Here is a 288,358-nt window from a genome sequence, read left to right on the forward strand (position 1 = left end):
GTTGAATGACACCTTTCTAATTTAGGAAGCAGACCCAGGACAGAAGGATTTCAATTCAAACCCTGTTTTTTTTTAGTCCCTCTATTTAACAGGTAATTCCTTTTCCTTTTAATGTTTCTTCATAGTGATCAAGCAGAGCATTCTTATGTAACATCTGAGATGATAAACCCATACAAACCTATATAGCAAAATCCCCCCCCAAAAAATGCCCACAGCACCCTCCTTAAACTTAAATCAAGAAACAAAGTGGTAGTAACAATGTGATCAGAATGTCTTTATTGTCTTCCTATAAAAATCATGTAAACATTAGCATACAGACACCTCTCGTTCTCAAAAGAAAAATGATTATGATGCATTATGGAGGAATTTAGAAGAAATTGTCAGAAAAACGAAACCACTTTTCAGAGGGATACAAATAGAATTAGCTGTTACTGTTTGGTAAACTGTTAGTCTTTATGGCTTGACAGATACAGAAGTGTAGAATGGGAGAGCCAAGAAAACTGGCACTAGAGCATGACAAAAAAATTTTGTGCAATTTTAGCGATTAATTGCTTCCTGTGACAACTAAAATACAACGCAAAATAATTCATCTTGTTAGCACAGTGCCTGGCACATAGTAGGTGCTTAATAAATGTTTACTGATCATTGGCTACTGGTTTAAATTCCAGCGTTTCATCCTAAACATTTTTTCCTTCTACTTTGCTGAAAGAATTTGTTTAATCAGCTTTGATATGGAACAAAATTCCAATCCCTTAGACTGCAGAACTGATTCAGGACATCTTGTTTTATCACAAAGATTTGAGATGGCTGGTGGCATGTACACTGGCAAATGTTAACAACCAGCTCTGAGGGGTGGAGAGGATGTTCACATGACAGTACTTTGAAACGTATTCTGCATTATTGTTCTCTATTGTTCTAAAGTCTAAATAACCAACAAAACTCTGATCTGTATGTAGCATTTGCCAGTTTCCAAGAGGTAAATGCTTACACTGAAAACTCAACAACTGGCTCTCTGGATCAGTTAGAGCTGGCTCAGCATGCCCCTACATGAGGCTAAAAAGATTACTAGAGGCAAGAGGGGGAAAAGTAGATGGGAATTAAGTGCATGTTAATTTTCCCCAAAAAAGCAGTATTGGTGAGAAGTGCATGGGTCATAGAATTCCTGGTAAAGTTCTTTTCCAAACCACAAATCTGGCAAATCTGTGCTGCTGTAAATGTTGATGAAGGGTTAGAACCATTCACTTAAAGACATCAGAACCAATCCTATACATGCTTACCATGAGTAATGAGTAATGATCAATGCCAGGCACTTAGTAAAGAATTTGAATATCGTTTATTTTTTCTGCCCTTTTACTCTTTCAAGGAAGATTAGGGTAAGAATTATGATAGTCAAGTTTTGATTCAAATTTAATTTTCCTTCTCCCTCTGCCAACCCCTGAGAACTTTCTCAGAACTACGTATGTGATATATTGAAAAAATTCTAGATGGTTATAAAGATACCTCTTTATTCTCATTTTTACAGAAAAAAAGAGTAGACACCATTAAATGACAATGAAAACCATTTGCTTTAGTTCAAGTAGATAAAAGGACAATAAATATCTCAAAGTAGAGATAGACATTTTTCCTCCTCTGATTATTGAATACTCCAGTGAAAAGAGAAAATATTATTAGCTCAGGTACTTTCTGGATGAAGAATAACAAAGGTCTCAATCTGGTCTGAATAGCCCACAGGCCATTAAGGAAGAAACTGATCATCTAATGATGATCTCCATACCTCTTTCCCACACAAAAACTGTACAACTTTAAAAATTTCATGCCATCTAAATGTACTATCCTTATTACATTTGAGAAAAAGGAACTAGCTCGGAAAGAAGAGATGAAACTACTTATTTCCCTAGTTCAGCACCAAGAAGAAGTGAGAATGAGGGCCATGAGTTTGGAAGACCATTACCTCTGGGAACCTTCACCTGGGTTTGTTCATTTCTACAGTTTACTATGCACTGAAGCCCCTTTTGAACTGATTTGAAGAACAACAGTCTACTCAATGTTGGAGTGGACGTAAGAAAATAAAATGTAACTATGATTATTTGGCCAAAGTTCTAACTGGGCTGGAAGGAAAAGTAAAAGATACTAACAATAGGGGAAAAGAAAAGTGAATTTCAAGCTCTTGGCCAAGTTAGGGTGAAAGTTAGTAGTATCTTTAGCTGGTTTGATAAAAGCTACTGCCAATCATATGTGTATCAACAAATGTAAAATGTTATACTGTTAGCTAATACTAATTGGCTTCCTGAAAATACTCCTCCAGGTGAAAGATCACAAAGGGGCAGAGTTCAAGAAAGTAGACACAGAACTGCCTAGGCAGGGAACAGGACCCAGAGTTGTCTCAGTGAGGAGTCTAATGACACCATAGCAAGGATCTGAAACCTTATGGGAGGACTGGTTAAAATGTAGTAACTACATTACCGCTCAAAAAATTTAGTTGTGCTATTATGAGGGGTATTTCTATGTAAACAAAAATAAACCTAGGTCTTAGCTAACTAATGGTGCGATTATTTTAATGTTTTGGGTCCAAATTTGTAATTTCATCAGCATGGGAAACTCCTGCTATGAAAACCTCCTGCACTGATGCAGATAAGGAACTCATCCGTAAATCTTATAGTCTTAGAGAATTGCCTGGGGGTCCTAACAGAGGAAGAGTTTGCATAATACTAGTACAATAAAATTCTATTAGAGCAGAGTCCTGGAAGTTCTCTGGAAAGCCCCAGACTGAGATCAGTACATAGATGGTCTGACCTGAGCTCTGCTACTAATGTAGTAAGTGGTTTTCAGCAGGCCATATAACCCCAACAGGCCTTGTCTCTCCATCTCTAAAGTGAGAGTTTAACTAACTCACAGTGGAGGTCCTTGCCGGTTCTAACATTTGGAGTCCATAAGTGCTTCCAAACAGAACTGGATTTGGACAATATTTCCTACTGATTGACCACAAACCAGAGTTCTGACAGCCTGGTTATGTTCTAGAACTGGCTTGAAATCCTGGTCTCATGTTTTTCTGCTTGTAACAAGACACTAATATAACCCTTCTTTCCAATTTCCTGAAGTGTATGTAGCCTTTCACAAGTGGTTTTCAGTTGTATGTATGTCTAACTGTAGCTAAGAGGACATAAGACAGAGACCCTGATAAAGCCCAAGCCTAATAATTTTCCATCACTCCAGTTTCATTTGCCTTTTGTGGGCACAAATTATACTGGTCTACAAAAAAATATAGCTATGAGAGAGTGAATAGCTTCTAAATGATATGCCACTGAAAATCTGTTAACTATGTATCCCCAAGATACCAGAGGAATTGCAATAAAGATAAATTAGCTTCGAGTTCCAGTTCCCAACTTCTTGCTATATACACTTCCTCATCTACCACTGATATATTGATCCTAGTTTGTTTTTTTTTAAAGCTTGAACACTTTCAAATCTGTTTCACACGGGCCTCTTCCCTTCTATTGTATTTTCCTCCATCTTTGTAGGATTTCAAAAATACTATAAAGTAAAATGGGTTTTAAGAAAAAAGGACAGATAAGTTGATGTAGGTAGTGCTTCACCAGCAAAATTTTTTAAAAACAGAATGATTTTTATATTGAAGACATATTTAAACCCAGGACATTTGTATTGTGCTACATGTATGGAAACATATGTGTGTGTATTGATATCTGTATATGTATATGCACACACACTTCATTTAAAAAATCTCAAAGAATGCAGCCACATTAATCCTTAAGTTTGAGGTGGAGGAGAAAGTATTATTTGTGAGCACAGTTAATAAAAAAACAACTACAAGGCTTTTAAACAGAACACCCAGGAATCACTAGTACTCACTTAGCTATAGAGGCAATTTGTGTGATTTATAGGCATCAAAAAAGGAAACTGAAGGATTAAGAATAACCTTTTACAGGTTTTCAATAAGAAAATTGATGGACTGTGGAACCTATAGAATATGGACTGAAATGTGCTGATGAATAAAAGAAAAACAGAAATAAAATTATACCTAACAATACCTACTCTAAATTAGGATGGAGGTGGTTTAAATGGACAACCTGAAAAATTCCATCTCTCCAAAACGAGACAGCATACTGGATTACAAATGCAAGATTATATACACAATTATGTTAAGTTAAGCCAGTTCATATATTACACCCAGCAATTCAAACAGCATATTGGAAGGACGAGGGAAGTAGGAGAAGAAAGGACCCACATTGACCGAGGAGCCCCGTTCATTCCACTCCACGGAGTCCTGTCCTCTTCCCATTATGGTCGGTGGTATCTGCACAGGAGTCAATGATACTGTAAATGAAAGGATAAAGCTTGACATCTGGTCCTGAGCTTGAACAGCTTTTGCATTCTTCATTATAATACCGGAGCAGCACCTTATAAACTTGCCCTAGAAAAGAAAGACAATTTCAGACTATTTAACATTAAATAAAGGTGACAATGTACAGATGAAAATCTACAAAAGTACCCTCCTGGTTTTATGAAAATCTAAAGATCATATCCTACAATTTAGCTTTAAGAAATATATCTTTTTGGAAGATAGAAAATAGAGTAAATATCAAAGGGAGGGAATAGGATGGAGGACAATACAGTTAGCAACAGTAACTGTGAAAGAAATGATGATCAGGATGCTATCAGAAGGACTTATGAAAAATGCAGAACTGATGGTATCTGAATACAGACTGAAGTATAATTTTTTTGTTAGTTCCTCTTTCTAAAGTTATTTTGTCTGTTTTCTTTCACAACCTGATTAATATGGAGATGTTTTGCATGATTGCACATGTATAACATATTGAATTGCTTGATTTCTTAGGGAGGGTAGGGGAAGGAGGGAAGAAGAGAATTTAGAATGCAAAGTTTTAATCAATGTGAAAATTTGTTTTTACATGTAACTTGGAGAAAATTCTAAATAAATTTATTATTACCAAAAAATCCAAACAAAAATAAATAAATAATGAGATTTTAAAAATAAATAATTTTTTTAAAGAAAAAGAAAATAAATATATCTTTTGGCCTGGAGAACAATCTTGTAAAAAACAAAACGTTTTAAAAACTCATTTGCCTCTATCTCACAACCTTAAGTGCATGGGTACACATGCATGCATATGTAGTTTTTTCCTTGTGTGATACAGAGTTAGATGGTACAAGTAGTAACACAGGCTGCCTAGCACATAAGTAAACACTTAAGTTCTTATTGACTTGACCATTGCTGAGTCATTCAGCTTCTGAATGATGTTGGAAAGCTTTTTGAGTTAACCTGGGAAAAAAAACCCAAACCAACCATCCATAAACAATAAGCATTCCACTATATTCAGTAAGCACGAGTCAGTTGATACCTACCTCTCTACATCTGGTGTTTGACAAATGTGAAAGGGGGAATGAAAAGTCCCATCATGTTCAGGGTCCTTTAACAAGAATTAGTCATGCTACGTTCATTGACTATGTTATGGACATATAGACAAATAATCATACTGGTAAACTAAAACACCACAAACAAACCCAAACCCAGAAATTTCACACCTACCCTGGCTTTGTCTCCTTTTCCCAAATAAATTCTTTCCCTTCCTGCCTGTGACATGCACCCAGGTTTAGCAAACACCTCTTCTAAATAGAGACAAGAAGATTACCATGTACTTACCAACTGTCTGTCCTCTTTCAGTAAGGAAGGTGTGCATGCTATAAATGTCTCTCATCAATTCTGAATCCCCAAAGGTAAAATAAGCCACATCTCGTTCAGCTGCAGCTGCTGCCAATATTTGTATTAAGGCTTAAGCAAAGAAAAAATAATACCAATCACAAATCCACAGTATGACAATACATGCCAAGGTACCTCTAACTTTTTAAAACCAGCTATGTTACAGCTCGTAAGCAACAACACAAGCTTAGATTAAAGGCTCACTATCCAAATCCCTTGAGATTATGAATTGTGATGAAAGGGAAAAAAACTCTCTCAATATTGGGATTCTCCATGGTTTCTTTAAGAACACAAAATCAGTGTAGTACAGTGATCACTGGACTCAGAATCAGCTGAGACCTGGGTTTGAAGTCTATCCTCTATACTTGTCAGCTGTGTGACCATGGGCAAGTCATTTAAACTAAGCCTCAGTTTTCTTATCTATAAAATGGGGATAGTTATTTCACTATAAAAATGTATATACCTCCTAGGGCCCTTGGGAAGATCAAGTAAGATAACATAAGAATATCATCTATAGCATAATTTGATGCTATAGAAATGTCTGCTATCATTCATTATTAGAGTATTTCATGGTACAAGGCAACAAATACACAGCCACGAGGCTAAAACAACTGTCCTATTTTCTAAACTAAGTTATTCTCAAAGATAGTTATTGTTTTGTTTTAAACTTAGCCATTGGTCTTTCACTGACAAGAAAATTGCATTTTCTTAGGCAATGGATTTAGTGAAAAGGTACTTATATGCTCATTAACCCTGAAGGAATTAGAGAAGTAAATTGCTAAACTTGTAATGTATTCCCTTTTTTAAAAATTAAAAAAAAAAACAATAAACTTTTACTGATGACTTGTTTTTATATTGTAAGCATTTTCCACTCACTCCTGCAAGATTAAACCCTCTTTGTGCCAAAGAAAGCAATTAATCAAAAATATTCAACAAAAGACTATGTCTGACAACAACCAGACTGGTTTTTTCCATGTGTTCTCCCATTTTTCTGCTGTGAAAAAGGTGGTATATTTCATTATCTCTTCTCTGGGACCTTTACTGGTTTTTCCATGATTCAGATTCTGAGTTCCTTTAGTGACCTCTTTATTTAACTTGCTGTAAGCATTGCGATACTGTTTTCTTGGTTCCACTTACTTTACTCTACATCATGGCAAGTTTTTTAGCCCCAACATCCTTTACAAAGTTAAACTCAGAGAAGCCTAATTAACAACCCTCCACTAAAAGTCCTCCCCCAGTACTTCATTGTAGCATGCATGGAGGTGACTCCAGATTGCTGAAGACTATGCCAGAAGAACACAAGTCCTGGCTTCTGAAAGACTGTGAGTCTCAGCCAACCGAGAACTTGCTTAGATAATTTCAGAGAAGTATCCTTATTGACAGACTAATGGCAGCCACAGCAATTCACTAAGACCTTCAGCGAAGATCAACTGAGAAAGCATCTACTCTAATAAAATCACTGATTCCTGAAGTAATGAAGTAATTTAAAATATTCAACAGGTTCACATTACATATTGTCATGCTAGATACATGCCTTGGTCCTCAGGAAAGGGAAAACCACAACTATGATGAATATGTAATAGTTATAAGAGCTTTTAAAAAACAAACAGAAACTAAATATAATTCAGTATATACCAGGTCAAGAAAGGAACCTTTGACATTTCATTAAGATTACAATTCTAAATATTATTAAGGGATATGATAGATTTAATCAATTAACATTTCTCAAGTATCAGTAATGTACAGAGTGCCATAACTGGAATCCATTAATCTCATAAGTATTGGAGTAATTTATCTCAAGAGAGATGATGTTTTAATTAAAACTACTTAACCAACTTATCTATTAAAGCTTCAGTAAACCCATTTTTAAAGGTGCCAAATTAAGCTAATCTACATATCAAAATTGATGCTAATAAATCTCCATCGCCTGCAAACGTGGCATATTATTTATTACCTTTTAGTGGGAATGTGAAAATCTATAAATAAATCATTTGTAAACAAAAGACCTTTAATAGATCCAGCTCCCCAAGTCAGAAACAATTTTGAATTTCCAATTTTACAGGATCATAGATTTAGAACTGGAAGGAATCTAGCAATTATCACCCCTTCCTCCCCCTCTTTTTTAAACATATGAGGAGGGCGCAGCTAGGTGGCACACTGGATAAAGAACCAGCCCTGGATTCAGGAGGACCTGAGGTCAAATCCAGCCTCAGATGCAACACTAGCTGTGTGACCCTGGGCAAGTCACTTAACTTTCATTGCCCCACCCTCCAAAACTCCCACACAAAAATTTTTTTAAAAAAAATGAGGAAACGGAGTCAGAGAGAGAAGTGCCTTGCCCAAAGTTACACTGGGAGTTAAGTAACATAGCTGTCATTGAAGCCATGTCCTCTACCTTCAAAGCAATGACCTTTTCCACTACATATATCATGTTGATTCTCAATGTGTCATTCAGGAAAAGAAGGAATGTCAAGAATAGGTAAGGCTAACTTCTGTCCATTTCCATCCAGGAATAGCTCTAACAGTAATAACTTAAATTTATATAGCACCCACACCTGTTACAAAGTGCTTATAGGAAGCATCTCATTTGAACCTCACAACTACCTTAGGAGGCAGTTTAGTTAACTAAAATGTTGGACTTGGAGGCAAAAAAACCTGAGTTCAAATCTTAACTTGGCCGATTACTAATTGACCTTGGAGAGTTATTTAACCTCTCTCAGCCTCAGTTCCCTCATCTGTAAAATGGGGGTTATATTAGCACATACTTCAGAGTTTTGAGGTTCAAATGAGATATACAGAACATTCTGTAAGTCTTATAAATGTTTGTTTTTTTGTTTTTTGTTTTTTTGTGAGGCAATTGGGGTTAAGTGACTTGCCCAGGGTCACACAGCTAGTAAGTGTTAAGTGTCTGAGGCCGGATTTGAACTCAGGTACTCCTGACTCCAGGCCGGTGCTCTATCCACTGTGCCACCTAGCCGCCCTATAAATGTTATATAAATGTCAGATAAAGTTAGTCCAAGTATCATTCTCACTTTACAGAGGTATAAAACGAAACATATCAACAACTTATATTTATATATTACTTTAAGATTTAAAAGGGCGGGGGCAGCTAGGTGGCGCAGTGGATAAAGCACAGGCCCTGGATTCAGGAGTACCTGAGTTCAAATTCGGCCTCAGACATTTGACACTTACTAGCTGTGTGACCCTGGGCAAGTCACTTAAGCCCAATTGCCTCACCAAAAAAAAAAAAAAGAAAAAAAGAAAAGAAAAAAAAAGATTTAAAAGGGCTTGCTTCACAGTGTCTGAGATGTTTGGTGCAAGTATTGTTATCTGTATTTTGTTTTACAGATGAGGAAAGTGACTTGTTCACAGTGATAAAGTGCCAAAGCTAGGATTTGGACTAAGGTGTTTTAATGTCAAACCCAGTACATTCTCCACCAGGCCGCAACACAAAACAGACTCAAAGAGCTCTGCATTGGGGGTCCTTATAGAAACACAATTCAGTGGTAACTGAGCTGACTGGGGTACTGACAGCTAAGTTTTAGAAGAAAATGACAAAAATAAAGTTAAAAAAACTTTCAATTATATATACGTTCATTTATATGTATGATGTTAATCCACTGACATAGGTACACCCCATATTCAAAAACTCTCCCATCAGTCATTTTCCAGCTTTAAAACAATAATTTTACTCCCTTGAATGTATAAAAATATAAATATATGAAAATGATATGAGATTTTCTGAAAGAAAACCAACTATTCCAAAAGTTTAATCATAATGGCTAAAATACAATATTGTCCCTCTTACTTTCAATACCTAAAACCCCAAATCCCCACAGCTCTAGAGAATGGTGCCTGAACATTTAAGTGAACTCTTCTGCCCCTAGTTGGCAAAGAGGACAGATCTGCAATATAACAAGGTGCTTGTGGTGTGTGGACTGGGTCCAAGAAACGATATAAAAGCATCAGATTCTGACTTCAAGCATGTCTAAATGCCAAAGGAATTATTTAATCCGAACTGCAGGGAGCTAGATTTTAATTTTCTTCTTGGCAGAAACTTTGGGCTGTAAAAACAAAACAAAACCAAACCAAACCCAAGCATACATGACTAATTAAAAACAACTTGGTCTCTTTGCAATGAATGCACTCAGAGAAGAATGTAACAATATGGGAAAGCAGATCGAAACAAGACTGTGGTTTAGGAATATCAACATGTAGTCACTGACACACAAAGTAATCTGTCATATACTAGAGTAATTTTGTAATGTATGATTACTCTTGAAAGTTCACAAAAATAGGTTTCTAGTTTAGTCCTTTCTAAGATCTCACCTTCTATGACCTCTCTAACCCCTCCAGGACGGATGTGACTATGTTACTTGAAGGTGAGATTTGTAGGTTTTACACACACACACACACACACACACACACACACACACACACACAATATCTTATTTATTGTTTCATATACACACACACACACACACACACACACATATATATATATATATATATATATGTTTTCACCAATTAGACTAAGCTATTCATGAGCATGGTTCATGTTTTGCTACTATTTTTGTCCCTCACTCCCACTCCTCCCCACCCCCAGTCCCTTGTATGATGGACCAAAAATACATAATAAATGTTTTCTGTTTGAATAAAATAGATATAAGATATGACAATACTTGGAACATGGGTTCTCTACCAAGGGAGAGTAGAAAGAGGCTGTATTTAGAATCAGGGCCTCAGGCACTTATGGGTAGGAGGTTGGGCAAGTCATTTGATCACTCAAGGCCTCAGTTAACTCATCTATAAATTAAGAGGGTTGGACTAGAAGGTCCATTTCACTAACTAGATGGTTATTTCAGAATCCCCCAAATCGTTTAAAAATCATTCCTTTTCAACAACTTCTGGCCATGAGCTACCCCTAATCTGAAGGCCTATAATAAAATAAGTGAAGACATGACTTCCAAAATACCCCAGGGCTATGTTGTGGCAATGCTGCTCCTGGTGAGAATTAGCACTGCCACAGGCTGGGCCCCATGAGACAGCACCTCTTCTTGAGGCACCATAACTCTCAAACAAAATCCAGGACACAGGAACAGCCTATAGAATCCATCCTTCTCTACTTTCCCAAAGTCTTTCTGGTTTCACTTGCCATGTACTAGCTAAAACATGGTAATGTGCATTTAGAGCTGGGGAAGTCGGATCATAAATAAGACAGGGGAGTAAAACAAACTTTCAATTTCAAGTATTTGGTTTTTGGCATGGATTCACAGATTTTTAACAAAGAGCTGAAATTTATTTTTGAATTCAAATAATTTTTATTGTCTCTCTCCCTGGTTACTTACAAAAAAGGAATTCTGTAACTTCTTGAGTCTTAACATTTCCTATACTGAGAGACTACTCAATGTGAATGAATCAAATCCAGGTTATAAATTCTCTTCTTTAGTACAATGAGGTTGTGTGTGATCAAATCTGCAAGAACAATATGCCACCTTTCTCAATAATCAAACTCTCCTATATCTTGACACATTATTTGAGAAGAATGACTGAAATTGAAGGAGCTACTTTTGGTTACTATATTTTTCTTTTTAAAAATTTTTTTGTGGCCTTTCATAAAAAATATATATATTTTAGGGGGCAGCTAGGTTGGCACAGTGGGTAGAGCACCGGCCCTGGATTCAGGAGGACCTGAGTTCAAATCTGGTCTCAGACACTTAACATTTACTAGCTGTGTGACTCTGGGCAAGTCACTTAACCCCAATTGCCTCACCAAAAAAATATAAATATATATATATTTATATTTTAATAAACTTCCAATCTTCTTCCTGTCCCTCCAATCTAGAAATATTCTTTTTAAAAAGACTCAAACAACATCACACCCTGAAACCTAAATTCACCATTCATTTTTATCAGTACACAGGTAAAATAAATATTTGCTACTATAAATGCATGCCTTGCACAGAAAGATATATATGCATGTTTTGAGCTATATTAACATGCAAAATACCAAACTGCCACCAAGCGGTACTAAATAAAAAAGCTCAGTCCCAGGAAATCCCTTGATGCTAAAGAATCTGGCAGCTTTAATCGAAATGCTTGAAGACAAGTAGCTTCCTTTGCCCAGAAAAATACTGAAAATAAAGACTGTAGTTTAAAGTATATTAATTATTTCCACAAAGATCAATGGATTCATAATCTCTAGGGAATCAAAATAGTCCCTCATCCAAATGTGGTCAGCTTGCTGACTACTGAAAGTTTTACATATCAAACAGCAAGCAATACATATTTATAAGAATACTCTAACTTATCAAACTGTGATTCTAAATAAATGGTCAAGTAAACAGATAATTGTCCTAATCAGCATTTTTCTTAGGGCTTTAAAGAAAAACGACCTAAGAAAGTACTTCTTCAGTAGATTTCAAGATATGCTCTCCTAAAATGGGTATAACTGCCCAGAAGTAACCAACATCAGCTAACTACTGTCTCAGGTTAAAGTCACCTGAATGCTTCTGAACAGACCATATATAGGCACCCAATCTTTTCAGTGTGAATGTGTCAGAATCTGCTTACAGGAAGGTTGAGGTATATACATCCTAATTTTGAAGTGGGTGGGAGAGACACTTCATTTATTGGTGGACTTCTTTAATATAACTAGAGATTTATGATTTCATCAGTTTGAGTACTTGTTTCACTACTGTGAATTGCAGTAGTAGCTGTTTGATGTCTTAATTTCCAGAAAGCTTAAGTTGCAAGAGCCTAAAAATATTATCCATTGGTGGCCAATTCCTCAGAGCCAGCCACAGAGGTGTCAGTTGATGAGTCCATGTTCAAAGCCTACCCTAAACCTGGCAAGGCTTATATTCTAATAGTATAGCCTTCAAGAGCCAGGGGTAACATCCACACTAGAACAAGGTACTAGAGAAGGACTTTAGTGAGGGCCTTTGTGGGATAATGTGACTAACATCAGGAAGGAGTCAGTACCATACTATGTATTGTGGCAAATAAAAAAAGAAATATAAAACATAATTCCTACTGATGGGGAGAGAAGATGAACACATTCAAGAATAAACAGCACAAAAGTCTACTAATGTTTTGAATTGTATGATACAGACTGTAAATCCATTGAGGATTCATAGATAGGCTATAATCATGAAAAAATGCTCTAGATCACTATTGATCAAAGAAGTGTAAATTAAAACAACTGAGGTATCACCTGACATCTATCTGAATGGCAAATATAACAAAAAAAGGGAAAATATTGGATGTTTGAGGGGATGTAGGAAAGCTGGGACACTAATCCACTGTTGGTGGAGTTGTGAAAAGATCCAACCATTCTGGAGAGCAACTTGGAACTATGCCCAAAGAGCTAAAGAACTGTGCATAGCCTTTGATTCAAGAATACCACTGCTAGGTTTATATCCCACAGACATTCCAAAAAAGAGAAAAAGACCCATTTGTACAAAAGTATAGCAGCTCTTTTAGTGGTGGCTAAGAATTGGAAATCAAAGGAATGCTCATCAATTGGGGAAATGACTAAACAAGCTGTGGTATATGATGGTGATGGAATATTATTGTGCTTTAAGAAATGACAAGCAGGATGATTTCGGAAAGACTTGTATGAACTGATGTATAGTAAAGTGAGCAGAACCAAGAGAACATTGTACACAGAGACAGCAATATTGTTGGATGAAGAACTGTGAATGACTTAACTATTCTCAATAATACAGTGATCCAGGGGCGGCTAGGTAGCACAGTGGATAAAGCACCGGCCCTGGATTCAGGAGTACCTGAGTTCAAATCCGGCCTCAGACACTTGACACTTACTAGCTGTGTGACCCAGGCAAGTTACTTAACCCCCATTGCCCCGCAAAACAAAAAAAACAAAACAAAAACCAAAAAATAATACAGTGATCCAAGACAATCCCAAAAGACTATTGATGAAGCATACTATCCACCTCCAAAGAAAGAACTGATATTGACTGAATACAAACTGAAGCATACTATTTTTCACTTTCATTTTTTTAAATTTTTCTTGTACAACATAACTAATATGGTAATGTTTTACATAATCATACATGTATAATCCATATCTGATTTCTTGCTGCCTCAGGGAGGGAAGGAGAGATAAAAATTGGAACCCAAAACCATAAATAAAAATGTTTATTACTTTAAAAGAAATTCATAGATAGGGAAGACCAACAAGGGCTGGATGTCAGGCTAAGGTTTCATGGAGGAGGTAGAACCTCAGGTGTGCAGGAAGTAGGTACCAGTATTCCAGGGGAACATAGATGAAGCCACATAATCAGAAATAAGCATGGAGCATTTGTGAGATGGTCAGGAGCACTTACTAGAGGAGAAGGTGTGTGCTACAGAGTTGTAGCAGTAAAAAGAGAGATGGAGGACATGAGGGTAAGGGCTAGAAAGATAAAAGAGGTTAAATTTTAGAGTTGGAAATAATATATAAACTGAATAGATAGACAGATAGCAGGTGGGTAGCACTTTGTTTACAAAGAAGCTTCCATAAAAAATTTTTAGTAGAGGATTAAGACGCAGTGTTTAAAGAAAATCAGTCTGACTATATTACAAAGGAGAGCTTAGAGGGACAAAAGACAGCTAAGAGCTTATTTATACTAAAGTAATAAAAGCTTTGACTAGAATGTTTGTAGAGGGAAAGATGAGAAAAGGATGGGTATAAGGGACACCGAGAAGGCAATTAGCAATTGATCAGTGACTACAAATAAAAGATTAAGGAGATAAATGTGTCAAAATTTCCAATGTGACTTAAAAGGTTGTTATGATAACAAAATTCAGTTCTGAATTGAGATATTAACTCATCCTTTGGAGGATTATACAATGGAGAGCAGCCGTTAAGAACGAGACCTTATGTGGATATATAAAACTTCTTGAGCTGACAATCAAATGTGGCCAGGCCCACGGCAGATCTAGATTTGGGGATTGATGACATAAACCTGGTTATCCATTTTACTTAGTGCAAAACAGAAAAAAGTGGCTGTCATAAAATCAATAAGCTCTGAGTAGAAAACAGGCTCCCTAAAACAAATTCAGAAGATAAAGAATGAATCAAAGAGACTGAAAAATCAGGAATTATATTTTTTTGCTTTCAAAAAGTAAGCAAAATTATCATGTGTTTTAAAAATATTGCTGAACTTCTAAAATTATCAGTTAATATAAAATACTCTCAAGGATCACAGGATTTGGAGATGATAGATCAAGTTAAGGACCAAAATGATTATGGATTACACAAATCATCCCACCAGTTTGTAGCCGTAACAGATACAGGTAAATCTCACTACAATCAATATAATAAATGACTAAATAATGACACTATTCCCACTTCCTGGCACGTGGTCCACATTGTAATGATTTTTTCTAACAAATAGACTAGTTCAAAAAATACTCTCACTGGTGCTCATCCTATGAACTTAAAAATGAACTCGAGTTGTTATGACTCCTCTTTTCCTCTGGTATCCATCTGTGTTATCAAACACTTTATCATAGAATCGCGAGAACCTAAGACTTGGAACCTGGCCTCACAAGCTAGCCGACCCATTGCAAGCCTGAACAAAAGGTCATTCTACGTTATGCATGGTGAGATGTCGCCCAGCTTTGGATAGAAAACCTCTGGTGATGGGAAAGGCCTTGCCTTTTTTTTTTTTTAAAGTGAGACAATTGGGGTTAAGTGACTTGCCCAGGGTCACACAGCTAGTAAGTGTTAAGTGTCTGATTTGAACTGGCTGGATTTGAACTCAGGTCCTCCTGAATCCAGAGCCAGTGCTTTATCCACTGCGCCACCTAGCTGCCCCAAGGCCTTGCCTTTTGAGGCAGCCCAATCTACTTCTGGACAACTCAGGCTGTCAGGAAGGTACTCCTGACATCAAGTCTAAATGTGCTGCTTGTTCTGCAGTTCTGAGGGCTTCAGAACAAATACCACGCTGCCTCCATAAGATGCTATTCAGATCATGTTAGTAGAAGAGTGAGCAGAAGGAAATGGAATGTTCAGTGTCCAAGGGGATGGCCGGGTCTAACTGTATTTTACATTAACTGACAATTCTTCTTCTTTTTTTTGGGGGGGGGGGGCAGGGCAATGAGGGTTAAGTGACTTGCCCAGGGTCACACAGCTACCAAGTGTCAAGTGTCTGAGGCTGGATGTGAACTCAGGTCCTCCTGAATCCAGGGCCAGTGCTCTATCCACTGCACGACCTAGCTGCCCCTGACAATTCTTAAAGTTCAGCAATATTTTTTAAATGGCAGCCTTAATCAGCACTGGAAGGAGACCCCTGAGAGAAGGCTGGCTTACTGTTACTATGGCCATGGGAAGCAGATGGACTGTCTTCCTGTATCCTGGGGTCAGAACTAGCTTGGGCATCTCTGACGAAGGCAGGAAGTGGTTATGATAAGCTTGTGCACACTATAACATCCCCACCATATTCAGACCTTTCCTTTAAACCTGGGAGGCCTGAGCAACTAACCCTTGGGTCCCCAAACCCTGATGGTTCTAAACTCACACCACCTCCAAAAGGTAACATTTCCATCTACAAAGCGGGGTGGCTGGGAGAGTCAGATGAGGTGTCTTATCACCATCTTGTGAGTTATTATTCTTATTTCCCTCCATTCTCTAAGGTGTTCCCTGGGCTCCAGACATGCTTACCCACTAAGAATTCCCTGCACAGGACTCTACATTCACTGCTTTCTCTCCCACCCTCATGTCCCAAACCAATGCATTTTCCCAATGCTATTCTCTTGGCAGTCATCTCCAGATACAGAAACAGAGCCAATGCCTCAAGGGACAGTTTAAATGTCACCTTTTCCATCATGTCTTTCCTGATCACCCTAGCTAGATGTTTCATCTCCCTCCTCTGAATTCCTAAAAGTCTGGTTTATGCCGTTTTTAAGGTGTTTGTCACAATGAATTCAACCACATCACATAATTGATTACAGACATGTGGTGCCTGCATATATGAGTTTTGTTTCCCTTACCTAACTGTAAGTTTCTTAAGGGTCAGGACTATGTCTTGTTCACCATAGCTATCAAAAAATATTTGCTGAATGCATTTCTGGGTTAAACCAATGATCAATTTGATCAATTATCCCATTACACAGAAACAGGGAATCCATTTGTCAGAGAGGATTATTCACTGAAAAGATCTGTTATAACAAGATCAATAATGTGCTATGAAATATCTGCTGGAACAAATTTTTACCAAGATTCAATCCAATAAGCATTTATTAGAGGTTATACAAAGATAGAAACCTTAAGAGCATACATTCTCTAGGAGAGAGAGGAGAAAAGCCACTCATGCTTCTTAAAAAGGACAGTGACATGGTGAGATCTGTACTTTAAGAATACGAACTTGGCAAAAATTCATATGGAGAACTGGTTGGAGAGGGAAGAGATGAGAGGTAAGGGAAACATTTAAAAGGCTCTTTCAAACCAAGAGAACGTTATGCATAGAGACAGCAATATTGTTTAATGAAGAACTGTGAATGACAACTATTCTCAACAATACAATGAACCAAGACAATCCCAAAAGACTATTGATGAGACATGCTGTCCACTTCCAAAGAAAGAACTGAAATTGATGGAACAGACTGAAGCATGCTATTTTCTCACTTGCATTTATTTTTTTAAAATTTTATTCAAGTTTTCTTGCACAAAATGACTAACATGGTAATGTTTTACAAAATCATACATGTACAACCCATATCTGATTGCTTGCTGCCTCAGGGAGGGAAGGAGGGACAAAAATTGGACCTCAAAACTATAAATAAAAATGTTTATTACTTAAAAGAAAAAAAAAGAAGGCTCTTTCAATAGTTCAGAACAAAGGGCCTAAACTATGGGGGAGGTGGGGGGGGGGAGGAAGGTGCTAATCAAGTTTGCCTCTACAGCATAGCAACTGATTGAGTCTGGGTGTCAGGGGACAGTGAAAGGCTAAGAATGATTCTGAGCCTGGACAGGAAATAAGGAAATTAGGAAAAAGTGTATATTTAGGTGGAACAATAATACATACTGTTGCTGAGTTGGAGCTTCCAATGGGGAGAGAACTAAGGAACAAAAGAAACTGGTACATGGGTGCTATTGTATGTGTAGTACTCTACCAGGCTGGAAGGAAATGGAACTGAAATCTAGATAAGACCAACTCTGTCTTCCCAGAAGTCACCTAGAGTACAGTCCAATGCCAACGAGGCATCCAAGTATGGGAAGAGCCTTGAGAGCTTAGAGGTCCAGTCCTTGGGGGATCCACCATCAAATGGGAAGGAGTCAGAAAGTGAGAGATAAGATGAGAAAAAAAGATTGAAATTGCTAAAGATCTCAGGAGGAAGAAAACTGAGCATCAGTAGCTAGGTGGCGCAGTGGATAAAGCACTGGCCCTGGATTCAAAAGGACCCGAGTTGAAATCTGACTTCAGACACTTGACACTTACTAGCTGTGTGACCCTGGGAAAGTCATTTAACCCTCATTGCCCCGCAAAAAACAAACAAAAACCTTGAGCATAAGCAGATAAACCAATAGGAAAGCTATTAAGAACAGAAGGGAAGGAGCAGATAGGAGGCACAGTGGATATCGCACTGGCTCTGGATTCAGGAGGACTTGAATTCAAATTCAGCATCAGACACTTGACTCTTACTAGCTGTGTGACCTTGGGTAAGTCACTTAACCCTCATTGCCCCCCCCCCCCAAGGAAGACAGGCTTAAGGATAGCTAAAGAAGTCCAAATATCTCTGAATAAATATTAGAAGACAGAAGAATAAATCAACACTTAATGAGGTAGAGGACACTGTGGATTCCCAAGAGAGCAAGGAACCACAGCAATAAGTTCCCAAATGGTTCAAGAGAAAAATAAGAACCATGAAAGCAGGATTTTGGGCTTCCATAGTAAAAATAATGAGCATAATAGAAAAACTTGAATCTATAATGGCAAATTTCACCAAAGAAACAAAAGAGAAAAAAGGGATTAGGAAGGCAAATATATAAAAATCAAGAACAATCTGGAAGAAGAGAAGCAAAAAGTAGTAACATTAAAAGAAAACATGAATGGTATACAAGCAAAACATGGTAATCCTGAAGACAGGATATATACAGACAAGGATTCTAGGTCTCCTAGAAAAATCTGACAAGTCAAAAAACCTGAACATTATAATCCAAAAATTAACAGAAGAAAACTGCCCAGAACTTCTCAACACAGAAATACAAAGTGCCAATTGAGGGGAAAAAATATGCTGCAAAACTTCAAGGCATATACTGGTTAAATTTAATAATTTGGTGACAACAAATTCTGCAACTGACCATGAGGAAGATTTTCAAATATAAAGGATATATAAGAAACACAAAATTATATATACATATACATACACATATATATATGTGTGTGTGAGATATATACACACATATATATATACATGCATACACTGTGAGAAAATTATTAATAATAGGGGTTTTGGGACTCCCAGGGGCCCCTGCTGGGAGACACCGGCCTGACCTTTCTTAAGATCAGCCCAAAGCCAAGAAGTTACCTCACTCAAAACCACACCCACCTGAAAGCCTTATTCCAGCCAGAAGATCTGTTCTCTGGGCTCTGAACTCAGCACTACTGTGCCAAACCACCCTCAAATCCAGTAAACCGATAGATTTCAATGATGCTAACCAATCAGCTTTGAACAATGTGTATGGGCAGGCTCTGCTCCTGCCCTCAGCGAACTTGCACAGACGCTCGCCTGGGAATTTGGTGAGTGCAGATGCAGCCCTCTAGAGCTCCCCATTTTCTTTCTTCTCTCTCTTCTATTTCCTAGCTAGGCTTTCCTATCTTTCAGAGCCATGGATGCTCTCTTTACTAATATTTAATATACTTTAATAAATGCTTAATACCCCCAAACTGGTGCAGGAGCCTCTAATTTCTAAGTAACAAATATATGATAAACTCCAGCTAATTTGCCCTACACTTGGGACAGAAATAGGGGCAACCACATACAGTTTTACTCACCACAACATAGACATATAAATATATAGATATGCCTGAATGCATGTGTGTGTATGTCAGTTCTTTTTTCTGTATTCAAGCAGCTTCTTCCAACATAGGCTCTTCCAACATAGAATGACTTGGTTGCTCAAAAGTGGTTCTTTTTTTTTTTTTTCTGGGTGAGGCAATTGAGGTTAAATGACTTGCCCAGGGTCACACAGCTAGTAAGTGTCAAGTGTCTAAGGCCAAATTTGAACTCAGGTCCTCCTGAATCCAGGGCTGGTGCACTACACTACCTAGCTGCCCCCTCAAAATTGTTCTTAAAACAGTACTGTTGTTCCTTTAGACAGTGTTCTCTTGGTTCTGCTCATTTTACTCTTCATTACTCTGTGGAGGTCTCTCCAGGCTTTTCTAAAATCACTGAGCTCATCATTTCTTAAAACAGAGGAATATTCCACCATAAACATGTACAACTTGTTTGGCCATTCCCCACCTGATAGGCATCCCTGTGATTTCCAGTTCTTTGCCACCACAAAGAGAGTCACTATAAATATATTTTAGAACATGTAGGTTCTTTTCCTTTTTCCCTAATCATCTTGGGAAACAATCCTAAGAGTGGTATTGCTGGGTCAAAGGGTATAGGCAATTTAATCACTCTGGGCAAAATTCCAAATCTCTCTCCAAAATGGCTGGGATGAGTTCACAGATCCACCAACAATGAATTAAGGTCCCCATTTTTCCACATCCCCTCCAACATTTGTCACTCACCGCTTCTATTATTTTAGCTACTCTGATAGGTATAAAATGATATCTTATGGTTGTTTTAATTTGCATTTTTCTAATCAATAATGATTTCATATGACTATAAATTGTGTTGATTTCTTTATTGGAAAACTCCTTGTTCATATTCTTTGACCATTTATCAATGGGGAATGACTTGCATTCTTATGGATTTGACAAAGTTCTTTATATATTTGAGATATGAGACCTTTATCTGAGGAACCATCTATAAAAATTTTCCCGTTTTCTGCTTTTCTTATGATCTTGGCTACATTTGTTTTATTTGTACAAAACCTTTTTAATTTAATGTAATCAAAATTATCTATTTTACATCTCACAATGCTCTCTCTCTCTTGTTTGTGAATAAATTATTCACCAATCCATAAATCTGATAGGTAATATGTTCCATATTCTTTATATCTAGGTCATGTATCCATTTTGATTTTATCTTGGTGAATGGTGTAAGATATTGGTCTATGCCCAATTTCTGCCAGACTGCTTTCTAGCTTTCCCAACAATTTTTACCTTATAATGAATTCTTATCCCCAAAACTTAAGTCTTTATTTACACTTGTCAAACATCAGGTTACTATATTTGTTTGTTGCTGTAGATTGTATATCTACTCTCTCCCACTAATCTACCGTTCTGTTTCTTAGCCAGTACCAGATCTGGTACTACAAAAGAAATTGTCTTAAATTTACCAAGAAAGGTAAACAAATACAGTGACCAAGGAAGGCACAAGCAACAAAATAAACTCTACCCCTCCCCCAAAGTGGGGTCATTAGGAAATTTCTTTCCAAAAATACACAAGAAGAAAAAGGGGAAATGAGAACTTAAGTAAAACTAATGGTGAAGGAACGGGCCTGAAACACATAAGGCCAGTGGAGGAGTACAAATACCAAATTCTAACCCAATGGCTGGCTTACTGGACCTTCTTGAGAAAGTCACTTTTTCTTAGTTGCCTCATGTGTACCATGACCCCCCTGAATAATCCCATTTCCTTTAAAAGAAGAGATATTGTATGATTTTGAAATACTTCTGAAATCTTTTTTTTTTTTAGTCAGGCAATTGGGGTTAAGTGACTTGCCGAGGGTCACACAGCTAGTAAGTGTTAAGTGTCTGAGGCCGAATTTGAACTCAGGTACTCCTGACTCCCGGGCTGGTGCTCTATCCACTGCGTCACCTAACTGCCCCAATACTTCTGAATTCTAATCAAAGTAGTGACTAATCATGACTTTAACATAAAAGGACTGAGTGTAAATATACCTCACACACTTCTTGGGAAGATGAGAGGACAGAGGTACAGAGTGAAACACACATTTTTATGCATGGTCAATATATTGACTTGCTTTGCCTGACTACTTACTTGTCATAAAGGAAGGCTTCTAGATTTATTTAAGGGTGTTTCTGGGGAGGGGATGAATTAATGGGTAATTATGGACATACAAAAAAGAGAAAAAAGATCATCACTAAAGCATTTAAAAATAGAATAAAAACAAGAAATTCACAACAGGACAGAAAAGGGAAATTTTGTTATTAATGTAATATAGACTACTAAAAAAACCCATAGGGCACAAGTTCACAGTTTCACATAAAATCTTTTTTTGGGTTTTTTTTTTTGTATATTGAAGTATTCATTGATAATATCTAAATTCATAATAAAAAGAAAAAAAAGGAGATATTGTGGAGATGAATTAACTTTTGGTCTAAGCAACATGTACAAAAACCTACCATTGTTTTCTTACTCACCTTTTAATCTAGAATCACCCCCAAAGGCACCACATCCCCAGTTTCCTGTGGCCACTGCTGAAAGATTCTCAGAAGAAACTCCAGGTCGGAAGAAACCACAGTAAGCCTATAGGAAAATAAGAAATATGTTAATACATGAGTTGATGCATTTCTGATATGATGCTTTTGTACTACTGAAAGCTATCCTTGTGGGGTTTTCCCCCCTACCTATTCATTTTCTAAGGAAAGTAGAAAATGTAGTTCAAAGCAGAAATTCACTGAAATACACTAAGAATAAAAATACAAGCTTAAAATGAGAAGTTATTAGCTGTACTTTAGCTTCTGCCATTGACTCGCCTTCATGAAAAGCAAAGCATATCCATCACCCATTATATGCCTAGATTTCTTATGCTGAAATAAACAAAAAAAGTGGAAATGATTTCTAAATTCTATTGGTTACGCATACTGTGAGAGCTAATAAGATAGATCCATCAAGAGGGCAGCTAGGTGGCACAGTGGATAAAGCCCCTAGATTCAGGAGGACCTGAGTTCAAATCTGGCCTCAGACACTTGACACTTACTAGCTGTGTGACCCTGGGCAAGTCATTTAACCCTCACTGCCCTGCAAAAACAAACAAAAATTTAAAAAGGGCAGCTAGGTGGCACAGTGGATAGAGCACTGGCCCTGAAGTCAGGAGGACCTGAGTTCAAATCCAACCTTGGACACTTGACACTTACTGGTTGTGTGACCCTGGGCAAGTCACTTAACTCCAAATGCCTCACTCAAAAAAAAAAGGGGGGGGGGCAGCTAGGTGGCACAGTGGATAAAGCACCGGCCCTGGATTCAGGAGTACCTGAGTTCAAATCTGGCCTCATACACTTGACACTTACTAGCTGTGTGACTCTGGGCAAGTCACTTAACCCCCATTGCCCTGAAAAAAAAAAAAAAAAGATAGATCCATCAACTACTTGAGCAGCTAGGTAGTACAGTGGATAGAGTGGTGGGCTTAGCTGTGTGACCGTGGACAAGTCATTTAATTTGCCTCAGTTGCCTCGTTTGTAAAATAAGGTGGAGAAGGAAATAGCAAACCACTGCAGTATCTTTGCCAAGAAAACCCCAAATGAGGTACCAAGAATCGGAAATAACTGAACAACAACATAAATGACTTCTGCTTATTAAAACAGTATTACCCTTGGAAATACTTTGAGTGGCCCACATTCCTCAAGGATGAGGCTCACTGCTGCACCTCTCTACAGGAGCAAACCAACCAACCACTCAGCCAGATATGCAGATGCGTATTTAAGAAATGCGTGATCTGAGTGATTTATTAAGAATTCTGATTAACAATAACTTCCATTTACATAGTGCTTTTAGTTTTACAGAGTTTTCCTCACAACAACCTAGTGAGTCAGAGAATATAGTTATGATTCCCATTTTACAGGTGAAAAACTGAGGCTCAGTGAGGTTAAATGCCTGTTGCTCTGGATTCAACTCCTAGTCCCTGGGGCTCCCTGAATCTGGCAGTGTTCAGAGAGAGAGAGAGAGAGCTATTAATCATCAGTGAGGTATGTTAATGTGGACAGTATTTCTGAACTGCAATCACTCCTAAGCTACCTTCTAATGTTATAAGTCAATGTAATATCACTAGGAAAGTATAATATACCCTGTAAATACTTGATAAACATTGACTGTATGTTGCATATAAGGAAAGTATGGCAGAGTTAACTGCTGGGCCTCAGAATTTTCAATTTCCACATCTTTATTCTCAGGTTCTGCTTCCTGGCGTATTTTTTCCCTAAGACCATCAGACAATATTAAAAGGCTTAATGTTACAGTAAAGCAAATCTGCTCTGGGTTCTCTCCAGTGCCAAATAAAGCCTAAAATATAGGCTTCTGTACAACAGTAAATGAAGGAAGGAAAATGATCTGTGACAAATGTTCCCAGGGAAAAATCAAGGATAAAGAAAGATGCTTCTACAAAATCCACATATAGAAAAGTAGTAAATCACTCAAGTGAAGTTTTTGCAAAGGTATAAAAATTTATTTAACACATTGTCTGGAGTGGATTAATAAACCTGTTCCTTCCACCCCCTTCTAGGCTGTAAATTCTGACAGATATTAATTATAATTTGGTACGACACCATTATTCAATGCTTGCAGTACAGAGCTTATACAAGAGTCCACAAATTACCTGCTCCATCAGATGTATGGGGCTTCAGAAAATCTCTTTCAGGTCACAAATATTGGAAAGCTCAATGTTTTAAGCAGGTTGCTGAGAAATAACAGCCATGAGGATGAATAGCAAACTTTTCCCACAGAGTGATAAGCAGTTTTCTGTCAGGTCACAGGTACATATGCCACTTAATTTGCTGTAATTCTGTTCAGATAACTAAAGGAAGAGGAAGCCTTCAATCTTTTCAACTTCCTTTTCATACATAATTGAAGAGTATTTTTAAGAATGTTTAAATTTTCCCTGCCTCTAATGGGTTCTCTGGAGTCTGGAAATCTTACTTGACCTGTGTTCAAAAACAATTGTGTGAAGCCAAGCACGAAAATGAAGAATGGAGAAAACTTTGATTATTCGGGCATAATTAAACACACACTAAAGACACCACACCAAATATTCCTGAAAATATTTACGTTGTAGCAGAAAAGGCATGCCATGTGAACAACAATCTAAACTAACTATTTTTGTACCAATACTTTTGTATAGCCAACAAAACCTCCTCAAGAAGAGGAAGACGTCTAGACTCACAGCCCAGGGGAACCCATGCCTCTTTTATCCAGCATAGATGGATCAAATGATCTTGGAACCACTGGCTGAAACCTTTATCTATTTCCATCTCAGATAACCCAAACCAGGACAAGATGGACATGGAGATCCCCAATCACATTAATCTTAGGGAAGAGCAGTATCTTTTTCTCTGTTACAATAATCATCTCTCCTCAAAAAATGAAGGCTGAACAGTATCGCCAAGGATTCAGACTCCAGAAAAGAAACTAAAAACAGTCATAACTAACTTCTTCCTGTAGCAGGGGAGGAAGCTAGTGGGAAAGCCCTTGTAGGGCCAGGGCCATACACTTTCCTTTCTTTCCCATCCACACAGGAGATAAACTGAGTGGTATGACTTAAGTAAGTTCCATTTGGGCTAACAGCTGGAAGCCCAAGGATGGTTAAAATAAAAGCCAATTTTGTCTTTCTTTTCCAGAGTAGTAAATGTCTTTTCAAGTATCTTTAACATCTACTTGAGATACATTTGAGAAGTGAATTTAGATAGCTTGAAGAAGGCCATAGGTAAGATAATTTTGGAATACAGGGCACTAGTGGGAGGTCTGGGTTAGGGAGTAGAGTCAGGGACTTTAGGTATCAACAGTCTGAACATAACATATGGAGCTGACCAAACCAAACTGGGCTAGGAGCCCTAGGAGAAGCAAAAAACAAAGTTAGGAGGGGAGAAAGAGAGGCAGGAAGGGAAAAAGAGTAAGATGTAAGGTCAAAGAAGAATCAGAGGCAGAAAGAAGAAATAAGGAGTCTAAAAAGGAAAGAAGAAAAGGAAGTGGGCAAGGAATACAGAAAGTAACGTGTGAAAAAGCTAAAGAAACTACACTATTAAAATGGGACAGACTCCAAGATTATGTTCCACAGAAGATAGGTGTGGAAGGATATATTTTATGACAGATGAAGCCCCCAAAGTCCATAGTTTTGAGCAAAACTTTTGGTCTCTTCAATCCAGCAGGCTTATGTAGCTATCTTTATCTAAAAAAAATTCTTACTAAAAATCCACTAGTGTTAGTAACAATTACGTTAGTAACATTAGCAGTAGTAGCATTTTAGTTTTCAAATTTTAAGGGTTACCTAATACAATTTCCTCGTTAAACTTAAAAATGAACAAATAATATCGACTATCTAATTACTACATGCTAATTAATACTAGTATTTATTAACACTGATTTCTTCAGGTTTTCACATCTTTTGAGTTCTTGGTACAGGACTCCTAGATGAGGGAACTCCCTTTACCAATGGTGGCTTGCGTCTTTTCTGCAATTTAGTGTCACAGAATTGCCTTGAGCAGTGGTATCACATGCAAATAGACACAGGGACCACTAAAACATACAGAAAGACCCTCCCCCATGGCAGCACACTTAGAAAATCACATATCAATATCATCTATGCTTCATTGTATTTTTATTGATTTTATTAAATATTCCACAATTCCATTTTCATCTGGCTTGGACTGTACTCAAGTGTGTGATAGATTGCAGGCAGCTTGTGGGCCCCATGTTTGACACCTCTGGCCTAGGCTCCTGAGAGGTTAAATGACTGGCTACGGGTCACATGGCCAAAACATGTTAGAGGCAGGACTCGAACCCAGTCTTAGCTCCGAGACCAGCTTTCTGTATACTATGCCATCCTGCAAACAAAAATTTCAAAGTTTTTTTTTTAATTGACTGTATCCAAATACAGTCAATTAAAAAAAAAAAACTTTAATACCTTGGACAAATCCTCCTGAAAACCTAAGAGACAAAAACATCAAGGAAAGACCATCACAGATTAAACCCTAGGTTCTTTAGAAGAACCAGCAGCCAGTATTGAACTGTTTGTATTCATCCATTGGCTCAATACCTAATTCCCTTCCATGTTGCAGACTGGCTAAATCCACACAAGCAACAGGAAACAAGGAAGATTCTCTGTGGGAACTGAGTGGATGGTCCCCTTTACATGACCTGACTGACAGAGGGTTGTGGGGATGATCACAAGTAAACATTCGGGAAGCTCAAAGACTTTACTGACTGGTTCACTCTTCACAGGAACAACTGTTTACAGTTTTGCATGATATATTCATACATGTTCCCAATCATGATACTGCTTTAGATTTCTTTACAGCTGATCAATGACAGTATTAAATACTTTTTAATGGTTTTAATTTGACAAAAAGAGAAATTACTTCCTCTTTTAGAAAACAAGTTCTACTAGCAAATCAAAATGTGTTTCCAATAGGACAGGTGAAGCCTGGATAAAGATATGACCCTTTTAGGAAATAACTAAGCACTTCACTGCATTTCCCTTTCAATTATTTCTCACTGAGTTATGACTGAAAATAGCAAAAAGGTACCCAAAGTTCGAAAATTAATATTAAATTATGACTTTGTAAAAACTGATTTTAAACTATTCTATCACAAATGCAGTTCTCCCATTCCTACTAAATTTCTTCTGGTTTAAAAGAGCTAAAATCCCACAAAAGCCATCTCTGAAATGATCAAGAACAGATTTCTGCTTTAAAGTTACATTTGCATAATTTAATGACATGTGAATTTTATTTCATTCAGAATTGTCTTAATATGTGCTCAACTGGATCATATAAATCTCCTGGATGCTATAAGTGAGCAAAAGAAAATTCCTTTACTTATCTTAATTTTAAAGGAATGCAGATATTACAGAAGATAGAATACTTTAGGCTTATCTAAGAGGCATACCTTGGTGCCTATCATTGAAATTTAATAAATAAATTCACTTCCACTTTCTTTACCATCAGTGATAAAATGAGAAAAACATTCCTTTACTAAAAATGTTTAGGCTAAATTAGTGTTGATAGATCTATAGCATTTGTACAAAAAACAAAGCAAACAAAAAAAGACCTTATTTTTTTCCTTATGAGAACACAATTCTTCATATAATTCTTTCAAAGATTCCAAACTGCTCCCCGACACAAGAAAAAATGTCTTTTTAACTTGAACACTCTACTGGTGATGCTGTTTAGTAGCTAATCAAAGACTGTGATTCCAAATGGAAATGAGGGTATGTAGTCTACAATTTATTATCAATGATGATTCTGTGTCAAAGACATCAACAAGGAAATGTAAGATTGGAAAGGACTTAGGCTAGAAGGGTGACGACAGCAAAGCAGATGAGGGACAAATTGAGTGCTTCACGGTTACCCATAAAATGTTAAAAGACCAGCAAGGGGGCAGCTAGGTGGTGCAGTGGATAAAGCACTGACCCTGGATTCAGGAGGACCTGAGTTCAAAGCCGGCCTCAGACATTTGACACTTACTTAGCTGTGTGACCCTGGGCAAGTCACTTAACCCTCATTGCCCTGCCAAAAAAAAAAAAAAAAAAAAAAAGACCAGAAGGAGGATTCCAGCATGTTAAATAGATCCTCTATGGAGATTTTGGGGAAGACACTGACAAAAACACAAGAGCATAAGAAGCTTGGAATACGCAGCAGTGGAGGGAGTATTTATATCAATGAGAGCACAAATTTTGTATACTTTAATAAATCTATGCTCTCATTGCTCTCAATTTTTAAAAAATTTTATTGAAGTATATGAAAATGTAAGTAATATGCCAAAAATACACTTCAATTTTCTTCAATAAATGTATCACCAAGTCCAGAATTCTAAGCCAACTTAAATATATCTTATACCTATAAACAAAGAAGTTTCAGGAATGTTTTAAAGATGTGACTATAATTACAGCAATTTTATATTTATTTTCCCTTTAAAATACTTCCCCTCTAAGGCCACCTATTCCACAAAACATTACAGTCTTAATGATTATGTGCCTTTCACGCATGGGTGTTTAATGAACAGTACTTGGTCATAATTTAAAATATGTGTCCCTTATCTCTACCTTTGGACTGACTTCAAAGTGTTACTTAGAAGCTGTTCAAGACAAAGGCTGTCTTACACCAAAAAGAATTCTTCCTACCATATAATTCAAATTTCATTTATGGTCCATGGTTATTATGCTGATATAAACTGAATCCATGATTCCATTGATATTTCTGGCTGATCATTGTGATAAAATAATGGGATTTAGCAGATACTCAAGGACCCACCTGGAGATTAATCTAGATTGATTGAATCAAGTGAGAGTGATTGACTGCTGATTAGCCTACTTCAAGTTAACTGGATTGTAAATGGGAATTTACCATTTAAGACATTAATGCTCTCTGTACTATAATAACTAAGAGCAGGCATTGAACTCTCACATAAGGGGAGACACTTATGAAGTCCAGGTACTGCACTGACTTGGGAGAGACCAAAAGAACGGCTATTGGCAAGAGCTGAGATTGGCTTCTTTTGGCTCCATTTCCCCACAATATCGTACCTAGGGACCTACAGGTTCCTGGAGATCTCTCAGATGAGACAATGTAGATGGCTGGAAGTTTTCATCCCACCCATCTCATTCTACACCTGGCTTCTATTCCCCTTCCAATATGCCTGATGCCATGGACATCTCAATCCCATGCATCTGATTAAGCCTGACTCGGTTTCCTCCAATATGTTCAGTGGCATGGACGTATATCCCATCCACCTATTTTAAGCCTGGCATACTGCATGGGCTGTATATATTGGTCAAGTGTGGGAATGCTCATATCCCATCAATTCTCTATTCTTATCTCAGATGTCATGATAAATACAGTGTTGGATATGGCCTTGACATCTGTTACCAATTATATTAGATTTTAAAATTTCTCATAATGGCATCACTGTATTCGAATTTGCATCTAAACTCTAGATGCATGAGAATCAAAGAACAGGATTCTCTTCATTTTTGTTTTATTTTAAAATTTAAAAAAATACAAAAAACATAGAATACAACAAATCCAATAATAAGTTTTTTGGTAACGAAAGGTCATACTGGTTTGCAGATACTTTATACAGTTCAGAGACAACTATGTGGACAATAAAAGCATAGAAAAGATTCACATATCCACCTCTAAGGAATTTCTTACATGTTAAGACTGATAGCCTGTCTTCTAAGCTCAAGTGTAAGAAATAGATGATGCTAAATATATATATTTTTAAAAATTGTAGAATTTAATCTGTGTTGTACTATCTTTTAATGTGGAATTTTTGTAGGAGTGAAGGCCATCAACGATACATCGCATCAGCCTTTTAACTTTGAAAATAAGTATACACATTAATTTTAAATATTTTTTGGACAGAAGGATATTTTGGAAGGAGGCTCTTTTGAAAGTTTTAAACATTAAAAAGAATGCAATATACTTTAGGCATGTACAGAAGCCTTGTTACAACAACAAAAAGTCTCATGTATAGTGTTCTCAGGACTAAGCTATACACCAGTGTGCAAAATGTAGCTGTATCCCCAAATTCCTTCAACATTCTAACTGGATTAAGAGGCTCCCTGAATTTCTTAAGAATCAATCTGGTAGCTAATGTTACTGGAGACAGTGTCTACTGAGTATAACCTTGGATAAAATATTCTTGTGGTAAAAGCCAGAGGTGAGATGATAATGATAAATCTTCTCCTGAACACATCCACTAAGATGAACTCGTGACATACTCGCAGTGAAATAGACCAGCCTGGTCATATTCACAAAAATTAGCCTGAAGAGACTAAACATATCAGCAGCCAAACTAAATAAAGCTTCATGCTTTAGCATATTAATTAGCTTATATAACTATATTCACCTACTAAACAGAGAAAAAATAACTTCCAAAATTGGGTCAATTTTTGGAAACGGAATGCACTTACCTTCTTCTGAGGAGGCAGTGCAATACAGAGAAAAAGAGAACAGATGCTTGGTAATATGTAGAACTAGGGGGTTGTACTTGGTATCTTACTTTAGAATGAAAAGTGTCTAAGTTTCTGACATAGGTTTTTGGGGGTTTTTTGGGGCAGGGCAATTGGGGGGTTAAGTGACTTGCCCAGGCTCACACAGCTAGTAAGTGTTAAGTGTCTGAGGCTGGATTTGAATTCAGGTCCTCCTGAATCCAGGGCTGGTGCTTTATCCACTGTGCCACCTAACTGCCTGGACATAGTTTTTATGTTTTTCCTAACCAACAAAATTAGGTAAATGATTCCAGGAAGCAAAGTAAGTTGTACCAAAATATCATATGTTTACTAAAATGCCAAGTTATAGAAACATTAAGTAACCAATCTAATTTGTCATATAATAATATTGGCTTTGTTTTTCCTTTTAAAAATACTGACCATACATTTTAGAAAAAAATGGCGATAAGGAAGGTTTGGAATAATTGTTATGGGGCAGATAGTTTATTTCAGTGTGAATTTGAAACTGCTTAATTTTCTACACATATACACACAGACATGGACATAATATCAAGTAATAGCCTATCTGGCAAGCTCCGGTTTTAATCACACAATTACAAAATGGAAAGTACATTCTGTACAAGCTGACACCACCATTAAATCAGGAGGCCTGTTGGCAGACTTGTTGACATTGCAAGAATTCCCGGAAAGCATTAACTCCAGCATTAATAAAACAGCAGTAAGTAGATGGCGCCTCCCGGGTGATTTAAGAAATAAGGTTACTGGCCTTGTTAAGCTCCCGCTTGATTTTCTCAGGCACAAACTGATCGAGGTAGCGTCTGAAGTGAAGCGCATCAATAGCGACAATCTCTGTGCAGCGCCTCTGCCAGTCATCCCTGGGATGAGGAGGAGAAGAAACAGAGACAACACATCTGTGAGTTAGGCTGCACAGGATGTAGACAGTATTTTTCTTCCAATTTACAAGCAATGATGTTCTTTCCCTCTCAACTGTGCCCTCCCCTTAAAAAAAAAAATTAAAACAAAACCCTGGTTAACAGATAGACACAAGCAAGTAAAACAAATTTGCCCATTGACCAGGAAGGACTTGGCCAATATTAACAAGTACTCCTTTCTCCTATGCTAAGTTAATTCTTAGGGTTCTCGGTAGGAGCCTTACAGTCACTGGGTTTGTAATATTACTACCTATTACAAAGAAGATTATTCTAAGAATACAAATGTTATGTAAAACCATATAAATGATTTGGCATAATACTTTACTACATCTTCTTATTTGTCATATTGACAACAAAAAAGCCATTTTCCAAACAGATGATAGTAATAGTCTGCATGGCAAGACCATAAATAACTAGTTAAGAAATTATTTTTAGAATCTTCTGAAACACACATATATTTATATTATTGAAAATACTGATTCTATAGTATACTAAACCTATTTTATATATTACATACATTTAAAACCTTTTTAGCCATGACCAAGGAGCTAAATTTGAAATCTGAAGACCAGGGTTTAAATCCTAGTCCAGGTCTGCGGCAAATGTGTGACCACAGGCAATAACCTCTTTGGGCCTCACTTCCTGGCTGTGTAAAAGGAAGGCACTGGGGAGGCGGCTAAGTGGCGCAGTGGATAAAGCACTGGCCCTGGATTCAGGAGGACCTGAGTTCAAATCCGGCCTGACACTTGACACTTACTAGCTGTGTGACCCTGGGCAAGTCACTTAACCCCCATTGCCCTGCAAAAAAAAAAAAAAAAAAGGAAGGCACTGGATTGGCCAGTCTCCAAGGTCCCATCTAGTTCTAAATCCCATTGATTCTACTTCTCATACTAGACGTCAAGTAGATTGGTTAGTAATTACATCACAAATATCATTTAACATTTAAAGGATGGTAAATCTTAATAAAACAACATAATTTTATAAAACTACACCTAATAAAAGAGGTGGTGTAACTGTATTTATAATAGATCAACCCAAGACACTATATCATGAATAAATCCATGGTTCAGATGGGCAATATTTGACTTAACTCTCAATGCTACCACACTGATTTATCTTTCACAAAAAAAAGATGCTGCTCATTCTGTCAATACTACATACAAATCCAACTCCAGTAAAATGGCATAAAAGATCCAAGGTTTCAGTGCTGATTTTGCAAATGGGATAAAAACAAGGTATCAAAGTCCATTGGGACTTGGTCATTAAATGCTATGTGATTTTAGGTAAATACTTCTCAGTATTCTTCACATGAAAATATGAAATAACTAAGAAATAGGCAGTTTCATAGGAGAACTGTGATGATTAACAAGCTGGTAAAGCACTTTGATTTTTAAGAACATCTCTTCACCATTTTTAGGCATCTAAGATTGACAGATGGTTAACTATACTTAGATATTTATATTCCTTCTGTGCTAATCAGGATAGGTTCTTTCTTGCTTAAGGTCCCTGTTTAATTTATTATCTTCCCTGCTTTTCCTCCCCTTCACTGGAAGATGAGACTTTCTGTTTTTACATCTAGCCTGAAATATGAAGGATCAAAACACATAGATATGCAAATAAAACAGCCCAGGGAATACCATGGGAAAAGTTTCATATTTATTTCCAACATTCTCTGTCAACTATGCAAACACCATACATAAAGTAAGAAATGTATAGCAAGACTTACCTTTCACTTTTATCATCATGGCTTCGGGCCCAGCGGTATGTTTCTGCATAGCCTGTGTATTCACTGTACTGTTCAGTACCTGAAATAATTAACTTGTTATACTTTCGCACGATTGTCTAATATCTGCCCTTCCTATTTATTAAAGGAGTTTGATTAATAAACTTACTCCTTCTTCCTGGACATTTTTTACTGGCAAAAGCAAATTTTAAAAGAAATACAGGTTTTGGGGGCAGCTAGGTGGTGTAGTGGACAAAGCGCCGGCCCTGGATTCAGGAGGACCTGAGTTCAAATCCGGCCTCAGACACTTGACACTAACTAGCTGTGTGACCCTGGGCAAGTCACTTAACCCTCATTACCCAGCAAAAAAAGAAAGAAAGAAAGAAAGGAAGGAAGGAAGGAAGGAAGGAAGGAAGGAAGGAAGGAAGGAAGGAAGGAAGGAAGGAAGGAAGGAAGGAAGGAAGGAAGGAAGGAAGGAAGGAAGGAAGGAAGGAAGGAAGAAAGAAAGAAAGAAAGAAAGAAAGAAAGAAAGAAACAAAGAAATAAAGAAAGAAAGAAATAAATAAAGAAAGAAATAAAGAAAGAAAGAAAGAAAGAAAGAAAAATACAGGTTTTTATAGACATTCCTCTTTACCTTTAAAGATAAATAAATGTAAAGAAAAGAAACAAACATACCAAACATTTCTGTTTATATTACCTATAGAAATAAAGGGCACAAACAGATCACATTGCTTATTCAACAAAGATGTAAATTCAATGTCTTGAAATTCCTTCCTTTTGAGAAAGAACATCAAGACATTCTTTTATAAAAGGCATTACTTGTACTTTAATTGCAGAACCTGAAGATTTAAAAAATAAGAAATTTTACACAAATACATTCTTTGCTAAGGAAAGCTAAATTATCATTAACTCTAGGAGTTGTTTATCAATAGGCAAAATACTTGGCTTTTGAAAAGAGAGGGAAAGAAAAACACATAATAGTACAAATTAACATTCATTTAATTAGAAATCACCCCCTCCTACAATAATATATTGATAAATGGTTAACTTCGGTTAGAGTCACAGATATATTGCTATTTAACTATAAAAGTTGTGTTGCTTGTTCTAGCTCCTATGAATAACACAAAAAAACACCAGACTTTTCAAGATAAAATTAGAATGTACTATAGCCTACACCCACGAAAAGCTGAAAATTCTAAGCAAGAGAGTAATTTTGACGAAGTGTTTTCCTATGCTATGTAACACTTTTTTAAAATACAAGAAGAGAAATAAAGGCAACAAGAAGAGTTACAAAAGAAGGTTAAAGGGGCAGCTAGGTAGTGAAGTGGATGAATCACTGGCCCTGGATTCAGGAGGACCTGAGTTCAAATCTGACCTTAGACACTTGACACTTACTAGCTATGTGACTTTGGGCAAGTCACTTAACCCTCACTGCCCCACAAAAGAGAAAAGAAAATAGAAGAAAAAAAGGTTAAAGATATTTGAACCCAACTGGCTTGATCTTATGCCCATGCACCATGTGAACAGAGAGTGAATCTCCTAGGTGCCTCTGATACTTCTATTATTGTTCAGAGCACCCTGAAAACCTGAAAGAGGTCCCTTCTGATCTGAAGAATCAAGGTACAGTAAGAGGAAACATTTATGGCAAAGACATTTTTGAAAGTGTAGGAAACACTGTATCCAACAACAAAAGGACAAATAAAAGAGAAAGGACTAAAAAGATAATTCTGATATGTTAACCACTGGAACCAAGATAAACACCAAACATTTAGTTTTTCTGAGGTCCAGGTTAACTCACCACTTGTTTGATTAGAATTCCTTGACATGCCTTTCAATACATGGGTTAACTGAGGTTAACTAATAGGATGATCACTGTGATAATCAAGGTCACCTTGGGAGTCTAGCAGAATGGAATCTGGACTTGCTCTCTCTAAAGTTTTTAGCCTATAAAGCAAACTGCCTCATAGAGGTGAACTTGTATTTTGTTTAGTTCATGTAAAGAGTTTAAGTTCTTGTGCTCCTGATCAAGAAAAGAGCTATATATTAGAGCAGACTTAATAGCCAAAAAAGAGTTAGGAGGGAACTGTTCTACCTACTCAGCTAAAGAAAACAAAGTAAGACTTTATGATTTTTAAAAAATTGATAGCATTATTTAATTAACACAGACAACTCACTTTGTACTCCTCAATGCTTACAATTTCTCTAAATTTAATAACAGAGTTAAAGTTGGAGAAGGTATTTGTCTCCCTTTTTGTGGTTCTGAGAAAGAAATTCCACTGTCCAAGTTAAGAATCAGGAACCAAAGGAGATAAAATCATAGGACAGAGTTCCACATTTTTTGTCTGGTGTTCAACAAGTCAGTTAGCTATTTTATATTCCTTAGATTCTGCCTACAAGTAGAAAATGCTTTCTAGTCAAATCTTCAAACAGTGAAAATTAATACTTGCCAAATTCTTGAAAATTAAAAACAGGTATAAGTCCAAAATATTACAAATTATCATTTCTGTGTCTCATGTTAGGATCCAATTTCATTTTTCCTTACTGAGGGAAATCAATGTTAGATCTCTATTTCTGCTGAAGTGAGAAATCAAAAATATGACACGATCTAAATAAATTAAATTCTTTGATTCCCTATTTAAGTACCTTTCAAATTATGCAGACTGCCCACCAAATACTAGCTGCTCTGAAGTCGCTTAAAATTCAAATTTATGAAGGAAGTGAAGTAGGGTGAAAATGTGTAAGAGTCAAGACAAGAAAGGGGTCTGAATGACCTTGCTCACAGATTTTTCTAGGGCTTGTGTAATTAAGGAAGTACACCTTTAATTTTAGACCATCAAAATTCTAGAAATAAGGAATTATATACCATGTGTGATTTTTTGTTCCATTGAGTCCATAGGAACTGTTCATTTTTAAGGAAGACAGATTCTCATTTCCTATTATGACAGAGAATGGGGCTTTTAATAGCCAGAAGAAAAAATAATGTACTGAAAAATATAGAATACACAAAAAGTTTCATCTTTGATAACATGCCTTTATGAAAACAATTTTCACTGGTAAAATTCATGTTGATAATGATGATGAAAGCTCTCATGTCTTTAAGTCAAAGTTATAAGATAAGGTGAGAAATCACTGCCGGAAAATGGTGAGAAAATCAAGGTATTTGGGGCAAGAAACTTGAGAGGTTGGTTTCTTGCAGATCATTTTTATACTGACTATTTGACATTGTAAAATTTTGGAAACAAGAGGATACAAAAGAAACATAATTCAAATGTTTGTGGAACAAAGTAGGATATTTTCAAATTAACAAAGTGCCACTTTGATGATTATTAAAATCATCATTTTCTGTATGTGTAATTGTGGGTCAGAGAGAGAAAGGGGAGGGGAAGGAGGTAGGAAGGGAGAGGAAAGGAAAGGAAGAGAGAAGATCAAAGACAGGGTGATGGGGGAAAGAAGGAAGAATGAAGAGGGAGGGGGAGAGTAAGAGAGAAAAGAGCCTTTCTGCTATTAATTACTGTAATAAAAAAGAATGAGCGCCAAAGTAATAATATTGGTGACATTCAGAGGAGCAGTGTGTTTGTATTGAGGTAATTTCTCCTGAAGTTTTGCTGAAATAGTGAGGAATTTTGAGCTTTCTGGGACTGTCAGTTGAATCAGCAGGCAGTCTGTCCATTAAGTGTATCCAAGTACGTGATTTATATGCTAACAAGGGAGAAACAAAAGAATGCCCATCAGGGTGCAACTCAAGACCTGATGGCACTGGAGCAGCTGGGCAGATAATGCAGAAGGGAATATGGAAGGAAGGAAAAGTTCTGTGGACAGAGTCACTCCAAAGGACTTACACATGCATCCACCTATTGCTCCCCTACTCTTTATAACACAAAAACAATGAGCCCTTTTCCCTAAATCAATGTTTTCTTAACTTATTGCTTATGGTTATCCTAAGAAGAAACCACAGCAAATAAGATAATAGAAAATAAAAGAAAATCACACACAGAAACGATAAAAAAAATCCTTGGTATCTCTGAATATCCACCTCACGTCTTTGTTAAAAGGATAACACTGTCTGGATGAAAGCACTTGCCTGTTTGCATGACCTGTTTCATATTCATTAAAAAGCCTGATGCCAACCAGATGCTCCACAATGATGTCAAATTTAATTTATTTCCAATTTCTCAGACTCTTCTACAATTCAAGCAGCACAGTCACAGCCATTAGCCCACTGAGTCAAGATACATCATTGAAGGAATGTAATTGATCAGGCAGATAGATTGTGGCACATGGTTAAGACTCTCCTAAGCAGCGAGATGGCAGAAAGCCAGGGATCAAATATGGATGATGAAATGGCCATTTCCATTAAGGGAACATCACATCACAGATATTAATTAGGCGGCACTATAATAAAGTAAAGTGGATTTTAAAAAAATGTGCTGAGTAAAAAGTCACCCTGGCATGTCCTTAGATAGCAGTGCCAACATCTCAGAAGATAAACATGTTATTAGTTCTACAAACTTACTATTTAAAATATTTTAATAAAACCACATTTAAAATAGAAACCAGAGACCCCTTTCAGTATATGTAATGGTGGTCAAGTTCAACTCATCTTCAGAATATGGAAAAGTTAATTATTTCTTAAAACATTAATAGGAAAAATCATATCCTTGACAAAATTATTACCAGAAGACACTCCCGGTCATTCTAAGACTTGTGTTACATGCCTATGTCAAAAGAAATCACAAAGAAATATAAATAGTTAACATTTTACCAACAAACTCATTAATACACAAATATAAATTTATGTTTGTCTATGGAAATCTTCCCTTCTAATGTTTCATTGTGGAATGGAGGTGATGCTGTTTTTGGAACAGATTTTAACAGTTTGTTGGCTCTGATGGGTCCTACAAAGTTAGAAAGAATTCATACATGGGACTAAAGATTTACTGTAAGCCTAAGCATTCATGGCCAAGGACAGTTACTTTTGGAGAGACTAACTACCAAGGTTGACCTCAAGGTGATGACTTTTCAGCCACACAATTCATGAAAACCATTTAAGATTTGAAGGGCTTGGGCATGAGTGATGCAAACAAAATCATAGATTCTTGAAGTATAAATTCACCTTCAACAGTAATTAAAACCTGAAAAATTTTAGTCTATATGTGAAATCCCTAGATGATGAAATGCTATAATAATGAAAATATCTATATAAACAAAAAGACTGACATGCCCAGACAGTCATTTTTAAAAATAATTGAAACAGAAAAGTTTCAACTCAGCTAAAGCTTTTGGGTTGGCAGTTCTTTACATTCCTTGTAATAGGATATGCTAGAAATTTAAAGTATTCAGTAATTCAATGAATAAACATCAACACTGTTTCTATGAGCTTAAATCAACTGTTTTCTTCTTGCTTTTCTTACTTTCTCTTCCTTCACACTTTTCTCCTTCTTATCTATGGTCATTCCAATTTACAGACAGGTAGATAGATCCCTGTATCATCTACATAAAATGGGCCATGAAGCCCAAACCTGGATAAGGAAGAGGTTGAAGAAATATGACTCAAGCCTAGGTAAATTTCCATTCTCCTCATCTAAACTATCTTTAATCCCAAACAAAGAACTTTAATCCAGATATTTCAAGACATTATCTGTAAAGATGCAAGACTTTACCAAAGTAAGAATACCACTGGAGAAGAAAGAAATTCAGTTAAATACAATGCAAATTCTAACAATAGACCACAATGACATTGGCCCCACTCTTGACATTTCTGTCCAATCTTAGATGAATTCACTTCACATTTTTTCTTTTTGCTTCCCATGTTATATGACAGGGTACGATAGGGTCTTACAAAAGATTTCACAGGACTGAAAGGAATAATTTTACAGTGGTTATCAAAACAATATAGGATAAGTCAGGACAAAGCATTTTGGGCAACAGGTGTTTTTTAGATGACAGAAAAAGAAGAGCATTTAGAGAAAGGCAAAACAATTCCCCTGAGGGCAAACTACAGATGGATCTGTGGCATAATATGGTTTGGGGAGTGCTATATGCCACTATAAAAATGTTCCAAAGCCAAGCTCTAAGCGTGTAGGACTGGTTTTGCCTCAGTCCTTCAGCTTTCTTCTTTGGAAACAGCTCCATTCAGGCTCAATGAAACTCTCCAGGGGATGGGCTGTCTCTCATTGTGTTTGGTGGAAGTAACAATAAACTAATTTTTTTCCTAGGGCAATTGTTAAGTCTCCTAAATCTAATCTGGTAAAATGGGATGGATTCCAGAAGAAATTGGAAAACTGCTTTTGTAGAAAATAGAAATACCAACTAATGGTGACTGATTATGGCTTTTAGTTGAAGACTGTTCTTTACAATGCTCTTCAGTAAAAGGCTTAAAATAGCCAGGGTGGATAGTTAGAAGTCTCTTAGGAACTCTGAGTAATAAATGACTTTTACTTGTCTTGTCAGCTAGCAGTTACTCACTTTTTAGCATATAATTCACCCCCCCCCCAAAAAAATCCTATGATATACTGTTTCCTTTGAAAAGAGGTTTAAATAGATAATATAATATTATTAAAAAGCACAGTACTAGATCATTGTTAACCTTTGACCTAAAATGGCTAAATGTTTTAGGCCCCATAATTAAACAAACACAAATGTATTAAATGCTTTCAAATAGATGCTTTTTCCTTTAAGCAAGAAAAGATAAAAACCCGAGTTTGGGGATAAGAGATGAAAAAAACCATAACAGGCCTATTAGCTGTTCCTCTTGAATCTGCCACATAAAATTGTTTAAATTTTTTCAAATATTGTAATTTCTATGCAACATCTTTCAATATCACCTCCATTAGGTACAAAATTAATTAAGTAATAAACATATTTACAGACTGACAATCAAACCTCTAAATATGTAACCTATTTCTTACAAGTGTATCAGGCAATTTATAAGCATCCTATTATTAATTGTCAAAACCTCAAATATAACTAAACTATGTTATACTCATTCTATAGATGGAAAAGTTCAGAAAGGGGTTAACTGAAATGATTTGTCCAAGGTTTGAAATAAATAAAGACTAACAAATTTCAGAGTCAAAAGTCTAAGGCTATGAATAAAGGATGAATAAGCCTTATACCAATGGCAGGGAGCAGTTATGAACTAGACTTTTATCTCTATTCTTGGTAGCTGGTCGTCATGAAAAGGGAAAAGCATCACATAAAGACTTTGCAGAGTCTGTTTAGCACTAACCTGTGATGATAAGACATTCATTGTGATCCAGCACCTCTGTGACAAGTCGTGATACAATCAATTCAGGATTGATTAAAAATCGGATTTCTTCCTGTACTAACCCTGCACTGGTTACACCCCCTCCAACAAAGCGATTTGCGAAATCCACCTATTAGGAATAATGCAGTTAGTTTTATATGCATAAATGGCCTCAAAATTAATTTTAATGAAATAAACAGTCTTTAAGGACCAATTTCCTCCTCATCCCCCCTAAAAAACCGGAAATTTCCAAACCATAAATTTGACCATGGAGGAAATATTGCAAAAAAAAAAAAAATGAGGAAGGTTTTCCCCCCAAAGATTCAAATAAGCATATTCTCTTTCATTTTGATTAGTTAACTTACCCGTTCAGGTCTCAGGATTCCAAACCATTATGGAGCTGAAAGCTAAGTTAAAATTCCAATCTATAATATAGGCTCTATTATATGCTTCTATGTGGGCCCCAGGAACACTATATAGAGGGGGTACTTTAATTGGAAAGCTTTATTTATGTATGGGTTAAGTATAGGTATTTGTACTTTATCCCTACTTTTCCCCTCAATTTCTCTTGTATGTATTTTAAATGACTTTCATAAAATATAGCTTTCTGTATCAGACAGCAATCAAATGCCTCATTGTCTTACAGCATTTTTAACTCAGTGATTGACCGTTCTTTATGCTTCTGGAGAAAATCTTTTAATAGGAATTTTTTGCCTTTCTAAATATAACCTAAGAAACCAAGGTCTGATGAATGTTACAAATCCTTAGCTGCCTACCACCTCCAAAGAACCAAGAAACCAGTACGGTCAAAACAAAACCTAAATGCATTATTTTTAAGGCAATTCATGTGTCTTTTATGGGAAATGATATTCAAAAATTCCATGAAGAAATCTGAGCTATATTCCTCTTCAAATTAAATCAAAGACAATTCTAGTTGTTGGTAGTACTCATATGATAATAATAGCTGGCATTTATACTTTGCTTTAAGATTTACAAAGGGCTCTACAAATATTATCTCATCTTATCCCACCAAAAACCTAGAAGGAAGGTGTTGTTATCATTATGTCATTGTCATCATCATCTCCATTTCAACGTATCTTCAGATATACGGCATAATTTGTTTTTTGCTTTTTCTATTCTATTAAGCAATTTAAAATAAAATTAGAATTTTAAGTTCTTGGGTTATTTTCTTAAATAGTGAAACAAAACCATGAATCTTTTATTTTCAGAGGAAAAAAGCTTGTGAAGCAACAAACCAACTAAGCAACTAAGGGATGGCAAAAACATAACCTTCTATCCTAAAGGGGCATTAGAAAAGTACTGAAAAATAACCATGTCCTAAAACACACACACACACACACACACACACACACACACACACACACGCACGGACAGTCTCAGCCTTCCCCCCATCCCCCCATCCCCCCATGCTTTTGTTTTGGAATTTTTCTCCTGTTTTACTTAGTCATTGCTGAAAGGAAGATAACGATTTAGCATTGTAATTGAACCTTCTCTTAAAAATAAATTTGTACCAATCAACAAGTATTTATGGTTCACTTACAACATACCAACTATTCTCTATATGGCTGATAGTCTCTGATTATGACTACCTGGTGGGGACTAAATTTTGTTTTTATTAGAACAGGGTACAAGACTATCAGAATGGAGAAGGTTTACATCCAAGCTGAGTAAACTCTAAGTATACTTCGGTATAAATTGACACACAACAAAAAACCATTTATGATACATACCATTTATTCTTTGAGTAAAAAAGCCAATAAGTACATCTAATTTTGCACAGAACCACCATATTCAACACAATAGGCCTGATAGCAGTGATTCTTTCTTGCACTATAATTTTTAAAATTATTGTACTATTTACAAAAACTACATTAATATGAGGCTCCTCTAATTCAGGAATATGTACAGCACAAGAAAACAACAGAAGTACTCTCCATATTTTAAGTGAGCTATTTTCAAGTTACTCTAAAGGGAAAATATATGTTCAGTTTTTTTTTAGCTTGTCAATTACAATTTAAGAAAACACAAGGAGTTAACTATTGCTAAGAGAGGTTTTGTTGTTATTGCCATTCAGCTAAATATAACTTTTATACAATATACAAGAAGGTTTCTACCACTGATTGTATAATACTCCCCCCCTGCTCTCTGGGGCATGGTATGGAGGGAGAAACAATTTAGCAGTGGTAGAAGCATTTAGGCCATTCTTTTAATCTACCTTACTTCAGCTTAGGGTCTCACGTGAACTCCAAAGACTCATTCATCTTTAATAAATTCCAAGGAAAAGGGAAAAATCCCCAACCCCTAAATGTTACTAATTCCTCTTTGAGTTGTATTGCAATAAAAGGTCAGCATTCCTGGGTGGCTAATTTGCAGCTGCTTCGCTTATTTCCAGTGGAGTGCTACCAAGGTACCTTATACCCCTGAATACAGCCCCAACGTCTCTCTCTTTCATCTTTTTTTATTACCACTCAAATCAGGACTCCCTGGGCCATTATACCACATCTGCTCTGGCCTTATTTGTCAAACTCTTGACCCTCTTAACTAACCCAGTTAACTTTCTGCCATTCTTTTGAATCCCTTGGCCCACGATCCTATGGTCACTCATTCCTTTCCAAACTCAACTCTAGTTTATCCCCTTTAATCCACACACCTTCTCTGCTGGCAGTATGGTAGTCACTTCTCTGATGAGGGCTAAACACAGACAGAGGAGGTCACTGAACTCAGGTGCTAAGTCCACTACAAATTAAGTGTCCAACCTCACCTGACCTTCACTGCTACCCACTGCCAATGCCAAACTCCTCCCTTAGGACTTTGATCTCACCCCTCTAGTCCCCCTGGAGCGTGTCCCTTTAATAGTGCCCTCTTTAATTCTTATCCTCTCTGTTACCCTTGTTCACAGATCTTCCCTCCCTACACCTTTGAAAGCTATCAGCCTGCATCTCTTCTCCCTTTCAGAGAAACAGCTGTCTACTCACTGCCTTCACTCTAACCTCCCACTCACTCCCCCGCTTCATGAAATCTAACTTCCATCCCCACCACTGGACAGAACTGTTCCAAAATCACCACTGATCTCTTTACTACTAAATTCAACATGTCTTTCTTTATCCTTATCCTTCTTGAATTCTATGTAGCATTTAATACTATGACCATTCCTTCCTTCTCCAAATTCTCCTCCTTGGGTTCTGTGACCATTCTGTTTTGCTCTCTTTCTAGAAGTCAGAACAGTCCTCAGTCTCCTCCACAGGCTCATCATCCATGTCTCGTGCCCTCCATGACTCTCCAGAGGATGCATTCTGGGTTCTCTTCTTTTTTTTCTCTCCTAGACAATCTGGAATTCATATTTACTCCTTATGGATCCAACTGTTGTCTTTTTGCAGCAGACTACAAAATCTATATAAACCTAGCCCTTCTCACTCTTTTCTCAGCTCCAGTCCTATACTTCCAACTACCTATTGCACACTCTAACTGCATGTCCCAAAGGTTTCTCAAACTCAAAAACAAACAAAAAACTGAATTCACTATCTTCACCCTTAACCAAGTTTCTCTTCCTAATTTCTCTGTTTAGGGCACTACCATTTGCCAATTCACTCAAGGTTTGCAAATCCTAGGTTAGCTGAGAGGCAGCATTATGCAGTGTATAGACAAGAGAACACTAGACCTGAAGTCAGCAAGATCTGGGTTCAAATTCCCACCTCAGACACTTACGCTTGTGTTCAAATCACTTAACTAATCCTGTGCCCCAGTTTCCTCATCTGTAAATGATTGAGTTGAACTTGATAGTCTTTGAGGCTCCTTCTAAACTCTACATCCATGAATCCTGTGATCCTCAACTCCTGCCTCGCTTATCCCCCTTCCCCATATGCAATCAGTCACCTCACTTCCTTCACCCCACCTGTTTGGATCTCTCACTTTACTACTAATGAGTCAATCCCTTATCACTTCTCCCCCTCAGGTTCTCTGCACCCCACTTCCCCCTTCTCTAATCTAGTCTACACATCACTACCAAATGGATATTCCTAAAACACAGCTCTGACCCTGTGACTCTCCCTGCTCAAGAAGATTTCAATTGGTCCCCACTGCCTTTAGGATCAAATACAAGTTTCTGGTTGATTGCTCAAAGCCCTTCACACATCTAGCTTCAACTTATCTTTCCAAAGGTGTTTACATACTGACTGTCCTCTCCACACCCTCCAAACAGGATGCTCTACCCTTCTACCTCTGTGCCTTTGTGGAGGCTCTGCCCCCAAGCTGGGCTACCCATCCAGATGGCTTTTTTTGACAGCTGTTGGTGTCCTCCCCTTCCCCCATCATTTTGGATTTGATTTGTACAGATCTTTTAGGTCTTCTCTGGGACCCACTAAAGCCTCTGCTACCACGCAAGCTCCCTCCCTCCCTGGGAAAAGACTCTCTCGTTTGCTTTTGCATCCCCAGTACCCAGCATGATGCCTGGCACATGGCAGGCACCTACTGTTTGGATTACAACCTAAGGAAAGTGGGAAAGCTGTGATGTTTAGGGCAAGGAATAATGAGCATCAACTTTATAATTGATAATTAAACATGGCCTGTCTCAGGGCATCGCAGGTGGCGCAGTGGCCCTGGATTTAGGAGGACCTGAATTCAAATCCAAGCCTCGAACACTCACACTTATTAGCTGTGTGACCCTGGCCAAGTCACTTAATCCTCACTGCCCCACCCCCCCCAAAACCAAAACTAAATAAAAATGAACAAAACAAAACACTGTGGCCTGTCAAGAAAGGAGGATAAGATATGTAGACCAAAAAAAAAAATTTAAAAAAGGAATTTCTAAAAGATTCAATCATATCCCAAATATCAGAGCTCAGGCAGTTAGGTGGTACGGGATATACAAAGAGCACTGGGCCTGGAACTCAGGAAGATCTGAGTTCAAATCTGGACAAGTCACTTCATAGCTTTGTGACAGTGTGTGACTCTGCTTACATTTTCTTCATCTGCAAAATGGGATAATAAAAGTATCTAACTCCAAGGCTCTTATTGTGAGAATCAAATGAGATAATAATTGTAGCACAGTGCCTGACACATAGTAAGCATTAGTATCAATGTTACCTATGATTATTTTACTTCTGTTTTTTGTTTTTGGTACTTTTGCAAGGCAATGAGGGTTAAGTGACTTGCCAGGGTCACACAGCTAGTAAGTGTCTGAGACAGGATTTGAACTCTCGTCCTCCTGAATCCAGGGTCAATGCTTTATCCACTGTACCACTAGCTCCCCCTACCCCGAATGATGATTATTTTTTTTTTTTAAGTGAGGCAATTGGGGTTAAGTGACTTGCCCAGGGTCACACAGCTAGTAAGTGTTAGTTTCTGAGGCCGGATTTTGAACTCAGGTACTCCTGACTCCAGGGCCGGTGCTCTATCCACTGCGCCACCTAGCTGCCCCCCAATTTTTTTTTTTTTTTGCGGGGGCAATGGGGGTTAAGTGACTTGCCCAGGTCACACAGCTAGTAAGTGTCTGAGGCCGTATTTGAACTCAGGTTACTCCTGAATCCAGGGCTGGTGCTTTATCCACTGCACCCACCTAGCCGCTACGAATGATGATTATTTTATACTGCTGGTTGGGAAGGGAAGAAAAGTGATTTAAACTGATTTCCCTCTTTGAAAAGCATATGAATTTTTAATTAATTCTAAAAGGCCATTCTAAAATAACCACAGTTTCTTCATACCTTTTGAGCAAAAAATACATAATAACTAGGAAAAAACCACAAAACAGTTAGTACCCATAATAAAACATCAAGTCATGCTCAAATATCTAACCTGTGCTAGTTGTTTAAATTAAGCCAGCGTAAGACCACAACCACTTTCCCACCCCTCAAAAAAACATTTCATTAAGTATTAGCCATTTTCCTGTAAAATCCACCACTTCACTAGTTTCTTTCATTAACACTGAACGTTTCTCAGACTGGATTCTTGTTCTGGTAGGGTTTGGACTAGATGGCCTCTGAAAGCCTCCTAACGCTGAGATTCTGTAAAAGGTATAATTGAGCGGACATGAGAATATGAAAATATATGGTCACCACAAATGAAAAGTTTCACGACGATGTGATAAGAGATAAACTAAATGGAAAATTTCTGATGTTCAATTTTCCTTTCCTAAAGTAAAGACGAATAAGACAGTGGAAAGGAATAGGAATAATGACTGTGAAATAAACTTAATCAATGTCTCTAAAAGGACAAAAAAAGACATCACAGAAAAGTATGCTCACTGCCTCAAAATAAAACTACTGCGAGATATGGGAGAGAGGTCCCCCTTATCAATCCGTTTTAGCTGACTGGATCTCAGGACCAAAACACAGCAGTCGGCAGCAGAGGAACATTCTCAATCTGGTAAAACAGCTGGGGCAAAACAACTATGGAGAAAAAGGAAAAAGAAACCACTTGCTGACAACTTGTTCAAGATTATATCCTAGAAACTCCACACTGTCAGTCTAAATCAGCGTCTGTCTGCACTGAGAGGCAGAGGCTACCCAGATCTGGGGGGTTTTCTGTCAAGCTTTTTCTGAATAGGCACAGATGAGAAACACAGAGGGTGATCTGGCCAGTATCAACATTACAAAGGCTGTCAAAATGACTCATTTTGTTGTTTCTCTTCAGTCATTATGTTTCACAAACTGAAAATAACTCAGGGTATACAGAAAAAGGGAAAAAATCCCATCACTCTCTGAAGTCAGCAAAAGAGAGGGACACAGACTGTTTTCTGGTATTATTCACCTACCTGTAGCATGCCTTGTCCATTTCCTTCTATGGTACCTTCATAAGTTACGTGTAAACCGAGTTAATTTTTTTTCACACCCTACAATTAAAAAGATTTTCCTTTAAGTCTGTGAAATAACTTTTCCCTAAATACAAAGGGCCTAGTACCATGTTTTTGTCTCTTTTCCCCCTTTTTTAAAACAAAGCCAAATGGTACGTGAGGAGAGAATAAATAAATCCCATATGATTTTCTCAGGGCTCTATTTTCATTAGTTTGTTAATTATATTTTTCTTTTGGTGAAAAGGAAGGCCCACAGAAATTCTGATGTACTGTATCTTTTATTCATAAGGGTTTTTAAATTGACTTACTGCCTTTAAGTCATCCAGAAAACATAATCATTCTCCCCTTTCATAAAGAACAGTCACTGACATGTTTACCTAGGCTGAATTTAAATGAAAACAAAGGATTGTTTGAATCCAGCCACATGTTAATATTATTTTTTTTGGTTTTTCATTTCTTCGGGAACTATAGAATTGTGATAAAGAGAAAAGACGACCTTAGCATAGGATATTGAAAAAGCAAAGTACGATGGTGATTAAGGGAGCCATGGTGCAGTAAGAAAAGTACTAGAATCACAGACTTATAACTGTAAGGACCTTAGAAGCCATCTAATCCAACTCACTCATTTTACAGATGAGGAAACTGAGACTGAGTGAGAATAAATGACTTGCCCAAAGTCATACAAGTAGAGAGAGCACCAGACATTGGACCTGACCTCATTTCCATTGGTTCCAGAAGCCATGTACTCTCCAATATGGGAATCTCCCATGTCAGGAGTCAGAAAGCCTGGTCCCATACCTCTGCTATGCTACTTACTACACATATAATCTTCATCTCTGACAGTTTATTTTCTCATCTGTTAAAATGAGAAGATTAAACTAAATTACCTCTAAGTTCACTTCTAGTACTAAACTTCTATCATTGTATACATAAGAACCAATTCCTACCTATCATTCAAAGTCCAAGTGAAACGATAACACCTCCACAAAAGTTTTCTTTATTCTCTCTTTCCTGATCCAAGTCAGTAATGACTTTTGCTCCCAACTTAGACATCACCCTGGTGTGTGCTGGTTAATATTTAACCATCAGCTCTCCCCAAATTTAGAAAAATTTGTGTACATGACACACCTTTAAGTTTAATGTGCATTATTAACATTTTCTCCATTACTTTCTTATTCTAGACAATCAACAAAACTAATACATCAAGCTGAGTTGTAACATTTGTCAATTTCTGAGGTGTAAATGTTCCACACTGAAAACTTAATCAACTCTTGTGAGCTAATATGAGTTGGTTCTGGCACACCCCTGATTACCTAATGTTTTTCTTCTGGCCTCACTTAAGTACTTACTCATGTACTACTTCATACTTCAGCCATCTATATGTGTCATATTCCCAATGAAAGTATTAGCTCCATGACGTCAGGGTCTACCTTAACTAGGCCTCAGATCTCTCTCAGAACCAAACACAACGCCTTGCGTCACAGGCACATAAGAAATGCCCTGATGACTTGGCCTGCTGAATGAAGCTCCTTATTTGTTGAAAATGACTAAGGACTGCATTTTCAACATCATGTAGAAGGCTACAGGATGGGCATATGACCAGAGCAGACAATCATTATGAATGTTATTGTTCTGTTTCCTCACTGGTTTCAATGAGCATCAAATACATGTACAAAATACCCTCTATGCAGGTGACCTTATAATACACAATGGACAAGCAGACCAAGAGATAACATGAGGACATATCTTCAACTCCAGCCTTTATCACTCTATTTTTCCAACTACTTTCTGCTAAGAAAGATATCACTGAAGAGACCTGAACAGTATGATTCAGCAAAATTAACTCGGGTTTTAGAGTCAGACCCTTGGAATGCTAATTTCCAACTGTGGCACCAATTTTCAATAGCTGGGGTTAATAGGCCCCCAAACTGTGATGCAGACAACCATAACATGGTATAGTAGGAAGAGATGAATTTGAAATTTGAGAATCTGGGGTGAAAATTCTAGTTCTCTACATTTACTACCCAATTCTCCTAAATTCTCAAGGCTTCCTTCAGTTTCCCTCACCTTATAGCTTATAGGTTTCCTTATAGCTCCCAATCTCCATGATCCTAAATCTTGCACCCCCTTTCCTCACTCAATTTCTGTCCTGCCTACCACTACGTGATCATCTACTTCTTATACTTAAAAGGGAAAAGTCTTATACTTGGTAAGCAACTGCAACTCCCTTCACCCCTCTGGCCCCACCCCATTAACAATCAACACTTGCTCCATGACACTTACAAGGGAACACAACCTTGATTCAGCATTTTGAGAAGTCTTTTCATCTCCCTAGGCCTTATTTATAAATTGGATACAGTGCTGAATAGGCCCAATTGACAAACCAAGTTTTCAAAAATACACCAAGGTAATGTTCTGTTATGAAGTGCAGAGGGGTCTATTAGTCCAGAAGAAATTTTACAAGATCTGCCTAGCGGCGATCTGAGAGAATATGCTCTGAGAAGAAAGGTTTTCTAGCGCTGCTGTCACGCCTGCCATCCTGACCTATTCTGGAGCGTCTGTCTGGAGTAACCTCTTTGGAACCCATGACACAATCACTCCGAGAAACCTCCAAATAATACCACAGGGTAATTCCTGGAGCAGCAAAACCCACAAAAGAACAGGCTGAGATTCATTTTCCAACCAAAGGCGGCTTAGAAAGTTGGAATGTCTGTCTTTCCACTCCTTCCCTGCCACACTGTGGTGAGGGAGGAGACAGCGGACCCTTTGGGGCCCCCTCATGTTTCAGCATCACAAAAGTGACAGGGAAAGCCAAGTTACTTAATAACAGCAGGGGCTCCCCTCTGTCCATTAGCCAGTGTTAATTTGTTATTTCTTAATAAGTCTCTATTTGAACTCTACACTAAGATAGCAGTATTTCACTTAAGGCAAAATATTGGCTATTTAACAAACATTCTATTTCAAAAATGCCATATTTTTCTTAAGCTACCCTCAGTGGAGTCCTTCTCTAGAAATGTTATCATTTTGATAGATTAATAATGATATCTATATATACACATATGAATATAAATATAAATGGTGTATAGCATTCACAGGTAAACTGCTTTATGTAATCTTTACAATGGGCAAAGTTTAAAAAATCCTTACTATGAACTGATTTCTAGGAATTAACATACAAATCAAAATGTCAAACATTTATTGAGCATCCAGGACTTGCAAAGTACACAGAAATCTCAGTGATGTAACATAATAGTTCTCAAGCTTAGCCTCGACTACACTCTTTAACCTAGTTTTGAAAATGAAATGCTAAAGCATGTTTCAATAAGGAGACTGACTGTCATGGTATAGAACTTGTCCAATCATTTCAGTGATAATATTCTACATCTGTGAAACATTTCACTACACCCATAGATTGTTATTTTTATAGCTTAGCACAATGCCTGGCACATAGGAGGCACTTAATTTTCACGGACAGGTTTACTGATTATTCCTCCCATCTTAGAGATGAAAAACCAAGTTCACATGATCAGAGAAGCACCAGCAGGCCTGAAGGAACCTCAGAGGTCACGTAGCTCGATACCTTTATTTTCCAAATGAAAACACGGAGGTTCAGAGAAGGTCAATTGACATGTTCAGCAACAAAGTGACTAAGCACAGGACAGCACAAAGATCTGAACCGAGATCCTTGGAATGAAGCCTCAGTGATTGTTCCACAGTACCACAACAACTTTCTAACACTAACTTTCGATAGTAGCACCAACTTTGGAGTGCTGGGATCATTTCTGGGAATGACATTTTAGAAATGATACTGATTAAATAAAGGAAATGAAGGATCTGGAAAAGCTACAGTAACTGGGGATGGTTAGTCTAGAGAAAGCAAGTGGCAAGACCACATAACAGCTGCAAAACCTCTGATGGCCCATTACACAGATGAACAATGCATATTTATATAGAACCCAGTGAGAAAGTCAGTACAAGTATTATGACGTCCATTTTGTAGATGAAGAAATGATACCTTGGATAGGTTGAAAGAGTCTTACCCAGGGACACAAAGCTATTATGCTGGGCCTTGAACTGGAACTCAGTTCTCTCCTAACTCTAAGTCCCACACTCTGTCTACTACACCAATAGTGTCAGATTCAAATAAAAATGGATTGGGGCTGCCTACTGACTTAGGAAGCCATAAATTCACACCTATATTATATTGTATTTTTATTTATTTTGTTAAACATTTCCGGATTGGGGGGGGGGGGAACCACACCTCCACAGTACATTGGGCTGCCTGACAATAGATCAGACTTACTTATTTAGAGCTACTTCAGAGAACAAAATGAGGAAGAGCCTTAAAGCCACACTAAGCCTTTTAGAACTGTGTACGAAGGAATTTATAACAAATATAGAGCTATCACAAAATGGCACAGCCCATTTTATCAGGTGTGTATGCACATCTATATACACAGACATGATCATCTAGTCTTCATCTTGAATACTACTATCATTAATGGAGAGTTTACACCTGTAGTGCACGCGCGCGCGCGTGTGTGTGTGTGTGTGTGTGTGTGTGTGTGTGTGTGTGTGTGTGTGATTGAAAGAACGAGAGGTAGCAAGGCATAGTGGCCTTGAAGTCAGGAAGACCTGGGTTCAAGACCTAATTCCAATAAAGATTTGTGATTCTGAACAAGTCACTTAACTTCGGTGCCCTAAGCAACTCTCTAAGATGATACATTACAGAGAAAGTGCTGACCTGAGTGGTAGAGTTTCCTCACCTCATTTCACTGGTATTCCCTATACCAAAAAGTCACAGGCCACTCCCTATTCCTACACATAGATTGAGCTGCCTCACAAGGTGTATACATAAACACCATCGATTAATCAATAAGAATTTATTAAGTGTATAATCAAACATTTGGGGCAGCTAGGTGATAAAGTGGATAGAGCACTGGCTCTGAAGTTGGGAGGACCTGAATTCAAATCTTACCTCAGACACTTACTAATTGTGTGACCCTGGGCAAGTCACTTAACCCCGACTGCCTCAAACATCTGGGGCTATCTCCTGTCATCCTGATATATATCTTGCCACTGGACCCACTGGAGGAGAGAGTGAAGTTGGTGACCTTGCACAGCTCTCCCTCACTTAAATCAAATTCACTGTAAATCATGACATCACCTCCGGATGTCATGGTCCTCTTTGACAATGAAGGACAAACAACAAAAAAACAACCATTTATTAAACACCTACCCAGTGCTTACTCATATAAGTTAGTGTAAGCTAAATGCTTACCCCAAGTGCTGGGGATACAAAAAAAGGCAAGAGCATTACTTGCCCTCAAGGAGTTCAAAAACTAATAATGTGTATGTACACACACACACACACACACACACACACACACACACACACACACACACCCCCCTGTACAACAAACCTTGTTGGTCCAAGGAGATAGTGAGCTGGGCCTAAGTCAGGGAAGAACTGATTTCAAATACAACTTCTGACATTTAGTAGCTGTGTGACAAATAGCAAATCATTTCATTTGCCTCGATGTGCTTAATTTTAAAATTTGGATAATGATAGGGTTGTTGTGAAGATTCAATGATATATTTGTAAAGAACTTAGAATGGTGTCTGGCACATAGTGGGTGTTTAGTAAATGATTATTCTTTGTTACATATGCGCATGTGTATATATGCATACACATTCATAATAAGCCATATATCAATAGAAGTTTCAAGAATAGGCTGAAAGCCATTGGTCAGGAATGTAAGAGGGGATCTGGGCATTCAGTTGAAGACTCCATTGGATGAATGCTCTCTAAGGTCTTTTCAAACCCTATCATTCTAAAATGCCTTACTTACTTAACTAACCTGCCTTTTCCTGTAAGGCTGTTCAGTATTCCCTCCTCTTTCTTTATTAATCACTTCAACTATTCAACCACGTCGGAGCTAAGTGATCTTTCAAACCAACCTCAGTATCACCACCTCCTGGCAAGAAGATTCCTAGTCCTTCAGGGGCCCCATCCTAATGTAGGCAGCTGCTCCTAGAAGCAATCCCCTTTCATCACACAATTCCAAGCAGTGTTAATGAGGGCAATTCCAGTGACGTGATGAGAGCTACTTTTACAAATGTAAACTTCAATTAATATCGATGGATAATAGTGAACTACATAAGCAAAAAGCATTAGCACAGACATAATGGTGACAGCTATATAGGACTAGATAGATAAACTTTTAGCCCAAAATACTTGTGAATTTAATGCCTATATAGTTTTATATACTACAGGCATTAAGAGAATAGCATTAGGGATACTCTTCAATAATGAATTTTAAAAATTTGGTTTATTCACATATCCGTGTGTGTGTGTGTGTGTGTGTGTGTGTGTGTGTGTGTGTGTATATATATATATATATATATCACTATATTTTGTAATATTTAATTATTTTAAATGATTCTACTCTACAAATAAAATTGGACCTCAGAACTTATGTAGCACAGCCCATTCATTACCCTTCGCTCCATTCCATATAGGTAGCCTCAGATTTTTTTTTTTGGTGAGGCAATTGGGGTTAAGTGACTTGCCCAGGGTCACACAGCTAGTAAGCGTTAAGTGTCTGAGGTCAGATTTGAACTCAGGTCCTCCTGACTCCAGAGCCAGTGCTCTATCCACTGCACCACCTAGCTGCCCCAGCTGTGTCTTTATATTCTGAGCATCTGAAGGTCCTTAATAATAATAAAAGTCCTTAATAATAAATGCTTCTTGAATTGAAATAAAAACAGTGAGTGCAAGGCTAAAATGATAACCTTCCAAAGCTAATATTCCTGAATTAATATATTTATTCTGCTAGGCAATTTTGGATAATCACACATTAATCAGATAGGTCCCTGCTTTTTAGGGATCTAACTGTCTAAGACAGGAGACAACATTTATATATTTGTGAATATATAAATCAAGGCTGAATGACCTAAATGCATGATAGCACCAAAAAGTATGGATGTTCATAGGGGGGAGGTATCATTTCTGATTAGAGAATTATGGAAGGCTTCAAAGAGGAGAAGGCACCTAAGTCAGGCTTTGAAGAAGAAAGAGGTAGGAATTTGAAGTGAAGGAAAGGAGAGTTTATATTCCAACTGGAGATAATCATGTGAACAAAGGTAGAGAAATATTAAACTATAAGATATTCTTAGGAACACTGAGCAATCTGGTTTAGCTGTCTAAAAAGAGGAATTTTGGGAGAAGTCTGGAAGGAAAGGTGAGGGCCAGATAATGGAAGATCTTGAATACAAGACTGAACAATAAATCTTTAGTCTATAGGAAATGGGAAGCCAAGGTATTTTAGCGAGGAAGTGACATGGTCAAAGTTCTGCTTTAGGAAGACTGACCTGAGAACAACAGGGGTGATAGTAGGTAGAAGTAGTCACGGAAGCAATACTAATCAGGATAAGATTGCAGTGGTCCAGGAAAAAGATAATGGGGTCTAGATTTGGGTTGTGGCACTAGAAATTGTTAGGAGGTAAAAGATACTACCACTATCAGAAACTGAAACCCAAATGGATTATGGGTTGGATGTTGGTGGAGAGGAGGGGGAGTAAAGGGACCTTGTAGCTATATTCTATGATTCTATGACAAGAGATTTTTTAGACCACGTGCTAAATGGGGATGCTACTGATAGACATAGGCAATAGTCTTTACCTTTCCCATTCTGGAAAATCTTGAAGACTCTGTCTTGTAAATGTCACCAAGCCAGTAGGTTCTACAAAAGCAACAGAAGAAAATGCACAAATATAAACATACCACAAGTTTCAACTTTAAGAAGTTTGTTCTTCAGATCATGAGTAGGCTTAACAGTGACAATGGATCTGATCAGGGAAGCCAATAACAGCAGAAATAGTGTAAGCTCTTCCCTTTAAAATATTGTCATTTTGAAACTCTTGCTTTCTAAAATTCCCTTCCACAGTATAACTTATTTACAAAAATACTACACGAAATAAGTAATCTATAAATAAAATCAAGCAAAAAGAGGTCCTAAAAATGGGGTTTGGTTCCTAATACTATTCAGAATTTTTAATTAAATTCTATACTAGGTTACAGTTTTTAAGAGGTACTTTTGGGTCAAGGCAGGTAAATCAAAGCCTAAAATGTATGAAATTCTAATAGCTGAATAGGAATGCTGATTCAAGAGGTTTGTGAGAAGAAAGAAAAAGGATCTATCCTAAAGAATCCAACAGCTTCACAGTAAATGCTACTTTACAAGAGATGCCCCTTATGGTTTTAAGAAGTCATTTCTGAAAAATCAAGTGACAACCTCAAATATATCATCTAGATTAAAGGTAATTAAGTTGATTCAAAGAGTGGAATGAATAAACCCAACCATTTCAAGTTATCTTCTACTGATTTTTTTTTTTAAAAAGCTTTTACACAAGGAGACATGTCAGAAACTATTAACTATAATGGAGGTTGAGCCCCAATAAAGGCTTGCTAATTTTCCATTCCTAGTAAGTTTTCTCATTTTAAAAATTCCCAATCACAAGCAACCATATCTCAATAACTACAAATTGAAGTTACGTTGTAAAATTCAATTTGTGAACATGGTTAAAAAAAAGTTCTTCAGAAACAAACACTGTCATTTCTTTTTGGTAGATGAATGAATAAGCTTTAAATATTTATATCTATAAAGAGTAAAGTAGGTAATCAAACTGTTCAATCCCTGGATAAACAGACTTTTTAGATACTAATATTGTTCTGTCATCTATCTTCCTTGTCATTTAATGGACAGATAAGAAAAAATAAGTTGTAACTTTCTACATTAATACTAAGATAAAGAGAAACTTATAGAGGCATATAAACTGGCAGAGTAAGTCCAAACAAAGTCAGGACAAAGTCATCGATGAAAGTACCAAAAGAGACACATAGTATCAAGCTCATACAAAATGTACAATTTCCTCTAAGGAATATATTTTATTTAATCAATTTTTAGTTTTAAAAATGACTAAATTATACATTTTAAAATAAATATAGTATATAATACTAAAACTTCAATTTAAAAAATCTTTGATATTTAGAAGGTACTTCTGGATCTTTTCATATCTCAGGTTTATCACTGAGAGGTAACAAGCATTTAGTGAGTAATGGATTTTAATTCTAGCTCTAGCAATTACTAATTGTGGGACCTTGGGAAAGTTACAATCTTTTTAAACTCAGCTTTCTTATTTGTAAAACAGACACAACATCGGCTCTGTCTACCTCAGGAACTAGCTTATGTGAGGATCAAATAAAACAATTTATGAAAAAACCACTTTCTTTACTGTTTTTGTTGTTCAGTCATTTTAGTCGTGTCCAATTCTTTATGTCCCCATTTAGGATTTTCTTGGCAAAGATACTGAAATGGTTTGCCATGTCCTTCTCCAGCTCATTTTTCCGGTGAGGAACTGAAGCAAACAGGGTTAAGTGACTTGCTCAGGGTCACAGAGCTAATAAATATCTGAGGCCAGATTTGAATTCACAAAGATGAGTCTTCCTGACTCCAGGCCCAGCATTCTGTCTACTGTACCACCTACCTGTCCTTTAAATACCGTAAAATACTATAAAAATGTAGGAAATTATCATTGTGTGTAGCTACCCAAATTACCTATTAACAGAGAATTCTAGTTAAGAGGGAAAACAGTTTTTAACATAAAGCATTGCTTTGAAAAAAAATTAATGGTGTTGCCTGATTAGTGGATTAGGATACAAAGTGGTTTTTTTTTTTTTTTAGTGAGGCAATTGGGGTTAAGTGACTTGCCCAGGGTCACACAGCTAGTAAGTGTCAAGTGTCTGAGGCCGGATTTGAACTCAGGTACTCCTGAATCCAGGGCCGGTGCTTTAACCACTGCGCCATCTAGCTGCCCCAGGATACAAAGTTTTGATCCAATTGTTCTAAACACTGCTCTATATATCAGACACTCTTTCTACTCTCATCACCCTATTTTCTCCTTAGAGTTGCATGACATTAAGAACAAATCTTTCAGACTACAATTTCTACAAGAGATGCAATAAATGTATAATGAAAAACCCTAAGAATTAAACATCTAATTCCAAAATCCATAAGTTCTAAGGATGAATTTAGTTCCATTTTATTAAATTCTGAATAGTGAAAACAAGGCATTTGGTAGAGTTCGCTTTTAAAAGATTTCACATTCTATGGTCCTAGAAAAAAAAATTTTTAGTGTTTCCCCAAAATTACTTGAAATGTTAAAAAATAATAGTTCCTTTTGGAAGGCACATAATTTACTCCATTTCCCTAAATTTAGAATTGTTTAGTTATAGGAATGGGGTTTATTTTACGCAGATTTAGAAAATCAGAAAAATACATATTTTTCTCAAAGAGATGAAGGACAGGACTGGACCTGTGATTTCTATGATATGGAGGAGGATCCCCACATGAAGAACCTCCCTCTACCAAGGCAGGTCAGCACCTTCCCTGCAAATTACAGTCTCAGCATGGCAGCTAGGTGGCACAGTGGACAGAGCACCTGCCCTGGAGTCAGGAGGACCTGAGTTCAAATCCAGCCTCAGACACTTGACACTTACTAGCTTGTGTGACCCTGGGCAAGTCACTTAACCCCAATTGCCTCACCCAAAAAAACCCACTACAGTCTCAGCTTCATAAAGCACTTGACTAGTTAAGGAATTTGTCTGGGGGGGTCGCACAACCAGTGTATGATCAGAGATGAGATTTTTTAAAAAATTCATTATCACTTTATTTTTAGGTGTGAATTCTCTCCTCTTACCTCCCTTCCCTCCAATTGAGAAAACAAGAAAAACAAAGCCCATTACAAACATATCCAGTCAAGCAAAACAAATGCCTACATTAGCCATATCCAAAAACAGAAATGAAGCACAAGTCCCAATCTCTACTCAGTCCATCACTTCTATTTGGAGGAAGGTGGCATGTTTCATCATGAGTCCTCTGCAATTGTGGTTGGTCACTGTGTTGATCAGAGTTCCTGAGTCTTTCAGGGCTGATTGTCCTTATAACATTGTTTGTTAGTGTATAAATTGTTCTCCTGGTTTTGCTCACTTTCCTTTGTACCAGTTCATACAAGTCTTCCCAGGTTTCTCTTAAGTCATCTGCTTCAAGATTTATTACAGCACAATAGTATTCCATCATATTAAAAATACCATAACTTGTTCAGCCATTAGCCAATTGATGGGCAGCCCCTTAGTTTCCAATTCTCAGACACTACCAAAAAAGCTGTTATATTTTTTGTACATATGAATCCTTATCCTCAAGGAAAATATTTTTCTAATAAAATGATAAAAATTTTACTTAGTTCTGTCATCTTTGAACCTACACATGGTTATATGTTTCTTGCTACTCATTTTATTTAGTATAGAGCATACCATTGACAAATACAAAACCTATCAAAGTAGCTTACAGGTTTCAGTGCAATCATATAGATCCTACCATTAATTCCTTCAGTAACAAGTGAATAATCTGCCTTGGCAACATATGCAAGTTATTAAATATAAAGCACCTACAACAACAGGTGGGAAAAAAAACACACTAAAAAAAAGAATATAAAACTATAGCTTTAAAATGACCCAATAAAATGGTAAACCTATGCACAGGCATTATTATGGAGCATGTACATTATCCGGCTCCTTCTACTCTTCTCAATTAACCCAGGTGACCCTACCAAAACCTTAAGAGAAACCTGATGACCAGCAGCTAAGCTTTCCCCTTAAAATTTCTCTTAAGGGGGGCAGCTAGGTGGCACAGTGGATAAAGCAACAGCCCTGGATTCAGGAGGACCTGAGTTCAAATCCAGCCTCAGACACTTGATACTTACTAGCTGTGTGATCCTGGGCAAGTTACTTAACCCTCATTGCCCCGCCCCCCCAAATAATAATAATAATAATAATTTCTCATAAGAAAAAACAACTGATTTCATCAACAATGGTTAATTATCATTATGAAAATCAACACGATCACTTTTAAGTGGCCAAATATAGGTCACACTCCTAAAGTGATTTTTTTTTTTTGTAAGGAAAAAGATATATCAGCAAGTGTACCCTGAAAAATTATACCAAATTACCATATTAAACACACACTCAACAGCAATGATTGACCTATCTGGGGGAAACCTTTTTCCTAAAAGTAAATAAATAATATCCTGCCATTCTAAAATGTGTAAGCACCCAGGACTATAAGGCAGTGGTAGGATGTTGAGTAGAAGTCAGACTTGGAAACATAGAGGAAATAAGGAAATTTTTTGAAAATCTAAGACATTTGAACTTATACTCAGTGTCTTTATATTAAGATTCTAAAAAGTCAATAAACTATACCCATAAACATGAATTTCTCCAAATTCAGCAGTTTTCCAGCAGACTCTCCATATCTGGTCTCACTGCATTTTTGTGAGATAAGAACACTTTCTAGCAATTCCTATTTTTGGGGCTTACCTCATATCCTCAGACACTTATAACTCAGGAAGGTCCCACCCATATCAAGTATAAATTTTTTGTTACATCACTGATAGGGAGATGCTACTAATGTGGTTTAGGGAAAAAAAATCTTGCTACCTCTCCTCTCCCCTTGTCTGCCACTGCAAATGTTTGTGGTGAAACAGAAAATGTTCCCTCACTTTCCTTTAGGCCCCTTGAAATCCTATCCTTACCTTCACCCTCTCCATCCAGCTGCCATCTATAACATGGATCTTGCAAACACATTAGGCCTGGAAATAGGTGCAAAAGTATACCTACTATTATCCTATTTGCTCTCCCTGACTATCCCAAACCTGGGCTAGGTCCAGGATTCTAGGCTAAGAGGGCTAACTTGCTCCCACACCCAGACTAATGAAAAGCTCCCCATCTTTATCCCATTTAAGGGATAAGACAAGATTTGGACCCTAGAATTTTAGGATTTTTGCATCCAAGGAGGAGACTTGACAAAGATACCCTTTCCACATCCATTAGCCTTCTCTTACTCCAAGGACTGCTTCATTGCCAAGTCTGGAAAGCCCACTACACAAGTAAGAACCAAAAGCCATGGAAATATTTCAATCTATGACAATGACTTCTCAAGACCTACCTAGGCAGCTTCCAGTAGCAGTTGTGAAGCATCTCCCTACAAGTGAGAGACCCATGGAGCAATACAAAAGCTGAGGTCTTTGAGTAGGAGAGTCCCAAGGATGACCTCCTAATATTCTCCAAATAACTCCTCTCTTCTTCAGATTTGGGGATAGGAAAGGGAAGATTTTTGAGAATTGCAGTGGGATCCTATCTCTGAGGGTCTAGATTTGGGGTGCAGGCAGTTACTGAGAATTTGAAAGCAGAAAGGCTGTCTTTATCTTTCAGCACTGGACAAAAGATGTCCGTATGCAAAGACTCCTCCAACTTTTGTGGGGGTCAATGAGGAAAACAACTGGGTCTATGACAATAAAAGCACCATTATAAACCGCATTAAGTTCTTGGATAAGTCAGAGATGGAGGAAAGTGTGGCCTATATTCAAAGCAATAAGGTCTATGTACACATAATGACACCCAAAGGTAAAAAACAAATTACTATTCAATTATTATTGCTGGCATTTTTTACTTTTTTTCTATTAAAGCATCCTCACAAGTCATTCTCCATCAGAATTCATTAGCACCTTTCACTGAAAAGACCATGCAAAACCAAAATGGATTTACTTTTCTCTGTGACTTTTCTAAAGTAGCAGAAGAGGGTTTTAAGCTTCTCAGGCTTCCTCGTTGATCTTCCTTCAAACAATCTGAAAGAGACAATAAAAAGAGCCCCAGATTAAAGATACTTGAATGGTGGAGGCAAAACTCAACGTATCACCTAAATTCACACAGACCTCTTTACCCTCTTATAACAGAGAACCAGAAAACTAGTTTATTCTAAGTAGCAACTGGAAAGGTTGGACATCAACCATAACCCAAGTTTATGGGAAAATATCAGGTCACAAAGTAGTTTTTCCCAGTTGTAGACCTTAAAGGCAACATGGTTTAAAGAAAACTTCATACCTGGGCCAACTCAAAGTCAATGAAGGGTACTACCCACAAATGATCATTTCTCCCAACTAGTGACCTATAAAGGGCAAGCTGCATTTGCATTTCCTAATACCAGGAGTCTTTTAAAGTGATCAAAACAAATGTCATCACTACGCTCTGTAATTAAATTGTCTTGGACCAAAATGTCCACATCTGGATTTTTTTTTTTTAAATGTGGCAAGTAACAGTGCCTTGAACTACATTGCTTTTGGCAATTAAGCAAATGTATTTTTTACATGGTAACCAAAACATAGCGTGGCTTCTCGCTTCCAGCAACCTGGACTGGTACTACTTAATGTGGTTTCCTTCAAAATGACATGGCATTGTTATTGCTAATACATAATGCAATTTGTCCAGAGGAAATAGCAGTGGGAGCTTTGGAAGAAATATACCCTGAGTATATAGTTCACTAAGTGACGTCTAATCAAGAACAGCCTTTTGGGCTTAAGATCATGTTTTTGAAAAACATTTTTTAAATCTACTGAGGGTCACTGGGAATAAAACTGATGTAATGGCATCCATTTGTTTCCATGTTGTGCATCCTGGATTTAAAACCAGAAATGCTCCAGGTAAAGCCTACTTTCTAGGGCTGAAGTAAGTTATCTTCTATAGTTAGAAGAGCAGGCTTATACAATTTCAAAAGAAATGAGATGATTCCATAAGGAAATCCTGTTTAGCCAATGAAATGAATTAGGAAAGGGGAGGGGAAAGAGGATAGGAAGAGAGTGATGAAGCCTCCCCACATGAGCGTTAAGGTCTTGTCTGAGAAAAAAACTAAACAATGGTCAAGAAAATATACAAAATTAGTGAATAAAGCCTGATTTTTTAAATTAATAGATTAAGTTATCTTGGATATCCTTTTTATTTAAGTAACTTTTTCAAAAGGCATTTCTGTGGTAATTTTACTGATCTAAAACAATTCTTCTAAAATTCTGGACTGCTTTATCTACTCTAAGGATCTGATTGATTGCTAAAGAAGAGTTATTTCACTGCACAGGTTTGGATTTGACTTAATCTGTACCATCAGAATAGCTGAAAAAAGCAGAGTTTGCAACAAATCATATTAATATTTAAAAGTAAAGCAACAGCACTATAGTTTAATTGAATATCTAAAAAATGAGTAATAATGTACTGAATGGTTGTATCAGGACCTGTTCTAGAGTACTTTTTTTCCATTTTTCCTATACAGTAAGATAAATCAGGTCAGATTTAAAAGTCAGCTATCCAATTCTCCCCACCAAAGGAATTGTGGTATATGATTAGAGAGGGAAAAGCAGCTGTTATATTAAACAGCATAAATCATTATTCTCTCAAAGCTTATTATCTTAAAAACAGTAAATTTATAATTATTAAAATTTTAAAACCCATGTGCTCTCCACACGGGGCTTGGTATTTTCTATGTCCACACAAATTAATAATTTCAGGAGGCTCTGAGATAATAAATATGTCACTGCAGTGATAAAGACTCTACTGGCTGTTACTGCCATCCTTTACAAATTATGACTTTGCAGGTCCACTCCTGACTGATGTAAATTAGTGAGCTTTCCCATTTACTCTTCTTATTGGTTTTCATGAGCCTAATTCCAAGCCTAGCCATAACTTTATCTTCATTTTCTTCTATTCTTGATTGGCCAATAACATTCCCTCCACCCCCCAATCCATAGGGAGAACTGTAGGATCATAACTTTAGAGATGGAAGTGACCTTGAATGTTATCAATTCCAATTCCTTCATTTAAAAGATGAGGAGGGCAGCTAGGTGGCGCAGTGAATAGAGCACCGGCCCTGGAGTCAGGAGTACCTGAGTTTAAATCCGGCCTCAGACACTTAACACTTACTAGCTGTGTGACCCTGGGCAAGTCACTTAACCCCAATTGCCTCACCAAAAAATAAAAATAAAATAAAAAAAAGATGAGGAAACTGAGGCAGTAAGGGGTTAAGGGACTTGCTCAAGGCCACATAGCTACTATATCTATGGCAGATACTCAGGAAGACTCAGGTCTTCTTAACTCAAAGTCCTATTTTGACTGAAAAATTCAATTTATTTTATTTATAGTCAATCATCTCAAATAGCAGAATTAAGACATTGTTGCTGTGGGGTTTAAGCATATCCTCCTTATCTATTTAAATTTGCCTAATGAGTACAATCATAAAACAACATAAAAACAATGACCAAAAACCAAAAAACTCTTACAACAAAACAATTTTATGCTTTCAGTAGTTTCCTATTTATAGCCTTCAAGTTTGGGTTTTTTCTTTGCCCTAGGTATGTGTACTGCTTGCAGTAATAATTTATGAAGCGGGAGGCTCAGCATGGCTCAGTTCTTTTGCATCACTAGGTCAATTTGGAAGATGTGACTAACAGTTAAGTGTCAATATTCATTCCAGGAGTTACTAAGCACCTACTATGTGGCAAGCACTATGCTCGGCAGGAGGATACAAATACAATGAAATAATCTCTAAAGGAGATTAGAAAATGATGTGAATAGGAAAGATTAATCAAGCAACTTTGCCTTCCTAACAGAAGCTTATTCTAAGCTGAGAACAGGTTGGAAGAAGGGTCAGTCATATGTCCTTATTAATTGGTATTGCTTTTCTGACTCAGGGACACACTCATGCTGAAAAAAGCAATTCCCTCAGAGGAATATATAAAATTAATGAAATATTATTCTTGGCCCCAAATCATGCATGAAAAAGTTAAGGATTCATTCCATTAAAGTGTACTGTAAATCAAATACAAGTACAACCACCTCCCTTTTAAGCGGAAGTAATTGATAAAATTCAACTTTAAATTTTCAGCCAGGAAGCCACTCTTTCTCTTATAAGATGTTCTGTCAAACAGCTTGGCCAGGACTTCAATCTAGAAATGAGGCTGAGAGATGTAAAAGCCGCCCAGGGCAGACCACTGCAGCAACACACAATTTATCTTTGCCCTTCTGGGTTCCAAGCAATCTCAACAACATCAATGCTAATCAAATTGGAAGCCTTTCTATGGATGTTTAAGTATTCTGGGACACTGAAAGGCAGGCAGAGGAGAAGGTCAGGGGTATTTAACATAACTAAGCAGGACTGTAAGAGCACTATAATAAATAAAAGGAAGACTTATTCAATTTATTGACGTCAGTCCCTAACCACATACTCTTACTGCTTTATTTGATTCAGACAACTCATATCCCACGTGGATAATGGAAGAAAAAGATCTTTTAGATGGCACACAAAAATATAGCTTTAAGTAGTAACTATGCCCCCCAAAAGGGATGCTAAATATAAATATGTTCTATCCAACAGGTATGGGAAAGGGGATGTGTTTCAACAGAAAATCATGGTACCTGAAACGCAACTACAAATATTCACGGTCACCAATTTGTTCTTTCGCTGAGTGATCCAAAATAAAATGGGGGGAACTGCTACTGAACTGTCAAAACATTGAATCTATAATGTCAGTTTTCATTAGTTATTTGAAAATGGTAGATTTGCTCTTTTCAGAAGACCACAGACTTAGAGCTGTAAGGAACCTTAGAAGCCACTGAGTCCAATCCACTCATTGATGAAACCGTGGCCCAGAGAGATTAAATGAGTTGCCTAATATCACACAGCCAGTGATCTTTCTCTTTCTATCTTTCAATAAACCCTTAAAAACCTAAACTCTTTTTTATCAGTGATTTTAGTCAGTTTCCCCCAAAACTGGGGGAACAGATTAGAACCCACATTTAGAATCTTGAATTACACAGTAGTAATATCCTTTTCCTTTTGAAATAATATCTCTTAGGGGTAGCTAGGTAGTACAGTGGATAGAGCACGGGACCTGGATTCAGGAGGACCTGAGTTCAAATCCTACCTCAGACACTTAACACTTACTAGCTGTGTGACTGTGGGCAAGTCACTTAACCCCAACTGCCTCACAAAAAAAATAAATAAATAAAAAATAAAAAATTGAAATATCTTTTGGAAGCATGTTGTTTGAAAATAAGCCTATAGCAATATTCAGAACAGAATTCATTTAAAATAATTTACTTTCCTCTTTAAAAAAAAAAAAAGGTAGGTAAAGCAAGGACCATACTCTTTTAAAACCCTACCTACACACTTCAGTAACCAATGTAGTTTTTATTCTATTAAATTTTAGCCAGTTTAGCTCAGCTGCCTGAAGCCTTTCAGTGTTTTTTTTTAAACTCAGGTATTCATCTGACCTTTTATCATCTAATTATGCTCAAAATAAAATAAACCATACATCAAAACCTCTCCATATTTCCAAATCTTTAGCATGAAAATTTGAGGGAAACTGAGAATACCACTACCATGATTTCAGGGAACATCACAGAGGAAGAATGTCTTTTTAATAATTACAGTTATAGATCCAAAACAGTTTCAAAGAACTCATGATAGAAAATGTTCTCAACATCCAGAAAAAAGAACTGTGAATTATGAATGCAGATTGAACCATACGGTTTCTAATTTTGGACTGGTTTTTTTTTCCTTCTTTTTTGAGGTTTTCCCCTTATGCTCTGTTTCTCCTTTCACAAGATGCAATGTAGAAATATGTTTAATGTGACTGTACGTATACAACCTATATCAGACTGCTTTCCATCTTGGGGAAGAGGGAGGGGAAGAGAGGGTGGGAGAAAAAAATTTGAAACTAAAAATCCTATAAAAACAAATGTTGAAAACTATCTTTATATGTTACTGGAAAATAATAAAATACTTTAAAAAAATTAAAATAATTATAGTTATAAACCAGTCATACAATCAAAAGTAAGGTACGGGGGCAGCTGAGTGGCGCAGTGGATAGAGCACCGGCCCTGGATTCAGGAGGACCTGAGTTCAAATCCGGCCTCAGACACTTAACACTTACTAGCTGGGTGACCCTGGGCAAGTCGCTTAACCCCAATTGCCTCACTAAAAAAAACAAACAAACAAACAAACAAAAAAAGTAAGGTACGTAGTGTCATTCTGGTTCCTTCCCCCAAACGTGCTATAAATGTCCTCAGTTAACATGCCATGCTGATTAGCAGGTTACATATGTACAAATCAGGTACTAGGTATATCCCACCAAAAACAAATGCTCTTTTAAAGAAGGTACTTTCATTGTAATTCATATTCCCATTATTAAAAAATTGTTAAAATTCTTCTCCTTGAACGTTCCCATTGAGCTATCATTAAAATTGATGAAGCTTATGTCTTGGAGAACAAATTTCAAAGGCACAATTAAAATGTCCAATTAAAAAGATAAAGACTACATTACAAAATGTAGGTCCCACCTAGCTTAAAAATCTAGAACACTTTAAAATGGCATTCGAAAAGTGGTATCATTAATATAAATAGCACTGGTACATTGCAGCAGAGTTTCTTGTAAAGGGGGCTTTCAAATGTTGCAGCTCATTGTAAAGAAAAGGTCCCTTTCTTTTCTCTGCAGCAGTGATGCCAAGCAGAAAATTGCGCTCATTGATGGGGCCTCCATTCACCACAGGTCACTGCGTGCTTTAGTAATCATACATGCTTAATACAAAATTGATAGAAAGAAAAAGATAGGGGAAACAAAAAAAACAATATTAGAAATAAGGGAAAATATGAACCTAATTCTCATAATTTTAAATGTGGATAGATTAACAAAACAAAACAGTGACATACCAGATAAAACAAAATCCTACAATCTGCTGTTTACAAGAAACACATTTAAAAAACAAATACATAAACAAAATAAAACTAAGGGGATGAAAAAAATTTACTATGTATCAAGCGAATCCCCAAAAAGCAGGCATTGCAATTATGCTATCTGACAAAGCAAAAGCAAACATTCAAAAAATTAAAAAGGGGTAAAAGAAGGAAACTATATTATGCTGAAAGAAAGCAGATACCAAACCAATATTAGTAATAAACTTATATGTACCAAATGCCTTAGCACACTGTCAAAAGACAATCATAATGTCATGAGACTTATAGCCCTTAACAATACAAACTGATAAAGGTAACATTAGAACTACAAGGAGACTCTGACAGTAAACACAATAGTGACAGGGGACTTCAATATCTCTCTTTCAATTTTGGGCAAATAAAACAGAAAGATAAACAAAAAGGAATATGAAACTGAACAAATTGCTGGGGAAAGTAGGAGTTAAGATTTATAACATTATCTAAAGGGTGCAAAAAAAAGAAAAAAATATATATCTATCCATCAGCACTTCATGGAACTTTTATAAAAATTGACTATGTAATAGGACATGGAGATACTTCAAATAAACATAAAAAGGCATAAATAGTGACATCCTTATAAACTATAATACAATAGAAAGAGCAATCAGTTCAGGAACCACAAAAAAATTAAAAAAAGAAAAAAAATACAGAGCCAACTGGAAACTTAACAATGAAATCCTAAATAATGAGTAGGTCAAAGAAGAAATTATAGAAATAATAACAACATAAAAGAAGATTATAATGATGAAACAACAAGCCAAAATTTCTGGGATACAGCTAAAATAGAGGAAAAATCATATCCTTACAAACATATATCACCATGATAAAAAAAAAAAAGGGAGGATTGATAAACTGAACACAGAAAGCCAACAAATAAACCTAAGATAAGCACAAATGGGGAAATATCAAAAATTAGGAGGGAAAAAGCTAACTGGAAACAAAAAACAAAACAAAACAAAGAATTGATAAAACTAAAAGCTGGTTCTCTGAAAAAAACCAATAAAACTGATAAACTCTCAGGGCATCGAGGTGGCACAGTGGATAGAGTGCCAATCCTGGAGTTAGGAAGACTCTTCTTCATCTACTTATGATTATCTGTGTGATCCTGCCTCAGTTCCTCATCTATAAAATGAACTGGAAAAGGAAATAGAAAACCACTTCAATATCTTTGCCAAGAAAACCCCAAATGAAGTCATGAAGAGTTGGGCATAGCTGAAAAACGACTCAACAAGAACAACAACAAATTCTGATTAAAAAGAGGAGAGCAGAAAATCAAATCAATAAAACAGCAATTGAGCAAGGTGAAATTACAATAAAACCAGAAGAAATAAAAAATAATCAAAATGTATTATGCACAATTATAAAGGTTTTTTAAAGACACAAAGTAGAGGAGTATCTTCAAAAAAATAAAATATCCAAACTATCAGAAGACTAGATAGATATCCTAAATAATACGATCATCTCGAAAAGGAAATAGATCTAGCTATAAAGAAACTACCAAAATGGGAAAAACAACAACTCCTGGTCTTGACAGATTCACTGAAGAACACTATCAAACTTTTGAAGAACAGTTAGTACAAGTAAGTTATCCTCAAAAATTGTAAAAGTACCCTACCAGAATACTTGGGGGGTGGGGTGGGGCAATGGGGGTTTAGTGACTTGCCCAGGGTCACACAGCTAATAAGCGTCAAGTGTCTGAGGCCGGATTTGAACTCAGGTACTCCTGAATCCAGGGCCAGTGCTTTATCCACTGCACCACCTAGCTGCCCCCCAGAATACTTTTACAAGACATATAATCCTAATACCTAAACCAGGGAAAGATAAAGCATAGAAAGAAAACTACAGGCCAATACAATTAATGAAAATTGATGAAAAAAATGTTAAACAAAACTCCAGGCTACAGCAATTTATCCAAAAAATCATTTGTTATAATTAAGTGGGATTTACACCAGGGATGCAACATGGTTCAACATTAGGAAAACAGCCAATATAATTAATCATATTAAAAACCAAAACATTCGAAACCACATGATCATCTCAATGGATATAGAAAAGGTCTTTGACAAAGTATAACACTCTTTTATGCTAAAAAACCTTACAGAGTATAAGCATAAAGGAATTTTTTAAAATTTCATAAAAAGCATCTATCTAAAACCAAAAGCAAGCATCAAATGCAATGGATATACACAAGAATCTTTCCTAAGAAATACAGGAGTGAGGCAAGGATGCCCACTCTTATTTGATATACTTCTAGAAACGTTAGCAACAGCAATCAGAAAGAGAAAGAAATTAAAGGCAAAAAAATAAAGAGGAAATAAAAGTATTCCTATTTGCTGATAATATGTTTTACTTGTGAAATTCTAGGGAATCAGCAAAGATACTCATTGAGACAATAGCTTAAGAAAAGTTGCAGGCTACAAAATAAATCCTTAAAACAATCAACAGCATTTCTATATAACAATAACAAAACACAAGAAGCAATAATATACTACAAACTGCATAAAATATCTAGGAATTAACCTACCAAAGCACATAAAAGACCTGTACAGATCAGATTACAAAATATAAAGACCTTAAAATAGCTGGGATTATATTTAGTACTCATGGCTAAGTCAGTATAATAAAAATAACAATACTACCTATATTTATTTTCACTTTTAATACTATATCAATTACCAAGGCAATACTTTGTGGAACTTGATGAAATAACAAAATTCATTAGGAAAAACAAAGCAGGGGCAGCTAGGTGGCGCAGTGGATAGAGCACCGGCCCTGGAGTCAGGAGGACCTGAGTTCAAATCTGGCCTCAGACATTTGACACTTACTAGCTGTGTGACCCTGGGCAACTCACTTAACCCCAATTACCTCACCAAAAAAAAAAAAAAAGCACCTAAAATGTCTTAAAAAGAAATAGGAATGAAGGGAGAATAGTACTTCCAGACTTAAAACCATATTCTAGAACAGCAGTCATGTAAAACATATGGAATTGGTTAAAAAATAGAAAGATACATCAATGGAACAAAGTAGACAAGGGAGAATCAGAAACATCAGAACTCAATAATCCTGTGTTTGATAAAGTAGAAGACATAAATTACCTAAGGAAAAAATGCCTTATTTGATAAAAACTGCTGGGAAAACTGGAAAGCAGTCTGGCAGAAATTAAGTTTAAACCAAAACCTTATTCCATATTCTATAATACATTCTAAATGAATACACAATCTTAATATTATACTATAAAAATTTAGAAGTGAAAAAAAAATAATTCTTACAATTATGAGATAGTATTCTTTACCAAACAAGACAGAGGCAATGAAAAAAGATTAAAAAAAAAAAACTACTTGAAACTGAAAAGCTTCTCCACAGACAAAATTATTACACCAAGATAAGAAAAGTGGTTAAAGGGGAAAAAAATCTTTTTATCAAATTTCTCTGATGAGTTTATCAAAGTTACATTTAAAAATATATATATGTACATGTATATGTAAAACATCATTCCCCAATAGATAAGTAGTCAAAGGATATGTTTAATCCATTTTCCATTTGACTGCATTTCAAATACTTGAAGACATCAATCATGCAGAGTGCAGTGGAGAGAGCAATGTACTTGAGGTCAAGAAGACCAGAGTTCAAATCCAGTCTCAGATATTAGCTATGAGATCCTTGGCAAGTCATCTAACCTCTATGCCTCGGTTTCCTCATATGTAAAATAGGGGCAATAATAGCACTTATCTCTTAGGGTTGTTAGGAGGACAAAGTGAGATACTTATGAAGTGCTTTGCAAACCTTATTACTTATGTCCCTCCTAAGTTTTCTCTTGTCCTGGCTAAACAACCCTAGATCTTTCAAAAGATCCTCATATGGCATGATCTTAAGGTCCTTCAATACACTGGCTGCTTTCCAGCTTATCAACATTCTTCTCAACACAGGAATTCCGAACTGAACACAATACTCCAATACGGTCTGACATGAAAACAGCACAGTAGGATTATCCTCTCCTTCATCCTATGTACTTTTTTGCTCTTACAGTAGTCTATGATTATATTAGGTACTTTGGCTACCAGATAACATTGCTGACTTCTAATAAGCTTTCAGGCCAATAAAATGCCCAGATATTTTTCCAGACAAACTCCTGCCTAGCCATGAAGTGAATTTTTAAATCTACATAGAAAACTTTCCATTTGTCTCTATTCAAATTCATCTTATTAGATTACAGTCAAGGTTCTAGTTTGTCAATATCCTTTTGGACCCCTCACTTTATCATCCAATGTGTCAGCTATCTCTTCTAGCCTTGTGTTAGCTGCAAATTTAATAAACATGCCAAGTATGCCTTTATCCAATTCAGTGGTTAAAAGTAGCAAACGACACAAAGCCAAGTATAATAGAGTACTGTAACTCTCTACCAGAGACTTCCTCCAAATGGGTATCAAACAACTAGTATCCTAATAGTGCCATAACATAATTGTTGATGCTGAACTATCTGTTGAGTCTAGCCTCTAAACCAGGCCTGAATACAGGTCCTCTGTCTCCAAATCAAGTATTATCTTAACTATATCCTACTGCCTCTTAACAATAACTGGTATTTATAGAGCAGTTTAAAGTTTACGAAGTGTTTTACAAACATTATCTTAATCGATTTGCACACCCTGTGAGATTAAGTATTATGATCTTATCATCTTCATTTTACAGAAAATGAAACTATGGGAAAGGAGGGTAATTGATTTTTCAAGATTATGCCCAAGTTCTTCTAGACTCCAAATAACTCCAGTATAACAGGCTATCCTGTTGTGTATACATTACTTCTTACATGGATACAATGAATATATTATCAATCAGTCAAAAGGAATGTATTAAGCACAAGGGGATACAAAGAAAAACGAAAACATAGTTCCTGCTCCTCCAAAAGAGCCCACATTCTAATCTAGTACATACAAAGAACTATGTTCATATAAATATTGATGCCACTGATAAAAACCCTGCATAAGAATTTAAATAGTTTAATTCCAGAAACAATGGTTACAAATACATATTTTATAACAGTGGGTTTTCCTAATTATATTAATGCAAATTTAGCAGGTCACCTGAAATATTTCTGAAAATCAAAGTGTTTATAAATCAAAAGAAATCCATTCCCGCTCCCAGTTTATAGATAAACAACGGATAAATAGCCACAAACTGCTAATGTGTTCAAAGTATCTGTTGTCTTAAGGATACTAACTATGCCAAGCAATAAATTTGGAAGGTTAAAAAAATCATAAATCATATGTTCTTGACCTTTTGGATAAAGTGTCTTTGGTTAGATGAAGCAGATTGATGGTCTCATCAAATCTTGGTAGGAAAACAGAGAGTTGTCCCTTTTCCCATTTGTGCTTATGCTTTTTGACAGCAGATCTAAAGTACTTTGATTTTAAGAGAAGTCTAAGCTTACAATTCATGCATTATACAATTAAAGTCAATGACAGCATGATGAGAGAGAAAATTTGTTTTGAGTTGTTATAGAAGTCACTTTCATAATATTACCTAAATCACACCAATTTAAGAAATTCTGGCAAGGATTTGCCTCTAGGTAAAAGGAAATCCAACATCTTTGCTTGTAAGGGAAATTAAACTAGCACCATCCACAAAAGGCTAACAACAAAATTTCTGGATTAAGATTTTCTCTATGACCTTAAACAGGTTGTACTTCAATTTCTCCCTAAGTGAAATCATATAGAAAATATAGTCCATTAAATGGCTAAGAAAATTAATGAGGTACACTACCTAAGTTTAGAACTATGAATCCTGAAATACATTTATTTGATGGGGAGATGGGGAGGATTGAGAAAGCGATAATAGGAGAAATACAGATGAAGTAGTCTGTGAATTAATAGTAGTTTACTAAATGAAGTTCCAATTTTTGTTTTAAAAGATACTCTGTCCCCAATTGAGAAATGGTCAAAGGATATGAACAGGCAGTTTTCTGATGAAGAAACCAAAGCTTGGGGCAGCTAGGTGGCGCAGTGGATAAAGCACCGGTCCTGGAGTCAGGAGTACCTGGGTTCGGATCCGGCCTCAGACATTTAACACCTACTAGCTGTGTGACCATGGGCAAGTCACTTGACCCCAACTGCCTCACTTTAAAAAAAAAAAGAAAGAAAGAAACCAAAGCTATCTATTCCCATATGAAAAAATGCTCTAAATCTCTAATGATTAGAGAGATGCAAATTAAAACAACTCTGAGGTACCACCTGACACCTATCAGATTGGCCAAAATTACAAAAAAGGAAAATAATAAATGTTTGAGAAGCTGTGGAAAAATTGGAACACTAATGCATTGTTGGTGGAGCTGTGAACTGATCCAACCATTCTGAAGAGCAATTTGGAATTATGCCCAAAAGGCGATAAAGCTGTGCATACCCTTTGACCCAGCAATACCACTTTTGGGTCTTTTCCCAAAGAAATCATGGAAAGGGGAAAGGGACCCACATGTACAAAAATATTTATAGCTGCTCTTTATGTGGTGGCAAGGAATTGGAAGTTATGGGGATGCCCATCAATTAGGGAATGGCTGGACAAGTTGTGGTATATGAATACAGTGGAATACTATTGTGCTGTAAGAAATGATGAGCAGGAGGAGTTCAGAGAAACCTGGAGGGTCTTGCGTGGGCTGATGATGAGTGAGATGAGCAGAACCAGAAGAACATTGTACACAGTATCATCAACATTGAGTGTTGATCTACTGTGATGGACTACATTCTTCTCACCAATGCAATGGTACAGAAGAGTTCCAGGGAACTCATGATAGAAGAGGATCTCCAAATCCAGGGGAAAAAAAAAGAACTGTGGAATATAGATGCTGAATGAACCATACTATTTTTTTGGTTTTGGTGCTGATGTCTTTCTATTTTGAGGTTTTTCGTCATTGCTCTGATTTTTCTCTTATAACATGACTAATGCAGAAATATTTTTAATGTTATTATTGTGTGTGTGTGTGTGTGTGTGTCACACACACAAATATAACCTATATACTTTATTACTAAAAAAAAAAAAAGATACTCTGCTAGGGCAGCCACGTGGTGCAGTGGATAAAGCCCCAGCCCTGGATTCAGGAGGACCTGAGTTCAAATCCAGCCTCAGACACTTGATACTTACTAGCTGTGTGATCCTGGGCAAGTTACTTAACCCTCATTGCCCCATCCAAAAAAAAAAAAAATACTCTGCTGATTTAGGGCATTTCAGAGATACTATCTGAAACTTTGAAGTACTAACATAATTTTGTGAGGAAGTTTTTTCTTACTTTTAAACTTAAACTTTTTTTCTTAAACTACTTAAAATAGTCTTCCAAAATCTAAACTTTGGAAGTGTCCAAAAGGAATAATTACCTATGTAGTTAACTCTCCTTTCGGTATTTTGTTTTTAAAAAGTATATATCACTGGCCTTGGAGTCAGGAGTACCTGAGTTCAAATCCGGACTCAGACACTTAACACTTACTAGCTGTGTGACCCTGGGCAAGTCACTTAACCCCAATTGCCTCACTAAAAAAAAAAAAAGTATATATAAGGTATGAAAATAAGGAAAGCCACTCACAAAACCAATCTTATTGTTTCATACTCAAGCTGTGAAAGCAATGGCTAATCTTGCTCTCTTTTTCAAGTGCTTTCAGAATTTAATTTCTAATCTATGCTGCTATACTTTGGGTTTACTTTGTAACTTTAAAATCAAAAGAATTTCTATTCAGCCACTAGTAGCATAAATCTATAGACTTTGGGATTTAAGTGGTGTGTCTCTTCCACCCCTTTATATACTTTCATTAAATAAACTTAGGAAACATACCTGTTGAAGTTAATGTCTGGGTAACTAGAATACTCAGATTTCATCTTAGCATTTCGGCGTGGAAACGTGCAAAAGAAAGCATTAGCTAAAAGACTAGCAATTTGCTCTTGTGACATTGTGATGGAGTGATTCATCTTCTGTTTCAGAAGAGGTATTGGCTGCACAGCAAACACAAACACACAAAAGAGAAGAGGAATAATTAGTTTAGCAATTTCAGAAACAGGAGTACAAAATTACATTTGCTAAATTATGGTAGGACTAATTTAGGGCCACTCCTGGGTTCTTAAATCAGCACCATCATTAAAATCTAGGACTGTTTATTGTGGAAGATTGGAAAAATGTTCTCATTTGACAGATTGCAGATTTCTAATCAATAATAATAATAGTGAAGAGAACACAAAGTACTACTTATCAGTGAAAAACAAGACTGGTAAAGCAATAAAGATTAAATGCAACATTACACATGTCATAAAAATCAAAACTAAAGACTAAGCAAAAAAGGCAACACTGAGGTTAATAATTATAGTTTTGGTCTTGTGCTTACTTAGGTTAAAAAACAAAGAGAAACAAATTCTAATATTAAGAACTATAAAATAAACATTATAATTTTGAATAAATTATCTAAGCCATAAAATCTTCGTAGTTTTCTTACTCTAATCTAAACCAGTATTTATTAAGTACTTCCTCTTTATTTCATGTAGGTAATTTCTTATTACATGGCTTCCCTTCCAAAGAGAATTTTTAGCAAAGAATTGAAAAGAATAGAATAAATACCACCAATTAGAATCATTTATAACTTGTGATCAGATGAGACATTCTTAAAAAGAGCAGAGTATCCGACAGACAGCACAGTAGGTAAAATGCTGAACTAGGAGGCAAAAGACCTGGGATAAAGTACATACTATCACTAACTGTGTGATTAGAGGCAAATTATTTAAGTTCCATGATTCAGTTACATTATCTGTAAAGTGTACCTGCCCTACCTATCTTACAAGGTCATTCTAAGAGTTAAGTGAGATAATGGTATTGTCATTACAAAGTGCTTACGTAAATGGGAGGTAAGTGTCCAGAAATCAGACGTTGGGCATTTTTCACTGAGAACTCTCAGATTTAAAATATTTTTCTAACTGAGCCAAAATCAAATATGATGAACACACTTTTTTAGTATGCTTCAGAATAACCAAATACTCTAATCTAAACATTTTTACAGCAATTTAAATGTTTTTAAAACACTGTTTCTTACAATGAAAAACTTAAAGTATGACAGAATATCCAAAAGTAAATTCTGAATTATCTAACACTTTATATATATATACACACATATGCTAAAATTATCATGTCTAGAACAAAGGTGTCAAACATGCAGCTCACAATACATGTGCGTAGTCTCCAGCAGATTAAAATGTAACTGGGAAATATTTAACAACAAAACATAATATTAACATGTGATTTTCTAAATCAATGAGGCCTATAGGGATCCTTATGTATGGTTATGTGACCATAGTTTCCATTTGGTTTGATATCACTGGTATAGAGAGAGACTAGCTTTAAAGTCAGAAAAATGTGGGTTATAGTCCCTTCTGACAGCTATTGGCTGGGCAAGATACTTAACTTCTGAGGATTCTAGGCAAATCTTTAGGATTAGAAGTTGCAGAGAAAGTGGTGACCTGCACTGGTAGAGAGTTTCCTCACTTGGGATTTCCTTATACAAAAGAAATCACAAGTGCTCTCCCCTATCTCTATCCCTACTAAAATTATATTCATTGAAAGTGTTTTTCCCTCTTCTTTCCACTAACTCCCAGCATTAAAAAATACAGAATATGTGTGCTACATATCACACATAAAGGAGATACTACAAAAATAAGACTGAATAACTCTCCTGGAATATAGGTCCAAATTAATAACCAAAATTACATATGAGGAGAGAGAAGAAAGAAAAATGAAAGTTGTAATGGTATAATGGACAGTAGTTTTCTGTTTAAACCACAGGAAAAACATATTTACAAATTCAAAGCCTGATAGAAAGAATATTAAAATTAATTGTCTAGATATTTCAGTAAGAAAAATTAAAAGAAGTAAACCAAAAGGGTAAAACAACATTTTTATCACAATATCAATAACTTCTTCCCCTCTCTCTGACCCAGGTAATCATCATTTCTAATAAGAGGGAAACAGATGCTTCTATTCATCTCTAATATATTAACCCCATTTTATAGCTTCTTAATCTGTTTTTAAATCAAATCTCATTTTAGAAAATATGACCAAGATGCTCTTCACTAGCTTAGACTATATCTAGATTTTCATTTTAAAAAGTTTTTTCTTAGCACCAAACCTGAGAGAAATGATGAAATTAGTACTTATAGGTTTAGAATTAAATGAGTTTTAAAATGGTTATTCTTTTCTCTTTCACAAATTACCTTTATTTTATAGGAAATAATCTTTCCTAGATTCAAAGTAAAATACCACCACTAATTTTAGCATGAAGAGCCTATGGATTTTGTAGATTATGTATTCAGTGATATTTTTAAAATGTATATCATATAAATAAAAATTAATTACAAAGTTTAAAAATGTGATGACCATTGACCTGGACCATTTAAGTCCCTATAAAAACTTCTGCCTATACCTTCAGACTCTTCCAATTTCTTCCTTTCTGAATTTATCTTAAAGCACCATAATGTAATTAAGCTTTAACACTTAATGAAACTACAAAATTTTTCTTGACAGGAGATATATTTTGGGGAAAGACACTTGGTTTTATGAAATATATTACTCTAACCAGTAGGGATTAATTTGAGATATTTTTTCCAATTAATAATGTCTATGGAATAACAAAATAAATCTCAGTTCAGGTTTAGATGCCAGGAAATCATGAACTTCACCTTTCTTTTTAACCAGGTGCCTTCCCTTAGAATTAATTTATACAGTTTTTCAGTATTATTATGTAAAATAAGGAAAATTTCCTGCCTTTACAGAGTTTAGAGGAATTAATTAATTTATAATGAAAGACATCATCTTTTTAACAATACAAGTATATGAGCTTTGGAGTGTTTGACTGTGAAATATATAGTACTTTTGTAGTGAAATTTTTACATGAAAAACACTTCAGAAAGTACACATCAACAAAAACAATAAGGAGAAAAAAATGTAAGATATACTCAAAGTCTTCTACACTGGTAAAGTGTAAATGGCTTAATAAATTCCTGTTATATCAAATTATATTCTAAGTAAACTATTACTTGGCATAAAAATGTGTACATTTCTTATTGTATTTTTCTTCTGACTAGATATTAAATATACTTATTTAGCTGGTAAGTGAACTAAAAGCAAACAGAAGCAAACTCAATTCAAAATACTCAACTGCTATTCTATAAAGCTCAGACAGGAAGAGGTAAGAGAGGGGGAAACAGAAGAAGAAGAAAATTGAACACATTGATCTGTAAGACAAGAAGAGGGACCCACATCAATCATCTCTCAAAGTAGTAAAGCATGAGAACCAAGCCAGAAAAACTGTTACGTAGTATTATGAGTTGGGATGTTATCCAATATATTACTGGTTTATGTTGTTTAAGCTATTTTCAAAGTCAAATGTTTTAAATTTATTAATATTTTGTTTTGGGGAAAAGTCAAGTTATTCGGTAACTGTGTTTAAAAAACAAAACAAAACAACCCTGGAGACTGATCCTCTGAGTAAACAGGCTTCTGACAGCTTAAATTAAAGCTCAAAAATTGAACGGTGCATGTGTACCATTTCATATATGTTTTCTCATCTATTACTGATTATGAGAGAACTACAACCTTTGCGAGAAACATTTCCTCCACTATCCTCTTGACCTTAGTTATAGGAAATTTATCTATGGGAAATGAATCTGTTTATGAGGAATTCCAAGCCACTCAAGCCTAGAGTAACAGCTTGCATCTGCTCACCTGCGTGCAAATATCTGGCAGACAAAGGGCTAATTTCACCATATCAGGCAGGATGGACTGACATAAATGCTGGGCCTCTGCTTCTTCAAGGACCTGAAAACCAACAAGAGACTTAATCAGGTCAGGGTCAAGCAAAGCAATTAACACAAAACCATAAGAATGTTGTTTTTTCCTTTTCATAGACACAGCAAACATTCTAATACTGTTCTAGCTTTGTCTTAGCATAGAGCACCAAGGGAGGAAAGGCAAAGGAATAAGCATTTATACAGTACCTACAGTTATGTAAATGCCAGGCACTGTGCTAAGTATCTTACAAATATCTCATTTGATCCTCACAACAACCCAGCAAAGTAAGTTTACTGTTGAGAAAAATGAGGCAAACAGAAGTGAAGGAACATGGCCAAGGTCACACAGTGTCTGAGGCCTAGTGTACTGTGCTACCAGCTGTCCAGCACAATCCCTCAGGAGCAATATGCAATACACATCCTCAACATCCCCATCATTGACACTGGGAATCTTTCTTTGACTCCCTTTCCTTCACTTGAATCCCCAGATTTTGACTATTCTATATCTACACATCTCTTGCATGTGTCCCTTCTGCTCTCTTCTCAATACACCGAGTCCAGTACAAGTCCACTTTCATTTACCATTACAATAAACTCCCAGAAAGAATATACTGAACAACACTCCATGGAATATATACCCACAGAGGTCAGTTAGCCTCTGCCTGAAGAGCTCAAAGAGGGGGAACCCCACAACCTCCCAAGTGAGTCCACACCACTTTAGGCAGCTCTGCTTCACTGATTTTTCTTTGTTTAGATCTGTCGATTCAAAGCTGTTTACAAACATAGTCCAGGGTAGGGGGCAAAAAGTCAGTTATCTAATTATCATTGATGGACTATAGAACAGACCCTCAGTAAAGAGCTCTGGTTTCCTTTTTTCTCAGTACCATGGTCAAGAGGAGATTCAGCAACACTGATTTAGTGAATTACCTACAGTTACTCAGGGTAGTTGGATTAGGTGTAAAGAGAGTCTATGTGTACAGAAGTCAAAATAAAGTATGATGAGAGTAAATAAAATAATTGTAAAAAAACATACAAACAGAAGTTCAGCAAATTTTAAGCCATAAGCTTCTCCAACAACAATATGACAGGAAAATTTAAGATGCCTAAGAGGAAGGATGGGTTTTCTGGTTTTTTTCCTTGTATCATTAGTGCCTATTACAGTGTCTTTCACATATGAGATTCTTAATAAATGTAGGTAAACTACTGGTTTAATGGGAATTCTTATGATCATAATGGGAAGAACTGAAAATGGTCCTTGCTATAAGTCTATTTAAGAGACATACTTTTAAAAAGAAACATACTTATTAAGTTTTGTATTTATGCACTTAAAAATATCAGAAGCCTCCGTATCAAATTTTTCTGATAAGCATTTGGTGGTCAAGATATATAAACAATTAACAGGTGTGTGTGTGTGTGTGTGTGTGTGTGTGTACACATGTAGATACACACACACACACACACACACACACACACACACACAAGCCATTCCCTAATAGATAAATGGTCAAAGGATATGAAGAAACAATTTTTAACAGAACAGCAAACTAATAACAACCATATGAAACAAAAGATCCAAGAGAGTAATAATAAAAGAAATGCAAATCAAAACAACCTTAGATTTCACCTTGCACCTTCTATATTGGCAGGGATAACAAAAAATGAGAACAGTCAATAAAGGTGGTGGTGGAAATGTGAATGAGTACAACCATTTTGGGAAGCAATTTGGATTTATGCTCCAAGAGACTCAGAGAATCTACTATAAGGCTTATGCACTAAGGGGGTCACTGATAAGAAGAAATTCCCCATTTATACCAAAATATTTACAGCAGCACTTTTTGTGACAGCAAAATAAATGACCATTGACTAGAGAATGGCTAAACAACTTGTGGTATATGAATGTAATAGAATATTACTATGATAGGAAATGGTGAATATGGATACAGAAAAGTATGTCAAGGTCTACATGAACTGATGCAAAGTGAAGTAAAGAGAGACAATAAAACAATATACACAATGTCTATAATACTGCAAACACAAAGAACATGGTTAAAAAAGAAGAGATATGAGAAAGTACTCCCCATCCTATTCCTTTGCAGACATAGGAGGTCTACAAGTATAGTATTCTGTACATATTTACAGACTTTTTCAATGCATGAATTGTTACACTGATTTTTTTTCCTCTTTTTTTGTCTTTAAAAAATATTTGTCATGAGAGGACTCTCTAGGAGGAAGAATCCTGAGGGAAATTATAATAAGGTAAGACAACAAAACATCAACAAAAACGTATTTTTTTTAAATATGGGAAATACATTAATAATTTTATTAAATATATTCAAACATTTCCAACCTCAAGACATTTCACCTTAAGTGACAAACAAGCTGTCGGTTTCTTTCATTTTTCTCATTTATGTACCTCTCCTTGTCTTTTCTAATTGACACGAGTAGCTGTGGCCTTGCTTTGCAGGCTGTCACAAGCTATACAATATCACTTATCTAGTGACACATTACAGCACTAGACTTTTTCAGGGCCATCAATACTCAACTATTTGTTAAATGCCACATTTAAAAAGTAAATGATAATCACAAAGCAATCCTCTCTGGAAACAGAATGACAGCCAGTAAATAAATACTCAACTCATGTCTAAGGTGGAATGAATTATCTTTAAAATGACAATCAAACCTTCTGTCTTCTGACCTAACAGGATCATCTTCCTTCAACTCCTAAATATTTTTTTAAATGTATTTTAAAATCAGTGTGTGACTGGAAAAAACTAAAAGCAAAGTATTTCACAAATTGCAGTAGCTAAGCTACTTTGGGGGCGAAGATCCAATTAGTGTTACAAGAAAATGAAAATTTATTTACAAAGAAAGGCTTTAGTAAGTACTTCCAAAAGTGATGATCTAAAATACTATCATTGAAAACCAGCATTCTCCACATAATAAAAAGAGAGGATAACTTGAACAACAAGTTAAATAACATATGCACAGGATGATAATATTGGGAAGCTACAATGAAACATAATAAAAACTCAACCAAAAGAACAACAACAAAATCACACTAAAAAGCTAGAGAGTACACTATAAGCAGACATTTACAGTATAACTCTGTTACCCAACACCAGTTCTAGGCACCAAAAGATTGGCTGACCCACATTTGGAGGTTAAAGGACAGGAGACAGAAGGAATGTTTCCATCAGACCCGGTACAGTTCATGTTTCCTCATCATATTATACTGGGGCCGTTTTGCCTATCTTTCCTCCTAAACCTAAAGAAGTTTTCTTTAAAAACAAACAAACAAACTGATTCAGTCTTTCCATTTCTCCCAATACAGACATGACTAACAGCTCATGAAGATGAGCTATCAGTTATGGTCATTTCACATACAGACATAAAGATTCACCCTTCCCTCGGCAGATGGAAGACACGGACAATTTCATGAAAACCCCCTTTTTTTTATTTGTCTAAAATAGACTAACAGCTCCTGAAGATGAGCTAACAGTTATGGTCATTTCACATACAAAGATTCACCCTTCCCTCAGCAGATGGAAGACACGGACAATTTCATGAAAAACCTTTTTTTGTATTTGTCTAAAATATTTGTAATGGTTTGTACCTCGAATGAGAAAAGCTAAACATTCATAATTCCTTCTTTCCTGGAATATTTAATGAATTCAGTTAACTGAAATAATTATGTAAGTTAAGTCTCTAGGATTGAAATCATATTCATAAGTCAAATCCATTGCTAGCAAAAACCAGGAAACTGGTACCATCTCAATTTTAATTGAGAAAATCCTAAATTTTCTCCAAATTGAAGGAAGCTCATATTTAAGTCAATTCAAATAATTATAAAGTAACTATCCTTTAAATCTAAATAATTTCAATCTAAAAACATCTAATCTAAGATATTCCTATCAGGAATTTCTGTCAAAAAAGTGTGACTACTGGGGGCAGCTAGGTGGCGCAGTGGATAAAGTACCGGCCCTGGATTCAGGAGTACCTGAGTTCAAATCCAGCCTCAGACACTTGACACTTACTAGCTGTGTGACCCTGGGCAAGTCACTTAACCCCCATGGCCCTGCAAAAAAAAAAAAAAAAAGTGTGACTACTGGCAAAACAAAAAGAAAAATTTAATTTTAGAGGGAAGAAAAAACTGTAGCATTACATTTTACAGGAAAAAAATATTTGGAAAAAGGTGACTATTTCTGACATTAATCAAATGAGGGCTGACACTTCGAAGAATAGAAGACAGCACCTTACAAAAAAAAAATTCATTTTGTTTAATTTTTTGAAAGCTCATGCAAGTTTTTGACAATCCAACCCCAGAATGAGATCTCAGGTATATCATCTAAGGATTACAACTTCATTTGAAAATGTTTTTATTGTCAAGTGAGATTTCAACAAATAGCTGGGGAAAAAATGCTGGTTTTCATATTTTTAAGTGGTAATGTCAGGAATGAAGAAATGAGCAATTAATTATTCAAAAATATAAAAGAAGATGCTCTGGAAGGCAGGGAATGAAGATGTAAAGAGAAGATGAGGTAAAAAAACAACTCAGTATCTATAAAAAAATAACATTGGTGATATACTGGGAAAAGGTTGTACTAATAAATTATATCAGTTCTCTCTTTCTTCTTCAAACAATTCTTGAGAACTTTCCCATGAATTGTCAGAGCATCACAAAGATAAGAAAAACTAATCAAAATGGTAATGCATTACAATAGAGAGATAAAAAAGATATACACACAAGCTTGTAAATATGTGCCCTTGTTCTTAAGGTGAAGTAAACTTTGATCTTAAACGTTAATCTAAACAGTCGCATACAAATTAAGTGGAACAAAATAAAATAGGTAAATTTATTGACTTAAACATATGGTTGTTTATATCTTTAAAAAGCCTTTCATATACGATATCTTCCTTTGGCTGTAAGTAACTGCTATTATACCATTCAGCATTGATTCAGTTATCATTCCTCACCCCTTCACCCTCCACGTGAGAGGGAAGAAGCTACAGATCTATGATTTCACTGGTATAGAAACTCCTGATCAGACAATTCCCTTTTCCAATGCAGATTTGTACCTGCTAGGCAACTTAATCTAAAAAAAGTTGTCTTTAAGAGAATCCTCTCAAAGAAAGACAGCAAAAGATTAAGCGACTTGCCCAGGGTCATACAACCAATATGTGTCAGAGGCAGGGTTTGAACCCCATCTTCCTGACACTGAGGCTAGTTCCCCATCCACTACTCTAAACTGTCTCTCGTCATTTCTTAAGATATGTCTAACAATGCAAAATAGTCATCATAATTAGGAGGCATGAAGATTTCAGAAACACTGCCTCATACAAGCAAATAACCTCTTTGCCAACCAGAGAGACATGTCAGCCAATGACAGCTCTGGCTTAAAGTACAAAGTAAAAACTTTGTAACAAATTTGAAAACATGGCAAAGAATTATTTTACAGAGCAAAAACAACTGAGAAGAAAACAAGCCTTCAGAAAACTTGGCACAAGAGCCAGAATCACACATCTAAAGGTGAAGGAGACTTTAGAAGTCATAGAGTACAATCACTTCATTTCACAAATGAGAAAGCTGAAGCCCAGGAAAGTTACTTGCTGAAAGTCATACAGGTTTAATAAGCATCAAAAGCTGAATTTGAACTTAGGTTCTCTGACCTCAGAAGCAGTGCTCCTGAAATGAAATAATATATCAGTATTTTTATAGTGATTTATTTTAGGCTATGATGATATTGGAGCTACCACATTTTAATCCCATCACCTGATATGCTATGTGAGAGAAATGCCAATTTGGTTTAAGGAAATTAAAAACCATTCCTCTCTTTTGCCTAGCTCTAGACAGCCACCATATATCCAAAACTAGAAGGAATGAGGAAGAAAAAATGCTCCTCCACACTTTCCCATCCTATCCTCATACACCCCTTTCTCTCAGTCTGTCGGAACTCCTTCCTCAGGCAATGGGATCTACCACTAGATCCATGGGTTTAGAACTAAGCAGGTAAATCCCCACTGCTGTTCCAAGGTTATGCTGAGGGACAGATTACAAAGTGCATGTGCCACACTTTCAAAATACTAAAATACACTATAGCACAGTATAGTATACATGATACACAATGTGATATGGAAGCCACAAAAAAAAAGGTATTGCAATCTTGGGCTGCATAAAGAGACAGATTTTTTTTTTGGTTTGTTTGTTTGTTTGTTTTGTGGGACAATGGGGGTTAAGTGACTTGCCCAGGGTCACACAGCTAGTAAGTGTCAAGTGTCTGAGGCTGGCTTTGAACTCAGGTCCTCCTGAATCCAGGGCCAGTGCTTTATCCACTGCGCCAACTAGCTGCCCCCAAGAGACAGCTTTTGAAATAAAGATGTGAAAGATCCATCCTATTCTGTCCTGAACAGATGATATCTGAAGAATTAGGTCCAGTTCTGGAAACCATAATTTAGAAAAAGAACTGAAGGAGGACAACCAGATAATGAAAGACCTCCAACTCAAAGAATCTAGAGTATTTATCCCAGAGAAGACTTAGGAGGAATATGATAACTATCTCCAAGTGTCTGAAGAGCTGTCAGGTGGAAGTGGCATTCAACTGGTACTGTTTTTAACCCTAGAAGGTAGAATGAGGAACAATAGGTAGAAGTTTCAAAGATAAACATTTAGGCTTGATCTCAGAAAAAAAAACTTCCTAACAATCAGAGGTATCTCAAAAAGGAATGGGCCCCCCTGAGAAATAAATAATGGATTCCCTATCATTGGAGGATTTAAAGTAAAGACTGATTGTTTTGGGGCAGCTAGGTGGCGCAGTGGATAAAGCACTGGCCCTGGATTCAGGAGTACCTGAGTTCAGATCTGGCCTCAGACACTTGACACTTACTAGCTGTGTGACCCTGGGCAAGTCACTTAACCCCCACTGCCCCTCGCAAAAAACAAAAACAAAAACAAAAAAACACTGATCGTTTGTCAGGTATGTCAGAAGGCGACTCTTGTCTCAGTATGGCATGAAATAGATAGCCATTAAGGTTTCTTCCAACTCTGAAATTTTATGATTCTGACTCACGGATTTAAATAGGTTTTGTTTGTTTGTTCTGATGATAACCACCATTTGTAACATGTTACACATATATTTATAAGAAAATGTATTCAAAATTCCAAAAAGAGAGCTTAAAAATAAACTCTGTGATCCCAGTTTGTGAATTAGAAACTAATGGTTTCTGTTCTACATAAAGCTGCATTTATTAAAAGAGCTATTTCCCTCCCTCCAAAAAAAGAGCTATTTCCTAAGCTTTCCACAAAGTCCATCTGAAAACTACTTACATAGTCTGCTTTACCTGCCTCCATTTACCTCCCACTATTTCCAAACACAAACTCTATTCCTGTTAAGACAGTTTTCCTTCTAGTTCCCTATGTATACTATATATAATTTATGCTTATGTACCTCTGACCCACTTTGCTCCTCCCACTTGGGATGGTTTTTCTACTCCTCTTTACCAAAGCATCTTATATTGCCTCCATTTTTTTCTTCGAAGACTTCCTTAGTTATCCCCAAGACAAAAATACCCTTTCCTTCTTTCAGCTGCTAATAGTACTTATACTCTGTTCACACAGTTCACCAGCATTTGATTACATGTAGTTTTGATTGTTCTCTGATGTTTTGTGTGTTGTGATTGTCCAATTACAACGCAAGCTATTGGAATGCTGTTAAGTTCTGTCTCATATTTACATCCCTCTTGTCACAACATCAAAACATAAAGTGCACACAGATACCTATGGCTCTGACATGACTAGCTTTATATTTATATTTAATACTTCGAGATAAGCTTATATGTCAGAATCTTTGATGCACATGGAACTGTACTAAGCTCCAGACTTAGTTGTCTTGATATATTTGTCCCAATTGCTTACATTCTAACAAAGGACAACATGGCCTAGACACACATATAAGAGGCACATTAGGATAGACATGGAGACGTTTAAGCATCATGCTGCTTCAAAAAGAAAAACCTCCCCCCAAACAATCACATTCTCTAAATCAGGGCTCCTGAAACTTTTCCCACTCACGACCTCTTTTCACCCAAGAAATTTTTATGCAACCCTAGGTATATAAAATACATATACACAACCTTTTACTGTTGCCAAATTTTTCATGACCCCCCCCCCTTCAGTTACACGATCCCATATGGAGTAGCGACACACAGTTTAAGAAGCTAGGTTCTAAACTGTCCCTTCCTGATGCAGAGAGGAAGATCAACAAACCTTCTTTGAGTTCCCAGTCTACATCCAGTGGATGGGAGCTCACAAATTTAGTAGCAGCTGGGTAATCATCACTTTAAATATTACAAAATGTTAGACTAGAATCAGAACATCTAAAAGAGAATGGGATAAAATCAAAATAATTCTGAAACAAATGAAGTAGAACTGGGAGAGAAATCACTTGGCCTACTATGCATAATTCAGTAAGTCTGACTGAAGCATAGTAGTTAACCTTACCAACAGCCAACTAGCCAACATAAATGATAATTCATGCTGTGTAGCCTTAACTATTTATTTTAATGCCTATGTAACTTTTTGAGAGATAGGCAGGCTTGTAAAATAATTTAGAAGCTGAGTGGTTATTTTTAAAGCTACTTCCCATGGACTACCTATTTAAGTTTGAATTTTACTATTACAAAGTTTTTCGTGTGTATTTTTTTAAAGAATGATCCAGTCAGCCTAAAAATTTTATTAAAATTCATCAAAATTCATCCCACCTTGATTTAATAGAACTTTTGCATACATGCCAGATGTTTTACTCTTTAATATTAAAATAAATACAATATTCTTGTTCCAAAATAGGAAATGCAACATTCACACCATTTTTACCCCATCCCCCATCTACTCTCTTTTCCTTTTCTTTTTTTTTTGGGGGGCGGTGGTGGGTGGGAGGCAGGGCAATTAGGGTTAAGTGACTTGCCCAGGGTCACACAGCTAGTTAAGTGTCAAGTGTCTGAGGCCAGATTTGAACTCAGGTCCTCCTGAATCCAGCACTGGTGCTTTATCCACTGCGCCACCTAGCTGCCCCCCCATTCACTTTCAATAAAGAATTTATTTCTCAAGATTACTAATCTGAATTACTACTGATTAGTAATCTTAGTGTTCTGAATTAGAATTTTAGGTAATAATCCCACAGGTTATTGGAATGATCTAAGTCAGGGATTCTTAACTTTTTTAATATCTTAGTCCTCGTTAGCAGTCTTCTTTGAAGTCTCTGGAATCTTACTCAAAATAATGTTTTAACTGCATAAAATAAAATAGAGAGGATTACAAAGGAAACAAAAGATAAGCAAAAATAAAGGCATATATTTATCCCATCCAAGTTCCTCGACCCTTTGAAATCTATCCATGACCCTTAGGTCAAGAACTGATTATTTAATGGGTCATTTCCATCTGTGAATTATGTGTTATTTTATAAACATGTAATCCCATCCATCAATCGCTCTTATAAGCCAACACAACACAAAAAGTCATTACAAACAAACCAAAAGATGTGTTCCATTCCTTAAAAACACCTATCATCCATCTTGACTTCTGCAGAGAGGCAAAACACAACATGAGAAGATTATAGAGTAAACGCTAACCATGATACAACTTTTCCTCTCTTAGAAGCAACATGGATTTAACCTGTTTTGATGGCAAATCACCCAAATCTTTTATATTTTTTAAAATGACCCTGGAAATTTTTCTTTCTACATATGAATGCAACTTATAAGTCCATGAAAAGAGAGCTTCTCAGGTAAAACAATGTAGAGGCCTGCCTCAGAGATATTGCCGGTTCAGACCACCATAATAAAGCAAATATAGAAATAAAGCAAGTCACATGAATTTTTTCGTTTCCAAGTATATATAAAAGTTATGTTTACACTATACTGTGGTCTATGATATGTGAAATAGTATTGTTTAAAAAGACAGTGCACATACCTTAATTAAAAAATAGTTTATTCCTAAAAACCACTAACCATCATCTGAGCCTTCTGCAAGTTGTAATCTTTTCACTAGTAGAAGGTTTTGCCTTGATGTGGATAGCTGCTGACTAATCAGGCTGGTGGTTACTAAAGGCTGGGGTAGCTATAGCAATTTCTTAAATGAAATTTGCCACATCAACTGACCTAATTTCAATATTGTTGTCTCAGGGAAAAGGGAGGCCCAAGGAGAGGGAGAGAGACAGGGGAATGGACTGTCAGTGGAACAGTCAGAACACACACATTTATCAATTAAATTCACATTCCTATCTGGGCATGGTGCCTATATGGGCACCCAAAACAATTGCAATAGTAACATCAAAGACCACTGATCACAGATTACCATAACTGATATAATAATAATGAAAAAATTTGAAATACTGCAAGAAATGCCAAAATATGACATAGGCAGGATGTGAGGACATGCTATTGGAAAAATGGTGCAGACAGACTTGCTGGACTCAGGGTTAGCAGAAACCCTCAATTTGTAAAACAAAAACAGAAAACAGAAATATGGCAATACCTACAAAGTGCAATAAAGCAAAGTGCAATGAAACTAAGTATACCTGTACTCTAGGCAATACCCACACTAAATTTCAGTATGTACAAAAAATGTCACTGAATTAATGTGTATACCACCACCTGCTAATATATAGATTATCCCATGAATTACACATTAAGTAAATTTCTACTTCAGTCTGAAAAGTCACTCTCTTAATGTCATGAGCCTTGAATGTAATTGTATTGCTAATGTGAATGCAAGTATAAGCAGAGGAAAGCCACTGGACATCTCTGGAACCAGTCATTCAACTATAAAATGCCATGGTCAGTCTATATCAAGGGTCCTTAACCTTTCATGCATTGTGCATCACAGATCTGTGGCAGACTGGGGAAATCTAGTGATCACTACAAACTATTGCTTACATTCAAAATGGAAAGAAGTGCTAAATTTCAGTGGGGTTAATGCAAATAAAGATGTAATTTTTTTCTTCATACAAGTTCCCAGACCCTCTGAAATTTGACTCCAGATACACTAGAGCCCCCAGATTGAGAAACCCTAGAACAGATGATTTCTAAGGTTCCTACAAGTTCAAAAATTCTATACTAGGAATTAAGACTGAATTTGAAAAACATTTTCCCAAATGGTTTCATGGCACCCCCTTGTGGCAAACTCTTGAAAGGCAAAGCCAAGACTCAAAATGATGTCTCCTGATTCTCAGGCTTGCACTAAAACCTTTTTACAGACAGAAAGACAGACACATTTCAAGTTATATTTAATTTAAAAATCCAGTAAAACAAGAGAATTTGAATAATCCCCTAGAATTAAATATAACAGGATTTTTACCTTTCGTTTCTGCTGATTGCTTTTTGTAAACTACAATTAAGGCTAAAATAAAAGATAATTAGAAAATGTTCAGAAGGTCCCATTGAAATTCTTTTGGGTTTTGTAATCTATTTGGAGCTAAGTGGCACAGTAGATAGAGTCCCAAGCCTAGAGTCAGGAAAACCCATTTCCTGAGTTCAAATCTGGCTTCAGATACTTACTAGCTGTGTGACCCTGGGCAAGTCACTTCACCCTCTTTGCCTCAGTTTCCTCATCTATAAAGAGCTGGAGAAGGAAATGGCAAACCACTTCAGTATCTCTGCCAAGAAAACCCCAAATGGGGTCAGACACAACCGAAACAACTGAATGATAATAACAACAGAAGGTTGGGGATACCTGAAGCATAAGACTCCACAATGTTCCACCAATAATAACAGGTGCAAAGCTCAGATTTCTAACTAATCTCTGTGGATGTGACATTGGACCATGGCATATTGGGTGAATTGCTGAAGTTCAGGGATTTAGTAAAATGAAAAAGAAAAAGTCAATCTAGCCTATCACATTTTAACTATAATCATATAGTAAACTGTCTATTTTTCGCTTTGGAACTACAAGTGGTTTTTAAAATTCTTAATACCTGGCAGTGTCAAAAATGCTTTGTGGGGCAGAAAACACTTTATTATTAAACACCAGCAACAATAACATTGCTAGCACCAAGAGAACATTCTATACGATAACAGCAAAACCCTTCTAAGAACTGTGACTGAGTTATTCTGAATATTATAAATACTCATATCAACTATAAAAGGACCTATGAAGGAAGATGCTATCTATCTCCAGAGAAGAACTGATAAATAGAAATATACATACTATGGTTTTATAGATAACTATATATCTATTTGTTTATCTGTGTTAAATAGTGGCCTTCTCTAGTGGCAGTGGGGAGAGCAGGATAGAGGGAGACAGTTTGGAACTTAAAATGTAACAAATAAATATTCAAAACAAAACAAAACAACCTAATAGCTAGTACTTATATAGCACTTTAAGTTTTGCAAAGCACTCTATAAATATTATCTCATTTGATTTTTAAAACCACCCTGGCAGGTAAGTGCTATTATTATTATTCCCATTTTGCAGTTAAGGAAACTGAAGCCAGATTTAAACTCAAGTCTTCCTGACTCTAAGCCCAGTGTTCTATCCACACGACCACCTATCAGCCTCTAACAACTCTGTGAGTTAAGTACCTGTTCCCTGGGTAAGGAAACAACCCTGTGAGGTATGTACTTATTTTACAGATGAAGAAACTGAAGTTCAGAGGAATTAGGGACTTGCTTATGTCTATTCTGCTAGTGAGTTCCAGATGTAGGATTTGAACTTGGGTATTCCTGACTCCATGTCCAGCACTCTATTCAGTACCCCCATTACCTCTCAAGAAAACTAACGAGACCATGAATAAATGAATGAATGAATGAATGAATGAATGAATGAATGAATGAATGAATGAATGAAAGCAAAAAGATCCATTATCATCTTCAAACAAAAATTTTGGTAAGATATACTAGTATTTTAGGGTCTTCTAAATGTTTATTTGAAAGACAATTATTTTCTTTTCTTCTTTTCCACTTTACCTTTCAGGTCGTTAGGTAGCACAGTGACCAACACAAGGTTGTAGTGAGGATCAAATGAGGTAATATTTGTAAAGCACTTAGTATGGTGCCTGGTACACAGTAGGCATTTAATAAATACTTGTGTCCTTCCTTCTTTATGAGACTCTAATGAGACACTGAAAATAAAGTACTATGTAATTCTAAGCTGCTACACAGATCTTTGTTAAAATCATGACTGTTTTGGAGTGTACGTACCCGTCACACAGAGGGAAGAGAAAGTCATGGTTGGGAAGACCAGCCTTTAAACCAAGAAGACCTGGGCAAGCCACTGGAACTCTCTATGCTCTAGGCAACTCTCCAAGGTTCTTAGTGTTATGAGTGAGATTTTCCCCACCCCTTAGAGATAAGTGACTTCACTATGATAATAATCAGTGTATAGACTAAAAATTGTGATTTAACATATTTAGGTATTCTTTTTATTTGTAAAAAGTGCTGTTAGATGTCATCTGGTGAACACAATATTGGCTTTAGTCTTAGCAATTTATTAGTTATGTTGGAAGAATGGTGATACCAGGCTAGGAATTTGTTTTTTAGTCAATATCACATCTGTTTCAATCCTGGTTTTTGTTTTTTTGTGTGTTTTTTTTAGTGAGGCAATTGGGGTTAAGTGACTTGCCCAGGGTCACACAGCTAGTAAGTGTTAAGTGTCTGAGGCCGGATTTGAACTCAGGTACTCCTGACTCCAGGGCCAGTGCTTTATCCACTGCACCACCTAGCCGCCCCTCAATCCTGTTTTAAAGAAGGATGTCGTTTTGAACAGGTTAAAAAGTTAGACTGTCTTAAATACAGAACAGCACCTCAAGTAGCTTGTCTGTTCTTTTTCTTTTTTTTTTTTAGTGAGGCAATTGGGGTTAAGTGACTTGCCCAGGGTCACACAGCTAGTAAGTGTTAAGTGTTTGAGGCCAGATTTGAACTCAGGTACTCCTGACTCCAGGGCCAGTGCTCTATTCACTGCGCCACCTAGCTGCCCCTTGTCCGTTCTTTTTAATAGTGTATGGCAAGACATGTATCATTTTGGTTGTCTTTACATATTTTGGTGGACTGTAAAATCGGAGGAGTTTAAGAATAGTAGGGTATAAATACTCTTATGCCCTGATTGTGTATAAAAATCCTTGGGACTCGTGGCTCGGGATCTTCAGGTCTCAGACCTGAGACCAGCTTTATTGTGAGACAGGATCCCTCTCTCAATAAACCTATATTCTACAGCTTGGAAACTGGTTTTTCTTCGTCAAGGCCTGCAACTTAGAAATTTTCACAACAGTGTCAGAGAAGGAGTTGATCTGCTTTAGCTGAGGGAATCCCACAAGTCAACAAAATCACATATCCAGTCTCTCCCCCTGTGTGAATAAACAGATATATATGCACAAGCACTGTAGAAAATACAGGGGCAGCTAGGTGGTGCAGCCCTGGAGTCAGGAGGACCTGAGTTCAAATCTAGCCTCAGACACTTGACACTTACTAGCTGTGTGACCCTGGGCAAGTCACTTAACCCTCATTGCCCTGCACCCCCCCCCAAAAAAAAAGAAAAGGAAAAAAAGAAAATACAAAGACAGATCTAACATCTATAAAAATCCAAATAATAACCAAAATGAGAAATAGAGCAGTTTTAACCTAAGGTGTTTGATTTTTATATTCAAAAGTCTTACCTCAATACTATTTCTTTTTTCTTTTTCTGGTCACACAGCTAGTAAGTGTCAAGTGTCTTAGGCCAGATTTGAACTCAGGTCCTCCTGAATTCAGGGCCAGTGCTTTATCCTCAATACTATTTCAAAACTAATCTAAATTTTACAAAAATTAAACAAAAGTATTTTTTTAAATAAGGCAGCAGCATGGGAATAGTGAAGGAAATGAAATTAGGAAACCTACACCTGAACTGTCTCAAACAAGAAACTTAACCTCACCAATTTCCTCACCTATAAAATAACTAACTACCTGTCTCAGACAGTTATTGTTATGAAAATACTTTGAAAACCCTAAACTGATATATAAATTTGAGTTGTTGATGTTCTTGTGTGGAAACTGTATACCAAGAACAAATATAAAATCATTCAGCAAGGTTGTGCTTTAAAACATGGCATCATATCAAAAACTGCATACCAATGACTAAAAAATGGGATGAGATGCTAAAAGAAGCTCAACGTTAAAGGGATTCCAAAGTAGATTTGCTATTATTCATTTTTCATAACAGACTTTTAGATAATAAATACTGCAAAAGGCTATACGAAAGGATGGCTTTCATCTACCTTTTTGTCCAAATGAGCACACAAAAAAGCTAATATATAAAACTTCAACATGCCAGCATCAATAGTATTAGAATTCAGGGGGTACCACTTCAAAAATACTTGCTTACATTCATGAACAATTTCATCATTATTAATTATTTTAAATAACCTCATTTGAGAGAAAGGTGAAAATGGCAAGATAGGAAGCTTTCACATAATCTTTCCCAGATAAGTCACTTCAAGGATATAAACTATTTAATGTTTCAGTGACAAACTCATTATTTCAATAATCAACCTAAGATAAATGACTAGAGAATTTCTAAGAGCAATACATGCTCCTTCATGTTTCCACACACAGAATAACAGGCTGCACTAAGTAATGACTTTGGTTTTCAATAAAAAATTTAAAGATTGTCACTTAACCCTCATTGCCCAGCAAAAAAAAAATAAAAAAATTTAAAGGTTAGTAATACATCACTGCCATATATTTATTTTAATTCTAGGTTTTATAAAGTTTTGGAATAGTCAAGCTGGAAAGGACTAAGAAATCCCTGCATTCAACCCTGATGGATACAGTCCAGCATTATGAACCCTAAATCTTGGGAATAGCAATGCTTTCAGTCAAATGCCCTCTCTCATCATCCTAGGAAGCAGGCTCTGTGGACATGCAGCCTAGAAAGTGTTCCTGCAGGTACTACAGCAACAACTACTGAAGACCCAGAAAAGAAAAGTCTTGACACCAAAATCCTAGGTACTGTCAAATAGTTCAACAAATCAAATATCAATAAAACTTTTGTCAGTGGAAATGACATTTAAGAAGAAGCACTGCCATCTGCTTTTGCCTCTCACCCAAAGTCCCATGGAACTTTTCCATTGGACTTAAGAGTCACAACCTCACCACAGAAGTTCCTTGAAAGCAGGACTGTTTTACTTTTCTTGTGGGTTTTTCTGCTCCAGGGGTTCTTTTATTGCTGTTTTGGGGGTAATTGTATCAGGAGCTCTGTTTGATGTCTTTCCTCTGCCATCCTGGCTCCGCCCCCGTCTTACTTTTCTAATTGGTTCCCCAATGCTTAGTAAATGCTTTGCACATAGTAAGCACTTAATAAGTGCTTCATTCATTCATTCCTTCATCCATCCATCCATTCATCCAATCCCCTTATTACCAAGATGGGAAACTGAAGCTAACAACAGTACAGTCACATGGCCAAGATCAAACAGGTGTAGTAGAAGAGACTCACTTGATTGAGCAGAATCCTGGGCACACCCATCTAAGCACTCTTTCACCTACATCACAATGGATCTTTTTATCTCCCAAGCTTGGAAACACCAAATCTAAGTCTTTGTCTCAACATATGGTAAAATGCCGGAATGAAAAGCCTTTTGTGCTTATTCTATTTTCCTGTCTACCATTAACACTATTTTTAAAATTATCAAAAAGATTAACTTTATTCTTAAAAGCATTTGTGGTTCAAATTTACTTGGGAGTATTTAAACAATTCATTATATTGAATAATTTTCAATTTAACTCAATGATACTATGCTAACATATACAATTTAACAAATTACTTATAAAAACAAAGGTGGAATCAACTTTAAAGTATCAACAACATGTATATTAAGATAACAGTATTCGGAATACTCCAAATGAACTTAAAATGACACTCTTCTTTTTCTAACATAATGGGAATGTTTTATCTTCCTGTGGAAAACCACAGGGCTAAAAGTATTGATTCATTTAGAATATAAATTATAGCAAGTGTTTTAGATTTAATTTAATGGAACACTACACAGGAGGGCCATAAAACAGCATATTCATTCCCGGTACTTCCAACAGCTGGCAGGGAGGAAGGCTAACATTAGCACTTAAGATACAAAGAGTACGAAATATCTGCCACTTCAACTTAGCAGCACTTTTGCAGTTTAATTTTCAAACAAAACATTTTCAAATTACATTTTGGCATATTCAGAGGTTTTACTCTGACAAAATAATTAAATCAATGATTATATTCCTGACCTCCATCCAAATGAGCATATTAACACAGGAAAATTCTGCTGACCTCAACCTTGGGGATATCATGAGTAAATGTGATCAGTACTTATAAATTCAAAATAAATAGTAAGTAATTTTAAATAGCTTGCTGTTTCAAAAGGTGGCATTAGATACAGAATCCATCACTCAAATTACAAAGTAAAACAAAAGGAAAGCTTTTCAAAATACTAATCAATATCAAAATAAATTTCATTCCAAAATTAGATGTACCATAGTATATGTTATATTATCTGAAATTTTCTTTGTGCTATTATTTATTGTGACACTGAAGTGATTGTGCTAATAGGCAAAATTAAAGATCAATTAAAAGAGAAGTAAGCATTATTTGAGAACTTACAAAAACCATATCAAACAATCGCCCTCCTCAAACCAAATCTGTTTTCTTCTTCCAATCCCACTGACATGAATTTTTTTTTAAACTAATCACCATTTGATACTAAGATTTTATACAATTGAAAAGGAGGACTTCTTTTCATTAAATCTACCTAACAATAATGTTCTCTTGTGCTGTAAATTGTCAGCATTCTGTCCTAATCATCTAGAAATCAGATGCAAAATGGAAACAAATTAAGGTGAATCAAACATTCTAAGCATTTCTTGCTTTATCTGATATAAAAGAAATTCTAATAATCTCTTCATTTTTAGGCAGTACAACCTATCATTATTGGGGGAAAGGTGAAAAATAGTCAATATGCAATAACCAGGAAACATTTAGCTCAGTCTCTACAGAAACAATGACTTTCATCTCCATGGAGTTATAAAAATAGCATAAGCATCATGGTAATACACTAAACTTGTCAAAACTTCTTGTATGTTTCCTCTTAGAGGAATACATCAATCATTTCTGGACAAGGTCATCATACTAAGGGAAAAGGCAACCATGTCTGAGCATTCTTGATTAAGGAGAGAAAATATGGTTGCTTTAACTCAGAAAGGCTCCAGTAATATCTTAATCAGTGGCATGTTTTACTGCCACTTCAGAGTATTACATTTATTATGATCTTCCCAGAAAAGTAAATCACAATATTCAATTTTGGCTTGGAAGATAACAAAATGCAAATGGCCCACCTGCATTTTTCTTATGTTCTGATGACTTGAATAAGTATCAACAGGAACAAAAATTAATAAAAAATACATTTCTTTTTAAAAAACAATAGATAATCTCAAGGCCAAATGTATCTTGAAACTTTCTATGGCATCAAAAATAAGACCTTTGTAAAAGCAAGGTTTAGGGAATTTACTGTGAAAACATATTTCCTTCTCTAATATTACAACAGACTGAAAACCTGAATTATGTATTTTATGCCCACCTTTCAGCATCACACATGCCAAAAGCTCAATAAACCAGACCCAAAATTACTGATACTACAAAGATGATAGATTAGTTTGGATTTTACAAGTACTACTATAAAAATGGACCTTGACTTTTGATGGTTAAAGGTCAATTAAGACAATCAAAGCAAGCAGGAAAGATATTAAAATGCATTAATCTGCCAACATCAGGGTGAAAGACAACCAGTGGAAAACCTAGTTATTGCACCCTTGACACAGTCTGACATCTGCCGGGTTGCAGCAAGTGATTGCAAGTCCCAACACATCAGATAAAATATTTACTTCAAATGCTTTGAATTATATCATGCTTCTGTGACACTTTCATTCTTCAGTACTCAGTTCAGTATTGCAAAAGTTCAGATTAATATTTAATTATTTACATACATGCTCAATGACGTTTTCTATAAAATGGTTCACATATTTATTAATTTTTAAAATATGATATATTCAAAAGATATTGGTCTAGCTATTCACTCAAAAAATCAAAATGAAGACATATAATTGCACAGATTATAACATGAAGATGGACAAGAAGTCCACTGAGTTAGTCCATCAAGTGTATATAATAACAGCAGCTTATTTACATAGGACTTTAAGGTTTACAAAGCACTCAGCATACATTATCAACATGTTACACACCATTTATATAACTCTTGGACAGGAGGTACAGATGGAAAAGATCTAGGACAAGAATTAAGTGGGAAAATTATGTTATAGGTTTGGGAAAGTATATGCTATTTTTATGATCCCAAACTGCCTGCTGCCACAAAATGTCATCTTTTAACACCATGATTCTTCCATTGATGATATAAGATTACCAATCATAGACCACCATCTCAGAATTAAAATTATAAGTGCCCTGAAGGGAAATGTAAAAAAAAAACAAACCAAGGTGGTTAAAAGAAAGCTGAAATATATAATCAACATGAGTTGCATAAAAGAGATGGTATAAAAAGACATCAATCCTAGCAAAGAAGGTGGGCCAGATAAGTAGCTAAAATAAAGGATAACAGGTGGCCAACCTGAGTGCTATGCTGTACTCACAAAATATCAAAAGGACCATAGGAAAATCCCTAGAACATTGGGTAGATTCTGTATGAAGGATTTCTAGAAAGATATAAACAAGAACCACAAAGGGTATTGTAATCTCTACCAATAGAGTAAGATCAGGAATCCACTAATGTATCAAAGTCTGGAACAGAAAGAATAAAGTAACATACACATCTTCAAACAATTAAAGGAAACAGAATATAGTCTCAAAGGTTAAAAAAAGTTTACATTTTGCAAATGTTTAATTAGCTAATGAAAAAACCCATAGGGCAAAAACTTTAAATCACTTTAAAACGCATTTCCATATTGCTTGCCTTTCATAATATATACATTATTAAGTATAAAAATATAATAAGTAATCCAATTTGTGACGCTTTAAATTGCCTTCTTTGTTTCATTTTAGAATATTGTTACTCTCTCTATATATATTCCTATTGGCTCCAGAAGTCTTACAAGACGAACTGGTAATCCATATAGTAATATCACAGAAAAAATTGTAACAAATAGAACTTTAATAACTAATAATATATGCTAAGAGAATGAATAGAGTGCTTATCTTAATGATTCTAATAAGCTCAATATAAATGATCTAAACTCTTAACATAAGAAAATATCATTCTCCAAACCACAGTATGGTATAATGAAAAACATAATGTTTTTGGGGTCAGAGAATCTGGATTTAAATCCTAGCTAAGGGATGACCTGTGTGACCATGGGCACGTCATTGAACAGCTCTGGGTCTCATGTAAAATGAAGGGGCTCAGCTAACTGATTTGTAAAGTCCCTTTCAGTTCTAAAACCTACAATTTTAGAATGCCAGCATCTTCCAAAAGTTCAGAATACATAAGCTGTAAACAGTGTATATTTAATAAATGGTGGTTGAATGAACAAATGTACAATGGAATTAATATAACTACCTGTACTCATGATTGATTAATATTTTTAGTAAGCAATCAAAATTATATATAAGATTTATCTTAATTTACAGTTACACAAATAAATGAAAAAATTATTAATTAGTAGTGGCATACCAAAGTAGATGTTGCTACTGAATGAGCAAGTAGGTGATTTGAACAAATAGGATAGCTAAAAATGATGGAACACCAGTAGAAGCAAATTATAATTACTTTCAATTGCTTACAATGATTAGTATATTGCAAACATACTTTACCTTCTCCCAGAAGTCGACCAAAGCTGTAAAGTCCCATTTCTTGGCATATGCAACATTATATTTCAATATAGCATCCTATGGAAAAAGCATAAACAAAATTTAAGTCACTGATTGGGATAGAGAATGGTTGTACAATTGACTCAATTACCTACTAACAGATTATCCACTTGGTAGATTATCACCAAGAAATGTCTTAGTTCTGGACAAGTTTTCTCCATCACCTAGTTATCATTTAGCATACATCAAAGGTAGTGATATCACTACTAGAAAGATATACCCAAAGGAAGAAAGATCCCAAATACATCAAAAAAATTGTAAAAGTACTCTTTGTGCCAGCAAAGAATAGGAAGCAAAATAGATACCCATCAGTTGCAGAATAGATAAATGAAGGCAGTTAAATAATGGAATGTCACACCAGGAAGAATTCATAGAAGCATGTGAAACTTACATGAACTGATGTGAAGTAAATAAACAGAACCAGGAAACCAACATCCACAATGATAACAATGAAAATGGAAAGGATGATAACAGTAAAAAGAAACTAAATGCTATTTAGTTATAAGGATAAAGACTGTTCCTGAAAAGAGATAAGAAAAAGAACCTCTTTCCCTTGTGGCTATGTCCTGTTAATTCATGTTGGCTAGTTTTGCTAGTTCTGCCTCCTCCCCTCTTTTTTTAATGCCTTTTTTTTTTTTAAACAAGGAATGGACTTGGCTGGCAAGGAAGAAATAGATTCAGAAATAATGATCTAAAAGTTAATTTCTTTTTAAACTTAGGAGTTGTTTAGTTTTGTTTTTGTACAGACTATTTTTAGGGCAAAAAAAAAATTTATACTGAGGAGTATTTCATTTACTTTAAGGCCCCCAGAACACTGGATGAATTCCCAGTGGCAAATGTGGGAAGACAGGGACAACAGTTGCAGAAGATGAACAGAAATAGCTATATTATGATATACATGATACGAGAATACAATTTAATCAATGAGATCACATTTCTTATTTGATAGATAACTGCCATCTACTGGTGTACTTATTTAACAATTCAGAATGACAACTGGCTGGGTCTGTTTATCTAATTCCTATATATAGCCTCCAACTTTCTCATTAAGTATCTTCTTTTTTGATTTTCTACCATACTGCTTTCTAATTTTCCCAGCAGTTTTGGTCCAACAGTAAGTCCTTTTCACAGCAGCTTAGGTCTTAGTGAACATCAGGGTATTAAATACATTTGCTACTACATGCTGTATTCCTAATCTGTTCTGATCAATTTTTCTGTTTCTTAATCAGTGCTAAATTGTTTTAATAATAACTGCTTTGTGGTATAGTTTAAGATCTAACACTGCTAGACCCGCTTTGCCCCCATTTCTTTTCACTAGTTATCCCTTCCACATCTCAACTTTCCCCATCACAGTTTCAATGTATCAGAGGTTGGCATAAGGAATTAAATGGTAATTTGGGGGGAGTTTGTGGAAGCCACAGACAACACATGAAGGTCAACATTCTTTTTTTTTTGGTGAGGCAATTGGGGTTAAGTGACTTGCCCAGGGTCACACAGCTAGTAAGTGTCAAGTGTCTGAGGCCATATTTGAACTCAGGTACTCCTGAATCCAGGACCGGTGCTTTATCCACTGCGCCACCTAGCTGCCCGCCACTTTTTAAAAAATTAAAAGAAATCGTCCTTTCCCCCACACCATTAAAAAAGAAAGAAGCAAATTTATTGTAATAAATATGCATAGCCAAGCAAAACAAGTTCCCCCAAAGACTGTGGAATATTTGTATATGCTATAAATATATGTGTGTGTGTCTCTTTATGTATGCATGTACATAAATGTGTCATTCTATACCTAGTGTGTTTAACTATCGGTTCTCTGTAATCATTTGTGGTCATAAGCTTTCATAGTAATTTGTTTTTTCCTTTTATCCTATATCAGTTCATATGTCTTTCCATGTCTTTTTGGAATTGTTTATTTTCTCATTTCATACAGCATGTATTCAGTTACATTAATATTCAATAACTTATTCAGTCATTCTTTAATTGTTGTGATTTAATTGTTGCCTTTTAGTTTGCAATTTTTTGCCTCTGCAAAAAGGAACAGCCATAAATATTTTTTAAAATATAAGACTATTTTGAATTTCTTTGACCTCTTTTGGATATTTTCCTAGCTAGTGCATAGTGGGGTCAAAGGACACTCACTATTTAGTAACTTTTTGTGGATAATTCAAAATTTCTTTCCAGAATGGTGGTACTCAGTTATAGGTCTACCAGCACAAGTGTACCGGTTTTCCCATAGCCTTAACATTTATCGTTTTCTTTTTTGTCATCATTGCCCACTGATGGTAATAAGAAGAATCTTAGATTTGCTTTAATTTTATTTCTCTAATTAGTAGTAATTATGAGCATTTTTTTATATAACTGTAGCTTTCATTTCTTCTCTTGAGATCATTCATATCCTTAGACCATTTATTAATTGGAGAGTGGTTTTTTTAGTTATAAATTTGAATAAATCACTTATATCAGGGATTCTTGAACTTTTTCCACTCACAACCCCTTTTTGCCTGAGAAATTTTTACACAACTATGGGTATATAGATATATAATATAGGTATATTTTATATATCTTTTATTTTTGTCAAGTTTTTCACACACCCCTCCTCCCCACACACACATACACATTCAGTTACATAACCCCATATGAGGTCACAACCCACAGTTTTAAGAAGCTTTGCCTTATATATTTTCGAAATGATACCTTTATGAGAGATACTTGCAGCAAATATTTTTTCCAGTTGTTTCCTTTTTAATCTTATTTTTATTTGCTTTGTGCAAAAATTTTTAAATTTTATGTCAGCAAAATCATCCATTTTGTTATTACTTAAGAAACAGATTGATCAGTGGAACATAGTAGGTATACAGCATACAGAAGCAATAATATTTGATAAACTTTCAAGAGTCCAGCTGTTGTGATAAAGATTCACTATTTGGCAAAGAGCTGTTGAGAAAATTGTCTGGCAATATGGAAGATATTAAATTTAGACCAGTATCTCACACTTATACAAAGTTAAGTTCCAAGTGGGTATTTGACCCAGATAAAAAAGGTCACTTACGTCATAAACATTTTAGAGAAATATGGGGGAAAAAACTACCCATCAGATCTGTGGATTGGAGAAAAATTCAAAACCAAATAATTGAACAATCCAAAAGTGAATTTCCAAAGGGAGTGTGGGGGGGGGGGGAACCGGACGGACAGATGGACTAGGATGACATGGGTTTATAAATAAATTCCATCAAATGTTTAAAGAACATTTAGTTAACATTAAAGTCAATTCTAATATAACATTGTTTGCAAAAATAGCAAAAGAAGAGATCTTACTAGATTCCTTCTGTAGAATATAGAATCTTGATTTATAAACCAGGGTGAATCAAAACAGAAAAAGAAAAGTATAGACTAATATTCCCAATGAACTTTGATGCAAAAATTTGAAATAAAATATTAGCAAAAAGGTTAAAACAATATATCACGCAGATTTTACAAAAGAACTGAATTGGATTTATACCAGGAATGCAGGCTTAACTTAATATTAGGAAAATTATAAACTTAACTATGTTAATTTAAAAAAAATTCAACAAAAATGATGTTTATATCAACAGAGAAAAAAGCTTTTCACACAATGCAGCACCTATTTCTAATAAAAATACTAGAAAAAATAGGAATAAATGGACCTTTCATTAGAATAAATAATATAAATCTAAAACCAAAACCTTATGGAGAGATAAATTAGAATTCTTTCTTCATAGATTCAAAGGAGAAGCAAGGATGTCCCTTGTCAATATTTCTGTTTGACATTGTACAGAAAATACTCTCTATAGCAATAGGGCAAGAAAAAGAAATTGAGGGAAAACCATATTTAAAGAAGAAATAATAGTGTTATGGTGTTGTATTTAAAGAAACCTAATGAGTCAACTAGAAATAATTGAAACGATAACTTTAGCAAATGTCCACTTTATAAAATGAAGCATCAGGATTTCTATATAATACCAATAAAAAATAGAAAATTAAAAAGAAATTCCATTTAAAATTGTAGAATGGATAAAGTACTTGGGAATCTACCTTCTAAAATAGACACAAGAACTATAGAAATACAACTACAGACTACTGTTTATTGAAATAAAGACAAACCTAAGTAATTGGGGAAATTTTTTGCTCATGGGTGTTATGAACTGGTATAATAAAAATGATATTACCTAAATTAATTTGCTTATTCAGTATCATGCCAATCAAAATACCAAAAGATTACAGAACTAGAAAAAATAATGAAATTCATATGGAAGGGGGAAAAAAACATCAGTAATCTCAAAGAGATTATCCTTTGATAATCTTATCAGTTAATAATCTTAATCAGTTATCCTTTCCACATCGTGGTGGTTGAGGGCATGTCATCTCTGCAATCTGGAAAATTTGCATAAAACTTTTTGGCTCTCCCTTCATACCAGAGAAGAAATTATGTATATTTATAGCAGCAAAAGATAAAATATGTTGATATTTTATGCATTTTTGAGTTTCTAAAGTTTTTCTCTGTTGTCTGTTGACCTTCATGTGTTGTCTGTGGCTTCCACAAACTCCCCCCATTGGGTCATGGTATTAGTGTTACTTTGTTACTTTACTTACTTTCTTACAAGAGACCTCCCATAGAATAGGAGTAATTAGTAACTCCTAAAACCATTATTTGGGCAGCTGGAAAGTGTATACATAGAGGGTACAGCTGTGAGTTGACTATGATAAGATGGTATCTAAAAAAAATTAAGGGGTGAAAAAGAGGAATGCACTGGGAGAAGGAGAAAGGTGGAGGTAAAATGGGGTAAATTATCTCACATAAAAGAGGCATGAAAAAGCTTTTACAGTAGAAGGAAAGATGGAGGCTGGGGACAGCTTGAATCTCATCAGAACTGGCTCAATGAGGAAATAAGTAGGAAGAGAAAGGGATGAGGGGCTATGCTGAGGGGCTGATAGAAGGGAGGACAAATTGAGGGAGGCAGTACTCAAAAACACTTTTGAGGATGGGCAGGGTGAAAGGAAAAAGGAGGATAAATGGGGAAAATAGGATGGAGGGGAATAAAAAGTAATCAACTGAAAAAAAATTATCAGCAAGTTTCTCTGGTAAAGGCCTCATTTCTCAAATATATAAAGAACTAAGTCAAATTTATAAAAATAAGACTCATTCCCCCTTGATGAATGGTCAAAGGATATGAACAGGTAGTTTTCAGAGGATGTAATCGAAGCTATCTACAATCATATGAAAAAATGGTCTAAATCACTACTGATTAGAAAAATGCAAATTAAAACAACTCTAGGGGCAGCTAGGTGGCACAGTGGATAGAGCTTCGGCCCTGGATTCAGGAGGACCTGAGTTCAAATCTGGCCTCAGACACTTAACACTTGCTAGCTGTGTGACTCTGGGCAAGTCACTTAACCCCAATTGCCTCACCAAAAAAACAAAAAAAACAACAACCCAACTCTAAGGTATTCCACACCTATCAGACTGGCTAATATGACAGAAAAAGGAAATAACATATGTTGGGAGGAATGTGGGAAAAATGAGATAGTAAGGCACTGTTGGTGTAGCTGTGAATTGATTCAACCATTCTGTAGAACAATCTGGGCTCTGCACAAAGGATTATAAAACCATTTATAGCCTTTGACCGAGCAATACCACCACTAGGTCTGCATCCCAAAGGAAAAGGACCAACATGCAAAAAAAAATTTATAGTAGGTAATGGCAAAGGATTGGAAGTTGAGGGCATTCCCATCAATTGGGGAATGGCTAAACAAGCTGTGGTATGATTGTGAAAGAATATTGTACTATAAGAAATGAGGATGATTGAACAGATTAAAGCATACTATTTTTCACTTTTTTATTAGATTCTTCTTGTACAAAATTAATAATATAGAAATGTTTTATATAACTTTATATATATAACCAATATCTGATGGTTTACCATCTCAGGGAAGGGAGAGGGGAGAGAGGGATAGAATTTTGAACTAAAAAAAAGTTTAGGGGGCAGCTAGGTGACGCAGTAGATAAAGCACCGGTCCTGGATTCAGGAGAACCTGAGTTCAAACCTGATCTCAGACACTTGACATTGACTAGTTGTGTGACCCTGGGCAAGTCACTTAACCCTCATTGCCCCGCAAAAAAAAAACAAAAAAGTTTAAAAACTGGAGGAAAAAAAAAGAAACGAAGAACAGGATATTCTCAGAAAAACCTGCAAAAACTCACACATACTGAGGCATACTGAAATGAGCAGAACCAGGAGAACATTATACTCAGTAACAGCAGTACTGTATGATGATCAACTATGAATGAGTTAGCTTTTCTCAGCAACACAATGATGGAAGACAATTCCGAAAGACTTATGATAAGAAATGATACCCATCTCCAGAAAAAAAACTAATAGAATCTGAATGCAGATGAAAGCAATTTTTTTTTACTTTATTTATTTATTTTTTACTTTTGTTATTTTTCTTGGATTTTTGTGGTCTGTGTTTTCTATGATTAATATGAAAATGTGTTTTGCTTCACTGCACATATCAAAACAGCCTATACATCTTTATCTCTCCTCCTTGCTTTTTAATATTGTCATGTAGTGATTAAAAGTATATATACAAGGGGCAGCTAGGTGGCGCAGTGGATAAAGCACTGGCCCTGGAGTCAGGAGGACCTGAGTTCAAATGTGGCCTCAGACACTTAACACTTGCTAGCTGTGTGACCCTGGGCAAGTCACTTAACCCCAATTGCCTCACCACCCCCCCTCCCCAAAATGTAAAAACAAAAAGTATATATACAAAATATTGGAAGGACCATCACAAAGAATGAGCGATACATACCTGTAAGAACAATGTTGAAGACTTAAGAACAACAGGAAATAAATACATTTGTGCCTTCAGTGAATAGTGCAATATTAACATAGTACAGAAAGAAAGCAAGATATTCAATTTCCATTTGCTTCTGCCTTTTTGGTCAAGTAGAAGGATATTTAGAATGAGAAGTACAGGACAAGAATAGGTAAGAAGGAATTCAAGCCCAAGATGGGTGCCCCTAGCTGCTGTTGTTCTTTGTTAAAGGGAACAAAAATTTATTAAGTACCCACTATGTTCTAGGAACTGTGCCAAGTACTTTACAAATATTATCTCATTTGATGCTCACAACTCTGGGAGGTAGCTTTACTCACATTTTTATACTTACATATTACTGCCATCACATATTATATTTTTACATTTACATATTACTCTCATTTTACATATGAGGTAAATGAGGCAAACAAGTTTAAGTGATTCACAGTTCTTCATCCAACAATATTGCTGTCACTGTATAAAACATTCTCTTGGTTCTGCTCACTTCACTATACATCAGTTCATATAAGTCTTTCCAGGCCTTTCTGAAACCATCCTACTTGTCATTTGTTATGTCAAAATAATATTCCATTGCAATCATATATCACAGCTTATTTAACCATTCCCCAATTGATGGGCATTCCTTTGATTTCCAATTCTTAGCCACCACAAAAAGAGCTGCTATAAATATTTTTGTACAAATAGGTCTTTTTCTCTTTTTGGGGATGTCTTTGGGATATAAACTTAGCAGTGGTATTGCTGAATCAAAGGGTATGCAGAGTTTTACAGCCCTTTGGGCACAGTTCTAAATTGCTCTCCAGAATGGATTCATTCACAACTCCACCAACAGTGGATTACACTAGCTGTTTTTGAAAGCAATCTGGCATGGCTGAATTACATGATAGATCAGAGTAAGAATTGGAATATCTGATGCCTTTGCTGCAAGTTTCTCCCCACTCCAATCCATCTTCCCAGACAATTGTCAAAGTGATTTTCCTAAAAGAAAAGGCCATGCTACTTCCTTCCTCAAACAACTTCCAGTTGTTCCCTATTGCCTCTAGAATAAAACATGGTCCTCTGCTTGGCTTTTTTTTTAGGGGCAAAGAGTGACTTGCCCAGGGTCACACAGCTAGTAAGTGTCAAGTGTCTGATCCCGGATTTGAACTCAGGTCCTCCTGAATCCAGGGCCAGTGCTCTATCCACTGCGTGACCTAGCTGCCCCCTCTACTTGGCCACCACAACCTGGCCCCATTCAATCTTATGAACTCCATTATATATTACCCCTATTCCATAGTCTACCTTTGTGCCTTAGCACTGATGGACTCCTAAAATAACCTCTTTCCTCACCTCTTCCTCAGTTTCCCTCCTTCTTCAAGACACAGCTCAAGCACCACCCTCTATATGAAGTCCCTGATGATTTTCCCAACTGTTGGTTTCCTCCCACCCTAATTATGGCTTGTGTTCATATTATATACATTTATCCTGTACATACTTTGAGCTGCTAATCCTTTACACTGCACTATGTTTTTAGGACATCCGATTGCAGTGTCCAACACCTTTGTAGGCCCCCAACAGAACACAAGTTTTTGAGGAAAAGAATCTTTTTGTTTGGTCTTTGTATCCTTAGCATCTGGTATACAGTAGGCACTTAAAGAGGCTTTGTGGAATGATTATCTAAGTTTGAAGAGGCATGTCAGGATCAAGTCAGTGACTGGATAATTCATTTTTTCAGCCACAGAGATTCTTAAAGACCACCCACTAAGGTGTATAGAGGGTAAAACATTCACCCCCCCTGACAAAAATCACAGACCCCTGAGTATCTTATTAAAAAATTAAGCATCATGACTGTAAGATGATGAGAAATGGGTTTCCTTTAGCAGATTTTAGTAGCAGTGACAAAATTAATGCTTCCTCAAAGCAATCTAACCAAAATACTAGTCAATAAATTATTCTTACATCTTGAGTTCTTTGATAATTATCTCCATTATTCATGGAAATTGTCCCTTTAGAGGTAGACTTTTAGATTCACATCGTATCCCTGATCATTTTAATAATAAAACCATAAAGCACAAAATGTGGAAGATCTCAAGTCTGGAAGTTAGAAGCCTGAGGTGTGACCCGAGGCAAATATGTTAACTACAGGTCCATTTCTCTCTGCCTATGCTTTCTCTCGAAGTTATGAAACAAAAAAAGAACATCTAGGAAGGAGGAGGAGGCATTTCAGAGAAACAACTTTGGAGGTAAATGATGAAAAAGAAAAAAAAGGAAGTAAATGATACTGTTAGATAAGTCACTTACAATAAGGTGTCAGGGATCAGCGTAGAATGTGTAGGGATAGAAGGTAGACTCGTCAGCAACAACTCTATTTTTTTGTTTTTGTTTTTTAGTGAGGCAATTGGGGTTAAGTGACTTGCCCAGAGTCACACAGCCAGTAAGTGTCAAGTGTCTGAGGCCGTATCCGAACCCAGGTACTCCTGACTCCAGGGCCGGCGCTCCCTCCACTGCGCCACCTAGCTGCCCCAACAACTCTATTTTTAAAAAAGTATACACTGGATATACCTTCAAGTTTTGTGGACGGTTGAACTTGTTAAGGAGTGCTGTCTGAATGAGTTCCCACCGACTGCCTGCTGTTCGTTCACCATTCTTTTAGGAAAAAAGAAAGGGAGATTAATTAAAAAGGATGCCCAAGTTCCTCTGCATCCTAGTTCTGAAAATGAGCAAAGGAGAGAGAGAGACACACACACACACAGACACACACACACACACACAAATTTTATTCATAAGCATAACTAAAACTTTTACTTCCTTTTCTTACCTCATCTTCTACAGGGTACAAATTTTGTTCTGAGCAAGGCATTTTGACATGTTTATTATCCCATAAATCCCTATAATGTGTTGGAAAAGGTTTAGGGACTTCTCCAGCTTTCAAAAGATCTACCTGCAACAGAGAGAATATTCATAATGCAATGTGTACAAACATTTATCTACACTTCACAGAATGACCTAAAGAAGATACTCAAAAGTCAATACCAAACAGCATAGACACGGTCTAAGCTTATCCAAAAAAGTCTTAAAACAATTTAATACTTTTATGCAGAACTCTCCCATTTATAGAGGAAGCTGTCTTTGAACAAAAGCCAGTGTTAACGACCGTGAAGAGATGACTCACAGACTCCCGGAGCTAATGGGCTCTTAGAAGTAATTTAATCCAACCCCTCAGCTTACTACATGAATTTCCTCTGTAAGTGTCATCTAACGCAAACAGAAATGTGCACAAGGGGTCCTTATGGACTACACACTGACTCAGAAAACCACATATCCATGTTCTGGTATTTTTATTTACTTTGTAAAATATTTCCCAATTACATTTTAATCTGATTCAGTGCACTGAGGGTTTGACATCTATGATCTACAACATACCTGAAATGTACTTATACAGCCTAAAAGTGAACACTTCGAATGACAGGAAACTCACTACCTGACAAGACATATAGCTTTGGATATTTCAAATGACTTTCTGAAAAGTCAAAAACTAAACTAAAACCATATCAGCTTAGAAAAACCACAAAAAATTAAGTTTAGAGAATATATGCTAAATAATTTGAAAGGAAAGAACAGGAAATTATATGTCAGGTATTGATATATAAGGTATTTCTAATATATCAGGTATTATGTTTCATGTATTACATAATTTTTCAGATTCTTTCATTTCCAACACTACAAATATTGTATGACTAAAAAAATGTACCCCTATGTATAAATTTGGTCATTACATGAGAAATAAAGTAACACATGGCTATTATGTGAACAAAGTATTATTTTACTTCGAGAATGAAAAATACGTAAATAAAAACTACCTGGATGTACAACCAAGTGTACAAGTAAGTACCTCATTAATGGTACTGTAATTTTACAAGTAATATATCTAATGATCATTGATGTTCCAAATGAAAACTAAAAATAACCATACTAGATTTTACAAAATACTTACTGAATAAGTTTTTGTTCTTTAATTTAAGGAAAAAAATAATGAATGTAATTGCATCACATCATAATATTATGCGTGTCAAAAGAAATCTAAGAGAGGACATTTAGTACACCTTTGCTAGAAATATATTTAAAGTAAGGATTTCTACTTTTTCTTCTCTAAATTCAAAAGTTCAGGTTGAGGTAATAATCATTTTGCTTTTTTTTTTTTAAGGTTAAGCTGACATTTTAATAATGACCTGCTGTACTTAACCAGTAACTTCTACAGCCTTACACAGTCGTAACATGAAGGACCATTTATGCATTGGTCTAATTTAACAAGGAGGATATGGCTTGAATGATTTTAATAAGCTCTTCGGAGTTTTCTCCCATTACAGGTAAGGTGACACACCCGAACAGTTACTGTATGATTGACAGAGTGTCTCAGGTGAGGAAGACGAACTCCACACAAAGGCATTCTTCTCAATTCCTCGATAGGCGTTCCAAGCCATTTCTTATCTGGGGAAATCTGAGGTGGAATATACTTAGGGATCTTCCTTTCAGGTCTTTGGTGTTTGAATTCACATTGCTCTTTTCTAAAATCAAGAACAACAAATTGTCAAAAATTACTTCCTCTATAGATGAACAAATACAATCTGTGGATCCAGAAACAAGCCCCCAAATTTAGGAACCAGATGAAATTTTTAGCTTTCAGGAAAAGGGGAAAAAAGGCAGAATGCTGCCCTGTAATACACCAGGCAACCTCTATCAAATAATCACCTGAAATGATTCCAAAAAGTAGTTGATTGCTTACCATCTTAGGGAGGGAAGAAAATAAATGCTAAAAAGTCTTTTTACATATAATGGGGGAAACAAAATTATTCAAAAAAATAATTTTTTTAAAGATAGTTGAGAATACCTGGCATGGGTTACTTCCTACACCATATACAGGACCAAAAGAAGCCCTAAAGACCATCTGCCCTTCCCCCAGCTATTACCTCCTTTTCTTTTTCATTAATCCCTTTTCTTTCCCCACAAATGTATAGCAAAAGCCAAGCTGAAGCCTGTGCTAAAATGAATGTAGTGGGAGTTGAAACTGATGGACCGTTAAGACAGACTCCACAGCTATCAGTGATGAATAGTGTTGGCTGTGCCAAAAATAGGTGGTACCTGAATAATACTGCTACACACTGTGCCTACCTGGAGTCCAGGATTTGATAAATCTAGGACAGCTAAGTAACACAGGAGACAGAGCACCAAGGCTGGAGTCAGAAAGACTCATCTTCCTGAATTCAAATCTAGCATCAGACAGTTAATAGCTGTATGATCCTGGGCAAGTCACTTCACCTTGTTTGCCTCAGTTTCCTCTTTTGTAAAATGAGCGAGAGAAGAAAATAGCAAACGGCCCAAGTATCTTTGCCAAGAAAACCCTAAATGAGGTCATGAAAAGCACCGGCCCTGGAGTCAGAAGTACCTGAGTTCAAATCTGGCTGTGTGACCCTGGGCAAGTCACTTAACCCCAATTGCCTCACTAAAAAAAAAAACAAAAAACAAAACTGGAAGGGATCTTTAGAGGCCAGTTAAATCCAACCTCATCTCTTTGCAAATAAGTTAACAGAGAGAGAGAGAGAGAGAGAGAGAGAGAGAGAGAGAGAGAGAGGGAGTATTTAATTGACTTGGCCAGGGTCACACAGCTAATAAGTGCCTCAGGACATATTTGAATTTAGGTCTTCCTGACTCCAGGTCCAGAATTCTATCCACTATGACTTCAATAATATCAAACCCAACTGCCAGTCATAACACTTCAGCACAGCACTGGCTCCAGATGGTATTTACAAGGTTAGATTGCAAGAGCATGCTCAGTGTTTGGGAGGCTCAGAAGGAAAGTGTGGGAGAGAAGAGGTATTAGACTGCCAACCCAACTGAAGGTCTACAGAGCCACTGTGCTGGCCTCATTGCTGTACATCTGTGAAACGTGGACAGTCTGCTAGCATCATTCCAAGACACTGAATTGCTTCCATCCGAATTATTTTAGTAAGATTCTGAAGATCATCTGACAAGATAAGGAGCCAGACACCGAGGTTCTCTCTGACACTGAACTGCCATGAATTGCCACGGATTTCAACGCTACTGCAGAAAGCACAACTCTGGTGAGTGGGCCACACTGCCTGAACACCAGGCATACATTTGCCTAAAAGACTATTTTATGGAGAACATCGACAAGGCAAGTGCTCACATGGAGGTCAGAAGAAGTAATACAAGGACACTCTCAAGGTCTCTCTGAAAAGCAAGCATGGAAAACACTGGCACAGGACTGCCCACCATGGCATGGCTGGATCAAAGAAATCTCTGTGCTCCATGAGCAAAACAGAACTGCAGTAGATCAAAGGAAACATGAGATGTGCAAATTTCCACACAACTCCACTCCAAAGGTTCATTTGGACTATTTGTGCCTGACAGGAGGTAGAGCTTTCTTAGCTCATATTGGTCTGGTCATCCCTGGTCAGACACAATGTACCTTGACCCCAACACAGTGAAGTCATTTGGTCCTCTCTGAGAACAAAAGACAATCATCAACCAACAAACCAGCCTCCCAGGTCTCCTGAAGGAACTCTAGGCTGCATGGCTTTTAAAGCATGAGATTAAAAACTAAAACTCAGGGGCAGCTAGGTGGCGAAGTGGATATGGCACCGGCCCTGGAGTCAGGAGGACCTGAGTTCAAATCTGACCTCAGACACTTGACACTTACTAGCTGTGTGACCCTGGGCAAGTCACTTAACCCCAATTGCCTCACTTAAAAAAAAAAAAAAAGAAGGAAATAAATAATATTGAGAAAGAAATCTAACTTCCAAGATGAATTAATTTATCATTTTGTTTCTTGATTTGTGAGAATTTAAATTTGATACTCTATATTTAATAGAGCTAGCCTGGAAGACAGCTATTTCGGTTTCAACATAACGATTCTGTTTAGCTCACTTATAAAATTACAAAATTCCCTGCATTTAATTTAGTCAGTCTATAAACACTTATTAAGTGCTTACTATAGTCCAGAAATTGAGCTAAACTCTGAGGATACAAAGAATGGGAAAAATTACCTTTTATCCTCTCCTCTAGGCATTCTCATAAAGTGATCTGTTATTTTAGAATCCTTTTTGCCAAGTTGCTTGGAACCTTTGCATTCCATATTCAGAGCAGTAGGAGATTTGATGTGTAAATGATCCTCTCCGGTGGGACTACCTACTCCTTCAAACTGAAGGCTCGATCCACTATCTTCACATACCCTAGGAGACTGCTGGTTTTTACATTCAATTTTAGTCTCTCCTGCTTGAAATCTGGATGATTTATTTGCTGCTTTGGAGGAATTACCATCTTCTTGTTCATCAAAACATGGGCTCGTTTCTTCATCTGCTTCTGAATCCTGACAACTATTCTTAGAATTATCAACATCCATTGGGGACTCTGGTTCACTTTCTTTCTCAAAAGGAGGAGACTCTGCAAGACTTTCTTGTCTGCTCATCTTCTCAACTTTTTTCTGACCAGGTAAAATGTCACTACAACCACCATCTGACAGTGGACTCTCAGGAACAACTTCTACCTCTTCCTGTTGACTATCTGCACCGGAGTCATGGAGAGGCTGGCAACACTTACTAGGATGCAGATTGCTTGAGGCCTCTCTTGGTTGCTCATCTTTCATAGGCTGCTTAGAATTTTCCATCTTTACAGGTGTCAAAAAGAGCTGCCTATTGTCTCTATTTTCATCACAATCTATATTAATTTGATCATCACTTTGGGGTGATTGATCCACATTAGCATTTCTGAACTGATCTGCCACAAGAGTTACTTCCTGGGGTTCGGTTTCCAAAAGCTCTGTGTGTTTTCCTTCACTTTGCCACTTACAAGTACTGGATGTCAGAGGATGGTTGAAATGTTTTGTACTTTTATCTAGAGAGGATTTAGCGTGGCTCAGTGGAGAAACATTTTCTAACTTCTCCATGTTATGCTGGAAAAAGTTGTCTTTCTGTATAGAACTCATCTTAGATCCTGCTATGATGGTATCTTTATTCTGCAAACTGCAGAGGAGAAAAAAACACACACAAATATAATAAAACTTCTCATATGTAAATTATCAGTAGTCTACAAATGCAATTTCTTACAATTTGTATTTTCACTCAGAAATTTATACTAAGCTAAATATTCAGCTATATGAAAATGCTCAGTCTCCTAGTAATTTACTACTACTACTACTATTACTAGAAAAACCCTCAGGAATTCAGCACTTTGAAAGCTAACAGCACTACCATTTTTTTCTAGTCATCCGCACTTGATGCTTCAGACTCACTTTTGACTCCCCCCCCCTAAATTAGCTATCAAATCCTACTCACTCTATCTCTAGATTCTCAAGTCCTAACTCCAGTCATCCTAATCTTAAAATCCTTCACTAGAGACAATATGAAACTTTAAGCATAAAATATAATGCCTGACCTCAAGGAACTTACAATCTGAGGAAAAACCTGAATAAAATTAGTAAATAAATTTATAATTCAGTGCTAATTTACCTGGTACAATTAAATAGACTTGTAAGCTGCCTGAGGTAGAGAACATGTTTTACTAATCAATGTTATCTTCCATAATGCCTATTATACTCCTTTGTATGTTATAGTTACTTAATATTCTTGAATGAATGTGTTAGCGATGGGAGCTGACAAGAAGAACATGCTCCCTAGCTATTACAAACCAGTCAAGGGGGCAGCTAGGTGGCACAGTGGATAGAGCACCGGCCCTGGAGTCAGGAGTACCTGAGTTCAAATCTGGCCTCAGACACTTAACACTTAGTAGCTGTGTGACCCTGGGCAAGTCACTTAACCCAAATTGCCTCACTTAAAAATTTTTTTTTTAATTAGAAAAAAAAAAACTAGTCAAAATAACTAGGTGCATTCAAAAAGTCATCTCCACACACACACACACACACACACACACACCCATATACATAAGCATATATACCTACAAAGATGTCAGAGAAATAAGCCAAACTCAATAGGATAAAAAGAAAGCAGCTACAGTTGTACAACTGGGCTGGGTTCTTGTCAGCCAGCATGTTTATCCATCCACACCATTCTACTTCATCTCTCCTCTAGGAATTACTTTTAGCCCATAAGAATGAATGGCATGGATAATCTTCCTACTGGCAATCTGATTCTGGCCATCTACCCCAAACAGATATTACTTCACAAAAAGCTGTCAGCTTTGGCATCTGGGACACAGGTAAGACTATGTGATTCCAGGAACAGATACTAGAATTGCACCCTCTTTTGCCTAGTTTTTATAACTGGAACATCTTACTTAGAACTAGTCTCGAGAATTGGAATGACAACCCCTGCTGGGAGTGACATTGTGTGCTCTGGCCTGAAAAGAAACTATGTGACTTTGGCATCCGGAAGTGACCCTTCTGGGGTTTTGAAGGTCAGATCAACATCAGGAAGTGATGTCTGTTACCCATGAGTCCCGTCAATCAGTGTTACCAGCCAATTAACTTGGAGCTGTGTGTGTGTGGACGGCCCTGTTTCCAGTTACACAGGAGGCTTCTGGGAAAAGCCGCAGGGGAGCAAGTCTTTTTGTTTCTGGAAAGGGGCTTGGCAGCAGAGACAGGCAGGATAGGGAGTGCAGGCAAATCTCATACTTTATCCACATGTTTCTCTTTACTAACCCCTAATATACTTTAATAAATACTTAATGCCCAAAGATTGGTGCTATATGTTTTCTAATTTAAGGCAACCACTCATTAGATTTTAGACATCACAGCTAGAATTGTAGGTCCTTACATAGTCTATCTGAAAGACTAAAAATGGGGTGAGGGGGATAAGGAGAGTAAAATCTTCCCTCCATATTCTCAGGGAAACAAGGACTCCTACATAGTTAAAGCTGATTTGATTGATACAGGCAGCTACCACTTTTGAGACCTGGCCCTAAACTAAGCTTGTCCCAGATAGTATTACTTTGAAGCACCTCCTGTCTAAGAAGGACAGGTGGAAGAAAGGACAAAGATAAGTATGTATTAATTGCCTATTATGTGCTAAGTACTGTGTTAAATGCTTTACAAATATTATCTCATTTGAACCTCACAACAACCCTCGGGAGTAACTACTATTAATATTCCAATTTTACAGTTGAGGAAACCGAGGCAAGCAGAAGTGAAGTGACTTGCCCAGTCACACAGCTAGTGTCTGGGGTCAGATTTGAACTAAAATCTTCCAGACTCCAGGCTTAGGGTTCTATTAACTGCCCACCTAACTGCCTCAAAGAAAATAAAAGACCAAGGTTGGATATAGCTGTCAAAACAGGGTTTGTGGAGAAAGTAGATTCAAATTTGTTTTAAGGTATTCTTTGAACTAGGACTAGTATGATTTCTAGGAGGAACTATTATTATTTAGATGCTAGAAAAGAAAAGAAAGGGCACTTCAGGAAGAAACAATGGCACGAACAATGACAAAGAGGCCTTGTTTTATAATATATGTGGTCAGTATGTATTTATTCAGTATATACATTTTCAATTCTATAAAATTTATTTATTTTACCTCTTTAGTGAAATTATTATTTCTCTTTTATTAATAACCAATTAATATGGGGGGGGGGGAGAAATCCAGGTTTTTTCCCTTTCTATTTCCTCATTTAAAGTCCAGTCCCTTAAGGAGATTTCTGACCTTGCCCCAAAATTTAATTCTTACCCCACCCAACTAGAAAACCTTACAAAGAGAATCTAACTGGGGACAGCTAGGTGGCTCAGTGAATAAAGTACCGACCCTGGATTCAGGAGGACTTGAGTTCAGATCCAGCCTCAGACGCTTGACATTTACTAGTTGTGTGACCCTGGGCAAGTCACTTAACCCTTACTGCCCTAAAAAAAACAAAAAAAAAAACCCACAAAGAGAATCTGAGGTGAACTGTCCCACTGTATTCTACTCATATTAGGGGGGAAGGAGAGAAAAGGGGGGGCGGGATTTCCTTTTGTCTTCCCTTTGTCTAGATTCACCAAAGGTGGGGATGGTCTGGGTAGAGAGTACGATTGATATAATCAAACTCATGTGCCCCAGCCCCTCACTAAAACAGGTCCACCTTTCATTATAATATTCATTCTCTCATTGAGTGTTAACCAATTAGAGTTAATTTCCACCTATCAGGATCATCCACTTTTCCAAAGGTATATAAGCCTGAGCAGCTTCCATGATTGTCTTTGGTCGACAAGAGAAAGATAATCGGCCATTTTTATCAATTATCCACTAGCCATAATTAATAAAATTATTAATTACCCAGAAACTATGTCTCTTGAAATTTTCATACACCACATTAGTAAAGCTCTACGCTTTTAATCTATAGTTTACAATAAGAAGCACATTACAATTCATACCTTTTTGACCCTGTCTTGAATCCTTTAGTGTCCACCCAATTGGTAATTGTCTTTTGCTTGAAAACTAGGGGGGGAAAAGTTAGACATTAATTTATATACCTCATAATTTGATGTAAGTCATGGTTCAAATTAGTAGTGGACAGAAATGTGCTTCCAAGATCATGATATAGTATCAAGTGAGCTGAACCTGAAATCAGGAGAGACTTCACAGTTCAAATCCTGACTCTGACAACAGCTGTTTGACCATAATTAAGTCATTTAATCTTTCTGAACCTCAGTTTTGCCATCTGTAAAATGGATATAGTCATACCTGAGAACTTAACAGAGTTGCTGTAGAGATCAAGTGAGATAACATGGGGGGAAAAGTTCTATTCATAGAAATTTGATACTGGATATTGATTAGATATTCAGTATCTTCAGACCAGTAATATAATTGCCTATTAAGCATACTGACATTTGGCATGCTACCAAAAAAAAAAAAAAAAGGTAGTTTAAGATTTAATTCAATCCAGCAAATGTTTATAAATCAACTACTATGAGCAAGGTGCTACACTAAGTACTGGAGATTAATCTTGGTCTAGATCTATAACTGTATCGGTATAAGGAAACTCCCACTGTATAAACTCTCTTCACAGTCACAGTTCTACCCCTCCCCTGTAACTTAAGTCTTAAAGTTGCCTGGGACCCCATAGAGGCACTCAAAAAAAGACTTTGAAGATAAAGTTAGAGAGGCAGAGGAAAAAATGGAAAGAGAAATTAGGGTAATGCAGGAAAGACATGAGAAAAAAGTCAACAGCTTGAAAAGTCAAATTGGCCAAATGGAAAAGGAGGTACACAAAAGCTCTCTGATGAAAATAATTGCCAAAGAATTAGGATTGAACAAATGGAAGCCAGTGACTTTTTGAGAAACCAAGACACAATAAAGCAAATCCAAATGAATAAAAAAATAGAGGGCAATGTGAAATATCTTCTGGGAAAAACTGCTGACCTGGAAAATAGGTCCAGGAAAGATCATTTGAAAATTATGGGTCTACCTGAAAACCATGATAAAGAGCTTAGAAATCATCTTCCAAGAAACTGTTAGGGAAAATTGCCCTTAAATTCTAGAAGAAGCTAAAATAGAAATTGAAAGAGTCCACTAATCATCTTCAGAAAGAGATCCCAAAAGGAAAACTCCTAGGAATATTATAGCCAAATTTCAGACCTCTCAGGTCAAGGAGAAAATACTGCAAGCTGCCAAAAATAAAGAATTAAAGTACTGTGAAGCCCCAGTCAGGATAGGACAAGATCTAGCAATTTCTACATTAAAGGACCAGAGGGCATGGAATATGATATTCCAGAAGGCAAAGGAATGGGGATTACAACCAAGAATCACCTACCCAGCAAAACTAATCATAATCTTTCAGAGGAAAAAATGGGACTTTAATGAAAAAGAGGACTTTCAGGTATTCATGATGAAAAGCCCTGAACTGAATGGAAAATTTGACTTTCAAATACAAGACCCTAGAGAACCATAAAAAATTGGAGTTGGGGGACATACCTGGGGTCGTGCAGTGGGTGACTGTTTTGTGTCTGAGGCCAGGTTTTGGCTGGGATCCCCCTGGGTCCAGGGTGGATGCTTTGTTCACTATGTCACCTAGAATCTTTAGAGTTAAATTGAGGAATATGAGGAATGCACTGGGGGAAGAGGAAGGGCAGCAGAGGTGAAATCCTACATGAAAGAAACAGGAAAGGGCTTATGGAGTGGGGGAAGAGATGGGAGAGGAGCAGGGCAGTAAATGAATTTTACACTCATCAGAAAAGGCTCAAAGACCTTAAACTCATCAGAGTTGCCTCAAGGAAGGATTCACACATTCACACATATTCACACACACACACATATTCACACACACACACACACACCTGGGTGGAGTAATCTATTTAATCTGGGCAGTAAATGAGTCTAACCCTCATCAGAATTGGCTCAAGGAGGGAATAACAAACACACACAATTAGGTGGAGTAATCTCTCTAACCCTTCAGGAAAATAGGAAGGGAAGGGGATAAAGAGAGAGGGGCAAAAAAGAAGGGAAGGCAGATTGGGGGAGGGGACAGACAGAAGCAAATCCCTTTTGAAGAGGGATAGAATGAAAGATGGATAATAGAATATTATGGGGAAGGGAATAGGATGGAAGGAAAACAGTAATATAATTGCCTATAGGATGGAAGGAAAACAGTTAACAATAGTAATCATAAAAAAGAGAAAAGGGGGAAAAATTGTACAAAAAATATTTATAGCAATTCTCTGTGGTGGCTAAGAATTGAGAATCAAGGGAATGTCCATCAATAGAGGAATGACTGAAGAAGCTGTGGTGGAATAGTATTGTGCTATAGGAAATGACAAACAGGATGATCCCAGAAAAACTTGGAAAGACTCATGAACTGATGTATAGTGAAGTGAGCAGAACTGGGAGGACATTGTGCATTGATCAGTGAGCAATTATGAATTACTTGACTACTCTCAGCAATACAATGATCCAAGACAATCCCAAGGCACTTAATGACAAAGCTTACTATCCACCCCCATAGAAAGAACTGAGAAAAAGAGCACTTGTGGATTGTACATATATAACCTAGTTGCTATCTTGTGGAGGGGGGAGAAAAGGGAGGGAGGGAGAAAAATTTGGAACTCTAAATCTTATGAAAATGAACGTTGAAAACTACCCTTACATGTAACTGGAAAAAAATAAAATAAATATTTGTAGAGAAAGAGTTGCCTGGGACACTGAAAGATTAAGTGACTTGCCCAAAGTCACAGAGCTAATATGAGATGGAGACAGAACTTGAACCCAGGTCTTCCTGAGTAAATGAACAGCCTTCTTATCCATTATATTAACTATTCTTGTAGTCTCTGGGGATATAAAGACAAAAGTGAAAAACAGTTGAACTCAGAGTTTAAATTCTACATAGTGGAGGAAGATAGTCTGAATTTTATGGCTTTCACTAAGGGGTGTCCACTGTGTTACTATACCAAAAATAGCAAATTCAGTTGCCAAATTTCTATCCATTCAATAACAATCACACTCTGGGAGACTGACATCATAAATAATGCAACATTTAAAAATAGCTGTGGTGGCAAAGAATTGGAAATTGAGGGGATGCCCATCAATTGGGGAAAGGCTGAACAAGTTGTGGTATATGAATGTAATGGAATACTATTGTGCTATAAGAAATGAGCAGGTGGACCTCAGAAAAACCTGGAAAGACTTACAAGAACTGATGCTGAGTGAAATGAGCAGAACCATTAACACTGTACACAGTAACAGCAACATTGTAAAATGATCAACTACGACAGACTTAGCTCTTCTCAGCAACACAATGATCCAAGACAATTCCAAAAGACTTATGAAAGAACATGCTAACCACATCCAGAGAACTATGGAGTGTGAATGCAAACAAAAGCATACTATTTTCACTTCTTTTGTTGTGTTTTTTATTTTTTCTAGTGGTTTTTCCCTTTTGTTCTGATTTTTCTTTTGCAGCATGATTAATGTGCAAATACGTTTAACATAATTGTACTGTATAACCTATATCAGATTGCTTGCTGTCTTGGGGATGGGGGAAGGAAAGGAGGGAGAGAGAAAAACCTGGAATTCAAAATCTTACAAAAATGAATGTTGAAAACTATCTCTGCCAGTAATTGGGGAAAAATAAAATACTATTAAGTAAAAAGAAATAGCTGCTTTCCCGTACCTCATCTTCATATACCGAATAACTTTTTAAGCACTCTGTATCTAAAAGTAATTTCAAGCCATGATGAATCTTATGTTCTTTTTTATATAAAGGTTTGCTCAGTTTCTTTAGTTTCTCATTTCCAACTACAATGAAAAGTTCCCAGCCCTGTGGTAACAGTCATTGTTTCAATTTGTTTTCCCGACAGCAAGGGAATTCTCAGAGGCTGAACGATTTTTAAAGAATTACGGCCAAGCGCTTGAATTAGCCAGATTAAAATAACTCGATCTTAGTGTCATTCTTTTCTTGGAGTTTTACAAGACAGAACGTAAATTGCAACTACACAGAAGTTGCCCGGGCCTTCCCCGAGCTGGATGTCAAAGCAAACCATCAGCTGGACGTTTTCCCCCAGCCCGGAGGGCTGACCAACTAAGAGCACGGTCTCATATCCCTCCCCTCCCAAATAAGAGAACAAAAAGGGTCTTTGCCTCCTAAGCGGTCTAGCAACAATCACAGAAACGTCACCCTTTTCCTCGGGAAGACATGACATCCACCGTAAAGACAAGGGGGCGGCTGAGGACGGGTCAGGAGGACAGCCCGCCCCGGGAAATGCCACAAGCACCCGGTGCTCGAGGCAGGGGAAGCCGCCACATCCTCGGCCGGATCCTCCAACAGTGGCAGGGTTAGGTGAGAGAGAACCAGCCGGGGTTAAGGGGGGGGGGGGAGGGGGGCAAGGAGAGGAAAAGGTCCCGGAGCGCAGGGCACCCACCTTTGTTCCTCAACCCGCCTCCCGAGCCAACACCGCGTGGCCGGGACCCTTCTGGTCCCGGGGAGCCGGCGGATGGGGATGGCGGTGTCCTTTGCCAGGCAGGACGCAGGATGGGCTGCCCCGGGCCGTCCTGAGGGGCCGAGACTGGCCTCTTTCCTCCGGGCTGGCTCAGGGGATCCGAGGCTTCGGGCGGCGGCGATTTCGGGGCGCCGCAGCGGGGTCGCTTCCTGCAGGGCTTACAGCCAGGCCCCGCACTCATGCTGGGGTCCCACGGCGCGCAGCCCCCGGGCCAGCCCGGGCGGAGAGCCTCATTCACCGGCCCAGAGAGGGGCAACGGCGGGTGGGGGCGGGCGTCCGGCTGTCCCACACCACACCATGCCCTCTCTGCGCCTGTGCCCCTGCACCCTCTTCTCCTCTCCGAAGGGACCCTCTCGGCCTGCCCACGGCAACCGAGGGTTCTGCGCTCCTCCTTCTCTCTTCTTCCTGGGGTACGTGCCCGTCCACTCGGCACAAGCAGCTGGGGCCGCTTCGGATGCCTTCACTTTTGCGCCTCCGGAACTGCTGCCGTCAAGTGCTTCCGGATTTCGCGCCGCGTGCTGTCGCAAAGCGGATGTTAGCCGCTTGACGGTCCCTGGGCGCCCCGGAAGGTCACCGCGTGAAGGAGGCGGCGGTGGTGGCGGCGGTGGCGGTGGCAGCGGTACCGGCGGAACCTCCAGCGGCGGCCGGGAAAAGGTGAGAGCATCGCGGTCAAGGGTCCGCGCCGTGACGCGGACTAGCGACCGCGGAAGGGGCCCCGGCTTGAAGCGGAGACCTCGGACAGTGGACGGGAAGGAAGGAGCGGGGCCATGGAGGGCAGCGGAGGGAACAGCAACAGGAGCACGGGAGGCCTGGCAGGGTTTTTCGGCGGGAGCGGCGCCGGGATGAGCTACTCGAACGCGGATTTGGCTGGAGTCCCCCGTGAGTATCCGCCCCAAGCACCCCCCCCCGGCCCCTCCCCCTCCCCCTTCCTCTTCCTCTCAACTGATCTCGGTTCTCCCTCTCGCTCCGTGGGGTCCGGCTGTGAGCATGGGGGCGGCGATGGGGCGGTGAGAGGAGGGTCATGGTCGGCCCTGTTCTTTATTCGCCCCGCCTCCTTGGGGACTTATGGGGTGGCTTCGGGGCGTCCACTGAGCCGAGCCTGGGACCCATCTTTGGGACCGAATGGAAGGTGTGGGAAGGGCTCTCCTTGAGCCCACTTCGTTCTCAAGAGCTGCTGGGCCCCGGCCGGACACCCAGGGGGTCCAGCAAATGACTGTGTGGCGCCTGCCCTCAGGGAGCTTAGGTTCTGTTCCCTTTCTGGAACCAGACATATCAAGACGAAGGTGAAGAGAGGGTCTTCACAATTCTATAACTTGCCTTTCTGGAAGGCCCCTCCTTCCCAGGAACTCAAACCTCTTACGCACGTTACTGGACACCTTTATTTTGAGCAAATTCATGCAAGCGTCAGGAACCGAGTCTTCTTTTAGAGGTGGAGAAACTGGGGCAAAAGGAAATTCTGTGACTGGACCATAGTATCTCCAACAAGGGCTGGTTTAGAGCCCAGCTCCTCCAGGGAATAATGCTGTCCTGTCTTAGGTTGCTGACTTGATCAGATTATGGGTAAGAAAAATGAGTTGAGGCCTACTTGACCTTGGGATCCTATGTACTGAGAGCCAGGTTCCTCTAAAGATGAATTTGGGGTTGGTGTCCTTTTTCTTTTGTTTTCCTAAGAATTTATTGTAATGTGTTTAATAATTTCTCATCCAGGGGCAGCTAGGAGCTACAGTGGATAAGGCACTGGCCCTAGATTCAGGAGGACCTGAATTCAAATACGGCTTCAAACACTTGACACTTAGTAGCAATGTGACCCTGGGCAAGTCACTTAACCCTCATTTCCCCAACCAAAAAATAATAATTTCTCATCGAATTTGCCCTTCCTCCACCTTTGTCCTAGAATTCTTTTCTGAGAAATTTCTCTATATAGAAAGTACAGTATTACAAAAATTAATGTACACATTTAGTATTCTGTGACTCTAGAACATAAAGAAAAATAATGAGGGAAAAGTACAAATGAAAGAACGGTAGTCATCACAGCTGTTTGATATTCATTTAAAAAATTAAAACTAGATCAGTGGAATAGACTACATAAACAAAAAACAATCAATTAAAAACAATCCCAGTATTTCTTAAACCTAAGGCCATAAATTATTTGAAAAAGGATTCCCTTTTTGGCAAAAACTGTTAGAAAAACTGGAAGGTAGGTTAATAATAATAAGGCTTAGACCAATGATTTATTCCATATGTCATAATAAATTCGAGGTAGCTATGTGACCCAAAGATAAAAAGTTACATCATTTTAAAAAATAAGTACTAGATTAAGTACATTTTACAGCTGTGTCTGGGAGAGAGTGCTTAACCAAAAAAAGAGGATAAATTATATCACAAAAGACAAAATAGATCATTTTGATTATATAAAAGTATGAATAAAGTAATAGAATAGAGTGAGGAAAAATATTGGCATCAAATATTACCCATAAACCCAGGCTTGTTTGTTTATAGATAAATTTGTGGCTGTGACCCTGGACAAGTCACTTAACCTTTCATAGCCATGGCAACTCTCTAAAATAGGGGTTCCTAACTTTTGGGGAGTTCTGGACTCTTTTAGTGGTCTGGTGAAGCCTATTAACTCCTTCCTAGAATGTTTTAAATGCATATATTAAAATACATGAGATTACAAAGGAAATCAGTTATATTGAAATAGTTATCAAAATATTCTTTAAGAAAATTTCACAGCCCCCAGATTAAGAACACCTATGCCAAGATTATAAATTGCAAGTTGAGTGCCCACCTATATCAATAAAATCACAAGTCCTATCTCTATCCCAAACACTAATAGAAATCTGATATCCAAGATTTATGGGGAATTGATACAAATATATAACAGAGATGTTTCCAGTTTTCAAAGGAAAAATTACGTTATAAATGGTCAAACAGAAATAGGCTCCAAATCACTAATGGTAAAAGAAATGCAAACTGTAATTATGAGGTTTTACCTCACACTCTGTATTCTCTCAAAAGATGACTAAAAACGGGAACCATCAATGTTGGAAGCACTTTGGAAAGATAGACGCTAATAAATTGTTGTAGGAGCTATGAAAAATTACTAACCTGTTGCTTTGACCCAGCACTCCCAATACTGATTTTATATTCCAAGGAAATAAAAAATAGTAACAGGGATCCAATATATAACAAAATACTAACATCATTCTTTGTAGTAGCAAAGACCTGGAATCAAAACGGGTGCCCATCATTTTGTGTGTAAGATGAATATGAAGGGGGCAGCTAGGTGGTGCGGTGGATAGAGTACTGGCCCTGGATTCAGGAGTACCTGAGTTCAAATCTGGCCTCAGATACTTGGCACTTACTAGCTGTGTGACCCTGGCCAAGTCACTTAACCCCAGTTGCCTCACTTTAAAAAAAAAAGATGAATATGAAAATTGAGAGAAACACTGGAAGATTGGTTATGAACTGATTCTGAGTAAAATGAGCAAAACTAAGGAGACGGTATACATAATGATTACTAGAGTGTAAATGAAAAGATAGCTGCAAGGAATTCTAATTTTGAATAATTGAAAAGCCTATGATGGTTCCAGAGAACATATAAGAAGATGCACCACCCAACTCATAGCATAGAGGCAGGAGACTTCAAAGACAGAATGTTCTATGCATTATCAAATTTTATTACCATCATATATTTATGCTTAATAGTTACTCTGGAGTGTGTTGGGAGAAGCATTGCTTGAGCTAATATTACTCACAAGAAATAATTGATATAAAGACAAAATGTATCAAAACATTATTTGGGGAAAAAAAACCTAGTCAGCTAACACCAAACCCAGTTAAAATTCTGCCTTTTTGAATATAAAAAAGGAATGTCATTAACTCAAAGCTACTCCTCTCTGCCAAGAATTGGCTTATTTTACATCTGTTTGACTTTGCTCCTTCTATACAATATAAATTATGGTACAGTATAAAGACTGGTTGTGATAAAATATCTGTTTTCTTTCTAGTTACTGGTATGAGTCCTCTGTCTCCGTATTTAAATGTGGATCCCAGATACCTTATACAGGTAAGATTGAGTCTGAACATTATGTTCCATTATTTATCCTAGAATTCTGCCCAATTTTATTATATCCTAATCAACCTATTAAAAACCTAGTGTGTTGCATTGAAAAGAAAGATCTGTAGTTAAAGGACCTGGCCTCAGTTTGTTCATCTGCAGAGTGAGGGGTTTGGAAGAACCATATCCAACTCCTTTTCAATTCTGAATCACTTGTGCTATAGCATGATCTTGGGATATATACTTCATAATGGCTTATGAAATAGCTGTTTAAAAAACAACCGGAGGGGCAGGTAGGTGGCGCAGTGGATAAAGCACCAGCCCTGGAGTCAGGAGTACCTGAGTTCAAATCCATCCTCAAACACTTAACACTTACTAGCTTTGTGACCTGGGCAAGTCACTTAACCCCAATTGCCTCACTAAAAAAAAAAAACACAAAAAACCCCAACTGGAGTGCCATAACTGTCAAGTTTCATTATCTGACAACTATATAAGAATTTAAATTTTAACCAAGAATTAATGGGGATTTTACAAAAAATTCTGAATTTATTGAACAAAACAAAATATACAAAGTTGAATAGGAAACAATGTTTATATGTGAAGCCACAAATCTTTAAGTAATATAATAAATTTACCATGTCATTATCAAAGCTCCCCTGCTTAGCTGTGTATCTTTCTGAAATTTTTGTTCTCTTCTGTGCATTTTTAAAAATGCTCCAGTGACCTTCTTTGGGGGAAGAGTGGCATCATTATTGTTAGCTTCTCCCATTCCAGATTAAGAAAGAAAAACTCAATCCTTGTAACCAGTATAGTCAAGCAAAAGAAATCCATGTTTGCCATGTCCAAAAAATATGTGTCCCATTCCATATCTTGAGTCCATCACCCTTCCATTAGGAGGTGGGTAGCAGTTTCCTGGAGTCATAGCTAATCGTTGCATCCATCAGAGTTCTTAAGTCTTTCAAGATATTTTTCTTCATAACATGGTTACTATATAAATTTTTCTCTTGGTTCTGCTCTCTTCCCTCTGTATCAATTCATACAAGTCTTCCCCAGCTGGCACTCTTAAGAATTCCTTGGTAATTCACTGTTTAAAATCTCTAACTTCCCGTTATTACATAATTCTTTAGATGATGAATTTTAGGATTTTGTTTCCTTTCTACTTCTAGTTGACTTCTAGTTGCCACTATTTCCAGAAGTAGGGCTATATAATAGAAATTAGCATAGTTATCTAGGATTCACCCTAAATTTAGGGGGGTTTGGATATTTATTCATTAGATGAAATGACCTCTTAAAGCTTGCACTTCATTCCAAGATTCTGTTTCTAATATGTAGCAATAAGAAAATATCTGTGTACAGTAATGCACTAAAACATTGATTAACTACTATACTGAGGAAATAAAGTCTGCTGATTAATTCAGTTTGGGGTTAGCTATAGATTAGTTTTTGGTTTTTGGATTTTTCTTTCTTAAACTGTTTTTGGTTCAACCTAGCTAAAATTCTTTGTAAAATAAATTTATGACTTCCTTTGTTAGTAACCTCATCAAAATATAATCTCGGGGCAGCTAGGTGGCGTAGTGGATAAAGCACTGGCCTTGGATTCAGGAGGTCCTGAGTTCAAATCCAGCCTCAGACACTTGACACTTAACTAGCTGTGTGACCCTGGGCAAGTCACTTAACCCTCATTGCCCTGCAAAAAAATATATATTTATAAATATATATATAAAACCTCATCTCCATTTAATGTTGCAGTTGTGTCATTGCAAATGTTACTTCTAGCTTTGGAGTAGTAAAAAAGTGGATATAGGGTTGTCTTTGCATCCTGAGATCCATGGGTTTCAATTAAAAGTTGATTTTCTTAGTAAATTCATAATGCTGTTTTGGGAGATTTTATTTTTCTTTCTGGTTTTATGGGAGAGAATGTCAAAGATTCTGATTATTGTGACCCCTTATTTGTCTGGCTGCTATGAAAAACAAAGAAGATACATCTACATAAGTAAAGTTTATAGTTAACTGATCCCCCCTTTTTTATATGCCAAAACTTCTTTTTTTTAAGATTTTTAACCATTTTGTATGGAAATCTTGCTTTAAAATGTAGTATTTGGGGGCAGCTAGGTTCAAATCCGGCCTCAGACACTTGACACTAGCTATGTGACCCTGGGCAAGTCACTTAACCCCCATTGCCCCGCCAAAAAAAAAAAAGTAGTATTTAATTCTCTGCAAAATAGCCTCACTATTGAAAGACATTAAGTTCAGGAGCCTCCAGAGGGAGAGTCAAGTTTAATTGCCTTGAGTCTGTGTCATTGGAAGATGAGTAGAAGGAAGTGGGGGGAGTTTAGCCAAGAGGCAGCAGAGTAGCTCGCTTCAAGTCGCTGCAGGGCCCTCAAGAGGGATTCCATTTTGTTCTGTTTGGCCCCACAGGCCGGGGAGGAGCTTTGAGAAGTCAAGGGGCAGCTTTAGGTTTAACGTCAGAACAACTCTAAGAATTCGTGATCTGCACGTGCAGTGTGCTGTGCTGCCTTAGGAGTGAGTCAGGCAGAGGCTCCGTGACCTCACTGTGTGCATAGACACATGTGTAGTGCTCTCCATGGATTGGGGGGGGGGGGAGACAATGGGTGGGAGGTGTGTGTGCGTGTGGTGACTCTTTGTTTCTTACAGGTTGAACTAAGTAGCTGTTGAGGTCCCTTCCAGCTCTAAAGTTTTGTAATCCTATGAACATAATTTTATCTTGATGACTCAAGGCCATCCTCAATGTCAGTATGTTATGTGACTGTAGCCGATGTCCTCAAGGCCTTCAAAGTAGATGGGGCTCTTTGCCCCTAAGCTTAAATTACTTTAGATTAAAGATTTTTCCTAATCTTGGCACTGCTTTTTCAGCTTTAAAGCACTCTGTATACTATGTGCATCAGAGTCTTAATATTTGTTGAATGAATAAATAAAAGTAAATCTCTGTGTCTTTATATCTCTTATAGGTGCTCTGCACACAGTAACTTTTTTGTTGTCTTTTTCCTCACTGTCAGTTTTTCCTAGCAATTGTTTCTTAATACTATTAGTCTTTCTGCCTCTGATAATGTTTATTAATAACAGTAATAAATTACATTTGTATAGTGATTTTAAGTTTATGGGCCACTTTAAGTAGATTATTGCATTTCATCTTTATAAAAATCATGTAAACTAGGTACTTTAAAGTATTATAAATCCAATTTTAAGAGACAAGAAAACTGAGCCTGACAGGTTAAATGACTAACTTAGACTAGTAGGGGTTAGATGTGGAATTTGAACCCAGATTTCCCCTGATATGTTCTTTCCACAATACTTTTGTGACCCCATGCTTATTTGCTCTTTTCTATTCTATGAGCTTACTAGATTATACATAATTCCAACAAACCAGGTTAAGTACGATTGACTGTATTGAGTGAGGAGCTCTTCTTAGTTCTTTTTTTCCTAATTGCATTGATACAATTTTTTACCTTACTTTCACTTCGTTACCATTCTACATCAGAATAGAACCTTCCTTGGAACAAGAATCATTAAGCAAAACAAACCGATAAATTGGCTGTCACTCTCCTCTCCTAAGTTTTGTGATAAGTATTTTGCTTCACTTCACTCAGGATTCCATGCAGTTGAAGTTATCAGAAATCTGACTTCCAAACAAGTGGGATATTTCTGTAGTTGGATTTAGTTTAATTAAAATTTCACTTTCTTTGGAGATTTATATTAGAAAATCACAAAGGACTTTGACAATTGGTATGTCTCCAGAGGCCAAATGAACTTGTTTTCCTTTTTTTTTTTTTTTTTTAGGACACAGATGAGTTTATTTTACCCACTGGAGCCAATAAAACGCGGGGCAGGTTTGAATTGGCGTTTTTTACCATTGGAGGATGCTGTATAACAGGTAGATATACATCTCCATACTTGACTGTTTTCTATTTTAGGTCAGAAAGGTGTGCAGTGCAGTGCACTACACCGTGATGAGGTTGGGAAAGTCATCAAGAAAATGGGGTGAATTTTCCTTCTTCTTAGAGCATAATGGAATTTCAAAAGTAATTGTGTTTTCTGTAAGATGTCTATTCAGAGTTATTTTTTCAAACTGTTACAAGTTTTGAAGTGGTAGCATTAATTCTGAATCCTCTGTATAGTTCATTGTTACCTTGGTTCTTTAGGAGCTGCATTTGGAGCAGTGAATGGTTTACGGCTAGGATTGAAGGAAACACGTAAGATGGCCTGGTCTAAGCCAAGAAATGTGCAGTAAGTCCCCTTTGATGTCATAATACCTAAATATTTCAACTTTGTTCAGATTTTTCTCTGTGTTTATTCAAAACTGTGGTAGGGTTGGTTTAAAGACTAATTTCTACTTGTCATAAGGTCAGCCAGCAGGGGGCAGTAAATAGTTTTGTTAGTCCTTGTGTTAAGACCCTGAAACTTTGTGAAGGTCATTTCCTTGAAAGCTGTCTGTTGCTTTCACAACATGTACCAAGTAAGATTCTTTTCATTTTTATTCAGGTATTAATTCAAAGGACTTTGCTTTGTTTGGGGAGGAAGTCATTTGTAGCAGTTGCATTCAGAATGAAGGTGGTCTTAAATTAGGACAACTTGGAATTCTTCGATAATCCTTTCCATCATCATAATAGAATTCGTACTTAGGTGGTTTTTACGAACCAAAAATGTACCATAAATGAAACTAAAGATGTGAAAGTCCTTTTAAAACTTTAAAATGAAATGTGTTCTCTTAAAAACAAACTAGTATGCTGTGGTAGATTTACAACCTAACAATTCATAAAATTAATTTCCTTACAATTCAACTTTACCACAGGTATCTTGGGTTGTCTTTATTAATACTTTGTCTACCACTTTTAGAAACTTTACAGTGTAGAAACCAATGAAAACAAACCGGCTTTTAGTTGAACATGTGATGATCATAGATGTGTTGTTTTGCTGTCACATGGTAGTCTTGTGAGGGCCAGTGATAGTCAGCTATCCAGGACATTACCATTCCTGTGATGGCGTTACACCACTGGCAGAGTAATGGATTGTCCTCTTGATCTGGTTGCCACCTTCACTGTTCTAGTGATTCCTGGTATCAGGACAGAGAGAGACTATGCTTCCTTGAGAGTGGGCTGAGCAGCCATTTTGACTCTTCAGTGTTAGTGTGGGAGCAGACATAAATTATGATTAAAATGACTTGTTTTTACCTCAGGGGAAGCTAGGTGGTGCAGTGGATAGAACACCGGCCCATAAGCCAGCTTTAAAAATACATTCCATTCTTGCTTTTGTGACTGTGGTGAAAGATTATGGGTCTGCAATTATTATAGGTGCATTTCTCAATTCCTGGGTAGGCTGAAATGTTGATGGTATCTGACATAATGTGAATGGCAAACATGAGACCTTCTTTAATAGATGTAAGTGAATTTAGACATTAATTTTTTAAAAGAAAATTGTCAAAATCAGTATTTTAAAGCTGTGTTGGAGCTCTAAATAAAGTTCTAATATTTGAGTTCTCTAAAATAAATGATGAAAAAGTGATACTTTTTCCCTCTTTCTTAAATAGGATTTTGAATATGATAACCAGGCAAGGGGCACTATGGGCTAACACCCTGGGGTCTCTGGGTAAGTAGAAGTATTCTGTGGTAACAACAAATTAAATAATGTAAGCTTCATTTGAAGTTTAAGAAATAACCAAATTTTAGTCCAGTAGTGCAACTAGAGAGTTTTGAAACTTAAATTAGAAGTGTTGCTTACGGGGGCAGCTAGGTGGTGCAGTGGATAGAGCACCGGCCCTGGATTCAGGAGGACCTGAGTTCAGATCCGGCCTCAGATACTTGGCACTTACTAGCTGTGTGACTCTGGGCAAGTCACTTAACTCCAATTGCCTCACCCCCCCCCCCCCAAAAAAAAAGTGTTGCTTACTCTTATTCTCTCTCTTTGCATTTTCTGAGGGGAAAGTCGGTAATTGCATAATGAAAATAATTTTAAATATCACCTTCAACTCTGCCTTATTTCTCCATTTATTTTTCCTACTAGTCTTGATAGCGAGTAGTTCTGACATTTTCTCTGTAAGCAGAAATTCAGTTGATTGATCAGTAAACATTTATTAAATGCCTACTGTGTTCCAGATGCTGTACTAAGCATTGGGAATACAAAGAAAGGCAAAAGATAGTCCCTGCCCTCAAGGATATAATCCAATCGATGAGACAGTGTGTAAACAAATATATAGTAAGCAAGCTATATAGAGGATCAATAGGAAATACTTAAGAGAAGGAAGGCACTAGAATCAAGAGGACTTGGGAAAGGCTTCCTGTAAAAGATGGAATTTTATTTGGGACTTGAGGAAGTCAGGGAAATCAGTAGGCAAGGTCGGAGAGAGTGTTCCAAGCATGAAGGGCAGCCAGTGAAAATGCCCAGAAACTAAAAAAGGAAACTGAAGTCATAGCCCATATTAATAAATGAAGTCAGTTCAAACCAGAAAGGTTCTTTATGTTAAGAAGAGTTCAAGGTCCTATTGTGAGATGTGATACATTAATCAAGCCTTCCCTCTGTGTTTTCCTAGCAGCATGCTCTATTTACTGGATTAGATTGCACTGGCATGTCGCCCACTGACCAGGACTAAACATTATAAGAAAACAGTTCCTTTATAGATTACCAGGTTTGACATTTTTAGGTAGGTTAGAGTGAATGATAATGGTGATGAATCAGTGGTGCCTATGTGAAAGCTTCAAAATACTTTGGCTTTCGTAGCATCTAGTGAGCTTTCTTGTAAGCAAAAAGAGAACTCTAAGAATAAAGGGGTATATACATAAAGGTTAAGAAAAAGATGTGTGATTCTTTTATAATCAAGAAGAATATTTTAGAGAAACATATTTCAAGCCCAGAGAGATACCATACTTTCAAAATCATCCTTTGGAAAGTGTTTAAAAAGACAAATGAAGTCCTCATTAGAGCTTTGAAAGCTGTAAAGGAGTGATTGCTCTGATATTTCATTGTTCACTTCCATTCCCTTCCCAGCTCTTCTCTATAGCGCATTTGGTGTTGTCATAGAAAAAACACGAGGTGCAGAAGATGACATCAATACAGTAGCAGCTGGAACCATGACAGGAATGTTGTATAAATGTACAGGTAGGTACTGATTTTAATTTCAGGGTCAGAATTGATGTTCAATTTATAAGTATTTGATATAAAACTATCTGCTGTTTTCAGGAAGCAAATTGTATAATCATTGCAGTAAACTTTAGGCTTTAGGCTATTTATGGAGCAAAAGAGGATATGAGATTCTCATTCCTGTGTGTCAGCCTGTATGGTTGTCTGTCATTGTTTCTTCCATCCTTTGCTGGATCTGTGTTCCCATCAATCGATGTAGTTACTGCTCCCTCTAAACCCAGTCAAGAGCACTGGGCACTGTGGCAAAACTGGGAATAAGCCAAGACAGTTGCTGCTCTCAGGGAGTTTCCATTCTATTTGGGAAAGCTGAATAGCCCATAAAAAAAAAACTGTAGGGACGGCAGGGAGGGAGGGGCAGCCAAGAAAGAAAGGCCACACCACAGAGGAAGGGTATTTCCAAAGTGAAATCCTGGGGTAGAGTAGGCTTCTAGAGTCAAGATGCTTCTGGGACATTGTAGGAAAGGCTCAATACAGCCTGGAGAGGAATAGAGTGCTCTCCAGTGATACTGCTTACAGCCCCTCTGTGGCATGCCAATTCATCCCCTGCTCTGGTTTTCTTCTATATTTCTTCATGCAAAACACTTAGCACAGGGCCTGGCATGTTGTGAGTGCTCTATAAAAGCTAGCGTGTATTACTATTATTATTGCAGATCATAAGTAAGAATGTAGCATATGGGGCAGCTAGGTGACACAGTGGATAAAGCACTGGCCCTGAAGTCAGGAAGACCTGAGTTCAAATCTGGCCTCGGACATTTGACACTTACTAGCTGTGTGACCCTGGACAAGTCACATAACATCCATTGCCTCACACACACACACACAAAAAAACCATGATCAGTTTAATGGTTTGTGTTCGCTGTGCCCAACACTTTCCAGTTCTTTTCTTGAAGAAAATAGTTGTGCCATATGGATGACATGACATTTTTGCCTATCCTTAATTTTTGTTTTTCTTTTTTTTTTTCTTACTCCCAAATCATATTTTCCATCTTATTTTATCTTCCTTCCCTATGCTCACCCTTGCTTTGAAATCACCCAATTACAAAGTATATGTTGATTAAATTTGGAGTTTTGTTAAATTTTTCATGAAAATTCCCTACTTCCTCATCCTCTGTTTCAAATGTTGGTACATAAGCTATGATTCTGTTGCAGCAACCTAAACTGCACACTGAATTATGAGATGAGCCAGTATCCAATGAAATTATGTTTATTGTTGCTTCTGGACTCAGAATAATGCCAACTCTATGATCAATCATTTACCTGTGAAACTAGAGTAATAGAAAATACAAGACTTCAGTCATGGAAAATTCAGAGTTGCTAAGTTTTTCAACACATTTGTAAAATTTTGGGTTTCTTTCTCGATAATATTCATAGATCACTCTTTAGGATTGGATTTTGTTTTAGAGAAGGGGATTTCTCTTTTTTGAGAATACCTATGATTAACAAAAGTATATGTTATCACAAATCAATTTTTTTTTAAGCAATATTTCTTTTTTCTTTTTTTCTTTTTTTTGGTGAGGCAATTGGGGTTAAGTGACTTGCCCAGGGTCACACAGCTAGTAAATGTTAAGTGTCTGAGACCGGATTTGAACTCAGGTCCTCCTGACTCCAGGGCTGGTGCTCTATCCACTGCGCCACCTAACTGCCCCTAAAGCAGTATTTCTTACCTCAAGTCTGGCTCAGTTCTTTGACAAAAGATTGGGTAGCTATCAGCAGTCCATTGAAGATTTATGCTTATAAAAGTATCATGGGAAGGAGATAAATTTTCTCTGTATTTAATCTACCTATCAGCAACATTATGGTGACCAGTGGATACTGGGGGGGGGGGGGGCAGCGTGGTACTTCTATAAATAAATGAAAAGCATTTGTTTTAGTTGAATGATAGTAGTTTGAAAGCAAACACCCATCTGACTTTTAGTATAAATTATTTTTAAACTGTTGACACTTGTTCTGTCACCATTTGGTGCGTTATATTTAATGGTCTAATAAAGAAAATAGATGCATTTTGATGTCTCATGAAAAAATACAAAGCTATGGTATGTAATGAAAAGCTTGTGGTTTTTCTGGACTATAATAGTACAAATAAGTTCAGAAATTCTGTACTGGTTCTAATAACTGCTGCTGTTGCTACTGCTACAAGTAGCTGCTAATAATACTGCTGTGAAATACTTGTTCTTTTCTACTCCTAGGTAAGGTATAAAGCTAAGAGAGAGGCCTTGGTACAAACCAGAATAGAACCAAAGTGGTTTCAGACCTCACATATGAATCTCAAAACTGTGGGTAGGTTGTTTCAGGGAGTATGTCAACAGTAGAGTGGAATCAATAGCTTTCACTGATACATCAGGCCAAGAATTAGGCTGTGGGATAATCTGCAAATTTAATCTACATAGTAGATTAGAGTGATAGGATTTTATGCAGCATACTTTTTGTGTGTGTGTGTGTTTGTGTTTGTTTTTGTTTTTGTTTTTACAAGGCAATTGGGGTTAAGTGACTTGCCAAGGGTCACACAGCTATTAAGTGTTAAGTATCCGAGGCCGGATTTGAACTCAGGTCCTCGAGAATCCAAGGCTGGTGTTCTATCCACTGCGCCACCTAGCTGCCCCTGCAGCATACTTTTGTGATGCAGTTCGGCAAGAGGGCTGCCTGACAAATCAGGTGGGTGAGGAGTGAGCTGGTGGCAACATTTCCATGGATATACATGAGAAGTCCCATGTAGGAGAGAGGCCAGAGAGCAAAGAAAGAGATCTTTAGTGCTTTAATGGTTGGCTGTGTCAGTGGATATCACAGATTTCTGACCTCTCAAACGCTGCTACACAACCACCACCCCAAACCCAGGCTGGGATCTCTGAATGTTTGCGTTCTGGCCAAGATTTACATCTGATCAGAGATGTTTTTGTGACAGGCTTTTCTTGAAAAGGTTCTGTAGTATTTGCTCTCTTCCCTTTCTGACATTTCCTTCAACTGTTGTTAGCTATAATCTCTAACTTGGGCCACAAGACCAAAACCTAATAAAGATAGATTTATTTCGACATCGGAATTTTCATTAAAAGCCAGATGAAGATTAATTGTAGTTAATGCCCTTTTGTTTTAAGTCTTATCTTCTTTCCTTGAAAACCATAACATTGAGTGAGTCATTGGTATTAGTGTTATTAGTGAGGGGTAATAAAATATAGGTTGTTTGCTTAGAGTAAGAAGGAATTTTAATGATTCATATTCAAGGTGATTATTTTTAAATTACTCCATATAATTCATAGAGCGAGAAGATATATAAAGATAAGGTTTCGGTCCTAAAAAAAACAAAACCTGTCAGGGATGGTGATAACATATAGACTAAGCAATATAATACAAATATGCAAGAGCATTGAGATCATGAGTAAGAAATTGGAAGGCTACATTGAGGCCAGTCAGATTTGAGCTGAATCTGAGTTGTATGTGGGATGACTTGGATCAGTCAATCAACAAGCATTTATTTAGCACCTCCTTTGTGCCAAGCAGTGTGCTAGGCCCTAGAAATACAAATACAAAGAATGAAACAGTCCTTCCTCTTAAGAAGCTTAAATTATAATGAAGAAAAGTAGTACATAAAGAATAACTGTAAAAGAGACCAAATACAAAGTTATTAAGTGTAAGGACATTTGGGAAGGTGGGTCAGGTAGGTAGGGGATCAGGAAATGCTACATGTTATAAAATGATCATTGAGCTCCATCTACAAGGAAGAGAGGAATTCTGTGAGGCAGAGGTGAGAAGGGAGTATATGGCTGATGGACAGGACAGAAGCTCAGAGATGAAAAGCTGAGTGTTGTGTGTGGAAATGGAAAGAAGGCCAATCTGGTTGGGTCTGATTGTGTCAGGAGGAATAATGTCCAGTGAGGCTAGAAAGACAAGGTGGGCTGGGTTGTAAAGGGTGTTAAAAGCGCAAAGAGAGGAATTTATATTTTATATCATTGACAATCTGTCAGAAGGCATCTATTAACCCGTACTGAGTGCTAAACATTGTGCCAAGTATGCGAAGAAAGGCAAAAACAGCTCCCATTCTTACAGGGGAAACAACATGCAAGCAAGAAACATACCAGACAGTGGAGGTAGTTGCAAAGGGAAGGCATTAGCATCAGGGGTACTGAGAAAGGCCTCGTGCAGAAAGTGGGATCTGGGTTGAAACTCAGGAGATGGAGATGAGCAGGGAGGGCATTCCAGGCATGGGAGAGACCCAGCACCAGGGACAAAATCAGAAAATGGAATGTCTTGTTTGAAAAACAGCAAGGAAGCCAGTGTCACTGCATCACAGAGTACATAGGGGAAAGTATAGGAAGATCCATGCTATGAATGCTTTAGGAGCTAAATAGGATTTCATGTTTGGTCTTGGAGAAAATAGGGAGCCAAAGACCTCGGGGAACCTGGTCAGACTAGATCACTTTGATAGCTGGGGGGGGGGGGCAGTAGTAAAGACATGAGGCAGGGAGACCAACAACGTCCTCAGCTCAGTCCCTGGCTCAAGTCTTTCTTTCCTCCCCATGAATATGCTCTCATAATGAGGGACTTGAACATATTAAAACTCCCTCAATCACCCTAACATTCCAGTTCCTCAGTTTATTTCCAGTTTCTTGCTCCTCTTCCCCACCTCCACTACACACAAAGATGGTCATACCTCTGATCTTGTCATCACCCACAGATGCAGTAATTCTAGGTTTTTTCATTCTGAGATTCCCTCATCTGATCACAATTTACTGTCATTCTCTTCTTCCTCTATGTTGCAACTCCAAACCTTGTTCATCTTCGACCACTCCCTGGACTCTTAGTTGTCTCTCCCATTAGACTGTAATCTCCTAGAGAAATGGGACCATCAGGGCAGCTAGGTGGCTCAGTGGATAAAGCACCAGCCCTGGATTCAGGAGGACCTGAGTTCAGATCCGGCCTCAGATACTTGGCACTTACTAGCTGTGTGACCCTTGGCAAGTCACTTAACCCTCATTGCCCCACCAAAAAAGAAATGAGACCATCTTGCTTTCTTTTATATCCCCAGGCTTAGCACAGTGCCTATAACTTAGTAAGCTTCTAAGAAATGCTTATTGACTGATTGATAGTAAAGGGCCCAGAACAGATCTTTGGGGGACACCTATACTTCACTAATTTGGATGACGATACAACAGAAGAGACTGAGAAGTACAAGGGGGGGCAGCGGGGGGGAGGACCAAAAGAGAGCAGAGAAACAAGTATCAAGGAGGTGTTCAGCTATACCAAAGGCTTCAGAGAGGTCAGAATAGGTGAGGATTGAGAAAAGGACATTAGATTTGGCAATTAAGGGATCATGAGTAATGTTGGAGTGAATAGTGTCAGTTGAATGTTGAGATCAGAAGCTTTCTGAGACCTAAAAATGAGAGCGAAAGGAAAGGGAGGCACCTTTTGTGGACAGCCTTCTTAAGGAAGTTTAACCACAAAAGGGAGGAGAGATGATAGGCTGCAGGGATGGACAGATCAAATTTGGGTTTTTTGAGGATGAAGGAGACTTGATCATGTTTTGTAGGTAGCAGGGAAGTAGCCAAAAGACTGGGAAAGATTGAAGAGATCAGGGATAATAAGAGGGCAATCTGCTGGAGAAGATGGGATAGAATGATGTGGCTTATGAGGCAGGTTAAAGAGAAAATAATGGGGAAGGCACATGAATGATGTGGGATGAGGAGGAGGACGGAAGAGAGGACTCTCAGGGCATGGTCTCAATTTTTCTGTGAAATAAGCAGCAAAGGCCAAAAAAAAAAAAAAAAGGCAGTAAAGATACCAGTTGTGGGAGCAGGAGCCATGGGGGATTGAAGAGGAAGGAAAAGGTTTGGAAGAGCTGTGGTGGTGAATACGATGCTGAGTTAATTAGAGAGGCAGGCAGAGCAGGGCCCAGGTGAGGTTACTTAGGCAATATGGTCCATTGGCATTTCCCAGCCTTGTTACAGCAGTAGACAGAAAGAATAATTGAGGCTGCAGTCTGCTCGAAAAGAATGGGGGTGGGGGTGAAGGGCAGATAGGGGCAAGTGCACATATAGAGGAATTGGCTTTAGCCAAGAGAAGGACCAGCCTATTGCCAGAGACTGGAGGAGATTGGGGGGGAGGGGTGATAAATGGATGCTGGTGGTGACATGGGGTTTTGAAATGAGATAGGAAATGCAGCAGCTTGGGTCAGATGACTTTTAGTTTATTTAAGGAGAGGGGGAAATTAGAAGAATATTGCAAGAATGTAAGCAAGTGGCAATGAGTGCTTGAACTTTTGTGGGGGTAGGAATGGACACAAAATATTTCAGAAATGTAACTGACAGCAATGGACCAATGGTTGCATTATGAGATTAAGAAAAAGGATGGGTTAGTTTAAACAATTGGTGACTGAAAATGTTAGAGGGGAAAGGTAGGAGAAAAGAGCAGAATTTATGGGGAAATGATGAGCTTAGTTATAAACATGTTGAGTGGGAAGGGCCTGTGGGATAGTCAGGTGAAAATGTCTAATTTGTAGTTTAAATGACCTTTGAGGGATCAAGATCTAGCTGTAGATTAGAATCTACCACATAGGAATAAATGAGATCAACATGTGGGAGAGATTATGTAGAAAGAGAAGGTCAATGACAATTATTTAGGAGGAAGATCCAGAGAAGGAACAGTCAGATGCAGAAGGACCATGAGAGTTGAGGTTAAAAACACTAGGTAAAAATTATCAAAGAGAAGAGTAGTCAGCAGTATCAGATGCTACAGAAAGCTACAAGATAAAAGAGAACAGAAAATTGATCACTAGAACATTTTCCAACAACAAAAATACAATGGACTCACTTTCTGATGTGAAAAATTGGAAGTTTTGAGTGATTTTTACCAACTCCCTTATTTCTTTGTAATTACTTAGTAATTATACTTCCTTTTGAAGGCCATGATTTCATATTTCAGAGAAATGGCACTGATAGGCCCAATTCCTTTGTTTTGTGAGGCCTTGTTTTCCATAGTTATATATATAGATGAAGGGAGAACTAAAACTATTGTACTTATTTTTTCTAGGGTTAGTTTTTCATATAACAGCATTCATTATTACACAGATTCAATTCAAATCAACAAACATTTAATGCCTAATGTGTGCACAGCACAGCGAAATGCAAAAAGCTTTATCCTCAAGTTGCTGTGTTCTACTTGGAGAGGTGGGGAGCTGTATACAGCTAAGCAGAGTAAAAGAAAATTGAGGTGGGGGGGAGAACACAGCAGCACCTGAAAGGGGAGGGGAGGTTTCATGGAGAACATGGAAGGGACTTGAAGGAGAGCGTTTAGAAATGCCCATTACAAAAAGATTGCCTAGTTGTTCATGATAAGTTGATATATTCTAAAAAGACATGAAAGGGTTACAACCACCATAGAGTGGAGAAGGAATTCAGTCAAAATCACACAGCCACAAGGTCCAGCTGTACTGAAACAGGACAGGAAAGTGTGGTACAGCCTCCTGGAGTATGGTTAGTTTGTGAAAACTTGTCTTCTCTAAATTAGCCCTTTTCAATGTTATTACCTCCTCTGCCCAAGAATTGGCTTGGATTTGTTCTTGGAACACAAATTTAGATGTAACACAGGTAAGACCATTTGCAAAGCCAAAAATCCATAGTGTTTTCGTGTTGTGAGCTACAGTAAGCTAATACCAAATTATCAGTGGGTCAGTGTTTGAGTTTCAATGTGCACACTAAAAACCACTTCCATTTCACATTTCCTGCCACCTACACATAATTTGGTATAATAAATACAAAATTTTAATCTAAACTATATAAACAGGTCATTTCTCCTCTTGTAGAATATCTCAAAGTAGATAGGGTTTTTATAAATCTAACATGACATCTGACATAAAATATTAGGTTATTACTTTTGAGAATAGCAAATATTGTACCTTCTCACCTTGTAAAATACATGTAACACATCTTACGTAAATGTTAGTCATATTCCTAAATGTAAAGTATAGCAATAAAATTTGGATGCCATAGAGCATGAGTTAAAGATAGAAGTTCAACATGTCAATTAAAGGGTACAACACTAAAGGTGTTAATTATTCTTTATGAGATATTTTCTATATGACAAGAAAAATTTATCAATAGCATTTCAAAAAATCTGTTTTCCACATGGGATTGTCATGTTTCTAAAGTGATAAAAGAAGCTTAGTGAGCTCTAAAATGAAAAGTCAATTTCTCTCATATACTTTAAATATTTCATGTTTATTCTGCTTCTAAGAATTTAATTTATAGACTATCAGGATAGAAAATTGCCTTAAAAATCATCTAGTCTGACCCTTCCATTTTACAGATGAAAAAACTGAGGTTCCAATAGGCAGCTAGGTGGCACAATGAATAGAGCGCCAGGCCTGGAGTCAGAAGGCCTGAGTTCAAATGTGACCTCAAATACTTATCAATTATGTAACCCTGGGCAAGTCATTTAACTTCTGTTTGCCTCAGTTTCCACATCTGTAAAATGGGGGTAATAATGGCGCTTCCCTCCCAGGGTTGTTGTGAAAACCAAATGAGATAATACTTGTAAAGCATTTAGCACAGTGCCTGCCATAGTGTAAGCATTCCATAAATGTTAGCCACTATTACTGTCATTGTTATTATTAAAGTTAAGGTTACAGGTGTTAGTTGGCAAGTTTAGGACTCAAGCACACATTTCCTTACTACCAATCCAGTCTCGTTTCAGTTGTGCCACTGCCATCTACCTAATGGTGGGATGTGTTAGTCAGTAACTTAACCAACCAATTATTGGTGGGCTTTGAAGTGGAAGAAAATAAAAGCAGTTTGTTGAGGTGAGGAAGTCCTTGGGCTAGGTATGTTTTGAAAGATGATTAGATAGATTAGATTGAGTGAATGTATCTACTCTGGATCCATGATTTTTTCCACGAATCCCAATCCGTTACATCTTGGTGTAAACAGAGTGGTATTGCCAAAGAATTCACTACCCAGACACCAACTTGGCATGAGTCTTTTGGGCGGCATTCTTGTGAGACAAATGTTTTTGTTTTTTGGGGTTTTTTGTTGTTGTTGTTGTTTGTTTGGGTGAGGCAGTTGGGATTAAGTGATTTGCCCAGGGTCACACAGCTAGTAAGTGTTAAGTGTCTGAAGCCGGATTTGAACTCAGGTCCTCCTGAATCCAGGGCCAGTGCTCTATCCACTGCGCCACCTAGCTGCCCCATGAGACAAATGTTTTATAATCCATAATCTAAGATTTCCCAGTTTAGCCTTGCCAGAACTTTCATTCCCCTAATTCACCTCCACACTCTGATGCAGTGTCAGAGTAGGATGTTAATGGAAGGAATGACTATACAGACATATGTGTTTAGAATCCTGGAGTTGTGTAAGGCTTATAACATCCCCATACCAAATATGACTATAAATAATGTAAGTGATTTAACAAACATATGATCTTGTTCATTTGCATCTTTCATAGAAACCATGTGAGAGTGCTGGGTACATGACAGCTTCCAAAATACCAAGTTGAGTTTCATTATGTGATTTTGAAAGGGGCTGCCCTGAAACCTGGTTGAAATCTTGATGGTTTACCAGATGGGACTTCATGTAAGACAGGAAAGAATTCTTTACATCCTAAATGGGCTCTGTTACTTCAAAATGTGCCTTGCATTTTTGTGGGAAATAGCTTGCCTTACAAAACCAGATTAAAGCACACTCATACTTTCTTAGAGTGGCAAGAATCAGGAGCGGTTCCATAAATGGAAATTTATATGACATTGTTTGTTTTGATAGAATAACCTGTGCATGAGATTGACTGCTATGTGAAAAGGCAGGAGGAAACCTCATTCCTTCCTGGGTGAGACTTGGGTTTCTAAAATACCCAAATTCTGAGAAACAGATAATCTTTGAAATCAAATTTACTGTTACTCTCAGAACTAGTCCTGAGGATGTGTTACTCATCCAGCTTGTTTTTCCTGAGAGGAGATTGACCTTTGGAGATCTGCCATATGCAGTTGCTCCATGTGAGGCAACTGTACTTGTGGATAGACCTAAATGTAGCTTGTTATTAAACAGTTGTCATTTGAGCTAGGGTGCACCATGGGACAGTTTAACAGTTTCCAGAAGGGAAGTTGCTGTTAACTTCCTACAAATCTTGAGAGCACAGAATGAAAATGCTGACACTTAAGCCAACTTGTCGAAGGGTTTATTCCCCATTTTAAATGTCTTTGGGCTGTGACACAGGGAAAGGGTACACAGCAACTGTCTCTGCCTTGTGACTTGTCAAGCTTTCAGATGGATGAGTTTGGTAGTGAAGAATGACAAACCCCAGGGAGTGAAATCAGAAAAAAGCTTCGGCCTTTAAAACACAGGCCAGTCCTTGCCTGCTTGCAGGTGTTTTCCACCACATGTATCCAGGACTATTTCATGTGGTAAATAAAATCTCTCACTACACAATCCATTGTTAGAGCCTATTTGGCTAAATTTTTCTCTTTTTCTGCTTCCAAAGAAGTAGCTTTATTGATTTGAGCTTAGCTATACCTTAGTAACAAGTAACAAGCTTTCCAGAGAACAACTTATGCTAAAAGGGGAAACTTAAAACTCCTTTAATAAGAAACAAGCCCCAATGCTTTACAAACTTCTTAGTTCCTATCTCATATAAGAAAGCACTGAAATACATTTTCATCATTGTTACTACAAGATCCCCAATATATTTGCTGTATTTTAGTTGTGTTTTTAATTATTTCCATTAATTTTTAAAAACTTACCCACAGGAACCAAGGAGAATAACATCCTTTCGTAACAAAGTCCAACCCTTATGAAAACTAGAATTACTTTATTATTTGTGCAGATTCTGTTTTGGCCTGTAGCCAGATTTAAAGGCTAATCCAGTTTAGACACACTGGTTAAGGTTCAGGGAATTCAGTCTTATAATGAGTGTTTACTTACAAGCTGAAGTATCTGCAGCACTGCCCTTTTTGGTTTTTCTTAGCTCCAAGTAGTTTTCACTACGTGACTCCATGCAGGTGACTCAGAGCTACTAAACTACTTATTATTAATCCTATTACATATGTCCGAATAGCTTTACTCCCATGTTGTCCAGCTTATTGCCCCTTTACAGAGTAAGTTAAATTTACACAGATTTCCAGTGATCCTAGCCCTTTTTTTATTGGTTTGCAGGTCAAAGGTATACCAAGTAAATCTTTCCTAAATGAATAAAATTATTTTAGGGTAGTAGCTGGAATATATATATATATGATTCTTCAATATTTGCCATTTTTCAGTGGCATCGAGAGGATCATAACAAATGTACCCACCAAGTTTACACTCTATAACATAGAGAAAGGGTACAGGTTTGGGCAAGGGTGTCTTCATCCTTTAATAGATCTATAATCTGCTTTTTCACTTGCCACTTTTTCTCGTTCTTGGTTAGTTTCCTAATCCTACCCATACATTTGAAAGCTCTTGAAAACTGTCTATAGCTTCTGCAGAGAGAGAGATAATGAAGAAATTTAGATTGTCTAAGAAGAGCTGAGGCAAATTTGTTATCAGAAGCTGGCAGAACCAGGGTAAGTGCTGGAGGGAGTGGTCCTTTTTTCTATCTAATAAATCCAGCTGTGAGTGCAACCCTTCTAGAAGTGTACTGTGTCTGTTTTGAAATATTCCTGCTCAATAACTCTGCTAGGTTCACAAACTGTTGGTGGTATCTGGCATATGGTTTCTTATAAAGGCTTTTAAGTAAATCTGAATCTTATCTCCATTTTACCTTTAAACTATCATGTGTTGTCCAGCTCAGACACTTCAGTTACATTGAAGAGCTAACTGGAGTAAATAATCCCTGTTTATCTAGAGATGTGTAAAAGTACATAAAGAATTTAAACAAAGCTTCTTTGACTTCCTGTTCCTGTGGACTTTCTCATTTCTCTGTATCTTAAAAATTAATATCCAGTCTGTCAATAGCCATATGAAAAAAAAATGCTCTAAATCACTAATTAGAGAAATTAAAATTAAAGCAACTCTAAGATTCCACCTCACCCCCCCCCTCAGATTAGTGAAATTAACAAAAAAGGAAAATGACAAATGTTAGAGGTATATTAACACACTGTTAGTGGAACTGCCTACGGGTCCAGCCATTCTGGCAAGCAGTGGGAACTACCCACCCTGCTGTGTGCCACGGGGCACCCCACCCCCCACTACAAAACATACCCTTTGACCCAGCAATACCACTACTAGGTCTGTACCCCAGACAGATTAAGAAAAAGGACCCATATGTATAAAAATATATATAGCAACTCTCTTTTGTGGTGGCAAAAAACTGCAATAAAAACGTTGTAAAAACTGACCAACCACTATTCCAGCAGGCTCATGATAAAACATGCACCTCTGGACAGAAAGGTGATGGACTTGGAGTTCAGTTGAGAGACATTATTTGGACATGACTGATAGAGGGATTTGTTTTGCTTGTTAGAAGGGTTTTGGTTTTTTCCTTTTCCGTGGTAGAGTAAGTGTGGATGAGGAGAGATGGTTGATTTCTGTTCATTCTGTCAACAGTCCTAAATGGAAATCCCTGGATGGAAACTACTTTTGTGCCAGATCCACGTTCTTTAAGCCATACATACTTATGAATGTGTTGCAGATACTGCTTTGAAAAATTAGGTTGCAACTTCAATCACTATTTCAAGAAATGGTAAATTTGTCCTTCTGTCAGATTGCAACCCTTCTGTAGCTTTAGTGAATGGCCTTTGGGAGCTCTTCTGCCCCCCCAAAATCCATCAAACTGTGGCAAACCTATTGAATCTCTCTAAACTTAGCAAGGCTCATCCTCAGACAACTCATACATAGAGCCCATACTTGAAACCTTTCAAGGATTTTTTGAGCTCCACAGGCATAGCCACTTGATGAAACAGACTAAGATTTCATTAAAGGGACTTTGAACCAGAAGAAAATTAAGTGAACAAAAAGTTACATGTTTTAACTGTAAATATATTCTTGACATTGGGGGTACCTTATAGCAGAAAGTTATTTAGTAAGATTTCTCTGCTGGGACTTAGAAAATTTTATTGTATTTGTTTTTTCAAATTAAATAATTTCATAACTTGTCTTCCTTGATTCCTCATTAGTTTTACCAGGCATTTTAAAGTCAAAACAAGTCAGTTTGGTGTTCAAGGTGCCTTTTCCTTTGCCTTAGGCATTTTGGAGTCTTGTCCCTTTTTTTGCAAGTAGCACAGTGTAGAAATTAGTTATAATTGTTAGCCTCTGGTGTCACCAAAATTGTGATTATAAATGGCCATTTCCAAAAGGCTTAAGTTAAATCACAACTACAATGCAACTAGATTATCCTCTTGCCCAAGAAGTCTTCAGGTTTATAGCTTGCAGCAGATTAGCAGTCTTTATAAGTGCTATCCTAAAAGTATGCCCTTACCCAATACTATTTCTGACACTGGTTAGATTGAAAAGCCAACTCAAGAAGTAAATAAAATTGAATGGGGTTAGAAAAGAGTATACCTTTTCCCAGCAGTACTTGGCACATACACAAAAATGGACCATGTATTAGAGAATCAAAACCTGAAAGGCAGAAATAGTAGATGCATCCTTTTCAGATTGTGATGCAATAAAAATATGTAATAAAGGGCCATGGAAAGATAGACCAAAAATGAAATGGAAACTAAATAATCTCATCCTAAAGAATGAGTGGGTCAAACAACAAATCATAGAAACAATAACTTCTGCGAGAGAATGACAATATTGAGATGACATACCAAATTTGTGGGATGCAACCAAAGCAGCTCTTAGGGGAAACTTTATATTTCTAAATGCCTACATGAATAAAAGAGAAAGAATAATGAAATGGCATGCAACTAAAAAAGCTAGAGAAAGAACAAATTTAAAATCCCCAATTAAATACCAAATTGGAAACACTGAGAATTAAAGGAAACACCAATAAAATAGAAAGAAAACTATAGAATTAATAAATAAAACTAAGAGCTGGTGAACTGCTCAAGAAATTAGGGTCAATGGAAAAATATCACAGAAATAGTTACCTTTTAAAAGGTAACAAACCAAGCTTGGCTGGTTTTGCTTAACTGTGGTCTTCTATTCTTTGGTTGCAAGGCAAGATGATATAGCTGTTACCCTATTCGTATTTTAATCTTTCTTTTACTGTTTCCTTCCAGGTGGTCTTCGTGGAATAGCAAGAGGTGGTTTGACAGGGCTGACCCTTACTAGCCTATATGCATTATACAACAACTGGGAGCACATGAAAGGTTCCATGACACAACAGTCACTTTAGAGCTTGTACTGAGAACTGAATGGATAGAGGACACATCAAAAGTTCTCCAGGTTGATTTGTAAAATCAATTTGGGGTAATGTTCTGATCTACCTACATTAGTATGAAAAAAAAAACAAAACAGGATCTTTTGTACTGTCATGAAGATCACTGGCACAGTTTACCAGGACTGGCACTTCTTCCAGCCAGTAGTGTTGGAGCCAAAAGCATCTGATGCCTCATTAAGTGAGTAGCACAGTCATCATTTTCTCCTTTGAGAACTTTCTGCTGCATGTCCACTCTCCACTACTCCTGAACTTTTGAAGTAAGACTTATTCCCATTGTCAACATCATATCACCAGGTTATTCATTTAATGATTGATTGTGAACACATTGCTTTATTCCCAATAAAGAGTATTCCTAGAACCAAAAGCTGTAATATCAGCATAAAGATAAGTTCCATTTTAAAGTGTCTATCATAACCATGGTTCAGTTTAAGGGTTTGGGAGTTAATATTTTTTGGTTTTGGGGGTGGGGGTTGGTTCATGTTGTGATAAATACTACACTGCTCTTTACCGACTTAATAGACATGGGCAAATGACTCACTGCACCACAAGGTAATTTAAAATAAGACAAACTCAACACAAGACAAAGATGGTGGTTATGCTTTTAATGAGGATCATCAGCAATTGTATAAAATGCATTACTGCAAACAGTGTTTTACAGACTCAATGGTATATTGTTGAGAAGAATAAATGAGTAACACAGTCTTGAGCTCAAAAAAAAGACTACAAAGAGCCTAAGATAAGGAGTTAAGTTAAAGGATCTAGAATTGGCTGCACCAAACAGCTATCATTAAATTTGTTCTAAATAAAGTTAAGCAGAGTCTGGGTAGGACTATATAACATTTGTAGTGCTACCGATAGAAATTTAGACATAGAATAAAAGAACTCTCAGGAAGCTTGTATAGCTCCTAGAGGTCCCCTAACCCAGTTTTAGGCTAAGAATTTCCAAAAATCCAAATTCAGAGAGGGAAGTCTAATATAAAGTTCCCTATTGGAACAATGTAAAAGTAGCACAAATCTACTGTTATTGGGACAGTCTTTTTTAGCTTGACTTAGGGACATTTGAGGGAATGTTTCACAATTTTATTCATTTAAGTTAAATGCCCCAAGGCACAAGTAGTCAAGACAATCTATGTTTTATGGACTTGAACCAAAATTATCCTAGCAAAGTTATGTCTCTAGTGCTGCAGTACAAGCATGATCCTATTACACAGGATGCACCAACAAATCCCTATGGGTAGTTCAAGTATAATGGAGCACACTGTCTTTTCACTCTATTAACTAATTTTGACAGTTTGGCTATTACAATACTTTCAACTCATACAATTAAGATACAATTAATTGTGTCATATACTTTCCAAAATATATATTGTGCTCTGTCTTGACAAATGAATAAAATACAAGGCATTAAGATAACAAGACAGCCCAATAACCTGTAGAGAAAAGGCTTCAATTTTTTCACAACAGGAAAAAAAAAAATTGGAACAATGAGGCTAAACGCCATTTTGAGTTTTTGTACTCCTAGTATACCCTTTCTTTAAAAGGCTTCAATACACTTCGATACACTGGCAAAGTTAGTTTATGCATGGGATATAATAGTAAAACTACATACCAGAAAAAAGAATCATTGGTGTCCACTAAGACAGGATCCAGAGCAAGAAAAATAATTAGACAAAATCTGCAGGAAGGGCAATACTTTTGGTTAAGAAAGCTGCATCAGTCTTAAAACACTTGGATGTTAAGAAAAAGTGACTTCATTTGGAAATGTCATTGTATGCTTTCCAAGACAACCCAATGGCATATGCAGAGGTCTTTTTTAAAGGGTAGGCAGCCTGGTGCAGCCCTTACTGGTTCAAATGTGTCTACTTTAAATGATCTCTTCACAAGTGGGTTTTTCTTACTAGTTCAAAATTTGGCAGAAAAGAAACACAACACAGTACTAAGAAAGACCCAGAAACAATGATTCAGCAAGCTGTAGTCAGTTGGTTCATGGATGTGCGGTGATCAGCAGGAAGATTTCTTGTTTGTTTGCTCATATCTGTAGGGAAGTGGAGAAATAGTTCAAATTACTCAAACATACTTCTCATACTACTACTAGATAGCTAATGTCTTCAAGTGTTTCTGTACACATTCTCGGAACTTCCTCCATTACTGGAGCCCAGTAAAGTCTAGAAACAACCCAATAGATCTCAGCTTTCGTGGCTCATGGCAAAAGTCACCAATTCCCCACCAACACCAAAAAAACCATCCTATAATCTCCGTAATGTTTTTTTAGAAAAACATGATCAGGGGCAGCTAGGTGGCGCAGTGGATAGAGTACTGGCCCTGGAGTCAGGAATACCTGGGTTCAAATCCGGCCTCAGACAACTCTTCCTAGCATATAAAATTCTAAGATCTCCCTATCAGTAATTAAGCCTTCCTGAAAGATCATCTTGACATGTGGCAAAAGCAAGAGAGTGAACATAAAATCATAGTTTAGCTTTTGGATTTTTGAAATAGCTGCAAATAAACATTTATAGCAAGTTGATTTATCAGCTTGCAGTTTTCTGCCATAAGTAATGACACTCACATTTGAGAAGACCTACCTGGACAGGAGTTCGATACAACCACTTGTCTTTATCGACTTTAAGCTGCATACAGGCAAAAAGATCACAAACTGCTGGCAGGCCATAACGGTCTTGGGGAAAGGCATGTTCTTCATGTAGGGGTGAATTAAGGAATGCTTCCTGTATGAATAAGAGAAGTTAATGTTCAACAAATAAGAAATAGGAGGCTGGGGGCAGCTAGGTGGCGCAGTGGTAAAGCACCGGCCCTGGATTCAGGAGTACCTGAGTTCAAATACGGCCTCAGACACTTGACACCTGGGCAAGTCACTTAACCCCAATTGCCCCACAAAAAAAAAAAGAAAGAAAGAAAGAAAGAAATAGGAGGCTGAAATAAACTCTCAATTACTTTTCCTAATTATTTAGGTCAAACAGATGAATTGGTTGTCCAACCAACCTTTTTTTAACCAGAAATAGTAATTGACAAAATGAATTGGCTTTATTTCTCCCACCCATTTTAAAATGTGGAGAGTGCCCAAGGGAAGGGAAAAAGCAGCCAAATGAGAAAAACCTATGGTAACCCAAACAGAAATCAACACTTACAATACTGCCACACTTGGAAACTAGGTGTGTGACTGATAAGGAACAAGTCATATGTACAATGGAAATCTGCACAACTTATCTTACAGGATGCCCTTAAATTGATGTGAAAATGTGGATTATTATTCAGTGCCACTGATGTATCTGAAAAGCTCACTGTAATTGTAAAACTGGTATAAAAAAAGTTCTAAATGTATTTTGGGGGGTGGGGTGGGGTGGGGCACTGAGGGTTAAGTGATTTGGCCAGGGTCACACAGCTAGTAAGTGTCAAGTGTCTGAGGCTAGATATGAAATCAGGTCCTCCTGAATCCAAGGCTGGTGCTTTATCCACTGTACCACCTAGCTGTCCCCCCTAAATGTATTTCTAAAAGCAGTGTCTTATCAGTGTTAATCAAGACCATGCTCACCTGGGCCTTCTTTCGAAGTAACCACTTATCTTCCCCAGAGGGCTGGCTTCCCCTGTTCTTTGAAGGCAATATCCAGTCAGCTGCATTAATTGGACGATGCCAAATGGTCATGGGGTTGGAATGCATTTGTTTAGCTGGTGACAACCCCTCCTGACTAGCTTTGTCATCTGAGCTGGTTGTTTCCTGTGCTCTCACTTGTTTGGGTTTTGTTTTGGCGAGCCAATCTGACAAGGGGCTGTCCAGCAAGATCTTGAGGGGTTCAGGAACCGTACAAGGAGTTGGCTTTGGTGTTTTAGCCTGTTCCTCTACCTCTTCCCTAGAGGGACAGAGCCACATATTCAAGGAGGGTTTCAGCTTGGCAGGCTCAGGTTTCAGAACTGGCAGCTGGTCCATTGGGACGCCATTTTTATCCTTCCCTTCCTTCTTCAGGAGCCACTTACACAATGCTTCCTTCTCACACTGGTCTTCACACACACATTCTGAAAAGCTGGTGCAGGGCTCATTAGCTTTGCACACTTCCTCAACTTTAAAAGGAACCTGATGATGCTGGACAAGCCAACTCTCACTGGGTGTGGGGGACAGGGGTGACAGCCTCTTCCCTTCCAGGTGCTCATTCAGGCACTTCAGATTTCCCAGATTTTCAATCTCTACACCTTTAGGCTGGTTCCCCTGACAATTAGTGCAGGAACCAGGCTTGAGGAGCCAATCGTTTGCATTATAATCTTCCTTGAAAAGTCGGAAAAGCTTTGATTTCTCATCTGATTCAAAGTTGCCATTCTCAGGCTCAGGAGAGGTAACCAGCCAATCAGAAAGATCCATTTCTTCTTGCTCAGGGAGCTCTAGGTCAGCCCCCTTTTCTATTTCTGTGGAAAAGGAGCTGTTACACTTTGGGGTACTTCTTTTCTCAGAAATATCTTGCTTGTGGAGCCAGTTTTCCAAGCCCTTGAAGTTGCCCCAAATGTTACTGATATTCAAGTTGCAGGTTTGAGAAGGACCCTATCCAAAAAGCACAATGTTAGGATTTCTTGCTACAATTGATAAAAAGGATGTTAAACTGTTTACTGTTATCCATTATCTCTAACTGATGATCACTGTCAAAAACACATCATTTGTTCTGATCAATACTTCAATTAGTATTTAAAACTTGCTAACATCACCCTCTACATAAACAGTTCACCACTAAATTAATAATAATAAATTAATTACATACACACGTACCTGGCTGCTTGTCAAAGTTTGCTTTTTGTTAAGCCAGTCCTGGAGGTTGGTGCTGGGTACATAAGGAGACTGATGAGTTGAGGCAGGTTTGCTTCCAAGGAGCCAATCATGAAGTGGGATAAATGAAGGGTGGAATGATGGTTTCTGCCAATCAGATGACACCACTGCTTAATTATATTCATCAGGTTATTCCCACTTCACATGCAACAGATATAGCTTGGCACAGTGGAAAATGGGTTAGAAGTAAAGAGGCCTAGCTGCTCTTTTTGTGGTGGCAAGGAATTGGAAATTGAAGGGATGCCCATCAATTGGGGAATGGCTGAACAAGCTGTGGTATATGAATGTAATGGAATTCTATTGTGCTGTAAGAAACGTTGAGCAGGAGTTGTTCAGAGAAACCTGGAAGGACTTGCATGAACTGATGAGGAGTGAGATGAGCAGAACCAGGAAAACACTGTACACAGTATCAACAATACTGTGTGTTGATCAACTGTGATAGACTTGATTCTTCTCACCAATCCAACGGTACAAGAATGTTCAAAGGACTCATGGAAAAGGCTCCAAATCCAGAGGGGAAAAAAAAGGGAACTGTGGAATATGGATGCTGATTGGACCAAACTATTTCTTTTGTTTTTGATGCTGCTGTTTTTCTTTTTTGAGGTTTTTTTCTTTTTGCTCTGATTCTTCTCTTATAACATGACTAATGCAGAAATATGTTTAATGTTATTTTATATATAAACCTATATCAGATTACCTGCTGTCTAGGGGAGGGGGGAAGGGAAGGAGAAAAATTTGAAATTGGAAATCTTATATAAACAAATGTTGAAAACTATCTCTATATGTAACTGGAAAATAATAAAATACTTTTTATTAAAAAAAAAAAGTAAAAAGAGGCCTAGGATCTAGACCCAGGTCTTCCACTAGCAAATGATAGGGTCTTGGGGAACACACACTTCCCTTATATGTAAAATGAAGGCCTTAGACCAGGATCTTCTAGCTCTGCTTTTATGGTAAATACAGCATGAAAGTTGGAGCTACACCATGGAAAGCTTCAAATAACCAAGTTCAGCAATTTGTATTTTGTACTTCAAACAATAGGAAATTTTTGAGCATGGGAATGACATGGCCAGACCTGGAGCTCACCATCATTTGACAGCTGTGTTTAAGATAAAGCCTAATTAGAAAGTTATTATAATAGTCCAAGCAAGAGGTTATGAGGAACTGAACTAAGACAGTGGCTTAGTGGAAATAAGAGGAAAGAAAAACTGAGGGGAGAGAGAGGAAGAGTTGAGTGTGAACATAAGCAACTAGAGAGTCGAAGAAGAGAATAAACATTTATACAGCATCTACTATGTGCCAGACACTGGGCTAAGTGTTTTACAAGTATCTTATTTGATTCTCACAACAACTCTGTGAAGTGGATGCTGTTATCCCCATTTTAGAGTAGAAGAAAGTGAGGCAAACAGAGGTGCAATGACCTACTCAGGGTTATATAGCTAGCAAATGCCAGAGATCTGGTCCCAATGCTACTCTCCACTGTGCCACCCAGGAGAGGCAGATATGTTTACATTGGGAGGGGGAGTGGTGAATTTGAGGTGATGAGTAATATTTAGCCTCAACCAAAATGTCCGACACTACAACAGTAATTAAGCATGTGCCAGGTCCCATTTCGTGAAAGCCACTGCCAAAACTTAGCTAGCTCTGGAAACATCCAACAAAATTGGCACAACGTAAATCCCACAAGTGATCCGAATCAAACCAAAACGAAAGCAGCCAACTCAGACAGAGGTACAGCTGTACACTTACCTGCTCCTGCTTGAGAACAGAAGCCCTTCTCTCTACAGGTAGCACAGGGCTGGGTGAAGCAGCACAAGTCAAGTGCTCAGGGATTTGCTTAAAGGGAAAGAGTCATCCTTTTTATCAAGCCACAAAATTTCAAATTCTGAAACCCCCTCAAATCATATGGTGTCCCCATCCTTTTCATTCTGTTTGCCAGGTTTTTTTCTTATTCTAAGGTTTTTCAAATTATGATTTTGTTTGTCCTCTTTGGGTCTGGTTCTTGTTTAAATGTGTGTAAATGTGTGCATTTGTGTGTATGTGTGCGTGTATGTGTGTGTTTGTTTTAGATTCATTTATCAAGTGAAAGAAAAAACAAATATTCCAATCATAAAAACAGAGAGAGCAACCCCAAGAAAAATAAAACTAAGTATTTTACTTGAAATAGAAATGAAAAATTACATGGCCTCCAGGGCTGGAGTCCTGATACAAACTGGCCTTTGGCCTTGCACAAGTTGCCTCCTCTCTCTAGTCCATTTGTTCATTTCTAAAATGAAGTCAGGGTAGGAGTTCTCTCAGTACCTTCCTATTTTAATCTGTAAATTTCCAATATAGTGCAGGTACAGTTCTCAAAATTAATCAAGCTACACACAACCTGCTTCAGCAAGACAAGCTCCACTGTCTATTGGTAGAAACATAAAACTCTCACTCAAATTAATAGCAACTGCCTCTGTGCCAAGATTTATATCTGAGTCTTAATAAAATGTCATTAATTCAGACTATAGAAAAAGTGTCATATGAAGAGCAAAAATCTAATAGCTAAGTCCCATAGCACTTTAAGAATCTAATATGGGGGGGCAGCTAGATGGCGCAGTGGATAGAGCACCGGCCCTGGAGTCAGGAATACCTAAGTTCAAATCCGGCCTCAGACACTTAACAGTTACTAGCTGTGTGACCCTGGGCAAGTCACTTAACCCCAATTGCCTCACTAAAAAAAAAAAAGAATCTAATATGGAAGAATAAGTGACTCCTCGATTTTTTACTTATTTGGAATTTTGATGCAATATTTTGAAATTTTGATGCAACTAAACCAGAAACGATCTAATAAAAAAGGAGGGCCAACACCAAAGCTATCAACACTGACTACAAAACCTTTATTACATTAGGCAGCACATCACTTGGGAAAGAACCCAGAAATGGCCCACATGCTCTTATTAAAACATTAAAGGTACTCACCATGGTTTGGAGGGAGCCAAATGTAGTGATGGTCTGACGCAGAGAAGCTGTATCAGCCTCAAACAGCAGGACAGTTGAATCTTCAGGTTTGAGGGTCAAGCTACCCAGCCTAGAACCAAACTTTCCTTTTTTAATCATTAAGAACTAGAGAAACTTTCCCATGACTTCCAGACCATTTATTTTCACTTAAAAAAAAATTAAGCTATCTTTTAACTCATTCTATAATCTTATAATCATGTGAAATGTGCTGAGCAGAAAACTCTCAATTACATGAGGTTAAAAAAAATTAAGACAGGGGCAGCTAGGTGGTGCAGTCAATAGAGCACCAGCCCTGAATTCAGGAGGACCTGAGTTTAAATCCGGCCTCAGACACTTAACACTTACTAGCTGTGTGACCCTGGGCAAGTCACTTCACCCCAACTGCCTCACCAAAACAAAAACAGACAAAAAATAACATTTAAAAAAAAATTAAGACAATGCAACAGCTAAAACTTCTATTTTCTAACATACACTCAAACAACAACAACAACAAAAAATTCAGGGCATTCAAAGGTTATTTACCTCTCTAGGCACACAGAAACTTGATTGGCTAGATCTTTGCTACGAGTACGTTCCAACTGGTGAATAAGACAATTGAACTGTCCCAGTAACTATAAGAAAAGTACAAGTATAACTTTAATCCATCTGAAAACACATTATGTATCCAAAATAAAAAGTCACATTTAAGTTCCAACCTGTATTTAAAATATATTGATCTAGAGCTACATATGCATATGTCATATAAACATACATTCATATATAAATATTTTACAATAGGGAAAAATTTAAGACAATGTATGGTGATATAAAGAATACTAGACTGAGAGTAAGGAGACCTGGATTCTAGTAATAGTTCTGCTACTAACTGTGACCTTGGGTTCATGAATTCACTTCCATCAGCTTTGGTTTCCACATCAGAAAATGAGAAAAGTGAACTTGAGGACCCCCCCTCCCAATTCCTTTTCGGTTTTAACAGTCTATGATATGAATAGGAGTTATGAGCCCATCTTACCCAGTAGAGTTGTTGGGCTTGCTGCTGAAGTGTTTCTTCTTTAAGTTGATAGATGAGATCTACCTGCTCATACAGCCACACCTCACGGCTGCGCAAACATTCTAGGTGACGGCTTATGCAGCTGTGAATCTGAGCTTTAACCTAAGAGACATACATGAGTTTCATTAGACTTTATACAGCAACAATTTTAGTTCAAACTGAAGTTCATCTAAATACCAGAACAAAGCCTTTATAATTTAATTTTCCAGGGTTATAAACAGTCCCTAAAATTTTAGACCAAGATAGCCTCTAGAAGGCTTAAGTTTATATTTACTTTTGCAATGTTTTTTAACCAGTCAACAGCAAATGAAAAGTCAATCATAGGACTCTCTTACAACAGTAACCTAAACATAAATACTTATTATATCTAAGTAATTTTAGACATCATAATTATAATTATCTCTGGAATGAGTCATGGTAGAGCAGTTATCTCACTACCAGTGCCCATAGAAAGAGTAGTCATTCATAGTAAAAACTGTTTAATCAGACATGCTACTTAATACATGTCAACATCCAAAGAGGATTAATGTAACAGTTTTAACAAGATTAATCTCAAAATACCTTAAGAAAATTATATGAACATCAAATCAAAGAGGCCTAAATTTGAAATTCCAAGATAGAAAAAAAATTTTATATTATCTGTTAGTCTATGTGGATATTAATCATTTTTCAAACACATTTGGGAATATAACCAAAGCACACCTCAAAACCCTTAGGACTTTGAAATTATTAATTCTGGCACTAACTACATTAGGTCTATGAGAGATGTATTTTAATAACCTCGATTTCTAAAGAGGCAGTGGAGGGGATTATAAAAATATGACACAAAAATTGTACAGACAGGATGGTATATGAAAATGTGATGTCCTTTATGTAATGAAGACAATATTTTCTTCCTTCAGAAGCCCTATGTTCAATAGAATATGTTCTTTGATTTGCCTTTGTAACATGCCACAGTAGAGAAACACTGTAGATCTTCTCAACAAATGCTTCTTAAAATGAACTAAATTTCCATAGTGGAGATGGATTGTAGTCTCCCCGCTCCCCTCCAACTAAATTTGTCAAAACAATTCAGAGTACAGGTGAAACTAGATAATCCACACAGGGAACCCTTTGACCTAGCTGCTTAGTCACTAGCATGATACTCAAATAACTGTACTGATATCCCAGACTAGGAAAGATACATTCACAAACTTCATACTTCTCTCAAGTTGTCTTTAATGTGCTGTTCAGCCCTGAGAACACCACCAATGGCATGCTCCAATTCCTTCCGGGCTTCACAGCACCTGGACAAGGGCTCTTTATTGCTGGAACTGACACTCTGGTCCTGTGACATATTCATGATGGAGCCTATTCCTTTAAAAAAAAAAGCATAGTAATATTAAGGTGAATATTAATGCTTCTCCTTAAATGTACCATTTCAGACATCTCAACTATCAAAAATTTACTGATTTTTCCATCATTTCCCATCTAGCTCTCAAATTTTATAAATGTTTGTTACAGTTTTTTCTTCGTTCTCAAAGAAGACAATGACATGTGTAATGTCATGACTTGCATTGAATTGGATTTAAGTGAGACAGGGCTGTACAAGGTCACCAACCTCACTCTCTCCTCCAGCACCATCTGGGTCCAGTGGCAAAATATACATCAGGACATCTGGAGATGGCCCCATCATCCAAGACTTGCTAGTGTCTGAGATAACATTTTTACTCAGGTGCTCTTGACTCCAAGGCAATGCTCTATCCACTGTGCCATGTAGCTGCCTCATAAAATTTTTGTTAAACCTCATGTAAATGGATATTTGAGTAAAGTTATTATTTCCCTGAATCTATATAGCAGTTTCTCTCAGATTCAAGCAATTTCACATATTAATTCTGGAATAATGTGCTTATGAATTTATGTGGGACCATATATGTTCCCATTTTGTAAATTCAAACACTTATTAAGTACCTACTAATAAATAATGTGTAGGGTACTGGGGACACAAAAATGAAAACTGACAATCCAGGTCCTCAAGGAGCTTAAAATCTACTAGGAAGGAAGGGTTCAATTTGTACCAAAAGTAGCATAATACAAAGCAGAGTTTATTAAAGACAGAGGAACAAGAAATGCCAACAAAATGACACAAAAAGGCATTATTAAAAAGTCAGAATTGTCAAAATTCATTGTTTTGTTTTGTTTTGTTTTTAAAATATGAAATGTATGCTTGAGACAAATTGTGGAAGGCTTTTTAAAAAAGTCAGGCTAAGGGGGCAGCTAGGTGGCACAGTGGATAAAGCACTGGTCCTGGATTCAGGAAGACCTGAGTTCAAATCCAGCCTCAGACACCTGACACTTACTAGCTTCATGACCCTGGGCAAGTTACTTAACACTCACTGTCCCACCCCCCCCCAAAAAAAAAAGTCAGGCTAAGAAATTTGTATTTTATCCTAGACACAATAGCGAAGCATAACTAAAAGTACTGTGAATGAAAAAGAGAGCAAAGAGATACTGTGAAGAAGTTTCATATGCAATCTTTCTGTTCTTTGTATTTTGATATAGTTGTCGGCTAATGGTTAAGTTCATAATAAAAAAGTTTTAAAAGATACTCTGGGGGGGGGGCAGCTAGGTGGCGCAGTGGATAAAGCACTGGCTTTGGATTAGGAAGACCTGAGTTCAAATATGGCCTCAGACACTTGATACTAGCTGTGTGACCCTGGGCAAGTCACTTAACCTTCATTGCCCTGAAAAACTAAACAAAACAAAACAAAACAAAAAGATACTGTGAAGATGGAATCAACAAAACTTGGCAACTCTAGTCTCTGAGAAGGCTGGATTAGAATATCTCAAGGCCCCTTAAAGTTCTAAAATTCTACCAACTAAAAATTCTGATTCCAAAAAAGCTGTTAGGATGCCTTAAAGGGTTATTAGCCCAACTGTCATCTTACTAATGAGCCGTAAAAATGATTATATAATCTAGGAAGTCAACTTCTTATTGATAATACAAGACCACTTTGGGGCCCAAGAAGCTGGTTCTCTGTATGTGAAGCTAGGAGTTATATAAGCTTTAAGAACAGCACAGTATGAGCACCATAATAGCAAATCACTCTAAGTTAAACCAATTAAGCTGAGACTTAAAGAAATAATCACCACCGGCCCTGGAGTCAGGAGTACCTGAGTTCAAATCCGGCCTCAGACACTTAACACTTACTAGCTGTGTGACCCTGGGCAAGTCACTTAACCCCAATTGCCTCACTAAAAAAAAAAAAAATAAATAATCACATCTAAAATATACCAATACAAATTATATAACGTGCCTAGGAAAGTCCAAATTAAATTCAGGTTGCTGACTTGGATTAACACCAAAAATTCCCTTTATGAACTTTAGTTTAGATAGGATTGAGCTCTGGATGCAGTCATAGAAATGGTAAAACAACAAATATTCAGTCTAACCTCCACTTATGGTTTTTTCATTATTTAAATATTTAATCAAAAAGGTAGTGAGTATTAATTTTTTTCTTCATTCTAAGTTGGAACCATATGATCTTGAAGACAAAAAAATGTGGGTACCATACAATCACAGGATGAAAAAATAAGAACTAATGCAAGTAAAGCATTCTCTTATTTATGAAGACTTAAAAATTGGGGACACTTGATTGATTCAATGGTCTAGAAAAGAGGCTTTCAAACAGGCCTTATTTCGTTAACTCCAGGGAATAATTAGACTCAGTTCAGAAGAGTATGTCAAGGTTTTTGAAAGCCACTTGGATGAAATCTTTTTTTTTTTTTTTTGGCCGCAGGGCAATGAGGGTTAAGTGACTTGCCCAGGGTCACACAGCTAGTAAGTGTCAAGCGTCTGAGGCCGGATTTGAACTCAGGCCCTCCTGACTCCAGGGCTGGTGCTCTATCTACTGTGCCACCTAGCTGCCCCCTTGGATGCAATCTTTAAAAAAATTATATTCATTAACTGATTTCTTCCAAAAACAGAGAGTGTTAATTAAATCTTTTTTCTCAAAAGATTTCCAAATCAAAACATCCCTCTTTGGCCGATCACTATTTCCAACATGTATTGTCTCCCACGTTAGAAAGTAAGTTCTTTGAGGGTAAGGGCAGTCTTTGCTTTTTGTATGTTGATCTCCACTGCTTGGCATGAATGATTTTTTATTCGTTCTAGCAAATACCCCATGCTCCTTTAAAAATGCCAATTACCAAATACTAGAATGTATACTGGGATTATAGATGTAAAGGCTCTCAAAGAAATCTTTGAGTGGCTACCCATCCAAAGAAAAGTAATCCAGATTTAGATATACTTTTTATCCCACTGGAAAAATAGCTCTATTAAGATTGCAATTCTGGAAAAGGTATTATAAATTGAAATCATATTTTCCCCATAGAAATCATGATAAATAGGAGGTTACATTCCAGACCTTGGGCCAAGAGAAGGAAAAAAAGATCAACTTTCTCTTTCCACTCCAGATTTACAAATTTGCATCTCCACCACTATTTTAAAAAAATTTTTAAATTGGTTTCAAAACCTTCCAGGTTGGTATATCTCTGACTGCACCTTTTCAGGTTAAAGAGCACAAAGTAGAATTCAACAAGCATTTACTAAGCACCTACTAAGTGCAAGGCACCAAAAGAACTACTATGGAATCAAAAATGAAAAAACAGAACTCCTATCTTCAAGGATTTACAATGTAATGGGGAAATGTACCATAGAGACAATAGATATGACAGAAAGTAGAGTAATGTAGTAAAGAGCAAAGTTGTTGTAATGAAGATTAAAAAAAATTCCAAGGAAATTTGATGAAGGAAAGATCACATTGGATTATAACATTAAGAAAGCCTTCATGGGGGGCAGCTGGGTGGCGCAGTGGATAAAGCGCTGGCCCTGGATTCAGGAGTACCCGAGTTCAAATCCGGCCTCAGACCCTTGACACTTACTAGCTGTGTGACCCTGGGCAAGTCACTTAACCCCCATTGCCCCACAAAAACAAACAAACAAACAAACAAACAAAAAAAAGAAAGCCTTCATGAAAGATGTGGCTTCATCAAGACCACAGAAGATTTCAAAAGGCAAATGAGAAGGGAATATGTCCTGTGGAAACACAGGTGAGTGTAAGACATGAGGAAAAGCTATGGATGGAATACAGAGTGCACTTAAAGGAAACAGCCTGTGGAAGGTCTTAAATGTCAGATAAGGAGTTTGTCTTTTTATACTCTTCAGCAATAAGGAATGAAGGCAGGTGATTGACAAGGTCAATCCAGAGGACACAAAGAAGCATGCTTTATTAATATAGAAATAATGTACTGAGGGAAAGAAGAGGCAGGGAGACTTATTAAAGGTCATCACAGTGGGACATGTTAACTAGTCTAATGCTGGTTCAAATATAAATGGCAGAGGTAAGATAGAAAGGATTTGGTAACTAAGTAGAAAGAAGCAAAGTAAGAAAAGTAACTGATACTGTTTACCTTCACATTTTTTCAAGGAACTCCAAAACCATTTATGGATAACTTAAAGAACATTTTGTACAACTTTACTTACTGTTAGAAGCCAATGAAAGGAAACACAATTGCACCACAAATCAAAGGGTTTAAAACTCTGATCTTTCCTTTGGATTATAAAGGTTCTGATAATTACTTAAGCCCTATACTTCCCCACCCAGAAGTGAGAAATGTATAAAAACATTTGGATAAATTCAAAGAAACATGTCCATATAAACCTACTTTAGGAAGGAAAAATAACAGATTTACTCTCAATGACATAAGGAAGCTTTTTTCGCCCACAGAGAAAACTTCCACTTGCAAGTCAGTGGTAGGATTTATTTTTAAAAACACATGTCAAAGGAAGTAAAACTCAAAAAGCACAAAGATCATTAGAGCTTTTTTGTATTTGTGATGTTTTGAGAAGAGCAAGAGATCCGAGTTCTAGTTCCAGCTTTACAATTAACTGGGTGACACTGAACAAGCCATTTAAGGGCCTACTACCTCAGTTTTGTCACCTGTAAAATGGTGATAATACCTGTCCATACCAGAGTGGCATAATACTGTTCAGAGTAGCATTTTACTGAATATAAAGTCCTTGAGGTTAGGGATTGTTTCATTCATAATGCTGTTATCAGCAACACCTAGTACAATGCTAGCACATAGTATGCACTTAATAAACGCTTGCTGATTGAGGTCACAGCAGGGAATGGGGCAGTGGGCCCTAAATTATTAAAATGAGATACTAAATGTAAAGCCCTCTGTAAACAGTAAAGTGCTATATAAATATAGGTGATTATTATTCAAGCTGCAGGGTTTTTCCCAAAGCAGTGACTCCACTGAATACCAAAGGGCACAGAGTAGTTGAAAAAAGGAGAAAGTAGGTTTATGAGAAGTAGTTTCCTTCTCCAATGCTGATTCCATGTATATATTACTCCCCAGTGAACTAATTACTGTCAGGAAGAGATGGAGTTAAAAGCCTATCACACCCATCAGAGATTCGTTTGAGCTAAGAAGCTCAGGTTAAAATAAAAATTACTCCAGAAAAGATTATTCCTTGGTAAGAATTAACTTTTCAGGCAGATCCTCACTGTAACTGAGTTTTCTAAATCCTGGTGACATCAAGATCAGAACTATAGACCAGATCAGAAATCATCATTTGATATCTATCACTTTAAAATTGTGGCATTCCTATTATGGCTTTGATATCTTTCCCAGAGAAAACAATAATTCAAACCACTTTTAATATCATCCATTTCATGATCCACAACTATAAATTTTCAGGTGTTTCATTCCTTCCAGACAATCTTATCAAAAATTCTTTAGAAAATGCCCTGCTAAAAAAGGCTTTAAACTGATAAGAATGTAGTTAGGACAAGATTACAGCAACAGGAAACCTAAGGAGGCATTTCGCCTGATCTCTGCCCCTAATCAGCCAAAACACGTTGTGCAAGTTATTTACCTGGGGGTAGGGAAAGGGTCCTATTTCTTCACGTGTGAAATGAGCGAACTATACTAGATTGTGGTCCATGAACCCCTACTGCATTAGGGAACTGAATTTGTGGCTTATTTTTGGTTTGGGGTTGGGCTTTTTGTTTTTAATATTTTGATAACTGTCAGTGAATATAATTGGGTTTTTTAGCTAGTATTTTATGCATTTAAAACATTCTAAGAAGGGGTCCATAGGCTTCAACACTGCCACAGGCTGCCCCAAAAGGTCCATAACAGACAAAAGGTTAAGAACCCCTGAGAACCTCTCATACTCTTGAAAGATACCCAGATCTCAAATTATCTGATTTCAATTTTTTAAGAAACTATGAGGGACAGCTAGGTGGCGCAGTGGATAGAGCACCAGCCCTGGAGTCAGGAAGAGGACCTGAGTTCAAATCTAGCCTCAAACACTTAACACTTACTAGCTGTGTGACCCTGGGCAAGTCACTTAGTTCCAATTGCCTCACCCAAAAAGAAAAAAAGAAAGAAACTATGAACTTCATTCCCTTACTTACTATCTTAATCTACTTTTGCAAGCTTCTGAAAACTTTCTATAGGATAGATATGTACTTGAAGCTAAAAAACTTAAATGCCAAATGCTAAACTAAGTAATTTTCCTGGTTTATTAAATGATATTTTGTTAGCAGTAGAAATACTTTAGCTGAACAAAGATGAAGGGGTCAGCTTTTGAAACTATTATGTTGAATTTAGTATATGCTTTTTAAAAAAAAAACAAGCTGTATATAAGGAAGATTTCTGGATTCGTGTACAAATGGTCATATTCCCCAAGTTCATAATAATAAAAAAATTTTTAACAGAAATATTTCGGTTGCAAAATTGGAAAATAACAATCATTAGATTTCTTAAAGTGCTTACATTTACCTTGAAAGGGTTTTTTACTTGAGGTTTTCTTCTTTCCAACTGTTTGGTCTTCTGAAAAGAAAAAAAGCCACAATCCATTAAATCACTACTAACCCTTTCAATTCTTTAAAAAACTTTCCTTAGATCACCACAAGCAAGCCATATGGGATTATATATGTGCAGCACAAATAAATATGCAAACATTAGATTTACATGTGTATATCAAGCACTTCAAACTCTCAAACCTAATGCCTGAAAAGTGACCACAAAGTTATGTTGCCTCGTGCCACGTAATGCTTTCCTATTTCAGGCTACAAAATGATTCATTCAACTTTCTAGGTTTCCAAGGACACTTTCCAAGAGTATTGCAGCCTTAGGAACCATTCCTGCTGGCCCCCGTTTTGTGACATATCAGTTCAGTGCCCCTTCCTAGATAAAATTCTCATCTTTCAGATTTGACAACCCGCAGCTCCCGGGAGCGAGGTCTGGCCCTGTCGCCCAAACAGAAAGCCAGCCTAGGCCATTTAAAGTCCTCGCTTGGGTGTCATTTCGATCCACAGACTCAAAGAACACAAAGTGATTCCACTCATTCTCCTCTCCCGGTCCCTCCACCTCTTGCTGCCCGCTTTTACGTCCCAGTGCAGACCACCCGCATACCGCTCGTGGCTGACCGCCGCCGACCGGCTGACTCTCCCCCTAGCCAGAGGAAGGCAGAACAACAAAGGCTGCAAGCAGCCAATTTATCTGTTGCACTTTACGGGGGCGAAAATTTATCCTGGAGCTAACCCAGCATTCTGCCCCGCCCCTCCCCATCACCTGACTCCTGCGTCAGCAAGCCGCCACTGCCCGGGCTGCAGCTCGCACGTCCGCAGCGGCGCAGGGGACTGGGAGGTGGGGGGGGGGGGGGAGCCGCAGGGCGAGGCCGCCTCGCAAGCCCTGCTGGGTAAAGACGGCGCAGGACACAAACCAGGTCCGTGCTGGCGGAGGAGAGGGGGAGGCGTTCACCCGACCCCTTCTCAAGCTGTCATGCTCAGTGGCCCCAGCAGCTGTTGCGGGGATGAGGCCGGGGTCGCGCTGGCCGTAGCCGCCGGATCCGGCCCCTTTCCAAGGCTCCAGTCCCATACCACCCCTCCACCCCGGCCCCCAACTCAAAGAAACGGATGGCCCTGACGTAGGGATGGGGTCTCCCTCTTGTCCCTGCCGCATGGGCATCATTTGTGTGAATGCCCAAGAATACCGATTAGAAGAGAAGGGCACCGAGTGGCACCAGGGCAGGAAGGCACCTGCAGACCACGGTCACGGATGGCAGGAGTGTGGGGGCTGGGGCAAGCTCGCTCCCCTCCGCTCCCCACACGTGAGTGTGTGGGAGGGGGGTATGGGTACTGCATGTCCACACATACAGATATACTTGTGTGTACGTCACACATTACACATATAAACATCTGTGGATAGAGACACCTAGAGATAATTATGCGTATGTATCCCCAGCCATGAGCACAGTGCCTGTCTACAGGTTTATTCTGTCCCAAATGGCCAAAGGAAGACTAATAGGCATAGTTGATATAACGAATAAAGCACTGGACTGAAATTCAGAAAAATAAATTCTAGTACCAGTTTTGCCACTATCTCCTGCTATCAAAAATAATGTAAAAACAGCTTCTAGGGATTGGTGATAAATTATACAACAATTGAAAATATTTTATCTACTATTTAATTAGGAATCTGATTAGTTAAATGCAAATAATGCAAAATTCACACCAAATTTCAAAATGAAATGGCTGGAAACAAAACTAGAAAATGTTTAGTCCTGGCTCTTTCCATGCAAAACTCTCACATTAGGGATATAGGAATGCTGCTTTTTTTTCTTGTAAGATGTTTATTACTCAACAACAAAGATCCAGGACATAACTACAAATGTGAAAACTGTATCTACTGTAAAAATCCATTCATAAAGATAATAAACCTTTCTAAAATAGAGAGCAATGAGTGAAGAAAACCTGGAGATCACTTTGCCTCTAATCATCAAGCAATACTTTTTCTGAGTTTTCTGAGCACTTACTTATTAAGACAACAACAGATCAAATACCAGTTAAGTAACAGAGTCCAATGTCACAATTACTAGAATGTTAGGCATTTCAAATTCCAGTGATTTTAAGATTAGATAAAAAAAATTTACCCTGTACACTGAAAGGGGTGATGAAGTATCTCTGTCACCACTTTTAAAATAATGTGGACTAAACTGACTAAAAGTGAATAAAATGTTCATTTAATCCAAATAAAACATGTTAAAAACATTAAAATATACCAGTGACTAAGCTGTTCATACCCTATGACTGAATGATCCCAATACTGAGCATATACCTGAAGACAGAATTAAACAGTCCCTGCCTTCAAGAAGCTTACATTTTATATGGAAAATAACATGCACATATAAAAGTATGTATAAAATAACAAAGTATTTATTTTAGGTGGTGTGCTAGATCCAGTTCTTTTTTTGAGGGGGGAGGCGGGGTCCTGCCAATGAGGGTTAAGTGACTTGCCCAAGGTCACACTGATGAAGGAAGTAAAGAAGGGGTTAACAGACAAACCTAAGACCGGAGCTCTAATTTAAATCTAAACTCCAAGAGGGGCTAATAGATAACTTGCAGACCCCAATTCTGAAAGGGATTAATGGATAACTTAAGACTTGGACCCTCATCAATGCTAGGTTGTTGTTAATTGTTACCTGGAGGTTTGATCCTCATTAATCACTACCCACAACAAAAACATAAAGAGACAGGTCACAGAAACCCTAACTACAACAAAACATAGAGACAGGTCACAGAGACCCTAACTAGTAAATGTTAATACCCAGAAACCAGGCCAAAAAAAAAAAGAAAGAGATCAAAAACAGACACTCTGACCTTGGCAAGTTGAGGTATGTTTTTATTTTATTTTATTTTATTTTTTTCAGTGAGGCAATTGGGGTTAAGTGACTTGCCCAGGGTCACACAGCTAGTAAGTGTTAAGTGTCTGAGGCTGGATTTGAACTCAGGTACTCCTGACTCCAGGGCCGGTGCTCTATCCACTGCGCCACCTAGCTGCCCCAAGGTATGTTTTTTATGAACATGCACAGAAAAGGCCAAATTTGTCCCCAGATTCACATTATGATTTGTAAACTCCCAAAACACATCTCCACAGAAAAAGGTGCCCACCTGTGGAGTTGGCTTAGGACCCCATAAAGTCCAAATTAGGATATGAACCCGCATGTACCTCCCTAATGTGGAGATTATTATAATGAGACTGATAATTTATCCATACTATAAATATAATCATCTCTTTCCCTATTATGGAGACACCTCTCTCCTTGGGTGCTTCTCCCTGTGGTCAGTATTGCAGTAAAACTTGGAAAACTGAGTCACTGAGTCTTGTAATTCCTTTGGGATGCCTCACAATCAATTTGATCACCTTAATTCCATCCCACATCAACACAGCTAGTAAGTGTTAAGTGGCTGAGGTCACATTTGAACTCAGGTCCTCCTGAATTGAGGGCCTATGCTTTATCCACTGCACCACCTAGCTGTCCCCCAAAGTATGTATAAAATAAACACAGGTGATGGAGCGGGATTGGGAGTGGAAACTACTAGCTGAAGGGATCAGAGGTGAGAAGGCATTTTAGGCAGGGACAGCCTATGTAAAGGCCTAGAGATGGAAAATGGAATGTATAGATAAGGAACAAGATGAAGGCCAGTTTGGCTGCACCTAAGAATATGTGGAAAAGGTCTAACATGCAATAAGCCAGGAAAGGGAGACTGGAACCAAATTGCAAAAGGCTCTAAATACCAAAGAGAGTTTTTATTTTATCCTGGAAGTAACAAGGCACTTCAGCTCATTAAGCAGGGAAGTGTTATGGGCAGGCCTGTGCTTTGAGAAAATTACTTTGGCAAGTATGTGGAAGACTGGAGGGGAAAAACACCTGAGACAAAGAGACCAATTATGAGCATAATAAAAACTGTCAGGATTCAAGTGATGAGGGCCAAAACTAAAGTGATGGCCCCTCTATCTGGAGGAGACAAATTTCAATTCTCATGGAGGATGAGCAATCAAGGACGACTCCAAGGTTTTAAACTTAGGTGACTAGAATAGAAGGATGGTGGTGCACTTGACAGAAATAGAGAAGTCTGGATGAGGAGTGAGTTTTGGAAGGAAGCAAATGAGTTGTTGTGAACATACTGAGTATAACATACTCATATGGTACAAACATACCATAGCAGAAAAAGAATACACAGAACATGTAGACTGATAAATATGTGCGGGGCAGTCATGTTGGAGGGTTGGTGACAAAAAGGAATTAGCTAAAAAGAAAAAACAAACCTGAGTGTGAAAAGTAGCTTTCCTTTAAATTTATAATGTACTAAACAAGAGAGCCATTTGGTAAAGAAAAGCTTCTTTGTTAATTTCCAGAATCTCTAACATGCTATGCTCTTATATATTAAGTAACACTTAATATCTTATTAAGTAAAAAAAATCATAAAATCATAGAATGTCAAAGGGAGAGGCATTTTACATATCATCTACCTTAATCTCCTCATTTGGCAAATACAGATACTGAGGCTCAGAGAAGTAAGAAAACTAGCTTAGTGTCATACATCTCCTGGTCCATGGGACCAATACTCTTTCCAGTATACCATGCTATATCATAAAGCAAAAACTATTGTACATGTATTAAAGAAAATATTTAGGGGCAGCTAGGTGGCACAGTGGATAAAGCACTGGCCCCGGAGTCAGGAGTACCTGAGTTCAAATCCGACCTCAGACACTTAACACTTACTAGCTGTGTGACCCTGGGCAAGTCACTTAACCCCAATTGCCTCACTAAAAAAAAAAATTAGTGTTTCCCTAGGTCTTTATGCCTTTTGAATTCTACAATGCACAATTCAAATATTCTTAACAATACATTCTATGAAGGTAATACAGTTATGAGTTCTTGGCCAGAAGATTTGATGGTTATTCACAAATTACTTCAAATGGCTAGGAAGAAATCTTCAGTGACTGATTTCTTTGCTTTCTAGAACCCTTCTGGTCTATTAATCTATTTTGTTCCTATGTAAACCAGTAAATTTTGTTTCTGTTAAATCCATTAAAGCCCTTCTTTCTATTTTGGGGTGTGTGTGTGTGTGTGTGTGTGTGTGTGTGTGTGTGTGTGGCAACTGGGGTTAAGTGACTTGCTCAGGGTCACACAGCTAGTGTCAAGTGTCTAAGGCTGCATTTGAACTCAGGTCCTGCTGAATCCAGGGCGAGTGCTTAATCCACTGCACCACCTAGCTGCCCCTCCTATTTTAAAAGCTTGTATGGCTGTGGGTGGTGTTTTTATTTCTTTTATATTTACATGGTCATGTGTTTCATGTTAAACCTATTTCTCCTATTCTACTGTAAACAATGCAAAGGCAATATAATGTCCTTCACTCCTACACACAGTAAAGTATGATGATATATGTAATTTTCTTACTTAAACAATCTGTCAAGAAATAGAATCTATGGGCAGCTAGGTGACGCAGTGGACAGCACACCGGCCCTGGATTCAGGAGAACCTGAGTTCAAATCCAGCCTCAGACACTTGACACTTACTATAGCTATGTGACCCTGGACAAGTCACTTAACCCTCATTGCCCTGATTAGATAGATAGATAGATAGATAGATAGATAGATAGATAGATAGATAGATAGATAGATAGATAGATAGATAGATAGAACCTAGCAGTTCTCAAGTCCCACCAAATCTAGACAACCTTTACTGAAAAACCATCTCCAAGAAGCATCACATCAGGCTTCACATGGACCTGGTTAATTCAGTGTTTTTAAGTCCTGATAAAATTAGCTTTCTAGTCTTTTTAATAAGAACTATTGGTTTTAAATTTCTCCTTAACAAATAGGGGGAAATTGGCAAGTATATTCCACCAAGAACATGGTCATATAAAGGTTACAAATAAAACCTTCAGAAGGTTATCTGACTGGTGTCAAAGCTCAGCACCAAAACACTTAGCATATTTATAACCAACCATCTTAAACTTTTAACCTCTCAATAAAAGTTCTGTAAGCATAATAAGAAAAATACAGGCCTGTCTTCTAAATTAATCACAACAGCCTTAATATATTTGATAAAGGAAAACATGGCACTATTATTAGAACACTCATTTTAAAAATCTATCTCCCCGCCCCCAGTTTTAAAATAGCAAAACTTATAAGGGGGTTTTCTCCCATCAAAATTAGCAAGTGCTAAATCGTACCTTCAAAATACTAGGTGCCTAGCTATGATGTTAAAATAAAATTCAAAATGTATCCAGGATGAAATCATTAACTGAGTGGCTTAGCTTCTTACTGTAACTAGACAATTATGCAAAAAAACCTTTCATTTCATCAACTATTTACCAGTTTTAACTGTCAATGAATTCAATAGATTAATAAGTGAAATCGGGTATCTAAGGGTTTCAAAACTGGGGGGGAGGGCCTAAAAATAAACTATAAACATAAACCCAGTCGATTAGTTTTAGCAAAATACCATTTACTTAATATGTGACAACTCAAAATAGGTCTGGTTTTAAGGGACTTTAGGTGGGTAGAAAAATGAAATATAAAGAACTCTTCCAAAATTAATTCCATTATTTAAAAGCCCATAGTAAATCTGAGTGATTAGACAATTCAAAGACTAACCATTTAACTGAAAGATAATCTCTAGAAATAAAAAGTAATAGCTTTAATATTCCAATTACTAGATATAAATATAATTCCATTCAACAAAAATTAATTAAGCATGTATTAGATCCACAGTGTTATTATAGGAGCTTGGGAAGACACAAAAATAAATAAAATATCCTTTATAGACCTTACAATGTGTGTTGGAGTGGGAAGTGGGGGGTAAAGACAGAATACAATATACTGTATATTCACAGTGAGAATAGAAAATAAATCATAAATACATAAGAACTTAAAGTTGTATGTGAAATTTAAAGAAGCAGAGTAGTAGGGAGATAGAATTTAGTGGAGATTAGGGTATTCTAGGCATACAAAATTATGTGTACAAAAAGACATTCAGAGGAAAGTGTTTAATTACTTTGAACAGTACAGAAACGTCAAATATTCATCCAGTTTGACCGGTGTGCGGTGTGTACTAAACTGAAAAGTCCTCTCAGATAAAGCTGGAAAGGTGGAACAATGATGGAAGACCTTGAATCTCGGACTAAATGTAGATTGTGTTCATTAAGTTGTGAAAGGTTTAGACCAGAAGCCTAACAAGATAAGACCTGTATGAGGACAATTAACCGGACCAAAGAACCACAGTGCTTTCCCTATTCACTTTCTTCACTATCTTCTCCTTTCTAATCTGGTTTAGTTGCTCTCCAAATTCAAAACAGAAGCTGTTCATCCAGCTAAACTAGGTTACTATTTCTAAGCTTGTGAAAGAAAAACTATTAGGCAACTTCCCAGTAATTTTCAAAGAAAATGTTTTCCCACTTTTAAAATGAATCCTCCCTCAAATATTCAATTGTAGGAATAAGGACTGCACATGTGATTTTTACTAGTATAAGGAACCCTCAATCTAGGAAACACTCTATCAGTACAGGTTGACACTTTACCTTCAACTTAGAGTATTAGAGAGTTGTCTAGAGAACTGAGAGGTTAAATGACTTTTCAAGAATCACATAACCAGCATATGACAGAAGTAGAACTTGAACCCAGGTCTTCCTGGCTTTAAGGTCAGCACTGTAGCCACCATGCCACAGCAGCTTGTCCCTTTGGAGAGGAAGAAAATCTTACACCGTAGCTGTGCTAATTTAGACAAAAGTCATCATTAGCCTAGATGTGAAGGGGGGAGACCCATTAGGAAGCTATTCCACTTATCTAGGTAAGAGATGACGGGGCCCCAATTAATGGCAGCTGTGTCAGTAAAGATGTAGATGTGGTGAAGACAGAAATGGCAAGGTGAGACGACGAATTGGGTATGTGGAGTGAGGAGCCAAGGATTAGGATGTGATCACAGGTCTGGGAGACTGGAGGATGGTGGTGCTTCAACAGAAAAAGAGAAGTCTGGAAGCAGGGCGCGTTTGGGGAGAAATGGAGAGTGTCCCCCAAGTCTTCGAACAGTTTTAAACTTGGAAAACTTAAAGCCACACAGATTTGGGACATGGTGTAGAATGAACGCTACTGTGGACGTGGGAAGTTTGAGGTACCTCCAGGACATCAGTCCAGTAGGCGACTGGATGTGTCAGTGAATCTATGTGCACAGAGATGATAATTAAACCCTAAATAAATTAAAGCCAGCATCCCTGCACAGGATCCCCATCTATGGAACAGACTCCTCCCGCCCCCTATCTCTGCTCAAATGCAACCCCCCCACCTCCACATCGAGCTCGGGGGCCCTCCCCCTTTACTGGGCTTTCTTTCCCCTCCTCCCCATTTCACGTCTCTCTCTCTGCCCGGTACACTTCTCCAATTCTACCTTGCATCATCATTCACTTGTGCAAACTCTCTGAGAAAGGGGCTGGGGTCAGGCCGAACCCCTGCAACGCCGGCGCCCTAACACCTTGCCGCAGCCCGGCCTCGGGGTCATGACCCCCTCGGCCTTCGCAAAGGATTATTTCCTCCCTCGGCTGTGGCCAAAACCAAGACCGAGCCAGGCCGCTCCTGGGACGACGGCCCTAGAAACCCGGCCCACGCTCCCCGAACTCGCGCGGGGCCCGCGCCGCCTTCTAGAACGCAGCGGGGCCTGTCCTCGCGGGAGGAGGGCCGGCCGGAGGCGGACAAACGTGGGCCAGTCTGCGGCTCGCAACAGGAAGGTCAGGATGGGGAGGAATGGCCGGCCGAGGCCCGGCCTATCAGTCGGCCTGTCAGTCGGCCCGTCTCCCTCCGACCCTCCCTCCCCACCGCCCCACCGCCCCCAGCATTGTGTCTGGACGAGCCTGGACCGCTCTTACCCGCTCCTCCCCGGCGCCCACGGCCACTCCCGTAACCTGCGCTGAAGCTCCTCGCCGGCCCGCAGCTGACCAGAAACAGAGACTGACAGGAGGCTCGGACGGCGAATCTCGCGAGAGCAGCGCGCTTTCCGTCCCCACCTCCTGGCTGGCTTTTACTTCTCTCGCGAGATCTCCGCTCCCTTCCGGATAGAAGGTCTCGGCTGCCCCCTACTGGCGGCATGCGGGGACGTGTCTGAGGCGGAGCTCCTTGCCCTTGACTCCGGGCACCTGTCAAGTACACCCAGGCCTGAGCAGAAGGTGTAGCCGCAGCTCGGGCTCCTCAGCTCGCCTCTGCCCCTGCAGTACAGCGCTCCCCTGGGTATGTGCGGTGCTCAGGGAGGACTAGCACCTGCTGTGAGGGCTTACCCTTTTCAGGGCTGCGCATCCCTATGCCTTCGGGGTCCACTTGCACCCCGCCCTCACCTGTGGCTCCAAGAAGCTGTAGCGGGGGTAGCGGCCATGCCGCTAAACCCCAGTGAGGGAAAGGCCTCAAACCCATGGGTGTCCATCCCAAGCACGGGAAGAGGTCCCTTGGAGGAGTGGGCGGATGTAACAGCCACGAAGGCGGACGCAGCGGCGCTGCTGACCCCTTAGAGGTCGGTCGGACATGAAGACACCAAGGCCATCTACTGCCCCAACTCATCGCCAGTACTCGGACCTTTTGTCTTGCCACTGGACTTTAATGGCTCAGGAAGAGAGAGGGAAGCTTATGGATTTGCACAGCTCTGCCTCACTTAAGTCATATTCACAAATGAGCCAAGACATCACCTTGTAATGTCACTGGTCCTCTTGCAAATGAGCCCCAAACAGCAGCGCGCCATCAGCTATTTAGTAAAGTTGGATGCTGCCGAGGGGGCGTGTGCGTCAATGTCTGTGTCAGGGTTCAAATTCATTTCACATTTCAGGGAACTGAGACAGAGAAGAAGGCTCATGTAGATAACATATGTATAAAGCAGAATCCAGGGAGAATCTGCGGAAATACTATTTTGTTTGCCTGCCTGCCCGTAGTGAGAAAAGCACCTCCTAGTATTGCCACTTGTCCGATTGGACAAGTAAGGAATTAAAACTATCGCCTACATAGTGGAGGATGGGTAACTAGGTTCATTTAGTAGTGGCAGCCCTAGTAGGCCTGGGTCCAGTTAGTTAGAGGACGTTCTGACAGGGAGGAGGATACTCTGACTGGAAGAAAAAAAAAATGCTGTTGATCAATTTACTGGGGTCAGTTAGAGAGTACTCTTCCCCTGGAAAAGCAGAGCACTTAGCCAGATAGTGAAGCAGATACGTCAAGGGTACCCAGAAATTAGGTGCCTTGAAATTTATAGCAGGAGTCTAATTGGGACCCAGATGTTCTTATTACATGACTAAAACCAAGTAGTGACGATAACCTAGTAGTTCCAACTGTTTTCAAGCACCCCCACTCCCCAACAGCTGGAATTTTTCAGTTTCGAGTATCCCCTAATCCCCCTCTAAAAGTTTTTGTCTTTCCTCTGGCTGATTGAGGAGCAATCTGCTTCTCCGGAGAAGTTGAAGTTTAGACATCTTCCTGCCATATTCCCTTGTGCCAGATAAAAAAGACTTTTACTTTAAAGTCTGAAGTAACTCTATAGTAGAGGGATATCTAAGATTCAGTTTTCAGGTGACAATTTGAGGGAGAGAGGTGCTGCAGAAAGAAGACCAGGTTCCAGGACCTCTTCAAATCCAGGTTTTTATACCCAACTTGCACCATCAGTGCAAGATCAGGCCTGTCATTTAAACTCTCTGGGCCTCAGTTTCCTCTTTTGTAAAAAGAGAGGGTTAAACTAGACTTGAGCTTTAAAAGCCCTTCCAGCTCTGAAGGCTAAATATGGAAAATATGTCCTAAGGGCTCAGAAAAAAATCTCCCCCAAGTTCCTTCCAGTTATATAAGAAATGTTTTGTTTCTCTAAAATAAATACACTCCCTTTTCCTCCCCATTATCATTCCTGGAGATAAACTGTGAACCACAATCTACTAGGATTAGTAAAGGAAGCTGTCCTTCCTTTTCAAAGAGGATGGTGATATCTGGGTGATGTCAAGACTTGCAGTGAATTGGATTTAAGTGAGGCCAGGCTGTGCAAGGTCACCAACTTCACTCTCTTCTCCACAGCCATCTGGATACAGTAGCAAGATATACATCAGGACAACAAGGTCACACAGCTAGTAAGTATCTGAGGTGAAATTTGAATTCAGGTCCTCAAATCCAGGGCCAGCTCTCTATCCGCTTGCTCCCAGAGAAAAGAAAGCAGAATCTAAACAAAGGAGGGCTGAGGCCAGAGAGTGAGGAATGAGGGAAAATAATATGTTACATTAGGAAAACCCCTCCCCACACAGGGTGGAGAAGGATCAGATGGTCTTAAAATTGAAGGCACTTGTATGGTTGTGTTCAGTAGGATCTGATTCTTCCTAACCCCATTTGAAGCTTTCTTGGCAAAGATCCTGGAGTGGTTTGCCATTTCCTTCTCCAGGTCATTTTACAGATGAGGAAACAGAGGCAAACAGGGTGAAATGACTTGCCCAGGGTCTCACTGCTAGAGCCCAGACACAGGGTTACAAAAATCCAAGTCAGCATTTCATTTGGCAAAGCCATCTCCAAGTGCTTTGACTCTAGTCACCAGGGAAGCTTCAGGTCCATCCAATTCCCCTTCCTCTGCCACCCAGCTTTCTTCCAACTATTTTACTTGATTCCTCGAATCCATAATCCACAAAAATGTCAGAAACCAGAGCAGAAAGGCAATCATTGTTACACAAGTTAAGAAAGCTGGAGGGGAGAAGGAGACTTTCCATCAGGTACTTGGTATAATAATATGTTAGAGCTCAAAGGGACCTTATTTTGTAGATGTGTAAACTGATACCCCAAAATTGAAGCTTCAAGTCCTGCTACTAACTAATTGCACTGGTATAGCCTGTACCTGATTGCTTACCACCTAGGGGTGCATACATATACACACTCTCCTCCCTCTCGCTTTCTTGTCTAAACATTTCTAGAACAGCAGGTTTTTTGCTTTACCCTTAATCTTATTGGAAACTCTTCTAGCATTTCATTACAAATAATATTAGCTCTTGTTTTTAAGAGTTTTACAGTATGATCAGATGTGATCGCATATAAAAGTACTTTGTACCTGCAAATTGCCACATAAATAAATGTATGTTATTAATATTCATGGGGAAGCTAGGTAGTATAGTTTATAGAGTGGCAGACCTGGAGTCTGGAAAACCTGAGTTCAGATTAGGCTTTAGACACTTACTAGCTATGTAATCCTAGACAAGTCACTTAACTTCTGTTTGCCTCAATTTCCTTATCTATAAAATAGGAATAACAATAGCATCTACCTGCCAGGATTGTTATGAGGATCAAATGAAATAATAATCGGAAAGTGCTTAGCACTAGTAAGCACTATATAAATGTTGGCTATTATTAGCTGTTGGTTATCATATTAGGGAACAATCTATTTGGTTCTTATACTTTTTAATATTTTTAACATAAGGAGGAGTTATATTTTATTCAGTTTTTTCAGCATATCTTACTATAACAATGTAATTTGTTTTTCTTAAACGGTCTATTATGTTTATAATTTTCCTATAAAATCAGCCCTACATTCCCACTATAAATTCAACGTGTATGCAACGTATAATCTTTTTAAAGTCATTGTGGCTTCTGCTAATATTTCAGCCAATACTTTTTTGCATCGAAACTCATTAGAAATATTGGTCTAGGGGCAGCTAGATGGCGCAGTGGATAGAGCACCGGCCCTGGAGTCAGGAGTACCTGAGTTCAAATCCGGCCTCAGACACTTAACACTTACTAGCTGTGTGACCCTGGGCAAGTCACTTAACCCCAATTGCCTCACTAAAAAAAAAAAAAAAAATATTGGTCTAGGGGCAGCTAGGTGGCGCAGTGGATAGAGAACCGGCCCTGGAGTCAGGAGTACCTGGGTTCAAATCCGGCCTCAGACACTTGACACTTAACTAGCTGTGTGACCCTGGGCAAGTCACTTAACCCCAATTGCCTCACTAAAAAAAAAAAAAAGAAATATTGGTCTATAGTTTACTTTCACGGCTTTATCTCTCCATGGTTTAGTATCAAGACAATATTTACCTCAATTTGTCTCACCGAAAACTTTGGTAAGGCCACTTTAAAAATTATTTTTATGGGAAAAAAAGTGTAACAATGGATTTAATTGCTCTTTAAACATTTTATATAATTCACTTGTAAATCCATCTGGTCCTAAGAATTTCCCTCTTCTTTGGAAGCTCTTTTTTTTTTTTAAAGATTGTGTTGTTTAAATTTTCTGTTTCTTATTCTGTTATGAGTATTTTGTTTGGGCTAATTGGTTGCATTCCTGCTCATTGTGTTTGCTCTGACAGGACTGGGATATGTTAATTCTAACTTTTGTCAGACAGGTGTTATGTAAATTGGTAAGTCTCCTTAAGTCATGATTTGGGTGATCCAGAAGTCACGCATCTGAAGACTCATTGCTCTTGTTGAGCAATCTGAATAGATTTTCAGCCTCAGGTGTACCCCTTTTTCAAAAGACATCATAAATATTGAAGGTTCAAAAGATTCATTCTCTTTGGATACAGAGGGGACATGAGCCTGTTTTTGTTGACTGCCTTCTAGAAATAGGTAATAAAACTCATTTTAATTTTCCCATAAACTCAGTCTCTCAGATTTTTTTAATTGTCACAGGTTCCATCACTGAGTGAAGTTCAACCCCATCATCTTTGAGTATTCTTTCAGTTCCCATCACCCTGTGCAAAATTAGCTACCAGTGTAGAGTCAGTCTGAGTGACCTCATGACCTTTAGACTTTGGGTACCAGGAAGCTAGCCTTCATGAAATGGTGGCATATATGTGCACTAATCTCATTCCCCTATGATGCTGTAATCGTTGTTGCTGTTTGTCTTTCATTCTCTTTTTTGTTTTTTGTTTTGGGGTTTGTTTTGTTGTTGTTGTTGGGTTTTTTGCAGGGCAACGGGGGTTAAGTGACTTGCCCAGGGTCACACAGCTAGTAAGTGTCTGAGGTGAGATTTGAACTCAGGTCCTATTGACTCCAGGACCAGTGCTGTATCTACTTTGATGCTTTAATAGGGGGAAGACCTGAGGCAGCACTAATTTCATCTTCTCATTGAAATGTGTCTTGCCTTTATGTAGAAGTTGTTTACTCCTGTCTATAAAAAAGAGTGCAGTTTGTATTCAAGGCCAGTCCCATTTCAACTGCAAACTGCCTTGGCTTGTTGAACTCTTTTGTCCTATTTCCTGAATTTGCCTTTTTGGATCAGGGCAAGGCCACCCCAAGATTTCTTTTAACAAATGTGATGAGCCAAACAGGAGCCACTCACTCAGAAGGCTATCACTGGGTGAGTCCACCCTCTGACTCCACCTCTGGAAATCGAGTCAGAGTAGATTCCCCAGGCAGTCAGTCAGCCATGAATATACTTCCCAAACTCAGGAGAACTAGATAGATCCTGAAGTCAAAACTGATTCTTTCTCATTTGTGAAAGAAGAAAAGTTGCGGCACACGCTGGAAGTACAGTAGTGAGTGAACGGTCTTGTTCAACGTTACACTGCCACAAGGCAAGGAGATACTAGTGTATCAATATGGAATTGGGACAGGGCAGAGCTTGTGCTGACTCCTGCCTTGGCAAGCTGTCAAAAGCTTGGGATGAGGGAAAACTGCCTGTTTCACTGAGAATTTCCAAACCCCGAGCAATAGAGCTCAGTTCAGACTAGACTTGGTACTTAGATAATTATGGGAAACAAATTTGACCAGAAAAATACAGGACCTTGGATTACTGTCAGCTGCACATGCTAAAAACCAGACTTGAAAAACTAGAAGCTAGGCAAATGAATTATTGGCTCGGTGGGGTGAGACTTTCAAGCAGAAAAGGTTCCTCAGTACCGAGTCCAATCAGAAGGAGGCCATGCAGGCAGTGAGGTGGGCTTGTTGGGGCTTCCACTTCAGAAGCTCTCTCTCTGTCATGCACAAGATCCTCTTAGCTTGGAGAACTTTGGAGGGGAACACTTCACTGCCCATAAGAATTGTGAGATAGCACAAAAAGCGAATTTAGAAGGATGGGGAGGACTAATGGAAACTCAAAGCAGCTGTCCCAACTAATAATATTCAGCAGGGATTTACCCTTGCTTATCTTTTGTGTGTGTGTGTGTGTGTGTGTGTGTGTGTGTGTGTGTGTTTTGCAGGGCAATGGGGGTTAAGTGACTTGCCCAGGGTCACACAGCTAGTGTCAAGTGTCTAAGACCGGATTTGAACTCAGGTACTCCTGAATCCAAGGCCGGTGCTTTATCCACTGTGCCACCTAGCCACCCCCTTTGCTTATCTTTTGATTAGACTTTCAGTGGGAGATAAGTAGGAAAACTGTGAGATTCTTTCTTTCTCTCAGCTTTCACAACTCTGGCTGTATTGGAGATTGCAGAGATTAAGACAGACAAAAAGGAAGGAAATCTTTTTTGCTGGTTTGTAGAAATTATATTAGTTATAAACTAATTAGATACTAAAAATTGTAACTAAAATGTAATATCTTTATTGTGAATTCCCCAATTACGGTAATTCCTAAAGCATTTTAGTGGCTTTTGGAGGTTTGTTGCTAGGATTAAGTACAAACAGCACACACCTCTCTCCCCTTCCTAGAGGGCAATAGATGTATTGTTCTGGTAGAAGTTGATTTTACCTACTACAAAATAAGAACTAAAGCTAGTTTGAAATGATTTGACAGAATTTAATCTTTTAGGTAAACTTGTACCTAAGTCACCTAAATTGAAATAGACTATGCAACTCAAGAAGTAAATAACATTTATCAAATGGAAACCATAGAAGTGAATTTGCAACATTAAATTATTTGAGTATAGCATACAAAAATCTCTGTTCTTGAAGGACCCCTGGAAGGGTATGTCCCAATTCTTAGAGCATCTTGGGGAATGTGAGACTGCCACCAAGTATCTTTGAAAGTGAGTTAACTAAAAGCAGTGGACTCTAAAATTGGAACTTAAGGCCCTTGGAAAAATTTGAGATTTAGAACGTTACCATTTGTAACTGTAAATCCAGACTTGATTTGGTTGACGTTTGTCCTGAAATTAAATTATAATGTGCTCTCATTTTCCGTGAGATGTGTTCTCCTATTGGGATTATTGTGGTAAATTAGAACTTAATTAAAATATATATATTTGGGGGCAGCTAAGTGGCGCAGTAGATAAAGCACTGGCCTTGGATTCAGGAGGACCTGAGTTCAAATCCAGCCTCAGACACTTGACATTTACTAGCTGTGTGACCTTGGGCAAGTCACAACCCTCACTGTCCCGCAAACATTTTTTAAAAAATACATTTGGGGGCAGCTAGGTGGCACAGTGGATGGAGCACCAGCCCTGGAGTCAGGAGTACCTGAGTTCAAATCCGGCCTCAGACACTTAACATTTACTAGCTGTGTGACCCTGGGCAAGTCACTTCACCCCAATTGCCTCACTAAAAAATAAAACAAACAAAAAAATACATTTGACCAGCTTCCCTGTGTCTCGGAGGACACTTGCACCCTGTGAGCTTGTGTGGCTCCCAGGGTGGGGCATGAGGATGCCCCGATTTGAAACTGACTCCCTAAGGCCCCCTGCCAACCCCCGTCCCCATCCTTTGGGCCTGTGGAGGGGGATAGGGATGGGAAACCATCTTGGGCTCAAGCCCCTGCTGCTGCTGCTACTGCTGCTGCTGTTGCTGCTGCTGCTGCCTGGCCCAGGATGCTCAGACTTCTTTCAGCCCTGGTTCCCCTCCTCCCTCGGTTTCTTGATATTTGGCATTAAGGCAACATGCTTGGAAAATGCATGGATCAGAAAAACCTAATTAAAATCCAGTCTCAGAAACTTAAATTACTTCACCTCTGTTTACCTCAGTTTCCTCATCTGTAAAAAGGGATGGTAATAACACTTACCTCCCAGGGTAGTTGTGAAGTTCAGGTGACATAATAATCATAAAGTGCTTAGCACATTGCCTGGCACATGATAAACTTGATATGAATGTTAGCTATTATTATTTTTATTAAACATAAGTATTGTATATTGGATTTGAATGTGATCAAGATGTTTGAAAACTTTTCAGTGTTCAGTTGGGTATATTTTGCTCTAAAATGGATAATAACAACTTACTATTTGGGAGGAAGAAGTAGCAAAGACCTCATAAATTGACCTTATCTGTGAAGTTTTTAGCACTTTCTATTCTGGCAAGATCATAAGGTCTTATCAGTCCTGCTGACAACATGTTGTAAAATATTAAAGTAGTGAAGTTTGAGAGACTAGGACCAGTCAAAGTAGGAAAATTTACAAGTTTGCTTGCAATAAAAATCAAGTTTTGCCTGATAGATTATTTGACTATTACTTGGGAAAATTATGAAATTGTACCTGTTGATAAACAGAATGTATTGAAACTATGTCTTGGAGTCAACTTAGTAATAACAGACCAAAAGATTTAAATCCAAAAATTTAATTTTTGCCTCGGGAGTTATAGGCAATATGGAATTGGAGGCTTACTGTAGTCAGCATTTTGGGGGGATTTTGAGTCAACTACCAGGTATTCATCATATGTGTGAAACTCTAGAATGTGGTTATTCTTAATTTATAAATGGAGGATAAGATGTTCATATATGTGCTCATTGTTCATTGTTATTGCAATAACATGAGAAAAATAACAATAACCTATCTTGGATAAAATCTCTTAGGGCTGTAATTTGATATTGTTCTGAGTTATTAATTTCAGGTATGATTGTCTGAATTGTCCACAATTCAAAGGAGTATCATGTTCTGCTCAAAGGGAATGCAGTCTGTGAACTGCTACAGGTGGGTGTCAGTGCCTGGTAAAATTGATGGGACAACTTTGCATAGACAAAGTTCGGATCCTCTTGCCTCATTTTCTTCATTATGCTATTTCCTTTCTGAACATGAAAATTTCCCACCAGATTAATTCTGAGCTTGACTGTGATACCCTGTGAATAATGTGGAACTTAGAAGCATTATTGGCTATTAACTATAATTCTTACCTGAAAGCAGAGTTAAGAGTTTTTCCCCTGTTGTGCCTTGTCAGATCATTCTGTGCCCTTGAAAAAAAGTCTTGATATTGTCATAACCTCTTTTTTTCTTTCATAGCAAATTTCCATAATCAATGTAGATGAAGAGTAGGAGTTTTTACCATTACAATATTAAATCTATTAATTAATAGATTAATACTAAAACATCTAAGTTACTACAATAGGATGAAAGTATGAAAATTTACTGTTTTTAATTTTAATTTCTGGTCAATTCCATATCTTTGGGGGGGGGCAATGAGGGTTAAGTGACTTGCCCAAGGTCACACAGCTAGTAAGTGTCTAAGGTGAGACTTGAACTCAGATCCTCCCACTGTGCCACCTAGCTGGCTCTTCTTAAGCAACTAAGTAAATAAGTTTTAAGCTTACCATCCACTTGCTAATAATAGTTATATATTCATGCATAATATTAGGTCTTTAAATTATCTTCTTTCAAGATGATATGAGAACAAATATGTATGTGTGTGTGTGTGTGTGTGTGTGTGTGTCTATGTCTGTGTATCCTCAAAGAGAGGGATAGGATAAAAATACAGTGGAGGGTGGTTGTTTGTTTTTAAATTTAATGGAGTAGTAAACTTGGAGGAAGCATCAAGATTAGACTATTAGAAATCTGAGGACTAGGATATATATGTACATATGAGTATACATATATGCATATATATGTACACATATGTGATTGGCTTTCAAATGTTTCTAATGGAGAATTCAGGCTTTGAGTATATTTTAGTAATAAATTCTAAAAATTAGATTAGGGATTTCACATATAAAAATTGCATTAATAGTTGTAAAGAAGGGGAAGCTAGGTGGCGAAGTGGATAGAGCACTGGCCCTGGATTCAGGAAGACCTGAGTTCAAATCCGGCCTCAGACACTTGACACTTACTAGCTGTGTGACCCTGGGCAAGTCACTTAATCCCAATCACCTCACAAAAAAAAACCCCAAAAATAATAGTAGTAAAGAAATTTTAAAATCATCTTTTTTCTATTTTGAAGTCTCTATCTGATAATATTAAGGAACAGAAGGGTCCATTTTCTAAGTCAGGCCCTGATGGGCTTTAAAAAAAAAAAAAAGAAGCTACTTCCTTTGGTCTGCTGATGGCATTGTCCCTATCAGATACAGGGTTAGGTAAAGATAGAAAGCAAGTGCTGTGTAAAAACCAAAATTCTCTTAAGTTTCAGGTGAATTATGGGTTCCTAATTTGGTGTTCTTCTTATAGCCCTATTGTTAATAGGATTAGATTCATAGGATCTTAACTGATTTTCACCTCATAAACTAATTACTGGAAGGCCAATCTAATTAGATTTTTGGCACATTTTACTAAATTATACTGGTTCTTATCACTAGCAGGCTCTGGCAACGTTATCTAGAGAATTCCACAAGTGACCTGGAACCTGGAGATGATCAAGAAAATGCCTCCACAAACCTACCCTGGTCCATGCAGCTGTTTGGGAGATGGCAGGACGTGCTTGCTAGATTCCCAAAGATCATAGATGTTGCCAAAGGACTTCACACCCTTAAAACTAAAGCTATACTGAGTTTCTTTATTCGACTTGTTGTAATTTGATTGTTTTACTAGTTCTGTGTGTGTTACGGACTATTACCTTTTCTGTAAGTTGCTGACCATTTCTGCTTGCACTGATACCAAAGCCCTTGTCTTACAAGGCTGCTAGTCATGATTTGCCCATGGTGTTTACGCAGAGGCCCATCCTTGTGGACTCTCACTTCTTTTCTTGTTTAACTCTTCACTGTAACAAAAGAGGGCGAAGAGAAAAAAGTAGATGAACTTGCTTTCCAAACCCTCACAAATGGATTTTATTTCCCCTGCAGACTGACTTTATTGAACAACCAAAATCTAGGGACTACAGATATGTTTTGGTGTGCAGAGACCAACTGAGTCACTAGGTAGATTTCTCACAACCATCCAGATGCCACCAAGGTTGCCAAGTAACCCCGTGGATACTTCACTCCTGGGTGAATCCTGCCATGACTGACCTCAACCCAGCAGAGGAAGCAAGTCCTGACCAGCCCCTAGTTCCAGTTAAGCTGAGAAAGGACCCCAATACCAATCAATGGTCCTCAGCCACTTGTTTGTTTGACCCTGATAATTAGGACCTAATCCCTCACATGTTATCTACCACGAATTTGTTATTTGCACTTCATACTCTGTTTTGCACCCTTGGGTTGGGAAACAGAAGAGCTCAATACACATGCGCATTAGATCCAACACACCAGCCATGCCTTTAACTGGACCGGCTGCTGGGAATGTGCTCATGACCCCTGTTCTTGGGGGAAGAGATGCCCCTGGTAGGCCTGGGGTCAGACATCCAAAACTTGAGCGATTATTACTTTGCCATCAATAAGGCTAACCTAGATACAAAATAAACCAAATTGAAATGCCATGAGCTTGAAGAATGAGTCCTCCCACTAATTCACTTTTAATTGGGAAGATTACTAACCTTTCACAATTCTCACCCACTTTGAGCTTGAGACAGATTGTCAGACCACCAGTTTTGTGCTATGAGAGAAACAGGACATAAGGTCAGGAAATAGGATGTAATTATACCCCATCCCTGAAATGAAATATGAGCATTCAGGATAGAAAGGGCCTTCTGAGAATTTTTCTTTAGCGGAGAAACCTGGCACACATTTCTTTTAGGATAGCTCTACAGGGATTTTATTTCCTGTGTAACACAAAAGGGTGTTACTGGCTCTCCTCAAATTGGATGGGCAGGTGTGATTTGGGGTGGGTGCTTTTGGCCTCTGGCCCACCACTACCCTGCCTCCTAGCACACACTGTGAAGAAGCATGCAGTCATCTAAGTTTCTGCTACACTTCTCCCTTTAGTGAATGAGTCTGAATACACCCTTTCCATCCTCTTAGCTACATGTAGGACTAGACACAGTCTGGTGCTTCTGGAAAAAATGAGCACGTTTTTGCAAGTATTTGTTAATGAAACCATAGGAGCAGTGGAGGACATGAATACTAAGGTCCATGTACTTGGAACTGTGGCCTTATAAAACAAGCTGAGTCTAGATTTCCTTCTGGAAGTGAGGGGAAGGCTATACACCCTCATAGGTCAGAAATGATACACCTGGGCTCCTGACAACTTTGATGATATTCATACCCATATGGGCTCGGTTCAGAATGCCCAGAACAAGTTTCAGGCGGATGGGAAGGAACCCTGGTCCCCGTGGGAATGGCTAACCTCCTGACTCCCAAATCTCTCATGGCAGAAATGTTTATTTGTGGGTTTTCTCTTGTATGTCCCCGTAGGGATTATGTGTTGCTTGTGTTTACAATGCCTCCCTGGGTACAAAGCAGTGATTCCCAAACCAACTCCCAAATTGCAAGCAACAGAGCTTAGGAGGATGCAGTTGAGCAAAGAAGAGCCACATAGGTCTGATTGTGGTGCTATACCATGAGTATGGTTAGCACCAAAGGGGGGATTATTGTGCCAAGTCAGCCACTGTGTGGTCAGTCTAGTGACCTCATGACCTTTAGACTTTGGGTAAGGGGCAGCCAGCTTGCTGAAATGGTGGCATATATGCATACTAATCCTATCTCCCTAGGATGCTATAGTAAGGAAGGTGCTGAGACAGCATGAATCCCATCTCCCCATTGAAATGTGTACTAATTAGGATTGTCATGCCCTTATGTGGGAGTTTTTTACTCTTGTCTTTAAAAGCAGAGTGCAGGTTGAATTCCAGGCAGGTCTTACTTCAACAGCAAGCTTCGTTAAGTGTGTTAATAAAGTCTTTTGTCTTATTCCTGAGTTTGCCTTATTTGACCAGGGTGAGGCCTTTTAACAGACCACCCATATGCCATCCCTTTGGACTCAGTAGAAGAAAAAATCACGGATTCTGGTGGCCTCAATCCATGGCCTGTAGGAAGCAGTCCTGGTGAAGACGCTGGGCTTGTTCTCAGCTCTGCAGCCAACAGGCCCAAAGCTGGCTATGCCGTGGACTTCCCACTCATTCCTTCCCATCTGGCAAAGCAAGGGGCCCCCTGAGTCTCCCTGGAAAACACCAATGAGAGAGTTCAGTTAGGGGAGTAATGATTAGCCCACTAAGAGGCTAGCTATGCAGGGCACTGTCCTAGTCCATCTATTTTATGTGCGAGGGATAAAGGATATCTTTAAGGGGTACAGGACTTAGGGATATAGGGTGGGGTAGCACAGTCTAGGGGGCAAATCAGCCAGTATATTCACTACCCTTATACCCCATCCAACAGAAGAAAACAGCTTACATTGAATGCCAAGGGAACAAAAGAGACTAGGTGATAGTAAGAAAATTTACAAGTTCATTAATAAAGATTAAACTTTTGTTTGTTTTTGTTTGGGGTTTTTTTTTGAGGCAATTGGGGTTAAGTGACTTGCCCAGGGTCACACAGCTAGTAAGTGTTAAGTGTCTGAGGCCGAATTTGAACTCAGGTCCTCCTGACTCCAGGGCCGGTGCTCTATGCACTGAGCCACCTAGCTGCCCCTAACCTTTTGTTTTTCAAAGGACTGGCAACTCTTGGAGTAACTGTCCAATCCCTGGGTTCCACCAATATGTGACAGAGAGGGTTGGGAAGTGGTAAGAGAGTCCAAGGCCCAGGATGTCATCCTGTTTACCATAACCTTGGGAAAAATACTGCTCCCATGGAAGCCTCAGAACAAAGCCCAATAATGATATAAATGAAGCTGAATGTTCCCCAAAAAAGTTGGATGTGGGTTGAATTTTGGTATACTGAATCCTATTTTGAAAGGAGAAGATATGAAGTCAGCAAAAAGATGTGAACCGTTTACATAACAATCACAATAAACAATCCCAGTAAACAATACTCGGAGATGTCAGAATTCTAAGCAATGCAGTGACTACTCGTGACCTCTGGGTGGAGAGGTACAGTACTATAGGTGCAGGCATTGCCTTGGGCTCAGGATTTGGAAGAAGTGAAATCGGCTACCTCTAGGAGGTCTGAAAAGATCTGCTTCTTTTCTACCTCCTTACCTGGCATGCAGCAGGGGACCCCTGGACGTCTCTGAAGCCCACACATAACATAGTTGGGCTTACTTTGTCTCCCCAGACCTTTTCCTGCTGACAGGTAGTGAAATCCATGACAGGCAGCTGGGCTTGGTTCAGAACATCAGATAAAGTTGAGTTCTCCGCCCCACCTGTCAGAAACAGACAGATAATCGGGGCAGCCCTACTTGCCCCACATATTGCCTAGCTTTAGAAAGTCCCCTCGAATGAGATTAAGCTCTAAGAAGTTTTTACCACAACCCTGCAATGGAGGGGTGTGGGAAGGGATGAGTTGAGGCAGGAAAAAAAATGACTCCCATGGATTTAATTACCGTCCCTATGCTGATGAGTCTCAAATCTACTTGACCTCCAATCTCACAACTCCAAAACTCAATATGTTCAAAACAGAACTCATTATCTTTCCCCCTAATCCTTCCCTAATACTGTGGAGGTTCACAATCTAGGCATCATCCTGGATTCCTCATTATCTCTCACACAGTCTTCTCTCTTCTGACACTACCACCACCCTGGGGCAGGCTCTTATCACCTCATCCCTTGCTGCTGGGTCTTCCTTCTCAAGTCTTTCCTGCTCCAATCCAGACTCCATTTAGTCACCAAAGTGATTTTCCTAAAATGCAGGTCTGATCATGTCATTCTGCTCCCCCTCTATTCAATAAACTCCAGCAGCTTCCTATTGCTTCCAAACACAAAGTACCCTGTTCAGCATTCAAAACCCTTTATAAAGTAGCCCTCTCCTATTTTTCCAATCTTCTTATACCTTACTTCTATTTGTTTGTTTTTTGCAGGGCAACGAGGGTTAAGTGACTTGCCCAGGGTCACACAGCCAGTTAGTGTCAAGTGTCTGAGGTCGGATTTGATCTCAGGTCCTCCTGACTCCAGGGCTGGTGCTTTATCCACTGCGCCATCTAGCTGCCCCTATACCTTACTTCTAGACAATTAATCATCATTCCAGCGACACTGGCCTCTTGGCTGTTCCAGGAACAAGACCCTCCCTCTCCTAATCCTGGGCATTTTCTCTGGCTGTCCCCCTTGCCCAAAATGATTTCCCTTATCTTTTCCCAACTACTGACCTCCCTGACTTTCTTAAAGTCCCAACTAAAATCTCACCTTCTCTAGGAAGCCTTCCCCAACCCATCTTAATTCCAGTGCCTGGGGGCAGCTAGGTGGCACAGTGGATAAAGCACCGGCCCTAGATTCAGGAGGACCTGAGTTCAAATTCAACCTCAGACATTTGACACTTACTAGTTGTGTGATCCTGGGCAAGTCACTTAACCCCCATTGCCCCGCAAAAAACCCCCAACAAACAAAAAAAGAAACCTCCTTAATTCCAGTGCCTTCCCTCTGTAAATTCTCTCTGATTTATCCTGCATACATTTGTCTGCATGCCATCTCCCCCAATTAGACAGTAAGCTCCTTGAGTGCTTTTGCCTCTTTTTGTATCCCTAGTGCTTAGCATAGGGCCTGTGATGTAGTAGGCATTTAATAAATGTTTTTGACTGGTGATTGTAATAGTTCAGGCAAGAGAGGACAGTTGCCTCTTCCCAGTGTAATTACCTTGGGTCCCTCCCCAGCCAGTAACCCAGCAGAGCTGTCCAGGCCTGAGGCCAGGGCCTCCAGGGGAAGGTAGGCAGGCATAGTGCACGTAGGGACTACTAGGGATGTCATGAACAGGCCGCACCAGAGCAATATCGTGGTTCAGCCGGTCGAGGTGCGGGTAGTGGAAGTGCTCGTGCCGGTAGATTCGCTTCACGAGGTGCACTCTCTGCATTGCCTCAGTTTGGTTGAGCCGGTGTTTGCCCAACACAATGCGCCAGTTGGAGACATCATCCATCTTCCCCCTGAGATGGGGTTATGGGATCAGCCCCAGCCGTGACCAGCACTGGGGTTGGGTTAGGATGCAGGGTCACACGGAGGGAGTTGTAGTGACAATGCTGTGGGGAGCGAGGTCAAGGACAAGGAGGGAAGGCCTCAGAGCCATATGGAAGAAATCCTCCATCAGGCAAGAAAGCAAATCCAAATCCCCAGTGGATCCAACCACATCACCCTCCCTGACCCAAGGAGATATGGATCTTCTCCCAGTTTGAGCCCAGAGATAATGAGGAGGCCCTCTTCTTAGGTATTATGGGTGTGGTAAGCCACGGCCTAGTCTTGAGAGGTGCTGGTAAGGACGGACCATCTTGCTCCTAATATCTCCCCAACCTAAGGACTCAGGGATTCAGAAAATCTGCTCTTGAAGACAGCTTTTCAGTTAAACATTACCTTTTCCATATTCCTTTTTTTTTTTTTTTGCAGGGCAATTGGGGTTAAGTGACTTGCCCAGGGTCACACAGCTAGTAAGTGTCAAGTGTCTGAGGTCAGATTTGAACTCAGGTCCTCCTGAATCCAGGGCCAGTGCTTTATCCACTGCACCACCTAGCTGCCCCCCACCCCATTCCTCTTTTAAAATACAAAACACCCAGGAGGGTCAGTAACCACACAGAGTTTATTTACCACATCAAAGGGATTCTAGGGACACTTCCTCTCCATAATTCAGAGGTTCTAAACATGCATCTAACATCACCCTGCAAGGATGATCACCCTGCAGTCAGAAGACCTGAGTTTAAGAGATTGTACTGCAATGTATTACTGTGTAACTATGGCCAAGCCTTCTTTGGGACTGTTTCACTGCCTGTAAAATGAATGGATCTGATCAGATGATTTTTAAAACCCGTTCTGGCTTTCAATTCTATGATGCCTAAGTTTCTGACTTGTCTTTATGTCCTCCAATCTAACCTCTCTAGTTTAGGCAAGAAGGGACTCCCCATATCTGCTTCTTCCCCCACCCATCCCCCTGCTCATCTGAAACACCCACTTACCCAGAAAAGCAGTGAGCTGCAGTAAGGACCCAGCTGGGATGGATCAGGGTCCCCCCACAGACATGGACAAACCTGTGGCTCCCTTGGACTCGAGCCTGAGAGTGAGGAGAAGAGAGAGGATGCCCCAGTATGTTTGTGGCCAGTATAGAACACCCTCTTCCTAGGGTATTGAAACATTTTGTGTATCAAGAGTCCATGGTGAGCCTCCCTCTCCTTGGCCAATAATGTCTCACAGGAACATGAAGGTATGGGAGATGGAGAGAAGGTAGTTAACATCTGGGGAGGGAGGAGGGAGGGAGGAAGAAGGGAGGAGAATGGAGAAAGGGGAAAAGGAGCAATCAAAAGTATTTCTAGGGGGCAGCTAGGTGGCGCAGTGGATAGAGCACCGGCCCTGGATTCAGGAGTACCTGAGTTCAAATCCGGCCTCAGACACTTAACACTTACTAGCTGTGTGACCCTGGGCAAGTCACTTAACCCCAATTGCCTCACCAAAAAAAAAAAAAAAGTACTTCTAGGAAAATGGGAAGAGGGTGTATGTATCTAAAAGCTGAGTTCCTGTAAACTAAATTAAATCAAATATGTGTGCATCAAATTCTATTTTAAATGCACTTATTTTACTTTCTATGACCTCTGGTACTTAGGAATATCTCACAATACCAAAATATATGCTTTCCAAAAAACAAATCCTGATGCTATTTGTGATTCTCCATTTTTATTTTAGTTTAATTTTTAATTTTGATTTTGTTTAATGCATAAAGAAACCCTGCAGTGAGCTCCTATGCGATAAGCATCCTTCTGGGGCAGCTAGGTGGAGCAGTGGATAAAGCACTGGCCCTGGATTCAGGAGTACTTGAATTCAAATCCGGCCTCAGACACTTGACACTTACTAGCTGTGTGACCCTGGGCAAGTCACTTAACCCTCATTGCCCCACAAAAAAAAAAAAAAAAAGCATCCTTCCTTGAACTTATCTTTTAGGTAAATTTGGATTTTCTTCTTTTCAGTTTGTTTAAAGTCAAAGTGTTCACCAGTATCCTTGTAAAAGGTGGGTGAGGGTGGGGTTTCAAAAAATAGCTAGTAGAGGGGACTAGGACTTCCTTTCTCCAAATACCAAAACGTTCTGCTTTCTACTATGAGTTTAACCTCACAGAGTTAAAGTTCATAGGTGTGTCGGGGACAGAAAATGACCATATAGCTGCTGTGAGGTCAGGGGTCACATCTTCAGGTGACCAACTCAAGACATTACTTACTAATGGGGGAATGGCCCTCTGTCCTTCCCTCCTTGAGAGTGGTGCTGACCAGGGGGTCAGGGTGGGCAAAGCTCTTCTTGTGAGGAGCCCCTGAAGGAAAGCACCCAGGTCCTATCCCTATCCCTCGACCCATAACCCTTCTCTGCAGCCAGAGTGTCCCAGGGCATCGTCCTACCTGCATGGACACCTGCCAAGGCCAGGAGTGAGGTCTGGCCTCACTGCCCTGGATGATCCTCTCAGCAGAGCTGGATCGGTAGAATGGGGCCACACCACAGTCCTGGGGCCAGTCTGGAAGGAGGAGGGACAGGACACTGCAGTGGCCTCAGTGTCCCAGTGGGAAGAGCCCCTTCCCCAATGCCCATCTCATTGATGCTCCGAGGAGGGAAGGAACACTTGAGATTACTGCTTTAAGGAACAGTGATAAGAGTTCAGGATGAAATGACAAATGGCCAATTTCTCCTGGGAACTCATACTCCCTTGACTCTCCCTCACCCGCAGGAGTCTGGATTGGTTCCTAGACAGAACCTACAGTCACTGCCCCCCCCCTCCCCGATATTACACCCCTCCTCTCCCATGCCCTGTAGGCTCTTATGGAAGTTAAGGCCTTGCCTGGTTGTCAGGGACAGCTTCCATTCGCCCGTCATGGGAAGCTTGCTGCCCAGGACTTAGGACAACAGTTCCATTGTGCTGGAATTGACCTGGCCAGGCCCCTAGGCTCCTCTCTTCAATCACCACCTGTGGGACTCTGAGGTTCAATACCAGCCCATAGACACAGGGAGACCAAGGCCTTCACTCACCCAAGGTCAGGTGCCCGGTGAATGCCACTGCATGGGCTGGTGATAGCAGGGCAGAAAGGAGCAGCAGAGCCGGGAAATGCATGACCAGGCACGGCCTTGTTCTATGGGAAGTGCGGGCTGGAGAATTTATATTCTGCCTCCCTGGGGCTGAGGCCTCCAGTTCTGATGAACTGGCTGGAACAATGCATGACCGATGCCAGCTTGGGCCTGGATGCTTCTGCCTAGGGCTAGCAGTTCTGCCACAGTAGCAAGGCACACAAGCGGGCAGGACTTGCCATCAGCAGTTTTGCCCAGAGAAAGGACCAACAGAATAGAGAGTAACAGCCTGGCCTCCACCCCACCCCATCCACTCCCTCCCCACCCACCTATGCCCTTCATTACTCTTAGGGAGCCACTAGAAATCTGGCTCCTGTTTCCTTTTGTGGTGAAGAACTCCAGCACATGGGGTTCAAATTCTCTGAACCCTGAGTTGTCTAAAACCTTAGGCCAAGCTGTCTATTAGGAAGCAACTGATGGTGGAATGGATAAGAGCATTGGGCCTGGAGTCAGGAAGACCTGAGTTCAAATTCAACCTCAAACACTTACTTGCTGTTAATCTTGGCCCAGTCACGTCACTTCCATTTGCCTCAGTTTCCCCATCTGTAAAATGGGGATAATAATAGCACCCACCTCCCAGGATTGCCTTGAGGATATAAAATGAGATAATATTTGTAAAGCACTTCGCACCGTGCCTGGAACGTAATAAGCCCCATGTAAATGTTAGCTATCATTATGGCTAACACAAATGCTGTTCACTATAATTCATCCTGTCCTGTGATACACAGCTTATCTTACCCAGCCCTACTAGGGCTCAGAGACCTATTGAATTCTATCACTATGTCTTACATTTACATAGGACTCTATCATCACCAAGTTTGGGGTTGTTTTTTTTTTGGGGGGGGGTGAGGCAATTGGGGTTAAGTGACTTGCCCAGGGTCACACAGCTAGTAAGTGTTAAGTGTCTGAGGCTGGATTTGAACTCAGGTCCTCCTGATTCCAAGGCGGGTACTCTATCCACTGCGCCATCTAGCTGACCCTTGTTTGTTTGTTTGTTTTTAAACTGAGTATTTGGGGCAGCTAGGTGGCGCAGTGGATAGAGCACCGACCCTGGAGTCAGGAGGACCTGAGTTCAAATCCGACCTCAGACACTTAACACTTACTAGCTGTGTGACCTTGGGCAAGTCACTTAACCCAATTGCCTCACTAAAATTAAAAAAAAAATTAATTAAAAATTTTTTTAAAAAATCTGAGTATTTATTGTGTTGGAAGTTATTAAAAAATTTGTATTGCTATCTTTTGTTTTTATATTGCTTCTATTTTCCCAGTGTATGCATGCACCTCTTTCCCTCTCCCAGAGAGCCATTCGTTGTGCTGGTTATTTATGACATAAATTAAGTAATTTACTTCACAGCAGGTATTCCCTCTTAAATCAGAGGTGTTCGACATGTTCCCTGCCCCACCTCTCCCAGCTCACTGTGGCCCACAAGCCTCCAGAGTACCACCTGAACCAGATTAAAATGTAATTGGAGGGGCAGCTAGATGGTGCAGTGGATAGAGCACCGGCCCTGAAGTCAGGAGTACCTGAGTTCAAATCCGGCCTCAGACACTTAACACTTACTAGCTGTGTGACCCTAGGCAAGTCGCTTAACCCCAATTGCCTCACTAAAAAAAAAAATGTAATTGGGATCATATTAAAACAAAATGAATCCAGATACAATACAACATAGATAATGTTAATTTGTGGTTCTCTAAGTCAACATGCTGCCTGTTTTTATTTGATTTTGACACCATTGATTTAAATGGTTAGCCGACTAGGGCTTGGAGTAGTTGCTCCATGGGATAATGAAAAGAGCATTGACAGTTAAGAGACCTGGGTTCTAGGTCTTCTTGCCAAGTGGCCTTAAATTCCTTTTTTCCCCTAGGTCCCTATTTTCTCTAAAGGGTTTGTATTAGATCATGGAATTTTGGGCTGGGAGCCTAAAGATAAAGAGACAGAATAAAGATTCAAATACAGGCCATTTGGAAAGAGCTTGGTCTGTGGAGTCACAAGACCTGGGTTCAAATTCTACCTCTGATGCTTCCTACATCTATAACCTTGGGCTGGACCAGATGGCTTCCAAGGTCTCTTTTGGCTACAAATCTATAATTCTTTGACTACAAATTCAGTGTTCTGGAATACAGTATGGAATGTGAATTTGGAACAAGTAGAATTGGGTTCACATTTCACTCATGTGATCTTGGGCTAGTTACTTTATTGCCTTAGTATTCTCATCTCCAAAATGGGGATAACACTATGTACCTTCATGTGGTTGTTGTGAAGAAAATTTCCCATAAATTTTAAAATGCTATATATTCTGTAAGAATACAAAGAGGTCACTATGATCTTATTTTCCAGCTCTATGATTCTAAGACTTGCCCAAGGTCACCCAGCTATTCAGCAATACATTTCCAAGTACAACCTATGTCTACTGATTCTGAGTGAGCCCTGTTTTTATTTTTATTTTTCCACTAGCCCATCAGACCTTCTTGAACCAAACTGAGCATCCCACCTACCTCAGTGCAAAGTTATTGAAGGGTGTGTGTGTGTGTAAGAGAGAGAGAGAGAGAGAGAGAGAGAGAGAGAGAGAGAGAGAGAGAGGTGTCCTCATTTTACAAATAGAGAAACTGAGGCCCAGAGAGAATTCATCTAACTCAGCTATTCCCATCCCAACACTGGAAGGCATGGAAGCTGAATCTTTTTGGTTTGTTTTTTTGTGGGGCAATGAGGGTTAATTGACTTGCCCAGGGTCACACAGCTAGTAGGTGTCAAGTGTCTGAGGCTTGTCAAGTGTCTGAATCCTGACAGCCAGTTCCTTTAGTGATGAGACTGGGAGGTACTTATCTTAGGACCACAGATGTACCTAGAACCATCCTTTCCCATCACTGCCTGGTAAGAAGCACTGAGCTACCTACCTCATGGGACTTAAAGAGTCCTGAAAAAGCCAGGCATTAACCAAATATGTCTCCTTCACTGATGCCTGAAATTCTACCATTTAGTAACTCATTCATTTGAGGTAAGACTGGAGAGGACAAAGAATACTCCCAAAGGATTGAAGGCAGGGACATTAGAAAATTAGATATAGAAAGTGAGCAGCTGGCTAAAAAAGTGATGTTTGTTAGAGAATGAGATTTGGCATTCTGCAACTCAGTATAGAAACAGGAATAATGAATTCCTGGCAAAAGATGGATATGCCTCTCCTGCAGTATCTGCTTCTGAGAGCTAGGAAGGATTTTCCTAGAGGCTTGCAAACAAGAGGGATTACTGTTTAAAGGAAGACAATGGAGAAAAGATATCAGGTACAACTGTGAAGCCAGGTACCACTAAAAAGCAGATTCAGCAAAGGAAAAATGGGACAGCTAAGTGGTGCAGTAGATAAAGTGCTGGGCCTGGAGCCAGGAAGACTCACCTTCCTGAGTTCAAATCTGGCCTCAGACACTTACTAGCTGTGTGACCCTGAGCAAGTTACTTCACCCTTTTTGCCTCAGTTTCCTCATCTATAAAATGAGCAGGAGAAGGAAATGGCAAATCACTCTGGTGCCTTTGCCAAGAAAACCCCAAATGGGGTCACGAAGAGCCCAACATTCTGGAAAATAACTTAACAAACAACAACCATAAAAACAATTCTGACCGATAAAGAAGGAACTAGTTGGTGAAATAGAAATGGCTAGAATATTGGGAGGATAGATTTAAGGAAAAGTCTGATATATGCCCTAAATTTTAGGAAATCAAACTTCATAGGTCTCAAAGGGAAGATGGATAGGTTCCCACGGCCAGATACTCTACAAGGGAAGTCAGCTCATGGGGAAAGAAAGGCTCTCACGAACAAAACTTTGCTGATGCAAACAAAAGCCCAGAGTGAATGCACAGAGAACTAACCCACAAGCTCAAATTTTCCAAAAATATATACAAAAGTAGAAAGTGAGAATAGGGTAAGGTGGAAGGGAATAGACATTTATACAGGGTCTGTTATATGCCAGGGACCATGCTAAGTGTTTTACAAATATTCTCTCATTTGATCCTCACAACCCTGAAGGTAGGTACTATGATTATACCCATTTCACAGTTGAGAAAACTTAGGCAAACAGAGGTTTAAGAGACTTGTCCAGGGTATGGCAGCTAGCAAGTGTCTGAGGAATAGATCTAAACTCAGGTCTTTCTGATTCCAGGTCCTGTGTTCTATCCACTGGTGCCACCCAGCTGTCTCAAGTAGATAACTAAAGATAAATACAAAAAGAGCTCTCTTTTAATATCAATGATTATCACAAAGTCCAGAATAAGCTAATTTCTGAAAAAAAAATGCCAATAATAAAAAGATCTTTTAAAATTATCTTAGGGGGAGAAACCAGAATTACTGAGTTATTTTGCTTCGGTTTTCTTTTTCAAGGACAATCATCTTGAAGGATAGAGAAATAGCCCGCAGGGAATAGAAATCTAAGAAAAGGGAAGTGACTTGTAAGAAGAACCTCTGGTCACTGAGTTCAAGTGACCAGACCCAGAAAAACTTTCTTTTGTGGTTGTTGAATGGCTCTTTATCAGTAAGATTTAAAGAATCTTAGAGAGTAGAAGAAAGATCACAAGGCTAGAGATGAGAAAATATTGTCCCATTTTCCAAGAAAAGGCAAGAAAGTTGATGGTCTTCTCCCTCAAGTTTGACAGACCAGAGAGCTTCACATCCAATCCTGGTAATATTCTAGGATTGCTTGTTAAAGGGAAGGTGGAGGAAGAGTGAACCAGGGTAGGATCCTAGACCCCCAAGCTGGGGACAGGGGTTGGAGTTGGGGGGGAGGGAAGAAGGCAGCAGAAACCCCTCATGCAATGGGGGTTGGGCCATGGGTTACAAGCAGCTCTCAGATTTACCCAAGATCTCAATAAACCATACACCCATTTCTTGCTGTTTCTCACTCTAGATGGGAGATAGGGGGGAAAGGATGCCCGAAGCACACGCTTTCTTCAACAAGGAATAGTCCATATTGTTCAGGGGAAAGAACCTTCGATTTGGAATCAAAAGACTGGAATTTAAATCTCAGCTGTGCTAAGAAGCTGTTCTGTATTTTGTCACATCGTAGAAAAGTGCTTTGATCTATCTGATACCTACTCAGTCATCCTGACATATATCTGGCCATTGGACCCAGATGACCATGGAGGAGAGAGTGAGGTTGGTGACTTTGTACAGCCCTCCCTCACGTCAGTCCAATTCAGTGCAAGTCACAATGTCATGGTCTTCTTCAGGAACAACAAAACCAAAATCCAAAAACCAAAAACAAAGCTCTTAAAAATGCTAACTACTGCTATTATTGTTACCTGGGGCCTAGGATTTGTTATCTGTACAGAGGTGAGAAAACGGGTAATCTACATCTTCTGAAAAGAGGGAGAGAGACAAAAATCACAGAAAATATCAAGATGAATGCAGAGACAAAGGTAAGCAAAGACACAGATGGAGCCAGAGAGACAGGACTAGAGAGACAAGGAGAGGGCCACAATCCCAGAGAGCTTTCTCATCTGAGACTCTGCCTTTTAGGCAAAGGTTCTTGATATATTCTTTTTGTCTGTGTGTAATTTGTTTGTTGTTGTTGTTTTTTGCGGGGCAATGAGGGTTAAGTGACTCACCCAGGGTCACACAGCTAGTAAGTGTCAGTGGTCTAAGGCCAGATTTGAACTCAGGTCCTCCTGAATCCAGGGCCAGTGCATTATCCACTGCGCCACCTAGCTGCCCCTTAGGCAAAGGTTCTTAAACTTTTTTTGTGTCATGGACTTCTTCTCAGTGACCCTGGACAAGTCACTTAACCCTCATTGCCATGAAAACAAACAAAAAACCAGAATAATATTTTAAATAGATAAAATAAAATGCTTAGGATTACATGAAAACCAATTATATTGAAATAGTTATATATATATATATATATATATATATATATATTTTTTAGTGAGGCAATTGGGATTAAGTGACTTGCCCAGGGTCACACAGCTAGTAAGTGTTAAGTGTCTGAGACAAGATTTGAACTCAGGTACTCCTGACTCCAGGGCCAGTGCTCTATCCACTGCGCCACCTAGCTGCCCCTTCAAAATCTTTTTAACACAATTTCACAAGCCCTAGGTTTACAATCCTCTGCTGTTGTCCCTGTCCACTGTTCACAATGGAATAAATCTCAAATAGAGCACCTTGGTCCAAGGCCTTTTCCACGAAGCAGACCTCTGTTTAAAGAGACCAACAGGAAAAGGGACTGAAATCATTCTGGGCAGAAAGGCATAAAGTCCTATTTCTCCTCAGCATCTTGGGCCTCAAGCAGGCCACGTACCACTTCACTGGAACCCTTGCCAGAGAATAGGAGTCCAAGGCATGAAGTCAGCTCACCAAGGACCAAGCATGAGGATGATGTTCAGATGGGGTGTTTCTAAGTAACAGAAAAAGAAACGAGAAATGATGTTATGCCCTTAAGACAGGTACAAGTAAAATTTGCCAGTTCACTTAGGGAATTTCTTAACTTGGTCCCACATCTTAAGTATTCTGTCTAGAGGGCTTGTCTCGACTGTCTTTCTTGCCTGATGAGAGTCTCTGAAGCTTACAGAAAAATTTCCATACTTACAATATTCCTCAGGGCCTTGAGAACTTGAGTTTCAGGAATGCTAGGTATGGGCAAAGGTAGAACAGGTGGATTATTATCTGTCCATTTATAAGTCATTGAGTTTTTTGTACCTGGGAAGAAATGTCTCCATATTGATGAGTGTCCACCCCCCACAATGACCCAAATTCAAGAGGATTTGAGTTAAGAAGCACAGGGGTGTCAAACAAGGGCACTCCGTGGTGTGGCCGAAACCAGATTAAAATGTAGTTCCCATCAGATTGTAATGTGCTGGTTTATTAATTTTTTAAAAGAGAGAAATCGGGTTTTCTAACATGTGGGCTGCCAGGATCTCTATGTACAGTTTAGTGGTCCCCATTTCTATTTAGTTGGATACCACTAGGGTAATGGGTAAGACAGTAGTTAGAATCAGGAAGACTTTGTGAAAATCCTACCTTACTAGTGACACTTACTAGTGGTGTGACCTTGGGAAAGTCAACACTCTGTGTCTCAGTTTCCTTCTCTGCAAAATGAGGCAGGAAGGGATAGGGGCGAGACTCAATGGCTTCTAAAGACCCTTCTAGATCTAAACCTACTATCAACAGTTGGTTCCCAGATTATGCTCTTGGGGAAAGGGAAAAAGAATAAAGTGGGGCTACCACTTATTACTAAGTTGGCATTTTGGACCTCAATTCAAACGTGACCTCTGGCTGTAGTATGCACTGAGGCCCTATGATGTAACCAGGTTGGGAAATCCTATAGAAAGGGTGTGGTGCAGTAAGGGGAAGTGAGAGAGAAATGCAGAAAAGTCTTTTTATTTACCTCATTGCAATCAATGTTATATATTGTCTCCCTGGTTCTGACTTCTTTCTTTTTTTTTTTTTTGCAGGGCAATGAGGGTTAAGTGACTTGCCCAAGGTCACACAGCTAGTAAGTGGTTTGTGTTTTTTTTTAAAGTGAGGCAATTGGGGTTAAGTGACTTGCCCAGGGTCACACAGCTAGTAAGTGTTAAGTGTCTGAGGTCAGATTTGAACTCAGGTACTCCTGACTCCAGGGCTGGTGCTCTATCCACTGCGCCACCTAGCTGCCCCCTGGTTCTACTGACTTCAATCTGTATCAGTTCTTATAAATCTCCCTATGCTTCTCTGAATTCTTCATTAGGAACAAACAAATGAATAAAACATTTATATAAGTACTTGCTATATGGCAAAGCGCTGTGCTAAATCCTCGAGAGAAAAAAAAAAAGTAAGAGTCTCTGCTCTCTAAGAACTCACATTCTGTTCGGGGAGACAAGACATAGGAAGGTTTCCGTTTCATCTGGGATGGAAGAGATCCACAGTCCTTAATGTGCAGCAGAATGCAGAGATACTGCCTCTTCCTTAATGCTATTTCTACTGAAATGGAGTAAAACGAAAACCATATTCACAGTTTCTTATGGTTCAATAATGCTGGAGGAAGGGCATATCCCTATATATCCACATATATGTGTGTGTTTGTGGGTCTATATAATATATATGTAATATACACACACACAGATACAGATACATTTCTTTTTCTTTTTTTGCGGGGCAATGAGGGTTAAATGACTTGCCCAGGGTCACACAGCTAGTAAGTGTCAAGTGTCTAAGGCTGGATTTGAACTCAGATCCTCCTGAATTCAAGGCTGTTGCTTTATCCACTGTACCACCTAGCTGCCCCTCCATATGTATTTCAAATAAGGAAATGATGGGACATTTGGCATTATCAAAAATGTACCCCAAATATCTGTGTGTGTGTATAGACAAACAAACACACACATACACAAAAGACATCAACAAGGCTTAATAGAAATGAGAAAGAATAGGGGGGAAAATGTAGGGATAACTGGGTAGCTATTTCCCTTAGCTAGCTAAAACCTAGTTTCTCAGCACAGGTGTTTTTAAGGTGATTTTTGCTTTCCCTTGGGACAACTCCCAGCCTTTCAAGTGCTGAGATACTTAGATCCAGAAGGAAAATAGATCTATTGTACCATCTGTCTAACTTTGTCCTTTTTTCCCCATGAATAATGCCTCATATATAGAAAGTACTGGAAAAAATTTAATTTTAATTGAAGTCTGCTTCTTGCATCAACTATATCATTGGGAACCTTGAGAGAGAATGAATGTTTCAACTTAGAGTTCCTATAAGAAAAAGATAGGACACTGACATAGTTAGCACATACTCCAGGCTTTAGGAAAAAAATTTTAAAAGCTGAAGGAAAAAGTAAGGGATTACCTCAAGGCCAAAGCTTCCCAAAGAGCTCAAGATGGATTAAATGTTCTAAAAAATTAAGCTCCTACCATATAATCATGAATAATCTCAATGATCAAAGGGTCAGCTATCTAAAGAAATTAATATGACTCCATAGTGAGTTCACTGTTACATTTCTATTTTAAAAGAACATTTTTTTTAAAAATGTGCTGATGGGCACATGCTAAAGAGGCACAGAAGGATGTGGCACATAGAACCAAGGAAATCCAAAGCCCGGAATGAGCTGAGGTTTGTTAAAGATGTAAGCACATAAAAAAAAGATATAAGCACATAAAGCCCACAAGAGGTCTTTTGTTCAAAACAAAAATGTGCCTCCAAAAGGAAGAGGTCTTTCTAACCCTAATGTCCCTCCTCTCACTTGGCCAGCTACTTTGCTTTTGACTTCACTAAGAACCAGGCCATGCATTTAGAGATTTTTCCACTACATAAACTATTCTCTCTCTTCCTCATTATTCCTATTCCTGAGAATAGGAATTTCCAAGGTAAATCTCTCCTTATCCTACTTTAATTTTCCATTTTCAAAAAATGACAAACACAAATATGACTATTTCCATATATAAACAACAGAATGAGGATTACATATGAAACTGTTTTTTTTTTTAATGTATTAAATCTAGCACACTGATCCATGGGTTTTTTTGTTTTGTTTGTGAGGCAATTGGGGTTAAGTGACTTGCCCAGGGTCACACAGCTGCTAAGTATCAAGTGTCTGAGGCTGGATTTGAACTCAGGTCTTCCTGAATCCAGGGCCAGTACTCTATCCACTGTGCCACCTAGCTACCCTGTGATCCATGTTCTTTTTTTTTTTTTTTTAATTTTAGCAGGGCAATGGGGGTTAAGTGACTTGCCCAGGGTCACACAGCTAGTAAGTGTCTGAGGCCGGATTTTTGAACTCAGGTACTCCTGAATCTAGGGCCAGTGCTTTATCCACTGCGCCACCTAGCTGCCCCGATCCATGTTCTTGATCCCATCCTCTCCCATCTCCCCCAAGAGCCCACTCCCTCAATGACCAGTTCCTCATTTTGTATCTTCAATCTCTCCCTTTCCAATGACTCCTGCCCCTCAGCTTATAATCATGCTCAGGTCCTTGTCTCCCTAGACTGAAAAATCCTCCCCACCCCTTTTTTTTGGTGGGGTATCCTTCCCCTTCTATCCTGTTACCTGTCCTAGCTACCTTTGTCTTTTTCTACTTTTCTTTGCAACTGAGCTTCAGAAAAGAACAGTGTATATTCAGTGTCTCCATTCACTCCTTAATAATCTGGCTTCTGGCTCCGCTTTCTCAAAGGTCAATGCAACCATATAATCAAGAATTAAAATAGCTTTCTCTTCAGTCATTCCCCTTGGTCTACCTGACACCAATGACCACTTTCTCCCTCTACCTCCAAGACATTGTACTTTTAACTTCTCTGACCATTCTTTCTCTGATTGCTAATTCCTTTTACGACTATAAGAAATTAAGATGAGGAATTTAGAGAAACTTGGGAAGATTTGTATGAGCTGATAGAGTGAAGGAAACAACATGCACAAATAACTACAATAATGTAAATAAAAGCAACAGGGAAAAAAAGCACATTTACTCTGAATAAATGCAATGGCCAATATTGAATACAGTCAGGAAACTATGGATGGCAAATGTAGTATAAGTGAATAGACATAGATTGGTTTTTTTTTTGTTAAAAGTGAAGGGTAGGCATGGGGAAAGGAAGGGCAAATAAGTATATTTATTGTGCTGAACCCACATAAAGACATTAGTGAACAATTTTAAGATAAAAAAATTCAAAGAACTGATGTGATATTATTCTGGTCACCTTTTACCTTCTATCTAGAGTGAATAAAATCTTCATAGCCATTGGTTAAAAGAGAGCCAACTGAGCAAAGTTGTGGATCCCCTCTAAAAGAGGCTTACTAACCACAGCCTTCCTGGTAAAAGTTGGGCAGGATATTAGGTCGCCCCAAAGACAGCTAAAAACTAACTGGAGTGAAGATATAATGCCCAGTGGGGAACAGTTGGGATCTGAAGCCTGGTAGAAAACAGGCTGAGCAGAGAACATCACCATAACACACCAACCAGAAGACATTAGTGGATGTGCAGCATTATTCCCTGTTTGTGTGATTCAACTTGGGAGTGTTTGGGCAACATACATATCCCCAGTAGTATATTATTCATATTTACTCTTCCCCCTGAGAGAGTGGGAGAGGGAGGTCAAGGTTTATATCTGGAATGTTCTTCTATAATTGTCCTTATGCTACTTCATTAAATACCTTTCCTTTGAACTAAACATACCCTCTGCATGACTAGTAAAATTAAACACACTGGTGGGCACCTATAAGCTATGGTTTTGGGATTCTGACCTACAAAGTATCTAAAATCTGGGGTAGCTTTGGGGTTGGGGGGAAAGGTATCTCAGGGCATGGGGTCCCTTATGCTACATAACTGTTAAACAATGAAATAAATTGTCTTGCAAAGTAGTGAGTTTCTTATCAATAGATAGTTGATTTTTTAAAATTGCTAACCATTTCTCAAAGACACTGTAGAGGAAATACAACTACATGACCTTTAATATCCCTTCTAAATCTAGGATTGTGTGATTCTAAACAAAAATGACTGGATTTGCTATTACCAAAATAAATGAATAAATATAAAAACCTTCAGACTGTTCCTTTCCTAACTCTGTAAACTTTCTTACCCCAATCTCTCTTTAAGCCCAAAGTTTCACATCAGTGAATTTAGCAACTGAATTAGGAAGGGACATGGGGGACCTGGCCTATTTCCTACTGTCTTCTTGAATTCTGGGTTTCAAAAAACTATCATCTTCTAATCTAATTTGGTTTCTGATTTATGCTTGCATGGATCACTTTTTGGACCATCCTTTTCTCCCAACAATGGGAGGTGGTTTTCCCTTGGCTCCACCCATGAGCAACACATCCCCCACCCCTAGGTATGTAAATGAAATGAACCACCATTTTGGCCAAGTTTTGGAAGCTGCCTTCTTATTCATATTGATTTAAAAAAAAAACCACACAAAATCATAAGGGAACCCAAACAGTCATGTTATAAAATAAAATAATCACAATGGAATGACTGAACTAGTGACACTGTAAACATCAAACCACAGCAGGTATCAGACTTGTGGCTGAAATGGATAAATGTTATCTTCTTGCCCCAATTTAGTCATCAAGCCCACATTTGATAAATGAGTTGCTGGATTTGAACTAATTAACTCGGTTCGAGCTTAGAGATAATTGGGGCAACACTTCAGGCTCAATCCCCATAGGGGTCAGTTAACTTTGCACTGAAAAAATAATAGCCTTTGGTTCCCTGACTAGAGACTGAGGTACTAACGCTGGCCAGATACTGATGCTGTACCCTAAATCCAGCCATAAATTGGTAATTCTCCAACTCAACACTTAAAATCAACAACAGACTGAGCTCCTGATTATGGCCAAAGTTGGGTCCCCTAACCTTGGCCACAGACCGACTCCCTAACCTTTAATACAAACTGATCTCCCCCCCCCAACTCTATCCCTGGAGTCAGCTTACTTTTAAACCCAGCCACGGACTGACATTCCTCGGTCAACTCTGGTCCTAGTTGAGCCCAAACCCCTAAATACAGACTACAGACTGAGCAAGGAGCTAATTCCTATGACCAAGCTGACCCTTTAATCCTGACCAATAGACTGATTCCCTAACCATGGCTATCAACTGATTCTTGGTCTTAGCTTTAAGAGAGGGAGCATGGTATAGTGAAGAAGAGTGCTGGGTTTGAAACCAGGAAGACCTTGGTTCAAATCCTACCTCAAATACTTATCAGCTGTTTGGCAAAATGAGACCAGTTGGACTAATTGGCCATCTAGCTCTAAATTTGTATTCTTATAATTTAAAGCTAGCTACAAACTGGGCCCTGCCTAATCCCGCCATAATCTGCCCCCGCCCCCAACCAAACACTGAACATTAATCCCAGTCATAGACTCTCACCTCCAACCTAGCCACCAATTTAGCCCTAACCCTGACCCTTGGACAGAGACTGACCTCCGTGCTCCAACCATGACTGAGCCCCTCACCCTGGACACAGATCAGGCTAGCGTCCTAGCCATGGACTGACCCCAAGCTTTGGCCCTGGATTGCAGCTGACCCCTTGCAGGGGAGAATGGGAAGAAAAAGAGGGCAGCTTAGCACAAGCCTGCATCAACTTCAGGAGCTATAATTTAGTTATGTCATCTTTGTACACCAAGGGCTGCACATTTTTTTTATGTTGCCACAATATCACATGCACATCAATACACTAAAATAGCACAAGGGATAACAACCTTAGAGGGAAGGGAAGGAACAGCATCAGAGGAAGCAGAGTGAGCATATTTCATATCACTGGGTGGTATTAGCCCTTTCGTTACATTGCATTTTTGGAAAAACAAACAAATACAATGCACGCGCACACATACACAGGAACACACACAAATCTTCAAACTAAGGCGCTAAGCAGCATGGGCCAGTGCAAAAAGAACATGGATTGGGTTCACTTTGGTACCAGAATACTATTATGGTGGTTTCTTTCTTTCTTAACAATTAAAAAAAAAGTCAAGAGCAACCAGGAGAACCCAAGGCTCAGGCTCAGATCTTTCCCCCAAAACAAATGGGAGTGTTGGCATTAGTTTCTCCTCTAGATCCAATTTTTCCGGTTTAAAAATGACAAGTGTGCAGGTAGAGATTGGCTTCCATCCATATTCCATGATCCACACAGGAAGATCCAGAGAGGCCTTGAGGGCCCACTTGAGAACATGACAATCCCTCCATGTGCTGGGACCATCAGAGATGCTTTCCAACAAATGTGCTGACTCTGAAGCTCCTGTTATGACCATGTTACACGGGACCAGACCCTGCCCCACGTTCACCAATGGGGGCCATGCAATGTCAAAAAAAACCCCAAAACAAACAAACAAACAAAAAAACCTCACTGGCACTCACATCATTATTAAAAGGCAACACCTTGGGTGTCTTGCAGTTTGCTATGCAAATGTCTGGGCTCCTGGCTGAGTTTCTGTGGGGAACTCCAAAAATGATAGGATGACAACCCAGGTCCCTGGACTTGGCAGAGTAAAGGGAGGGACTGCCTCCCTCCAATGTAAGCTGCATTTATATGCTATAATTTCCCAAGACCATGACAATGTGGTCACACTTATGAAAGATGGGACTTCCTATGTACCCCAGAACCATCGTCTCTATTCCTTTCTCAACAAAACTTGCTCTCAGAAAAGGAGCTGACAAACTTATTCATACCAAGTTGTATGTAGTCACATAAGGCTTAAATGTGTGACACAGCTTCTCCAGGGTAATTTGCATTTTAATAGGTACCAGAGAGCCTTAAGCTAAAGGGATGAAGCTCTAATCATGGAATTTCGGGCAGCTTGACAAATATCTTGGGGGCAGATGTCCTTTCCTGGTGTCCCTGAAATTAAACCATGTGATTTACTGATGCCTCTGAAATGGGACAGCACTTAGCTGTCCTGCCTATTCATAAGTCTAGCCCCAGGCACAGGTCACCCATATTGTAATTCAATGTTTTCTGAAGCAGGCCTTTCCTTTGGAAACGGTCCATTCTACCCGCAGTGAAGAAATAACTCAGACCTAACAGAAGTCCCCGAGCAACTTAGTAATTCATTAACCGGGCAATGACGGAAAGGCAATCACTATCAGGTGGAGGTGGGTATAGGGAGGGCTCACATTTGGTACTGAGGTTTCATAAGACTACAGCATTAGGTCTGAAATGAGGTTAACCAATGTAACACTGAAAAAAAAATAACGTCTCAAAGCTAAACTTTGAAAGCTAGTCCCCGGTAAGAAGAGATGCAGTAAATAGACTCTTCCCTTTAAAAACCCAGAAACCCTCCTCAGTGCTTATGGCACCTAAATAGATGAGCTGGAGTCTCGCCCCAGCACAGGAAGGCAGAGATGGGTGATGAGTCAACAGGCAGAAATTTTTCAATGGCAGCCAACTGACAATTTCCACCTCTTTCCCCTTTCCTCCCACTTGCGTCTACTGGGAGTGTTGCTAATTAAGTGACTGCCTCAGACACTTCTTATCCATATGGGCTGGCATCCCAATTCCAGAGGGCTTTGCAAAGATTTTTTTTTCCTGAATAATGCATCTTCTATAGCAAAGGGAACCAGCCATTCCCAGAAAGTCTCAGGGTCAGAAGGAAACGGCATCTTTGTTATTCCACAGCTGTGCTTGAGTGGACACAGCAGCTAGGACGTCTCAGGGATTGGATCATGGTTCGAAAGGGCCTTCTTTTCCCCTCCTTAATCAGTGCCTCCTCACCACCCGTTTGGGTGCCCTCTTTGGAGGGAACCGTCTGGAACTGTTCAATCTGAATCTCTAGATGTTTCTGGATGGCCAGGCCTAGAACCTCTGGATCAACCGAAGCTCCATATACCTCCCAGGTCATCCCCTCTTCGTCCCACCTGACCTCTCGCACTGGGGACTTGGGCTCCTCTCTGCTGACCTCTAAGTTTACCTCTGGGAATACGTGGGGGGGCACCTGGTCTTTGATCGGGGAGGGACTGGTGGCCACAGCCTTGCAGGCTGTAGATGGAGCTGTTTGTACCTCAGCATCCCTGCAATGCAGAGAGGTCAACGGCCCCAAAGCCAAGTCGCCAGTGGAGGTCATGGTTGACACATCTTTGGTCTTGGTGATAGGGTCTATAGCTGCTTGACTCACCAGGAGTGTAGAACCTGCTGTGGATTCCTTCTGTGGGCACTTATCTGGAGCCAAACAATGAATGCAAACTGGGGCCTCGTCAGCCAGTCTACGGTATCTAAGCAAGTGCTGGTTATGGAGGCCAGATTCACTCACTGATGATACCAGCTTGGGAAATGTCAGAATCTCTGATGGGGACAGGACATGGCAGCATCCAGGGACACCCATCTCATTCATGGGGCACAGCATCCCCGGGCCAACCTGGAGGGCTGGTATGGGCAGGGGGTGGCAGTAAGCAGAGTGTGTATCGCTTGTCCTCACAGAAGTTTCTGCTTGTCTCGGGCAGTAGGGAGAGGAGGTGGTATGAATGTGCCCAGGAGCCATGGGCACAGAGCACAGGGGTATGCTACCCAGGGTCCTATCACCTGGGTCTTGAATCGAGTCATTCCCACAGCTGTCTCCAGGTCTCTGGACCTCTACCACAGTGGCAGGTAAGGTAACTACTGCATCTCTACCAGCCTCAGCATCCTGTGAGACAAGATCACCTTCTACGCTGTCAGTTGAAACTTGAAGGTCAGGGAAAGGAGGCTGGTTGCCTGGGTCCATGCTGTCATGGTGCCCTATGCCAGGCCTCTGCATGAACACATTCCTTGGGATGAGGTTGCTTCTTCCATTTGGTGAGGAGCCCAGAGCGGAACAGCTCACACTAGCTTCCATGGGAACATTGAGGCTGAGGTGCCTGCAGCCTGAGGCTAAATCAGAATGGCTTCGTTGCACTGCAACCCCTGGGATCCCCAAGCTTGAAGGTGACAGCTCACTCTCCCCCATGGAGTAGACATTCCCAACGGTGCTGCTCTTGGAGCGGAAGACCGAGCTTTTCCCTTGCCAGGGGCAGGGGGCCTGGTCTGGGTTCAAGACATGGCTCCCTGCTTTCAACGTACTTTGCACTTCTTGTTCCACTGTGGCCCCAACGCTGCTCTCTCCAGCCAGCTGGCTTGGGTCCCCCTCCCGAACAGGACTCTGACAGACGGTGCTGCTGACACTCTTCCGGAGTTCCTGCCCATTGCCTGGTCTATCACCCAGTAGGCTGGAGGAGCTCTTGGAGAGGGGCTGGCCATGCAGAGTTGAGGTTGGGTGGCACTCTGGGTGAGAGTCACTGGTGGCCATGACCAATAGAGGCTTCCCTACAGGAAGAAGAGAGACTTTGAGTCCTAGCAAAACATAAATGGAAAATGAGCATGATTCAGGTTAACCAGTCCAGAGATTCCATTTAATTCAATTCATCAAGTCTATATTGAATGCCCAATATGATAAGCTCTCTGGAGGATACAAAGAAGTCCAAGGTATTTTCTTAACCTTGTTTTTTTTTTTTTTTTTTTGCAGGGCAATAGGGGTTAAGTGACTTGCCCAGGCTCACACAGCTAGTAAGTGTCAAGTGTCTGAGGCTGGATTTGAACTCAGGTACTCCTGAATCCAGGGCTGGTGCTTTATCCACTGCGCCACCTAGCTGCCCCAATATTTTCTGACCTCTAGAAGCACCCTTCCCCCCAGTCTGGCAAGGAAGATTAATGAAAGTTCATGAAGTGTAATGGAAAGACCACCAGGCCTAATTCTACCCCCCTGCTTGTCATGTGACTTTAGGTAATTCATATAACCTGAACTTCAGTTTCTTTATGTGCAAAACAAAGAGAATATCTCACCAGTTTATTGTGAAGAACAAACAAAATTATTTTGCAGACCTGGAGGACAGCAGAGCCAGAGGGCATACAATAGCTACTCTCAAATCTTGGGTGTTACTTTGCTTACCAACCAGCCTTTGTAATGTGGATTTCATTGACTCCTGCCTTTGGAGGGAATCAACATGGCATGGCAGAAATAACATTGGACTGAAATCAAGAGACCTGAGTTTTAATCCTAAGTTAATCAATATGTGGACTCACATAAGTCACTGACCTTCAATTTTCTTGTCTGTAAAATGGAAATGATGATCATTTCCCAATGGGCCTTGCAGTTATGAGTTTGAAAGGAGATGAATGTGTAAAAGTACTTTCACAGAAGAAACAATTATATACTACAAATTCAGGTAATTCCTTAGACCTAACAATGGCTATGGAAGGTAGTTCCTCGTGTGCCATGATGTATCTCCCTCTTAGATTCCACTGGCTCTTCCTATTCTCTAAAACCTGTTCTCCTTCTCTCTCAGAATTCTTCTCTCAGATCCATTTCTGAATATGCTGAAGCAACAAGGGTAGTGTAGGGAGCAATGGCTGGTGATGAACAAGGTAACAGGGCATTCCTTTGAGACCTGCCCTGAAAGAGATTTTTATCTTGCCCCCCCCATTCCCTATTCCCCACCCCCCAAAATGAAACCAGCTTTGCAAAGGATAGGTTGATTAATAGTGGGTGTGGGTTTGTCAACTGCTGGGCTTTATCTAACAAAGTTTTAGTATTTTCTTCCATTACTTTCAGATGGGACAGTCTATGATTTTTCATTCCTGTTGAGCAAGGATTGGCTCTGAAAAATGAGACTACATAGACAAGGTTCTGGCCTTCTAGAAGTGAACCATCTCATCCCATTTTTTAGTCACTGGTGGGAGTGGACTGGATTGTTCTCCTCCAAAGCACTACCCATGCAAACAAGGCCTACCTACTTACCTTCCGAATTTTTGAAAAATGCTCAGTACAACATCTAGGTTCTCCCTTTTGGTCTCATCTTCTCACTTACTGAGGCAGAAACAGTTCAGGAAAACTTTAGATTATCCTCTGTAAACACAAGAGAAAGAGAGAGCAACTCAGCCTGAGAGGGGGGAAAAAGTGAGGGAAAGAATGAGCTGAAAAACCCAAAGATCCACAAAGCAAGAGAGAAAGTCAAGATTGAGGAGTTTATATTCAGGGTTTAAAGAGAACAGAATTCATCCAACAGCAAGTCCAGGCCCACAACTGTAGTTCCCTTAAGTAAATCAGCAATCTATTAACCAACAGGCATTCACTAAGTACACACTATATGCCCTGTCCTGTGCCGGGCTGTGGAGACGCAAAAACAAAGAAACAAAAAAATGGAGAGAGAGAGAAAGGAAGGGAAGGAGGGAGGGAGGGAGAGACAGAGGCAGAGAGAGACAGGGAGGAAGGGATACACATACACACACACACACACACACACACACACATATAAAAGAAAACAAAATATTTTTTAAATGAGTACAAGGGAATCGTAGGGAGGAAGAAGATGCTATCCATCAATCAATTGATCAACATTTATCAAATGTGTCAGGAGCAGTGCTTAGCACTAGAATCTGGGGCCTCAGGAAGGCTCTCAGAAGCTGAGCTCTGAAGGGAGCTAGGGGTTCTAAGAGGTGGCAGTGGGGAGGCAGAGCTTTCCAGGTATGGGGAAAAGCTTGTTTAAAGTCACAAGGTGGGAGGTGAAATGCTTTAGAATTGCCTTCAATACACAAGTTTGGCTCCGCATTAAACTGTAAGTTTCCTCTTCTCCCCAGTCTATTTATAATTTCCTACCAAGCCCCCCCCCCCCCCCCCCCCCCCCCCGCCATTTAGTATACTGCACTGTATCTGGTAGTGCCCACTGCATATCTGCAGGCTTCGAAGAATCCTTTGCCCACTTTCTAAAGGTTATAGACTCAGGGGCAGCTAGGTGGCACAGTGGATAGAGCACCAGCCCTGGAATCAGGAGGACCTGAGTTCAAATGTGACCTCAGACACTTAACACTTACTAGCTGTGTGATCCTGGGCAAGTCACTTAACCCCAATTGCATCACCAAAAAAAATAAAAATAAAGATTATAGACTCAGACCGACTATACTCTTCAGACCAGATTGCTGTGGACAATCTGGGCAACAGTGCACTTCCTTTGTAACCTAAGTCAGGCTGAGAGATCAATAAAATGACTGCTTCTGATAGTTACCAAGATGTACCCAAAGTAAACAAAATCAAATACATCCCGACACGTGGAGTCTGAGCGTGCTCAGAATTGTTAGGCAAACAGAAAAGGGATTAGAACGATGCACGTGGGATCTATCAAAGGCAAGATGCTTTCCCCTCTGTCTCTAGCTTCCTTCAAGGAGCAGGTTAGGGCTCACCTACTCCATAGGGTTTTTCCTGACACCCAAGTTGTTAGTGATCTCTCTCCTTCCTGAAATTTTTAATTTGTCTATCTTGGAATATACTTTATATTTTCTATCACCAGTAAGAACAATAAGTCCCTTGAGGACTGGGATTGTTTGTGGTTTTTGCTTTATATCACCATGCCAGGACACAGAGTAGGCACTTAACACATATTCGCTGAATTGAATTTCACTCATTCCGTGGAACTGATTTAGCTGAAACTAATTTCTCTCCAACTAAATGATTGGCTTATGATTAAAGGTCGTGACCTATTTGATGTTCTACTTGATGGAGCAAGCAAATCCACACCCTTCACTTGGTTCCTCCTCCTCCCACTTTTTTTTTTTTAAACGAGACACTTCTTCTAGGTTTTCAGGGACTAGAGGTAGGGGCAGTCAGTGATAAAAGACAGGGGTTGTCAAATGTACCTGTGGCTTATTTGTCATCTGATGCTACTGCCACTAGGTCACATCTGTTCCCCAAAACTGCTGCTTTCAAATCTATCTGGCTCCATTCTTGCTTGCCTGATTGTTTGCCAACCTGCTTGGGAGTGTTAAGGACATGGATGACAGCCAACATTTCTCCAATATCTTCACCCACCTTCTTTTCACAGGTATTCAAACACATACAATTTAGGAAGCTGCTGTTTGCCAAAAAGAGAGCTTTGCTGTTTATAAAGCCCTTTTCAAAAAATGCAAAAAGCATTTATTAAGACTGAATTCTGTGAAGTACATTGAATTGGGGATATAAAGATGAAATAATTTGTAGCACCTGCCCTCAGAGCTTACAATCTAACAGAAGGGAATCAGGCATGTACCCAGACAATAATAAAAGGCAGGCCATGACAATTGTAAAAGGGAAGATCTAGACAAAAATGCTATGAGACATTTGAGAATGAATAGATGACTTCCAGTTAGAGGCCCAGGGGTCAAGGTCATATGAAGGAGGTGGCACCTTGAAAGAAGAGATTTCTGGGGAGAGGGAAGGCCATTCTAGGCATAAGCAAAAGCAGAGATTAGGGACAGCAGATAAGGAATAGAAATGGTGAATAATCTTGCCTGACAAGAATGTAGAATATGTGAAGATAAATAGCGTGAGTGAAGCCGGTAGAGTATATATCAAATGCCAAGATAAATAATTTATGCTTTATTTAGTAACCAAGGGTGAGCCACTAAAGATTTCTGTGGTAAAGAATGGCCCAACCCAAGCAGTCTATTCGTTCATATAAGTAAAGGATAGATGGGAAGATCATATGAGCAAAAAGATAGACGGAAGCTATCACAACAGAGAGGTAAAAAGGGCCAAAGGTAGTTCTAAGTAGGAAAGAAAGGAAGACGTACAAGAAATAAAAGACTTGGGGGGGGGGGGCAGGGTAGAGATGGAGCCAAGATGGTGGAATAAAGGTAGGGACCCACCTGATCTCTTCCAAATTCCCTTCTAAACAACTTTCAAATAAGGCCTCAAAATGAATGTTGGAGCAGCAGAACCAACAAAAGGACAAGGTGAAACAATTTTTCAGCCGAAGACAACTTATAAATTTGACAGGAAAGGTTTGTTTCACTGGGTGAGAATGGAGCATAGAACAGGCCTCCCCACCACAAGCCAGCAACAGGCCTTGGGGGCAAATGAATTGGCTGGGGCTCTCAGTCCACAGTAAGGAAGTTGGAAAACTAATCAGAAGGAGATCACAGGGGCTCCTTCGCAGGCACTGGGTACAGGATTCTGTTGCATTGCCCATCTTTAGTTCTGTGTTACAGTCCCAAAGCAAAGAGGAATAATAACACATCAGAGCTTGTGGTAGTGGGGACCCTGGTCACAGTTCCAGGGCAGAACAGAGTGCTTGTGGTCACTGACAGACCAGAGCACAGGCCAAGAGAGCAGTGATCACACCTTTCTTTAGATCATACCACCTTGGAAGTATTAAAAACTTACAAACCCCTAAAACTAACTCTACAAATAGTAACACAAAAAACCTGAAACTTAGGACAGTGCCCCCTGCACCCTGGGAGCATAACTTTAGCATAAAGTTAAAAGTCAAGAAATAGAAAAAAAAGGAAAAAGTCAAGAAATAGGCTGTAAAAATGAGCAAACAACAACAAGAACCTGATCATAGAAAATTACTCTGGGGAGCAGCTGGGTGGCACAATGGATAAAGCACTGGCCCTGGATTCAGGAGGACCTGAGTTCAAATCCGGCCTCAGACACTTGACACATACTAGCTGTGTGACCCCAGGAAAGTCACTTAACCCTCATTGTCCTGCTCTCCCCCCAAAATTACTCTGGTGACAGGGAAATTCAAAACACAAACTCAGAAGAACACAAGAAGACGAATATAGCTCTATCCAAAGGCTCAAAGAAAACTGTGAACTGGTCTCAGAGCCAAAGAAAGAATTCCTGGAAGAGCTCAAAAAGGATTTAAAAAATAAATAAAAGAAGTAGAGAAAAAATTGGGAAGAGAAATGAGAGTGATACAAGAAAATCATGAAAAAAAGAGTCAAAAGCTTGATAAAGGAGACACAAACAAAAAAAAAAACTGAAGAAAATAATACCTCAGTAGGCCAAATGGTAAAAGAGACACAAAAATTTGCTGAAGAAAGTAACTCCTTAAAAAGTAAAATTGGGCAATTGAAGCTAATGACTCCATGAAACATTAAGAAACCATAAAACAAAATCAAAAGAATGAAAAAATAGAAGAAAATGTGAAATATCTCATTGGAAAAACAATTGACATGGAAAATAGATTGAGGAGAAAAGATTTAAGAATTATTGGACTTGGGGCAGCTAGGTGGGGCAGTGGATAGAGCACCGGCCCTGGAGTCAGGAGGACCTGAGTTCAAATCCAGCCTCAGACACTTAACACTTACTAGCTGTGTGACCCTGGGCAAGTCACTTAATCCCAATTGCCTCACCAAAAAAAAAAAATCTATTCAATGGGGCGGCTAGGTGGGGCAGTGGATAAAGCACTGGCCCTGGATTCAGAAGTACCTGAGTTCAAATACGGTCTCAGACACTTGACACTTACTAGCTGTGTGACCCTGGGCTTAACCCCCATTGCCCTGAAAAAAAAAAAAAAAGGATTATTGGACTACCTGAAAGTCATGATTTAAAAAAAAAAACTTAGGCATTATATTTCAAGAAATTATCAAGGAAAATTCCCCAGATATCCTAGAACCAGAGAATAAAATAGACTGATCACCTCCTGAAAGAGATCTCCAAATGAAAAGTTCCTGGAATATTATGTCCAATTCCTGAGCTCCTTGATCAAGGAGAAAATATCGCAAGTTTCCAGAAAGAGCCATAGTCAGGATAACATAAGATTTAGCAGCTTCTATATTAAAGAATCAGAAGCCTTAGAATATGATATTCCAGAGGCAAAAGAGCTAGGATTACAACCAAGAATCATCTAACCAACAAAACTGAGTATAATCTTTCAAGAGGGGAAAAAAAAAGGACATTTAATCAAATAGGGGACTTCTAAGCATTCTTGATGAAAAGACAAGAGCTGAACAGAAAACTGACTTCCAAATACAAGACTCAAGAAAAGCATAAAAAAGGTAAACAGGAAAAAGAAATCATAAGGATTTCAATAAGGTTAAACTGTTTCCATTCCTATATGGGGAAGATGATACTTGTAACTCCTAAGAATGTCATCATTATTTGGGCAATTAGAAGGAGCAGACTTAGATAGAGGGCACCTATCATCATTATTAGGGCAATTAGAAGGAGTAGACTTAAATAGAGGGCACCTAGCTGCCTCTAGCAGGAAGGAAGGAGGGAATGTGACTGAGAAGATGTTGGAATGGCCCATTGACAGAAACAGAAAAGTTAGAAGGAACAAATTAGGATTTGATAGGGAAGGGCAGAGGGAAGATGAATTCTGTTTTGTACACATGGTCAAAGGTTTAGCTGGAAAGGACCCCTTCAACCTGTTGAATTTAGGTACTGACAGGACATCAAGATAGAGGTGTTCAGGGCAGTGAGGTGGTGCAGTGGCTAAAGCACTGGTCCTGGATTCAGGAGGACCTGAGCTCAAATCCAGCCTCAGACACCTGACACTAGCTGTGTGACCCTGGGCAAGTCACTTAACCCTCATTGCCCTGCCCCTCCCCAAAATAAGAAGGGGAAAAAAAGGTAGAAGTGTTCATCAGAGAATTGAAAGTCTATGACTAGGGCTCTGGGGAGCCCCCATAATAAAAATGGTATATTTTAAAACTTTAAGATGCAAATCCAACATTTATGCTACTCTACCTAGAAAGAAGAGATGATAACTGAAGAATGAGATGTCCAAAGGAAGATTTCAAGACAAGACTGAGTCTTGGGAAATAACAACACTTTAAGAATCATAGGAAGGAGCCAGTAAAAGGAGACATTTAAACAGAATCATAAAAGAGAGAACCATGAGAACACCTTAACACTGCGATATCACAAACTGAATGTTCTGAAGGCGTCCAGAACAAAGCCAAACTTCCCTCCTCCCAATCCTAAATTTCCCAACTTTCTTATTAGCCTGAAGGGTGTCACCATCCCTACCAGTCACCAGGCTGATAACCTCAGTACCATTCTCCACTCCCCATTCCCACTTAGCCCACATATGCATTCTGTCATCAAATCTTTCTAGCTTCTCTTATCCATCCCCTTCTCTCTACTCACACAGCTATCAATCACTCTGGTGCAGGCCCACATTACTTTTTTATTTTTTTGGTGGGGCAATGAGAGTTAAGTGACTTGCCCAGGGTCACAGTTGGTAAGTGTCAAGCGTCTGAGGTTAGATTTGAACTCATGTCCTCCTGAGTCCAGAGCTGGTGCTTTAGCCCCTGTGCCACCTAGCTGCCCCTGACCCACTTTCTTTACTCACACAGCTAACATTTTAGTTCTGGCCCTCAACACTCTCATGTAAATTGTTTCAACAGCCCCCTAATTGGTCCCCTTGCCTCAAGTCTCTTCCCACTGCAGTTGAGCCTATACAATCCTAACAATATATTTTTCCTTAGGTGCACGTCTGACCTTGTGACTCCCTTTAACCAACTCCAGTGGCATCCTGTTGCCATATACTCCTCTGCTTTGAGTTTAAAACTGGGGGGCAGGGGGCAGCTAGATGGCACAGTGGATAGAGCACCGGCCCTGGATTCAGGAGGACCTGAGTTCAAATCCGGCCTCAGACACTTAATACTTACTAGCTGTGTGACCCTGGGCAAGTCACTTAACCCCAAATGCCTCACCAAAAAACAAAAACAAAAAAAACTGGGGGGCAGCTAGGTGGCAAAGTGGAGAAAGCACCGGCCCTGGATTCAGGAGGACCTGAGTTCAAATGTGACCTCAGACACTTGACACTTACTAGCTGTGTGACCCTGGGCAAGTCACTTAACCGTCACTGCCCTGCAAAGAAAAAGAAAGAGTTTAAAACTGTATATGAAAAAAACAACTGTATATGATCTGACCCAACTGATCTTTTCAGCCTCAAAGGATACTTCTCTTTCCAAGTATTGTACTAAGCAGCAGAGGCACAAATCTGCAATCCAGCCAACTTGGCCTTAACCAAACTGCCTGCCCTCCACCCCTGCGCCCCCTGCCCATCTCTGAGTCTTTGTGCTGTCCATACCTTGAGCTTGAGTTACATTCCTTCCTTACCTCCACCTCATAGTGTCCCCTTCTTCCTTTAAGACACAGCTCAAGCACCATTTTCTTTCTTTTATTTGGTGGGGCAATGGGGGTTAAGTGATTTGCCCAGGGTCACACAGCTAGTAAGTGTCAAGTGTCTGAGGCTGGATTTGAAATCAGGTCCTCCTGAATCCAGGGCCAGGGCTTTATCCACTGCACCACCTACTGCCCCTCAAGCACCATTTTCTAAAGAAAGCCTTTCTTGATCCCCATAATTGTTACTGCCTTCCCTCCCAAACTAGCTTGTAGTTACTTTGTACACATTTGTATTTATTCACTTTGTATTTATGCTATATATAGGTTTTTTTAATCGAGTGATATAATCTTTGTAAAGAATTTAGCACAATACTTGGCACACAGCAGGCACTATAAATGCTTCTTTCCCCCTTCTCTCCTATATGAATAAGTACTTCTTGTCTCCCCCATTAAAGTGGTAAGCTTTTTGGGCAAGTGGTACTAGTTTCATTCTCTGTACATCTATTTCTAGCACCTAGTATATTACCTGGCACTTAATACTTGTAGACTGATAGATACTTGTTAAATTGAATTAACACTAGGTTTCCAGTAACCCAGATCAAAGTTCTAGGAGTCAACCGGTCCCAGAGGACAAGTTGCCATGGCTTTTTTACCTGAAGAGATTAGCTAATGGCTGAGATTTACACAAAGGTATCCAGCTGGCCCTACCTCTTGCCCTATATCTGAGCTCTGAGTTGTGAGTTTCTGACCAACTGATCAGTATGGCTTTTAATTTATTTATAAGCCTTATAGGGGGAAATGGTTGGTTGAGCTGCTTTCTTGTGTTTAAGCCTGGTAGCATAATGAAAACCTGAAAAAAATCCAAGTCACGGATTTTGCCCAAGAATTATGCTAAAAATGTCCTTTTTGCTCCAGTAAGAAAGGAAATTCATGCTTAGAAAGCATAAGTAATGAGTCAGTACAACTCAGTAACGAGAGGATTGGGAGTAGAAAGCCTGAACTCTATCACTAATTTGCTGTGTGACCTTGGACAATTCACTTAACCTTCCTGAGCCTTACTTTCCTCCCCTGTGAAATGAGGGGGTTGGACCTTAGAGGTCACCTGGTCAACTTAAGGGTAAATCTCCTTGACAAAAAGTTATTAACAAGCTGGTATGATGGTTAAAATCAAACATAATATATTTTAAAATGTATTAATCTAAAGTCTTGAATTAAAAAATAAAATGCCCAAATACAAAATAAGAGAGCCATGGCTAGATTGTGGTTCAGCCATCCAACCAGTACACATTTACTAAATGATAATTATTTTCCAGGCATTGTGCTAAGCACCAGGGGTTCATGGGGGCAGCTAAGTGGCACAGTTGGATAAAGCACCAGCCCTGGATTCAGGTGGACCCGAGTTCAAATCTGGCCTCAGACGCTTGACACTTACTAGCTGTGTGACCCTGGGCAAGTCACTTAACCCTCATTGCCCCTCAAAAAAACCCAAATAAATAAATTTAAAAAATAGAAGGTAGGGATGTTTAGTATTTCAAGCATTTCATGTGGAAATGAGAATAGGGAAATGGGAATTCTGCTTGGGCCCTGTGGGTAAAAACAGGAAAGCTGCCCAGAATTGGAAGGGGCTGCTTTCAAGTAGCAGCCTGATGATCATTTGTTCAAGCCAGAAGGAACCTCCAAGTCCCTCTAGTCTAACCATACCCCTTCATGAGCAAAGAGAGACCTAGGAAAGTAAAGTGGCTTTCCCACGGTCACTGAGGCAGTGACCATCTGAGGCAGGACTCTAACCCTCTGGTTCCAGAATCAAGGTTCTTTCCCCCTTCCCAAATATCCAGTTGATGGTGAAGAGGAGATTCATGTTTGAGTTCAGGATTGGGGGACTTTATTCAGGAGGCCTTTCCTGGCTCCCCCCACTGCTAGTCCTTTCTCTCTGAGATTACCTTCTATCTGCCTGTTCTCTGTATATCTCATATGAACATAGCTATTTGCATGTTGTTTCCCTCATTGGACTTTTTCTTTGAGGGAAGGGACTACTCTTTTTTTACTTTCTGTATCCTCAGCTCTTTGCTTTTTTTTTTTGGTTTTGGTTTTGTTTTGGGGGTTTTGGTGAGGCAATGAGGGTTAAGTGACTTGCCCAGGGTCACACAGCTAGTAAGTGTCAAGTGTCTTAGGCCGAATTTGAACTCAGGTACTCCTGAGTCCAGGGCCAGTGCTTTAGCCACTGTGCCACCTAGCTGCCAAGAACCTATGATTTCTTAAAATTCAATTTTATTTTCAGTTCTGAATTCTCTCCTTCACTTACTTCCCTCCTCCTTCCTCCATTGAGAATGAAAAACAAAACCCATAACAAATATGTAGAGCTAAGCAAAACAAATGCCTGTATTAGACATGTTTTGTATATGTGTGCGTTTGTGTATCTGTATGTGTGCACGTGTGCGAGCACACATGCGTGCTCCCTTGAGCTCTGACTCCATCAGATCTCTATCTGGATGTGGATAGCATATTTCATCCTGTTTCATCTAGAATTAGGGTTTGTTGGTGTGTTGATAAAATTAGGAACCTATGATTTTATGGATAATAGTCAACCACATCCTGAGAGGCAAAAGACTCTGAGCACAGGTCCTATTGAAAGGTAAAGTAACTGGACAACAGAGGCATTTGCCATTCTTCCAAAAAATGTGAAGACAAAGCCCTCCTCAGTACATAAGCTACTAGTTTCTGTTTCCCAGGGAATTTGTAAAGGGCCCAGCTCCTTGGGGAATTTAAATGCATCAAGCCAAGTGAGTCCCTTGGGCCCTGATATTTCTCTCAGTCCCAAGTATTAAGTGTAGGACAGATCATCCAGGGGATTTGTAAAGCTAAAGGGGGTTAGGAAAATCATCTGAATTAGCGCATTGTCAGTGCTTGGCCCAATTACACCCAAAGAAGACATGGCTCCTTGATCCCCAAAAGGGGTTTTAAAAAAAAGTAAGATGGGTAGTGTTGCTATCTTGTTTTATTTTACTTTTTATTAGTTAACTTTTCATGTGGTTGTGCCTTGCCTCCCCAAATGGCCAGCACCTTAAGAACAGAGACCGTGTTTTATTCATCTTTGTAGCTTCAAGTAGCGGCCATAATAGTGCCTTGAACATTTTTACAGTTTTTACAGAAATATGATGTGGACCAAGTTCAGGAATGAGGGAAATAACTATCTGTTGGCTTGCCCCACTCCCTCCTGGGCTGGTCATATGTTCCGTAAAAAACAAACAAACAAACAAACAAACCCAAAGCAATGAATCTTTACTTTCTGTTGGGGAAAAAGTCGCTTGGATTTGTTGTCTCATTGGGGGCATTTCCTTAGCTCCTCTGCCCATAGGACAAACATCATAAGGACTCAATAAATATTTGTTGATTGATTACACCAAGCACAGTACTTTGCACATAGTAGGCATTAGTAAATGTTTGTTCAATTGAACTGATGATGGCCCACATGGCAACATGGAGAGGAAGGCTGACCCCTTCCACAAATGTCTTTTCTTATAGTCCTCTGGTGTGGACATGTTTGGGGGGGGAAAACCCAACCTCACTGAATGAGAAGAGGGACTAGTGCTACCTCGACTCTTCCTACTGTTTCCCAATGATAAAACATCTAGAATTGTGGGTGAAGATTCTGGAGTGTGAGTGGAGGTTATGCTCTAAAGTGCTCCTGTGCAGAAAAGGGCTCAACCCCACTGCCCTCCTACAACTCCTCTCTGCTGGGATTCTGTGTTATACTTCCTATAATAATAATAACAGCTTGATAAGGCTGTTTTTAAGGTTTTCATGTTAACTCATTTTATTCATCCAATAATCCTGTGAGGTAGGTGCTCTGATTAACCCTAACCCATTTTACAAAGGAGGAAACTGAGGCATCCAGAGGTTTAGTGACTTATCCACGATCATACAACTAATAAGTACCTGATGTAGGAATTCCAACTTAGATCTTCTTGACACCAAGACCTGGGCTCTATCCACTGTGCCACCTACACAATCTAGTTTCAATGCGATTCTGGGCCAAGCTTCTTTGGCTCCCTGTTCCACTCAGCTGAGCCAGCTCTTCTTGGCAACATGCTTCTCATTGGGCCAAGTCCTCCATTTTTACTTTGGCAATTAATTACACTTAGCATTTCCTGGGGACAAATAAGTCATTTCTTCCTATACTGCAGGTATGGAGACACCCAAACTCAAAGATTTGGCCCTAATACTGATATGTTTTCCCCTTCCCTCAACCACCTCTCCCCCAAATTATCCAGCCACACCATTGCCCGCCACCTGTGAGCCAGAGGCTTAAGTTAAGCACACTGATAGGAAAAAGAGAATGAGGTGATCAGAAGTCCAATCTAGATGTTGAAGAGGTCCTTAAAACAAGATGTCACGGACAATTCAAAGGTAGCCATCCACACGGTAGACATGGGAACTAGGAGAGGGAGGGAGGAGTTATCAGAATTTACTAGACTAGAGCAGGAAGGGTTTCTTCCCAGCTGTTGCAGGCTGTGAATCTTAGTGCTATCAATTCTTTCCCTCTGCTGTTACTATGCAGTCTCTCTCACTGGATTCTGAATCAAAAACCCAGAGTATGAATATTGCCTGTACTATTTGTGTAAACTTTGCAAACTGCTCTACCTCTCAGCCTCAGTTTCCTCATCTGCAAAAATGAAGGGGTTGGTCTTGATGGTCTCTAATGATATCCAGATCCTATAGTCTCATTATTAAGGCTGAAATAAAGAAAAAGAATGTTCAGCCTATTTATGAAATATGTTCATATTTTTATTCCTAAAGTCAATGGAATAATCTGGCTTCATTCCGGACACTAGTAAATAAAAGTATATTTACATTTTCCCTGTGAGTTCCTTTATTTATATGGAGGGGCCAGATTCAACACACACATTTTCTTTTTGCAGGGAAATGAAGGTTAAGTGACTTGCCCAGGGTCACACAGCTAGTAAGTGTCAAGTGTCTGAGGCTGGATTTGAACTCAGGTCCTCCTGAATCCAGGGCCAGTGCTTTATCCACTGTGCCACCTAGCTGCCCCAACACACATTTTTACTTATTCATTGATACCTATAGTCTAGTCCACAAGCATTTAAGAATCTTAACATGCCAGGCACGTGCTAAACAATGAGAATACAAAGAAAGGCAAAAGACAGGTAGTTAGGTGGCAAGTCACTTAACCCTCACAGCCCTGCAAAAAAGGAAAAGAAAAAAAAAAAGATCCTCTTAAGAAAGGCAAAAGACAGTCCCTGCTGTAGAGGAGTTTATAGTCTAATGGAGTCGATGACTGGCAAACAACTTGATATGAACAAGAGATAAACTGGATAAACTGGAGCTAATCAACAGAGGGAAGGCTCTTGCATGAAGGGAAGTCAGGAAAGGCTTCTTGAAGAAGTGAGGTTTTATCTGGGACTTGAAGGAAGTCAAGAGTGAAGATAAGGACAAAGAATTTCAGTTGTGGGGTGGTAGCAGTGAAAATAAAACAGAAGATACTAAACAATTAACCTTGAAAATAGAAACATAAACAGAAGTACTATTTACAAATTTCCTTGTTAGTCCCCTACTGTAGATGCTCGTCACCATGAGGACAAATCAATATGGCAGCTTCAAGGGAGTATGGTTGTATAAAAAGGGTGGCCTTGGGGTTAGGGTTGAATATGAATTCTACTACTGTGTCATCAGAAAGTCATTTATGTCTCTAAATCTCAATCATTTATAAAATGGGGATGATAATACATTGGCTACTGATCTTATAAAATTGTCATGAGGAAAGTGCCACATAGACCTTAAAAAAGGTATATAAATGTGAGTTATCACCATTACCCTGGAAAATACCTGCCCATACAGATTCAGCTAGAGGACAATAAGTCTGTCTGAAATGCAGGGAAAGCCATTTAACAGTAACAACCTCATTCCATAATGCATTCCATAATGCACAATTATTCTCTACTTGGCACTCTCCCATTTTAACAATTGTGTGTGTGTGTGTGTGTGTGTGTGTGTGTGTGTGTGCACGCGCAAGCACAACAAGTCAGGCGTTTTCTACCCCCCCAAAATATATCTATATATAAATATATAGATAAATATATATATAAATATATAGATATATAGATATGTATGTATAGATATATGTGTGTGTATATTATAGGTATATGTGTGTGTATATGTATATGTGTATTCTTAAGGGCTAAAATTCTAGCTAGTCTGTCTCAAATATCCAATGAGTGGTCGCCAATAAATTATAAGCTTTAGCAAGAGTTAGAGTTTTAAGCTTTTATTAAGGAGAATAAGAATTTTGGTAAAGAGAGAGAAAGGCCTAGATTCCTATCTGTTAAAGGGAGAGCACATTTCTAGCTCCGCTCTCCACCAGAGTCCAAAGGAAAGACCGTGAGACCGAGCGCCAGTCTCTTCCTTCCTCCTCCCACTAGCCCGCGTCACTTCCTGACGCCAAAGAAAAGACTCCTGGTCTTGCCCTCAAAGGCCTTCGCTTCATGGGTGGAACTTTTCTACAGTAAGTCTCCAGCAGGTGGCATCATTCCAATTGTTACAGTATACATATACATATATCTATATGTCTATATATAGACATATACATCTATCCATATATACACACAGAAATACATAGAAGAATAGAATACATTAATTCACAATTAACATTAACTCTGTTTCTCCTGAAAATAAACCAAGGTAGATACCCACTAACTCAGATTCAGCTCCAGTGGCCTAACTGGCAAGGCGGATTTTTTACTCCAATTCCACAAAGCAATCTGTTTGATGAATGAAAAAGGGCTCAAGGCATATTTATTTTTCAAAGGAAGCTGGGTCCTATCTATCTTGTTGGTCAAGTTGCCTAAGGAAGAACGGACACTGTTCATTGGCGATACAGTATCCTAGACCGTTCTCATTCATGTGTCACCCAGCCATAAAAGTGACAAGAAAATAAGGTCTCAGCCAAGGGACTGGACTGTCAACTCTTTTTTTTTTAATGCTCCCTCACCCTTCCCCAAAATAACTCAGGCGGAGCTCTATTTATATCACCCAAGTGTAAAATGAAAACTGGCCCATTTCTGAACAGAAAGCTGAAAGCCTACAACCCTCCCCGCCCCCCTCCCCACCCTAGTCCATACTCTACATCCTTGAATTCCAGAGTTCCCCAAATGAAAAGAAAGATGAGATGCTGGAGGAATTCCAAGGCTTTTAACAACCCACTTAATGAAAACCCCCATTAGAATGCATGACAAGGGCGGCCACCATTATTAGTAGTCATCATAGAGCAGTCATTTGCTGAATGTGCCAAAAAAAGAAGAGGGTGGGGTGAGAGGGGGATGGGGAATAATTGATCAGTGACCACAGTACTTATGTTTCGAAAATATATTTCCCAAGGTCCTTAGGGAAATTAGGACCACCCTTATCCAAGTTCTGTCAACAAGGACTTCTTCCTGTTTTCTTTTTTGCTCCCTTAAGGAATTGTGGCGCCCCCCAGGCATTAGGGAGACAAGAGTGGAACCAACCAACACAGGATTTAGAATCAGAAGGCCCTGGGTTCAAGTCCTGATGCTAACATTTCCTGGCTCTATGTTCTTAGACAAATGACTTCATTTCTCTGACATCAAGTTCCCTCACCCTTAGAGGGGGGCAGGGAACTACAGTTCTTGCCAGGCTTACCTTACAGGGGTGTTACAAAACAAGTAAACCCCTCAAGTGCTAGGAAAAGGGGGTAATTACTATATGAGGTGACTATCTGTTCTAACACAAAAAGTCCAACAGCCAGAGTCCATGAAGTTCCTTCGCCCCAGGCTTCCCTAACATTTGCCTTCAGAGTGCTTATGAATTAACTTGTTCTGACTGGCCCCAGAATTGTAAAACACTTAGCACAGTGCCTGGCACATAGTAAGACCATAGAAATGTTAGCTATATTGGCTATCACGATAATTATTATTAACTAGGAACGATGGGTAGAAAAGGCACAGAGGAACAAACCCCTTTCTTAGAGCCTGGTTTAGAATCCCACTGTTGACACTGACCACCTGTGGTTGTGGGGAAATCTGTTAACCTCCCCAGCCTCAGTTTTTCCATCTACAAAATGAGGGAGTAATATTAGACAGCCTCTGAGGCCTCTTTCTGCTCCAGAGTGATGATCCTATGATTTTTGCCAGGTAGGAGGGGAGACAAAATTCTCCCCAATAACTCTAGCGTTAAGTTCCTCGACAAGGATTGTTTTTCATTCAGTCTTCATGTGGACAAAGCCTTGCACAAAGTTGGCGCTTAATAAATGTTTGCCAGATTGGACTGGATTAGAGTGAATTAGTTTATCAGCTCAATTTCCCCTAAGAAGCAGGTTGGGGGGGGGGGTGGAGGAGGCACCCATAGGGAGCCATGGGAACTGAAAGACGTGAAAGGAGGCGGGGTCGGGCAGAGGGTGCTGAAGACAGATCGAGTTCACAATTTTCCCAAGGCCTGCACTCTAGGGCTTTCCTGCCCTGTCCTCTGACCCTGCTGTACAAACTGTGCCTTTCTTTAAAAATCAAAACAAACAAAACCCAATATTAAATCCCAGTCCATAGTAGTGACAGAAAGAAAAAAAAATCTCAGTACTGATCACCCAGGTGGGGAAGAATGAAATCTCTGCCGAGTTGCAGCCATATGCACGCCAGCCAGGCAACACCTGATCTCATTACTCCAGCAGAGCCTCGACCCACCTGGTCATTTTAAATAGACATCTAATTGTATCCATTTACCTTACCTCAGATAGGGACAAATTAACCCCTAAATTAAACAGTCTAATGGCCACATGTTTCTCCCCTAAATTACCACAAATCCAGACTTTTAAAAATTTATTTCAATTTTTATCTTAGGGGAGGGAAATCCTATTTATACAGTGATGTGATACTGATACCTCTCTGACAATACATTGTCCAGTAGGCAAAGTTCTTTCCTAATCCTTTTCAAGCTGTAATATGTATACATTAGAATGTGTGAGGAGTGTGAGTGTGTGTGTGTGTGTGTGTGTCTGTCTGTCTGTCTGTCTGTCTGTCTGTCCCAGCAAGGAGACTGGTCAACAAAACCAAGAGGTCCTGGAATTTGTATTTTGTACTCCTCTATCTGCCTTGTCCCTTTTAGACAATGTATTGCAGGACCCAGGCCTTCCAAGTCTAGTTCTCTTTTCTTCAGACTGGCCCGATTGCCCAGGGCTTTGCTCACTCAGCTGCTATCACATGTGGAAACTAAACCTTCATTCAAGGTTTAGAGCAGAAGTTTTGAAGACCCAAAGGAGTGACTTTGTAATGGTGGATGGCCATTGAGGCATTCGTGGGGAGAAAATTAGGGACAGGGGTGCTTTCTGGTCTCCACAAATTACTTCATGAGCAGCAGCTACTTACTCTGTCTTCAGCCTTGATTCCCTTCCACTGCCCAACTACATACATAGAATACCCACCTCGGATCCCCTCTAAACCGTAGCAATCATCACCTCTACCCTCTACCCACCAGGTACCAATCTGCAAAGATAAGAGCTAAGGAATCATAATGCACCAAGGGCACCTTCATGATACCTCCAAGTGTAATTCATGAAACCAAAAATGAGACCCATGACCTCTCATCAGTTGTGCCCAGACTCAGGATACTGCAAAAACAAAAATAACATGAAATTCAAAGTTCTGTGGGAAATCTTACACAAAGATGCTGTTTTCACACATCACCTTCCCCCCAGTCACAGATGATAAGATGAGAAGTGGACTTCACAAAAAACTGGGCCATAAAAACAGCACAAATACAGGACAGAAAGAAGCCCACATGGGAAGTGCACAACCCAATACCCTGCAATGGCACTTTCCTCTGAAGTCTACAACATGAAGGCAAGTAGCTATCTCCCTGGACCTTGGAAGGAAAGGCATTTGGGGGATGAGGGGACTGCCAGAAATCACAGCTCACAAAGAGAGCCCTAGAGACTCCAGGAACTTGCCTGCTCTCTCCTGTCACTGGAACAGCTGTCCCCTCCATCTCTTCTCCACTCCCCCCCTCCCCAAGAACCCTCAGCCATCAGAGCCCTGAGGGCCCAGCAGAGAAGTCCAGGGAGCAGGCAGCAGCTGCTTTCCTTTATGGGGGATTATTATGCTCTGTTGCTACTTCCATATGGATGGTTGGAGAGGATTTGGGAGAGAAGAAAGGAAAGAGGAACGAAAGAGGGCAGGAGATGGTTTTTGAACAATCCTACATCAGAGCTGCTCCCTGCCCATCTACAGGAGGTCACGCAGGCACGTGTGCACCCAGACCCACGGGAATCAGGACACACACTTTTACACACAATGTGCAAACGCATGTAAACATATTGTACACAACACCACACGCACGTGCGCGCACACGCATAACACAGACACACAGGCACCCGCACATCTACACTCCAGGCACAGCGCGGGTCCCCGGAGACTTGGTTCTTTCAAGGCCTCAGAGAAACGCTGCTCTGGGCAAGGGGGTCACCCCGGGATGCTACTCTAGCACCCATACTCTCCTCCCAGCCCAGGCTGAACACACACAGCTCACCCCTCCTTTCTTAGCCGGCGGGGGAGGGGGGAGGATGAAAGGAGGGAAGGAGAGGAGGGAACCTAGAACTTCTCCAACCATCCACCCTCCCGCGCCCCTAAACCTAAATAAATCCCGACTCTCAGGGGTGGGGCAAGGCTGGGCTGAAGCGGCAGATGGGGGTGGGGGGTTGAACCTCTTCTCTCGATTTCCACTTTCCCCCAACCCCCCACCCCAACCCCCGCCCCAGCCGTCAGGAGCCAGTATCCGAGTCGGCCACAGCATCCCTCCCTCCCCAACCCCGGGGCCAAGGGCGGGGACGCGGAGGACTGGAGAGGGAGCTGAGGACTGGGAATGCAGGACCCTCAGGTGTTCCGCCTCAGCTGCGGGGTCCCCCGATCCCCACCGGCTCGGCTCAGGGAAGCCGAGGCCGTGCCTTTCCTCCCCTGCCCTGCCCTCCCCTGGCTTCTTACCTCGCAGCCCGCGGGGAGGCGGAGACGCGGAGACGGCGGCTCCTCCACAGGTGCCCGGGAGGCTGCAGCCCAGGCAAGATGGAGCCGGGGGCAGGGGGATGGAGAGGATGTGGGGGTGGAGGAGAAGAGAGACTGAAGCTAATCCTGGAGCCCCAGACAGGGCCGCCCGCCGCCGCGCCGCCACCGCAACTCAGCCCTCCTGGGACTGAGCTGGGAGGTGGGGCCGGGCCAGGACGGGCTGGCGGCAGCAGAGGGAGGAGGGGAAGGGGAGGGGGCAGAGGGGAGGAGGGGGGAAAGGAGAGGAGGGGGCGGGGAGTCGGGCCCGGGGCCGCCCACTGCCGCCTCACCTGGGGCCCCGCCCCCTGCCCTCTCTTCTCTCCCGAGGCCCCCACTCCCGCCCTGCCCTCTGTCCGCCACTGCCCCCTGCCCCTGCCCCCTTCGCCCCTTCTTCAGCAGCCCCGCCCCGCCTCCTTCCCTACTTACCCTGGCCTCGCTTTTCCCTGTCCATCACTGTCCCCTTCCCCTCCCCTTCCCCTTCTCCGTCCCCCTCCCCCTCCCATCTGCCTGCTAATGCCAGAGCCCCCCAGCTCCCAGGGAGGGTCGGTGCGGACTGGACTCAGCACAAACCCCGCACCCTGACTCTCGGTGCTTCCTCTAAAAGACCTGAAACCGTGCTCGGTCCTCGTCCTCGTCCTCCCTGCCGGCCCCCCATCACCCAGTCCTGGGCCTTCCCAGGCACTGGGAGTCCTGCATCCCCCAAGGAGTTACACCGGCTGCTAAACCCGGAAAGCAGCACTCCCCGATCGCCTGGGAAGCAGGGCGGGGTCTGTCACTCCCCAGGCTGTTTGCGGGGAACCTGCAGCCGGTGGAACTGCCCACCCGCTGGGGCCTTCCAGGTCTCAACGAGGAAACCCGGCTGCCTCGGAGCTGCCAGGGCTTCTCCTTTGCTGGAAGGAGAAAGACGATCATCAATTAATCAAGCAGTGTTTACCCAGTGCTGCCCTGCCATCATCCACCAAGTAGATGTAAGGGTGTGTGCCGCCCAGCCAAAAGGCTCCAGGCAGGAAACCTGAGTTACTTACGGGGAGAGCCAAAGCAAGGCCTTGAAACCTTTGGGTACACCCCTCTTTATTAGAAAAAAAAGAAAGTAGAAAAGTGGCAAAAGATGAAATATGTTCTGGTGGAGGGGAGGGAGTACCCATACCGATGATGGGTTAGCCTAAGACAGATTGAAGTATATTTACTGAGCGTCTGCTGTGTCAGCCTCGTCTCTGTTAAAAGCGGGGAAGGGGGGGGGGGCTGCTGTTTGGATGGGCCTGAGGAGATATCATTAAGTATAAATCAACAAGTATTTATTACTATGTGCCAGGCACTGGGACTAAGGACAGATGATATAACTACAAACAAGAGGAAACACAGTCCCTGCATTCAAGACTATTGCATTTTGATGGCTGAGGACAACACATTAAAAAAGGAACTAAGGGGGCAGCTAGGTGGCAAAGTGGATAAAGCACAGGCCCTGGATTCAGGTGGACCTGAGTTCAAATCCAGCCTCAGACACTTGACACTTACTAGCTGTGTGACCCTGGGCAAGTCACTTAACCCTCATTGCCCCGAGGAAAAAAAAAAGGAACTAAAAAGGGGGAGGCAGGGAAGGTACTTTTAGGGCAAAGCAGCAGTCCAGAGAATAAAGGATGACTGGTCTAGACCCTTCCTTAAATGGGGGTTCCTGGAGGAACTCACCAGTGGGGAAAAGGGACCCGAAGGGGCAGAGGGAGAAGGCAGTTGGAGCATGGTGGCAAATCTAAGACAAGAGTCTGCCCTCAAGGGGCTAACATTCTAGCAGGAGGAAAAAGACAGGCACAAGGGTAATCATCAAATGGATCCAGAAAACACTAGGCACTAGGAGCATGAAGGAGGTTCTCACGTGAGCTGGCTGACCTTAAAAGGTTTAAAGAATGTAGAATATGAGCAGAGACTGAAAAGCTGCCTAGGAATTAGAGAAGAGCTGACACTTATAAAACTATTCTCACAATTACTGTGTAGATGGTACAAAGTGTTATTATCCCCAATTTTTCAAATTTGGTCCTTATACCTTGATTCAGTATAAGGAACTCCTAGTGGGGAAACTCCCTGTACTGATGCTCATATGCAACTAATTTGCAATTTATACTGTTGTCTCTGGGCATAGTTGTCACTGTGTCACACAAGAGTCACTAGAACCAGGTCTTCCTAACTATTTGAGAGATGCTGCCAGTCCTTTCACCTCCATTTTACAGATGAGGAAACTGAGGCTCAGAGAGAGTGAGTGGTTTACTCACAGCTACACCCTTACATCTACCTGATTTAAAGTTGGAACATTTGCTTCTCAGCAATATGATGATCCAAGACAATTCCAAAGGACTCATGATAGAAAATGTTGTCCACATCCAGAAAAAAAGAACTGTGGGATCTGAATGCAGATTGAACCATAATGTTTCTACTTTTTTTTTCTTTTTTGAAGTTTTTCCCTTTTGTTCTGATTCTTTTTTCACAACATGACTAATGTAGAAATATGTTTAATGTGATTGTACATATGTAACCTATAGGGGGCAGGTAGGTGGCGCAATGGATAAAGCACTGGCCCTGGATTCAGGGGGACCTGAGTTCAAATTTGGCCTCAAGCACTTGACACTTACTGGCTGTGTGACCCTGGGCAAGTCACTTAACCCTCATTGCCCAGCAAAAACAAAACAAAACAAAACAAAACAAACCCTTATAAACTGATTTTTTAAAACCCCATATATAACCTATACCAGATTGCTTTCTGTCTTGGGGAGGAAGGAGGGAAGAGAAGAAGGAGGGAAAGGAGGGAGAAAAATTTGGAACTCAAAATCTTTTAAAAACAAATGTTGATGGGGCAGCTAGGTGGCTCAGTGGATAAAGCACCAGCCTTGAATTCAGGAGGATCTGAATTCAAATCCAGCCTCAGACACCTTGACACTTACTAGCTGTGTGACCCTGTGCAAGTCACTTAACCCTCATTGCCCTGAAAAAAGAAAAGAAAAAAAATGTTGAAAACTACCTTTACATGTATCTGGAGATAATAAAATACTTTTGGGGGGGGGTGAATGCAGGGCCGGTGCTTTATTCACTGTGCCACCTAGCTGCCCATAAAATACTTTTAAGATTAAAAAAAAAAGAAGGAAAAAAAGAAAAACAAAAGATTCTATTACACACACACACACACACAAAGTTGGAGCTTTTGAATCCAAACCTATTGTTCTTTCAACTACATCAGGCTGTATCAAAAGCTATAATCCCCACCACCAAGAAGTTCCAGTCAATGAAATCAGTCAGGGATGTGCTGGTAAATGTGGGGTGGGGTTGGGGTTGGGGGGTGGAATGTACCTTGGTCACATACTTTTAAGTTTAACCTGCATTATTTATTTAAAAAAAATTTTTTTTTGTGGGGCAATGAGGGTTAAGCGACTTGCCCAGGGTCACACAGCTAGTGTCAAGTATCTGAGATTGGATTTGAACTCAGGTCCTCCTGAATCTAAGGCCTGTGCTTTATCCACTGTGCCACCTAGCTGCCCCTTAACCTGCCTTATTAGCCTTTTCCCTATTACCTTGTTAAGTCTTACCAATCAACAAAACAATAAATCAAGCCCTGATTTGTAGCATTTTGCCAATTTCCAAGGTATAAGTGCTCATACTGAAAATTTAACAATTAGTTCCCTCCAGCCCCTATCAGCTGGCTCCATCCAGCACACCATTGAGCATCGGTAATAGGGAATTTCTTCACTGGACACTGTTGTCATTGTATTGTGCAGGAGTCAGGTTTTCTCTAATTCCTAGTCACCTTTCCATTTTCAAAGAAGTCCTGATTCCCGTGGGTCTGGGTGCACACGTGCCTGCGTGACCTCCTGCAGATGGGCAGGGAGCAGCTCTGATGTAGGATTGTTCAAAAACCATCTCCTGCCCTCTTTCGTTCCTCTTTCCTTTCTTCTCTCCCAAATCCTCTCCAACCATCCATATGGAAGTAGCAACAGAGCATAATAATCCCCCATAAAGGAAAGCAGCTGCTGCCTGCTCCCTGGACTTCTCTGCTGGGCCCTCAGGGCTCTGATGGCTGAGGGTTCTTGGGGAGGGGGGGAGTGGAGAAGAGATGGAGGGGACAGCTGTTCCAGTGACAGGAGAGAGCAGGCAAGTTCCTGGAGTCTCTAGGGCTCTCTTTGTGAGCTGTGATTTCTGGCAGTCCCCTCATCCCCCAAATGCCTTTCCTTCCAAGGTCCAGGGAGATAGCTACTTGCCTTCATGTTGTAGACTTCAGAGGAAAGTGCCATTGCAGGGTATTGGGTTGTGCACTTCCCATGTGGGCTTCTTTCTGTCCTGTATTTGTGCTGTTTTTATGGCCCAGTTTTTTGTGAAGTCCACTTCTCATCTTATCATCTGTGACTGGGGGGAAGGTGATGTGTGAAAACAGCATCTTTGTGTAAGATTTCCCATAGAACTTTCGATTTCATGTTATCTTTGTTTTTGCAGTATCAGGAATGGCTTCTTGAAAGAGGGGACATTGAAGCAGGTCCTTGAAAAGAGCTAGAAATTCCATGAAGCAGAGATTGGGAAGAGAGACGTGGCGGGAATGAGTTCCAGGGTTCCCCTCACAAGTAGTAAGTGGGACACAGATGCTGATTCAGCAAAGGAGCCAAGAATAAGCCATCAGGGCAGAGGAGGACCAGGAGACAGCAAGGTAACAAAACCCAGGGAGAAATGAAAAGGACTGAGTGGTCAACTGTATCAAATACTACTCTGTGTTGAAAGAGGTGAAGGATTCTAAGGAATGGTTGAGGAGGCAATATATTCTTGACACAGAGAACCACTTTTGCAGTGTCACGGATGGAAAGCAGGAAGTAGGCCACTTTGGTTAGAACACAGAGTGTGGTAAGTGATCAGTCTTAAAAGATAGGCTAGAGCCAGGATATGTTGAGCTTTAAATGGCAAAGGGGTTTGTATTTTTTTGTTTGTGTGTGTGTTTGGGTTTTTTTGTGTGTGAGAGACAATTGGGGTTAAGTGACTTGCCCAGGGTCACACAGCTAGTAAGTGTTAAGTGTCTGAGGCCGGATTTGAACTCAGGTCCTCCTGAATCCAGGACCAGTGCTCTATCCACTGTGCCACCTAGCTGCCCCAAGGGGTTTGTATTTTCTTAAAGGCAATAGGGATGAGGGCAGCTGGGTGGTGCAGTGGATAAGGCACCAGCCCTGGATTCAGGAGGACCTGAGTTCAAATCCGGCCTCAGATACTTAACACTTACTAGCTGTGTGACCCTGGGCAAGTCACTTAACACTCACTGCCCCACCCAAAAAAATTTATAAAGGCAATAGAGAATTGTGACAGCTTCTTGAGCAGTGAAGGGCATAGTAGGCACTTAACAAATATTTCTTGACTGAAGTGACCAAGCCAGGCCTGTCCTTTAGGAATAACAGTCTGACAATTATATGGAGCATGGATGAGAGGTGGGAGATCAAAGGCAGAGAGAGCAGTTATTAAGCTGTTGAAATAGTTCAGGCAAGAGGTCATGAGGGCTGGACTAGGTAGAGAGAAGGGAACATGTGTAATAGATGTTATGAAGGTAGAATCAGTAAGACTTATCAGCTAATTGGATAGGGAAGATGGGGAAAGGGAAGAGGTGAGGGTGACTCCCAAGTTTTGCCAACGTGGGTGCCTAGGAAGGATGGTGGTACCCTGGATAACAACAGGGAACTTAGGAAGAAGGTAGGTTTTTTGTTTTTGTTTTTTTTAAATACATCTTTATTTTCACTAACTTCTTCTTTTTTTTTTTTTGATGGGGCAATGAAGGTTGAATGACTTGCCCAGGGTCACACAGCTGCTGTCGAGTGTCTGAGTCCGGATTTGAACTCAGGTCCTCCTGAATCCCTAGGGGGCAGCTAGGTTGTGCAGTAGATAGAGCACCGGCCCTGGATTCAGAAGGTAGGTTTTGAGAGAAAAAATGAGTCCTATAGGTATCTGTTGAGTTTGAGATGTCTAAGAACAGCCCAGTGGAGATGCTCAGCAGGCAATTCAATTGGTGACTTGTGACTGTAACTCAAGAAAGGGATGGGAGCTAGATGTGTAAATCTGGGAGTCATTTGTATAAAGATTAAATCTGAACCTAGGGGAGCTAATGGGATCACTCGGGGAGATAGTGTAGAGAAAGAAGAGAAGAGGATTTAGGACAGGGTCTTGGAGGGAGGCAGGGGAGGTAGCCATACTGTGTGGATGAGAAGAGGGTGATAATATAGTAAGGGAGAATGAAAAGGAGTGGTCAGATAGTGACAAGGAGAAACAAGAAAGAGCAGTGTCTTGAACGTCAAGGGAGGAGAAACTGTCCAGGAGTAAAGGACAGTTGACCATGTCAAGTATTGGTAAGGGCTCAATTAGAATAAAGATAAAGAAAGGGCCATTAGACTTGGCAGTTGAGAAAGTATCAGCAATCTGGTTATTAGAGACAACTGCTCTGGTTGAACAGTGAGTATGGAAACCAGACTACAAGGCATGGAGAAGGAAATGGAGGCAAATGTACAGTTTTGCCTACAAAAGAGTAGAAAAAATATCTGTATGGAGAGTCTGGGTCAGGGGAAGGTTGTTGTTTTTTTTTTAAGGAAAGGGAGGCAGCAAGAAAAGTAAGCATGTTTGTAGGAATTGGGGAAGGTGTGAATCATTAAGAATGAAAATGTTGATATCCTCTTATCCAGCAACTTCATACTGGACACCAAGGAGAGGAATGACAGAAGGAAAAGTCCTTCGTGTAGCAAAATATTCATAGCAGCCTTTTTTTTTTTTTTTGTGGTAGCAGGAAACTGGAAACAAAGTGTATGCTCACTGATTGTGTTTAGTGCTATGCCTAACACAGAGTCAGCACTTAATAAATGTTGATTGATTGGGGAATGTTTGAACAATTTGTGATAAGCATGGAATGGAATATTGTTGTGCTCTAAGAAGCTCTGAATATGAGTTTGAGATACATGGAAAGACCTATATGAATTGATCTAGAAGAGAGAAAGCAGAATCAGAACAGTATACACAATGAGTCCAATAATGTAAATGAAAACTTTGCTACAAGACAAGAGAATTCAGCTTAAATGTTGTGATCAGGCTTGGATCAGATAATGTAACATCCCTCCTCTGAGTAAAGAGATGGTATATATGGGATCAGAAAGTTACATACATTGTATACAGATATGGTTGCTGTGTCAATTGGTTTTGCTTACTGTTTTTCTTTGTTGCAAGGGAGGATTTCATAGAGAGGAGAGAGGTATTGGGAAGGTGAAAATGTGGATGAGAGCTGTATTAGATTGGGAGCCCCGCCTTGTTGGGTGATAACCTCCACAGCAGTTAGATTACAAATCTATTCTTGCAGTACAAGGTGAAACCTCCTAACAATTTGAACTGTCCAACAGTGAATTGTAAAAAACAAAAGAGGCCAGTTCTTTAAAATAAAGAAAATTAATCTATTGGCTTCCATCCTCTCGCTGACCTGGGGATTCCTCTTCGGAATGAGAGACAAGTGGGCACCAGAAGTATTTCTTGTCCCTTTGCTTCCGTGATTTATCACAGGGAGTTTCCACCCCAAGTCCTCAAACAGTTGTGTGTTACTTTCTTCACTAAATATCTTATTTGGCTGATTTTGACTCTGTCAAAATAGGAGCCAGAGACAGTCTCAATGGATGGGCAATTATCCCTTACCCACACCAGTAAATATTTGTTGAATAAATGAGTGAATAAGTAGGGAAATGGGCTCATAATGTCACAGAATGTCAGTGATGGAAAATACTTTGGATGCCATCTGTCCCAGTCCATTCCTAAACAAGAAACCTCTCCACAACATCCTCAATACATGGACATTGAACCTTTGTTCAAAGACATCAAGTGAGGGGAAACTCACTGTTTTTTGAAGTAATCTATTACTCCACTTTGGCACAGCTCTAATTGTTGTAAGATTCCTTCTCCACCCCTTCCTTACATCAAGTTTAAATTTGCCTCCTCATCTTCTACCCATCATTCTTTTTTTGTGGGACAGTGAGGGTTAAGTGACTTGCCCAGGGTCACACAGCTAGTGAGTGTCAAGTGTCTGAGGCCGGATTTGAACTCAGGTCCTCCTGAATCTAGGGCCGGAGCTTTATCCACCTAGCTGCCCTCTACCCATCACTCTTTTCTTTCTCTCTCTCTTTCTTTCTTTCTTTCTCTCTCTTTTTCTTTCTTTCTTTCTCTCTCTCTCTCTTTCTTTCTTTCTTTCTTGATGAGGCAATTGGGGTTAAGTGACTTGCCCAGGGTCACACAGCTAGTAACTGTCAAGTGTCTGAGGCCAGATTTGAACTCAGGTCCTCCTGAATCCAGAGCCAGTGCTTTATCCACTGTGCCACCTAGCTGCCCCCTACCCATCACTCTTAATGATGCCCTTTGGGACCCAATAGAACAAGTTAATCCCTCCACCATGTGACAGTCCTTCAAATATCTGAATATTGTCATCATGTAACACTGCAGCCTTCTTTTCTTCAGATGAAACATCCACAATTCCTTCAACATATGACAGAAATGCAAAGTTCCTCACCAACCTGGTTGCTCTCTTCTGAATGTTAAACTATATAGTTAAACTATGTCCTTCCTAAATGGTGACTCCCAGAACCAAATAAAATATTCCAAATGTGTTTTGATCAGAGCAGAGTTGAGTAGAAATGTTACCTTCTTAGTCTTAGACATTATGGTTCTCTTAAAGCCTAAGCTTACATTAGTTTTGGTTTTGGTTTTGGTTTTGATTTCTAGACTTTTTTTTTTTTGGTAACCACATCACATTACTGACTCATGTTGACTTTGATGTCCACCAAAACCCCCAGATCTTCCTCATTGTTGTCTAACCATGCCTCTTCTATCTTGGACTTTTGAAGCATATTTATTAAACCAAAATGTAAAACTTTGCATTTATATCTTCTATCATCTTGTGTGATTCAGCATAATGTTCTTGTCTGGTAAGATTTTTGTGAGTCCTGACTCATTCGGTGAGTTGCCTTTCCCTACAAGATTTGTGTTATCTGCAAATTTAATAATATATTTGATATCTAGATATGGATATATCTGATATAGCTATATCTCTATATATTCAAGACATTGGTCAAAATGACCAAAAGCACAGGCCCAAGCAGAGGTCTCAGGGACACTACACTGAAGATTTCCAGATTGACATGGAGCCATTACCTTCGAATTAGGAGATTTGCCCAGTTCTGAATCCCCTTAATTATACTATAATCTTTTTTTTTTTTTTGCAAGGCAATGGGGGTTAAGTGACTTGCCCAGGGTCACACAGCTAGTAAGTGTCAAATGTCTGAGGCCGGATCCAAACCCAGGTACTCCTGAATCCAGGGCCGGTGCTTTAACCACTGTGCCATCTAGCTGCCCCTATTATACTATAATCTGACACAAACCCTACCATCTCATCTAACATGAAACAGTGACTAACCTTGACTCTAAAGGTATGATAATGAAACATACCTCCCTCAATGGATCCAGAATGAAGCACAAATTGTTAAACATTATCAAGGTGTCATTGGGTTTTATTTAGCTGTACTTCTCTGTTGCAAGGGAGGGTTCTTTTTTTTTTTTTTTTGAGAGGAGGAAGGGTGTTATTTGAAAGTAACAAGTTTTTTAAAAAACAGAAGCATCAGGGGCAGCTAGGTGGCGCAGTGGATAGAGCACCGGCCCTGTAGTCAGGAGTACCTGAGTTCAAATCTGACCTCAGACACTTAACACTTACTAGCTGTGTGACCCTGGGCAAATCACTTAACCCCAATTGCCTCACTTAAAAAAACAAAACAAAAAAACCCATAAGCATGCATGAAACATTAATTTTAAAAGAACAGCATGAGAGAGACTTTGTCAATTACTTTGCTAAAACCTAGACAAACTCTACCTACAGCATTTCCCTGATCTACTGGTCTAGTCACTCTGTTTACAAAAAAGAGAGAGAGAAAAAGTAGGATAAGTTAAGCTGGTATGACCTGTTCTTGGTGAAACCATACTGCTTTGTGATCACTACTTTGTAATTTTTTATTTTTTATTTTTAAATTATGAAGTCGACAGACATCAACAGCCATGAACACTTCCTTATACAAAGAACAAAAAACTAGGACTATATATGACACTGAATCACTATTATGTATAGCTTGTTTTTGCAAAAGGGAGAGCTAACATTTATATATGATGCTTGGAGGTTTCAAAGTGCTTTACATATATTATCTTACTTGATTTAATCCAGTAGTTTCAACCTTGCCCTGCTTATCTCAGTTCTCTTGTGAACTTCCTTCAACTCTAGTCTCTATTAAAAAAAAAAATGTTTCACTGATGCTATTTTTTCTTTTCTTTTCTTTTCCTATCACTGTGGCCCCAAAGTTATATTTTCCTCCCCCCCCCAAAAAAACCGTAAAAGTTCTCCATTATTAGTAAATGTGTATAGTTTAACAAAATAAATTCACACCATGACTGTCTCAAAATGTATATCTCATTCTGTACCTATAGTCCATCACTTCTCTTCCAAGAGATGGAAAACATGGCACACTATTAGTTTTCTAGAGTCATTGCATTAATGAGAGTTCTTAAAATACAATTTTTTTCCCCTTTACAATGAAAGTCATAGTTGTATAAATCGTTCTTGCGATTCTCACTTCTCATTATATCGGTTCAGACAAATCCTCCCAGGTTGCTCTGAATTTGTCCCTTTCAGTCACTTCTCATTGCTCAATAATATTCCATTATATTAAATAGCAATTTATTCAGTCATTTCTCAGCTGATGAGTATCTACTTTGTTTCCAGAGCTTTGCTGCAACAAAAAAATGCTTCTCTAAATATTTTTGTGCCTCTGGGTCCTGACCTCTGGCTTTAATCTCTTTGGGGTATATGCCTAGTAGTAGTACTGCAGGGTCAAAGGATATGCAATTTAACCACTTCCTCTTCAAAATGTTCACTAACCAATCCTTTAATAATAGTTTTTAGATTTTTTCCCAAGACTTGAAGTCAAGTTCACTAGTTTACAATCCAATTAGAAAAATCCATTTGATCTCCCTCTCTCCTGCTTTAAAATATCAGAATATTTGCCCTTCTCTAGTCCTGCAATACTTCCCACATCTGCCACATATTTTCAAGATCATTAGCATTGACTCAGCATTTACATTTTCCATATCTTTTAGTACCAGGGGTCTAATTCATCAGGGACTAGTGACCTGAACCTGCCTATCAAAGACAGCCAAGTGTTCCTTTATATCTCCTTTCTTATTTTGGGCCCTGTTGACCATTTCTGTTCCATCCACTGAACTCCAGGGAACATTCTCCTTTGCATAAATGAAAACAGAAACCAAAGAGGACTTGAGTAGCAGTGCCTTCTCTCCATTGTCCATTATTATGGACCATCTCATTCCATTACCTATTCCTTCTGTGATCTTATATAACTTTTGGGGGGGGGGCAGGGCATTGGGGGTTAAGTGACTTGCCCAAGGTCACACAGCTAGTAAGTGTCAAGTGTCTGAGGCCGGATTTGAACTCAGGTCCTCCTGAATCCAGGGCCGGTGCTTTATCTACTGAGCCACCTAGCTGCCCCCTAAATATAACTTTTTTTTTTTAAAAAAATCCCTATTCCTTTTCATTTTCCTTGGATTTTCTTATCAGATTACTCAGCTCATTCTGAGCTTTAGTTTTCCTGACATTATTCTTGCATGACCAATTGTATCAGGCTTTGGTATTTATCCAAATTTACCTGACTGAGCTTTTGTCTTTGAAATGCCCTTTTAAAATTTAAGTTGGTAGGTGAATTCTCATGTTTGGTAGGAACAACAGCTACTAAGACTGGAATTTCCCTGCTATTTATGTGAGGCTAGTATCTTCCTAAAAGGGCAATGGAATGTCCTCAAAACTTAACTTGTCCAGGGGACCTCAAAGGAGCATCCCCTTCATATAAGACATAAAAAGCCCAGTACAGTGTCCAATAGGCACTCCTCAGGCTTGAGCATGTTTGACAAACTCATTGCTGCAGAGTGGATCGACCACACCTCACCTGGTGCAACTGAACTAATGTAGGCTTTCACAATCGATATTCAATAAAGGTCCATATCTTTAGGATTTCACAATTCACAATTCACCAAAAGGTGGAGAGAATACAAAGAAAGAGAATATAAAGTTTCATGGGGCATATCACTGGTTATGAAAAAGCAATTGTTTTGGTAAAGCAAAAGCCCATGTTATTGACTCTTTTACAACAAGATGTCTCTCATCCATTCATCAAAATCATTCAAGAATCCTTAAAAGTCAGAACAATAGCAATCACCATGTTCAAGGGTCTTCTGATCATAACCATTAGGTGAGGCATAAAACAGGAAGCTATATGCTCACCTGAAAGAGTTTGTTATTATAATGGAGGAATTGAAGAAGGATTCTCTGTGCGTCCAGAGGTTCCTCTTCACAGAGGAGACTGTGCTGCTTACATCTAGCCTCAGAATATTTCAGTCTTCTGGAAGACATCCATAACCATTTAAAATAATTTGACCTGGGGCAGCTAGGTGGTGCAGTGGATAGAGCACTGGCCCTGGAGTCAGGAGGACCTGAGTTCAAATCCGGCCTCAGACACTTGACACTTACTAGCTGTGTGACCCTGGGCAAGTCATTTAACCCCAAATGCCTCGCCAAAATAATAATAATAATAATAATAATAATAATTTTACCTAGGGTGGAGCCAAGAAGGCACTGTAAAAGGAAGAAGCACTAGACGCTTTCCCATCCCACCCCCAAATAAAACTTTATCTCCAAAAAAGATCCAGAAAATGCACCATACTCAATCCTGACTGAGAAATCCAAGAAAAAGTTATAGGAAGTAATTTTTTAAATCCCTGATCAGATAGAGGGACAGATCTATGGACATTGAGGACAGGGTCTGGCAAGAGGATCATGGGGACAAGCATTCCAGCACAGGGAGAGGCTGTGCACTGGGCAAAAGGAGATCCTAGATCCAACCTTGTGCAACATATAGAAATAGGCTCCAACTATTAGTTCTATTGTTCACTATACAGTTCTGGGTCACAGATCCATGGCAGACTGAGGAGGGGACCTTCATGGCGGGGCAGCAGTCCACAATATGATTGAGGGACCTGGGATGTATACCAAGTAGGGGTATGTTCAGAAGCAAGCAGCATCTGGATGGTCCAGACCCGAAGAGATAAGAGCTGTCTTAAATTTAGCCTTAAGCTCAATCTTAAGCTTGGAGAGAAAAATGATGAGGGCAAGTCATCCCAGATAAGAAATAAGCCTACAGCTCAGTCACTCTGAACCAGCAGAGCTTTTCAGCTTGCAAGTTTTACAACTTACTGGTTTCCAGCCTGAGCTGTCCCTGAGAGACTAGAATAACACAACTCTTCAAATCCCAAGAAAGGAGTAGTCAGACTAGCCCAGGTTTTCCCTCCAGAAGTTTGTGGAGATGGGTCCTTAACATTAAGTTCAAAGTCAGAAAGTAGGCTGGAAGAGTAGGCAAACAAACAAAAAGAACCCCACCATCAAAAAGTAAGCTGCTATGGTAACAGGAATACTTAAGAAGCAAAGCCAGGAAGAGAATGACTCCCAAACATCTATACACAAAATCTCAAAAAACCCCAAAATAACCACTCCCATGACAACAATAACAACAACAAAAAGAACCACCAAAAAACAAACAACAAAAAAACACCCATACCTTGGGTATAATTTCAACCAGAATTCCTTTTAGGCATGAAGCAAGAAGTTCAAAAGAATCCAAAAAGTTTTTATAAATGAAGTGATAACACTAGAGAAAAAATTGGAAAAGAAAAGATAGTTATGGAAGAAAGAATTAGAATGGGAATTAATAACTTGGTCTAAGAGGCATAAAATCTTTTCCAAGAAACAAACTCCCTGCAAATTAGAATAGATCAAATAGAAGTTAACAACTCCATGAGACATGAGACAAAGTATTATTTTTAAAACAAAGTAAAAAAGACTGAAAAAAAATGGAAGAAAATAAGTAAATAAAATAAGATAAAAGGTATCTTGTAGCAAAAACAACAGGCCTGGAAAACAGATTGGGCAGGGTGAGGGATGGGGGAGGGGGAATAAGAATTATTGGACTGCCTGACAGCCATGAAAAAAAAAGAGCCTAGACATCATATTTCAAGAAATTATAGGAGCAGCTAGGTGGCGTAGGGGATAGAGCACCGGCCCTGGAGTCAGAAGTACCTGAGTTCAAATCGACACTCAGACACATTGCCTCACTAAAAATAAATAAATAAATAAATTATAAAATAAAACTGCTCAGATAAAGACTTCACATGCACTTTGTCATTTCATTTGTGATTGACTCTTTGTGATCCCATTTGGACTTTTCTTTTGTGTGTGTATGTGTGTGAGGCAATTGGGGTTAAGTGACTTGCCCAGGGTCACACAGCTAGTAAGTGTCAAATGTCTGAGGCTGGAGTTGAACTCAGGTCCTCCTGACTCCAGGGCTGGTACTCTATCCACTGTGCCACCTAGCTGCCCCACATTTAGGTTTTTCTTGACAAAGATACTGGAGTGGTTTGCCATTTCCTTCTCCAGTTCATTTTACAGATAAGGAAACTGAAACAAACAGGATTAGGTGACTTGCCAAAGATCACACAGGTAGTAAAGTATCTGAGGCTGAATTGGAACTGAGGTCATTTTGACTCCAGGCTTGGAGCTCTATCTACTGTCCCAACTTGCTGCCATATGTGTACATACACACACACACACACACACACATACATACATATGTGTATATGTGTATTGCATGCATGTGTATATGCATATGTGCACATGTATGAATTGTATGTGTACATCTGTGACGTGTGTTTGTAGAGGTGCACATGCACACGGTGTGTATGCAGTCAGTGTGTATATGTGCATGTAGGCACATGTGCATGTACACATGCATGCAATACACATATGCGCACATGTGCGTATACATGCATTTGTATGAACACAATACACATATGCATATGTGCATATGCATGCAGCACACACATATTTAGACAATGAGTTGGGCATAAAATTGAACAAGAAGAGCGTGAGCCGGATTGCCTTTAGAAAACTGAAATTTTTTTGATGACCTCAATGTTCCTACAGGAACAAAGGCCCGTCTTTTTAATGCTAACATTCTCCCAGTGTTGCTGTATGGCAGTCAGACAAGGACTACAACATTCTCTGAGGAATTAAAAATGAATAGCATACAATGGCCCACTGAGGGGCACAAGAATGGGTGTGAGTAATCGCTGATTAATAACTAGTGAGGAACTTAGTCTTAATAGTATTTTTTTTCCAGTTACATGTAAAGATAGTTTTCAACATTTGATTTTATAAGATTTGGAGTTCCGGGGCAACTAGGTGGCACAGTGGATAGAGCACCGGCCCTGAATTCAGGAGGACCTGAGTTCAAATCCGGACTCAGACACTTAACACTTACTAGCTGTGTGACTCTGGGAAAGTCACTTAACCCCAACTGCCTCACCAAAAAAAAAAAAGATTTGGAGTTCCAAATTTTTCTCCCTCCCTCCCTTTCCTCCCCTCTCCACAAGACAGCAACCAATCTGATATAGGTTGTATATGTAAAATCATGTTAAATATATAGTGAGGAACTTAAGAGAAGAATAGTATTAAAAGATTTATTGGACACATGGCAAAGGGCAAGGGATGACCAGTATCCTCAGGATGCCCAGAGGAAGTAAGGAAGACCTCTGGCAAATTGGGTAAATTCTCCTCTGGCAAATTCGTGCACAGGTCAGATATGGATAGGTTGTTGTCTGAATCATTGCAGAGAATTTTTAATCAGTGAGATAAAAGCTCTCTTTGAGGATTGCTTCATCAAAGAGCAAGAAGCAGTGGAGGGAAATTCAAGTCTAAAGAAAATTTGGCAAGACTGATCAAACTAAGCAAAGTCATCCCAAGTACATTTAAAGATGAAATGGAAGGATCTCAACAAACAAAAATAGAAATTCTACTCACCGTTGATAAACATAATTTCTGGGTAATTTAATCATTTTATTAATAATGCCAGCATATTTATTAATAAAAGGATGGTCATTTGATATCTCTCTTAGACCAAAGGCCCCTCATGGGAGTGGACTCGAAGATGATATGCCCATGGAAGAGTAGATGTTCCTGAGGACATCAATCAGTTCTGATTGGTTAATAATTAATGAGAAAATGAATATTACAATGAGGGCCTGGGCTATAGTACAATGAGGTTCTTGGGGTACATAACTTGGATCACCCAAATCTTGGTCGAAAAGACTTATAAATTTCCATATCACCTGTCTGACAAAAGGGAGAATCAACATTTTCTGAGATCTGTCTGAGCAAACACGACAAGCAGGAATGTACTCAGTAGAGCAAACTTAGAATTTCTTTTACTATTTTTGATTAAATCTCAGCCATCCTGTCTGGGTAAGTCTTTTAGAAAGATTTCCCAACATTGGTCTCAATACAATAATTAGTTATTAATATAAGAGAGAAACAATTATTTCTCTCATCATCAAGGACATCACATTTGAACTTAGATATCACATTTGAAGTCAAACATCAGAATTTGAACCCAGACTTACTGCATGAGGAAATGGCACTGAAAATAAATGAATGAATGAGTGAATGAATGAATGAATGAAAAATTATTCAGTAGGTCCTTACTTTGTGTGAAGTACTATGCTAAGCAATACATATGCAATTACAAAAGCAAGACAGTCTCTGCCTTCAAGAAGCTTAAATTCTTATAGGGAGAAACCACACATCTAGGAGACTAGTTACATAACAAATGTTCAAATAGGGCCAATTCAAAAAAAGATGGAAAAAAACCATGTGGATTAGACTAAGTAAGGGGCAACTAGGTGGCACAGTGGATAAAGTGCCAGGCCTAGAGTCAGGAAGACTCATCTTCCCAAGTTCAAATCTGGCCTCAGACACTCACTAGCTATGTGACCCTGGGAAACTCACTTAACCCTGTTTGCCTCTGTTGTTCATCTGTAAAAGGAAATGGCAGACCACTCTAATAGAAAATTCCAAATGGGGTCATGAAGAGTTGGACACAACTAAAACAACTGAACAACAATAGACCAAATACATAAAAAGGGGGTGTGTGCTGGAGGCAAAACAATTTTGAGGGCAATAAAGGATTAATTTTCAAGGTATATAAAAAAGAAGAGGATACTAAAGATGTGTAAGAAAAATCTTGGATCTCATTATTACCCAAAAAACCAACCCCCAAAACTAAGGCCAGGAGAATAATAATAACCAATAATCCACATGCCTACTTTCCTATATATATAAATTTTTTATAAGAATCATACACCCGTGGGGCAGCTAGGTGGCGCAGTGGATAAAGCACTGGCCCTGGATTCAGGAGGACCTGAGTTCAAAGCCAGCCTCAGACACTTGACACTTACTAGCTGTGTGACCCTGGGCAAGTCACTTAACCCTCATTGCCCTGCAAAAAAAAAAAAAAAAGAATCATACACCCACAATGAGGATATCTTTATAGAGGATATCAGACAGGCTTTTACAAGTGATATACCATAGTAAACTGTATTTTCACAATGACATGATTGACCAAAAGGTGTAGATACAGAATACAAATTCCAACTGCACCTATTGTGTGTTGACTATAAAATAACATTTGTTCCATTAGATGAAAACAATGCTCTTTTCTAACCAGATGTCTTCAAAGAATATGTCAAAATCACACTGGATAGCTGTGTGACCTTGACTAAGTCACTTAACTTTTATGGGCCTCAGTTTCTTTATATACAAAATAAATGATGGGGTTGGACGAAATGTCCTCCCCATAAGTTCTCTCTCTAATTCTATGTTCTATGACTTTGAATAATACAATAATAGTAATAACTTTGATGACTCTCTGATCATTTATATCAAATGGGACAGAAAACGGGGAGATGTATAGTCTCCAAATATGTTCAGCACTATCTTAAAGCAGGCATGTAACCCACTCCAAGTCAAAGAAAAAAAACCCTATAGGTTTTGAGGTCCTCCAGATGCTATTTAGAGAGACATGCTAATTACATCAGGGCTTGGAACATCAGAGTGTCTCCTGGAGCCTCTCTAGCCTTTGAAAAGCCAGTTTGGGGCTTATTTTGCTCAGTTTCAGACCTCTGAAGCACTTCTAGACATCTTCAGCTACACCATTAGCACTCTGCTCATCACCTCCACTCTCCCCAGTAGAAAGTGGACTTTCTCTCTGGGCTTTGATAGGCCAGCTTCAGGCTTGTCTTGCTCAGTGCCAGCCTTCCACAGCAGTTCCAAGACATTTCTAGCCATGCTGGCATGCATATACCACACTCCTTTACAGCTCCCACCTTCAAGTTAGCATTTGTGTGGTTTCCTCCCATAAGGATATAAACTTTTTTTTTAATCATTAGAGCTCAGCACAGTGTCTAACACATAGTTAACAATTAATGTTCGGGGCAGCTAGATGGCGCAATGGATAGAGCACCGGCCCTGGAGTCAGGAGTACCTGAGTTCAAATCTGGCCTCAGACACTTAACACTTACTAGCTGTGTGACCCTGGGCAAGTCACTTACCCCCAATTGCCTCACTAAAAACAAAAAACAAAAAACAAACAAACAAAAAAAACAATTAATGTTCTCTTACCCTTTGACCCAGTAATACCACTACTAGGTCTGTATCCCAAAGAGATCATAGAAAAGGGAAAAGGACCCACATATACAAAAATATTTATAGCAGCTCTCTTTGTAGTGGCAAAGAATTGGAAATTGAGGGAATGCCCATCAATTGGGGAATGGCTGAACAAGTTGTGGTATATGAATGTGATGGAATACTATTGTGCTGTAAGAAACGATGAGCAGGCAGATTTCAGAAAAACCTGGAAAGACTTAAGTGGACTGATGCTGAGCAGAACCAGGAGAACATTGTACACAGTAACAGCAACATTGTGTGATGATCAACTGTGATAGACTTGGTTCTTCTCAGCAGTGCAATGATCCAAGACAATTCCAAAGAGTTCATGATGGAAAATGTTCTCCACACCCAGAAAAAAGAACTGTGGATTCTGAATGCTGATTGAACCATACTGTTTCTACTTTTTGGCTGTTTTTTTTTTCTTTTTTGAGGCTTTTTTACTTTTTATTCTGATTCTTCTTTCACAACATGACTAATGCAAAAATATGTTTAATGTGATTGTACATATATAGCCTATATCAGATTGCTTGCTGTCTTGGGGAGGGGGGGAGGGAAAGGAGGGAGGGACAAAAATTTGGAACTCAAAATCTTATAAAAACAAATGTTGAAAACTATCTTTACATGTAACTGGAAAATAATAAAATATGCTTATAAAAAATTAATGCTCTCTGTCTCTCCCTTTCTACTTGTCTATTTGTCAACTATCTCTCAAGTGAAATTAATAATCAAAAGAGTATGGCCTGAAAAAAAGAGTTTAACCAGGAAAAACTAAATGGATGAAGAATGACAAACTATGAATTAAAATTGGGGGGGATAAACTCTTCATTGTTGTTCAGTAGCATCCAACTCTTTATGACCCCATGGATTATAGCATGCCAGGCCTTTCTATTCTCTACTATCTACTATCTCTCAAGGTTTATCCAAGCTCACATTCATTGCTTCCATGACACTATCTATCTTCCCATCTTCTTCTGTCCCCTCCTCCTTTTGCCTTCAATCTTTCCCAACATCAGGGTCTTTTCCAATGAGTCCCGTCTTCTCCTTATGTAGTCAACATATTTAAACTTCAGCTTCAGTATTTGACCTTCCAGTGAATGGCCTGTCTCTTTTTTCTTTAATGCCTTCTGTACTTCCTCTGTAAGCTCTTCAGGGACTGGGATATTAGGGTTCAAGTCTGGTGATTCCATTATCCTTGATGGAGAAAACAGTTTGTTATGATGATTTTTGCAAATCATTTCCATTTTTCTTCTATTTCTAATCCTCTTTTCTGTTCTGTAACCTTGGAAGAATTTCATTTGGCTAGCTATGTAACCAAGCTTGATATGTCACTGTCAAGATTGATATGATTCTAAGGTCATGAGACAAGGATCCCATAGTTAGAGAACCAACAGTGAAGCTCAGCAGGCGCTGCCCAGCTTCCTTACACTGTTACTGTAGAAGTGGAAGGGGACTGCACAGTAATGAGAGATTAAATTTTTTTTCCCATTTCATGGGTTTCCATAGGGAAAAAAAAATTGTCACCAAATGACCAGCTTGCTGGAGATGTACCTTTCCATAATTAGTTATGGTGATCCTTGGAAAAAAAAGATTTAGCCTGTTCCCAGGGCCATATTCTCTATCATGCAGAAGACAAATTAAATTTGTTTTGCTTTACCCTACAGGGCAGGACTAGGAGCAGTGAATGGGAGTTGCCTAGAGATGTATTTTGGCTCCTTTGTAAGAAAAAATTCTGATGATTAGAGCTGTCCAAATAGAAGAACTTCATTTGGGGGTAATGGGTTCCCCATCTCAGGAGGTGTTTAAGCAGAGCAGAAGATGGATGGTCCCTTGTGGGACTGTGGTAGAGATTCCTATTTATTTATACATTGAGTGGTCTAGGGAAGAAAGTGTCATACAATGAAAAGGGTGGTGAATTTGGAGTCAGAGCCATAGACTTTGCCAAACTGTCCATGACCCCCAAAGGGCTAAGTAGCCATGGGCTAAAAGGAGGATATTTCTTTGTCTCTATCACCCTCCTCTTGAACCTGCTTCACTGTCTCTGTGTCAAAGTTGAGGAGCTTCTGGGCACCCGGACACCAGCTGCAGATCTTTGTTCTGTAACTCATTTGTTGCTGGCAAGCTACCTTCCTCAAACTCCTCAGCGGATTCCTCCCCAAGGTAGTCATGAACCCAAAGAGCCTCTCAGGTCAAGGCCAAACATGGACAGCAGGGGGCGCCTGAACACTGCTAATGGACAGTTCCCCTCTTCCACCTTTCTTTCCCCAGCTCCTCCCTTCCCAAGAAAACAGACCTAGGGAGAGAAGGAGAGGAGAAGCTAAAAATCATCCAGTTTCCCAGCTGTTCCTGCTTAGAGATGATTACAACCCCTCACAGTCCTCTCAGATGGCTCTGCCTCAACAGCTTAATCTAATTTTTTAAAATTTGTATTTTCTTTTTTCCAATTACATGTGAAAACAATTAGTATTTGTTTTTTTTTTAATTTTGAATTCTAAATTTTCTCCCTCCCTTCCTTACCCAGTCTTTGAGAAAGCAAGCAATATGACATAGATTATAATTTGGTATTAGCCGTTCAACAGCTTAATCTAAAGAAATGTTTCCCTTTTATAGGATGCCTTCTGTTGTGGTTTCTGGCTGATACCTTTGGCTGTTGGGCAAATCTCTTCGCTTCTGTCCCTCAATTCTTCATTTGTCAAAGAACACCTCAGAAGTATAAAATACAATTCAAATGAAAATTGTAGGGAGAGCGGGTCTAGATCCGGGCATATGTGAATTTAAATGGGGAAATATATATATATATATATATATATATATACACATTAACTTATTCATTTATCTATTTATAGGGTCATTTATTTATTGTATTGCTTATTTGCTTATTTATTTATCCATTCATTCATTTCTTTGCTTGTTTGTTTGTTTATTTATTTGTGTGTTTTCACTAACCTCTATCTGAAATTTAGCATTTCCTTCAATTATTCATGTGGGCAACCAACTATTCTGAGAAGGGATCCAAAGGCTTTACCAGATGGCCAAAGGGCTCTATGAAACAAAAGGGGTTAAAAATAATAAGTAGCTGGTATTCATATGGTACTTTAAAGTTTGCACTAGCAAATGAGATAATATATGTGCAGTGCTTTGCAATTTGTTTCCTCTAGGTTGCTAGGTGGTACAGTGGATAGAGCACTAGACTTTGAATCAAATTCTGTCTTAAATATTTAGTAGCTGTGTGACGCCTTTAATCTTTGTCTGCCTTTGTTTTCTCATCTGTAAAATAGTGATAATAATAGTCCCTACCTCCTAGGGTAGTTATGAGAATAAAATGAGATAATACTTATAAGGCATTTTGTGTGTTTTTGTTGTTGTTTTTTTTTTGGTGAGGCATTTGGGGTTAAGTGACTTGCCCAGAGTTACACAGCTAGTAAGTGTTAAATGTCTGAGGCCAGCTTTGAACTCAGGTCCTCCTGAATCCAGGGCAGGTGCTCTATCCACTGCGCCACCTAGCTGCCCCATGTAAGGTATTGTGTAAACTTTAAAGGATATTATTATTATTATTATTATTATTATTATTATTATTATTATTATTATTATTGGTGGGGCAATGAGGGTTAAGTGACTTGCCCAGGGTCACACAGCTAGTAAGTGTCAAGTGTCTGAGGCTGGATTTGAACTCAGGTCCTCCTGAATCCAAAGCCAGTGCTTTATCCAAGGACTATATATTATTATTACTATGAGGGTCTTAATGCCTGAGACCTCCATTCGTTTCTGAGAGGGTGACTTGGCCACAGAGTTTGAAGACTCTCATGCTGAGGAGAGTAGGGTGACACTAATTGAATTAAGATCTTCAAGAGCTAAAACATAGGTAGGCAGCCCTCTACAGGGAAACCCACAAGGGGCCCTCTTTAATACGACTTTTTAATAGATGACAGCCCATAGACATTGATGATGTCATGTTCATTGGTTCACATGAGGCCATACTGGCACAGGCCTCAGATCAAATGAACTTCCATTTGAGAGTCATGGGGTGAGAGATCAATACTAAAAAACATTCAGTGTCCGGTATGCGTGATTAAATTTGAAGTATTTTTTTTTTTTTCAGTGAGGCAATTGGGGTTAAGTGACTTGCCCAGGGTCACACAGCTAGTAAGTGTTAAGTGTCTGAGGTCAAATTTGAACTCAGGTACTCCTGAATTCAGGGCCGGTGCTCTATCCACTGTGCCACCTAGCTGCCCCAAGCCTGAAGGATATTTTTTAAGCATGTAGATACATCTATGGCACATAGGTCTTCGGTTTGTGAGGAGTTAAAAGTTACATGTGTTCTAAAACAGAAAAGGCTCAAAGCCTATAGAGGACATGTTTTTAAAAAAATAATGTTAGTTAGAGGTTGCTCTTGGTCAAGGCAAGTCAATAAGTGTTTAGTTGCTTACTTTGTGCCAGTCACTGTGCCAAACACTTATCCAAGGTAGATTTGGAGGGAAAGTCCAAAGATTCAGAACAATGGAGAGGTGAAGGTGACACTATTACTATCTCACTGGCTTAGGCCTTGGCCACACCAGAAGCCAGAGTGTTGTAGAAACTTCAGTGTTGGGTTTTCTTGATGAGAAAGGACAAGAATTTGACATCAGCCATAAACAAATCTTCCTCTTATCTCAGGTTCATTTACTTCTTAGTTGTCTATAATCATGATAAGATGAAGTACTTCTTTTATGGTCTCATGCTCTATTTTTTTTTTAAGGCAATTGGGCTTAAGTGACTTGCCCAGGGTCACACAGCTAAGTAGTAAGGTCCTCCTGAATACAGGGTTGGTGCTCTATCCACTGCGCCACCTAGCTGCCTCCTCATGCCCTATTTAATATTACAATTCTTTCTTTCTTTCTTTCTTTCTCTCTTCTTTTTTTTTGGTGGGGCAATGAGGGTTAAGTGACTTGCCCAGGCTCACATAGCTAGTAAGTGTCAAGTGTCTGAGACTGGATTTGAACTCAGGTCCTCCTGAATCCAGGGCTGGTGCTTTATCCACTGTGCCACCTAGCTGCCCCCATAAGATGAAGTAAATGATTATCAGCTTGACCACGTAGAAATAAAAGGTTAAAAAAATAAGTCAAACCAAAGAGGATTCTTAGAAATTGAGGAAGGAATAATCTTAGGTGGGAACCTTCCTCTTGTTAGGAAAGAACAGAATTAAAATGCTGGAGTAACAGATGTAGAAGCAAAATTCTATTATAAGGAATACATTCTATCAACTTTCTTTATAGGACAAAACTAGTTCTATCTTTTCTGGTGAGCTCAGCCCTCTTTTTCTCCTCTCTCTAGGTAATTCCATTTGTCTCTACCCCTTTGACCAGAGTCTCTATGCAGTCAACTCCTAAATTTATATCTCTAATCCTGACCTCTGGGTAGCTAGATGGAGCAATGGATAAGAGTGCCTAGAATCAGGAAGACCTGAGTTCAAATTTGACCTGAGATACTTATTAGCTCTGTGACCCTGGGCAAGTCACTTCACCCTGTTTGCCTCAATTTTCTCATCTGAATAACAAGCTAGAAACAGAAATGGCAAACCACTCCAGTATCTTAAAAAAATTTTTTTTTCACTTCAGTATCTTTGCCAAGAAAATCTAACAATCCTGACCTCTATCATGTATTTTTTTTTTTTTTGGTGGGGCAATGAGGGTTAAATGACTTGCCCAGAGTCACACAGCTAGTAAGTGTCAAGTGTCTGAGGCTGGATTTGAACTCAGATGCTCCTGAATCCAGGGCCAGTGTTTTATCCCCTGTGCCACCTAGCTGCCCCCTATCATGTTTGTTTTTTTTTTTTGGTGGGGCAACAAGGGTTAAATGACTTGCCCAGGGTCATACAGCTAGTAAGTGTCAAGTGTCTGAGGCTGGATTTGAACTCAGGTCCCCCTGAATCCAGGACCGGTGCTCTATCCACTGTGCCACCTAGCTGCCCCCTCCCTATTATGCATTTTTATACATACATATATATGTTTTAACCACCTAGACTGTAAGTTCCATGAAGACAGAGAACCTATATTATCTAAACTTTGTATTTCATCTTGCATAGCACTCTTAATACACAGTAGGGGCTAAGAAATGTTTGTTAAATTGAATTAAAAATTAAGCTTTGAGTTAGCTACAATAAGCTTTTGGGGTTTTTTGTTTTGTTTTGTTTTTACAAGGCAATTGGGGTTAAGTGACTTGCCTAGGGTCACACAGCTAGTAAGTGTTAAGTGTCTGAGGCTGGATTTGAACTCAGGTGCTCCTGAATCCAGGGCCAGTGCTCTATCCACTGCGCCACCTAGCTGCCCCTTACAATAAGCTTTTCATATAACTATATATAGTTGTGATTTCTTCATCAAAAAACTGCTTGTTCATATCCTTTGATCATACATCAGCTGGGGGAATGACTTGTATTCTTATAAATTTGATGATGTGCTCTATGTATTGGAGATATGAGACCTTTATCTGAGAAACTGTCTATAACCCCGCCCACTACCCCCACCCCAATGTTCTGCTTTCCTTCTAATCTTGGCTACATTGGTTTTATTTATACGAAACCTTTTTTTAATTTAATGTGATTAAAATGGTCATTTTTGCATTTTGCCATGTTTTCTATCTCTTGTGCCACCCAGCTGCCCCCCTGAATTTTTTTAAAGCATTGATCTCCAATCCCTTGACTCTCAGTGCTTTAAAAAATCCAGGAGCTAGGTGGCACAGTGGATAGAGCACCGGCCCTGGAGTCAGGAGTACCTGAGTTCAAATCCAGCCTCAGACACTTAACACTTACTAGCTGTGTGACCCTGGGCAAGTCACTTAACCCCAATTGCCTCACTAAAAAAAAAAAAAAAAATCCAGGAGTGGGGGCAGCTAGGTGGCACAGTGGATAGAGTACCAGCCCTGGAGTCAGGAGTACCTGAGTTCAAATCTGGCCTCAGACACTTGACACTTACTAGCTGTGTGACCCTGGGCAAGTCACTTAACCCCAATTGCCTCACAAAAAAAAAAAGAAAGAAAAGAAAAAAGAAAAAAAAGAAAAATTGCTTCCCAGCTTTCTACTTTCCTTCTAATCTTGGTTGCATTTGTTTTGTTTGTGGAAAACCTTTTAAATTTAATATAATCAAAATGATTCATTTTTGCATTTCATAATGTTCTCTCTCTCTTGTTTGGTCATGAATTCTTCCCCTCTCCATAGATCTGACAGGTAAACTATTCCTTCCTCTCCTAATTTGCCTAAGGCATCACCCTTTATCTCTAAACCAGGTACTCATTTTGACCTTATTTTGGTATGCAGTGTGAGATGTTTTGTCAAACAGTGAGTTCTTATCCCAGAAGCTGGAGTCTTTGGGTTTATCAAACAGTAGATTACTGGAGTCACTTATTACTCATCTTGTGTGCCTAACCTATTCCACTCTTCTACCTCTCTGTTTCTTAGCCTGTACCAAATAGTTTTGATGGTTGCCGCTTTATAATATAGTTTTAGATCTGGTATGGTCAGGCCACCTTCCTTTGCATTTTTCATCAATTCCACAATGACTTGATTCTTAAGGAAAGCCAGTTTGTTTGGTTCACTGACATCCCAGTCAACTATGTGCAAAAGGACCTTGACAGGCAGCCATTAATCCAATATCAGGGGATGCTTTGTAGGATGGAGTTCCTGGCAAATCCTCTTAATGGGCCAAACTATGAAGCATTTGGCTGGTATATGAGAGAGACTTGAGGAATGGTGTAGATAAAAATCTTCTTCTATACTGATTCATGGTTGAGGGTTGGGGGTGGGGAGGCCATGGAGCTGGAGCTTGGAGAGGACAGAATCAGACAATCAAAGATGCTTCCTTTTGGGGTCAGAAGCAATGGAGGAATTTTGCCATGGCTCCCACCATACATACAGATGTTGGGCATGTTAGTACCTATGACAGACATCAAACACCTTCTGCTGAGCTGAATAATCAAACATCCTTAAGAATGGTGGAGATTGGGGACTGGGGCCATTATCATTCTAACATGGGGGCTATAAGGCAATGTTGTGGTGGGTACAGGATCACACAATCTGCTTAGCTAAGGAGAAAGCAGATAATTTTGTTTAATGACACCTAATTCTGATTCCCACCCCATGCCAATTGGAGCACAAGCCTTTGAAAAAGCAGTTTGGCATACAAATTATATAAATGCTATATATAATGTTATATGTTATATATGTGTTATATGTTCTTGACTTCTGGCTGTTAAACTGATTATACCAGCCCTCTTCCTCTATCTCAGGGCAAGAGGTTCATTCTCACTGAAGTCAATAATTATTTAGAATATGGGATTTCAGTTTCAGTTAAGTCCACAACCACAACATCCCTTATCAATGCTCTTACACAGCAAATCCGTTTTCCTTATGGGCATTATTTCCCCTCTATGCATCATTGCCATTTTATTTTGAAGCAGGTTCAAGATTATACCACTGCCATCACATTCACTGAGTTCTCCTTTTACTATGCCACCCACAGTCAGCTGGTAATGGGGAATACTGGGAAGGACTTTTGAAATATCAGGTCTGGGGGGCAGCTAGATGGCGCAGTGGATAAAGCACTGGCCCTGGATTCAGGAGGACCTGAGTTCAAGCCCGGCCTCAGACACTTAACACTTACTAGCTGTGTGACCCTGGGCAAGTCACTTAACCCCAACTGCCTCACCAAAAAAAAAAAAAAAGAAATATCAGGTCTGTCATCATGCCCTTGATTTGGGGGGGTTGGCCATCAAACCTCCCAGAAGTTGTAGCTGTGATGAACTGGTACTATCCCCGTAGGAAGGGAGAGGACTCAGCTCCAGTGGTTGGGAGGATCTGACCTCCAGGAAGACAGACCTGATATGGAAGGATGGCTTTTAGATACTATTGCATCAATCAGCTGATCAATTCCTTTAGCAATTCTTTATGAAGACCCCTTTGCAGAGCTGTATAGGCCTTGAGCTTTTCCCCCAACAGAAGACTCTTTTCATCCTAAGGAAATCTTTCAGTTCCCTTTCACCAAACCTTCACCCTCTGGGACTGGTTCAGAATTCTTCCTAGAAAAGGCTCAGAAGGGGAAGGGGTGGAATTGTTGGGAGTTGCTTTGTAATGTCACTGGGAGTGGTGAAATTGTCCTTCCATAATCACGGCGCATTTTCACCTGGAACAAAGGGATCCTGTCGGTGACTTGGTGCAATCTTGAGCCTTGGGATGAGAGTAAGGGGGCATCTTCATCCAGCCAGTGTAAAAGGAAAACCTCAAAAGAGTCAAGGATTTGACATTTTCCCTGCTGGGGCTCCTTTAGCGGGGGTATGTGTGTGTGTGTGTGTGTGTGTGTAAGATTTTGGCGTCTAGGCTAGAGAAGTCAAAACCAGTCAGTCAGCAAGCATTTATTAGACACCTACTATGTGTCAGGTACTGTGTTAAATGTCGGAGACACAAAGAAAGGCAGTATAAAAAAAAAAAAAGAAAGAAAGGCAGTATAATGGAAAATGCACCATGCAAAGAACTATGTACAAACAAGGTACAGACAAAATGATAAATAATCTTGGAGGGATAAAGCACCGGCCCTGGATTCAGGAGGACCTGAGTTCAAATCCAGCCTCAGACACTTAACACTTACTAGCTGTGTGACCCTTGGGCAAGTCACTTAACCCCAATTGCCTCACCAAAAAAAAAAAAAAAAAAAGCCAATCAGGGAAACAAATGCTGAAAACCATCTCTAAGTGTAACTGGAAAATAATAAAATATTTATATGGGAAAAAAAAAGCCAGTCACAGGGTTCTGTTTTTGATCCTGGGCGTAATAGGGATGATAAGTGAATGAACAGGGGCAGCTAGGTGGCACAGTGGATAGAGCACCGGCCCTGGATTCAGGAGGACCTGAGTTCAAATCCGGCCTCAGACACTTAACACTTACTAGCTGTGTGACCCTGGGCAAGTCACTTAACCCCAATTGCCTAAAAAAAACAAATGCTCATACTTAAGTGGATGAACAGAAAGGATGAATCTCAGTATCAACTCAGTACTTGGCATGGATTTATGACGCATTAGCTACATACAGATGCCCCAGCTCTGTGATGGGGGTTGGAAGTGCTGTGGCTCTGATATCCCGACTTGGTTCTCCTCCTACTTTTCTGACTGTTTTTTCTCAGTCTCCTTTGCTGGATACTCCTCCAGATCAAACCCTTAACAGTGGGTACATCCCAACTTGTCCCTATTCTCTCCTCTCTCTCTCTCTCTCATCTCTCTCAGTGATGTCATCAGCTCCCATGGATTGAATTCTCACCTTTGCAAGTGGCTCCTAGATCTATATATGTAGCCTTGGTCTCTTTCCTAACCTCCAGTCCTACATGGCCAGGTGCCCAATGGGCATTTCAAACTACCCCCATGGACATCTCCAACTCAGAATTCCCCAAACAGAACTCATCCTTTCTTCCGCCCAGAGCTCCCCTCTTCTGAATTTCCCTCTCTTGGCTGAAGGCACCCCAATAACCTTCCCTGTTCACAATCTCATCCTACATGGCTCACCTCACACAAAATAATAATAACAATAATAATGACAGCTAACATTTATATGGCACATGGAATATTATATATAGCATTTCTATAGTACTTATGGGACACTTAAAATGTGCCAGGCTTAGCTGTGCTAAGCACTTTACAATTATTATCTCATTTGATTCCCACAACAGCCCTGGTTGGTGGGTGCAATTAACACCCCCATTTTACAGATGAAGAAACTTGAGGCAAACAAGTTAAATGACTTCCCCAGGGTCACACAGCTAGTAAGTATCTGAGGCCAGATTTGAACCCAAGGCTTTCTGACTCCAGGCCAGGCACTGTGTGCATCCAAGGCACCAAAACTGTCATTTCTACTTGAGCAACATTTCTAGCATTTATTTGTCTCCTCCTGCAGATTCCTAGGTTAGGTCTGCCTCACCTTTTGCCAGGACTATGGAAATTGCTTCTGAATTTGCCTCCTTGCTTCTTTTTTCCTTCCCAATCCATTCTACTTAGCTGTAATAATGTTATTCCTGAAGTATAGGTCTGACCACGACACTCCCCTGTTCAAGAAGCTTCAATGTCTCCCTATCACCTCTGGTATCAAATATAAACACCTCTGTATCTTCTTGGCACATAGTAAATGTTTAATAAATGCTTTTTCATGAATTCTACATGGCATTCGAAGCCCTTCCCGATTTGGCCCCAACCCACCTTTCCATCCTCATAACATACAGCTTTTCTCCATGTACCTGAGGGTCCATCCATATTGGCCTTTCCTTTGTTCCTCCAACAGTGAAACTTGGCTATTCCTCGTGTTTGGAAGACACTTCTTCACCCAGGCCTTTTAAAACCCCTTGTTTCCTTCTAGACTCATTTCAAGAGCCATCTTCCATGGGAAGGGTTTCTTGGTCCCCTCAACTACTGGTAGGCTTGAGGGAGGCCCTAGTAACGGCATCATGCAGAAAGTGGTATTTGAGCTGAGATTCAAAGGAAATGAGGGACCTGAAGAGAAGGAAGATGAGGAGGAGGTGAATTCCAGACAAAGGTACTAACTAGGATGAGAGATGGAACTTTATATGCAAGGGCCTTTCTTCCCCAGGCCAGCTCCTGGGCCCCTGGGTTCTAGCAAAGGAAAATGAGGCCAAATGAAACAATTTTCTATAAAGACTTAGGAGGCACTTAAAATCTGGCCGTGACTCAAGGTTAACAATGACAAGAAATTGTGGTCAACACCCAATTTTAAAAATCTGCTGTAACCACCCCACCCCCTCATCCCAGCACTGAGTCAACACAAGCTTGGAGAGGGTTCCACTTAATGAAAACAGTCTTTGTGGATTAGCTTTGAAGTCTCCCCCAAGGTTTCCTGTTTCTAGCTCACAGCAATCTCTGGAAAGCTGAAAGAAAACTGGAAACATTAATAGATGAAGTTTCTATTTTCAATAACTGAGGGAGAAAAGAAATCACATCATAAAAAATGTTTTGAAGGGGAGGGACGAGGAAAAAAGAGAAAGGTAAGATTGCAAGATGCACCCCCTAATAAGGAAGTCTAAGATTTTAAAACCTAGTTATTGCTGCAGGTCATTAATAATTCAATAACACTGATGATTCACAAGAAAGGCCACTTTCAATTAACCTTAAGAATCGGCTCTAGTCCGAGGAAATGTTATTTCATGTCACTGGGTGGAACAACTCTGACTGAGAAGCATTTGAAAAAGACAGCCTCTATCGGATTTGACCTAAACCATGCTGCTTTGGGGCTATAAAATGAGATAGTACGATGTAGTGGGATGAGAGCTAGTCTTGGATTCTACAGGAATTTGAATCCTTTCTGAGGAACCAACTTTTCAATCTCTATTTATAAAAACCTCAGTTTCCCTATTTGTAAAATGGAGCTGATAACTATACCTGCCTCACAGAGTTATTGGAAAGCTTGAATGAGATGATGATGATGGTCATGGTCATGGTGTGTGTGTGTGTGTGTGTGTAATCCCTTCATAAACCCTAAAGTGTTATAGAAACATCAGCTATTATTAAATCAATTCCTGATAAAAAAAAAAGGAAGGTTTTAGGAAGAGTCACTAGTTATTGACTCAAATATTGGAGGGTTTTTGGGGGTGTTTTTGGTGGGGCAATGAGGGTTAAGTGACTTGCCCAAGGTCACACAGCTAGTAAGTGTCAAGTGTCTGAGGCAGGATTTGAACTCAGGTCCTCCTGACTCCAGGGCTGGTGCTCTATCCACTGTGCCACCTAGCTGCCCCTTGGAGATTTTGTTGAATTCGTGCCAGTCTATACTCCCCTGTTAGAAATGTAAGGGACCCCAGTACCTAGGATGAGGGGAGGGCTATATAAGAGATCCCAGTAGAAGTACCAAAGGACATGAGATCCAAGCCCTGAGGCCACCACACAGAGCAGAGATCTAGGTGTGGCTAAGGTTTGACCTTAGCAAAATTGTGAAATAGATGGAATGTATTTTTGTCCATTTCTCAATTTCCTTTCTTGGATTTCCCCACCCCCATCGCCTGGCATCTGTTCCCCCTAGCTCCCACACGCCCAATCTTCTCATATTCCCCTCTTGGTAGCCCTCTCCCCTCTTCCTCCATTCCAAGGTCTGTCTTCTCCCAGGTGTCCCCGGTTCTGAAGTGACCACTCTTTCCTTCCTTTCATTCTCCTCTTTTTTCTCATCTATCCCAGTAGAAAGTCCCATTACCTCATAGAATATCAGAGGTGAAAGGAATCTCATTCAGTCTAATCCACACTTAAATAGGAATCCCTTCCTTAGATAGAAGGCCTCTAATGAGGAGGAAGAAGAAACCCACTATTTCCCAGGGCAGCCTGGGTTTGGAGAGGGAGAAGGGAAGAAGGAAGGGGGATGGGAAATCATCAATCTGCCCTGCCATTATGCTCCTTCCTCTGATTTGTCTGGGGGCAGCTCCCAAGAGCTCTTGTAAAGAAGGGATTTCATCATTCCCTGAAGGGTCATGTCAAAGGATTGGTGGTCACAGGGCTGTGAGCTTAATCAAGCACAAATAGCAACCTTAATGGCAAAGTAGAATGCAGACAAATGTGAAGAAGGAAATAGGTTCTTGTGTAAATGATCTTTAGTCAAGTTTTCCTTTCTGAAGGCCACTGTTGGGAAGTCACAGGGGGCTGGGACAACAAGAAAGGACTCAACACAGATTCTTCAGATAAAGGAGCCAGCTCCACAATTAAGGGGTCATATGAATGATATGGTCAGTCTGATGTAGTAGCTAGAAGGCTTGATTTGGATTCAAGTCTTTCCCCTGACACATTTGAACTGTATACGCAAATCACTACTTCTCAATGCCCCAGGTCTTTCCTATTCCCTCCTATGTATCCCTATCACCAACTTCCTCTGAGATTGCCTTCCATTTACACTGCATATATATCATCTATCTATTTATCTATCATCTCTCTCTCTCTATCATTATGTATCTATCGTCCATCCATCATCTATCTATCTGATCTAATCTATCAGCTATCTATCTTTATCTATCATCTCTATGATCTATGTATGTATGTATCTATCTATCTTTCCTGTATTGTATTTAGTTATTTGTTGCTTCCCCCAATTGGAACATTAGTTCCTTGGGGGCAGAATCCATATTTTTGGCTTTTGAACAGTAGTGGGAAGCCTTCATAAATGCTGGTTGATGGACTGATTGACTCCAGACAACTTCCTAAGGCTAGATATAAATTGCTGATTTGCATTAGTTCAAGAAGTTTCAACACCTTACATATATTAAATTATACCTTGTCCAAAATTAATTATACCTCATACTACTGAATGAAAAGTGCAGAGAATATGAGGTCTCCCTCGATTGATAATCTGTTCATTACAAAAGAGAATTTGACTCAATGAAGCAATTTAGAGACTCAGTGATTCTGTTCCAGCAAGGTTTCTCCCACATCAATGTTAAAAACCTACGAGATTCTGTGATAGTGTGTAAAACGGATATTCTTGGTTACCTTAAATTAAAAAGATTTTGTACAAATAAAACCAATGTAGCCAAGATTAGAAAGAAAACAGAAAATTGGGAGAAAATGTTTATAGACAATTTCTCACATAAAGGTCTTGTATCTCAAATACATAAAGAACTTTGTCAAATTTATAAAAGCAAGAGTCATTCCCCAATTGATAAGTGATCAAAGGATATGAATGGCAGGTTTTTTTGATGAAGAAATCAAAACTATATATTGTGGGGTGGCTAGGTGGCACAGTGGATAAAGCACTGGCCCTGGATTCAGGAGTACCTGAGTTCAAATCTGGCCTCAGACACTTGACACTTACTAGCTGTGTGACCCTGGCAAGTCACTTAAACCCCATTGCCCCGCAAAAAAAACCCACCTATATATTGTCATGAAAATGCTCTAAATCACTATTGATTAGATAAATGTAAATTAAAATAACTTTGAGATATCTTACACCTATTAAATTGGCCTAAAATGATAAAAAGGGGAAAGCAACAAATGTTGGAGAGGATGTGGAAAAACTGAGACACTAATTCACTGTTGGTGGAATTGTGAATTGATCCAATCATTTTGTAGAGGAATCTGGAATTATAAAGAATTACATAAGAGTTATAAAACTGTGTATACCTTTTGACCCAGCAATAGCACTATTAGGTCTGTTTCCCAAGGTGATTATGGGAAAAAGAAAAAAAACCTACATGTTCTAAAATATTTATAGCAGTCCTCTTTGTGGTGGCAAAAAAACTGGAAATTGAGGTGATGCCCATCAATCTGGGAATGGCTAAAGTAGTTGTGGTATATGATTGTTATGGAATACTACTGTGCTATAAGAAATGATGAGATTGTTGATTTTAGAAAAATATGTAAAGACCTGCAGGAAATAATGAAGAGTGAAATGAACAGAACTAAGAGAACATTGCATATAGTAACAGCAATATTGTTCTAAGAACAATTTTGATCAACAGTCATAAATACTCAAATCAACTATAACAAATCGATGAAAGAAGATGCTATCTACATCCAGAGAAAGAACTGATAAATACAGTTGTATACATAGTCTGGTTTTACACATATATGTGTGTGTGTGCATATGTTTATGTCTAATGGTAGCTTTCTTTAGTGTGTAGTGAAGAGGGAGGGAGAAAAATGTGCATAGCAGGGAACAAAAAAAACTTAGAAAGAAGCACCGAAAAGCAGGGTAGCTTTGAAAATGATTTGTAATAAATATTACACAGTATTTCAAAAAAGTAAACAGTGTGAGATGGAAATTCATGGTTTTATATTGAATCTTCTTTTATATTGTGCTTTGTACATGGAAATGTTCTCTCTCTCTCTTTTGTCTTTTTGTTCAAAATAAATTTTAAAAAAAGATTCTGTGAAGGGCACAGCCTCAAAGAAAACCTTGTTTAATTTTCCTCTAATGATAAAATTGCAATGTACTGGGAATGGTAAGGCCAATTGGGCTAGAAAGTAGAGTACATGAGAAGGGGGGAAAGTGCAGTCAGCATGGAGTCAGATTGGGAAAGGCTATAAATTCCAGATGAGCTACTATTTCATCGTAGAGGTAATAGGGAGCCAAAGGAGCTTCTTGAACAGGACAGTGACATAGTTGGACCTCAGTTCAGACCTGTACTTAGATCATTGAAGGGGGTCACAGAAGAACCTCTGCAAAAGGAAGGAGCCAAGCATATGCTTGAGGGACTCACAGTTTCTCTTCTTTTCCCTTTCTTTCCCTCTCCTCTGACTAGGGAAAGAAAGAGAGCCTAAGTCCATGGTGGAGGAGGGATGGCTCTCACTCATGCCAAGATGGCACTATTGGGTATTTCTAACTTAGACATGAATGTGGGAACACCCAAAGCCTCTTCTGTAGTTGTTTTTTTTGTTTTGTTTTGTTTTCTTTTTTAGTGAGGCAATAGGGGTTAAGTGACTTGCCCAGGGTCACACAGCTAGTAAATGGCTGAACTCAGGTACTCCTGACTCCAGGGCCGGTGCTCTATCCACTGCACCTTCTAGCTGCCCCTCTTCTGTAGTTTTGAGTAAGATCACACAGAAAGCACTTGATGTCACAAAGAAAATGCTGAACTTCATGGTAACTAGGTTTGCCAACATTCACCCTATAGACTCTCTCCACCAGCCTCTCTTTTGTTTTGTTTTTTCCCCCCTTCTTTCCTGACTTCCCTCAGTAGATGTGGTATCAACATCAGAAGAACCCACTCTATAGATCATTGTAAGGCTAATTAGGGAACACCTAGTCCAATGTCCTCATTTTACAACTGAGGAAACTGTGGTCCAGGGAGTTAGAGACTTGTCCCAAACACATATGTAAATGTTAGAACTAGGATTTGAACACAGGTCTTTTGGCTCCAAATACAAGGTTTTTTCTTTCTTTCTTTCTTTTTTTTTTGGTTGATGTAGAAATATTTTTTAAAGAGCTCTAGGTAGTCAGACATTACATAGTCCAATATGGCTGCATCTGTGTTACAAAATGTTTTTTTTTTAAATAAAAGTATTTTATTATTTTCCAGTTACATGTAGAGATAGTTTCCAACATTTGTTTATATAAGATTTCCAATTTCAAATTTTTCTCCCTCCCCCCCCCAGACAGCAGGTAATCTGATAAAGGTTTTATATATCTATATCTATATATATATATATATAAACATTAAACATATTTCTGATTTCTGCATTAATCATGTTATAAGGGGGGCAGCTAGGTGGTGCAGTGGATAGAGCACCGGCCCTGGAGTCAGGAGGACCTGAGTTCAAATCTGGCCTCAGACACTTGACACTTACTAGCTGTATGATCCTGGGCAAGTCACTTAACCCCAATTGCCTCGCTAAAAAAAAAAAAAATCATGTTATAAGAGGAGAATCAGAGCAAAAAGGAAAAACCTCAAAAAAGAAAAACAACAGCACCAAAGACAAAATAAATAGTATGGTCCAATCAGCATCCATATTCCACAATTCCTTTTTTTTTTTTTTTTTCTGGATTTGGAGAGCCTTTTCCATCATGAGTCCTTTGGAACTTTCTTGTACCTTTGGATTGGTGAGAAGAATCTAGTCTATCACAGTTGATCAAGACATAATGTTGGTGATACTGTGTATAATGCTCTTCTGGTTCTGCTCATCTCACTCATCATCAGTTCATACAAGTTCTTCCAGGTTTCTCTGAACTCCTCCTGCTCATTGTTTCTTATAGCACAATAGAATTCCCTTACATTCATATACCACAATATACAAGGTTTTTTCCACTGTACCTTGCTTCTTCTTCTTCATCTTCTTCTTTTGTGTGTGTGTGGGGGGGGGGGGGAACAATGAGGGTTAAGGGACTTGCTCAGGGTCACACAGCTAGTAAGTGTCAAGTATCTGATGTCGGATTTGAAATCAGGTCCTCCTGAATCAAGGTCGGGTGCTTTATCCACTGCACCACCTAGCTGCCCCCTACCTTGATGCTTCTAATCTTTTCTTCTATTCTATATAAAAAAGATGTCAAAGCTCACCATTCCAGAATCTCAGAATTTTTGAGTTGGAAATGACCTCATACAGCATCTCGTCCAATTTGCATTTAAACAAAACCATCTAATACCCACAAGTGGTAACCCAGTCTCTGCCTGAAGACCTCCAGTGAGGGGAACTCACTACTTCCCAAAGTAGCCTTTTGGATAGTTCCCTTTGTTGAAAAATTTTCCTTATAATGGCTTCCTGGCCACTTCCAGTACTTATGAGCCTAGATGATGTCTCTTCAGAGTATTTGGGAAAAATTCTAGCCCAGCTGTGGGATTCTTGAGCTATACCACCTCAATCCATTCAGAGAAGCAACTTTCTGAGATGCCAGACCATTGTCCACAGCTTGGAGGACTGAGACATCTGAAAGATACTTTTCTTAGAGACTCATGAGAATCTTAGATTTCCAACAACCCTCCTAGATGATGTCATCAGTAGATAGAGCACTATTAGAGTCTGGGTTGTTGCCTAATCTCTCCCTCCCTCCCCTATGAATGAGCCTGGGTAACTTCACAGGTCTCTGGGAAGTGCCCAAATGCCTTTCAAAGGTCCTAGATACCGTCACTTTCAGTTTTCCCATCTGCCACTTGGAAAAATAACTCCAGTTCTTTCTCCAACTGATTGAAGTGTTATAAGAAAGGATGAGCTCATCCCTGGACTAAAATCTTCTCCAAAATAACCACTATATTAAAACCAATGCCATCAGCAAGTAGAATCATCACTCAAACACTGGAGACAACAGTAATGTCTTGTAGGGAAGATGGCCAAGTTGATACCGACGTGGCAAGACAATTAAATTGCTGTATGCAGATTGAAAGCTGGGGAATCATATTAGAGGGCACAGAAACCAGTGAGGAATGTTCTTCCTTTCTAGTTCCATCTCATATATTTGTATGAGGTCTTGTATATCATGGTGACAGGTCTCTCTAAGAGTGCCAAGTAATTAAAAAAACAGAACAACCTTATTACATACAATGGCCTAAAGTGACAGCCTTCCCCACCTCCCCTCCCTCAGGGACTGTCATGAATTAGGAACACAGGATTTAAAGTTGAAAGGCACCTTGGAGATCATCCAGTCCACTCTATCTTTACAGATGAAGAAATTGAGGCTCACAGAGAGAAATAAGAAAAGTATTTAAATACCAGATCAAGGATGTGAACCCAGGTTCTCCGGATTCTAAGTCCAGAATTTCTGAAGAAACTCAGATTCCTTTTCTTTAGACCTCTGAGGCCTTACAGAGTCTGAAGCCATATCTTGCTATTATCCAATATCAGGTCATAGCGAAGGCCAGTCCAGAAAGATACTGGTACTCCTGTCTTGCTTCATTCATGGCTTCCCACAAAGATCGTGTGGAATAGGAAACCAGAGAACAGAATAGCTGCTTCATAGATACTGATAATGAAACAAAAACAAAGAAACTGAAAGCATCCCTTTCATTCCCTGTTACTTCAAGGATCAAATATAAACTCCTCTGTTTAAAACATTGCACGATTAGACTCCAGCCTATCTTTTCAAGCTGATGACACAATACTCCTCCTTCCTTCAATCTACATTCTGGCTAAATTGGCCAACTCGGTGTTCCCAGTACATGACTTCCCATTTGCTATCTCTATGCCTGGAACACTTTCTCATCTCCATCTTTTGAAAATCCTAGCTTTCTTCCAAGCTTATCTCAGATATCCCCTGTTTGAAGAGGGGACATCAGTCTTTCTTCATTCCTCCAGTTTTTAGTAGCCCCCCTCCCATTACTTTGGATTTATTTTGCATATATTTGTATTTACTCACTTATGTACATGTTGCATTCTACCCCTAGGATGTAAGCTCCTTAGAGGCAAGACCCATTTCATTTTTATTTTTGTATTTCCAGTGCCTATGACATATCAAGTTAAGGAGGCTTCTTGGGTAGTTGGCAAAGAGCAATATTAAAGAGTTAGAGCTTACTTGAGAACCTAAAAAGGAAAGATGAAAATATACCTTAATGTTACTTCAGGAACACATCATAGCTAAAAATTACTTTAGATGGGGAACATTATTAAGGAATTACAGAATGCATCCCAGTGACCAGGGAGCACAGAAGAGCAAATAGAAACTCCCAGTTATGGAAAAAATGGCAAAAGAGATTAAAGGTAATGAAGAAATCCCAGCCACAGAACCCTAGAGAATCCACTAAAAACTAGTTGAAACAATTAACAACATTAGCAAAATTGAAGGATATAAAAAACCCCACATAAATCACCAGTATTTCTACATATTACCAATAAATAAGAAATAGAGATGGAAGAAATAAAGAAATTCCATTTAAAATAACTGCAGAAAATATAAAATACTTAGGTATCTACCTGCCAAGACAACAAGGGACTATATCAATGCAATTACAAAACACTTTTCACACAAATAAAGATCTAAACAATTGGAAAAATATTAATTGATCATGGGTGGGGTGAACCAATATAATAAAAATTACAATTCTGCCTAAATTAATTTAATTATTCACTGCTATTCCAAACTACCAAAAAAAATATAAATCTAGAAAAAATAACAAAATATGTCTGGAAGAACAAAAGTTCAAGAATATCAAGGGAATCAATGAAAATTTGAAGGAAGGTGTTCTAGCAAGTACAGATTTAAAACTATATTACAAGGAAGTAATCCATCAAAACAGTCTGGTACTGGCTAATAAATAGTGGAGGATCAGTGGAATAGATTAGGTACACAATACACAGTAGTAGTAAATTATCATAATAATCTAGTGTTTGATAAACCCAAAGATCCAAGTTGTGGGGGCAAGAATTCACCATTTGTCAAAAATTGCTGGGCAAAATGGAAAACAGTTTGGCAGAAACTAAGACTAGACCAGCATCTCACACCATGTAACAAGATAAGGTCAAAATGGATACATGATTTAGATGTAAAGGATGATATCATAAATAAATTAGGGGGGGCAGCTAGGTGGCACAGTGGATAAAGCACCAGCCCTGGATTTATTTAGGAGGACCTGAATTCAAATCTGGCCTCAGACACTTGACAGTTACTAGCTGTGTAACCCGGGGCAAGTCACTTAACCCTCATTGCCCCACCCCACCCCTCCCCAAAAGTAAATTAGGGAAGCATGGAAAAATTTGCCTCTCAGATCTATGGATGAGAGAAGGGCTTATAATCAAATAAGGGACAGAAAGAATCATGGGAAGTAAAATAGATAACTTTGATTACATGTAATTAAAAAGGTTTTACACAGTTCCAGGGAACTCATGATAGAAGAGGATCTCCAAATCCAGGAAAAAAAAAAAAAAAAGAACTGTGGAGTATAGATGCTGAATGAACCATACTATTTCTTTTGTTTTTGGTGCTGTTGTTTTTCTATTTTGAGGTTTTTCATCATTGCTCTGATTTTTCTCTTATAACATGACTAATGCAGAAATATGTTTAATGTTATTATGTGTGTGTGTATATATATATATATATATATGTATATATATATATATATACACACATATATATAACCTATATCAGATTACCAGCTGTCTAGGGGAGGGGGGAGGGAGAAAAATCTGAAATTGGAAAGCTTGTATAAACAAAAATTGAGAACTATCTTAACATGTAATGGGAAAAAAATAAAATACTTTATTAATTTAAAAAAAAAAAAAGGTTTTACACAGGGGCAGCTAGGTGGCACAGTGGATAGAGCACCGGCCCTGGATTCAGGAGTACCTGAGTTCAAATTCGACCTCAGACACTTACCACTTACTAGCTGTGTAACCCTGGGCAAGTCACTTAACCCCAATTGCCTCACTTTAAAAAAAAAGGGGGGTTTTATGCAAACTAAATCAATGTAGCAAGAATAGAAAGAAAGAAGAAAACTGGGGAAATTTTTATTGCAAGTTTCTCTAATAAAGACCTCAGTTCTTAGATATATAGGGAACTGAGCCAAATTTATAAAAATAAGACTCATTCTTCAATTCATAAATGGCCAAAGGATATAACCAGGCAGTTTTCAGAAGAAGAAATCAAAGCTATCGATAAATGTGACTACATGAAAAATGTTCTAAATTACTAAATTTTCTAAATTAGGGAAATTAAAATTAAAACAACTCTGACGGGGGCAGCTAGGTGGCGCAGTGGATAGAGCACCGGCCCTGAATTCAGGAGTTCCTGAGTTCAAATCCGGCCTCAGACACTTGACACTTACTAGCTGTGTGACCCTGGGCAAGTCACTTAACCCTCATTGCCCCGCAAAAAATTAAAAAAAAAACAAAAAAAACCCAAAAAAACAACTCTGAGATACCACCCCACACCTATTAGATTGGCTAACATAACAGAAAAGGAAATGGGCAAATGCTGGAGGGAATGTGGACAAATAGGTGCCCTAATGCATTGTTGGAGGAGTTTTAAACTGGTCCAACCATTCTAGAGAACAATTTGAACGTGCCCAAAGGGCTGTAAAACTGTGTAATACCCTTGACCCAGCAATATTACTACTAGGTCTGTATCCCATAGAGATTAAAGAAAAAGGAAAAGGACCTACATGTATGAAAAATCTATAACAGCTCCTTTTGTGGTAGCAAAGAAATAGAAGCTGGGGGTCAATTGAGGAATTGCTAAACAAGCTGTGGTATATGATGGTGAAGGAATACTATTGTGCTATAAGAAGTGATGAGCAGGATGGTTTCAGAAAAACTTGGGAAGACTAATCTGAATTGATGCACAGTGAAGTGAGTAGAACTAGGAGAACATTGTACATAATAACAGCGATATCGTAAGGATGATCGATCAAGTGTGAAAGACTTAGCTATGCTGATCAAGACAATTTCAAAATATCCATGATGGAAAATGATATTTACCTACAGAGAGAGGCTGATGAACTCTGAGTAAATAGTTTTTTCACTTTATTATTCTTGCCTTTTTTTGATATGGTTAGTATGGGAGAGAGACTGAACACAGGGAAACAAATTGCAAGTTAACAGGGTGTTGTGATAGTCCAGGTGACAAGATATAAGGATAAACTTTCCCACTCTAAGGGTGGCAAGACACTGACACGAGCAACTAATTCTCCTAAACCAGAAATCTGTTAGGATAGAATAGAGAGCCACTTTTTGGGAGTAGGGGTAAACTGGAATCTAAAGAAAGTCTCATTTTACAAATGAGACAGTTAACTTAAAGAACTTATTACCCACAAGAAGTTGGGTTATGCTTACTCATAAGGTTGTTTTTGCTTTTGTTTTGCAGGGCAGTGAGGGTTAAGGGACTTTCCCAGGGTCACACAGCTAGTGTCAAGCATCTGAAGTTGGATTTGAACCCAGGTCCTCCTAAATCCAGGGCTGGTGGTTTATCCACTGCACCACCTAGCTGCCCCCTGACTCATAAGGTTGTGAATACAAATCTAGGAGGCACTATAAAATCTGTCTTTCATTTATAGACTCTTCCTCAATATAAGACTTTCTCCCTGAGCCTTGATATCTAAACTAGGAGGAACTATCTCTACCCTCTTCTCTCACTTTTGGAGAGCTATAAGAAGTAGCCAAGGTAATTGCACCTCACCAGGAATTGTCCTGTAGCATTATTTGGAGGTGTTTTGGATTGATCATATGGTGAATTCTGAGAGCTTAATGCCTTTCCTCTACCATCTTGGCTCTGCCCCAGAAATCTGACACTCTTACACTCTTGCCACTTACATTTCTAACCTCCTTTCCTGCCCTGCTCTGGGTTTGCAATTACCTTGGCTACCCTGTTAACTTGCAATTTGTTTCCCTGCATTCAGTCTCTCTCCCATATTAACCATATCAAAAAAAAAGGCAAGAATAATAAAGTGAAAAAACTATTTACTCAGAGTTCATTAGCCTCTCTCTGTAGGTAAATATCATTTTTCATCATGGATATTTTGACAGAGGCTGCTGTGCTGGGGCAGGAGTGGAGTCCAGCGCCACAGTCATGGTAACGCAGATCCAGTCCCAGGCAGGCTGAGCCAGGGAAAGAGACCCCTGGAGACTCTGAATCAGCTGCAGTGCCAGTGTCATATGGGACTAAGCTCACAGTCTGGTGAGAGGGCTGAGTGGTTGGCAGGGGGAAGATTACAGGGATCTCTGCTGGTGCTGAGGCAGAACTTAGGTTTTTCACCCCTGCTGGGAACCAGGAAGTAGGCTTGAGTAGTGGTGGCCCAGTTTGGGAAGGGGAGCAGGCTCCTTAGAGCTACCAACCACAGCACACAAAATTTTGCTATCTGATTAATTAGTAAGTTGGCCTGGGGTTATCTACGGACCAGGGAACAGGCCAGGAGAGTAAAGAACCTGCCCCTCCTTAAATCATACCACCTGGGACCCCCTGAAGCTTGGGACAGTGCAGCCTGGAAACAGTACCCCACTTTAAGGAGTTAAAAATCAGATAAAAGACAGGCAAGATGAGCAGACAGAGAAAGGTGAGGACCATAGAAAGTTTCCTTAGTGATAAGGAAAAACAAAGTGCACTCTCAGACGAAGTTAGCAGCATCAGGCCTCCTACATCCAAAGCTTCCAAGAAAAATATGAATTGGTCTCAGGCCATAGAGGCACTCAAAAAGGACTTTGAAGATAAAGTAAGAAAGGTAGAGGAAAAAATGGAAAGAGAAATGAAAGTAATGCAAGAGGGTCATGAAAAAAAAGTCAACAGCTTGGAAAGTCAAATTGGCCAAATGGAAAAGGATGCACAAAAGCTCTCTGAAGAAAATCATTGCTTAAAAATTAGTATTGAGCAAATAGAAGCTAATGACTTAATGAGAAATCAAGACACAATAAAACAAATCCAAATGAATAAAAAATAGAGGGCAATGTGAAATATCTCCTTGGAAAAACAGCTGACCTGGAAAATAGATCCAGGAGAGATCATTTGAAAATTATTGTACTACCTGAAAACCATGATCAAAAAAAGAGCTTAGACATCATCTTCTAGGAAATTGTCAGGGAAAACTGCCCTGATATTCTAGAAGCAGAAGGTAAAATAGAAATTGGGACGGGGGGAGGGAAGAGTGTAAGAGTGTTCCTTCAAACACCAAAGACTACTTTGGGGGTGCTGGTTTGGGCAGGAGGTGATTGTCCTGGTTCTAAGGGAAAGAGTAGATCAGTGGTTACAAACTCTCTATGAGCCATTATGAAGTGAGAAGCAAAGAGTGTAGGAGAGATGGTTTCTTCAGCCATCTGAAGAGACTATTTGTATTGAAGGTGGAGCTGTGAAAACCAGATGTTCAATACTAGAAGTTTCAATTAATCTGGGGGGTGGTATTCTGAAAATGAATATGTTTTAACGTGGTTAGCTAGAACTCTGTTATGAGCCCGTTCTAGTTCTAAAGACTGGCACTATCATATAAAGAGGCTAGGGGAAGGAGCAACATGGTACAGAAAAGGGATGGGATATTGGATGGTAAACAATGAATGCAATGGCAGAACAGTAACTCAAGGGAGTGAAACCCAAGTCCTTTTCCCTTTGTTGGTGCTCCATCAAGAATAATGGGAGTCGAGGGGGCGGCTATGTGGCACAGTGGATAAAGCACTAGCCCTGGATTCAGGAGGACCTGAGTTCAAATCCAGCCTCAGACACTTGACACTTACTGGCTGTGTGACCCTGGGCAAGTCACTTAACTCCAATTGCCTCACCAAAAAAGAAGAAGAAGAAGAAGAAGAAGAAGAAGAAGAAGAAGAAGAAGAAGAAGAATGGGAGTAGAATAAGTCCCTAAGGAGAGCATTGGTACTCTACAAAGGGAGAATTTCTCAATTTCTTTAGGTTTGACCATGAGTACTTTCTGTATCCTTTACTTGTAAATAAAACTTTTTGCTATTTTGAAGCCTTGTGAGTCCAAGTGCTTGTAAGAGAAGTTGGTGGCTAGTTGTTGGTTAGTGTCTGCCAGATATTGGAAGTTCTCAGTTCCACCCAGGTGGGAGCAACAAGTTAGGCAAGTGAGAGTGTCAGGAGGAATTCTTTGATACAAGAGTTATAGCAATATAGAGAAGAAATGTTTACATAATATTAGATGAGAATGTTATAATATATTATTATTTTTTTTTTTTAGTGAGGCAATTGGGGTTAAGTGACTTGCCCAGGGTCACACAGCTAGTAAGTGTTAAGTGTCTGAGGCCGGATTTGAACTCAGGTACTCCTGACTCCAGGGCTGGTGCTCTATCCACTGCGCCACCTAGCTGCCCATTATAATATATTATTGAGGGAAGCTAGATTGTTTGGGAGATGTCCCTAATATTTAGAGATTTATATCAAGAGTTAAACTGCTTTCTCCCAACATGTCCATTAGTGACCCTTTCAGGACAGAATTCTGGTCTGGCAAAAACAATCATTTATTAGATTTGTTACGGCAATTCTATTGCCATTAAGACTTCCTGGAGGCAGTAGATTGAACTTTGCTTTTCTGTCAGATGAAGCAGTAGGATGCAAGGTAAAAAGCTAGGCACTTAAGAGTCATAGGATCTAAATTAAAATACCAGCTGTGTCACTTACTACCTTAGACCTTGGACAAGTCTTCTAAGATCCCTTCCAGCCTGGATCTATGATCTTATGAGCTAATCTCACAAGGTTGTTGTGAGGATAAAATGAGATAACAGATGTGAAATTTAAAGCCCTAAGGGCAGGGGAGGACATAATTATATACTTTGAGTAGGAAGAGATGCAAGAGCCCAGGCTCCATGTTAGCTATCATTGATTTTAATTAGTAACACTAATAATAATTGTAGTTGCCTTCCAGTTCAAAGGAGTCTATGATATCTCTCTGGTGCTTAGGACAATGCCAAGCACATAGGAGGCAGTCACAAAATGCGTTTTGATTGATTGACCAGGGCTTATCTAGCAGAGATCCACCTTGGTTATCAAAGCATAACTTCTTTGTCCAAGTCATCAATACTGGACGGCATTAATTCTATAAACAAGTATCTTCCCACCTGACAATCCTTACTCTTTCAGTCACTACTTTTATAATTCAGGGAACTTCTGAGTTCCCAAGCTCATCAGTGAGCAGCAATAATGGAGTAGTTGGTTAAGCTGTGTTTGGAGATACAAAGATCTGGGTTCAAATCAATCAATCAAGAAATATTTAAGAGCCTACTATGTGCCCTTGTGTTAAGAGTGGAGAGTACAAAAAGAGGCAAAAGACAGTTCCTGCCTTCAAGGGGCTTACAATCTAATGGAAGAGACAACATGAAAATAAATATATACAAAGCAAGCTATATACAGGATAAATAGGAGGGGAAATAACAGAGGAAAGGCATTTGGAATTAAGAGGAGTTGGGGAATGCTTCCTGTAGAAGGTAGGATTTTAGTTGGGACTTAAAGGAAGTCAAATCATGTATCTCTGATACTTAGTAGCTCTATGATAGTGGGCAAATCAGTTAACACCTCTCCCAGCTCCATTTTTCTCATCTGCAAAATGGGGCAAATAATACCTATATTACCCATCTGGCCAAATGTCTTACCCAATTCCCACTGTTTACCCCAGCGCCCTGGCCATGGCAGGCAGCACTCACTACTTGGGCCCTTTTCCAGCGATATCAGGGTGGAGCCGGTGGCCACCAGACAGACACCTGCCGCCAACTCATTCCACCCGACAGACACCAGCTAGCAGAGGGAACGAGCCAAATTCAGGGCCAGGGAGGCAGCAGCACACTTGCCTGGCTCTTGCGGGGAGGTGTTGGGGAGAGGGGGAAGGAAAGAGGGAGAGCGGGCCCGCCCCCTTTCCCCTTCCCCCTTCCCCCTTCCCCCTTCCTCAAGGCTCTCCAGCCAGCGCAGTCCTTTAAATCCTGGGGCGCTCCCCAAGTCAGTTCTGAAGGGGCGGAGACTCCGCGCGGGGCCAGAGCCGGGGCCAGAGCCAGAGCCAGAGCCGGAGCCGGAGCGGGAGACACAGCAGGAGCCCGGATCTGGCGCTCGCTTGTCTCAGGTCAGCGAGCGGCCGAAGGTCCGGGACATCCACGTGGGGGGAAAATCACCTCCTGGTTGTCCCTGGTCAGGGGAGCCCAGAGGCCGCTACTGCAGCTGTGCCTGTGCCACCCCTAAGGTGGGGAGCGGCAGCCAGGTTCCCGTGCCCCTGGTCCGCCTCTGGACACCCCGGCTGCTCCCCAGCCTCATGCCTGGTAAGTGCCCTGGCAGGTCCCCAAATTGAGGGACCAAGTTAGGAGGCGCCTGTCATCTGGGGATGCTTTTGAGTAGGCGGGTGGCCAGGGACCCTCCCCGCATTTGGCTGTCTTGGGCACTTGTTCCTGAAAGCCACGCTTTGCCTTCAGGTGTGCCTGGAGAGCCTGGCGGGGGAGCGCACAGCCCCACTCCCTACCCTGAAGCTGGGGGACCGAGCCTCTCCTCCCCCAGGGACACCGGGCTTGCTCGGCCTTGGGGTTCGTGTCCAGGGCGGCTCACAGGTGACTGACTGTGGGAGGGCAGCAGCTGGGGAGGGCAGCCGGGCAGGGAACTGGGAAGGGGGTCCGACTGGAAGAAAAGCTGTATTTGTGAGCTCACACATCCCTCTTGTAAGAAGCGGACTCAGCCGATTCCTACCATCCCACCACCTTAATAGCATGTGAGAAAATAAGGAGGGATTTGGGGAATCTCCCATTTCCACAGGTGACTGGACGGAGATGAAGGTCACAAGAAGTTGGCCTTCCTTGCTTCTCCATGTCAGAACCACTTCGAGGGTGGCTTGGTTAAGCTCCGACTTGGTGCTGGGCTCTGTGCTAAGAGTTTTACAAATAGGACCTCAAGTAAGCCTCCTATTAACTCTAGGAGGTGGGTTCGTTTTACAGTTGAGGAAATTGAGGCAGAGGTTAAGTGACTTACCCAGCTAGTAAGTGTCTGAGGGGAGATTTAAACTCAAGTCTTCCTGACTTCAGGCCCAACCCTCTGTCCACTGTACTACCAATCTGAGACTTCTATGGGTACCAGGTATTCCAGATGCTAATTGGAAACAGTCTCGTGAAAGCTTGATGTGGTTATCCTGGGCAGAAGGGGCAGATGTGGTTTGGGGCGAGGGGTGGTGGTATGTTACAGAGCTGTTGTCTAAGAAGTAGAAACCAGCCCCTTCCCCAGGAATGGTTCCTTTGGGCTAGCACTAGGACTAGGGAAGGATGGAGGGGGGGTGTTGGTGAAACTGGGGCATCCAAAACAAATCTGTAGCCTTGCTCTTACAGGACAGCCAGTGATAGACATTGCCACCCACCCAGGGGAACAGTATGTACCATGGAAATGGGAAATGTGTAAATGCTTATTTGTCTATAGTTAGTGTTCTGTGACTGTGCAGCAGCTCACATTTATATAGTGCTTTATAGACATCAACGAGTTTCATCACAAAGGTTCTGTCAGGTAAGTAAAACAAACAGAATCCCCTACTTGATTGATGAAGAAACTGAGGCTCTTAGGGGTCAAGGTTAGGACTTATGTAATGGAATTCTGACTTGAACCCAACTGTTGAAAGTTTAAATTCAGTCTTTCCCATTGCAGCTTGTCTTGCATTTCTTTCTTTCTAAAGTGGATTGAGTCCTCTGGGAGAAGCTTCTGGTTTAAGCCCTGTAGAGAAGTGATCTGGGCTGGGAGCTAAGTAGCAGTCCTGACTTGGAGAAAGGAAAAGGAAGAGGTGTTTTAATTGGTGGGTGTGCCTATGAAAACAGAAAGGCAGAAAATTAAGTCCAAGTTCATTTTCAGAGCAGTTTCTGGGCCAGGAAGACAATATATACAGAGAGGTCATCATCCGTCCTAGGTGCTTTTTTTTTTTTTTTTTAGTGAGGCAATTGGGGTTAAGTGACTTGCCCAGGGTCACACAGCTAGTGTTAAGTGTCTGAGGCCAAATTTGAACTCAGGTCCTCCTGACTCCAGGGCCAGTGCTCTATCCACTGCGCCACCTAGCTGCCCCCCTAGGTGCTTTTGTAATGCCAGCACTTAGTAGGATGTTTTGCACATAGTAGGCACTTAATAGCTAGCAATTGGAAAGCGATTTTGGGTTTTCGAAATGCTTTACATATGCTATCTTGTGTGGTCCTCATTGCCATACTGGAAGGTTGGTGCAGGAAACCAAGGCTGAGAAATCAAATGAATTGGCCGGGAGTATGCAGTTAGTAAATGTCTGAGGCAGGATTTTCATTCGATTTTTCCCAACTCTAAATCCTACCACCCTATCCCCTGAACCCCCTGGATTAATAGATATTTGCTGCAGTTGCTTATGCATAGCTCAGTTTTTTTCTTCCTATTACCAAATTCAGGGCCACTCCAGGTGCTCAGAGGTAAATGTCGTTAGTAGTAGTAGCCAGGGCACTAACTAATTCCTTAGCTGGTGATCCTCAGACTTTTGTCTAACCAAAGCTCTCTTTTGCTAAAGGCAAAGGGCATACATACATCACCAGTTTAGAATATAAACTCATTTGGCAAAATCTTAAGGAGGAAACTGGAAGAAGATTGTGAGCAGTAAGTATCTTTTCATCAGAAATCAAGAATGTGTAGAGGGAAAAACATTTACAGAGCGCATGGTGAGGAACTCATTTGAACTAGGTGTCTCATTTGGGACGGCCATCCTCTCCATTCAGAGAGGGCTGAAAGAGGCTTTTTTGGCAACCTCTACACTGAGACTTGTCTAGTTGAGTACTGGGGAAGTTGACTTGCCTGGGCTCCTCTAGCCAGTTGGTGTTCGAGGGAGATCATGAAGCTACTTCTTGACTCCAAGGTCAGCTCTCCATCCACTATACCACACTGCCTCTCATCATCACTAGGAATCATATAGCAGCAGGCACTGTGCTGAATACTTGGTACTAACTTCCCCACAAAGGGAAAGAGACGAGTAGCCAAGGATGAGTGGCTCTGTTCTGCATGGATTTTAATTCCTCTAAATTCCAGTCATTGTCTATCTGAGGATGTTCTTTTTTTGCCCCCACTTTAAAACTTTTTCTACTGTGACTTTTACATGACTATAGTTCCTGCTTCCTGTGACTCAGAAAGCAATATTAAGGGCTCTTGGGAGATAATTTTTGGGGGGAATCTTGTTTGATTTTTTTTGCTTCTACTTGAAATCCTGCCCCCTGCTTAGCACCTTGGTGGTGAGGGAGTATGTGTGTGTGTGTGTGTGTGTGTGTGTGTGTGTGTGTGTGTGAGAGAGAGAGAGAGAGAGAGAGAGAGAGAGTATGTGTAGGGGGCAGGGGGGCTGGGTGGTAAAGACGTGGGAGAAAGTAAAGGAGAAAGTGATAGAGAAAATCCTCTGGGATGAAGCTGGATCAAGGGACAATATTTGGGTTTAAGGAAATGGGACCTCAGAACTGGCTGCTCAGCAGAGGAAGTATGGGGTATGAAAGTGAAGGAAGCCTCCACATTTGCTCTTATTTAAAAGTAAGTGCTGCCTGCTTCTTTGTGGCCCCAGAACAGGTAACCTTAGTGGCAGGTGGAGTGATTTCTGGGCTGTTGCTGCTGCTTCTGATTGGCATCATGGGGTACTATCTCTGGAAGAAGCTGTGTGTCGCCCCTGCCTATGAAGAGCTTACTGGAATGTCAACCCCTGCTGATGGACAGGAGAAACAGCCTTCCCAGTCAGCAGTGACCCAGCCCAACAGGTGAATGTCCTTCAGTCCTCCTGTTGGCATGGGAGAGGAGAGGCCAAGGGAGGAGGACAGGAAGACCCAATAAGCAAGACAAAGTGGGCTGGGCTATCTCTGATCTGTTGAAGTGAGCTTTTTCTCCTAGTAACCTGATTTGGTTTGGGGCTTTGGCATTTTCCCCTAAAAGATGAGGTCTTGGGTGTGATGGAAGAATATAGAGATTTGCTCCTACTCCTGAATAAATGAAAGGGGGGAAAAGGCATTTGTTAAGTACTTACTGAGTTCCAAGCACTAGGAATAGGCACCAAAAAAAAAAAAAAGAAGACAGTCCCTTGCTTCCAAGGAACTCACACTATAATTGGGAAAAACAAAATATTTATGACGGTTCAGCTGCAGGGAAGGTGGCAAGACCCAAGGATCCTTAGGGAGCAGCAGCAAGTCAGATGGAAGTTTTGGTTAGAGTCTGGAGGGCATAGTAATCATAATAATGATAGCAAGCATTTATATCATGCCAGTTGTGCTAAGTGCTTTTTTGATCCTCGAAACAACCTTGGAAGTTAAGTGCTGTTATTATCTCCCTTTTTCAATTAAGGAAACCGAGGTTAAGTAACTTGTCCAAAGTTACACAGATAGCAAGTGTCTGAGGTTGGATTTGAACTCAGGTCTTCCTGCTTCCAGGCCCTGTGCTCTATCCACTGTGCTACCAGCTGCCTAGGAGGGCAGCTGGTCAGGCCTAAGGGTCCTTCTGTTTGATTCTATTTGTGAAGACCTGGGGGGGGGGGCTACCATAAGATACCCAGACGGAGAATTGGTACTTTCTATATGCCCCCCTCACCTCCTCATTCTTGCTTTATGGGCCCATTCCCTGATTTATCTTCTTTTATTCTGCTTTGTTCACTTCTTCCATCTTTACTTGCTTATGTAAACAGAACCCAAGGTATCCCATTTGTTGTTCCTCCCTCCTTCCATGGCCGAAATTGGATTACTTTGACCAATGGAGAGAGGATCCAGGATGAGAGTGATCCCTACATTGCCCCAGAATTTCTGCCTCGAACATCTTTTCATTCACTTGGTGAGTAGACTGCACTCAGGCTCTACTTATTCCATAGACATTTATTATGTTCCTTCTGTATACTGAATTCTTTGATAGTGGTGGGATAGATATAAAGTTTAGATCTTATGGGGTTCCAATCCTCATGGACCTAGTCTAGTAAAGTGATAACATAGACCAAATTAACCATAATACAAAGGTTTGGTTTTTTTTTAAATGAAAATACATTAAGGAGTTGTCAAAGTGCTATTGATTATCCAGAGGGGGCAGAATAGTTATGATCGTGACTATTCTGTCTAGAGATCAGAGGGAACTTCATGGAGGAGGCAGCATTTGAGTTGGACCTTAAAAATAGGCATCCAAAGTACTATATAAATGTAGTTTACTATAAACAAATGATGAGCAGGATGCTATCAGAAAAAACCTGGAAAGACCTACATGAACTGATGCAGAATGAAATGTACTGTATACAAAATAACAGCAATATTCTAAGATGATCTGCTGTGAATAACTTGGTTATTTTCAGCAATGTAGTGATCTAAGACAACTCCAAAGGATTTATGAAAAATACAATCAACTATAGAGAAAGAACTGATGGTTTCTGAATATAGATCGAAGCATATTTTTTTGTTAGTTCCTTAAAAAAAAATAGGCGTCTAGAAGGTGAATGGAGTGAGAGCATTCCAGGCATTGGGAACAAAGTGAGCAAAGGCACAGAGGTGGCAGAGAACAGTATCTTTTGGTGGGGTTTGGGGAGGGAGGTGGGCAAAGGGTTAACCAGTTTGGCTGGAGTATAGAATGTGCAGAGGGGAATAATAGGAAGGGCTGGAAAAGTTCTAGGTCCTGTGACTAATAAGATGTAGTAGTAGATACTTCCTTTGATTCTCATGACCTCTCACATTTCTCCAAATTAAGAGTTATACACAGGGGCAGCTAGGTGGTGAAGTGGATAAAGCACTGGCCCTGGAGTCAGGAGGACCTGAGTTCAAATCCAGCCTCAGACACTTGACACTTACTAGCTGTGTGACCCTGGGCAAGTCACTTAACCTCAATTGCCTCACCAAAAACAAGAGTTACACACAAGAAAGAAAGCAATTTTACCTATTTTTAGGGTCCAAGACACCAAGAACTCTAAGGGGGAAACAAACTGATGAATTAACAGCAGAGAAAGCTAATCACTAATTCCTAACCCCCTCCCCCACTGCCTTGTAGAAAAAAACCCGGAAGTAGTCCCAAGGTAGTTTTCGGTCTCTGTTATGTATTGGTGAGTCCTCCTGCTTTTGAAGCTCCCGGTGTCTGTTGCAGGGGGTGCCTATGTGTTTGGGACAATCAATCCAGAACTTTACAGATTTCCTGAGGACAAGAGTGAGACGGACTTCCCCGAAGGCTGCCTGGGGAGGCTGTGGTTCACAGTCGAGTATGAACAAGAGTCCGAGAGGCTCCTCGTGGGCCTGATCAAGGCCCGGAAGTTGCAGACCCCCTCCTCGTCAGAGACGTGCAGTCCCCTGGTGAAGCTCTATCTGCTGCCTGATGAGCGGCGCTTTCTGCAGTCCAAAATGAAGCGCAAAACTGCCAACCCGCAATTCGACGAGAACTTCATTTTCCAGGTACTGACTCCCTGGGACACGAAATAGGGCAGCCCAGAGGTGCATCCTGGGAAGGTTTGGGGCTTGTTTGGAAGGGAGTTTGCCGCTTTTTCTTTCTGTCCACCACCCCTTGTATCCTCCTAATAAACTCGTTAGCTTTATCAATCAGAGCATCAGAGTGGGCCCTGTGGGGTTCAAGGGAATCCTTTTAGTTCCCCGTGTATGCAGTGGTACTTTTGTTGTCCTCAGTACCTCAACAAGCATTCATTAAGCATATTTACAATGGGGATACAAAAAAGGGGAGCGGTACTACAAAAATAGTCCCTACCCACAATAAGCTCATATTCTGATGGAGGAGCCAACATGTAAATAACTAGTTACATATAAGATATATACAGAGCAAATAGAAGGAAATCTCAGAGAGAAGGCAGGGGGTGGGTGGAGTGCGGTGGGGTTCTCCAGGACTGGCAACTACAGCACCATTGCTCAGTAAAAAATAAATAAATAAAAATGTAAAAAATCACAAGCCGCACTTAACATAACAGGCACTCAAGCATTTGTCTACTTAAATGACAGTATTTTAAAATGTTAATAGTATTTTATTTTTTGCAATTACATGTAAAGAGTTTTCAACATTCATTTTTTGAAAGATTTTTTTGAGTTCCAAATTTTTCTCCCTCTCTCCCTTTCCTCTCCCCATCCCCAAGACAGCAAGCAATCTGATATAGGTTGTACTTGCACAATCATGTTAAATATTTCCATATAGTTGGGTTGTGAAGGAAGAAACAACAAAAGGGAAAAATCACACAAAAAAACCAAACTAAAAAAAAGTGAAAATACTATGCTTTGATCCGCATTCAGACTCCATCAGTTCTTTCTCTAGATGTAGATAGCATTTCCACATCATGAATCTTTTGGAATTGTCTTGGATCATTGTATTGCTAAGAAGAGTGAATTGTTCATTGTTGATCATTGCGCAATGTTACTTGTTACTATGTACAATATTCTCCTGGTTCTGCTCACTTCACTTAGCATCAGTTCATGTAAGTCTTTCCAGGTTTTTCTGAAATCCACCTGCTCATCATTTCTTTTGCCACAATAGTATACCATTACATTCAATTACCACAGCTTGTTGAAATACAGTATTAGAAATTAAGATATATGGGCAGCTAGATGGCACAGTGGATAAGGCACCGGCCCTGGATTCAGGAGTACCTGAGTTCAAATCCAGCCTCTGACACTTAACACTTACTAGCTGTGTGACCCTGGGCAAGTCACTTAACCCCAACTGCCTCACAAAAAAAAAAAAAGAAAGAAAGAAAGAAATTAAGATGTCTTAGTATTATTATAGAAGTAGATAATAGGATATTTGGAAGGAATTTAGACCAGATTTTATTTGAAAAAGCATTTTCAAGAATAATGGAGCACCTAAAAAAAAAAAAAGAATAATGGAGCAAGACGTAGCATCTATCCAGGAGGTGATGCAACTTGGATCCCTGGGGTCATTAGCTTTATTTAAAAACAAGCCTGTTTTTAGCAGCATGCCAGTACTTAGTAATAAAAGAAGGGAAATAAGTGTTGTACAAGTACAGGATGGTTGACAGAGTTGCCAGACTTATAAGATTATGGGAATGAAATGTGTGTGGGTTTTAACAAGGCATCTGATAAAGTATCCCATGATATCTTTGTGGACAAGATGGACAAACAAGGGCTACATCAGTAGGCCGTGGCTAAACAAATTGTGCCATATGAATGTAATGGAATATTCTTATACCATAAAAATGATGAATAGAAAGAATTTAGAGAAACTTGGGAAGACTTTTTTTGAGCAGATGCAGAGTGGAGTAGAAGTAGGAAAATAATTTATACAGTATAACAATGCTGTAAAGACAAACAACTATGAAAGATTTTTAATAACTGATCGATGCAATGGCCAAGCAGGATTCCAGAGGACTGATGAAGCTTGCTACCCACCTTCTGACAGGGAAGTGATGGCTTATGGGTACAGACCTAAACATACATTTTTAGACCTGGACAATGGGGAGCGTTTGTTTTGCTTGATTTTATATATATACATATATGTTACTAGATAGTTTCTGTCCCCCCCCCCTTTCCCTTCTCTCCCCCATCTTCAATGGAAAGAAGGTAGGTGGAAGAGAGAGAAAATAAATGCTTGTTAATTGAAAACCAAAGCAATCTCCCTATTTGGCACTTGACTTGGTCTTGGGTTCCTTCCCCACCCCACTCAGGTATCCAGTAGAACAGTCACTCAAAGGATGCTGAAGTTTTCAGTTTTCCACGTAGACAAGCAAAGGAAACATCACCTGCTGGGCCAAGTGCTCTTCCCACTGAAAGATGAGATGCTAACAAGCCATAGTCGGCCCATTGTCTGGAGAGACTTGGAAGCAGAGAGCCTGGAGGTAGGTGACAAATGAAAGGTTAAATTAATTAATCGAATACCGCCCTGTGTTGGAGCAGACTTCCTAGGTTATGGGCTGGGTTCCAACAGAACACTGGGGTGGATTTTGTAAAGATCATTGAAGCTTGGGGAAGGGACCTTGAAAGCCATTTAGTCCAATTCTTTCATATTACAGAGGAGGAAACTGAGGCCCCATTTTCTTTTTAAGTGACTTGCTCGAACTCAGGTTCCTCCAACTCTAAATCCAGTGACATTTTCAGTGCCCCATGCTGCTTTGGATGGGTGTGTAATGATTGTTTGGGTTCTTGTTCTAGAGACCACCGCAGCTAGGTGTCCAGCCAGCAAAGAAACCCCTCCCTCCAGTTTAGATTATTAAGAATCAGTTTGGAAAAAAAAGAAAAAAAAACCAAACAACCGGGGGCAGCTAGATGGCGCAATAGATAGAGCACCGGCCCCGGATTCAGGAGTACCTGAGTTCAAATCCGGCTTCAGACACTTAATACTCACTAGCTGTGTGACCCTGGGCAAGTCACTTAACCCCAATTGCCTCACTAAAAAAAAAAAAAAGAATCAGTTTGGCGGGCAGCTAGGTGTCAAAGTGGATAAGCACCGGCCCTGGATTCATGAGGACCTGAGGTCAAATCCGTCCTCAGACACTTGATACTAACTAGCTGTGTGACCCTAGGCAAGTCACTTAACCCTCATTGCCCAGCAAAAAAAAAAAAAAAAAAGAATCAGTTTGGGGTAAAAAGGAAGAACGATAACCAGAAAGCGATCAAAAATGAAAGTTGTAAAATTACAAAGAACAATCGTGGCTCCATAGAAGAGACATAAGAAGACCTCTCCCCCCACCCATGACTTTGTAGAGATGGGGAGGGGGACCCATGGGAATGCACCATATTCTTCTCTTGCCCTGATTGTCAGGGTAACAGGGGTGGGGGAAAAAACAAACAAATCCCAAACTACTGACCTTCCCTTAAGGGACAGTCTTGTAAAGTAGCACCTACCGTGGATGAGGCCAGGAAACCATCTAACTGTTGTGCCTTCTGTACGGGAAATGGTGAAAAGAATCAGCAAACATTAATTACCGACAAAATTTATTTCTCAGAGATGCAGAAATGTTTGTGGAGGATATTATTTGTAGAGCACTTAAGGAAATTGTCCAGAAAGGGGTTACTTAGATGCAAGTGTTCTAATTTCAAGGTCTTTGTTTTGTTGACCTGATTGTGATCATGAGATCATAGATTTGGAGGTAGAAGGGATTGTAAAGATGAATTATCAATCAGCAGGTATACCTAGCAAAGTACCTACTATGTGCAAGAAACTGTGCTAGGTTCTAGTGATTCAAAGACAAAGAATAGGAGCTTATGTTTTATCTAGGGAAACAATGTTTGCACATATAAGTAGATAAAAACTATACAGAAAAAACATATAGTATATATCGGGGTGAACATATAGTATATATCTGGGAGAATCAGAACAGGCCTTCTATAGGAAGTGGGCTTTGAAGAAAGCTAGGGAGGCTAACTGGGAAGGTAGGGAGAGAGTATTCCAGCGTCATAGTTGGCATGGTGGGCTGTCAGAGAAGGCTAGGGGTTTAGGGTTTCATGGAAGCCCCTTGCTATGCCTCCCTGACAAATCTCTTCTCTGAACCTGACTGTTCATTCTGTTCTCGACAGCCCCCTTCCGAGTTTGGGGACATCCAATTCTCTCTCAGCTACAATGACTATCTGGGCCGCCTGACCGTAGTGGTGCTGAGAGCCAAGGGCTTGAAGTTCCAGGATGACAGGAATGTTGTCAGTGAGTTCTGCTTCCCTTTTGCTGAGATGATGTCCAGGAATTGAGCCTCCCGTATTTGGCCCTCCAGTCTGGAAACCCTGGGGGCAGGGGTTCTTAACTTTTTGTACCTTTTTTTCTTTTTGGATGGCAGTCTGGTGAAGCCTATGGACCCATTTCTCAGAATGGTATTCTGTTGCTGACATTCATAAAGCAAATGCCAAATTTCAGTTAGAGGTTAGTGAAAAAAGGATGGAATATTTTTTCCTCATACAGGATCACAGAATCCCAGAAATCAATCCATGGGCTTAGAGCCTGTGGCTCCCAGATTAAGAATTCCTGCCCAAGGGGATCAACTTTCTACTAGTAAAATTCGCCCTAACAACGTGGTTGGGTTTTGGAGCCTTTTAGTCTTACCTTTTTCAGTGTGCACAGCTGGGGAGGAGGGACAAAGCCATTGCCCTTCACAATCCATTTCTTCAAATCCCACAGAATCACAGAATTTCAGAGCCAGAAGAAATCTCAGAGTCCATTTGATGTCCCTGAACAAGATTATTTCATATAACTCCCCTCACAAGGCGGTCATCCAGTTTTGGCTTGAAGACCACTTGTGATAGGGACCCCACTCCCTGCCAAAGCAGGTCTTTCTGCTTCAAGATAGTTTTAATAATTAGGTTAAGGTTTTCCTCCCACCAAAACTTGGCAGATATCATCCAAAGCCCATGTCATTCTGCCCTTGGGAGCTAAGCCGCAAATCTAATCCCCTTTTCCCATGACGGCCCTTCAGATGTTTGAAACTAGCCAGCATATCCAGCCTAAGTCATGTAGTTTTCAGGCTCAACATTCTTAGTTCCTTCAACTCATTGTATTTGTTATGATTTGTTACTATACTGTACTCCCTTCCACTATTTGATATAGTATAAAGAATGCTGGCTCTAAGTAGAGATTTTTGGCTTATTTAATTTATTGGCAGCATTATGTTACCAAGACATTTAGTTTAAAAAAACCAAATCTATAAACAAATGATTGAATTTATTGGAGGATGTGATATGGCTTACCATTTATATAATGGTATAAATGTCAACATGAACTAATTCCTTCAAATGAAAAGTTGTTCTTTGATCAATAATCATCCATGTAAAATCTTGCTCTTAAATCGTTATTGATAAGGAGTGCATATTCTGCTTAAATCCTTTGTTTACATCATAGCTTGTGTCCATTTAGTCATATTTCAAATGCAGTCTCTATAACTTTTAGAGAACTTCTTTAAAAACAAGAAACAAGGGGCGGCTAGGTGGCGCAGTGGACTCAGGAGTTCCTCAGTTCAAATCCGGCCTCAGACACTTGACACTTACTAGCTGTGTGACCTTGGGCAAGTCACTTAACCCCAATTGCGCTGCAAAAAACAAACAAACAAACAAAAACCAAAACAAACAAGAAACAAGGGAAGATTTTTAGCAAGAAGGGAAAGTTCTATATAAGCTGGTAAAATTAATACTCTTTATCTCTAATACAGTATGACTTTGATTTGGGGAGAGCAAAATGAGGAAGGTAGGTGATTTTCCTGTTTTTCTTGAGTCCCTACAACATGACCTCACTTTTGTTTTGAACTATTGTCAGTTTTATGCTATCAAATCCATATACAAATGTACATTTTTTAAAACTCTAAAGCCACATAAAAATTATTTTTAATTAAAAAACAAAGAATGCTGGCTCTGAAGTCAGAGGACCTGGGTACAAATCCCACCTCAGATGCTTACTAGCCATAACCTTGGGTAATCGCCTTGCTGGGGCTCAGTTACCAAATCTGTAAAATAAGAGAAATGGATTAGACAGCTTCTGAGTTATCAATCAAAAAGCATGTCGGTAAATGCCAGATGCTGTGCTTGTTGGTAGGGATAATCATACAAAGGAAGCAGTAATCCGGTCTCTGAAGGAGCTCACTAGTACGTGGAGAAGCAGATGTAAACTAAATATAAAGATGATAAATGCAAAGAAATACAATTTAGGGATGGAGGGCATGAGTAGTTGCGGGTGGAAAAGCAAAGGCTTTGTGTAGGGGTCCATAAACATATGTAAATAACAAAAATA

The 288,358-nt window shown here is 39.4% G+C and overlaps 6 protein-coding genes and 1 non-coding gene across 10 annotated transcripts in view; 3 read left to right on the forward strand and 4 right to left on the reverse strand.

Annotated features, from left to right (window-relative positions):
* Positions 1-1,314: 1,314 nt before the first annotated feature.
* PARG (poly(ADP-ribose) glycohydrolase) lies at positions 1,315-123,106 on the reverse strand. Its single transcript, XM_043981787.1, is given in 19 exon segments — positions 1,315-4,429; positions 5,678-5,806; positions 22,246-22,351; positions 31,534-31,642; positions 33,426-33,504; positions 40,651-40,798; positions 47,438-47,491; positions 47,493-47,535; positions 55,161-55,221; positions 61,140-61,219; positions 74,999-75,156; positions 78,926-79,018; positions 99,809-99,883; positions 109,256-109,339; positions 109,512-109,634; positions 111,075-111,258; positions 113,758-114,732; positions 118,065-118,128; positions 122,544-123,106. Coding segments are annotated over 19 exon segments (2,991 nt in total). The 5' UTR covers positions 122,803-123,106; the 3' UTR covers positions 1,315-4,262.
* Positions 123,107-123,177: 71 nt separating this feature from the next.
* Positions 123,178-148,477, forward strand: TIMM23B (translocase of inner mitochondrial membrane 23 homolog B). Its single transcript, XM_043989215.1, has 7 exons — positions 123,178-123,500; positions 126,632-126,690; positions 130,480-130,573; positions 130,842-130,926; positions 132,227-132,285; positions 133,681-133,791; positions 147,953-148,477. Exons 1-7 carry the CDS (start codon positions 123,389-123,391, stop codon positions 148,066-148,068), a joined length of 636 nt encoding a protein of 211 aa, XP_043845150.1. The 5' UTR covers positions 123,178-123,388; the 3' UTR covers positions 148,069-148,477.
* LOC122745051 lies at positions 131,638-131,842 on the forward strand. Its single transcript, XR_006355344.1, has one exon. It is a non-coding gene; the product is annotated as a small nucleolar RNA SNORA74 (small nucleolar RNA).
* A 223-nt stretch (positions 148,478-148,700) lies between the features above and the next one.
* Positions 148,701-173,871, reverse strand: NCOA4 (nuclear receptor coactivator 4). 3 transcript variants are annotated; one of them, XM_043989213.1, is made up of 11 exons: positions 173,747-173,871; positions 164,817-164,867; positions 158,182-158,336; positions 156,942-157,082; positions 156,452-156,540; positions 155,891-155,999; positions 154,685-154,771; positions 152,879-153,022; positions 151,661-152,656; positions 150,696-150,836; positions 148,701-150,148 (listed from the first exon to the last, which is right to left on the reverse strand). In XM_043989213.1, the coding sequence occupies exons 3-11, from the start codon at positions 158,320-158,322 to the stop codon at positions 150,143-150,145; spliced, it is 1,854 nt and encodes a 617-aa protein (XP_043845148.1). In that variant the 5' UTR covers positions 158,323-158,336; positions 164,817-164,867; positions 173,747-173,871; the 3' UTR covers positions 148,701-150,142. The 3 variants fall into 3 exon arrangements, with proteins under 3 accessions (XP_043845148.1, XP_043845149.1, XP_043845147.1); XM_043989214.1 differs by having other exon boundaries at positions 173,782-173,868; XM_043989212.1 differs by lacking the exon at positions 173,747-173,871 and adding an exon at positions 165,453-165,559.
* A 12,844-nt stretch (positions 173,872-186,715) lies between these two features.
* Positions 186,716-193,121, reverse strand: LOC122738301 (chymotrypsin-like elastase family member 2A). Its single transcript, XM_043980348.1, has 6 exons — positions 192,802-193,121; positions 192,180-192,292; positions 190,757-190,935; positions 189,456-189,739; positions 187,869-188,032; positions 186,716-186,895 (listed from the first exon to the last, which is right to left on the reverse strand). The coding sequence occupies exons 1-6, from the start codon at positions 192,881-192,883 to the stop codon at positions 186,716-186,718; spliced, it is 1,002 nt and encodes a 333-aa protein (XP_043836283.1). The 5' UTR covers positions 192,884-193,121.
* A 12,794-nt stretch (positions 193,122-205,915) lies between these two features.
* GPRIN2 (G protein regulated inducer of neurite outgrowth 2) lies at positions 205,916-229,421 on the reverse strand. Of its 2 annotated transcripts, none has more exons than XM_043989680.1 (3): positions 229,179-229,421; positions 211,081-211,188; positions 205,916-209,609 (listed from the first exon to the last, which is right to left on the reverse strand). In XM_043989680.1, exon 3 carries the CDS (start codon positions 209,590-209,592, stop codon positions 207,940-207,942), a length of 1,653 nt encoding a protein of 550 aa, XP_043845615.1. In that variant the 5' UTR covers positions 209,593-209,609; positions 211,081-211,188; positions 229,179-229,421; the 3' UTR covers positions 205,916-207,939. The 2 variants fall into 2 exon arrangements, with proteins under 2 accessions (XP_043845615.1, XP_043845616.1); XM_043989681.1 differs by having other exon boundaries at positions 205,916-209,636.
* A 46,433-nt stretch (positions 229,422-275,854) lies between these two features.
* The window catches only part of LOC122742573 (synaptotagmin-15-like), a 16,861-nt gene continuing 4,357 nt past the window's right edge, over positions 275,855-288,358 (forward strand). The window contains exons 1-6 of the mRNA XM_043986882.1: positions 275,855-276,003; positions 279,261-279,450; positions 280,365-280,507; positions 281,792-282,093; positions 284,322-284,492; positions 286,171-286,291. Coding sequence (XP_043842817.1) covers positions 275,997-276,003; positions 279,261-279,450; positions 280,365-280,507; positions 281,792-282,093; positions 284,322-284,492; positions 286,171-286,291 — 934 coding nt within the window. The 5' untranslated portion in view covers positions 275,855-275,996. The remainder of the gene's footprint in view (positions 276,004-279,260; positions 279,451-280,364; positions 280,508-281,791; positions 282,094-284,321; positions 284,493-286,170; positions 286,292-288,358) is intronic.

This window comes from Dromiciops gliroides, chromosome 2, assembly GCF_019393635.1.
Source record: "Dromiciops gliroides isolate mDroGli1 chromosome 2, mDroGli1.pri, whole genome shotgun sequence".
NCBI classification, from domain to species: domain Eukaryota; kingdom Metazoa; phylum Chordata; class Mammalia; order Microbiotheria; family Microbiotheriidae; genus Dromiciops; species Dromiciops gliroides.

Bases quoted from the DNA above. Each gene is read 5' to 3' on its own strand.
- TIMM23B (XM_043989215.1), top strand. From the start codon at position 123,389: ATGGAGGGCAGCGGAGGGAACAGCAACAGGAGCACGGGAGGCCTGGCA. The intron at 123,501-126,631 runs GTGAGTATCCGC...TTTTCTTTCTAG, and splicing joins GGATTTGGCTGGAGTCCCCC to TTACTGGTATGAGTCCTCTG. The intron at 132,286-133,680 runs GTAAGTAGAAGT...TTCCCTTCCCAG, and splicing joins TAACACCCTGGGGTCTCTGG to CTCTTCTCTATAGCGCATTT.
- NCOA4 (XM_043989213.1), bottom strand. From the start codon at position 158,322: ATGAATATGTCACAGGACCAGAGTGTCAGTTCCAGCAATAAAGAGCCC. The intron at 156,000-156,451 runs GTAAATAACCTT...GTTTGGTTCTAG, and splicing joins GTTTCTGTGTGCCTAGAGAG to GCTGGGTAGCTTGACCCTCA. The intron at 153,023-154,684 runs GTAAGTGTACAG...TCTGATTGGCAG, and splicing joins CTGTTCTCAAGCAGGAGCAG to AAACCATCATTCCACCCTTC.
- LOC122738301 (XM_043980348.1), bottom strand. From the start codon at position 192,883: ATGCATTTCCCGGCTCTGCTGCTCCTTTCTGCCCTGCTATCACCAGCC. The intron at 190,936-192,179 runs GTAGGACGATGC...TCTTGATACACA, and splicing joins CTTGGCAGGTGTCCATGCAG to AAATGTTTCAATACCCTAGG. The intron at 189,740-190,756 runs GTAAGTGGGTGT...ACCCCATCTCAG, and splicing joins GCAGCTCACTGCTTTTCTGG to GGGGAAGATGGATGATGTCT.
- GPRIN2 (XM_043989680.1), bottom strand. From the start codon at position 209,592: ATGGCCACCAGTGACTCTCACCCAGAGTGCCACCCAACCTCAACTCTG.